This window comes from Schistocerca cancellata, chromosome 5 (assembly GCF_023864275.1).
Source record: "Schistocerca cancellata isolate TAMUIC-IGC-003103 chromosome 5, iqSchCanc2.1, whole genome shotgun sequence".
NCBI classification, from domain to species: domain Eukaryota; kingdom Metazoa; phylum Arthropoda; class Insecta; order Orthoptera; family Acrididae; genus Schistocerca; species Schistocerca cancellata.
The window spans coordinates 522719421-523007778 of record NC_064630.1 but is presented as its reverse complement, the minus strand read 5'-3'; the positions used below and the strand labels follow the sequence as shown (position 1 = coordinate 523007778).

The 288358-nt window shown below is 41.3% G+C and overlaps 2 protein-coding genes and 1 pseudogene across 2 annotated transcripts; 2 read left to right on the top strand and 1 right to left on the bottom strand.

The window, feature by feature from the left end:
* The first annotated feature begins 58040 nt into the window (after positions 1–58040).
* Positions 58041–87142, top strand: LOC126188883 (trypsin beta-like). The gene is made up of 7 exons (XM_049930554.1): positions 58041–58098; positions 67773–67846; positions 70677–70765; positions 75051–75189; positions 78003–78119; positions 84785–84928; positions 86929–87142. The coding sequence occupies exons 1-7, from the start codon at positions 58047–58049 to the stop codon at positions 87073–87075; spliced, it is 762 nt and encodes a 253-aa protein (XP_049786511.1). The 5' UTR covers positions 58041–58046; the 3' UTR covers positions 87076–87142.
* On the bottom strand, positions 79566–79683 carry LOC126189877 (5S ribosomal RNA; annotated as a pseudogene).
* Positions 87143–141569: 54427 nt separating the features above from the next.
* LOC126188649 (trypsin-1-like) lies at positions 141570–278477 on the top strand. The gene is made up of 5 exons (XM_049930251.1): positions 141570–141790; positions 244984–245125; positions 253388–253501; positions 264960–265106; positions 278331–278477. Exons 1-5 carry the CDS (start codon positions 141570–141572, stop codon positions 278475–278477), a joined length of 771 nt encoding a protein of 256 aa, XP_049786208.1.
* Positions 278478–288358: the final 9881 nt, after the last annotated feature.

The following is a 288358-nucleotide window of genomic DNA, read 5'->3' as shown; positions in this document are numbered from 1 at the left end:
TTCTGCGAGAAAAACGTTACAGGACACGTGTATCTGGACATGCTGGAAAATTGGCTCATGCCACAACTGGAGACCGACAGCGCCGACTTCATGTATCAACAGGATGGTGCTTGTAATGGTCGCCTAGTCTTAGATATAGCTAATTGCTATAATCGCACTATTTCACTCCCATTTACGGAGCTTGTTAGCACTTGATGTTAGGTTGGCCCCATTAAAATGCATTGTGTTGTGGTAATCGCTGCCACTTGCTGGATCGCTGCTGTGTCTCGATGCTGATGCTGGCTCTAAATCTGGTTGTCTAGGGTTAAAAACATGAGGTCCCGTGTTTTTTATGTGCTTTTGATGATAAAGAACGAGCGAAACCAACAAATATGTAAACTTCAAATATTTATTACTCTGGTGGCCATCTTAATTCCACTGTCCACCAAAGACCATGACACAACACAAAGTAGTACTTCCTTTACATGTTCTCTGCATTGTTTATCCACCTCAAACAATAACACACAAACACACTTTACCAAAGTGACATTCCGACTGCCTCCCGACCCTTCTTGCTGCTTGTATTTATAACATTGTCTAAGAACTACTAAAAAGAGATATAGTTTATAAGTCACATGTACATCTGTTATCATAATTTGTGCAGAAAAGTTATTAATTTGCATCGAGTGACATAATTTAACATGTTATTAAAATGACAGACAGATTTGTTGACTTGACAGAATAATTCTTTGTTACAAAAAGGCCGTTTTTTAGAAGTTTTTCAATTGACTTCTCTAATTTGCATAAATAAGTAAATAACATGAATTATTAAGAATTACATTGGTTTTCGTCTAAATTAGGATTGATTTCGTGAATACTGAGTGAAACCGCTCCTAGTGAACAAATAGGTTTCACTGGGTGATTTTTATTTAAGGAGATCCAAAATACCTAAGTTGGCCACTATTTTTCGTACTTCATATCAATTATTTAAGATGAACTTAGTGTTTTTACATGATGACATTTGCTGTATCAGTGATCAAGTGATATAAACTTTTGTGTGGGTCAGTTATTCAGTATAATTTAATGGGTTGACTGTTTATGGAGACATGTTATGCAATCATTGTTAACATACACAATAAATTTTCTATAATCATAAATACTCGTTAAACTGGTTGAATTTGGAGGGTATCGCATACTTCGGTACAGTAAAGCCTTTAATATGTTCCGTTACATGCTCCACCGCACTTCCATCATGATGTTCAGCATTTCTTAAACAGGAGATTGGAAAACCGATGGATCGGTCGTGGTGGAGATCATGATCAGCAATTCATGTCATGGCCTCCACGCTCTCCCGACTTAACCCCATGCGATTTCTTTCTGTGGGGTTATGTGAAAGATTCAGTTTTTAAACCTCCTCTACCAAGAAATGTGCCAGCACTGTGAGATCGCTTCAACGATGCTTTCGAACTCATTGATGGGGACATGCTGCACCGAGTGTGGGAGGAACTAGATTATCGGCTTGATGTCTGCCGAATCACTAAAGGGGCGCATATCGAACATTTGTGAATACCTAAAAAACTTTTTGAGTTTTTGTATGTGTGTGCAAAGCATTGTGAAAATATCTCAAATAATAAAGTTATTGTAGAGCTGTGAAATCGCTTCAATCATTTGTAATAACCCTGTATTAACGTACAAATGATTAAAATTATTTCCGTGTAAAATAATATTTCAATTAGCCCCAAACCTCAGTAGCCCTTTTACATAGTTATTTGATTAAAATAGTACCATAAAGAAGAGGAATTATCCAGAAGTACTCCTCACACTGTCACGTGAAAGCTGCATTATTTTCTTTCCTTTTTGCTGTCAACCCCTATAAGAAGGTTGCATAGGGGCGGTGCTACGAAGGTGGACGCAGCCAACCGAGGGGAGGCGAAGGCGACATCAATGTGGCCAGAAACGGATTGTAGAACACTATGAGTGTGGAAGGGGCAGTGTGGAACTACGAATAATGAAGTGGAAGTGCTTGCAAAAATATTTTGATTATCAGTTTTGGTATAGAACACAAAAAAACTGCAAGAAAGGTATAAAATAATGAAACAAGTTGTTTTCGATAGAGTGCCGAAGATGATTAATTAACGTGGTAGTCTGGGTACTAGCCTTGTAGATTAACAGTCGGTGCCGCAAAACAAAGTAAAAATAACAGCTGATAACTCAAACCGAATAAATGAAGGTCTGTTCTTACATTTAATCGTTTTCCCCCAAATAATCCACAACAATTGAACAACAAACTCATACAGAGTTGACCACGATTTCGCGGTCTTAGCAAGGCACTACATCAAATTTAGAAGGCAGAATGTAACACTTTTTCGATATAAATTCTATGGAACTGACATGCAGCATACATAAAATTTGATATTCCACACGTGTTATAACAAAGACTGTGTAAAGATATACGCTTCCGAACAGACTGGAGAAAGAGCAGATGTTTGGTAGATACCGTAGCTAAAATATTAGCCGCGCTGTGGATCCGCTTTGGGAAATAGTATCAATGGCTTGAAATGCGCGCTCGGTATGCATGTTGGTGGTTCCCGTCCGAGATGTAGATAGGGCACTACCTGCAGCTATCGTGGTTACGGGGTGGAGTCATCTGCAAGTTGTCGCTCATGTCTGAACAAGTGACGCTTCCAGCTTGGGTTCTTAGACCATCAACAGTTCGGACAGGCAGCTGATGGCAGTGTTAACGACTGTTGGCGTTGTTTGCAGCGTACAGGTATAGCAGGCAGAGCTTAAAACTGATCTGCTTAGAAATGACATGAGTCATTCGGTTGTGAGCAGAGCAGACGATCTCAATCATAGGGTCCGTACAGTCTGTGACACTCTTGGTTGCAGATTTCTGAACGTGCGCTATGGGGTGGAGAATAATATAGAAATTCCCGTAACAGATCACATGAGCACTAGACAGAGGATGCAGCTGCTTGGGCAGAAGAGTGCTTGTGGAGTGCCCGTGAGTGCTCTTTCTTTTTTTAATGTTAAGCGATAGTCTGAGGTCCTCTAAGAAACTCTCGCCAGTCAATAAGCAGAGGGGGAATTCAAATGACGTAAAAGACTTTTCAAATGTCGAGATTTTAACGCGATCCTCAGGGAAAACTACACAGCTCTTCCTAGGAAAAAAAACAGACTTCTAATCATTCAAGACGAGCGATTATGGTGCTCGTTGCCTTCACTGAACAGTAAGAGAATGATAGTTTAGTTCGGACACTGCGCACAACGACTGTACCATCACAGTGAAAATAATAAATTTAGGAATGCAACAGGTTATATTTATTGTTAGTGCCTCGCTTAACCATGGAAAAGTTGTAGGAAATTTAAAGGGTCTTGCAATCTAAATGAGGTCTGAGCACTACAGATTCTATTTGCTGTAATTACTAGACACAATACAGTAGTAGCTAACAGAGAGCCAAATTTTGTAAAAATCCAGATGGAATTCTTACAAAAATGGGGAAGTACCAAATTATTTAACATGTTATCATATTTTCGGCAACTTGTGGATTCAACGTTAGTGAGACACAATTATAAAATGTAATCAAATGGCTGACTCAAGTTGCGTGCCAGCAAAGTAAGTGGCGAGTAGCTCGGAGAACGTATCACAACACAGCAGGCTGTGAAACTTTCCCAAAAATCAGCAAAACATTCGACGAGCAGCACCAGACAGTGGGTGGGAGACGAAAGTTTTGCTGTCCGGTAACCAGTGCTATGGCGTCCAGAACAATAATGCTACGAAACTTAGTTCTGCATCCTCTATTCTCTACTTCCAAAAACTGTACATACAAGGGGCGACTAAATCCTGTTGCCTACGTGATGGACGAGAACATCGCTTATTGCATGAAAAAACTGGGAATGCAGCAGAAACATCCCATTCTTGGCTTACAAAACACACATTAACAAACTCGAGGATGGTACTGGCCTAGGGCAGTGTCTCGTAGATTGGTCGGCCTCAACGCGCCAAGCATGGTAGTGGAGCGAGTCAGTTTGTTTGGATGATCAAAATTTTTGAGCGAAAACAACCCACTTTCTCACGCTGGCCGAGAAGCGCCATGGCGTCTCGATCACTAATGGGGGCGCATAAAAGGCAAATATGACGTATTCAATTATTTTATTGGTACAGCAGCGGCGGCATGGAATTTCCCCCCTCGCCATGTCCAAGGGGAAGCAGGCGGCAGGCTCACTTCAGACCCTGAGAACACACCGGCGGTGTACCTTTCCAATGCGAAAAATATAAAGGCTTCTTCCCAAGCCGACTCTCGCATCCGTCGGCCGTCGTAATTTACTATATTATTCTTGTTATTATTATTTTGATTGTTGCCAACTTACGTGGTGGGCCTTAATAAAAATGATATTTCCTTCAATTTTGATTTACGATTAAATGCTTTTGTGAAGTTCTCCTTTTTAACAATATTAGTTTTAAATTATTTGTTACGTTAATGAATGTTAGACTCGCTGAATATTAAAACATGAGCGTGGAAGTTGAACAATGGAATAAACTTTTCATATTAATTTCCTCGGCTAGTCAGTTCACTTTAAAGCAAACAATCTTTAGTTATTAATTACAATTGCGGGCCACACGCGCGCGAGAGTATTTTTTCTTACCTCCGTTAACCATTGCATTGTAGTCGGAGTCCTGGGTCTGGCTGTTGGCTGCGGTACTGAAAATAAGAATCTTAAAGCTACGTATTTTCTGCAACGTCAGGCGGCTGTGGAGAAAAATGTATATTATGTTAATGGCGGGCGAGTTTTTCGCTTCCGCTAAATTTTTTATAAGTTAATATCGCCACGTAGTGGCGTCGTTGGCTGCGTCGCCGCTACGATTGTTGAACTGTAAATTACTCGAATGCAGGTTAATTCAAGAAAGGCGAACATGAAATCGGCAGCACCTCTTACAAATTAAAAGTGCAGAATAATATTAAATGAATATATTATCTGCTTAATTAGTACAAATATGCTTACATTTGCCAGCACTCGCAAGATGTCCGTCTACACGCAACCAAGACAAGAGAAGAAGTGAAGACGACAAAAAAATTAAGAAAAGAGCGTATCTTGTCGTCTCTTTAGATCATTTTCTTATATTTCTTTGCACTCGAAGCTTACACAGAGAAATTATTATTTTACGGCTACATGATAAAAAAATTTATATTATTCAATTTCTAAATGTCTCTTCTTTATAAATCCTGTTTAAGTATTTTCGTGTTATTTCACTGGGGACGCTATACGACGTGTCCAGTACTCTCAATAAAATAATCACGGAATTATGCCAAAAACACAAAAATATCACTTACTGATGTGTGATAGTAATGTCACAATATCACTCATTCCCTTCCCCCACCTTTTCCTTAAACACATCTGCACCCTGTATAACGGCCGCTGACTCGATCCTCCCCACTCCCTGGTGACCCCCTTTCTCTCAACCCCCAGACTGTTGCCATGCCTTTACCATTGTGTCCCACCCTCTCTCCAACTCTATACTCTCCACCTCCTTTCCTAATGCAACTTCCAGCAACTACCCCTCCCAGATGATGAGCTTCGCCCTGACATCTACCCCTCCTACCAACTCTAACCTCTCCTTCCTCCTCCTCAGGGCTCCTACCCCTTCCTTCCCCTAGTGATTTTCCCCCTCCTACACCCCCTCGCTCTCCTGTGCTCCCCTTCAGTGTCTCTGCACTCCCTCCTGTCTTGTCTTCCCTCTTCATCTCCTGCCCTGCCCATCTCCTACCTCTTGATGTGCCCTCTCTCGCCTCCTTTTCCTCTTCCTCCCGCCCCCATCCCGCCTCCCCTCATTTTCCCTCCAGTCCCTCGGCAGGTCCCTACCAGCGGTTTTTATTCTTTGTGAGTGTTCTGTCATTTCCAGTGGTTTTGTTTTTTAAGTGTCTCACTCTGTGTGATTTTTATACTGAGGACGACTTTTAACTCGTGTTTGACCCCTGTGATTTTAAATGTGAAACGAATTGCCAGCTGTGTTCTTTTAACTTTATGTCAACTTTTTAATTGTCTCCCCTGTGCATATTCCGTATTAGTGTGTATCTTAACTCCCATCATCTCAATTTCCTGTGTTTTTATGTCCCCCTTTTATCACCCCCTTTTTTGTAAGTATTCCCCTTTCATGTATGTTGTAAAACCGGTTGGCTGAAGAACGGTGGACTGTGCAGCTGCCAGCCCTCCCCTGTCCATGGGGCAGGGAATGACAGTACAGTAAAGATACTCTGAATGTACAAAAATATAATCTAATGCTGATGAATAGGAAAAACAATCCTGTAATGTTTGAATACAGTATTACTGGTCTGATGCCTGACACAGTTACTTTGGCTGATATTTGATGGTGCATAAGCTCGTAGCGTTTTTGTTTTGCATTGTTATTCCGGATATTTTGGTTACTACAAGTTTATTTATCGATTCCCATTTTTTATTTGTAGCTCACTGTTGCTAATTAAGTTAACTTAATGTCATTTGGACATAAAATGAAGTATCAAGTGGAAAATCATAACGTTTCCGAAATGTTCTTCTGTTTGAGTTCAGTAGAAGGGTGACAGCAGTGGAGGTAGCCAGAAACATTTGCGCCACTTATTGGGTAACGCCTCTGGACGGAGTACGGCAAGAAAATGGTTTTACCGTTTTAAGGAGAATTGTTCTGACGTTAGTGACTCTCCATGTTTAGGAAGACTTTTGAGTTCAATGAGGATCGTTTAAAAGCATTAATCCACAATGATCCAAGTCAGTGTAGCCTTGAACTGGAATATGTGATGAACTGTGATCATTCCACCATTGTGCAACACCTACATGCAATCAGAAAGGCTCTAAGATCTGATGAGTGGGTCCCACCTGCTCCAAGCCAACATCATAAATATCAGTGGGTTGCCATTTGCGCATCTCTGCTTGCTCGTCATCAATTGGCTAGTGAACAATGCCGACCATTCCTATCGGCCCGTGATCATGCAAACAAGTTATGCATCTAAAAGGTGCTTTATGGTTTGCCTGAAATTCGACTAAAGCGCAAGGAATTCGTAAGTAACTATACAGTGATATTTATATCACAATGGACAACCTAGCAGTAGCCTGAATTTGTACAAGTAACACAGATCACCTCTAGGTGGCGTGTCTTAGATGAACTTAAACATTTAAAAAAAATTTGTATACAGTCTAGTATGGGGAATATATAACTGAAAAATTTCTAATTAGGTAAACCCCAACATCATGGCGACTGGAAAGCAAACAATAGAAATAGTCAATCAAATACACAAGCAGAGCGGGCAAGGCATGGCAGGCAGCAAGCTAAATACAGGCACGACAAATAATATCACACAGCCGGTTCGTTCAAACTGGTAGGAAATGACAAGTAATATGGAAATGATGTAATCAGCTGTCTAGCTGCCCTATGATAACAAAAACGTTTTGACAGTCAGATTTCAGAACTGTTTCGTTAATCTCACCGGAACCTTTGAAGTGTACAATGAAGATCCTGACGAAGAATTCATTAAATAATGGCTAATATGTCCTGCAACACGCATGTAGACAGATTTAACCAATCCTCCACTTAAATATAAACTGAAACACAGGCTTGAGCAGGCCAAAATGTCAGCACTAAAGGGTAAATAGTATTTGAATGACATGCCAAAAAAAGTGGAGCCTGGTATCTTTAAATCAATATTATTTATAGGTGGAACACTCTTCTCAGCTGCTGTAATGTCAACTGGTGCCAGCAAGTGACGGGCATATGCTTAAATACGAAGATGCTCCGCCTATCTCTTCACCCTCTACCACACGTCAACCAGTCAGTGTAAAACGGGTTCACATAATCGTCAAAACGTAAAAAAAAGTACAATAATAACATAAAAATAGTTATGTTTAAAATATCTCTTTACAGCCATGGAACTACTTCAATATTGTGTAAAATAACAATTAAAAGCTTTAAAAATAACTGTACAGACGATGTATACTCAGTGTGCTTTCTATGGGGTAAGGTGGTATAACCACAATGGTTTCAAAGGTCTTTGGCATTGTGGCATCATATCCATACGTGAGTTGTGATTTGACTACAAGTACACATCTATGCTAGATTCAGTCTGTCTGTCTTATATTAACATTATTTGGCACTGTAGATATATGTGATAATGGAATAATCAGCTGCAGAGTGGTATCATATTACATACATTTTTTTAATGTAATAAAACTGATTTATTAAAAATGGTGTTATATTTCGTTAACATTTCTAGTTGGAAGTTTAAGATTGTGATATGAATGTTTATTATTTATGTACTGTTCTAAGCTACATTTCTGCCATGGATAGAACTGGTTCCTATGATTTTCTCTACGAAACAGTACATACGTGTTCACAGAATTCCGTCAAAGAGATCATAAAAATGTTTTTCACGAAAATCCAACTGTTCATTGAGAAGAACTGACGGTTCATCTCTATAATGGGCATATATCTCGATCTCCTCCAAAATATTTAATAATAAGCCTTTATTTGCGTAATGAAGGACTTGCAAATTCTGTTGTACCAGCCCTTCAGCATGTTTATTAAAACTTATGTGATGACCGAAGACTGATTTTGTTCATGTGGTACCTGATGTGTGTTCTATGTATCGTGTGGTAAAGCTCCAGCCTATTTGGCCAATGTATATTTTTCTACAATCACCACAATGGATCTTGTAAACCCCTGATCTAAGAAATCTGTCGTTATCATTACCTACAGTATGTCCTAATTTATTTTGCAAAGTATTGTTAGTTTCAAATGCTATTGTTATTTCAAAGTTGTTAAATAAATTACTGTTCCTATTTGATATGTTCACCATGTACATCATTTTTGTGTATTTATGAGCTCCTATTAGTGGTGTAATTTGTGATTGTTGCATTTTAGTAAACATAATGTCAACTTGACATGTATCAAAAGAATTGGTCTTCGCAATCTGTTTTAGAATAGTTGTTTCTTTTATAATCTCATTTTCTTCAAGGGGTAATTTTAGCATCCAGTGGATCATTGACTTAAAAAATCCTTTTTTATATTTGTCATGATGACATGACCTAGCATTAATAATAACATAAGAAGTTGTAGGTTTTCTGTATATGGCACAGCTATATTTGCCTTTGTTATTGGATATAATGAGATCCAGGCAGTTAATATGTTTTTGATTTCATTGTTCAACTGTAAATAGTTGACGGATTACAGAGTTCAATTTTGTAGTAAACCTATCGATTTCATCTTTTGGACCATTATAAAGTATTAAAGTATCATCTACGCACCATTTATAATACAAAATTTTGTTTGCCATTTCTGGATTATTTTTAAAAAAAATGTATTTCCATGTAGTTTACAAAAATATCTCTGACTGTGAAAGATAAAGAATTACACTTCACTAAGCCATCTTTTTGATAGTAGATTTTGGTATTAAAGGAGAAACAATTGTAATTAAGGGTACATTCAAATAATTCTATAAATTCCATTATTTCATTGTTAGTCATAAACTTATGTTGTAATAAATTATCTTTAATTATATTGATCGTATCATTGATAGGTAAATTTGTGTATAGATTTTTAATGTCCAATGAGGCAAAATTACACATTAGCCAAAATCTCTATACTATGGATTTGGTGAGCTAGTTCATAAATATTTTTATGCTAAAGTTATCTTCATTTACATAAAATCCTTTCAAGATATCATTAAGTTTATTCAATTTATGTGATGGACAACTCATATAGTTAACTATGAGTCGTGTCAACCCTTCTTTGTGCAACTTGATCTGGGACCTTAATTTTTGTAGTTGGGGATTCATTATTTTTATAGAATTTTCTTCCCAGGGGGCCAATAGGTGGTTATTGTTATCTACTAATTTTTTAATTTTCATCTGGAACTTAGGAGTGGAATCTTTAGTTATTTCTGAGATTTCATTTTCGCTAAAGAACGAAAGTGTTTAAGAAAGATAATCTTCTTCTTTAATGACAACAAGTGTATTACCTTTATCGGCTTCCACCACAATAGCATTTCCAACAGCTGATCATTCCATTATTACATATATCTCCAATTAGAAATAATATAAAACAGACAAGCTGAATCTAGCACAGGTGTATACTTGCAGTCAAGTCACAACTCACATATCGATATGATGCCACAATGCCAAAGACCTTCACAACATCGTTGACTTTGAAACCATTGTGGTAGTACCATCTTAGCCCATAGAGGGCACACTGAGCATACATCGTCTGTAAAGTTAGTTTTAAAGCTTTTAACTGATATTTTATACAATATTTAAGTAATTCCCTGGTTGTGAAGAGATATTTTATACATAACTATTTTTATGTTATTATGGCACAAATGGTCCTCTTTTCATCCCCACTCCACTGTGGGAGAGGTATTCATAGGGTTGTAATTGTCACCTATGAAATAATGAAGTTACTACCACAAATTATAACTGCATTGTTAGCCCTCTTCACATATTCACTCTTCAGTGCGATTCATTATTCCCAATGATGGATGACTGAGAGGAGACCTTGAGCAACTATGTCTGTATACTGGCTGCTCAGCAAACTTTCCACCTAGAATTTTATCTCTTCATCATTGACTCCAACGCAACAGTTTCTTCAACCAAGGAGAGAGCAAGTAGTCACTGTACAGAATGTCATGAGAATATGGGGTTATCGCAATGTGATAGCCCTTAGAAGTAGCATGTGTCTCCATCCTGTACAGAGAGAAGTCTGGTACTGTTGTTGAGTAATAACACGCCCTTGGACAAGTTTCAGTAATGGTTTGTCTTTAAATCCTCCCATAGCCTCATCAGGAGATTTGGTAATGTGCTCCTGTGACTGTTTGACCTTTATGAGCATGTTCTATAGATACATCATGGTAGTTTCAAAATCAGTTCAGCATGCTCAGATCTTCGCCTTCTTTAGTCGTGGTGCATCAACAAGTTTCCACGTTTCATTGTCCTCCTTTGTCTCGGTATCGTAGTGATATTCCCTGCAGCCCTCTATGATGACCAAGCAGTTAGAGAAGTCAGCTGGATTGACCTAACACAATGGCAACCTTTTCACTTCCGCCTCGATTCAGTGAAAATTCTGAAAGGGCGTCATTAGGCGCGCCGCGGAATCTGCGGCCGCTAACTGCTGCTGTGTTATAAATGTCATGCAAAATGCTGAAAACTAACCGATGACAGATTTTTTTCCTCTTGAATGTGGTAAGCTGATCTTCATGTGCCATGACCTGCACCTGTTAGTGATGAAATGTTGTCATTGTTCTGTGATAGATGGCCTTTCAGGAATTTCATGAAGGAAAAACCTGGAAAGTATGGTATGTTTTCCTGAATGCTCACAGACTCTCAAACCGGATATGTTCTCAGCATGGAGCCGTATACAGGGCAGGAAAATGGTGGTCCACAACAACGAAATTCAGCTGCAGATGTAGTGAAACGCCTGGTTTTTCCTACACATAATCCAGGGCTCACTGTTATCACAGACACAAATTACACTTCACATGATATGGATGACGATTAATGGAGAAATCAGAAGCTAACAGAAAATACAAAAAATAAAAAAAGAACCGCTGTTGCTGTCGACTTAACATTATTGCGACGCTACAGTTGGTTCACGTATTGACACTAAAAAGAAAACAATAATATATTGATATTATAATGTGACGAAAGGCGGCGTTGACACAGTCGATCAAATAGTGATGAAATTTTTAACTAAGAAGGCTACAAGAAGGTAGCCGCTATCTATTTTCTATGTTGTTGTGGACTCAGTAGCATTAAATGGTTACATCTGTTTCTGCTCAACTTGCCAGAGTGGAATAGACAAAATCTAATAAGTGACTTCCCTTAGGAATTGGGGCTGCAGCTCACGAGAAAGATATGTTGGAGAAAGAGCAACGAATATTAGAGGACTCCAGAAGCGCATGTTCTCAGCCATCGGAGGCATTCTCGGATGGAATATCAACCTGAAGTTCGCTGCAAAGGAATCTGAAAGAGGAAGGGGAAGGTGCTATTTGTGATATCGCGAAAGCCAGTCAAAAGCAATGAAGTATTATAAAATGAAAATAAACAGCAATGATCTGTAAAAACTGCAAGAGATAGACATGCATTAAACAAAGCAAGGGAACTGTTGTGTTCCGAGTGTGAAGGCGTTTCCGAAGAAAACTGTAAATAAGTGACCCCAGAAAATATGTAATGTAAACTGCTATATTTATAGTACATATGCAATATTTTTGAATTATGGTGAAGTGTTATTCAAGAACTCTGTAATGATTTTTACTACCAATGTAAAGAGATACTGCTCAAGAAAGTAAGACTAAACAAACTTGAATGAAGTGAAAAATGGTAAATGTGTTTTTGTAGAGAATGCTAAAAGAAATTTATAGATTCTGAACCTTTATTACACTTCACTAACATTTTATACAATATTTTGATTTTTTGTGATGGGCACAAAATACGCTCACCTGCCTCCACCCTCCCCCTCGATGACACTGCGCGCTATGAAGAATATGTTAGTATTGTATGAGTTAATGTTTCATCTTGCTGAAACGTTGCTATTATCATTCATATGTGTTGTTCTGTATACCGGCATACATTGAAATCATGATGAAAGAGGCGTCAGTAAATTACTGCATTTCTATTATGGTAAATACTTGGGTGAGACTGAATTTGCCGAAAGTGATACATAGTTCCATACCGGTGTTGCTTTTTTCTTATTTATATTCACGTTTAGTTCCGTAGGACCAAACTGAGCAGCAAATCTCTAAGGTCATGGAACGTGTGAGTGCATGAAATTGCAACATAAGAAAAAGAACAGATAAAAATAAAATGTTTATGAACCCAAAAAAGTTAATCCATAAGTTTAAGTAAACCCAGTCAACAATATGACATAAGAATCAGCTCAATTTTTCAAGGCACTCCTAAATAGAATAGAACGAGTGACCCATTAGAAAACTATTCCGTTTCGATTTGAAAGCTCGTGGATTACTGAAAAAAAATTAAATTCTTGTGGTAGCTTATTGAAAATGGATGCAACAGTAGACTACACACATTTTGCACGAGAGTTAAGGAAGTGCGATCCAAATGGAGATTGGATTTCTGCCGAGTATTGCTCGGTGGACCTCTGCATGACTTTTAGAAGATACACATGGTTGTGTCTCTGTATTGTTGAAAACAAAAAATGGTTGAAATGGCTCTGAGCACTATGGGACTTATCTTCTGAGGTCATCAGTCCCCTAGAACGTAGAACTACTTAAGCCTAATTAACCTAAGGACATTACATACATCCATGCCCGAGGGAGCATTCGGACCTGCGACCATATCGGTCGCGTGGTTCCAGGCTGTAGCGCCTATAACCGCTCGGTCAATCCGGCCGGCATTGTTGAAAACAGATGAGATTTTCGTTCATTTCCTAGCATCCTCGACGACTGACAGGTTTGCATGATGGCTACGACGTGTGCAATGGATATTAAAATGTTGTCAGTTGGGAAGTTGTGAAGTGGTTCTGCTTCGTTTTCAGCACAAAAGGATGTATCGTACACCTACGGCCGACCAGTTATTTTCGACTAGTTAGTGAATATTTTAATAGTATATGGCAGGTTATTATGAATATGGTTCGCGTTTGGGAAATAGATACACACTGATAGAGAAAAAATCGCAGTATCGAAAAGGAGTTGTGCAACATGAACGAAAGTTGGTAGGCGTGTTTCTGTATCTGAAAGATGATGTCTACCCCAATTTAGCAACAGTCGCAAAAGACTGGCTCTAGTAGCATCATTATGAAGAAAGACCTGACAGGAATGTAGCCACTGTGCAGAACTACTGACAATGGTGATCACGAGAATGTATGGTCGCAAGGCGAATGGGTAGCGGACGGTAACGTGACACTACTGAGAAGGAAAACCGTCGTATTTTGCCTATGTCTCTGGTGAATCGTACTGCACCTGCAGCAGCAATTTGAGTGGCAGGTAGCACCACAGTGAGACGACGAACTGTTACAAATGGGTTAGTTCAAGGACAACTCCGACCCAGACGCCCTGTACTGTGCATTCCACTCATCCCATACAGCCACCATTTGCGACATCAGTGGCGTCAAGTGAGATCTCTTTTGAGGGCAGGGTGGAGGTCTGTTCTGTTTTCTGATGAGAACTTGTTCTGGCTCGGTGCCAGTGATGGCCGTGTGTTGGTTAGGAGGAGGACAAGTGAGGATCTGTAAACAGCCTGCCTGCGCGCTGCACACACTGGACCCACGTCTGGAGCTACGGTCTGGGATGCGATTTAGAATAACAGCCGGCGGTCTCTCGTGGCTATCCAAAGCAGCCTGGCTGCAAATCTGTACGGCAATCTGGTGGATTCAACCTGTTGTGCAGCCTTTCGTGAACAGCTTTATAATGCTCTCCTACATGCCACAGTTGAATTCTAGCAAATTACACAGTTTTCGATGTGTTATTTTGGCCTGCTCAATCACCAGATCTGTCTCCAATCGAGTACAAATATGATATCATAGGACTAGAATTCGAGCGTCATCCACAACCAGCACTAACAGTCCCTGTGACCAACCAAGTGCAAGGAACATTTAACCTCACCCTACAAACCCTTTCTTCCTGCTTGCATTTAACATTCTGGTGGTTAGACCGGCTATTAATGTACCAGAATTCCACATTCGCAATGGCTTATCTTGCGCTTACATTCACCTGTAATCTTGTAATACTAATTTTGCCTAGACAAATGGAATCCCCGATATTTTACTACTCTATATCAGTTAATTTTGGTATGTGCCTTTTTTTCCGCCGCTACTGCCGCTGGAGACTTTCTCAAACATGTCCCACAGCACCCTCCACAATCCTGGATCATCATAAACATAAAATTCCAGTAGAAACATACTAAAAACTGATCTGATTTTCCAACAAAACGGCGTAAAAAAGGCGATATGTACTAACATAGGTACTTACTGCTACCCGTACGAAGCGGGGGCGGGTTGCTAATTTTTTTATAATTTTTAGTAACGGTTTTCAGAGAAATAGCATTTGACAGCTGGTTTCCTAATGAATATAACACTACTGACTAACACAATTTAACCACGTTCTGCCATAATTACTTACTAAGATCTCGGTGACTTAATTTTGCTTTAATGCTACACCAAACTGCATGTTTAGTTCATAAGCAGATTCCACCATATTTGAGCTCTCTGGCACAAGTAGTACAGTATCTGAAATCGAGGTGATCTTGACCAGGGGTGCAGATCTCGTGATTTTTCAAGGTGCAGTTATTTACACTTGTTTTACGTTCTGACAGTCCCAATTTTCCCCGCAATCTGCACTTTCCACCGTCTGGCGCAGATGTTGCTCTCTCTGGGTCCAGGAAGAGCACTCGCTGCACCACGTCGAGCGTTCCTTACTACCTAACATAGCGGGAACGCTTCCTTACTACCTAACATAGCGGGAGAACCAGCACACTAAAATTTACTTATTTACTTCCTATATTAAGCACTGGCGGCAGTAGAAGTGCGGTTCAACAGTGAGCTGAAGTGCTCTTTGGAACGATTTAAGATGTCCTGAATTTCAGTACAGATGGTGGTGTTGTCAGCACCTTTCTGTGTTCCTGATGAGGAGAGGATGGGTCCGTAAACCTCTTTAATTCCAGCATAGAAGCCGCGCAGGTTCCTGTCATCAGAAAGATTTTGGAGGTCGACTTGAAGCACAGGTCGCCTGCATATTGTGATAGTGCTACGACTGATGATTGTGAAGTTTCAATTTGGCAGTTGCGCTGCCGACTAATCATTCAGGCAGGCATATGATGATTTGCGTCGCCCCACCATCTTACGAGTATTACACAGTCAGCTAAGCAGCACGCGCACGCAGCTGGCGGCCCGCCAGACCTGTGGCGTCCACAATGGCGGAGATAAGCCGCCAGATTACCGCCTGTGTCCAAAAAATGGTTCAAATGGCTCTGAGCACTATGGGACTCAACTGCTGTGGTCATAAGTCCCCTAGAACTTAGAACTACTTAAACCTAACTAACCTAAGACAGCACACAACACCCAGCCATCACGAGGCAGAGAAAATCCCTGACACTGCCGGGAATCGAACCCGGGATCCCGGGCGTGGGAAGCGAGAACGCTACCGCACGACCACGAGATGCGGGCCCGCCTCTCTCCTCGAGCAATAAACAGCCGCTCGGCTTATTTTATCTAGGTGATCGTTCCTCCCTATGTAGGTCGGTGTCGACAAAGTATTTTCGCATTCGGAGGAGAAAATGGTGATTATAATTTCGTGAGAAGATCCGTCGCAACGAAAAACGCCTTTCTTTTAATGATGTTCATCCCAAATCCTGTATCATTTCAGCGACACTCTCTCCCATATTTCGCGTTAATACAAAACGTGTTGCCCTTCTTTGAACTTTTTCGATGTACACTGTCAGTCCTCTCTGAAAAGGATCCCACACCGCGCAGCAGTATTCTAAAAGAGGACGGACAAGCGTAGTGTAGGCAGTCTCATTATCAGATCTGTTACATTTTCTAAGTGACCTGCCAATAAAACGCAGTCTTTGGTTAGCCATCCACATAACATTTTATATGTGTTCCTTCCAATATACGTTTTTCGTAATTGTAATTCCTAGGTATTTAGTTGAATTTACGGCTTTTAGATTAGACTGATTTATTGTGTAACCGAAGTTTAACGAGTTCCTTTTAGCACTCATGTAAATGACCTCATACATTTCGTTATTAAGGGTAAACTGCGACTTTTGGCACCATTCAGATATCTTTTCTAAATCGTTTTGCAATTTGTTTTCATCTTTGATGTCATTATTAGTCGATAAACGACAGTGTCATTTGCAAACAACCTAAGAAAGCTGCTCAGATTGTCTCCCAAATCGTTTATATAGATGAGGAACTCCAAAGGGCCTGTAACACTACCTTCGGGAACACCAGAAATCACTTTTGTTTTACTGGATGACTTTCCGTCAGATATTACGAACTGCGACCTCTCTGACAGGAAGTCACAAATCCAGTCACATAACTGAGACGATATTCCATAGGCACGCAATTTCACTACGAGCCACTTGTCTGGTACAGTGTCAAAAGGCCTCCGGAAATCCATAAATGCGCAAGCGATCTGAAATCCCTTGTCAATGGCACTCAACACTTCATGTGAATAAAAGGTAGTTGTGTTTCACAAGAACGATGTTCTCTAAGCCCATGTTGACTGTGTGTCAATAGCCCGTTTTCTTCGATGAAATTCATAATGATCGAACACAATATATGTTCCAGAATCCTGCTGCATATCGACGTTAACAATATGGGCCTGCAATTAAGTGGATTACTCCTATTACCTTTCTTGAATATTGGTGTGACCTGTGTAACTTTCCAGTCTTTGGGTACGGATCTTTCGTCAAGCGAATGGTTGTATATGATGTCAAGCATGGAGCTAATGCATCAACATACTCTGAAAGGAACCTAATTGGTATAAAGTCTGGACTAGAAGACTTGCTTTTATTAAGTGATTTAAGTTGCTTCACTAGTCCAAGGATACGTACTTCTACGTTACTCATGTTGGCAGCTGTTCTTGATGCGAATTCTGGAATATTTACTTCTTCTTCTATTGTGAAGGCATTTTGGAAGGCTGTGTTTAGTAACTCTGCTTTGGGACAATTTAAATATAGTTTGTTCAATAATTTTCTTATTCAGTATTGACGCTGATTTTATAGCCTCAGTATCCTGTCTAGAAATAGTTAATTATCTTAATATTTCTACAAAAATGGTTCAAATGGCTCTGAGCACTATGGGACTTAACTTCTGAGGTCATCAGTCCCCTAGAACTTAGAACTACTTAAACCTAACCAACCTAAGGACGTCACACACATCCATGCCCGAGACAGGATTCAAACCAGCGACCGTAGCGGTCGCGCGGTTCCAGACTAAAGTGCCTAGAACCGCTCGACCACCCCAGTCGGCCAATATTTCCACAAAATACCATTTCTATCGCCGTCGTTCACTCTCACATTCACCAATCTCGACATCATAAGCCTCTCTATCTTGTGACACTACCTTGCCGTACCCTTCAGCGATTTTAGTGCCCCTGAGTGGCACGCTTTTTATCACCGATTGCACTCTATGACTGCACGAGATTTGACAATGATTCCAAGTTATTTCACCAATTTCCTTTCTTTACAGGTGCTTTCACTTCTACATACAATTGGGGCTGAGTTTAAGGTGAATTTAACCAACCGTTTACCTATATAATACTTTTAATTATTTTTCGACGAATAAAAAAGTGAAATGACATTGAAGACTCTGAACATCTGTTCATCTTGCAACTCTCACGTAGGTAAATATTCAGGGAGTCTGTTGCACCTCAGTACACAAGAAGGTTCCCCCCAGTTCACTTCGTTAGTCTGTCAGATCTGATGGTGATACCATGCAGCGTTAGGACTTTCCAATAAACTACGTCAGTTACACTGAATGTCAGGAAATTTTGCATGAATAGCACACTTTATTTGCGTGTTTAATAGTGGATCATATAGAAAGGTGACAAAACAATGGAAACAGCCACTCACTGACGATAACGAAGTATTTATAGAAACGCTTGACTCTTGGTGCGAGTGACTGCACCTTCAGAAGCGTCTGATAACAAATACTGAAGGAGATCCGACAAAGAGATGGGAAATCACATACATCTAACGGTTGGGTAGGAGTACTGGATTTATAAAGCACTAATTTAGTGAAGTTAATCGCATTTCAACAAGCCAGGGTGCATTTTGTTTCCGTGATGATTTCTAAAGGAAACAAACTAAATTTGTGATACTTCGTTCCCCAGAATTTTACATTAAACTGTCATTCTTGACCGGTCAAAACGTGAACTAAAGTCAGGAATGTATGCTGTATGACGATGGTGTTAATGATCACGAATTTGAGCCCACTGTGTTGGTGTTGAACTAAGAAATTATCACGTACTTCTCCCTGATATATCAAGGTTCTAAATAATCACGAATTTCACATGAAAGAAGACTTTCGTCTAGCTTCGGTTATAAAAAACAAGAAAACTTATCGTATTCTAACCGAAAGAAATTTTACATGGCAACACTGTAAATGCTGCGAGGAAACTATAATATATCTTAGCTCATTAATGATGACTGTGGGTGTTCCACCGGAGAACTAATGCTCCATAATGACAATAGTTACGTATGTGACTCGCAAAATAATTACGGTTTATTTAAACAAGTACCACATCTACAGCTAAATGATTATTATTCACAGTTAAGTGCCTGGCACGGGGTTCATCGAACAACCGTCAAACTGTTTCTCGAACAGCGCGTGGGAAAACCGAACATTTATATCTTTCCGGGCTAGATCTGATCTCTCTACTTTTATTTTAGTGATCATTCCTCCCTTTGTACGAGTGGAGCCAACAAAATATTTTTACTCTCTCATGACGAAGTTTCCCGTTGAAACTTCATGAGAAGGTCCTGCCGCAACGACAATCGCCTTGCTTTAATGTTTGGCAACGCAATTCGCGTATCACATCCGTGGCACTCTCTCCCCCGTCTTGCGATAATACAAAACGAGCTGCCCTTATTTGAGCTTTTTCGATATCCTTCATTAGTCCTCTCTGATTCGTATCGCTCTGCGCACTGCAATACCCTAGAAGGGCAATGATGCCCAGAGCAGGTAAAATGGCCACTTAGTCTTATTCTCTTAGAGTCTGCTGCAGCTTTGTGGCGAACATAAAACTGTTGAAAGAATGTTCTTTGATTTTGCCAGAGAGATTCGTGGTTAAAGTTCCCATTTTATTCAGTGGAAAATTTTGTTTTCTCTGTCTGACGTAAGGTAAGTGACAAGTTAATTTACATCTATTAAAACATATATATATTTATCAATTGCCTCGATTATTAGATTTCGTATTCGACAAGATTTACCGTAATGGCGCCTAGTTGGGCATAGTAGCCAGTCACTTGACAGGACGAAGTACCCACTTTGTAATGTATTTACCTCATTTCGAGACAGCGGAATCGATAGTCAGACAAGAGTATTTCATAAAATAAGTATCTAAGGCGTCATTGCATTGACAACATGGTGGAAAGCTATGTTCCCACAGAGAGGTGCTTTCTAAGACGCCATCAAATTATTTAAGAAAATCCTGCAAAAATCAAGGGATCCTCACGCTCTGCAACAGGAACTGCTTGCTGTAAGAGAGGTAAATATGCCGTTTGTTACAGGAGCCAAGGTATTCAGCGCCTCAAGAAATACTAATAAAAGAAAAGTTCTTAAAAATGTGTGATGCACTTGAAGACGAGAATATTCTTGGGAAACTGGGACGTGTTTTCAACCAAGAAGAAGGGGAAGAACTCTTTGGTAATATATTTGATGGGGAAAGAAGATATGATAACATCAGTAACAGAGTTAAGTCACCTGGAATTTCAAGTTGTCAGGTGGGATAATCTACCACGCTCATTCATCAAAGAGACAGAAATATTGCATGCGAGGTGCTGGTATTGCAGTTTATGAAGAGACATCCAAGCATACGCCTTAGAAGACCAAATGTCAGTTCACCTTAATCTCATTTTTTTCTACACACATCAACAAAGTTTTGCGTCATCCCGGTTCCCAGAACTCCTGAAGATTGACGTTGACCGTGGATATTGTATGACAGACACAGTCCCTTTGACTGTTCGGAGATGTCACTAAATCCGCCCAAACACTTGAACAACCATGCATGAGAAGCGCCTATTGGACGGAGGGGGTCCGACAGCCAATCAGTTCCAGTCATTCCACCAGGAAGGAGGTACACGGCTTGTGTTACCTGTAGTTCAACTATGCCTAGACGGTCAATATCGCGGTTTGATCGCGTCCTCATTGTTACTTTGTGTCAAGAAGGGCTCTCGACAAGGGAAGTGTGCAGACGTCTCGGAGTGAACCAAAGCGATGTTGATAGGACATGGAGGAGATACAGAGAGACAGGAACTGTCGATGACATGCCTCGCTCTGGCTGCCCAAGGGCTACTAGTGCAGTACATGACCGCTACCTACGTTTTATGGCTCGGAGGAACCCTGACAGCAACGCCACCATGTTGAATAACGGTTTTCATGCAGCCACAGGATGTCGTGTTACGAATAAAACTGTGCACAATAGGCTGCATGATGCGCCACTTCACTCCCGACATCCGTGGCGAGGTCCATCTTTGCAACCAGGACACCACGCAGCGCTTTACAGACGGACCCAACGACTTGCCGAATAGACCGCTCAGGACTGGCATCACGTTCTCTTTACCGATGAGGGTCGCATATGATATCAACCAGACAATCGCCGGAGACGTGTTTACAGGCAATGCAGTTAGGCTGAACGCCTGAGACACAGTGTCCAGCGAGTGCATCAAGGTGGAGATTCCCTGCTGTTTTGGGGTGACATTATGGGGAGCCAACGTAGGCCACTGGAGGTCATGGAAGGCAGCGTGATACGTGAATACCATCCTCCGACCGATAGTGCAGCCATATCGGCAGCATATTGGCGAGGCATTCGTCTTCACGAACGACAATTCGCGCCCCCGTCGAGCACATTTTGTGAATGATCTCCTACAGGATAACGACATCGCTCGACTAGAGTGGTCAGCATGTTCTCCAGACATGAACCTGCGACAGATTGAAAAGGGCTGTTTTTGGACGACGTGACCCACCAACCATTCTGATGGATCTACGCCGAATCGCCGTTGAGGAGAGGGTCAATCTGGACCAACAGTGCTTTGATGAACTTGTGGATAGTATGCCACGACGAATACACGCATGCAACAACGCAAGAGGACGTGCTACTGGGTATTAGAGGTATCGGTGTGTACAGCAATGTGGACCAACACCTGTAAAGGTCTCGCTGTACGGTGGTACAACATGCAATATGTGGTTTTCATGAGCAATAAAAAGGGCGGAAGTGATTGATCTCTATTCCAATTTTCTGAATAGGTTTCGGAACTCTCGGAGCCGAGGTGATTCAAAACTTTTTTTGATTTGTGTATTTCTCTGTTTATGGCCAGTTTGCCTACTTTGTGGGAAAAATGACATTATGTATACTTTTAGTTAAGCTCACTTTTCTACTGCAAAAGAAGAATTTCAATAATAGTATGATAGTTTTATAGTTACAGAATGTTCAGTTTATCCACATATATTTCGTACACTTTTTCCAGCTTTCCCCTTTAGTTATTTGTGTGGTATTGTCATGCATGTACCGAATTAGAGTGATGAAACTTTGAATAACTGTTGGCTTGTAGCACCTTTGGAAAAATATGCAAGTAAATGAAATCATTACATTACTTGGACTACCGCAAGCAGATCTATAAATCATAAATTATTAAGAGCTGTTTTACATTTGACCGGCGACTCTTAATATTTCAACAACTTATTTAAATGCTTTTTCAGCATTTTTCGCTTTAGAAGTCGTAATTGCTCAGATATCCTGTCTTTAGCTAGAGCTCTGGTTTGTGGACTGCAACGAATCCCTTAATTTTGGCGGCAGATAAGGCAAGAGATTGTCACTAGCAAATTTAAAACCGTTCCCATTTTGGTCAGGATCTTTCACAATCTGTTTCATTACACCAAGTTTTATCTGAAGTAGTGAAAAAATATTTTTTTAGGGTACAATTTACTAATCTTTCTCACATTCTTACTACTTGCTGTTAAACTTTCTTTTCGGCTATCATCTTTATTTCCATTATTTGTCTCTTGCACTACCATCACACTCTCACAAATAGCATGAATATCCTGTTGCTCCCTTTTTGATTGCCTAATGTCGTACTGATCAATTTCAAGTCTCCACACAACAACACATTCCATTTTTTTCTAAAATATACTTCAGACTTGATTTATTCTGCTTCAGCTGCACTGAGTGTGCTACTGGAACTAAAGATGGGGCATTACCATTGTGTAACAGCACACTATTTTTGACTTATTTTACTAGAATCTCTAAATAGTCTCCATTCACTTCGATTACGTTAAACTCGACACAGTTTATTTATTAAGTCTGGAAGTTTATTGCAATAACTACGATCTTCTTCACCACCGAACTGCTGCAAGTGATCGTTTCCTCTCTTCCTATAGAAAGACACAGACGTACGAGCTGCGATTTAAATGCTTTCCTGTCTTCTGGAACCTGATACCTCAGCTGCATGCTTGGGAAGATTTAAATCTCTCACTACATAATATAGATTGCCGTGTGGTAATGCTAGTGGTGCACTGCTTGTACAAAAGTAATGGCCAGCGATGTGATTTTTATATTCATGCCACACCATTGATGTTCCAAAACTAGTGACTGTTTCATCCTCTTTGTCCAATTCCGTAACTCTTCATCACAAACACTGCAGACAGTATCAAAAGCCCAAGTCCTCTGCTGGCCTCCGATTCCGAAGTTAAGTATTGTAAGCTTTTGTCGCAAATGAGGTTACGTTTTCTTCTGCTGCTTCATAATGAAATCACCAAAAATATAGGAAAAATGAGTCTGCGTTATTGACACAACACCCCCTTTCCATTTTTCTATACTGAGTTAACGTATTACAGGGATAATAAAATGGTAGTGTTTACTTGTACTTTAGAACAATTATTACGGCCTTTGTCGATGTATTCGGAATAAAAAATGATGTAATCAGCTTAGGGTGTACTGCCTTTGCCTTCAAACTATCATCTAGTTCTTTTAAATAGATTTATTACAATAGACAGCATTATTGTAATGGTGTTAGGACATGTTATTCAGTACAAAAGGACCTCAAAATCTGAAACATCAAAATCAGTTGACTTGTGTTTTTATCATCAGCAGCAGACGAATGGTCAATTTAAAATTATCTCATACGTGCTTATCTCTTGTGACTTTGTCAGTTTTGCAAAGTATCCCTTCTATCTCATTCCTCAGTGTTTGTGCCATCACCTCAGATATTCCCCGTATATCCGACGTGATCAGTAACGACCATATAACATTCCTTTGAAAACTGCTGAAGCTAATTCCACAGGTGACGATTTCTAAGCAACATGCTGGGTTCTGTTTCCTGTGAATTTTGCAGGGTGCCTCAATGCAGCAGCACATGGCACAGTTAAAGCCCCATCCCAGCCTACAGCTGGTACCACGGCTAGCGATGTTTTCTGCTGTGGCAGAGAGCTCAAAACAGCAACTGAAAGGAGCGCCACCACGAGACAACGAGTAACCATGAGTGTCACCCGAAGGCAGAATGGTTTGTTACAGCGAAATGGAAACACAAACAGTGACAATGGCCACCGCCAATATCAGAAGGACAACACTTCAACATGAATAGCTCGCCATTTGATATGGTCTTTGTCTCGAAGTAACTGGTTCCTGAAAATGGTCAGCTAACATTGGCACCCCCAGCTCTCGGAAAAGAGAGATGTGATCAGCAAGCTGATACCACAAGTGAGTGGCCCCATACGGAAGGAGCATTGGCCAGTCCTTGTTGTCTGCGGCTCTGGCAGTGGTAGGGCAGCAGTGGCGTTGTGGGGTCTTGTAGCATGTGCCTGGGGAGACGAGAGGTGGGTGGCAGGTGAGAATCTACGATAGCAGCCCTATATTGTGGAGGATGGGGTGTCTTCTGTTACCTTGGGGACTAGGAGCACAATGTTAGTCTGTGGATAGCCAACGAGGAAGGACTCAATAAGGGAGCAACAGAGGTGGCAGTGTGGGTACTACAGACTAGGCTGCAAGTTGATGTGGCCAGCAGTGACACAGTTTGTCCTGAGCTAGCAGCTAGTGGGTACTTGTTATCAGCATGCAGAGATCAGTTCCTGGTCTGAGGGGATGGCTGGAGTCTTGGCAGTATACCGGAAGAGTGTCATACTGTCGGTAGTTGATGAAAACATTGGTTGTGCAGTTGCCTGTGGTCTAACTGTGATTCCCCTCTAAGCTCTGCTAGCAGTTCTGAAATTCAGCGTTTTCTTGTACTGTTATCTTAACAGTGGTGCCTCTGTACGGTCATTTTATGATTTCCTGACATATCTTGCAGTTTTTAGGGTTCTATGTGAAACTGGACTCTGGGAGAATGCTCTTATAATAAGTTATGTTTAAGTTGTTAAGTTTTCTTACACTTACTCTATTGGCCTTCGTGTCTCAGACCTTTTCGTGTGTTGTTTAAATTGACTGTTTCTAGCTACTTTTAGTTCTGATGCACAGAATTAGCTCTAGCTTTTGGATATCTTCGTTCTTCTCTCACTTATATTTTATTTAGGAAATATTATCTTTAGCGTGTGCTAAGCAACATTCATTTACTGTTGCAGCAAACTATTGACAAGCTCAAAAGAGCAGTTATGCTTTTAAAAAAGAATTTACCTTAATCAACTCGCTTAAACATAGGGAGATTAAAGGTAAGTCTATTCGCCAAAAGATCTCCGCCATAACGGGAGCAGTTCTTCAATTTGGACAGAGTATGGTGATACCATTATTCAGCTCCAAGGCTGGCACGACCCAGAAATTGCAGCTATTGTCGCACTAGACAAATACTGTGGCTATTGAAGTTTTGTCAGTACAGTGAATGTTCCATAAAGTTTCGGAATTGTAACCGGTTGACGTCGATAACTTGCCACCGAATTTCGGTTGACAACTATTCGTCCATTTTCCGGTGAGTGTCTACACTGGAGATTGCTGGTTCACATCACTAAATTTACTGACGTGGAGGTGCATGTACGTAAGTTACCATTGCATTATTGCGCTTTGTCGAGTTTTGACCCTATTTAAACATAGCTCCATCTATGATGCGTAGGCGCCTGCGTAATTGTGAAACTAGACGCACGTCCTTGGTCGGAAGGCTGTCTCATGGGATGTCAAATTAACTGACGCTAGGCGTGTCATTAAGACCTAAAGTTTTTATTTCTGAATAATTTTTTATCACGGGATCGATCAAAACCACCGTCATGATTAAAGAGATCCTCCGCCAAAAGTCCCTTAATGACTCAGTTCCAGAAGTATCTCGTCGGAGTCAATGTTTCTGTGGCAGAATAATCCATAGAACGCCCTGTGCAGATACAGTGCTCGGCTGCGGCTGATTTACTGGTCTATGAAAGTTGAGTGTAGCTATCAGGTAGGTACACACCGCAGCAAGGAAAAAAAATGCACCACAAAACAGTTATCCGAATAGACTCAAATCGTTAGATGTGATGTATATGTAAAGACAAGCAGATGATTACAGTTTCAGAAAAAAAATTGATAATTTATTCACGAGTTCAAAAGAAAGTGATTCACAATTTGAGCAAGTCAGTAAGGCGTAGACCAGCAGTTATTTAACTTGACATTGACTGGTAGATTTGTCTGACATTCTCCTCGGGGATATCGTGCAAAATTCTGTCAAATTCTCGCGTTAGATCGTCTAAATCCCTAGCTAGCTTCGGAGTCCTGCCCATAATGCTCCAAAGGTTCTCAGCTGGGCAGATATCAAGCGACATTGCTGGCCAAGGTAGGGTTTGACAAGCATGAAGACAAGCAGTAGAAACTGTCGTCGTGTGTGGATGGACACTATCTTGCTGAAACGTAAGTCCGCAACGTCTTGCAATGAAGGGCAATAAAACAGAGAGTAGTATATCGTCCACGTTCCGATGATGACAACCAAAATGGCCTTTCTTTGAAAAAAGTTGGCATATCAGATCATCTCACCTGGATATCGAGCCGTATGGTGTACGACAATCAGGTAGGTATCCCACCTCTGTCTGGGGCGTCTCGAGACGCGTTTTCGGACTGGAATCTCATTGACTAGAGTAGAAATTCCTTCAGCGCTGAGACGCGCTTCGAACTGAGCCCCGATGACCAGCTAAGACGTGTCTCAAGATGCCCTGGATAGTGATGGGGCACCAATCCCACCGTCGCCCGTCATATGGCACAACAAACAGGAAGGATGGTTTGGGGTGTCATTTCCTTTCGTAGAAGGATCCCTTTAGTTGTCATCTGCTGAACACTTTCAGCGCAGCGGTATGCCAACGATATTCTACGCCCCGTTTTGTTACATTTCGTGACAGGCCGTACTCATTTTACATTTAAGCAATATAACGCCCGCCCGCAGACGGCGAGAGTTTCTACTGCTTGTCTTCGTGCTAATCAAACACTACTTTAGCCATAAATGTCGCTGGATATCTCCCCAACGTTTGCAGCATTATGGGCAGGACCCGGCAAGCAGCTCGGAATTAGACGATGTAAAGCGCCAATTGGACATTATCTGGTACGGTATCCCTCAGGAGGACGTCCAACAAATCTGTCAATCAATGCCAAGCCGAATAACGGCTTACGTAAGGGCTAGAGGTGGACCAACGCGTTATTTACTTGTTAACTGTGTGATGCTCTTTCCCTTGAATCAATCATCATATTTTTCTGAAATTGTAATCAATTGTTTTTCTGCACATGTACGTCTACTGATTTCCGTCCCATTCGGAAAATTCCTGCATTGTGCCGCGTTTGTTCCTGTCTCAGACTGATATTGACTGTAATCGGCAAATGCAAAAGACGCGTTCATTAATTAATACCCCACAATTTATTTCTAAGAACAATTCATTCTTAAGACTCAGAATTCGATGACAATATCAGTAAACTTTTTTTTTGCTTGCGCAACCTATTACATAGTTACTAATAGGTTCTGTGGCCTTACGCCTGCGTTGTGTAAGAGCATGTACTCCCTGTTGGTAAAAACCCTTTTTCTGTGCTTGTAACCTGTTTTCACTCGATGAATTGCGCTGCCATCATCTTCAAAGTGCGTTCCACGTAGAGAATCCTTAAGCAACTCAGACAGACCTGAGGTCTATGGGACGGATGAGTCACACAGGGAGTCACCAATGTGGTCAGTCATGTATCTTACATTCTGCATTCGTAGCACTGTAACTCTCTTTGCTCATTGGCCAAGAGTACTCCAATCATCTACAATATTGGTACACACTGCACACAAACGTTTACTGATTTTTACAGTTTCTTCTTCCGCAGCCAAGCTTTCTATTGCACCACGATCTTGTATAGTGTCTTGTGCAGGCGTGACCATGATAGTTCACAACGGCAGTACGACCCGGCGCAATTGTTCGAAATTTCGAACACTGCAGAAGAAATATCAAGCACCTAAAGGGACCTTTTGATATATTGCTACGAACGGCTCAAAAATACTTTTGAGGCAATAAATATCTAACGAGACTCGTAAATAGGCTTAGGAGTGAGAGAGACATTTGAATTACATTTGAATTTTTACATTGCGTTTTGCTTTTAATAAAATTGTGGGAAACAAGGGTGAGTTTAACTTGTATAATCTCCAAAGGTGATAAAAATATCGAGATTATTTGCGATATTTTTAATTCTCATGCGTGTAGGAATTTTGGTATAGGAACATAGTGGGAAATAATTAATCCTCTTTCTCTGCTTGTTCACAACAGGTAAAAATACAGGTACGTTATTTATAAATAACAGAAAAGTGTTAACAGAGACAATAACAAATCAAGTTAATACGCCGTGTACACGCAAAAAACCCATCCCAAAAAGCGATAAGTATTCCAAAAGTGGCATGCAGACGACACATCAAAACATACATGGAATCAGGTGAATAAACGCTATAAGATAACAAATTCCGCCTCATTAATTTGAAAACTAATAGTTTTTGAATCCCTAAGGAACACTGGTAAAGTTTCCCTCAATTACGAAACACGTATGATGAATGTAAATCTATAATTTTAGGACTTACACATGCGGAAGGAAAACCAACAACGCAACTATAAACCAATAACCAGATCATGAGCACATAAATGAACGTGTCAGATAGCTTTAGAAAGCTCTGTTCCAGCCAGATAAAACTAAAATAAGCCAAAACGACGTTTTTTGTCCAGGCATGTGAGTACTGTGTCCTCGTTTTTCTTCTCCATCAAATATATTGTTACAGTTTGTGAAGAACAAAATCTGACAAGGGAGGAAACTCAAACCCATGAACCAACTCGTGACACACACAAAGAGTTCCACAACAACGGTAAGAAGGGTAAACGAGATAAATATACATGAATTCCATGTGACATACAGATCACATGCATTACCTGGTGCGTGAAAAACTGTGATTAACAATCAAGGTCTAACTCGATTATTAAAATGAGGACGTCTGCTTCACAGGGATCGACATCAGATAAAAACAGGTTAAAAGCAAATAACTGGAACTAAACAACACCTACTACTACATACGCAAGAGCTGAATAGATAATATCCATGCAAGTTTGCACAACATTTATTAAACATTAGCATTTTACCTGCAGCTTCGTCTATGCCACGTCATGCACACATCTCATGGTCTATCTCCTCGTCCCTTCTCTTCTGCCCTTCACCGTTTCGCTTCCCTATCTATCCATCTTATCCTCCCACATCCCTTTTTTCATTCCCATCCCTCTTCCTATTCATCTCATTATCCACCTTCTTTCTCTGTCCATCTCTGCCTCTCCTCCCGCCCTTTCTTTGTATGTCCTCCTGCCTCCATTCTCCCCATCCATTGCCTCTTGCCCCTGTCCTTCCCCTGCTGCCCTTGCCTCTCCCAATCCATTCCCTGCTGCCAATATCACTCTTTATCCATCCACTGCTGCTCCCTCCATATTTCCGCCTAGTCTGTCGCAGTCTACCCCAGATATACTCATCCACACATGTAGCCCCAGCGAAAAGCATCAGTAAAGCAGGCTGGTACGCTCCTACAAGATGCCTCTCATGCAGCACAACCTGTATGCCAAGAGTTTGAAAACTCATTTCTTCCATTCAAAGCAAGCCAATAATGCAACCTGATACCACTCCAACACAACATGCCTGTTGTGCTGGCCGCCTACAGATAGGGAGCTGAAAATCCGTTTCTTGCCCTTGACGTGAGGCAGTCTGACAAAGTAGGTCGATAAGGTAGGTCGATATCATTCTCATATAACACACATATTATGCAAGGCAGCTCATGCAGCAGGGATTAAAAAACACGCAAATCCTTATTCCCGCTAATATTAAAGATAGAGTGTATTTGTCCTCTTGAAGCAAGATGTTTGGGTCTCAAATATATACAGGGTGAGTCACCTAACATTACTGCTGGATATATTTCGTAAACCACATCAAATACTGACGAATCGATTCCACAGACCGAACGTGAGGAGAGCGGCTAGTGTAATTGGTTAATACAAACCATAAAAAAATGCACGGAAGTATGTTTTTAACACAAACCTACGTTTTTTTAAATGGAACCCCGTTAGTTTTGTTAGCACATCTGAACATATCAACAAATACGTAATCAGTGCCGTTTGTTGCATTGTAAAATGTTAATTACATCCGGAGATATTGTAACCTAAAGTTGACGCTTGAGTACCACTCCACCGCTGTTCGATCGTGTGTATCGGAGAGCACCGAATTATGTAGGGATCCAAAGGGAACGGTGATGGACCTTAGGTACAGAAGAGACTGGAACAGCACACTACGTCCACATGCTAACACCATTTTATGGGTCTTTTTCACTGACGCACATGTACATTACCATGAGGGGTGAGGTACATGTACACACATGGTTTCCGTTTTCAATTACGGAGTGGAATACAGTGTGTCGCGATATGTCAGGCCAATAGATGTTCAATGTGGTGGCCATCCATCATTTGCTGCACACAATTGCAATCTCTGGCGTAATGAATGTCGTAGACGCCGCAGTACATCTGGTGTAATGTCGCCGCAGGCTGCCACAATACGTTGTTTCATATCCTCTGGGGTTGTAGGCACATCACGGTACACATTCTCCTTTAACGTACCCCACAGAAAGAAGTCGAAGGTGTAAGATCAGGAGAACGGGCTGGCCAATTTATGCGTCCTCCACTTCCTATGAAACGCCCGTCGACCATCCTGTCAAGGGTCAGCCTAGTGTTAATTGCTGAATGTGCAGGTGCACCATCATGCTGATACCACATACATCGACACGTTTCCAGTGGGACATTTTCGAGCAACGTTGGCAGATCCCTACGTAATTCGGTGCTCTCCGACACACACGATCGAACAGCGGAGGAGTGGTACTCAAGCGTCAACTTTAGGTTACAATATCTCCGGATGTAATTAACATTTTACAATGCAACAAACGGCACTGATTACGTATTTGTTTATATGTTCAGATGTGCTAACAAAACTAATGGGATTCCATTTTAAAAAACGTAGGTTTGTGTTAAAAAACATACTTCCGTGCATTTTTTTTATAGTTTGTATTAACCAATTACACTAGCCCCTCTCCTCACGTTCGGTCTGTGGATCCGGTTCGTAAGTATTTGATGTGGTTTACGAAATATATCCAGCGGTAACGTTAGGTGACTCACCCTGTATATCTATAGCCTTTTGGCAACAGCTTCATATATGTATTTCACATATAATGTACACATCTCGGGGTCCATCTCCTCCTCCTCTTTTCTGCCCATCACCTCCTCACCCCCCTACCTGTCAATATTCTTAAAACCCCTGAATACCCCATTTATACTTTTGTGATGATACTCCACTGCAGCTATCCTTGTGTCATGAACTCTACCCCATCAGCGATTTTCAGATACTGATACAGATATGAAATGCAGACACAACAGATGAAATGTAATGATATATTTGTTCACGACAGTACATTCTTATGTACCATATTAAGCAGACTGTTCTCTGATTCCATGATGTGTAAATTGCTTGGTGAGCTCATTCTGCTACGTGCCACATACAGCTGGCCATCCGCAGAACGTGATGACATGCCTGATGCCACATACCTCCTCGATAATGCACTGTGCTTTATTTATTGTGATGACAAAAGACAACTGTAGAGGGACCACTAGTCCAGTAACGACACATCTGGTGGAATTAGAGATATATGAGGCATGTATTTCACTAGCATCCCTGCATTTTATGACAAATGCTTCTTCATTATGCACAGTTCAATCCCATTCCAAAGGTTTTATGCATTTAGATTTCACAGTAACATAATGAATGATCCTGCCTTCAGTAACAACAGTGTGGTGGCTTTCCGGCTGGTGTAAACAACTGCCCGAATTCCATCATAGATTCTAACATACTGTCGTCATGGTCTGCTGTGTTAGCAGGTCTATAATAGATAAAACACAAAACAGTATGTCAACGATATCATTATTCATCGTGGATGTCATGTCATTTTTGAGAGGAAGGGTGGTCCTTGCCCTCAACTGTCGACATTGCGGTATTTGTACCATTTGTCGGGATCCACGTAGGATATCAGTTTCGTAGTTGTTCATACAGCATTACATAGCTTAGATGATAGTATCATCCTTGTCACCTGGTCTTAGGACATGTCAATGCCATTTAGCCAGACTGAGCAATGCACTATATCTTACTTACCAAACATGTAATGAATATGGCATTTTATATAAGTATAATGGGAGTGGAAAATCGTAGGTAGTTTTTTTGGTGAACAAATTAGTATAGTTTGTGTCCACTAACAAAAATGACTAATGCTGGACACACAGCACAACATTTGTATGATATATCAATATCTTCGGACATATGGCACCGACCAGATGATATGAACACTGTGCTGTGTAAACTCTGAAGCATGATACTGAGTACATATTCACCAGCCAGCTACAACTTGAGTGAACCACTTCACAGCACACACAAGGCACCTAGATTACTTTTCTGTCTCCAAAAAATGTTTTAACCACCGGTGTACAGGCATGGGTAATTATCTCCAAAATATCAATAACCATGTTCAGAGATTTATAAGTGATTGTGATTAGCATCACTCTGCATTTAGTATCAAAGGTAATAAAAATGATGTTCATTTTTTTGGTATTGATGGTCTGGAAGTTGAGGTCTGGATATTTACTTCAAAAAAAATAAAGAAGAATGTTGTTAGTGACATTAAATAATTCACCCACTTGTACGACAAACGTTAAAGGGTAAAGTTGTTGAGATGCACATCACCACTCGTTGCCGTGAGGCAGTGAAAATGTTAATGCTGATGGCCATGAATAGCAATATAGATGAAATAACAAACATTCTTCAATAATTAGTCTTTTCCTTGCACATGAGGTGAAGTCATCGCAGTAGCAGTCACCTGTGAGGAGACAATACTGTTCAATCAAATATACAGTTTATATAGTTCCTTTAAACATGTCATTGCTAATATGACATTGAGTCGAGAGTTCTACCTGGTAGTAATATTTGGAAATCTTCCGTTCAGTGACACCAAAGTAAGATTATGCACAGATGTCTGGAATTGACTATGTGATGTGTCATTAGTGATTTCAGCATTGTTGCAAGGAAATGTTCACTCCCCATCAGCGGGACACAGTGATCATACAATCTGGGCAGAGAACTTCCATGGAACAGTTAAAATATTTCACAGAGAGTGCTTACGTCTACAGTGGTGGATTTTTAAGAATCTAATGTATAGCAGCTACGCAATACAGCTTGAGCTAGAGTGTCGTCAGTGGTAGCAGCCATACGTCCACTGATTTTGTGAGAAATTATCTGGAACTCTACTGGAGTTGGCAGGCCATACTCTCAACCCACCAGAAGAAATCGTACCTTAATTCTACAACTAATGATGTACATGCATAAACCAACTTTGCCAGATGTCCAAAAAAATGGTACTCAACTGTATGATGTACGTGCATGAACCAACGTTTCCATATGTCTAAAAAAATTGGTACTCAACTGTATGTTACTGTTTATAAACGGAAAACAATTTAAGATCTGTACTTGTGTTACATATTCTGTACAAAATCCTCCGCATCGTAATTTAAATGACCAGTTGCCACCATGAGTGAGTGGATGGAGAGTCACCACGAAGATCTGGTAAATGATCAGTCAAACAACGTATAACGTAAGTGCCTTGATTTTCAGACCGTATGACTAACCTTCTTATGTCACTGTTAACATGTACCAAGAGGATTCCTTTCGAGCTTTGATATACATGGCGTTCACTTTAACGAAGACACCGAAATATATCGAAATCTACAAATCACATAAAAGGAAGTTGTAGTTCCAATTCTTTTGACTCAGATGGGGACGTCCAGCGATACCACACTCGACCCACTACCTAACCCTGTGGGTGGGTGGCGGGGACAGCTTTGAAAACTTAAATAGGAACCCCTGTTTTTTATGGCCGATTACGATTCTATGGCAAAATCTACATCCGTTTTGTCTGAATCATTTTCTTCGTTTCGCCGAAGATGGTGCTTAATCAGAGGAATAGGAATGGATACAGAATAGTAATTAACAGCATTGTACTCAATGTCCTTTGACTATCCAATGGCACGTGAGATCTCACCTCCATGCTGTTAGGGAAGGACCGGTTAGCATTTCATAATTTCCAATTGGAAATCCCATTCACAATGGCGTATTAGTCTGACATATCGAAAAGATTACTACTCGATGCACCACTATGTTTGTGTAGCAAACTACGACGTATCGTAACACGCAGTACACTGTGACGAGAGCTCACATGTCACGCAGACGTAGAACAGGTAACGGCTCTAAACGTTACAATCCTTATCCAGTGTTTATTGCCTGCAAACCTACCAAACAGACATGTAAGTGGACGAAGAATGCTGCAACCACTGACGAAAGATTTGAAATGATCCTGATTTATTGAGAATGTAGGAGAAATGTAGAGGCCGCTGTTGCATTATATACCGAGCATTTCCAGAGGCAGCTCCGTCTCGCTCGTTCTTTTACAAGGTTGTGAACGCCTTTATGTCTGACGACAGCGTACAGACCGGCAAAAGGAAACGAAGTAAACGTGTTACAGGAGAAGCTGATGAAATAACTGTACTAGAAGCAGTGCGCAACAACCCATGGATAAGCGCCCGAAAATTAAAAAAAATGGTTCAAATGGCTCTGAGCACTATGGGACTTAACATCTATGGTCATCAGTCCCTTAGAACTTAGAACTACTTAAACCTAACTAACCTATTGACATAACACAACACCCAGTCATCACGAGGCAGGGAAAATCCCTAACCCCGCCGGGAATCGAACCCGGGAACCTGGGCGCGGGAAGCGAGAACGCTACCGCACGACCACGAGCTGCGCCCGAAAATTACATCGCTATTCTGGTATGTCCGCAGGCAGCATTCTCACAATACTGCATCGTCATAACTATCATCCATACCAAGTGTTACAGCATGCAGAACTTCATGACGCTGATTTCCCTAACGGGGTAGTGTTTTGTGAATGGGCTCATCAACAAATGCAAACGACCCCCACATTCTTTGCCAAGGTACTACTTTCCAATAAGTCTACATTGAAAAACAATGGTAGCATTAATCGACATAACATGAATTACTGGAATGTAGAAAATCACTAGTGGTTACGCAAGTTCACCATCAGAGCCCCTGGTCGGTTAACGTATGGAGTGGTATCACGAGGCACAAACTCACTGGTCCATATTTTCATCGAAGGCAAGTTGAATGGACACAGATATCGAAATTTTTTGGAACAGAAACTACAGGTACTACTACAGGATGCTGCCGTGGACGTTCTACGACATTTGTGGTTTCAGCATGACAGTTACCCAGTGCATTATGCAGCTGAAGCACTGGAGGTATTAGACCGTGTTTACACTAGTCAGTAGACTCTCTGAGGTATTCCTATTAACTGACCCATTACGTCGCCAGCTTTTACGTCACCGGATCTCTTTCTGTGAAGATATTTAAACTAAGTGTACCTGCAGGCGTCAACAAGCCACGAAGACGTGGTCGATCGCATCAGAATTTCCTGAGTGGACATTTGCATAATTATGCTTGTGCCCCGTGTACGGTCTTTTGAAAAGTGGATCACTAAGAGCATTGAAGTTGGCAGACCTACATTTGAACACTTTCTCTAATTGGAAAAGTAAAGTAGCACTCGCGTAGAGTCACGGCCAGAATGGTGCTCAGAGTAGTCCCCTGTACGATACATCAGAGGAATGCACCAATGCGAAAGGGATTTCCAGTTAGAAGTTATGAAATACTGGCCTGTCCTACCCTCGCAGTATAAAGGTGGGGTCCCACATACCATTGGATATTCAAGGGCCATTGAGTACCAAGTTATAAATTATGATTGTGTACCCATTTCTAATCATCCGATTACAACGTCATCTCTGGCGAAAGTAAGAAAATGCTTCAGACAAAACTTATATAGATTTTGCCGTAGAATCACAATCTGCAATAAAAAATGGGGATTCTCACTGTACAGTTCAACGTTGCCCTCCACCACCCACGCACGTGGTGGGGTGGCGGGGCGAGTCTGGAATTATTGGATGTCCCTTCTGAGACAAACAAATAGTAATTATAACTTTTTTGTTCCAATGTAAAGTTTTTGAGATATTTCAATGTCTTCAGTTAAAATTAAGCACCCAGTATATTCTCAAAAATGAGATCGACAGGAAGTGCAAAATGGCTAAGCAGGGATGGCTAGAGGACAAATGTAAAGATGTAGAGGCATATATCTCTAGGGGTAAGATAGATAGTGCCTACAGGAAAATTAAAGAGACCTTTGGAGAAAAGAGAACCACTTGTATGAATATCAAAAGCTCAGATGGAAACCCAGTAGTAAGCAAAGAAGGAAAAGCAGAAAGGTGGAAGGAGTATATAGAGGGTCTATACAAGGGCGATGTACTTGAGGACAATATTATAGAAATGGAAGATGAAATGGGAGATACGATACTGCGTGAAGAGTTTGACAGAGCACTGAAAGACCTGAGTCCAAACAAGGCCCCGGGAGTAGACAACATTCCATTAGAACTACTGACAGCCTTAGGAGAGCCAGTCCTGAAAAAACTCTACCATCTGGTGAGAAAGATGTATGCGACAGGTGAAATAACCTCAGACTTAGAGAAGAATATAATAATTCCAATCCCAAAGAAAGCAGGTGTTGACAGATGTGAAGATCACCGAACTATCAGTTTAATAAGTCACAGCTGCAAAATACTAACGCGAATTCTTTATAGATGAATGGAAAAACTGGTAGAAGCCGACCTTGGGGAAGATCAGTTTAGATTCCGCAGAAATGTTGGAACACGTGAGGCAATACTGACCTTACGACTTATCTTAGAAGAAAGATTAAGGAAAGGCAAACCTACGTTTCTAGCATTTGTAGACTTAGATAAAGCTTTGGAGAATACTCTCTTTCAAATTCTAAAGGTGGCAGGGGTAAAATACAGGGAGCGAAAGGCTATTTACAATTTGTACAGAAACCAGATGGCAGTTATAAGAGCGGAGGGGCATGAAAGGGAAGCAGTGGTTGGGAAGGGAGTGAGACAGGGTTGTAGCATCTCCTCGAAGTTATTCAATCCGTATATTAAGCAAGCAGTAAAGGAAACAAAAGAAAAATTCGAAGTAGGTATTAAAATCCATGGAGAAGAAATAAAAAGTTTGAGGTTCGCCGATGACATTGTAAATCTGTCAGAGACAGCAAAGGACTTGGAAGAGCAGTTGAACGGAATGGACAGTATCTTGAAAGGAGGATATAAGATGAACATCAACAAAAGCAAAACGAGGATAATGGAATGTAGTCGAATTAAGTCGGGTGATGCTGAGGGACTTAGATTAGGAAATGAGACGCTAAAATTAGTACATGAGTTTTGCTATTTGGGGAGAAAAATAACTGATGATGGTCGAAGTAGAGAGGATAGAGAGGATATAAAATGTAGACTGGCAATGGCAAGGAAAGCGTTTCTGAAGAAGAGGAATTTGTTAACATCGAGTGTAGATTTAAGTGTGAGGAAGTCGTTTCTGTAAGTATTTCTATGGAGGGTAGCCATGTATGGAAGTGAAACATGGACGATAAATACGTAGTTTGGGCAGGAAGAGAATAGAAGCTTTCGAAATGTGGTGCTACAGAATAATGCTGAAGATTAGATGGATAGATCACGTAAGTAATGAGGAGGTATTGAACAGAATAGGGAACAAGAGTAGTTTGTGGCACAACTTGACAAGAAGAAGGGACCGGTTGGTTGGACATGTTTTGAGGCATCAAGGGATCACAAATTTAGCATTGTAGGGCAGCGCCGAGGGTAAAAATCGTAGAGGGAGACCAAGAGATGAATACGCTAAGCAGATTCAGCTGGATGTAGTTTGCAGTAAGTACTGGGAGATGAAGAAGCTTGCACAGGATAGAGTAGCATGGAGAGCTGCACCAAACCAGTCTCAGGACTGAAGACCACAACAACAACATTCTCAAAAAACCCTATCTCAATCCAAATATCAAGAATTTCAGTATATTGTGCATGGCGCTGAGGGGCTATGTGCCAGACATTCTGAAAACACTGATATTACAGCAACTGAGAAAGTAAAACCAAACAATGTTATCATATTTGACTATCATTGGAGCAAAGAAGAATGTGATACCCAAAAATATGTTTTATTCATCATATCAAACTCGATATCTTTTGCTTGTGCCACACAGGATTCCATAGAAATCAGTAAGGAATAATGTAAACCACATTATCACTCTCAAACAGTCACGATAAACTTAAAACGCATTTGCCAAGTGCATGTAGGAGCTGACATGACATTCACTGAGTTTTCTAACAAAATTGTGGAATGCTGGGATAGTTCGCAGGATCCGAGCGCACAGCTGCATCAGTATATTGTTTGCTAAGCACAAAATTTGCTTGTATGTTGCACACTCATTCCAAGGGTGTGAAAAAATTTTATCTACACATTGACAGAGAAATTGCGGCAATGACTGCTAAATTAATGGAAATCGAGAGAGGAATCATGGTGCTGCTTAGAAATTGTTGGAAGAACTGAGTGCCAGAATCCAGCAATGTGAACTATGCATAAGTGAGAAAACTGAAAGTCAATAGGGAACAAACATATATGCATGGATGTATCAAGGCGAGAGGCACCACCAGCAGCTTGAGGTTACATCTGTAAAGAGTATACCAGTACAGTACCAACATAGTATATAACAGCATGTCAGCAACAGAGTGTAAAGTTACTGAAGCCTGGAAAACTGTTTGATGGTACTTATGATTTTTAAATTATGGCAGTTGCAACGAGATCAATCTCTCCCAGGAATCTTTAAAACAGTAAACCGCTGGGGGCTCCCACACACTATGGATGGAGGCAGAAAAGAAGAAGGATAGATATTATGTGCTATTATCAAATTCATTAACTGTCACAGTGACGGTGAGGGAAGATACAGTGTCAGCAGGAATTTACCATGTATGTTAGGTAGTCATTCTATATGTTTAACTGAGAACGCAATACAAGTTGGGATTAAGAAATCTGGAAGGGCATCTGGTTTCTTAGAGTTAATATTCTTAAAAGCTTCCTATATCCAGAAAGAGATAATAGTGTATGTGAAATATTACATATTACTAATGTGCATAGCAAAGGCAACACCTCATATGTACGACTGAAAGCCACAAAGAATGACAAAAACAAGAATATAATGAAACTCACATTAGTAGCTGCACACAGTGTGCTAAAGGTGTTCAGCATGAAAGACTGAACAGTTTAAACCTGGTGTATATATATTACGATGATCTGAACAAAATAGTAGCAAGGTTATGACTACTCGAATCATTAGTGCTGCAACGAATGTGGTTCACATAAACAAAATCATATCAATTATTTCGGGGCTTCAGGATAGATGTATCATAGATAATAATAGGTGGTAGTAATTTACTTTTAAATTTGATAAAGGTGGAGTCAGCTACTATGAGAAAGTCAAAGTGACAGTGTTGAGGGCTAAGGTGCTGTACACTAATGGTGATTTGTAGCATGCTCATAATGCATCAGAACATCAGAATATAGAAGATACTTTGGATCTCTTAACCCACATTGAGATTAAAACTGGAGAATCAGACTTTATATCAGATCAACAAACAGCTGAACTAGCTGACTTGTTATCAAAATATGTAAATGCCTTCTCTAACAAACCTGCTGTTATAACTGGAAACTAGTCGAGTACAGGTCGTCCTACATGAAACGTATTGTCATGTAATTTATTGCAACACCCTGGGCCCGAAGGGAAGCAGTAAAGAGTGAACCACGAAATATGGCGAAGTGGAAGAGAAATGAAACTTCTTTATCACCCTATAGCAATCCGCTGTTAGCACAAAACTAAAATGGTGGGGGAGTACGTATTCTTATAGACACAATAACTATTAATAAAGTCATAGTGCTGGTGAGAGGTAGGCCTCGGGCGTTAGAGGAATTATTAGAAATGTTTTACAGAGTGAAACATTTAACCATAATTTATCTCCGATATTCCTAGTGTTTACTGACTGAAGAATCTACTTTTGCAAGTAGAACCTATTCGAAATATGTCTGGTACTGATTCATAAGATGAGGAAAAATTCGTCAAACATTCATCTCACTCACAGCCGCAACAAAGCTACTCAAGTCAGCCTATGACAAAAGATGGAGACATAAGCAAAACTTCCAGGTGGGTGAAGAAATACTCCTGAGGACACATCCCAAACATTTACTATTACACACGAAAAATAAGAAGTCGCAGTAGTTAATGTAAGTTTTCTATCAGAATTTGTCTATAAAAGGAAACACCGAATATCAATTTTTCAAAAACTTTCTCTTCGTGTAATGTACTTTAGACATTATGTGCTGAGCAATACTGACAGTTGGTTAGCCTTGTGTTGCACATGTGAACAGTGTCATGAAACGAAACTTAAATCTTAATGAAATACTGAATTTACAATAATGGAAATAAACTTAATTAAACTCCAAAAGAAACTGTGTTCTCTGTGAAATTTATTTCACTAAAAGCAATACTAAAGTACATTGTTGCGTAAATTGAAGAGCAATATCTGATTTGAAATATCCACAAAAATAAAATAATTATATGTTCATAAGAAAGTAACGGATTCAGAATACCTACAGCGTCCGCAGTAAATCAATCTGCTTATTTGGCACAACACCTGAAAATTCTGATTATGAACTGTTTCCTCATCTGAAATAAAAGTATCCTACCTGATGCTCAACATGTTGTTTAGGGCCTGGTGTCGTGATGTTCTCGAAAGCAAATAGATATCACCAGACACAAGTTTTTACATACAATTGGTGGTTTCGTGTGGCGTGAGGTGCAACACACACACGACGAATAATGGTAGAGGAGGGTTTTACTTTAAAGAAGTCGTTCTTATAAAATTATACTCCGATTACTGTCAAGAAGGCTGTACAGCACAGGAAGACTCTAAAAATTAAGAAATTCTCTCAATACGAAAATTACAGGCATGCCAAACATATGTGTTGTTTTTGATATAATGGAAACAAGGAGATCAAATTAACACAAAACATGAATGACATTAGTTATCTGAGGGACAAAGATTTGTTTTAATTAATAATTCTGACAAATTCACAGTTTATTATGGTTACCTTGAAAAGTTCCTGCAATAAATCTTCTTCAGCAGTAGAATAGGTAACATATGTTTACAATCAAGTTGTCACCTCCATAATAAATTGTCGAGATAATTTCTCTCAGGTTGACAAATACAGGGTGTCCATAAAAGGACTCCCTGATTTCAAAATTAAATATCCCTAAAACAAAGATCGATAGAGGAATGCAGTAAACGGTATGTTTATTGTGAAAGCTGTAAGAAGTTTATACAGCAGTTTGAAATAATAGTTACAAAAGCTGCTAACAGATGGCGCTGTAATCGTCATACTTAATGCCTAGTATAAATAGTGATCCGAAGCCCAGAGCTATCAGTTCCACTTTTGAAACGTGAAAGGAGGTTAGCGTGCCGAAGGAAGAGATTAAAACCATGTACTCCATTGAACAACGCGTTTTTCTGGTGCTAGAGTACCACAGATTAGAAGAGAGTCCTACGGCAACAAGACGAAGTTTTCAAGCACGATTTAATGTTCCAAAACGACCCGATGCGGAAACCATTCGTACGCTCTTCGCAAAATTTCAACGAACAGGCAGTGTAACTGATGATCTAGTGGGGCATGTTGGTCGCAAGCAAACCGCAGTTACGCCTGGAAATATCGCCACAGTTTCTGGAATTATTCAGCGAAATCCAATGTCATCCGTCCGTAGAATTGCATCTGAGACTGGTTTGAAGCGTTCCAGCACGCAGAAAATACTGAGAAAGAGCCTATACATGTTTCCATTCAAAATTCAAACGCACCAGGCCATACCCATACGAGCTGTGCAACAAAGGGTTGCCTTTGCTAATCAGATGCTCACAATGATTGATTGTGAAGGATTTGATGTTGGCTGCATCTGGTTTACGGGTGAAGCACACTTCCACCTGAATGGATACGTGAATAAGCAGAACTGGCAATTTTGGGGTTCCGAAAAGCCATATTGGTGTGAAGCGAAACCCCTGTATTCTCCTAAAGTTACTGTGTGGGCTGCAGTATGCAGCAGAGGTATTATTGGCCCTTTTTTCATTCGAGAAACGGTCACTGGTGCACGTTACGTTGCAATTTTGGAACAATTTGTCGTCACACAGCAAGCGTTAGAGGATCGACCAGGTACTGAATGGTTTATGCAAGGTGGAGCCCGACCACATCGGACCGAACAAGTGTTTCGCTTTCTTGAGGAATACTTCGGGAATCGAGTCATTGCTTTGGAATATCCCAAATTTACTGGTGCAGGCATGGATTGGCCTCCATATTCGCCGGATTTGACTCCCTGTGACTTTTTTTGTGGGGCACAGTGAAAGACATGGTCTACCCGAAGCATCCCGCCACGCTGGACGAGCTTGAATCGGCGATCTCTAAGGCGTGTGAATCCATTTCGGTTGAGACACTACGAAATGTGATAGCGAATTTCATTCTTCGTTTGCTCCACCTCTGTAGTGCCAATGGTGAACATTTTGAAAAGATTGTGATGTGATTGTTTGCAAAGATTGTTTTCATACGATACACTTATGTATACCGATATGAGCTGTACAGCGTACAGCGCCATCTGTTAGCAGCTTTTGTAACTATTATTTCAAACTGCTGAGTAAACTTCTTACAGCTTTCACAATAAACATACCGTTTACTGCATTCCTCTATCGATCTTTGTTTTCGAGATATTTAATTTTGAAATCAGGGAGTCCTTTTCTGGACACCCTGTATTATACCTCCTTCTCTAAAAACACAACAGCTAGCCACTACGCCTCAAAGAAGAGTACCCCAGCGTTACACAACTGACAGGCGAGCAAGAAAAGCACAGATAAACTTCAACACATACTCAAGGATCTTAGTCACTTCTGCAGCGTTCTCATTCATCTCTGGCCAGTAAAGGTGAATTGTCTACAATGGAAAAAACCATACACAACTGTTACAATTCCACACGAAGGGTGCTATCTCGTAGCTTAGCTGGATTCTAAGAAAACAAATGGACTTTATTACAAAACAGATGTCAAGAAATATCAATATTGAAAACACTTCTCTCTGTACTAATTTTTGTATATAATATGCCTTACATAGGGTGTTAATTACATAAATAAACATGATTTCTGGTTGTGTACATTTGTATACAATGATCACTTAAATGCACTGATTCAGAAAGCACAGAAGTTACGAATTACAGAATTCGTTTAACAGCAAGAAGTAAAATACGATCACTATACGGTTATTTGTTCATATTCACTGTTAAAATTTACTATACGTAGTTTATTACTATTCCATAATGTATAAACTAGGAACATATTTAAGCTAGTCTGCAAGAGCTCTTATTGTTATATAAGGACTATGGATATCTTACGAGGCAGTAAACGAAAGACAAGCAGTTGTTTTATTTAATTGGACTTCCACGAATATCCTTCGCTACCACCGGCAGTCAAGTTGTACGTATTGGTGCAAAGCAGTATTTTGCTAGCACTCAGCTGAGACTCAAGTTCCGGCTATCTTCATGCTACAGCCTAGTCGGCCGACCTCAGGTCGGGAGGACATTCTGTGGACAGTGACTGCTGCTGTAGTTCAGGCGGGAATATCTGCTTGTCCTGATACGGCAGTTCCACCAACAATGCATCAGAATCTGTATCAATAACAACTAAATATAAAATGATATTTTCACTCTGCAGCGGAGTGTGCGATTACATGAAAATGCCTGGCAGATTAAAACTGTGTGCTGGACCGAGTCTCGAACTCGGGACCTATGCCTTTCGCGGGAAAGTGCTTTTTTTTTTTACTTTTCTCGGACGCCTTAACCACTTATTTTTAGTCAGAGGTCTTAAACACTTTTTTGTTTTTAACCAAAATGCGTATTTCCGGTACTGGGATTCGAACCCCGGGCTCCTGGGTGACATCCTGACATCCTAGCCACTTTTTTATTTTATTTACTTTTTTTAACGGCGTGGTGTCACTCTTTTTCTGTAGTGCTTCCGTCGCCAGCTGATTAGCTGTTACGAAAGAGTATTAATTTTCGCCTGGACAGGGGCTTGAACCCGGAACCCTTTGGATGAAAGCTTAAAGCTCTACCGACCTTTCCTTTTTTCCTCCCTTTTCTTAAGCTTTTGCTGCCAGTTTTTATCTGATGTTTTCAAGCGGAAACGAACTTTCCAGTATCAGGGAGGAGGAGGCAAAGTGGGTAGGGCTTAATCAACCTCAGCCCTGGCCACTATGTCTCCCTCCTACCTGGCGGCAACTCGTTCCCTCACCTACTGTTCGCTGTAGTTAACCTAAGATGATTTTAAAAATATTAATTTTTTTCGCGTTGTGGCCTTTGTTCATTATTAAACAAAATGATTTCCTTATTGAATGGGTTCAGGCTGCGATTGTTTTTAGGAATAACATAAAATAGTTACAAAAAGAAATGAATACTTGTTTCTGTGCCAGACGAAACTTATGTTTGCATTAAACAAAGTACGTTGCGCAGGTAAATGAGTTACAAGCGTAATGAAATTCTCCTTGTAAAAAAAAAAAAAAAAAAGATTTCACGAAACTATTATCAACTGGTGAGCAGACGATACACACTGAATTGAATCTGTAAATGTTTTTAGCATGCCGTTCATGTTTACACGATACGTCTTCTTCTAAAGTGCACACATTGGCTGAACTTGGAAATAATCTCACCCTATTCCTTGCCTGTTAAATATTAGTTTCAACATGTTGCCAGAATTCCTATTAAAGTGTATTCTTGAGCATGCTTTATAGAATTCAGGTATTATATACAATTTGTACTCCTCAACTGTTTCAACTCCTCATTTATTTATAACGGAATTGACAAAATTCCCATACAGCCACATAATAGCGTTGTTCTTTTGTTACGGGAAGTCGACACAATCAGGTGTCACCAATTCATCCGGTGTTACGTATTTCCCATTGTTCTTCTTAAGAAAGCTATCTGGTCCGTTATATAAAACTATACCGTAGAAAAACTTTTGAAAGTAAAACGATGTATTAAAGTCTCCACTAATCCACACTTAAGAGACAAGTTCGTGTCACTCAGACCTACTGTATGCAATTAACAATTGTTAGCTATAATTTCATTAACTAATCTATACCACGTAGACCGCAATTCTGTTGACAGGACTTTGCCGTTATTGTTGTTACAGATATTCTCTAGATTTTAGTTGCCTTTTTTTCATCCATCCTGTTCCTCATTTCAGTTCTCACAATTGTCTGATAGACAGATTCCTTGGCGATAGTTCCATTATTTCCACAGATTCTTTGAACATAGCTCACTTCGATTAAATAAATTCTAACATCGTTTTAATTTAAAATGAATTGACGATACGTTTACAGCTGGATCTAAGCCCTTTGGCGCCATTGTATGGAATAATAACGATATTATACTTTCAGGGTATCTCTGAAGAATTTCACAAGTCTGGTTGATAAATAAGCCCATGGTCTTCTGTCGGATATTCTCCAGTCCTAAGCCACCTTCCCCACACCTCACGATTGTTGTACCAGCCGAAACCTTGAAGATATGCCCCCTCCATATGAGCTGGCAAACAGTTTTCGTAATGTTCTTTGCAGTTCCCAAGGAAATCGGTAGGCACTGACCAAGATAGAAGACTTTTGAAAGTATAGTAGCATTTATCAGCTTCAGTGTCTGTATTTTATTCAGGTCTCTATTTCTGTGGTCTCTCACCATCCCCCGAATGTCGCCAAGTATTTCTTTCCAGTTTACTGCAGTCATTCGGAGAGGGCATTTATAAAAAAGTGACTCCCAGTGACTTGTAGTGATCTTTCGTTTTGAAAACCATCCAGATTAAGAAATGAACTTTTGGTTTTGTTTAATTCTGCACCTGTAGCTACGCAATAAGGCTTGCTTATGCTCGTCCGTTTTGCAATGTCATCATCACTCCTAATTACTATACCCAAGTCATCTGCATAAGTTTTCGTAGCCTTTTTTCTGGGCTTCATTGTGAGCCCTCTAGTTCATGGTTGAGCTTTATAATGAGAGTTTCAATTGCTATAACGTACAACAACATTGAGAGTAGACTTCCTTGAGGGAATCCCCTTTGAATTTCAATATCTCGAGTACAATGTCCATTAACGAGGATTCGAGCTCCCATTCCTCTGATCACATTCCGCAGCGAGTTTAGAAAGCGATCGTCGATACCCATTTTTGTCAGAGTCGTTAAAAGGTAACAGTGCCCGATTCGATCAAACGCCTTCGCGAAATCAATAAAGACCAAGGATACTTTAGCTCTACTCGCTGAGAAAACTGACACAATATCTCTGTATTCATTAACGCTTCTTAATATACTGCGTCCAGGCAAGGCTATCTGATCGTGTCTGATCACGTTGCATGCTATCCTGATCATTCGGCCATTGATGGCTCGTGTAATTATTTTGTAGTCAGAGTTCAGTAAACATATAGGTCTTAGTTTTTCGACGTCTGTCGTTCCCCTATGTTTTGGTATTAAAACAATCAAACCCACTTCCAAACTTATGCAACATCGCTGGAGAGCTTCTGTGAAATTTTGGTAGGTAGGAGACGAGGTAATGGCGGAAGTAAAACTGTGAGGACGAGGCGTGAGTCGTACTTGACAGTCCGGCTTTCGCACCCATGCAGTGCGGACGCACTGTTGGTTCCGCCTGCGGAGAGCGCGGGTACGCTGTTGTTTACATTTCAGCGGCCGTCTCTTACGTGTCGCTTCTGTGTAGTAGAACCATGGCCAACCGTTTTAGAAAATCTACACTACGATTCAGCTTCTGCAACAACTACACACGACCAAAGGCCTTGGAAGTGGAACGATTCCTAAGCGACGTTGCTAAGATCCCAGCTTCCGACATCTTGGGCATCCTTTTGTCCATATTAAGCAGGATGATGTACGTCGAAGTCGTCAGTGACGCTGTGTGCGAAAGAATACTTCGTGACACCACACACGGACTACGCTTTTGCCACGTCGACGGAAATATCGGTGCGGTCACTGTCGACCACGCAGGCTTGGGAATGCGCACCATACGTGTTTTTGAACTCCCGGCGGAACATGTTATCGCGGCTTTTCACCCCTATGGCACTGTACACGGCCACACTGCCGAACGCTGGGCGCAATTTTAAACGTAACCCGTTCTGAACTGTGTACGACAGATCACCGTCGATCTCCATCACCATGTGCCATCTTACCTGCAAATTAGCGGGTGCCGCGCGGTCTTCATATACGACGGCCAACACAAGACTCGTTCCGGATGCGACAAAGAAGGCCACCTCAGGTCTGAGTGTCTGCAGCGACGAATCACCCAACTGCCAGCAACTATCGTGGCACCTCCGGCTCCGACGACGGTTTTACCGATCACCTACGCATCGACGCTCTCTTCTTCTCTCACCGGTCGCCGCCCGTCGGACCATGTACCGGTGACCCTTCCCACTGCTACGGATACCGCCGGGGCCGACACGTCGCGCTCATAGCCTGATGCTACTCCGGCACCTCTACCAACAGCGACGACTTCCTACCCCCACCCTGCTGATTATATGGACACCCCTTCACTTATCGTTCCCGTGACAACCTTTTTCCCAGAGCGCCGCAACTCCCTTCCGTATTCCGACACAGAGGGACGAACACACGAGCAACGTTCACATAAAAGGCGCAAGAGGAGGCGCCGTACGGTCTCGGAAAGAGACGGATCACCTCCCCCTGTGGCTCCAGATACCGTCCACGCCGACGAGGCCTCAGAGATCCTGCACGACGACACGAATGACGACAACATGACGCCAGCTGTGACTCTGCCGGTGCCTACTCTGTTGGCTCTCCCAGGTGCACCTGAACCAATGGACTCCACCGTTGCGACTGCCGCCAAGACGTCCTCCGCTCCTACGAATGAAGTTGAACGTAAAAACTTCACAACGACAGCACCTTCGATGGCGTGGACTGACGAAGTCGACGAAGACCCTGACCACACGCTGGGGACAGAGTTACCCCAGACGGAAGCCTAGTTACGCCGTCGATAACGCTGTCTGGTGGCGTACGGCGTGACTCGCCGTTGCCTCGCCCTTCTTTACCCTCTGCTGATGAAGTTCCCCTCCACGACGGGGTACGACTCCAAACCTACCGAGTAGCGACGATCAACAAAATGGCTCTGAGCACTATGGGACTTAACTGCTGTGGTCATCAGTCCCCTTGATCTCAGAACTACTTAAACCTAACTAACCTAAGGACATCAGAAACACCCATGCCCGAGGCAGGATTCGAACCTGCGACCGCAGCGGTCACGCGGTTCCAGACTGTAGCGCCCAGAACCGCTCGGCCACTCCGGCCGGCTGACGATCAACACTAACACCATTAGCTCCCCCGTGAAACTTCAACATCTGTGTGAGATGATATGAGCATCGGACGTCAACGTCGCACTACTACAGGAAGTACACCTGGCCACACTTCCAGACGTCGCGGGATAAAACACTTATCCTTCTCCTGGTGACCACCTGGGACACGGCGTACGCATCTACGCTAGAGAAGGCATTCGTGTGGTTGATATCACATACCTTCCATCAGCCAGAGGCATCGCCGTCACCGTCACGCGTATTGTCAACATTTACGCTCCGTCAGCCTCCACCCGCAGACGCGACAGGGCACACTTCTATTCGGAAGAAATCACCCCTTTGTTTCTTGGAGGCTGTTACCATTAATTGTTTGGGGGTGATTTTAATCGTGTCCTGTGTATCAAGGATCAAATGCCCCACTACAACAGCTGTCAAGAACTGCGTCTTCTCGTCCGTGATCTGTTGCTCTGCGACACTTGGGAAGTGTGGCACGGCGACGCGCCTGGACATATTTACCAGACGAGTCACTCAGCGAGCCGCTTTGATAGGATTTACGTCTCTCGGGAACTCACATCTGCAGTCCAAGGTGCCGAACTTTGGCCCTTGGCCTTTTCAGATCACTGTGGCTACATCTGCAGCATTCTCCTTCCTCAGCAAGTGGTCTGGCACAGTCGTGCAATGTGGAAGCTAATCACCTCCCATCTTCACGATCCTGAATGTCTTCAACGTGTTACCGAGACATGGGCCACTTGTGAACGTCGCTTACCTAAGTACTGCACGACCTTCAGTTGGTGGCTGGAATGTGCCAAACCTGCCATTCGACATATCTTGATTCAGTATGGCAAGGAAGAAGCTGCATGGCGCTGGCATACTATCGACTATTTCTACGCCGTTCTCCGCGAACTGAACGCTCCCTGACACCCAGAGGGAACGCAGCAGGATTAAGGCGCAAATTGTAACTGCAGGGGGCAATGGTGCGAACCCGATGTCAAGATTCGGCGGAACTAGAACATCCCACCATGCATCACATCACTTCCGATAGGAAGGCTCATCACGGAGATCTACACAAGTCACGCCCAGCAAGTCACTTGCCAGGCAGAAATCGTCAAGGCCTTTGTAGACCACTATCGCACAATGTACCAGGAGGAAACTCCCAACAATCACGCTGAGGAGTCTGTGTGACCACACGTAACTCGCACCTTCACCAACGACGAAGCGGACGAGCTGATGGAGCCAGTTACGTGTGGCATAATCCACGATGCAATCGACAAAGGTGCTCTGAACAAGTCACGTGGTGTCGACGGATTGCCGATAGAATTTTATGGCGCTTTCCTTGTACTTATGGCGTCACGGTGGACGACGATGTTTCATGAACTGATGAAGATGGGGAACGCCGTACCGCCGTTCTTTGTCACGTGAGTTATTACACCCATCCACAAACCGACACTGGGAGTGACAACAGAACACTGCCGTCCCCTGACTCTGCTTAACGCAGACTATAAAATTTTTACACGACTCCTGACGACGCGATGCCGCAAGATCCTGCTTGGCATTCTATTTGCGGAACAGACAACTCCGGGTGGCTTAGTTAATACACAAACGGCCACAGGAGAATGTCGTGATATAATTGCACTGGCAGCGGCGTGCAGATTCCCCGCGGCGGTGGGTGCCATTGATTTTGACAGCGCATTTGACAGGATGCGGCATCGTTTTCTGTTCTCAGTGATGAGCCGTATGGGTTTTCCACTCGCCTTTGTCGATGTCATCCGGCGCCTGTACGGCACCGCCGAATCGCTGATTCAGGTAAATGGCTGTGTGGCGGAACCAGTGACGATCCGGCGTTACGTAAGGCAAAGTTGCCCACTTTCGACTCTACTCTATACCATAAGACTGGAGCCACTCATCGGGAGTCTGACGAGCCACCTTTCTGGTCTCACTTTGCGACAGCATACTTTTCGGTGTCGTGCGTATGCGGACGACCTCCTCTTCTTGGTCCGCTCACGGAATGAAACAAGCGCTGCTTGATTTGATATCAACATACGGAACTGCACTGGGCAGTAACATGAATGTGGCTAAATTCACGTCGATGTCCATTGGACGCGGCCTCTCACACGACGACTTTGCACTTATTCCGTGTGTACGGACACTACGATACCTTGGTATCATTTTCACCTCCACCTTGCGCCGCTCCTCTGCCATCAATTTTTGGCGTCTATTCCAAATTAACCGCACTGCGGTGCGACAAAATATCCGCCAACTCGATTCTTTGTAACGTGCCCAATACCTCAATCAACATGTGGCGTCCAGAATGGTTCACATAGCGCAGGAACTCCCACTGCCATCTACTATTGGACGCAGCCTCCACGCTCCTTTCGGATACTTTCTTACGGTCGGTACCCTCTTTAAGGTCCGCTACGACACGCTCACCCTTCCTCCGCGAGGCGTCCTTGTACATGTCCACCATGCAGAAGCAGTGGAATTAGGGCACCATCCTTACATGCGGCTTGCTGGAAATTCCTATGCCCGCGACCACAACGTCACCAGTACCAGTCGGACACATCAAGCACCATCTGACGAACCTTACTGATTTGATCGTCGACTTCACTTACGCTCACACACACTTACCGGACACGCGTTCTCCTCGACCAAAAGATTTTTACGCCCCACTGCTTCGTTACATACCCAGTAACAACATCGAACTCAGAAATCCATCCAAGCGGTGGCCCACGGTTGGGCGTCATATCCACCAGCCTTTTGTTCCCTCCAACGTCCGGCAACATGGTACCAAGTCGCAAATGAAAAATTCGCCACAAATCATCGTCTTCACGCCATCGGATTATTGGATGCTCCACTTTGTTCCATTTGCCACCTCATGGATGACGATGTCCACCAACTGACTTGTGCTGCCACCAGTGACGTCAGGAAACTTGGCCGACAGTTTGTTGATTGTAACTTCCGCGTTCCTCCAGACTCGATTGACCCATGGACTTTTATCCATCCTGAGGATACTATTTCCCCGCCACCAAAAATCATGCACTTGTATGGGTCAAGACGTGGACGATAACCTGTGTATAATGATGGCGACAAATCACGCCTTGACTTCTGGCAGTACTTACAAACCGCCCACAGTGAAGTCGAGCACCGACCGCGCTACTGCGCATTCTTCGCCAATTATTTACACGCGCTCTTTACGTCACCCCCGCTGGATGATGCCTCACGTCGACAACATTCCCCCCCCCCCGCCCCCCTGCTGACATCTGAGACTCTCCACGCTACTTTCTATATCGTAACCCACAGTGGAGTAGGCGCATGGACACGCGCGTCCTTTCTTTTATGCACTATACCAGAACACGCTGGTTATTCCCTCAACTCTACTGTCTACTGCTTCACGCATCTTAGCCCTCATCAGTACTACTGTTATTATTATTGGTTCTGACACCTTGTTGATAAAAAATTGGCTCGCCTTGTTCGAGTGTAATGTCTCGCGTTATTTCCGCCAGAAGGATGGATTTCTGTTGTATTTAAGCTTGTACCAATAAAGATATTTTATTTATTTACTCTGTTCCCGGTAAGAAAAAGGAAAAAAAGGAAAAAAAAGTACTTGATGGAGTGATTCAGGGATGGGAGGGGGAGGCATCGCGGTCAGGCCTCAGGTTTCGACCTGTACCCGCTTTGTCTCCACCTGCTCAGAACTGACCACATTTTTTTTTTAAAAAAAAGGGGGTAGCGTCTTTGGAAAAAAATGGTAAAGCCCGCGAATGGCAAAGGTCCTGAGTTCGAGTGTCGGTCCGGATCACAGTTTTAATCTGCCAGAAAGTGTCAGCTAAATCTAAGTATCAACAGATAATGTCATGACATTAGTTCATATGTGAAACATACACAGCTTTTTGCTGATAATAACGATACTGTTATAAGAAAAGTAAAATACCTACCGATGATCTTCTTCTTCCGAGATGATCGCTGTTGCGGCTGTAAGACACTTCGTACTGAACAGCAACTGATGGTGCAGAAGCAAATGAATTACAAAAATTGTTGAAAGGTTGGGTGCTGAAATTGCACACAATTGGCTCTCACTATTACGACACCCGTGAGTGGAGGTGCGGAGGGTGTAGGAGTGGTAGGGATGGGGGGAGTTGATTGCCTTCACAGGACAGTGAACTGATGATGTCAAAAATCCTGGAGCCCCAATATCAGAACCTTGGTGTACATGACTGTATGTGATAATGTCATAATTTTTGGAATGACGATTTCATCACTCCGATGCACATGTTTCGATGTGATTATGTCAGAATTCCAGGAATCCTACTCCTGTTGCTGTTGTTGTTGTGGTCATCAGTCCTGAGACTGGTTTGCTGCAGCTCTCAATGCTACTCTGTCCTGTGTAAGCTTCTTCATCTCCCAGTACTTACTGAATCCTACATACTTCTGAATCTGCTTAGTGTATTCATCTCTTGGTCTCCCTCTACGATTTTTACCCTCCACGCTGACCTTCTTCTCTCTTCTTCGGTTATCAACCCACAGGTTGGTTGGCAGCAGCACGCCATTCCGTTCTTTTGTCAACTTTCTTCTTCATATCTGCATAGGTCTGGCACCCGATGTCATTTATTACTTGTTGAATGTAGGTTAATCTAGGTCGTCCTCGGCGAGTTCTTCCTTCATGATTCCTTCTAATATTCTCTTAATGAAATTGTTATGCCGTAAAATGTGACCTATGAAGGTTATTCTTCTTTTCTGTATATTTCGCCAAAGAGATCTGTTTTCTTTCACTCTTCTGAGGACATCTTCGTTTGTAGCCTTGTCTCGCCAGCTGATTTTTTCCATTCTCCGGTAGCACCACATTTCGAATGCCTCTAATCTTCTCTTTTCTTCTTTTCCACAAGTCCAAGTTTCACATCCGTAAAGGGCTGTACTCCACACATAGGTTTTCATGACTCTCTTTCTTACGTCTAAACTAACATTTCTACTCGTCAGTAAGTTTCTTTTTCCATTGAATGCTATTTTGGCAAGTTGTATTCTGTTTTTAATGTCACTTTTGCTCCTTCCATCTGCTGTTATTTTGCTACCTAAGTAGTTAAATTCTGTAACCTGCCCTAGTTTCTCTCCCTTTATTGTTATTCGTATGGGTTCATTGTAGTTCAGGGCGCCACTCACCATCACTTTAGTCTTTTTCTTATTTATTTTCATTCCATACTGTTCTTTTAAGGTGTTTTCCATTTCATTGAGTGCGGCTTCTAGATCTTCTTTCCTTTCTGTAATTATGGCGATATCATCTGCATATCGCAACATATCTATTTTCATTCCGTTAAGTTTTATTCCTACTTCAATATTCTCTCTTATTTTGTCTATTGCTTCTTGGATATATGCGTTGAAAATTACTGGAGATAGTGGGCATCCCTGTCTCACTCCTTTCCTTATTCTTGCTGTTTCTTCTTTGTTTTCCTTCTTAACTAAGGCTGTTTCATTTTGGTATATTTTAAAGATTATCCTTCTATCATTATATTTCAGACCAGCCTTCTTCAGAATTCTAAACATTTCTGGCCATACAACATTGTCAAATGCCTTTTCGAGGTCTACGAAGGCTATAAATACTTGTTTGTTTTTGGAAATTTGTTTCTCAATTATTAGTCTTAAAGATAAGATTGCTTCCCTCGTCCCTACACCGCTTCTAAAACCGAATTGGTCTTCACTTAGAGTGCTATTCAATTGGTTTTCAACTCTTTTCAAAATTATTCTTATTAGAATTTTTGATGCGTGTGAAAGAAGACTGAGTGTTCGATGGTTTTCACAGTCCATAGTAGATGCTTTCTTAGGTATGGGGAATATGATGCATTTCTGATAGTCTTCAGGAACTTCACCTGTTTTGTATATTTTCTGTATGAGTTGCAGTAATGTAGCTTTCATTTTGTCTCCTGATTTCTTAATTAGTTCAGAAGGTATATCATCAACACCTGCCGCTTTCTTATCTGGTAGTTCTTTTAGTGCTTTTTCAAATTCATCTTTCAGAATTGTGTCCCCTAGTTCTTCTTTCTCTACTTCTTCGCTTAATTCTATCATATTATCTGTTAGAGGGTCTCCTTGATATAGCTCTTCAATGTATTCTTGCCATCTCTTCAGCGTGTCATATCCAAATAGTACCTTGCCCTCTTTGTTCTTTATAGTTCCTGAAGATTTTACTTTCCGTTTAGCAAAGTTTTGTTTTATTGTTCTGTAGGCCAAGTCAGTTTTTCCTTTAACCATGTTTTCCTCCACCTCTTTACAAATGCTGTTGAGGTAATTTTCTTTTGCTTTCCTAGATTCTCTGTTTATTTGGTTTCTAAGCTGTCTATATTTGTTTTCGCTTTGCTCGTCAAAGGCATTTTTGTATAGTCTTCTTTCTTCCATTAGACAAATTATTTCAGGTGTTATCCACTCTTTCCTGTTTACAGGTTTGGCTTTCCCAATAAATTCTTCTGCTGCTTTATGTATGCCTTCTTTGATTTGTTTCCACTCCTCGTTAGTACTCCCGGGAATAATGTTTGATGCCATCTCATCAGTTTTCCGTGCATAAGGGATCACTAGTTCTTCAGACTTTAGGTTATCTCTGTTCCATACTTTGTTCGTTTTTCTCTCTAATCGCTTGAGTTTGAGTAAGCATTTCATCATTACAAGGTTGTGATCACTATTAATATCCGCAGACGGGTAGCTTCTGCAGTCCTTGATTTGGTTTTTAAAACGCGATTTTACTAATATATAGTCGATTTGGTGTCTTCTAGTATCTCCTGGGGCTTTCCACGTGTACCTTCTTCTTTTATGGTGGTTGAAAAGGGAGTTCGCTATAACCAACTTGTTTTTGGCACAAAATTCAATTAGCCGGCTTCCTCTTTCGTTTCTATCTCCTAGACCATATTTCCCTACAATTCCGTCAACTTCCTCTTCTCCAACACTAGCATTCCAATCTCCCATTATAATTAAGTTCTCTTCACCTTTAACATAATTTATAACTTTGTTGATGTCTTCATACACTGTTTCTATTACATCGTCTTCTTCTGCCGATGTCGGCATATAGACTTGTACTATTACCGTGTTCTTTGGTTTGGTTCCAATTTTGACTAGTATTATCCTAGAGTTAAATTGCACATATCCTGTGACTAGATTCCCGAGTTTTCCTTTTAGAATTATTCCAACTCCACCGATTCCAGTTGTTCCTTGGTTAGTACCTGTATGAATGATACGATAATTTCCTGATCTGAAGTCTCCTGGTTCAGGCCATCGCATCTCAGATATTCCTATTATGTCTGTTCCCATTCTGTCCATCTCTAGTTTGAGGTTCTCTAATTTCCCGCATTGGAGGAGTGTTCTTACATTCCATGTTGCTATTTTTAGTGTATTCTTCAACTTTGCCTGACCTTCCATTGTCCCCACCCGGAGATCCGATTGGGGGACTATTACTCCGGATTTATGTTTAACAGAAGATTCTGGCATGGTGCGCTACTGATTCTTGGGATATCTTGAGTGATCTTTAATGGAGTGGTTTCCCGTTGCCTTCTCCATCCTATGCCGTTGACTGTGAAGTTCTTCCGCCTTTAGGAGCAATTTCTCACTCCAAGGACAAGAGAGTGCCCTGCCTCTATCCGCTCATCCGCTCTCTTTGAGACCGTTGGCACTTGATAGGGGGCGTTTCCTTATCCCGGGAAACACTCGGTCGTCAGAGCCTCGTTAGCAATAACAGGGTGTACCGTGCAGCAATCCTTAGCTGCAACTCGGGTAGGTGAGGTTGACATTTGTACAGGAGAGGCTGTTAGAGTCGCTTCACTGTACCTTACACCCCCACGCTGACCTACAATGCTAAATTGGTGATCCCTTGATGCCTCAGAACATGTCCTACCAACCGGCCCCTTCTTCTTGTCAAGTTGTGCCACAAACTCCTCTTCTCATCAATTCTATTCAATACCTTCTCATTAGTTATGTGATTTACCCATCTAATCTTCAGAATTATTCTGTAGCACCACATTTCGAAGGCTTCTATTCTCTTCTTGTCCAAACTATTTATCGTCCATGTTTCACTCCCATACATGGCTACACTCCGTACAAATACTTTCAGAAACGACTTCCTGACACTTAAATCTATACTCGATTTTAACAAATTTCTCTTCTTCAGAAACGCTTTCCTTGCCATTGCCAGTCTACATTTTATATCCTCTCTACTTCGACCACCATCAGTTACTTTGCTCCTCAAATAGCAAAACTCATTTACTAATGTGAGTGTCCCATTTCCTAATCTAATTCCCTCAGCATCACCCGAATTAATTCGATTACATTCCATTATCCTCGTTTTGCTTTTGTTGATGTTCATCTTACATCCTCCTTTCAAGACACTGTCCATTCCGTTCAACTGCTCTTCCAAATCCTTTGCTGTCTCTGACAGAATTACAATGTCATCGGCGAACCTCAAAGTTTTTATTTCTTTTCTATGGATTTTAATAACTACTAGGAATTTTTGTTTTGTTTCCTTTACTGCTTGCTCAATATACAGATTGAATAACATCGGGGAGAGGCCACAACCCTGTCTCACTCCCTTCCCAGCCGCTTCTTACCTTTCGTGCCCCTCGACTCTTATAACTGCCATCTGGTTTCTGTACAAATTGTAAATAGCCTTTCGCTCCCTGTATTTTACCCCTGCTACCTTTAGAATTTGAAAGAGAGTATTCCAGTCAACATTGTCAAAAGCTTTCTCTAAGTCTACAAATGCTAGAAACATAGGTTTGCTTTTCTTTTAATCTATTTTCTAAGATAATTCGTAGGGTCATTATTGCCTCACCTGTTCCAACATTTCTAAGGAATCCAAACTGATTTTCCACAAGGTCGGCTTCTACCAGTTTTTCCATTTGTCTGTAAAGAATTCGCGTTAGTATTTTGCAGCTGTGATTTATTACACTTTTAGTTTGGTAATTTTCACATCTGTCAATACCTGCTTTCTTTGGGAGTGGAATTATTATATTCTTCTCCTACCCCTAAAAGTGCCGAAGTCAGCGTTTTTCGTCAGACTGGAAAACGAACCTCGAGTTCCAGTCACCAGTTGCCACTAACATTACGTCAACCCTTATGACTAGGAAGAAATGGGAAAAGGCAAATGCAGGAAAAAAAAAAGAAAAAGAATAAGAAAAAGAACATCAGCTGAAGCAGGCTACAAAAGTGGAAGGCAAAGAATGTACCGTAATGAAATCATGGTTTTAGACACTCTCATAAGACTGCAACTGACTTGAGAGGAAATTAGTTCAAATATTATCAAGTACTTGCACCATTACCTTTCTCTTGATTTCACGGTTAACAAAAACAGCAAGTACTTTCCAGCACTTGAAACGCTGAATAACAACGAAGAACACAACAGATTAGATAAAGGTGTCACTGCGGACGGAATGGCACGCACCGCTACGTCATTGACCAACTTTGTATAAAAGATACCAGCCTGAAGTCGAACTTCGTCTGTTCACGATGATTTCTTTCATTGTTTGCTTGTTCTTGCTTTCAGCTAGCCAGTGCTATGGTAAGAGTCTACGTAACATTAAATTTTGTATATGACGACGTGGCAAATCGTGAATGTCACAAGATCGTTGTATCTGAACCCTTTGTTCATACAGTAAAATTTAAAATATCCAAGACAATAACATTTTTGAGCAATAACTTGTTTGATTTCATGTTCTTGTATAAGTCACTATGTAATATGAGATTTTCTCCTATTATACGGTATATTACTTTTAGAACCACAAAGAACATGGAGAGTGATGAGTTCGATATCTCTCTTAGTCTAATTATGAAAGGAATCTCTACAAAAGCTTGTTACTGTTTGGCTGCAGTTCTGTTTACAACATATGTCGTTCAGCTCATGTTATAGTTAAGATCAGATCACGTCAGGGGCCCATCATAATTATATTTTTTCATATTCGAAATTTAAAACGACTTCTTTCTTATGTTCTGGAGTCAACAAACACATCGAATTGACAACTTTCTCTTAATCCAGCTCATGTCAAAACAACACTTATTATCTCATACGAATCTCAGAAGTCGGTGATATTTTTATGTGATGATCTTCTATCAAAGCAATTTTTTGATCTTTGGAAGAAAATGCAGTTTATCCAGTAATCAACGTTCTTCAATTCGTGACAGTCCCCCAACTCAATTTGTATCAAGGCCGCCGGCACATTTTAAAACAATATGTTTCATCTGTGGATGGTGCTTGTCTTCACATCTGCCCCTTTCATCTGTTGTAATTTTTTTTTGTAAGCGAAATAAACATTACAAGAATCAGGTTGCTAACAGTAAAGCAGAGTGTCTGTGGAAAGTTACTCGTAACTTCGCACTGGAAGGCCTTTCTTGCAGTTTGCTACAAATGATACATAGAGCCACTTTCTCCGAAAAAGAGATTCAGTTATTTATATTACAATCTCTTGTCAGTCTAACAATGTTCTGATGCAAGTATGTCAGTTGTAACCACGCCCCCATCGTTCTGTATATACAATGTACCCAGTATGGTTCGTACAACTATTCTCTTAGCAGTTTCTGATGAATATAAACTTTTGTGTTCAGGTGGCAAAAGGTACATTTTCTTGTGCCATATGTAAAGTTGTCTTCTTTTTTCTCTGACAAATGAGAATAATGATTTGTCTTAGTTCTCTCGACGTGCGGTAAGTCGAATTTTATCTAAACCCGTCATTCACGGTTTCACCAACTTATTCTATAACACCGTTTCATTACATGTCTCGACACTGTTACTACTTTTATGTGTATGATGTGGCTGACTTTGGTTGCGGCTTATTAAGTCCGTAATCAAAGGCTACTGTATTTTCAGTCTTAGCAGTGTCATATATTAAAATTTTTTGCATTAGCTGCTAGTTGTTAGCCCTTGCAACAGGATAGTACACCGCCAACATCTAACTAGAAACTACTACAATTTATTGAATACAGCTATCTTGTAGAAACTGTTCCATTTGAGAAACTGCAGAGATTAGAGTGAATATCATCTGGTTTTTGCAGAAATGAATTAACTGCAGTCCTCCAAAGCTTATTCTTTCACCGATAGCTACAATTATTATTATTATTATCATTGTTATTACCAGATGGCATTTGCGTTACGGTTAATGCCGACGCACACGATACGTGTAAATCGCCAACATGTCAGCTCTGTAATTACCTCACATTAATTAATAGCGTACTTTTTATGATTGTTAGTCACATACGTACATCCATGACGTTGTCGTATGTGGTAACAAACTATCCGTAGTCCACTATCAGACCATGTATTACAGTAATACATAACCATCTGTTCCCAATGTGCATCTAACCTAAAAGCATCAAATACATACGGTTGAAAGTACAGCTCATACCTTTACCACTTTGCTGAGAAGGCCGGCTTCATTTTCACGACAATCGAACCTAATCTGTGAGATCTCAATTTGTTCCGCGGGGAAAAATTTTTACAACTTCATATGTACAGGGTTAAGGTAAAAATAATTTGAACGACTGTATAGAATATCCGGACGACTAAGGCGAAAAAGAAAGAATTCCGTAGCAGGAAAACTGAATACTGAATGAACTACATAACATATCAACAAATTTCTCTAAAAAGGTTTTCTGTTCAATTTCCTGTTATTATATTGATAAATTCGCCTGTCATCTGTTAACTGAGCCTCTTGACTCGTTTTATACCAAGTTAAATAATCATTAAATTTAATTTTTCCACAAGTCAAGAGTGTGTCACGGATATGATACAAGATTTAGCGTAGAAATAATTAAAATAAAGGCGTTTCTCTTTGCGGCGGGATCTTCTCACGATATTTCAATCACTTACCTTCTCCTCCGGATGCGAAAATATTTTGTTGATGCCGACATATATGGGGAGAAACCATCATTATGATAAAATATGGGAAATCAGAGCTCACACATAGCACACAGCTGTTGGTTTTTTCCGCCCGCTGTTCGAGAGTGGAATAATGGAGAATAGTGTGAAGGTGGTTCAACGTACCCTCTGACAAACACTTAAAGGTGTAGAATAGCCATGTAGACGAAGTAATGTTTGACACGATGTACTAAATACTTGAGGATACCACATTATTTTGAAGCAAGATCAGGACTTCTAAAAATTCTGCACCAAAGAACGGGAAAAATGTATAAGTATCAACACGATTGAATTATCGGGAAGAGAGAGTTCCTGCTAACGGTTGTGGAAAAATTAATAGATTGAAAGCGCTACTGAATATACAGATTAATTACCAGTGCGAACGATAAAAGTTTGGAGCTGAACTTGATGGAGTAGACTGGTGAGAAGAACAACAATACTTTTCTTAACTTAATAAGGAATAAAGGAAACAGCTTGAAATCCACAAACTGTAAGAAACAACGATTACATGAATAAATTTTGAAGGTTATTTATTAGATGACCATGAAATGGTGATTTGTATGGCAGAATTTTACATATGAGGTGATTTTTGCTGTTTGGGTATTAGACTTTTGTCTAACGTTTGTTTTCGTAAGATACCGTTTCGTCTCCTTACGCTGAATTTTAAATTTCTTTCTGAGCCTCCATAGTGAATCATGATGTGCTCAGCATTAGGATACTGCAAGTAAGGCATATAAATATGCCTCAAACCGCGGTTTAATGCTAATACAACACAAATTAGCAGGTATTAGTTACTCGTTCCCCTCATATGACTCAATTAGAGTCGTGATAATTGATTTCATTATATGCTGAGAACATAACAGCTGCTAGTAGAAACGCGTTTTACTTGTGTCAGTGGTGCAGTCCACCAACAAACAACATTGGTTTTGAATCGTTGTCGTAGATGAATTTAACTATTTGGCTGGCAAGTTCTGTTATTGTCGATAAGTTGTTACCAGTTTTAATCTCGGCAATATGTACTGGACAGCTACTTCAAGTTTGTTTGACATCACAAAAGATATGATGTCCACATCTACATCTATATCTAGATCCACATCTACATGACTGCTCTGCAAGTCCCAGCTAAGTCTCTGGAAGAGGGTAGTTCATCGAACCAGTTTCACATTTTTGCCCTTCCCTCCCACTACCGAACGATGGACGGGAAAAACGGAACGTTTAAGTACTTCCATGAGAGCTCTGATCTCTTTTATTTTATATCGATGATCATTTCTCCCTACGCACCTACGCAGATGGTTGTGATCAAAACATTTTCTCATTCATACGAGAAACTTGGGAGTTGGGTGTTTCATGAAAAGATCTCGCTGTATAAAAAAAAAGAAAGAAAGAAAGAAAGATAAAGAAAAAAATGCTTTGATATAATGACTGCCACCCGAACTCGGGTATCTCATCCGTAACACTGTCTCGTCTGTTTTGCGACAGTACAAAACGAGCTGCCTTTTTCTTCCGTTGGTCTCCGTCAGTCATGTCTGGTAAGAATGCGTACAGAACAGTAATATTCTAGCAGAGGACAGACAAGAGTACTGTAGGCAGACTTCTAAGTGTATCTTCTAAGTGTTCTCCAAATAAAACTCAGTCTATGGTCCACCTTCCCCACAACATAGTCTACCTGATCTTTATAACTGAAGTTTTTTGCAATTGTTGAGCCTAGGTATTTGGTTAAACTTGCAGCCTGTAGATTTGTGTGATTTATCGCTTAGTGGAAATTTCAGAAATTCCTTTTCGCAGTCATATGAATGACCTCGTCATTTTCATTACTTAGAGTCTACTGCCATTTTTCACACCATACAGGAATCTTGTCATTACTTGGCAACGGTTGGTTGCGATTTTGTGATTGCTATATTAGACGGTGAAAGACAACATCATATCTAAACAATCTAGGATTGATGCTCAGATTGTCACCTAAAACATTTATGTCTTTTCGTCAGTTACTACGAAATGTGAATTTATGTGAGAAGAAATCAAGAATTCAGTTGTACAACTGAGACAATAATACTGCATAGGCACACAGTTTTATAAGACACCTGTTTTGAGGAACGCTATCAGAAGCCTTCACGAAATCAAGAAATATGGGATCACTTAGAGATTCCCTATCGATAGCACGCATTACTTTATGAGACTAAGGAGTTGGGTCAAACAAGAACTATATTTTCCGAATCTCTGCTGACTACGAATCAATACGAGTAATTTTTCGAGGTAATTCATAATGTTCGAAAACCGTATACGATCCAAAATCAAAGTTAGTAATAGGGTTCGGTAATTCAGTGGATTATTCCTGTTTCCTTCCTTGAGTATTGGTATGACTCGTGCAACCTTCTAGTCTTTAGGTACGGACCTTATTGAGTAGGCAGTTGTCTATGACTTCAGTGAGTGGTTCGATAAGATCAGATTATTCTGAAACGAAATTAACTGTCGTATAATCTGTACAGGAAGACTTCCCTCGATTACGCGATGTAAGTTGCTTCGCTACAAAGATGTTAATGTTGTTGTCAGCACTTCTTAATTGGAATTCTGGAAAAATATACTTCATCTTTCTGATGAAGGGATTTCAGGAAACATTATTTGGTAACACCGTTTTAGTGTCACTGTCATCAGTAACATTATCATAAATGCACAACTGTGAAAGTATTGATGGCGTCTTGCCACTGGTGAACTTTATATATGACCAGAATCTCTTTGGATAGTCTGCCAGATTTCGAGACAGAGTTTTGTTCTGGGAACTATTAAAATGAAGTCGCATTGAAATCGCCGATACTTTTCAAGTTCCTGTAAAATTTCCTCATTCGGGATTTTGCGTTGTTTGAAATTTGGCATGGTTCTTCCCTTTCTTCTGCAACAGTGTTCTGAGCTGCCATGTGTACCGATAGGGATTCGTTCTGTCTTTTATTGATTTATTTGTAACAAATCTTGCAACTCCTGATGATGCTGTTTCTCCGAATTTAAGCCATATCGGGCCTACGTTTGGATAGTAATTTTGGAAAGCATGAAGCGAGTTTTCATATATTCTTACAAACAGATATATTGTAGTTTATTTTCGGTCGGTTTGGATGATATTTTATTCAGTCTATATAGAACGACCTTTTGGTCACTAATTCCTGTATCTGCCATGATGTTCATTATGTGCTAGGCATTTTTTGTTGCTAAGAGATCAAGTATGTTTTCCAAGCATTAACACTGTGAGTGTGCTCCTCAACGAAGCGTTCAAAATAATTTTCTGACAAAGCATTTAGTACAGTGGTAGGCGATGTTTTATACCTATCCCCGGCTTTGAACATGTGTTTCCACCATTTCCAGAATACATTGAAGTCAAAACCACTTATAACCGAATGAGTGGGGTACGTATTTGAGGTGGTACTAAATTTTTCTTTGAACCATTCAGCACTTGTATCATCTGAGTCAAGGTGCTATGAAAGGATCCAAATATTCATTTATTTCGTTCGTCAAGTATGACGTTCATCCACGCTAACTCACATGAACTATCTAGTTCAGTGTCACTCCAACATAAACTTTTTTTAACAGCTACAAACACCCTGTATTTAATTTATCCTTTCTGTACACCGTTAGATCCTTTGCAAAAATTTCAGCGGAACTCATCTTCGTGTTTAGCAAGTTTTCTGTACGTATAAAGGTCTTAGCTTCACTGCTTTCTGTTTGCACTTGAAGCTCTGATTCTTTCCCAAACAGCTACAGCAGTTTGGTGCTGTAATGCTTTGTTTCTAGATCTGACTTCGTCCTATGTTTGACCTGCTGTTTTTGAGACTCTAGTCCTTTTTATTCTTCTCTAAGGCCCTCTAAACCAAAAAACTAACCAGAGCTCACAGCCCCCACCAACCATGTAGCGGCCTCCTTTATGTAATGGACCAAGGACCTATTACACGGAACCCAATACTCCACCAGGCGCAAATCAAGTAATCTGCAGCCTGAGTGTTCACAGAACGTCTGAGCCTCTGAATCAGGCTCCGCACTCGGCTCAGCACCGAAGGTCCGCAATCTGTCCTGAAGACGATGCAACAGCTCTGTTGTCATCTTGCACCCAAGGCAGCCAGTCTTTCCTTCAGACAGTCCTGACAGCTGCCTGCAACCAGAAATAATATGTTTCGATCTAAAGCGACACATATTATTAGAACGGACCTGAGCCACTATCTGCAGCTGGCTGGATCCTGTTAACTTCATGGCACCTCAGATGACTTGTTCAGTACATGCCATGGCCCCCCAACCCCAGTATGCACACACACACACACATACACACAGAGTGCACATGGCCCTCGTCCCGTACTTGGTAGCCATATCCCCAAGGGAGTCCTTCACAGGACTAACGTTGAAGCTCCCAGCTTGCAGTACTTCCACTTTCTGTGACTGTCTGTACCTTGCAAGCTAAGAGGCTGAAACCGGAGAAGCCACTGCATTTCGCTCAGGATCTGTCAGAGACGAATACAGCGCCTGTACATGTTGGCCAGACGAACTGGGGAGGCCTTACTTTCAGCTCGCTGGAAAGTCTTTCGCTGTGTGTCATAAATTGGAAAGAGCTCCCACCTGACCACAGGTCAGTGGCCCACCTCAGTGCGGGCAACAACAGGAGTGGCCACGGTAGTAGACAGATTATGGGACACATGGGGAGAGCCTGACTTTCGTTGGATCCTCAAGCTTGGCACCCCACAATAACGCCCACTGGCAGCAGACTCTCTAGACATACAAAAGACAACGGAACTCAAAACTAGGCTCACAAACACGCAATAAATTTGCGAATTATTCTTCTTAACACAAAGGTAAAAAGGATTAAGTCGCTTCGCCGCGAGGGATTAGCCGAGCGGCCTGAGGCGCTGCAGTCACAGACTGTGCGGCTGGTCCAGGCGGAGGTTCGAGTCCTCCCTCGGGCATGGGTGTGTGTGTTTGTCCTTAGGATAATTTAGGATAAGTGGTGTATAAGCTTAGGGACTGATGACCTTAGCAGTTAAATCCCATAAGATTTCACATACATTTGACCATTTTTTGGGTTAAGTAGTTTCCATTTCAAGCTCGTAGAAATAATTCACAAACGAACGCAGTACTATTCTGTGGTGATTTTTGGACCCCCAGTTCCCTTTCAACATCTATTTTAATTTAACCTCTAACTTCTCGTTCTCTCTCTGACCACTAAATTTCTTCTCCACTCTTGATTGTATCTGTATGCCGCCATATACGAGTATTACTGTTAGACGTCAATACTCACATCGACAGAAAAAATGAGAAAGCTGTTCAACACAATCTTAAGAAAATTCCATAGTCATTATTATATCTGTTACGCTATTATTATTATTATTATTATTATTGTTATTATATATTTTTCATGTGCTATGCATGTTGAAGTGTCAGGATGGCTCTAATATTGCTAGGTGAAACATATATACAAATAAAAACAAATATATACGTAAATATCTAATTGTGACCGTCGTACAACACACTGTACACTAAGTGTTCATACTTTATGAATGGGAAACTTGCAATAATTTAATTTTTATTTGCGACTGAACGTGATAAATGCAGCAAATACTCTGAAGAAAAAGTAGATGCTCTTACAAGGGAGGATGAAATGAAAATTTAAGAGTAAGAGAGAGTATGTGGTTATTATTTCACTGATAACAAAACTGAGTCACATTTCAAAAGAACTTGGCTATGTAGGCTCTCTTATCAGTATGTCACTGCACCCCCTCTGGCCTGGACGCATGGGAAGGCTGTCATAAAAGTCTTGTATCTTTTTCTGAAGTAAGGTGGTCTGCAGTTATCAAACTGCTCCTCGACATCCCGGATCCAGGCCCTGGAACGGAACTGATGTCCAAGTGGGCCTCACAAATGTTCTGTCGGGGACTATATTGAGGAACTTTATGGCCATAGGAATCCCTCAACACTACGCATACAGTTCATAGACACACGCTCCATATAGGGACGAGCATCGTCTTGCTTACAAAAGGCTCTACCATACTGTCGCATGAGTGGAAACACATGAAGATGCCGTATGCCTCTGAGGTACCGTAGTGCCATCCGGTCCCCTCAGTAATACTTCCCGTGGTATAAAGTCAGACACGTCTGCTCGCAACAGCTGCGCCTCTCCAGAACAGTGAAACAATTGAACCTTTCAGGAGATCGTTGACGATGGTCATCCGGAGTAGCGCAGAATCGCTATTCATCGCTGAACACAATGTGGCCCTATTCATCAGCAGTGTATCCTTCCCATTCTCGTCACCACTGCAAACGCAGGCTTAGCATGGGATGGTAGTTACTTAATCCGGCTGATGCTAATCTCTGTTAATGGTGACGGATGACACAGGGCGTTGCAGGGAACCCATTATTTTCTCTCGGACGACAGGCGCGGATAATAAGGGCTCACGATGTGCTCGGTGCACGATATGGCGTTCCTTCCTTGTGGCGGTCAGATGCCGTCCACTGGAACCTCGACGTCTAGTTCGCCTCTCCTCGCGTAATCATGCAGTCCAACACCACATCACTGCCACATCCAAATGGCACACAGATCTGGGTATTTCCGGGCTCGAACAGCTGGCCAAAGGAAGGCCAACAATGAGGCCGCCTTCAAACTCTGTCTGCTGCTGATAACGCTGTCTCAAGAGAGTAAACAATATCTCTGATTTCGACACAGTGATCCTTCAATATCTGACACATTAAACACCACTTATATATTTTACCATATCTGGTAACAATAGTAAATACGAACAACACTAATATACTCTGGTGGCCATACCATATCTCACGCAGAATTACAACTTTATTCATTAACGAAACACCGATGGTGTGTACATGAACGAAGTTAAACTGTTATATGACCACATCTTCTCGATGCTTCAATTTTTTTGTCAGTCAGAGTTTACTATATAGCTACAGGTACTAGAACCTTCTGTGTTTACACTGTAACATATGACATGACGCAAATAACTAACGAAATGTGGTGACTAAACATCAAAGCCCATTGCTGATACTACGCCCACTTGTCCCCGAAAAAAATAATCGATATTATTTATTGCTCCATAGAACTGACACAGTTAAAGAACCCAATAACCTCAGGTAATTAGTGTAAGAATGATGATAAAAACCACGACACATATGACGAAAAGCCGGGGCGTTCCCCCCTCCCCAGAGAGTGTTCCAGAAGACAGGGACAGATCGGGAAAAAAATTACACAAGGAGTTCCCCAGAAAATTCGGAGCGGATGGGAACCGTAGGAATACTCAGCAGGAACCTGGATAACAAGAAAGTCACGCAAGCATTTATTGTTTCAGGTGCACCAGGCAGAAACCACAGCTCAAGAATAGTGGGAGGTTCGTCGGCTTCAGATGGAGAGTTCCCTTTTGTGGTAAAGTATTACCAAAAATTCTGTAATACGTAATTTTAGTTTTATCTATTTTGGCTTCGTTTCTGAGCAATATTTCTGCATTTTTAGCTTAAAAACTATTTGCCTGGCACCGAAAAATGTGAAAACTACCTACAAAGATATTCTTCCAGGATTGCACAGATCTTGTTGAAAAATCTTGCCTTCTTTCAGAACCCTTTTCATACGACAACCAAGAGCAATTACTTATTTATTTAGTGTGGCTTGTTGATTAGTAAAACATTGGATCTTTCCAGTTTTATCCCCTTCTATATACGCTGAGAAATACAGAACGTTCTTCGATTAGGGCTCCCCTCACTCAGCGATGAGTCACCTCCTTTCTGAAACCACATTCTTGGTCTCCAGTGCCCTATAGACTATTATTTTGGTCGAATGGAATAGCACTACTCACAGTATTCGATTTCGCAGTCTCTACATACTTGACTCCATCGTAGATTTGTTGGCTTTGCTCAAAAACGTATCTCATTGTTTACATTCATAAAGCATTTTGGTGCATATGACCTGTCATATATGTTTCTGTGTCTGCCTCTGTAGAACGTTTTCAGTTTACATGTAGTGGAACGATACAAGTGTAATTTAACAGGCGGTGAGGTGTGACACACTTTTGGCTGTCGATAAGGTGGACTAACGAATGGGCCAAGGGAGACGCGCGTTATCCTGGCTGATATTTACTCGTTTCCAAAGTTTAAGGATAAGGATTAAATAAATCATGGTTGGAAAACACCAATATGTCTAATTAACAGAAGAATATGGTGACCGGTACACGCAGACCTCAGGTATGATTAAATTAAGTACCACAAAAATCTAGGAATACACGAGACAAAACTGATCCCACCACTAATCTTAGAAGACAGACTAATGAAAGGAAAAAAGACATCTGTAGGATTTGTAGATTTGGAAAGTGTGTTTGACGATGATAACTGGAAAATACTTTCTGAGATTCTGATCTTATCTAGAATTTTTATAAAAACCAGAAAATAGTTGTAATAGTTGAAGGACATGTAGGAGATGCAGGAGTTGAGAATGGCGTGAGACCCGATTGAAGATAGTTTTTCAAACCATACATAGTTCAAGAACGTAAATATAGTGGAAAATGAATTTAGAGAAGCAGTTGAAACTCAAAAGAGGAAATGAAATATCTAGAAGGTCTGCCGATGAGAATGTAATTCTATACAAAAACAGGAAACGACTTCGCATGTCACGCGTATGGAAATGATAGAGTTGTGGAAATAGATTAACATCATCAACAGAAAATGACATCAGGTGATGCAGAGGGACTTTGATTGTGACATAAAACGATGTAAGTACTAGATGAATTTCGTTATTTGAGGAGCAATATAACAGACGGTAGTAGCAAAAGAAAAGGCGACACGAAATGCAGACCACCAATAGTAAGAAAAGCGTTTCTGGAGAAGAGAGATTTAATATAGGATATCAACTTACCATTAGAAAGACTCCTGAATGTATTCTAAGGCCTTGTATTGAATTGGAATAATCTGGGCATGAAAACACAAATTACAAGCTTTCGAATTGTCGTATTACAAAGGAAAGCTGATAAGGAATGTTGGTAAAGTAACTAAGTGTAACATACTGAATTGAAACTGGGAAAGATAGCTTTATAGCTACAACAAGGGACAGTGAGATTGCACACATCCTGAGGCACCAAAGAATACTTAGTATTGTGGTATTTGGATGTGTGTGAAGTGGAAGCTGGTCGTGACTGCAGAAAGCAGATTGAAGTGGTTGTAGGTTTAAACAAGCACGCAGAGATGCACAGGCTGGACAAGCGTAGAGAAAGCACAAACCAATATTCTAACTCCAGGCAAGTACAAAGATAACATAAACAAGTCGGAGAGGAAGAAAAATGGAAACAGAAAATAAAATGAATGCACGTTATCATTTCTCTAACAAGCGGAGCTAACCAGTCTGTATAAAAATGTGATCAAAGATAATTTGAAAGCAATGCTCTGAACTCATGATGCTACAGCTAGCTTCATAAGAACTTGGACTTGAAGAATCACGTATACAAAAATTATAATGCCATGAAATTAATGAATATTATGAAAACGAAATGTCTTTAGTTGATACAGCGAACATTACAACGTCACGCCACACGTGAAACCATATCGACTCTCTGTCATTAAAGCCGTGTATCAGTATACATTGCGTCACAGTAGCTCATTTCTCCTAGTTACCTAGAAATCTCAACATGGGTTTTGTTGAAACACGTTTAAATTAGCAGCTCCATCTATTCTCTACACAGGTTTGCCTATAATCTTACATCTTCTTTCCCCAGACAAACCTTAGTAGCGTTTCATAGTGGGCGACTTGGCCTTAGCAGAATCATGTGCGCCTGCTGCCGTTATGGAGAGGTAGTCTAGTGTGCTGCTTGATTAATGTACCTGCTGATGATTTACGTGGTGTGTATGGTGGTACAACATGCAATATGTGATTTTGATGTGTGTACATGAGAATTTGGATGAATTTAGCAACATTAAAGTGTAGGCTGTATTCTCAAACGAAGGACATTTGATAGTTTCGTTATTGTAAGAAAGTAACTCAGGTTGCAATTCTTCTTCTAAAGTACGTTTACAGTGTTTCAACAGATGTAGATCCTAACGAAGTGTTCCAGTCCCTGTTAAGTTTCACATACAAGAACTGAAATATTTTGTTTTGAAGGTTAAATCCTTAGTAGCTCCACTACTTAGATGTAATTACTGTGTCTAAACTGTGTAATACGGAATGCATCACCTCTGTACGGAAACATGCATTTGTTTTCTTTCTTTTTTTTCAGGTTAGCATTTTAGTCAATGGCAATTTTAAGTGCGGTGGAACCATCATCAACCAAAACTGGGTGTTGACAGCTGCTCACTGCATAGACGGGTAAGTTCTCAACATATCAGAAAAAATTTCCCTACTTCAATCACAGATTTATATTGTAGCGGTATTTCACAGTGTTGGATATAACATGACAGTTGGACGGATATCATTATCGATGCTCTCACCAACGATCGAAGCAGCACGTCACTTCAGGCGGATTTGACATCACTGATCCTGGTGAACGTTCAGAGTGTTTACACTTCGTGCCAACAGCTACGATAGTTGGATGTCGACGTCAGTACCCAGGCTGATTGTGCACTGTTTTAAGAAGTGAACAAGGAGAGAGAGGAAAGGAGTAAGAATGAAAGATTATAATTCAATTCCCGTCAAAAGCGAGGTCGTTAGGAAAGGGCCACAAGTCCGGATTACGAAAGCATAGGGAAGCAAATCGGCTGTGCCCTTCGCAGAGGAACCACGTCGACATTTGAATGGAGCGTCTAAGGGAAAATCCAGGAATATCTGGATGGTTGAAATGCTATAAAGAGAGAGAGAGAGACAGTTCAGTGACGATAGTGTGATCGTGAACGTTGGACAGCGGCCATTTTATGCGGAGGATGCGACCGTGTGTGAGGAGAATAGTTCAGATTTGTGGAAGAGACAGACGAAATGTTTTTGTGAAGCAGTATTAGGATGTACTTAAATACTTCATGTGTTATTGCGGAGTTATTGGTGAAGTCGTCAGTTACAGACCGTGAGGTGATATATTCGTGTTCACGCATCATCCATTATAGTAAAAGACAAATAATTTCTTGAACACACGATTGTGACTGAATTTCATATACAGGTTCAAAAATGGTTCAAATGGCTCTGAGCACTATGGGACTCAACTTCTGAGGTCATCAGTCCCCTAGAACTTAGAACTACTAACTACTAACTAACCTAAGGACATCACACACATCCATGCCCTGCGAACATAGCGGTCTCGCGGTTCCAGACTGTAGCGCCTAGAACCGCACGGCCACTCCGGCCGGCTCATATACAGGAATATGTCATGAACTATTTCATAGAAAGTACAAGTAACGCAATAACTAAATTTCAAAATGCGAACTTTTATGTATTCGACTAATGTACGTGGCTAAACGGAAGGTGGGGTCGTTGAACACAGTCTTCGTCGTCGTTACCGTAGTCATCTTCCATATGCAGGAAATTAGGCATCTGCTTCTTCCATCTTCATTAGGTTTATGTCCGTCGTTTTTCTGGTCCACCTATGTTTTCCCTTCTTTTCGGGTTTTAAGTCTGCGTTTTCTTGGACGGTCTTCAGTTTTTCATGTCTTGCTTCCGTCTCTCACTATATTCAATTGTTTCTTCACTAATAGCATGTACATTGAACTCCATTCGAAATTCTCCATTCCTTATTATATCTCTTCTTGTTCACCTCGTTGCTCTCACAAAGAATCTCATCTGAGTCGCATGACTTTTCTGTCATCTGTCTTTTTATTTACCCAAATTTCGCGTCCATACAGTATTAGTTGGTACTGTAATGCTATCAACATAGTTTTACAAAATTCAATTTTTGTATCCTTCCCCGTTATGTTAATAAGTGTTCTGTTCATGTTCGATACATTGATGCAAAATTTACGGAGCTTTTCATCTAAAAAATTACTACACTGATAGCTTGTGTCGAAGTCCCGCCATTTAAATTGTGACATTGTTCAGTTACTTCTTTGTTAATAATTATTTTCGACCGTACTGGGAATTTACTTTGAAAGGTCATAACTTTCAACTTATAGAATGAAATTTTTAGATTGTTTTCTGCACGTTTTTGGTTCAGCTAGTGTACTGATAACTGGTGCTTATCTTCACTTTCTGGTATTATTACTTTCTCGCCTCCAAAGAGTAAATCACTTAATGTAATTTATCGAACTTAATTCCTGGATGATTTATTAATTGCCAGATTTAAGGATATTTGCAGCACAAATGTTTAAAAGTAATTGGTGAAAAGGAACCTCCCTGTATCATTCCCTGATTGATTTTTAGCTCATTTGTACTTCACCTTCTACATTATTACACACGTCAAAAAAAGTTTTGGGTCATCCCGGTTCCCACAACTCCTGAAGATAGACGTTCACTGTGGATATTGTATCACACACACAGTCTCTTTCACTGTTCTGAGATGTCACTAAACTCGCCCAAAGATGCAAACAACCATGCATGTGCAGCGCCTATTAGACGGAGGGGCTCCGACAGCAGATCAGTTCCAGTCATTCCACCAGGGTGGAGGTACACGGCTCGTGTTGTCTGTAGTTCAACCATGCCTAGGCGGTCAATACCGCTGTCCGATGGCGTCCGCATTGTTACTTTCTTCCAGGAAGGGTCTCAACAAGGTAAGTGTCCGGGCGTCTCACAGTGAACCAAAGCGATGTTGTTCAGACATGGAAGAGATACAGAGAGACAGGAACTGTCAATGACATGCCTCGCTCAGGAAGCCCAAGGGATGACCGGACTATGGCTCGGAGGAACCCTGACAGCAACATTGATATGTTGAACAACGCTTTTCGTGCAGCCACAGGACGTCGTGTTACGACTCAAACTGTGCGCAAAAGGCTGTATGATCCGCAGATTCACCACTGTCGTCCATGGCGAGGTCCATCTTTGCAGCCACAGCACCATGCAGCGCGGTACAGATGGGCGCAACAACATGACTAATGGACCGCTCAGAATTGGCATCACGTTCTCTTCACTGATGAGAGTCGCTTATGCCTTCAACCAATCGCCGGAGACGTGTTTGGAGGCAATGCGGTCAGGATGAACGCCTTAGACACACTGTCCAGTGAGTGGAGCAAGGTGGAGGTTCTGAAGTGTTTATGTACGTATTTACCTTTTAGAGAGACAAGAGATGGTCTTTCATGTCTATTATGATTGATGTGGAAGATAAGCCTGCCGCAAGAAACATCATGGGCCAATATCGTACAAGATCTCTAGTACTAATTAGTTTTTGTTTCAACGGAGTGTGACTGTGTGGATTCATAATCTTATAGTAACATGATGAAATAAACAGTATATGATTTAATTACTTAGCTTATTGAAGAACTATCGTTTACTTAGAATTGTATAATAATAAAAAGCAGAACACAGCTTTATAATAGGTGTATTTCTGATTTGACAAACCACTTCAGTCGTACTATTCCTGAAAATTCTGGATTAATAGTTGTATACATATTTAAAAGTAGCCGACGGGTCCTTTATACAGTGTAATTATACTATAATAAGACAATAAGCATATAGTATAAAACACACTCGGACTTCTTGCCACGTCAATTCAGGGCAAAACCTCGAGCGTTCGACCACTTCCACCATCGTCATCGTCAGAGCAACTGACTGTCAAAATCGCTACTGTGGTGGCCTTATGTAGCCCAAAGATGGCTTCTGATTGGTCGGTAGTTACGTCATGCTGTCGCAGATGGTGTCAACGTCTGCGCACGTGGCGTCACCGCTCCCACCGTAGCGTAAACATTGTTACGAATATCTCTGGCTCTTCCCTGCATCGAGAGCTCGTTTCCATGCATCGTTAAGATTATATGAACCGTCACGGTTGAAGGTTTCTCACACGTTCTTACTTTTACAGCCTCTTTCATTACAGAGTCCCAGTATATGAATGTCTGGGACAAAAATTTTCTTTGGTGAAGCAGTATTTTATGTTTGTTTACGAGGCTATGCTTAAGAGACCACAAACGTGTTGTCAGCATAACGATAAAATGAAGATGGACAAAGGGAGCTGAACCTAATGCATGTTTATCAGAATGTTCCAAAAAAAAGTTAGCCATTTCTGGAGACAACGAAAACCCATAGCCATTCCGTCCGTCATTTCATAAAATTTACCGCCGTAGAAGAAGTAGGTGGTGTTCATAACACGTAGGAAGAGCTTTATCGTTTCAGGAGGAAAATGCTGGGAAGACGAAGTATCAGGTCTCTCTTCCGACCTCCTAAGAAGATTATGCAGATGCTACGTCCTGCTAAGGACGGTCTCGGCCCCCAGATTCCTGGAATTTACAGCATCGCATGTGAATGCGGAAACAATTACATCAGTGAGCCCATCCCCACCGTTTCATTTAATAGGCTTTTTAGACGTGGCCAAAGAAAGAAAATATAACCATCGAACTGATTTCAAGAGCGACTTAAATTTCCATGATAAATGCTGAAAAGTGTCAACAAGCTACGCTGCTACGTACTCGGAGTAAGTGTCTTTCACCCCTTAACGAGAATCACCCACCGATTTGCTGCAATACAGAACACATTTTACGCGTTTCTTCAGCAGCGTAGATATTCAGACGGTTTGTTTTTGTTTCAGATACGGTGCGGGATCCATCACCGTCCAAGCGGGCTCCACTTCAAGCACCGGCTCTGGTACTACGGTGGGAGTGAGCACCACCATCATTAACGACAGCTTTGACAATTTGGAATACACGGACGATATCGCCCTGCTCGGGGTAAGTTCTCCTCTTGCATTGCTCTCTCCTTTTCTTGTGGTACATGATCGTCTCCACCGTTCTTTCCCTCGGAGACTTATTATTATTAATATTGGTAATAGTATTTTTATTGTTATTAATATTATTATTCTGCTGTGGATGTTCAGACCTCCATTTCGTAGGGAGCATCCACTGCACACAGAACTGCAGCATCCCATTCAACATTAATTTTATTGTAATGTAGACTAGTTTAAATTGAATATTCATTGTCCAGCCACCGTGACGTATGCATCAATGAGTTTGACTGTTAATCGAAAGGTTTTATGTCCGATTCTGACAAACGAATAAATTTCTCCATAACTGGAATTCGAAGTCGTCCAGTATAAGGAGGTCTATTTTATAGACCCAATCTTGGTGTAAGTGTCAAGCACCCTCAAATTAAATATCACATCTAAGTGATTCTTCTCAAGTGTTACAAGTAAATATGCAAAGGGTGTTGTATGAGCGTGAGCAAATTTTATGTATTATCAACGCCTCTCGTTTTTACAGTTTTTTTCGATAATTCCTCATCCAAGGAAGGGGTGAGAGTGACGAAACGCATCATGTGGAGCACACTAGAGAAATAGTCAATCTTATTGAGAGCCTAAAACTGTATTTTACTTGCATCTGAACTAGGTGAAGTACAGGAAAAGCTCAAAATGAATTATCAACAAAGCCTGCCATATTTAACTAGTGAAACTATGGTGTCAAGGCCCTCCAAGGTTGTATTTCTCATAACCAACTACTAAATAACACCCACATTTAATGGAAGTTATGACAGAACACCACACTGACACACGCAGGGAATTGGCAAGGCATTAGGTTAGGAAGGAAGGAAGGAAGGAAGAAGGATTTTTGACAAATTTATAGCGATGTACAACTTAAACTTACGTTACGCAACGAGAACTTCCGCTATGTTACTACACATGACGACCAAAGACGTTCGTCGAAGAAGACAGAGATAAAACTTACGAAAAAAACTTAACGAAAAAAAATTACAGCGCCAATTAGAAGTTTTGCAACAGAAACGAAAGTTCGTAGGTGAGTTTCTGCATCTGAAGGATGACGTCTATTCAAACTTCGCGCTGTTCACGTGGGAAGTGCAAATCAGATTTGTAATGTAATGTAATGTGTGCGAAATCTTATGGGACTTAACTGCTAAGGTCATCAGTCCCTAAGCTTACACACTACTTAACCTATATTATCCTATGGACAAACACAAACACCCATGCCCGAGGGAGGACTCGAAACTCCGCCGGGACCAGCCGCACAGTCCATGACTGCAGCGCCTGAGACCGCTCGGCTAATCCCGCGCGGCCAAAATCAGATTTGCTTTAAATGCAAGATATAACGGTGGTGAGCATTAGTTACCTTTGAGATTGAACGTGGTGACTTGACGTCAATCAAGAGTGCTTTTAAGGCGACAAAGACGCCATTATGAACACCTCACTGAGTTTGAACGAGTTCTTGTAATAGGGCTAAGAGAAGTTGAATGTTGCTTCTGCCATACTGCACCAAGACTTGGCAGGAATGAGCCGCTGCACATGGTTGCTGGGAGTGGCTGTCATGGGAAGGTACGGCTGGAAGGAGACCGGGCTCCGGACTACCAACACTGAGAGGGATGAAAATGTGTTCACCGTGTGGCTCTGGCGTGTCTAGCTGCACCTTCAGCAGCAATCTGAGTAGCAGTTGGCACCACAGTGAGACAATGAACTGTTGCAATTCTGAGCCACACACCCTGTAGCCTGAATTGCACCGACCCCAAACCACCGCTACTTGCGGCTTCAGTGGTGTCAAGCGAGAGCTCACTGGAGGGCACAGTGAAGGTCTGTTGCGTTTTATTATGAAAGCTAGTTCAGCTTTGTTACTAGTGATGGCCATCTTTTGGTTAGAAGGAGTCCGGTTGTGGGTCTGCAACCAACCTGCCCGCGTGCTAGACACATTGGACCAACACCTGAAGTTATATACTGGGGTGAGACTACTTCTAGTTGTTATCCCAGGGAATGTGACTGCAAATTTGTAAGTTAATCTCTGTGATTAGGCCTTTTGAGCTACCATTCATGAACTACTTTGCAGAGAGTGATTTCCAACAGGATAACACTCGCAAACATACCGATGCTGCAGTTCAACATGCTCTATAGAGAGTCGAGGTGTTGCCTTGGCCCGGTCGATCATCAAGTCTGTCTCAAATCGAATACATATGGGACATCACAGGTCGACTTGACGAGCATCGTCCACAACCACGATTACCCGTCACTATATTGACCAATGAAGTGCAACAGACATTGAACTCTATACCATAAATTGACTTCCGCCAAGTGTACAGCATAGTGCATGCACGTTTACATGCCTGCATTTAACATTCTGGCGATTACAACTGTTATCAACGTATGAGAACTTTACATTTGCGGCGGATTATCTCGCGTTTACATTAATCTGTGGTCATCCATGTTAATCGCTTAAATACTTTACCTAGAAACGTATTCCCGAAATTCCATCACTCTACATTAATTATTTTTTATGCTGCTTTTTCTCCGTTAGGTTATTTTAGAGTTAATTCTTTAGTTTTAAGTTAGTCCAAGGACATTAGGAGGCAGCCAGAATATCAGGATAAACATAGTGGCAGCACAGTAAAACACAAGTCTTCGATACTGGATAACTATAGCATGATATAAAGGGACTGCTGCGTCACACAAATTAGTGTGGAGTAAACCTACTAGACTAGTGGCAGTTACTAATGCACAGTAATGTCCCCCATCGGCCGTCAGCTGACAGTGTGGTCTCACTTCTTGCAGCTGTCGCAGTCGCTGTCGTTCTCGTCGACCATAGCGGCCGTCTCCCTGCCGTCATCTGGTCAGCAGACATCCGCCGGCACCACTGGTACTGTGGTTGGCTGGGGATCCACCTCCAAGGTGAGATCACTAACGTTACCAGTTTAATAGAGGGCTGGTAAACAGAACACTCAGCAGTGCCCACTTACTTGTAATTGTCGGTCCATTCACACCTGCATCCCACCTCTGGAAGTGACGGGAATGCCTCCCACCTACATTATTTTTCTCCCAATTTTAATTCAAATATGCATGTAGTTTTCATGAAAATTTTAATTCCTAGTATTCCACAGATTTTCTTACAGACAAACACTCACACACCCCTACAAAGAGAGGCTATGGAAGTGTTTTGTATGCTAAAAGATTATTTTGGTTATTTATTTGCAATGTGGTCCATTACAATATTCTTAATACTACATATACAGGGTGTTACAAAAAGGTACGGCCAAACTTTCAGGAAACATTCCTCACACACAAATAAAGAAAATATGTTATGTGGACATGTGTCCGGAAACCCTTACTTTCCATGTTAGAGCTCATTTTACTACTTCTCTTCAAATCATATTAATCACGGAATGGAAACACACAATAACAGAACGTACCAGCGTGACTTCAAACACTTTGTTACAGGAAATGTTCAAAATGTCCTCAGTTAGCGAGGATACATGCATCCACCCTCCGTCGCATGGAATCCCTGATGTGCTGATGCAGCCCTGGAGAATGGCGTATTGTATCACAGCCGTCCACAATACGAGCACGAAGCGTCTCTACATTTGGTACCGGGGTTGTGTAGACAAGAGCTTTCAAATGCCCCCATAAATGAAAGTCAAGAGGGTTGAGGTCAGGAGAGCGTGGAGGCCATGGAATTGGTCCGCCTCTACCAATCCATCGGTCACCGAATATGTTGTTGAGAAGGGTACGAACACTTCGACCGAAATGTGCAGGAGCTCCATCGTGCATGAACCACATGTTGTGTCGTACTTGTGAAGGCACATGTTCTAGCAGCACAGGTAGATTATCCCGTATGAAATCATGGCGGTGAATCAAGGAAGTACAGTACGAAACTAAAAAGAGCTCTAACATGGAAATTAAGCGTATCCAGACACATGTCCACATAATATCTTTTCTTTATTTGTGTGTGAGGAATGTTTCCTGAAAGTTTGGCCGTACCTTTTCGTAACACCCTGTATGCACTACATACTGTGCGTGCGTCTGTGTGTGTGTGTTTGTGTGTGAAATGTAATGTAACGTTTGTGTTGTATGATGATGATGATCAGGGAAGGAAGAGGGGCAAATCCGGTGATGGCACCTAGCCTACTCCTCAAAAAGGGCACCAAAGTGCCCTCAAACTTAATTCCCCCATCCCACAGACGGATCACTATCAACAGTGTCACATCCCGTCATTTCATGCGACACTGCAGAGAGGTTTGGTATTTAAACCTGGCAATTGGCTTAAAATCTGGTGATCAGGAACTTTAGCCAACATCTCTCCTCCCCATGCTGGCCAGACAGACACCGTGAAAATTTGCTTGCCAATAGCGCTCGGCAGACCGTATGGTCACCCATCCAAGTGCTAGCCCAGCCCGACAGCGCTTAACTTCGGTGGTCTGACGGGAACCGGTGCTACCACTGCAGCAAGGCCATTGGCCACCCCTTCCTCTAGGTCGCTCAAAAATCAGTGTGTCTTTCGCCAATCAACGCAGTTAACGCAAAAATGTGTGATTTCAACGCTAGCTTAGGTTGTTTTCGAAAATTTTTACTTATCATCCCGTCCATGCTCCGAATCTGAACTCATTGGTGCGAGGACTCTAAATCTAACAGATTTTTTTCCATGCAGTAAGTGCATGCGAAGTTTGGTGCAAATTATTCCACCATACCGCATTTATGCTTTTAACTTGCCAATTTTCTCTCCTTGACCCAACAGACAAGAGTGCTATTGTGTCTTAGCCCTGCAATGATAATTTTCTCCTGATATGAACTCATATGTGTATCAAGCTTTGGTGATGATATGCATGAGTTTGAGAGCTATATTGGAATATCTGCATAAATACGTACCTCAATTAATATACATGTTGAAAGTATGAATTGATGAATACGTAAGTGGTTACAGAACGGAAAGGTAACAATGACGTGCATTTTTAGTGGTGAATGCCGTTGTGGTAGCTCATCACACATTCCTCAGAGAACATCAAAATTTCGTAAAATATTTCATAATTAACTGCACTGCAGAATAGTTGTCTGGATTCCTAAAGATAACTGCACATGATACAGTGTTCTTAGAGTCACGTTTGTTATACACATTCAGTCTTGAAAGTTGTAACGTTTCATTACAAATCATGGCAATATGTTTCATTAAAAACTCTGCATCTCAAACAGCACTCACGTCCTATCCAACAAAGTGTTATGTGTCTGTTTAAAAATTCTCGGTACCTCGTTCCCTTCCCATGGTTTAACATGTTGTGTCATATCTGGTTACCAACGTAGTTTGCTAGATAGTGTACTCTAACTTATGTACGTGGGCTTTGGCTCTGTGTGGTTTTCATCAGTTCGTTACTGTCTTTAGTTTTATTTTGGCAGTGAATTTTATTCTATAACATTAGGAGGAGTTGTTATTTTCTCTCTCTGTGAATGAATCGTAGCAAAAATACGATATAGTCGATCAAGGTTCAGTTTGTAGCTTTACCTCCCAGTGAACAATTATTTTAATCATATTTGCCACACATATTTTAGAAAGGACGCTCCTTACCACAGAAATGTGTACCCCAACCTTAATACAGTCACGACCATTGTTAAGATAGTATTAGACTTATAATGATCAGCCAGAACATTATGACCACCGACCGACTATCGATTTGAACCAGTCCAGGCAATAGTAGCGTCGCCTGGCGTGGAATAACTGCTAGTTAGACACATCTACATCTACATCTACATCCATACTCCGCAAACCACCTGACGGTGTGTGGCGGAGGGTACCTTGAGTAGCTCTATCGGTTCTCCCTTCTATTCCAGTCTCGTATTGTTCGTGGAAAGAAGGATTGTCGGTATGCCTCTGTGTGGGCTCTAATCCCTCTGATTTTATCCTCATGGTCTCTTCGCGAGATATACGTAGGAGGGAGCAATATACTGCTTGACTCTTCGGTGAAGGTATATTCTCGAAACTTTGACAAAAGCCCTTACCGAGCTACTGAGCGTCTCTCCTGCAGAGTCTTCACTGGAGTTTATCTATCATCTCCGTAACGCTTTCGCGATTACTAAATGATCCTGTAACGAAGCGCGCTGCTCTCCGTTGGATCTTCTCTATATCTTCTATCAACCCTATTTGGTACGGATCCCACACTGCTGAGCAGTATTCAAGCAGTGGGCGAACAAGCGTACTGTAACCTACTTCCTTTGTTTTCGATTTGCATTTCCTTAGGATTCTTCCAATGAATCTCAGTCTGGCATCTGCTTTACCGACGATCAACATTATATGATCATTCCATTATAAATCACTCCTAATGCGTACTCCCAGATAATTTATGCTATTAACTGCTTCCAGTTGCTGACCTGCTATTTTGTAGCTAAATGATAAAGGATCTATCTTTCTGTGTATTCTCAGCACATTACACTTGTCTACATTGAGATTCAATTGCCATTCCCTGCACCATGCGTCAATTCGCTGCAGATCCTCCTGCATTTCAGTACAATTTTCCATTGTTACAACCTCTCGATATACCACAGCATCATCCGCAAAAAGACTCAGTGAACTTCCGATGTCATCCACCAGGTCATTTATGTATATTGTGAATAGCAACGGTCCTGTGACACTCCCCTGCGGCACACCTGAAATCACTCTTACTTCGGATGACTTCTCTCCATTGAGAATGACATGCTGCGTCCTCTCATCTAGGAACTCTTCAATCCAATCACACAATTGGTCTGATAGTCCATATGCTCTTACTTTGTTCATTAAACGACTGTGGGGAACTGTATCGAACGCCTTGCGGAAGTCAAGAAACACGGCATCTACCTGTGAACCCGTGTCTATGGTCCTCTGAGTCTCGTGGACGAACAGCGCGAGCTGGGTTTCACATGACCGTCTTTTTCGAAACCCATGCTGATTCCTACAGAGTAGATTTCTAGTCTCCAGAAAAGTCATTATACTCGAACACAATACGTGTTCCAAAATTCTACAACTGATCGACGTTAGAGATATAGGTCTATAGTTCTGCACATCTGTTCGACGTCCCTTCTTGAAAACGGGATGACCTGTGCACTTTTCCAATCCTTTGGAACGCTACGCTCTTCTAGAGACCTACGGTACACCGCTGCAAGAAGGGGGGCAAGTTCCTTCGCGTACTCTGTGTAAAATTGAACTGGTATCCCATCAGGTCCAGAGGCCTTTCCTCTTTTGAGCGATTTTAATTGCACACGCACGGTGCATATAGTTATCAGTGAGCGTGCTGGCGGTGTGTAGAATGGCGAAGGCCTGATCTATCTGAGTTTGACAGAGGGAAGACTGTGCTGGTCCCGAGTCTCAGTAGGAGCATTCTGAAAACTTGTTCGATGAGTAGTGTTATGTCTTCAACACGTAGCGAAACCTAGGTGCCACCACGTCCAGACGTCGAGGGTATGGGCGGCCACACCTCGTTACAGATGGACATTGTAGGCTGGACAGACGTAACACAGGACAAGGGGGCGAACTGTGGTGAAACTAAACTCGGACATTAATGGTGAGTAGAGTGTAAGCCTGAAAACTCAGTGCACCGCACACAAATGTGCAGCGAACCATGCATGTGCCAACGTTAAAACCACGACGTCCGCAACTACGAATGAAATTGGCACGATACCATCTTCACTGCACGTTGTCACAGTGGCAGAATCGTGTCGATAGGAAGGTGCGAAACCGTCGTCTTCCAGGGGAACAGCTCCTTCACACCTCTACTGCAGGACGGAGACAAGTTGCTGGCGGCTCCATAATGCTCTGGGGAACGTGGGATCTATGGGTGCAGTGGAGCTCGCACAAGGCACCATGACAGGCAAGGAGTACCGGACGCTGAGTGCATACCACGCACAGTCCTTCATGACAATCATGTTTCCCGATAGCGGTTGCATTCTTCCATGATTTAACGCGCCATGTCACAAGGCCAGGAGTTTGATGGAGTGGTTAAAGGACCAATTGATGTGCTGTCCCCCCAACCCGCCACATCTGAACCCAATTGGAACACATCTGGGATGTGACTGAACGTGGCGTCAGAGCTCATCGCCACAATCGCCGGAATTTATGGGAATTAGGTGACTTGTGTGTGTAGATACTGTGCTGACTCCCTGAAGCAACCTACGAAGACCTCATTGATTCCACGTCGCGACTCGTCGCCGCTGTTACCTGCGTCGGAGACGCTATTGGGTAGGGGTAATAATATTCTGGCTGATCAGTGTATTTTTGTACAGTGTTGTCGGTGTGTGTTAGCGTCATGTTGGGTCAGTCGATGTCTGTGATTGGAAGTCTGATTTTAGTTAATTATGTAGCTCTTGCAGTGTGAAGTTTTCGTACTTGAAAGATGGTCGGCCTACCAGTCAGATGCAGAAAGTGACTGACTCCAACAGATGCCTGTGAGGAGACAGCTGTTCTGTGATCATTTAGTAGTACTACCGGTTTCTCGACAGTTAGAGTAGCGGGTTGAGGTACATCGAAATAAAAAGAATAGTACATTGCGGGAATAAAAAATATAATATTATTCAGAAATGGCAGAAATTTGGGGAAAGACATACAAAAGATATAGTTTGACGAAACCAAATGCTAATATAGTACTCAAGTTATTTAATTTCAGATCATTTGCAAGGAAATGATGAACGCACTGGATGTCCCTTCAATCCCATTCAGGTTATAAAACTTTCGCCAATTTAGTGATGAAAGTCAATTTATAAAACAGGTAAGAATGAAGGAGACGGCCATAAGAAAAGGGCAACCCTATAAAGAGAATAGTGAAGCTATAAAACTAGAAACAGGGGCATAAAGATGAATGATGACATTTAGCTCACAAGACAGAACGTAGTGAAAAGCACCAAAAAAAATGATCCACAAAGTAACCTAGAGTGAACGAAAGAATGTAAAGACATGCAAAACAATAGAACAGGTCTTATAGGAACGGGTCTGCTGCTTGTCGGTGTGAAGCACACCGGCGGCTGCCAGCAGAATACTGAGCGCTTTCCTGAGAGACAAGCGAACAGCACGCGCTGCTAATCCGGAAGATACAGGTAGAGCGTAAAACCTTCTTGTAAATGGTCTGGAAATAAGTACTTTGGTAACCATGTTTAAATTTGCTTTTATCAGTTACATTTGCCCTGCATCACGTTAAACAACCTTCTCCCTAGATCCTTGTCATTTGTAAAATAAAAAAATAAAAATTATATTTCTTAATTTCCCGTGTACTATTCTTTTTATTTAGGTGTACCTGAAGATTCAGCTCTAATGTAGAGCAATCAGTAATCCTGCTAAAGGGTCATACAACAGCTGTTTGCAGTGAATTTTTCAAAAACGCTTACCTTCAGCTGCTGTTGAGCGTATTATAAAGTTTGCGTATGGAGGGAGCATGTATGTTGTACTGTTTGCGTAGTTGATGGTATTGGTGGTGGTGGTGATGATTATGGTGATGATGATGATGATGATGATGATGATGATGATGAAGTTGATGACGATGACGATGAGTAAAGCTAGGAAATGAAATCTGGTACTGACATACGACGATGATATAAACTTTTTGTTTCAGTCATCCGCTGTCAGCAGCCTGCGCAAGGTAAACGTCGCCGTGTGGTCGGACTCGGACTGCCAGTCGACGTATTACGACTACACCTACCTCTTTATGGCGGCCATGAACATCTGCGCTGGAAGCTCAGGCAAAGGGTCATGCGATGTGAGTAGCGATCTTTTCTTCCCTACATATATTGCACTCCCCCAACTCGTGCCTTGCAGCTGCCTGTTACGTCTGCTGGCTGTACGAACCTCCTTTCCCGTTCACGACAATATTACTGTTCTCATTTTACCACTCAGCTATAGTCGTTCTCCAAGTATTAACTTACAGTCCACCCAGTTGCCTTGTATATTTCACTAGAAATATGTGTAACGTCCCATACGTAGACCAACGTTCAGAGGGTGCCACACCAAGATGATTTGTAACATCTGTCTCTTGAATTATGAGAACTCGTCAGTTAATTATCAACAGAATCATTGTGATAAACTTGACGTGTATTTTTATACTAGTTTTAGACACACACAATTCCTTTTTTTCTGTCAGTAAACAACAGATTAATAGCAGTTTACGTGCTCTACGAGGTTACGCACACACCATGCACCGGAGAGTGATTAGAACATTATAAATAACAGCGTGCCAGTCCAGGACGACCGCTGCCACTGCTGACATGGTCATGATGACAGTCTTTTGGGATACATGTGGTGTCACTCCCGTGGATGTGTTGCCAAATTCGGAGAAAACTGATGCTGGCCCACAGTGCCACATACCACCCCTAAGCTCCTGCATTGCTGGCGCAGTAATAGTAATCACCTACGTTGTTGACACGACTATGGAGATAACTTATGCATTTTGTAAATGGATATATGAGTAGCAGTACAACGTTAAACCACTGAAATGAGACACCAGCATTTGGGAATTGTGAGAGACGGTCAGTAAATAAGTCCAAACTTTTTTACACACACCCACACACACACATATTGGGACAATCCCGTAGGACATAATCTGGTGTGCTTGTTTCACCACACATACGTGGTTGGATACGAAAAACTAGCTCGTATAGATTAGACTTCAAAGAGATATGTCGTTCTATGAAGCTTGACTCATCAACTAAAGGCGATTCGAAATTCTTCCACAAGATTACATACAAAAAGGGCCCGACTGACGCGGTGCTTCTATAATTGCGTAACGTATGTTACCTAACTTTGTTGCAACACTTCTTTCGTTGTATGAAATCGATGTTTTCTTTGCATAATCTTCAGTCCTCTCAACTAAATAAAATTACGGTCTAAACCCTGGTGAAATTATATTTATGTTTTTGCGGATGAATGCACTTGTCTCTGTACGACTGCGATCTTTTCTTTGTGCACTTGTACTTCCTAAATTAACTCAACGTTCTTTAGACATTCTCATAATGGAAAGGTTTTTCGGCAGTATGTTCCAGGAACCTCTGATCACAAATCAAAAGAGAAGGAAAGCGGAATATGAGAGGGAATTACACTGACTGAAGTTCATGTTGATAAAAATTTGCATTTATTATAATCAAATTCGACCACCACGTACACACACAGTGAACACACCGTGAACAAGTATTGATTTTACATGGTCCCTTACACAACTACGAAAAACATTTGTACACTTCATTATTCTGATCAACAGCATAGCCCTTTTGGGATGAATCGAGATGTCAGCCACCACGCAACCTCGCTCGAGGAAAGTTTTTTTTTGAGAAGAATTGGCCTATTTAAAATTATTGAGGCAATCTCGCTTCAGATTTTTCTAAAGTGCTGCCGGAAATTCAGTCTACCACGTGGACCTCTCCACTCCCAAAGCTTACATATGTTAACGACGCTGAAGACGTTAGAGTCTTTTTATTTTTCGTAGGGGTATAGGAATATTGTGGTTGTGTTACGGCTGAGACGAAGTAATAAGAATTTGGGGTGTGAAACGAGACAACGAGGTACGTGTAAGTTGATAAGCTGGAAAACAAGATGCAGCTAGTGGCATTCGATGCTTATCTGACCACGCCTGCTTAAAGGGTTTCCTTGGATCAACTTCTGTCTGGGAGACTTCAAAGGACAGCGTTAGATTCATTGATAGCGTTCCAATAGCATTCGCGATTTGCATGATATCTGAGCCTTAGCAATTTCTTCTTTCTTTTTCAGGGTGACGACGGTGGTCCGCTACTGGTCAACGGCCAGCAGGTTGGAATCTCCTCGTGGAATGGGTACGATTGTGCCACTTCGCAGTATCCAGGTGTCTTTGTTGAAGTTTCCTACTACGTCGACTGGATCAATCAGAATACACGATGATGTGGGCAGATGTGAATATTAGCATTCTGTGAAATATTACCATAAAAATACTAAATGTACAAAAAAATAAATACTCCGTTTCTCTCAACGTTTACTTTAATAAATGTCTGAAAATAGCCTTAAAAATTTAAGTTCAATTTCTTTCTTAATCACTGACCGATTAGACGGTGACATAACCTCCTAATGAATGACTGCGTTTGTTTATGGGAAAAGAGAATCTGCGGAACTTAATTACAAACTAACGTTGAGAACACTCTTTTTATATACTCTAGAAGAACGGAAAATTCGGTATTCTTCGTTTTCCTGAACTGCAGTCACTAAATATTATTAACATGGCGGTATGAGGTGTCAGTTTTTATAAGTAGCAATTACATGGAACAGCTTGAGATTCGCTTTTTCATGAAGGTTGTGGTGGCTGGAAGTTTTCCATCCCTCTAGCACAGAAGCGAGAACGTGCGATGCAAGAAGATATGGAATATCGATAAAACTATCTTCGGTCACATTTAAAATGCCATAGTATTTTGTATTGAATAGCACTGATAATGGATATAATGCATTATTTCTGAACATAAATTTCCTGATATGCTACTAGGATTTTCAACTAGTGTGTGAATTGTTGACTAAGCTTTCCGCTCTCTCGTTGGCGGTCTAGCAAGAATTCAGATGTTTTAATTATGCAGGTCTCTCCATCACCACTCTATTCGTTCAGACATCGTGAGGATCGCTCGCCCTGCTACAGTGCCTTTGTGTTACGTATAAGCAGATGCCCACTCGAGGAAACTGTTAGTAGAATGTCGTAACAGTAATCAAACTGAATACAGATTTGTAGGCGAAAGGCCCAGAAACCGAAGGAGTCTTTGTTTCTTATCTTGTATGCATACAAAAAACAGAGGCTTATGCAATTACTAGTAGAGTAGAAGACTTGGAGTCACTGGAAGAAACTGCAAATAATAATTTAGATTAACTGTTTCATAACTGTTTCCGTGATTTTTTCTTATTATGCCTCCCTATTCGATAAAAGCAAGGTTACTTTCTTTTAATGAAATCATTTCCGCTTTTGGCTGTTACAACATTATTCATTCGACTGCAGTTTCGACATGTTGTCATTTCCAAGCATTCTGAAAACAGGCAGACGTCAAATATAATAAAAGTAATTATGAATTTGAAAAACTCTGAAAGTGAAAATTTTAAAGTTACTTGTGTGGGATGTTGTAACTCACTCAATAATATAAAACGTTGCAATGCTGTGTAAGAGCTTTGGATGACGTGTTCCAAATATATCAGCTGTTCCATATACCTTATAGAGCTGGTGAAAGAATTGTGTAACCGCTGAAGTTTAAATTTTGTGTAGTCGGCTTGGTAACTGGATCACAAATGTGGCAATGGTGTACACATATAGGGAGTATGAGCTACGATGTCCAAAGATGGTAACATATGGAGTTGATGTCAAGGAATTTGTGAAATGTATGCGTAGAAAAGAGAAAAGTGACGGACATATATAAGAAATAAAAACGGAATCAACGAATAATATTGAGAATATAGATTGAAAGTAGACAAAAAGATAGAGTGGCTATTACGTCAAAATATAACACTGTCTCAAAATGCAAATATTGTGGAGGGACCTAATGTCTCAGATACAGATCAAAGTATTGATCCACATACGAAAAACAAGCATAGGAAGGCTACTCTATTTAACAACACTACTTATAAAATTAATACGAAAAGAGCTATTGAACAAGGAAGAACCATTGATATACTTTTGGTATAAATTTTGACAACAGTTTTCATTCGATGAAAAAAAAAACGATTCCTGCCATTACCCTATCACACGTCTTGGAGACAAAGAAATTAGTGAGTCAGTGTAATCTGCTAGTTTCCATTCGATACAGACCTGCCGAGCAACATTTTGTAGTAGCTCATCTTAAAGTATCGGAAAACTACATAGAATACCATACAGTACATACCCCTTATCATTCTGTAGACAGGTGTTTGCAGTGAACCCATGTTTCATCGCCTGTAACGAAGTCCGACAAAAACTTGCCATGAACAGCCCCGTAACGTCCCAGCAATACCGCACAGATGATCCTTTTTTGCTCTTTATGGTCTTGTGTTAGGCGATGAGGAGGCCAGAGAACATACAGCTTTGTATACCCCAACTGATGGACGAGTGTACCAGCACCACCAACAGATATTTCCAGTTGAGCAGTGAGGTGTTTGACCTGATCCGTCGATCACCGTAAAGGAGAGTGTCCGCACGTTCGAACATTTCAGGAGTCACAGAAGTGTGCAGAGTGCCGGCACTCGGGAGATCGGACAGGTTTCCACGACCTTGTTGTGATGATGGATGACGCCTCGCCCAACGACTCACCTTGCTTTTATTCACAACCACGTCTCCGTAGACATACTGGTTCAAATGGTTCAAATGGCACTGAGCACTATGGGACTTAACATCTGAAGTCATCACTCCCCTAGAACTTAGAACTACTTAAATCTAACTAACCTAAAGATATCACTCACATCCATGCCCAGCCGGCCAGAATGACCGAGCGGTTCTAGGCGCTACAGTCTGGAACCGCGCGACCGCTACGGTCGCAGGTTCGAATCCTGCCTCGGGCATGGAAGTCCTTAGGTTAGTTAGGTTGAAGTAGTTCTAAGTTCTAGGGCTCAGAGCCATCCATGCCCGAGGCAGGATTCGAACCTACGACCGTAGCGGTCGCGCGGTTCCAGACTGGAGCGCCTAGAACCGCTCGGCCACCACGGCCGGCAGACATACTGGAAGCGCCAATGAATTTCTGTAATGCTCTGGTTTTCCTCCGAAAGAAACTCAACGACCGCTCTGTTTGGAATGAAACACCGTTACAGACGCCATTTAACGGCCAGGTTGCGACCTGTCGAAATTTCATAGAACCTTTGGAGGGTGAAGAAGGATAATTGCTGCTGATAATGGAAGCAAGACTAAAGAAAAATCAAGACACGCTCATAGGATTTGTCGACCTGGAAAAAGCGTTCGACAATTGCATGGGGGCTTTATTTATATAATATATAATAAGAATGCAAATATTTTGGTAGCTGTATGTCCGATTACGCAAGTCTCGTAAAGGGCTGGCCCTGACTAGTATTATTACGCAATCTGACTGCTTAGAATGACAACAAGAATGTAAGAAAATTTCTGTTAGCACAATTAATTAATTAAGTCCCCAGCAACTATAAAACCTACGAAACAACAAACACAAGTGTAGCTGTTCTGTATGTCGTAGTATGACTCAACGCACATCTGGCACGGTTCTTCTTCAACAAGACAAGAATTTTTAAATACCAATTATACTGACGTGATAAAAGAAAATTAGAAATATTAGAAATACTATAATTGCGCAAGAAAACCAGAATTACACTCTAATACAAGAACACACGCCAGATGCTTTGTTGACTGAACCTGTAATGACACATTATTCAGGTCACTGAAAGAATAAAAGAATAAAAGAAAATACCTCCATATATATTGACGAAACGCACTCTGACCATTACAATATCTCCATTAGAACAACATCTGCTATCTCTCCCATCAAACCACTGCATAAAACATGGAACAACACTCTCCACTACCACGTCTCACTCTGACTTCACGACAAGCAGTGTCCACCACAACTTCTCGGTAAGAACTGCTTGCCGCTACGTCTCAATAATCACTGTCAGTGGAGGCGGCGGAACAATACTCTCTGACGCGATCTTTGGCGCTGTGGCTCAGTGTAGCCACCTTTCACAATGTAAAAATGTTGCCAGATTTTCGAAGTTCTGATAAAAATTGAGGTGCTTCCATAGGGAGAGGCGGGTAATATACAATATGTACAAGAACCAAGAGGGAATAATAAGAGTGGACGACCAAGAACCAAGCGCTCGGATTGAAAAGGGTGTAAGACAGGGATGTAGTCTTTCGCCCCTATTGTTCAGTATGTACATCGGAAAAGCAATGATGGAAATAAAAGCATGGTTTAGGACTGGAATTAAAATTTAAGGTGAAAGGATATCAATGATACGATTCTCTGATCACATTGCTATCTGACTGAAAGTGAAGAAGAATTACATGATCTGTTGAATGGAATGAACAAGCTAATGAGTACAGAATATGGATTGAGGGTAAACCGAAGAAAGATGAAAGTAATGAGAAGTAGCAGAAATGAGAACAACGAGAAACTAAACAACGGGATTCATAGTGACGAAGTAGTTGAAGTTAAGGAATTCTACTACTGAGGCAGTAAAATAATAATGACGGACAGAGTAAGGAGGACGTCAAAAGCAGACTAGCACTGGCAAAATGGGGATTCCTGGCGAAGAGTAGTCTACTAGTATCAATCATAGGCCTTAAACTGAGGGGGTTCTGCGCAGAATCGGAGAGGAAAGGAGTATTTGGAAGACACTGATAAGGAGAAGGGACTTGAGGGAATTACTTTCATCGTACTGGAGGGAGTTGTAGAGAGCAGAAACTGTAGATGAAGACAGAGAATGGAATACAACCAGCAAATAATTGAGGACGAAGGTTGCAAGTGTTACTCTGAGATGAAGAGTTTGGCAGAGGAGAGGAATTTATGGCGGGCCGCATCAAACGAGGTAGAAGACTAATGACCGCAAAAAAAAAAAAAAAAAAAAAAAAAAAAAAAAAAATGGTGGACGTATTCGACTAAGGAACTAAGTTTTGAAAATCGGAATATCCTTGCAAAACCGTTAAACACTGCCGGAAAAGAGATTCATACACATGCACAGGCGATGTGTATTTTGATCCGATGACAACAATGCCACCTAGGGGATGGGAGAAGTACTGATAATAATTTCAACGTCGTCCACGAACATATAGCATACGAGGTGCATTCAAGATCTAAGGCCTCCGATTTTTTTTCTAATTAACTACTCACCCATAAATCGATGAAGCTGGCGTTACTTCTCGATGTAATCGCCCTGCAGAAGTACACATTTTTCACAACGGAGACGCCATGATTCCATGGCAGCTGCGAAGGCTTCTTTAGGAGTCTGTTTTGACCACTGGAAAATCGCTGAGGCAATAGCAGCACGGCTGGTGAATGTGCGGCCACGGAGAGTGTCTTTCATTGTTGGAAAAAGCCATAAGTCACTAGGAGCCAAGTCAGGTGAGTAGGGAGCATGAGGAATCACTTCAAAGTTGTTATCACGAAGAAACTGTTGCCTAACGTTAGCTCGATGTGCGGATGTGTTGTCTTGGTCAAACAGCACACACGCAGCCCTTCTCGGACGTTTTTGTTGCAGTGCAGGAAGGAATTTGTTCTTCAAAACATTTTCGTAGGATGCACCTGTTACCATAATGACCTTTGGAACGCAATGGGTAAGGATTACGCCCTCGCTGTCCCAGAACATGGACACCATCATTTTTTCAGCACTGGCGGTTACCCGAAATTTTTTTGGTGGCGGTGAATCTGTGTGCTTCTATCGAGCTGAGTGGCGCTTTGTTTCTGGATTGAAAAATGGCATCCACGTCTCATCCATTGTCACAACCGACGAAAAGAAAGTCCCATTCATGCTGTCTTTGCGCGTCAACATTGCTTGGCAACATGCCACATGGGCAGCCATGTAGTCGTCTGTCAGCATTCGTGGCACCCACCTGGATGACACTTTTCGCATTTTCAGGTCGTCATGCAGGATTGTGTGCACAGAACCCACAGAAATGCCAACTCTGGAGGCGATCTGTTCAACAGCCATTCGGCGATCCCCAAAAACAATTTTCTCCACTTTCTCGATCATGTCGTCAGACCGGCTTGTGCGAGCCCAAGGTTGTTTCGGTTTGTTGTCACACGATGTTCTGCCTTCATTAAACTGTCGCACCCACGAACGCACTTTCGACACATCCATAACTGCATCACCACATGTCTCCTTCAACTGTCGATGAATTTCAATTGGTTTCACACCACGCAAATTCAGAAAACGAATGATTGCACACTGTTCAAGTAAGGAAAACGTCGCCAATTTAAGTATTTAAAACAGTTCTCATTCCATCTGCCGTACGGTGCTGCCATCTCTGGGACGTATTGACAATGAATGTGGCCTCATTTTAAAACAATGCACATGTTTCTATCTCTTTCCAGTCCGGAGATAAAAAATCGGAGGCCTTAGAACTTGAATGCACCTCGTAGTGGCATAGCTACCTTTAATAGGGAATGCTCACAACCAGAAGGCTCAGTGTATTCCACAATTGTGAAGCAAGCAGACAACCATGCACCTGAAACGCATATGTGTTTCCTACAGCCAAGTGAGCGAGTTTGAAAAGGGTAAATTCTGAAATTCCGAATGGCGGGATGGTCCTTTCAGAGAACTGCCGCACAAGCTGAACATGTTGCGTCAATTTTGCAACGATGGTGTCAGTGGTGACGCCAACACTCTCACACCCGTAGGCGTACACGCAGCACAGACTCCCGTCAGAATTGTCGTATTGTAAGGGTATCAATGGCAGATCGTACAGTTAGCACAACACAGATAAAAGGGCTTGTGAGCCCAGACGTGTCAACAAGAACTGCGTACCGGTTATTATCAGTGGTACTACAGGCATTCTCGCCTCTAGCCCATCCTCCACCCACGCCACAGCATCGACGTGCACGGCGCGACTGGTGCCCTAAGACAATCACTTGGTAAATGGAATGGAGCGCCATGGTCTTAAGCGATTAAAGCAGATTCTATTTACAACATACACGCCGGGACAGCTCGAGGAGTCACAAAGCAGATTCTGCTTGCACGCAAGTGATGGTTCGTTTGCACTTACGACATAGAGCTGGTGACTGCCTTCGACCAAGACACTCTGGTCCCTCAAGAGGCTTATGATGTGGGGTGCGATAAGCTACAACTTTCGTTCACCTTTGGTGCATCTGGAGGAGACGCTAAACAGCACTCGATACGAGCAGAATTTTGTTCGACCTGATCTTTCGCCGTTCTTTCGCATGACGGACAGCAACTTCTCTAGTCAGCACGATCTCCAGACTCGTCTCTAATCGAGCACATGTCCCATGTTAGTTATGATGGGATGAGAAGTGACTCGCAGTGCTCGTCAAACAACAACAGTTACAGAACTACGTGGATAGGTCGAGCAGGTGTGGCACAACGTATAATAGGAAAGTTTTCTCTATCTGTACAGTCGATCGGATGCCAGAGTCTGCGACTACGTTGCCGCCGGCGAGAGTAAACCAACTACTGATATGGGTGTGTCAATATGGTTCGGACCTGGTACTTCAGAACCGCTTGTGGTATTGATCTGTAAATAATATCACTTCATGTAGTCCATAAGAGATGTTGCAACAATAAATCTTCAGTGAATTGGAAACCTCTAAGAGGGCGTACTATTTTTTTCCCCGCCAGTATATTTTGGGAACAGTCGTGTCAAGTTAGGGAGAGATTTGTTCTAGAGATTGTGTTTTCGCTTGGACAGTGCATATGTACGATCCTGGCCCACACTGAGACAGGAGCGATGGTAATGACGAAAATCTAGCTCGGAAACGCCGTGTAGGCTACATTCAGAAAAAGCCAGTGTAACACCATAGCTCTAATGCTGTAAAGATTTATTTTGCTTTGATTTAATGTTATAACATTGGGTATCTGTAAATGTGTTTGAATCGATAACATAAAATTGTATACTCCTTTCTTTGTTAAAACTGTGATGTCGTGGTTTGGTTCTATGCAGTGTAGTATATCTGTCATTTAAATTCTTCGTCCCATTTGGAAGGAACAAAACTTACTATATATAATTGTAATTTCTGTGTGAATAATTTTTTGTAGAAATGTTAATATGTGCAAATGTCCTGTTTTATTTAATGTGTTTGGTTGCTATTATGTAAACTGCTGATCCTCACTTAGGGTTCTTAGTTCTTTAGTATATAAAAGGTGTAGTAGTTCCCCTCGGGAACGGAGCTGTGTACCGCGCGCAAATAGTGGTTGGCTTGGTAGAAAAGGTGGAATTGAGAGTCAGTCAGGGACGATCTACCAAACTGTGAACTGCCGTTTAAAAGTTGCATATTGTGCTGGTTCCGAGAGAGGCTTTTTCTGCCAGTTTCCAATGCCTCGGATGGATGGATAAGTAGCTGGAACGATTCTGGAATTGGTATCCATCATCACCACCAAGAAGGGACAGAGTCCAGCAATTCTGCCTGAAAATCCACCTACCAATATGCAGTTGTCACCACATTGCGCAATCACTGTAACGGGATACTATAATGATGTACAGTGAAGGATCAGCTTATTGGATGTGTTAGTGTGCTCAAATATAAGGTAACTTGTAACTGAATTTATGTACCTACCTTGATTTTTCCCTATCACAAAACCTTTCAGGTTCCTCTCCATTTAAACTATGATTACCGAGTGTCCTAGTTTGTGGAAAAAATAAAAGCCTCAGAACTTTAAATAATGTTGTTTGATCTTTGGTAAGAAAGGAGTATTCAGATTTACCAAGTATTTAGTGAAATTGTGGGAAGCAGTAAATGTAGTTTTGTAAAGTTTCAAAGTCTCCTATTTAATCATTTACTTGCAAGTAGAAGACTGTTGTAATAAAGACAATTTGCAGTTTCTTTTAAAGATTAAAAGCTCTTAAAACTGAGGCTTATAAAGTTTTGCTTAGTAAATGATCATAGTGCTGCCTGTAGTAAATTTTAAAAGGTGAGTCAGTTTCTTGTAAATTTGTCAACATTGTGCCTTGCTGCAGTAAAAGTTGTGAACTGCATTCATGGAAAGTTATATACTCATGCTTGCTAAGCACTTGTTTCTTTTGGGTATTGAAAGTGCATGTTAATAGTGTAATAAAATCGACAAGTTATCCTTTACCACTATTTATGAAAACAATAATTTCTTTATTCAAAAGACAGTGAGAAGTAATCTGTTGGTGGATTCCATTTAACTTTAATTCTAAACAGAATAGTATTTAGTTGAGAGATACTTAACCTGTGACCAGTTCATAATTTTTCAGTGAACTACATTTATAATTTCATGCCAGTTATGAAAATATTTGAACAATAATACTGAACCTATGTCCAATTAATGATTCTGCAGTGAATAGTAATAATAACGTTATAAAGACCATTCAGTTTGAATAAGCATTGAAAGTAATAGTGTGCTTCGTTATTTGTTATTTTTATGCAAATAGTTTGTGCTGCTCTAGCTGTTAGCTTCAGTCTTACCGTAAACGTATGTATGTGTCAGAGTTCATTGCACTCGCGTGTGGCCAAGTCAAGGTTGTGTTTGTCCCTTAAAGTTACTCATACCTACTTTTTTAAACGAGAGCGTTAATCTTTCTCTTGCCTAATTAGGCTGGCGACCGTTTTCCTTACTCTTTAAACACTATAGCTAGGCAAAAGTATTGTTTGTTACTGTTCAAATACTTGCGTAATTCTGACTTTCATTTTCGATGAGCCACCTCCGTTAGGTACAACAAGGTCAACATAACAAAGTTCCTCTCAGAGGGTAACATTGCTCTGTCTCTTTATACCATAATTACTTTAACAAGATAGTTTTAATTCACTGCCTGCCTTCAAGTTTAAGGTTATGGTATAGCAGTAGTAGACGGTAGTGTTATACCAGGAGCAATGAGATACCAACAATTCGCTACTACTTGTAGACATGTGAATTTGAGGAAAGTAACAGCAGTATCATAAGAACTAACTGACGTACAGCAACTTTCGTATGGTCATTTCTGTACGTTGTTTCAGAACTGGAAAATGCTCCTAGTCCACGGCCTTTATCAGAAAACGATTTGAAATTGGCTACCTCACTGATAACCTCCAGTCCAAATTCGTCGTACCCACTGTCAACAATTCATCACGCAAGAAATCTTACACTTTACTCTCTCACTTTCTGATAATTAAGATAGCACCGTAAGATACCGTTTATTAACATGAAGTGTTTACCGTTTAGAGCATGACGCTTGACAATCGTATAATGGGGACAGGTTTTATATCTTATCTCCATGGCCCTCAGTCTAGATAATTCTACTGGGTACTGATAATGAACACGAACGATTTATCGACCTGTGACAGTGAATTTTTCAAATCTCACTCAGGATGTAGTTGAACTGTGGATAATAATCTTCTCTAAAAGCACTGATTTCTCAATTAGATATAAGAAATAACTTCTCCGATAAGATTAAAGTCACACGACGTGAAATAGTCTTAAAAAAAGCACTTTCACCGGCCAGGGCCTTTCGTTCCACAGTGCTCTAAAGCGACCTAAACAGCGTTTCACTGTGTTTGAGACTAGAAATACAGTTGGTGGCAGGCACACGAGTTTCATCCTCATGAGACTATTCTTATGCCTTTTCTCTCTCTCTCAGGTTCAAGTCCAGTGTGAAGTCATTCCATACGAAGACAGAGTTCAGAGGGGGGAAAGGCTGAAACAGAAATAGGTCTTTCCCCTTACGAGAGAAAAAAAACTCAATATTAGCCATAATAGGTTGAAGAAACCCACAATTATTCTTAATTCGAATGACCGAAATTGGTTTTGATCCCTGTTCTTCCCGAATAAATGCACAATAAATGCCTATTGGAACAACCAATCACAAACATACGTTCTACCAATGTGCGCTACAGGGTCTTCGTTCCCCACTGCCATTTTACCTGATATATCAACCGCCCACTGACTTCACTGAAACAAAAGTGAGGAGTGTAGCTACACAGGTGCGAAACTTATGCATTGTTTCAAGAATCGCTTGACTATGGTGTCGAATAGTTTATATTTTACATGCTTTTCCGTCTGCGCTGTTGTCTAAAGTCCCATTGAATAGAAGAACATGGCGGGGAGGAGCAGGAGCTCCGAAAGCAGTTCTCTTTGGTAGGCTTGTAGAAGACGCTTCGTCAGACGCATTTATGGAAGACTTAAATGTCACCGGGGTGGGAACTTGACATCTGCTCCTTTACTCTTGCTGAAAGACTTTCCCTGCGACCGAAACGAATTTTTATTTGGCTTGCCCTGCAATGTGTAGCGAAGGAGGTGATTTGGCTGGAAAAATGATCAGGGTGTCATAATAATACAGACTTATTGGGCATTTCTTGGCTTCCCAATCACCGTGAGCCAAATTTTTAATGTAGCCTCTAAACACACACTTTCTACTTTGTAGCATACATCTTTGATCATAAAATTATTACATATAGATCACTTTTGTAAATCCCTTCTTTTACTTGTAGGTATTTCTCGAAATAGACTAGATATTTCTTCATTATTTACTTGGCTACAGTAGACGAACTAATAGACACCGCAACTCAACAGTAACTATGTAATTGTTACTACATCGCCCTAGGGCACAATCTGTATTATTATTATTATTTGTGGCTGTGGTCAGACACAAGGAACTGGCAGCCTGAAATCTTCCAATTTCTTCCAGCTCATAGCTAAAGAGTACAGCTATCAAATATTCACAAACAGTAAATACAGCGCATGAATTTTAACTTTTTAGCATTTTCGTTTTAAAAGGTGATGGAAAGAGTGGATGAAGCAAGTGTGGCTAGGGAGTGGTGCGTAGGACACATGTTTTGTACAAACGTACCAATGTTGATATTTAGATTTCTTTTCTGAGGAGGAGTTGCACGTAGCACTCCTGACGCACCGTCAACTGCTGTAACTGTACTATTATGTAACAATTTGTTGTTTGATGTTGTTGGTAAGAATGCTGAAAAGTTCTTCGCCCATTTAATTCAAATTTTTACTCACTGCTCTAATAAACATTTGGACAAACATGCGTGAGCGTGGCGACTGGCGCTGGTTATGCTCCACTTGCGCCGCTGATATCGACACTCGCCGGGTCTTGTATATCTGACTGTTCGGCCTTGGGTTTTGCGGCTTGGAGTGAGGCCGAGCTCTCTCTCCGGTGGGCATTTAATGAGGCAACATGTTTTTAAGGCAGGCCCTCGTCTCCATCCGCTGTGCCTGGGCTGTCGCCGTCCTCGCCGTTTTGCAGCGCGCCGGCTGGACGGTGCTGATTGGTCGACGCGTTTGCGTGCGAAACGGTGCCGGGTCCGGAATCTCATGCTGGACACCTCATCGCGTAACTGGAAGCATTAAGTTACGTATGATTTATATTCTGCTGTTAACCTGTGAAGATTTGTAACACTTATGGTGGCCTGTAGTATCTGCCGGAGATCAGTTAAGGATGGTTCTGAATAAAAGAGTGCTATACTGAAGTTAGGAAGTCCAAGGTTTTGAAGTGTTGTTTCCGCAGGAGTGTGTAATCCCTGACACAGTACTCGTTAAAGCCTGTGCTACGGTAAGTGAGAGGGATTCACCTTATGAGAAAGGATTTTCGCATAGATATCGACTGTGTGTACCTGAATGGTGGCAAATCAGACTTACATCCACTCTGTAATAACAATGATCCGTCAAGTAAGTTCGAAATGCAATCACACGTCAGGATGGATCAAAAAGAAACCAGAAGATGCTACCAACGTGACAATAATACGGTCGCCAGCCTAATTAGGCAGTAACTGAGTTTCTTCCCTGTACAAGTTCGTATATATTCATGCAAAACAAGTTGTAACACTGTATAATATAGTACAATTTTAGAACCAGAAAATCTATTGAACTGAAAGTTTCACGTTCAGTACTGATATGGAAAATCATGAATACATAACACTACACTATAATGTTTAATACAAAATTTTATACTGTATATCAATCTGATTAAAATCGGGCATAAGTTACCCGAGAAATTGTACCTTCATACCACACACAAAATGTCATTTTAATAAAGATAAAACACTGATAAATTCTGACTTTAACTTTTGTTGGTCAAACCAATCTAGAACACTTCAGAATTCAAATGAATGAGGGAGGGGGGGGGGGCCTGAAACTGGTATGATCGCTGTATTTATAAAAATTGATTACTGAATTTATTATTCATTCAAGATTTCCAGTATATATATGTTACTACTCTTTTCATCTTATTTACTGCTCATTTAAATGCCTTTAAATCTGTCTCGAAATAATAAACTTCATTACTATATCAATACTTAAGTTATCTTTCGACTTCGTTAGACCTTCGCTATTCATTTACTGGTTCATTAAGAAAACATTTCTTTAAGCACCATTCTAATATAGCTAGTTCTGCAAATAATAATTATTAACACAATTTTTAATTTTCATTTCGGGACACTCGGATTGCACAACGTGTGGAAAGGACCCTGTCTAGGTTAGTTGTCAGGATAATTAAATTATGCAAAAGTTCTGGTAAAGTTTAGGTTATTATTGCACCAAACAAACACAGTACACTCTCTGATCCATTCGAATACAGTACTAAAAGCTTCAACCTGCTAGTATCGATGCGGCGGTTGGCGGGCGGCAAGATGGCGAGGCACAGAGCACATATACAACCACAGCTATGGCTCTTGACGTATCGGCACTTAAATTCTTCTTAGTGTCACAATACTTTTCCATTTAGTGCCTATGGAATTTTGCCATGCTGTGTGGGCGTTGGAACGTCATACCCGAGGCTCAGTGAAGCTATGTCTTCCAGGAGAGCCTCCTCGCTCCAGAAGGTGTTGCTCAAACCAGTGCCAAACTCCACCTACTTCTGAGCCCGTTGTGGCGTGCAGTGCCCGTGCGCATTTTCCCGCGCTCGCCTGCCATCCACCTTTTACCGCTCCCCGACAGACCGGGTATTCATCCGAGGTTTTGCATTCTACATATCCTAACAAATTGCCTACGTATGGACCAGACGCACAGTTAAAATTTTAAACATCTTACAACAGTTTCAACATTTGTTACATTTCAATTCTATTACGATATTACTTGACATTTGACATAAACCATAATATTCACATTGAATCTTATTTACAGTTTTTTACAGTTTTTATTTCGACAAATGCACCCAAAAGAGAGTAGTTTTACTGCTTGTTTTAAAGGTTTCTTGCAGTGTTAATTTGATGTAGTATGTTAGTGCGCTCTTCGCCCAGCTTTCGTTTTGGACTTTCTTTTAATATGAGGGGCAGGGCTTTTATTAAGTCAGTGTCATTTTAATGGTTCTTTTATTCGGTAAATGTCTCAGTTTGGTTTTCAGTTATGTCACGTAGTTAGTAAGTCTGGCATGGTCTTGAAAAAGGCGAGTCACCAGTTGAATTAGTCTGCCGCGTGAATTATTTACTGTTGTATAAATGGTCTGGTATGTGAGGCAGATGGAGTTTGTCGCCTTGGTGGGCAGGCTGAGATCGTGTGTGTGTTCGGCGAGTTTTCTGCCCTGGCTTGCAGCCTGATCATCTTCAAAATTGCTTGGCGGTTGCTTTTGACTCGTTTGTTCTGAGTACCACCGTGTATTAGCCGCACTTCCGTCCTTTAGTTAAATATCCGGCCTGTCCGCCGGGTCGGACGGGATATTTTCATAAGTAACTCAAGGCGAATAATTAATGTTGTGTAGATTTTAATTACTTAAGCAATGAACTTAATAGTGTGTTTATGGTGGTGACTGTCTGTGATCCTTTTGCAAACAGATCTAATTATTATTTTTTAGAATGCTGTTTGTTATATTAATTCATGATCCAATCACATGGGTTTTCAGGTGAAGGACAAGCGTCCGAAATTTAAAGACTTCATCTTTGGTAATTCTATTCTCTATATTTTTTAAGAGGACTAAGTTTCAAATTAATTTTTTATATTGTTATTCTGATTCTGTAATTCTGTAATAAGTTTGTTCTTGAGTTGAAATTAAAATTATGTACCGATCACGAGTTTGTCCATCAGGAAAGATCCCTAGCTTCCTATCTTCTTTGAGTAGCTGTGGTGAAATTGCAATTTTGGTTTCTCTGGTATGTAATTTGAGCAGTAACACAGCTCAATAGGCTACATATTCTTAACGCATACACAGACACACACACAAATTAATTATACAGGGTGTTACAAAAAGGTACGGCCAAACTTTCAGGAAACCTTCCTCACACACAAATAAAGAAAAGATGTTATGTGGACATGTGCCGGAAACGCTTAATTTCCATGTTAGAGCTCATTTTAGTTTCGTCAGTATGTACTGTACTTCCTCGATTCACCGCCAGTTGGCCCAATTGAAGGAAGGTAATGTTGACTTCGGTGCTTGTGTTCACATGCGACTCATTGCTGTACAGTTCTAGCATCAAGCAAATCAGTACGTAGCATCAACAGGTTAGTGTTCATCACGAACGTGGTTTTGCAGTCAGTGCAATGTTTACAAATGCGGAGTTGGCAGATACCCATTTGATGTATGGATTAGCACGGGACAATAGCCGTGGCGCGATACGTTTGTATCGAGACAGATTTCCAGAACGAAGGTGTCCCGACAGGAAGACGTTCGAAGCAATTGATCGGCGTCTTAGGGACTACGGAACATTCCAGCCTATGACTCGCGACTGAGGAAGACCTAGAACGACGAGGACACCTGCAATGGACAAGGCAATTCTTCGTGCAGTTGACGATAACCCTAATATCTGCGTCAGAGAAGTTGCTGCTGTACAAGGTAACGTTGACCACGTCACTGTATGGACAGTGCTACGGGAGAACCAGTTGTTTCCGTACCATGTACAGCGTGTCCAGGCACTATCAGCAACTGATTGGCCTCCACGGGTACACTTCTGCGAATGGTTCATCCAACAATGTGTCAATCGTCATTTCAGTGCAAATGTTCTCTTTACGGGTGAGGCTTCATTCCAACGTGATCAAATTGTAAATTTTCGCAATCAACATGTGTGGAACAATGTGTCAATCGTCATTTCAGTGCAAATGTTCTCTTTACGGGTGAGGCTTCATTCCAACGTGATCAAATTGTAAATTTTCGCAATCAACATGTGTGGGCTGACGAGAATCCGCACGCAGTTGTGCAATCACGTCATCAACAGAGATTTTCTGTGAACGTTTGGGCAGTCATTGTTGGTAATGTCTTGATTGGGCCCCATGTTCTTCCACCTACGCTCAATGGAGCACGTTATCATGATTCCATACGGGATACACTAACTGTGCTGCTAGAACATGTTCCTTCACAAGTACGACACAACATGTGGTTCATGCACGATGGAGCTCCTGCACATTTCAGTCGAAGTGTTCGTACCCTTCTCAACAACAGATTCGGTGACCGATGGATTGGTAGAGGCGGACCAATTCCATAGCCTCCACGCTCTCCTGACCTCAACCCTCTTGACTTTCATTTATGGGGGCATTTGAAAGCTCTTGTCTGCGCAACCCCGGTACCAAATGTAGAGACTCTTCGTGCTCGTATTGTGGACGGCTGTGATACAATACGCCATTTTCCAGGGCTACATCAGCGCATTAGGGATTCCATGCGACGGAGGGTGGATGCATGTATCCTCGCTAACGGAGGACATTTTGAACATTTCCTGTAACAAAGTGTTTGAAGTCACGCTGGTACGTTCTGTTGCTGTGTGTTTCCATTCCATGATTAATGTGATTTGAAGAGAAGTAATAAAATGAGCTCTAACATGGAAAGTAAGCGCTTCCGGACACATGTCCACATAACATATTTTCTTTCTTTGTGTGTGAGGAATGTTTCCTGAAAGTTTGGCAGTACCTTTTGTAACACCCTGTATATATGGAGAGAAAGAAGGAGCAGAGGGAGATCTGAGATATATCTAATTTCCGTACACAGATAGCAGTTGTGATGCATTGCTGGGTTCGCTAGCCATTCTGTAAGAAAAGGTTGTTAGAAATAAGCGGAACAAATTGTGTCAATGACCTATATCTAGTCCGAATGACACAGCACTCGGATTCAGTTGGCTTTGGGCAACCTGTTGTACTGATTTTAAAACAAAATTGCTTACCTCGTCATGTCCTGACTTTCTACTATGACGGGAAATTAAAATTTTCCATATGTTTAATACAAATCTAACTGATATCAAAACAAGATTGGGTACCTCGTCATATTGTAACGTTTAACTATGGCGGGAAATTAAAACTTTTCATGTGTTTCCGTGGTCTAATCAAATATCTACAAAATCTAAATATAATTTGTCTTTCGTCATTTTAAAATGAAAACTCCGGAAAAAAATTATGTTTTCCCAAAGTTTAGTTGGGCGCTGATTTTGATGATAGGGGGACGGCAGGAGGTTACCACTTAATAGTAATTGTATTGCATTTTACTGTGTTGAACTGAGGACCTAGAAACGACGGAGAGGCTTCGTCCCCGCTGTAGCCTTAACTGGTCCAAAACCCTACAACAGGCTACATCAGTACTCGATATTAGGCGGGTGTACCAGTTTCTTTGACCCTCCATTGTAATATGACAGTTGAGTCTAAAATATTTCTGTTCTGGTGACACTAGCTCCGTAGAGACGCATGCTGAGTGCAGTTTAGTTAGAGAATCAAAGGTGCAGATCAAGGCGTAAGTTCATGGTTTGTAGAAAATAGAAAATAAATTGATACTAAATCGCAGTAAGATTGTTTTACAGTATTTAACACACTTTTAAAATAAAGTTAACGTTTTGGTCGCACAGAATGTGCATATGGTTAGTGTGTCTGAAAAATTGTAATTCCTAAATATTCAGGTAGGTAGTGAATTGTCACGGAACACCTGCATGCTGTTATATTTATGATTAGAGCAGTATCTGCACTTAGTTAGAGGCCAAAACGAATGAAAGACTAATTTTATTATATTCTCGGGTAACTCTTCCCATTCATAACGGATATTTTTCGTTTAGAAACGGTCATTTCGAGCAATACTAGATGTGAGTTCATGAACCTCTTATCTACCTCTGTTCATGAGTCTGGCATTTCTGGCAGTGGCATCTCAATATTTATTTCTTTGATGTAGTTTGTTACGAACAGTATCAGTGTAGTCCGAGGGCTCAGCAGCTTTCCCTCAGTTAATACTAAGCAGAATTTCAATATGCATTTGGATAACACCTCCCTGAATCTTATATGCACAAAGACGTGCAGTATTACGCAGTCTGAACTGAAGTATTTTCTCATGGACCACTCTTTCTATTTTGCCTGGGACTTCCTAGAAAAAATTAAGCTATTTCCTGCTTCATATTGTTGATTATGGTAATATATACATGGAGCTTGTCATCTGCATAGGATTCGTATACACTTTGTTTTCTCTGCATTACTTTCATGTGCTGTACCTTTCCCTGATCATGGTGATATGCTCCTCAGTTTGGTCCTACAGAACTAAAGGTGTAAAACAGAAATAAAATGAATAAAGCTGATAGCATAAATTACACCATTTCCTACACGTGAACGACACCATGACTGCAATAGTAACAGAGGCAAAAATGAGCTGATAAAAGTGGATAAAATGTCTGTGATTATGCCATATTAGCTGGAAGTGGGTGACCTGAAATAGGGGTTCTGATGGACCAAACACCTGGAATATAGTAGCATATCGATGTGAGAAGTGGATAAAAAGCCTGCGATTATGCTATATTAGTTATAAGTGGGTGACCTGAAATAGGGGTTCTGATGGACCAAGTACCTAGAATATTGTAGCATATCCATGCACATGACTACAGTATTACTATATTGGTCTAGGCAAAAAATGAAATTTTGTTGCTATATTTTTAACTAAGTGCGGGTGATAAAAGAATGCGTGGTATCTGTTCTTTCAGACATTTTCGAAAGAACAGACACTACGCGCAATCTACAGCTGTGATGCATATCACATAAATTGAAGATAGAGAGGAGAGAAAGGAAAGGAAAGAAGAGGAAAGGAAAGGAATGGAAAGGAAAGGAAACGGAAGGAATTATTGGTGTCGGCTTCATCAGAACGTTACATGGAATCAGTGGTGACGAGTGAAAATGTTTGCTAGATCGGTACTCGAACCCGGGTTCGCCTACTTAATGTGCAGTTGCGTGAAGCTCTGCGACCTCCGGACACGGTGATAAATTGTGTTGTCTGTCTCGGAACGCCACCCGGCCGACCCACACTCACACTGAACGCCACATATACGCGGTCGTCATCGGCCGGGAGGTGAGCCGAAATAATCGACACAGTTGTGATTGGCGCTATGTCCGGATGGCGTAGTGCTTAACACAACTTCCTAGTAAGCAGGCGATTCCGGGTTCGAGTCCCGGTCCAAGACATATTTTCTCTCGTCGCCGCTGTTTCCGCATAATGCCCCGCTGCAGATGACATCAATAACTGATTCCTTCCCTTTTATTTGATTTCTCTCGCCCTCGTCACCACCTTCAGTGTACATAATACGTATCACAGTTGTGGATTCCCTATGGGGTCTGTCCCTTCGGAAAGAAATAACAAGCCCCACGCCTTTATATAATTACACTCCTGGAAATGGAAAAAAGAACACATTGACACCGGTGTGTCAGACCCACCATACTTGCTCCGGACACTGCGAGAGGGCTGTACAAGCAATGATCACACGCACGGCACAGAGGACACACCAGGAACCGCGGTGTTGGCCGTCGAATGGCGCTAGCTGCGCAGCATTTGTGCACCGCCGCCGTCAGTGTCAGCCAGTTTGCCGTGGCATACGGAGCTCCATCGCAGTCTTTAACACTGGTAGCATGCCGCGACAGCGTGGACGTGAACCGTATGTGCAGTTGACGGACTTTGAGCGAGGGCGTATAGTGGGCATGCGGGAGGCCGGGTGCACGTACCGCCGAATTGCTCAACACGTGGGGCGTGAGGTCTCCACAGTACATCGATGTTGTCGCCAGTGGTCGGCGGAAGGTGCACGTGCCCGTCGACCTGGGACCGGACCGCAGCGACGCACGGATGCACGCCAAGACCGTAGGATCCTACGCAGTGCCGTAGGGGACCGCACCGCCACTTCCCAGCAAATTAGGGACACTGTTGCTCCTGGGGTATCGGCGAGGACCATTCGCAACCGTCTCCATGAAGCTGGGCTACGGTCCCGCACACCGTTAGGCCGTCTTCCGCTCACGCCCCAACATCGTGCAGCCCGCCTCCAGTGGTGTCGCGACAGGCGTGAATGGAGGGACGAATGGAGACGTGTCGTCTTCAGCGATGAGAGTCGCTTCTGCCTTGGTGCCAATGATGGTCGTATGCGTGTTTGGCGCCGTGCAGGTGAGCGCCACAATCAGGACTGCATACGACCGAGGCACACAGGGCCAACACCCGGCATCATGGTGTGGGGAGCGATCTCCTACACTGGCCGTACACCACTGGTGATCGTCGAGGGGACACTGAATAGTGCACGGTACATCCAAACCGTCATCGAACCCATCGTTCTACCATTCCTAGACCGGCAAGGGAACGTGCTGTTCCAACAGGACAATGCACGTCCGCATGTATCCCGTGCCACCCAACGTGGAAGGTGTAAGTCAACTACCCTGGCCAGCAAGATCTCCGGATCTGTCCCCCAATTGAGCATCTTTGGGACTGGATGAAGCGTCGTCCCACGCGGTCTGCACGTCCAGCACGAACGCTGGTCCAACTGAGGCGCCAGGTGGAAATGGCATGGCAAGCCGTTCCACAGGACTACATCCAGCATCTCTACGATCGTCTCCATGGGAGAATAGCAGCCTGCACTGCTGCGAAAGGTGGATATGCACTGTACTAGTGCCGACATTGTGCATGCTCTGTTGCCTGTGTCTATGTGCCTGTGGTTCTGTCAGTGTGATCATGTGATGTATCTGACCCCAGGAATGTGTCAATAAAGTTTCCCCTTCCTGGGACAATGAATTCACGGTGTTCATATTTCAATTTCCAGGAGTGTATTTCCCCTCCGTGAACACTGTGTCCAGATGGCGCACTGCTTAAGGCAACTGCCTAGTAACCAGGCGATCCTATGTTAGAGTCCTTGTCCGAAACAGATATTCATTCGTCGCGAAAGAGTCCACATAATGTTCCGATGCAGCTGACATTAGTGTTACATGAAGTGTGGATGTGTTACCACCTAACATCAAACAACAACCACTGTTTGCAACGATCCTACCAAGGAAATAGGAATGTAAATATGCACCCCAGTTAGTTGGCCTCTGTGGAAGACTGTCTTAGAAGGCTATAAACATCAACAATTTCGACGTAAAATTCACTGATTTCGACAGAAAATTCACGGATTTAGGTCTCACGTTAGCCAACTCCTACACAAAAGTGACCGATTCCGACGTACAATTGACCAATATCGTCACAAATTTGCTAGTTTTGGCACGTAAATCACTGATTTCAAAACACAGTTTGTATGGTTTAAAATATACGTAGTAACTGCAATAAAACGATTGTTCGTTTACTGAAGTGATAAATTTACTTGTAGATTACATTGAAACCATTAACATTGTGTATGACATATTGTACAGGAGTGTTACCGTGTGCTTCAGCCAGTTTTTGTTCCGCAGAAAAACAGGCTCAACAGTAACTGAAGTAGAACTGCATCGCTCTTATCCGTTTTCAACCCGAGCTCTTCTGTCTTTCTTACCCAAACAGAGTTCCTACAAAGTGTTTTTACGGTTCCTTGTAAGATGCTGTACAAGAATATTTGTGTTCGTATTCGTTAATCTGGCAGGTGGGGGCCTATTTCGTTGGCGCCCAACAGTAATTCAGATTCACAACCCCAAACCGAGTTCCTGCAAAGTGTTTTTAGGATGATGTTGTCTGTCCAGAACGATTTCCACTAACACAATTTAATTATCACAGCTGGCCCCAATGCGACACTCACATGCTTTGATTGTGCTAGAGGTGATGTGCAGTTCAATGTTCATTAGTGCACCATAGACGAGTGGGGTAAGCTGTCTTAAATAAAGCCTTATGCTGACCAATTTTTACAAAATCAGCCAAAGCCAAACGTTGTCTACATTCAAATGCATGGATTGAGTAGGGGGTGGAGTGTGTTACAGTATTAGTTAACGTACCGTATGCGAGTGTGTTGACTTTAGCTATTTTAAATACAGCTTGATGCTTACTGATTCTGCCTCTCAACATTGTTCTGACAGGATCTCCACCTAACATTGGGAAACCCATATTACTTTCTTGTACCTGTATACACATAAACTCATAACTATGTGTCATAGGTTCCACTTGAGCTATATAGATATAGAGTATTTTGTGATACTTTCTTCGATTTGTTTACGATAAATGTATTTTTAATGTTAATCAAGGTCCAGTATTTTGGTGTCCATTTCAGCCGTATAGCTACTTTTACAATGTTCGACATGTTTCTGTTTCCGATAAATTTTTCCTTTATAACTGTATCACAGAGCTTAGTACTTGCTCTGAACTTATTATCCGGGTGTTTTCCTCCACTGTATAAAAAGAAAGTCTCAGAATTTTAAATTACCTCCTAGTACTTCCACCACTGACCAGTATCCTGTTGGTTTCACACAAGCTCGCCCATACTATTTCTGCGTGTGTTGCATAACGGACTTGAACATTGAGATTTGTATCTCTTAGAAAAAAAATTAAAAAAAAAAAGTTCAAATGGCTCTGAGCACTATAGGACTTAAAATCTATGGTCATCAGTCCCCTAGAACTTAGAACTACTTAAACCTAACTAACCTAAGGACATCACACACACCTATGCCCGAGGCAGGATTCGAACCTGCGACCGTAGCGGTCGCGCGTTTCCAGCCTGTGGCGCCTAAAACTGCGCGGCCACAACGGCCGACAAGGATGACATGGCCGGCTGCCGTGGTCGAGCTGTTCTAGGTGTCTCAGTCTGGAACCGCGCGACCTCTACGGTCGCAGGTTCGAATCTTGCCTCGGGCATGGATGTGTGTGACGTCCTTAGGTTAGTTAGGTTTAAGTAGTTCTAAGTTCTAGAGGACCGATGACCTCAGATGTTAAGTCACATAGTGCACAGAGCTATTTGAACCATTTTTAAGGATGACATGTTGATGTGTCTTCTAGGACGTTGTCAACCCAGACTCAAGCTGGTTCGATATTTTGTAAGTTCATTATTTGTTCACTAAGCGACTTTTGGGATCTGCATTGAAAGGAATCCGAAAGACAAGGAACACTCCATCAATCTGGGCCAGACATTGTGACCTGTGTTTCATTATATCTCTGCTTGCGGAATAAGTGTGGATTCTCCAAAACGGTTATAATAAGAGCCCGCAAAACGTATTACAAATTCCTGCAGACAGACTGACATCAACGGATAAGAATTACTACACGTTCAATACTCGTTTTGTAAACTGAAATGACTTGCAGCTTTTTATAGAAGTTTAGAAACCTTCTCTGCTCCAGCAGCGCAGGATAAACAGCTGCTCGAAGGTGAGCAATTCCTTTCTTAGCGAAGATTAACATATTCGTCCATAAAACTAGACCATTAATGGTATTTCGCATGTTTCAGTCATTACCCCAGCTCGAGACAAATCGTAAAGAACTACAACGTATAGAACTACAACGATGAAAGCGACTAAGCCACGCCACTAGTGAAAGGTGACCATCACCATACTAAGGCCGCCTTGTTAGCCGTGCGCTCTAACGCAGTGCTTTCCGGGTGGGAAGGCGTGCCGGTCCCCGGCGCGAATCCACCCGGCAGAATAGTGTCGAGGTCCGGTGTGCCAGCCAGTTTGTGGATGGTTTTTAAGGCAACTTTCCATCTGCCTCGACGAATGCGCGCTGGTTCCTCTTATTCCACCTCAGTTTTTCGGCGATTGCCGCGCAAACACTGTCTCCACGTTCGCGTACACCATAATTCCATAATTACTCTACCACGCAAACATTTGGGGTTACATCTTATACAATCATGTCAATTTTATTGCCCAGAGAGATCAGTCAATCAAACGATGTATAACAGGTAACTTCCGCGCAAACGCAGCCTCTCTGCTTGGTTTCCGACGGCCTGATTATGATACGATACAGATAATCCAAGAATAGATCGAAATGACCCGGCTATTTTTTCACTAAAATTATGTTGTAAAGGTCAGGAGTGGATATCCCTTAAGGTGGATGGTGGAACTGGGCTCGCAGTGACCAGAAAGGCGATGGCGTTTCATTGGACCAGTGAGTGTACGAGTGGTTGTTGTCCGACGTATCGTCATGAAAAAGCCATTGATAAGGATTTATTTTCTTACTCAGTTATGACGGTGCTCGAAGGCCCAACACCCTCACGGCGTAAGCTACACACGGCCGTTGACCTAGCAGGCCCCTGTCACTGACAGCTAGCGGCGTCGCTCTGCCGATGAAACAACGACGCCGGCGACTAAGCAGCGCCGCTAATGAAAGGCGACTATCACCGTATTAAGCCCGACCGGTTAGCGATGCGGTCTAACGCACTGCTTTCCGGGTGGGAAAGCGTGCCGGTCCCCGGCGCAAATCCGCCCTGTGGATTAGTGCCGAGGACCGGTTTTCCGGCCAGTCTGTGCATGGTTTGCAAGACGGTTTTCCGTCTTCCTCGGCGACTACGAGCTGGTTTCGCTTACTCCACCTCAGTTACACTACGTCGGCGATTGATGTGCAAACACTGTCTCATCGTACGCGTACACCATAATTACTCTACAACCCAAACATTTGAGGTTACACACGTCTGGTATGAGACGTTCCCGGGGGAGGAGGTCTCCACTGGGGCCCGAACCGAACAATAACCCTGGGTTCGGTGTGGGGCTTGTGCATATAAGATTCAGGGAGGTGTTATCCAAATGCATATTGAAATTCTGCCTAGTATTAACTGAGGGAAAGCTGCTGAGCCCTCGGACTACACTGATACTGTTCGTAACAAACTACATCAAACAAATAAATATTGAGATGCCACTGCCAGAAATGCCAGACTCATGAACAGAGGTAGATAAGAGGTTCATGAACTCACATCTAGTATTGCTCGAAATGACCGTTCTAAACGAAAAATATCCGTTATGAATGGGAAGAGTTACCCGAGAATATAATAAAATTAGTCTTTCATTCGTTTTGGCCTCTAACTAAGTGCAGATACTGTTCTAATCATAAATATAACAGCATGCAGGTGTTCCGTGACAATTCACTACCTACCTGAATATTTAGGAATTACAATTTTTCAGACACACTAACCATATGCACATTCTGTGCGACCAAAATGTTAACTTTATTTTAAAAGTGTGTTAAATACTGTAAAACAATCTTACTGCGATTTAGTATCCATTTATTTTCTACAAACCATGAACTTACGTCTTGATCTGCACCTTTGATTCTCTAACTAAACTGCACTCAGCATGCGTCTCTACGGAGCTAGTGTCACCAGAACAGAAATATTTTAGACTCAACTGTCATATTACACTGGAGGGTCAAAGAAACTGGTACACCCGCCTAATATCGAGTAGGGCTCCCCCGAGCACAGAATTGTGGCAATACGACGTGGCTGGACTCGACTAATGTCTGAAGAAGTGCTGGATGATATTGACACCATGAATCCAGCAGGGCTGTCCATAGATCAGTAAGAGTAAGAGGGGCTCGAGATCTCTTCTGAACAGCACGTTACAAGGCATCCCAGTTATCCTCAATAACGTTCATGTCTGTGGAGTCTGGTGACCAGCGGAAGTGATTAAACCCAGAAGAGTGTTCCTGGAGACACTACACAGCAATTCTAGACGTGTGGGGTGTCGCATTGTCCTGCTGCAGTTGCCCAAGTCCGTCGGAATGCACAGTGGACATGAATGGATGAAGGTCATCAAACAGGACGCTTACGTACGTGTCAGCTGTCAGAGTCGTATCTAGACGTGTCATGAGTCGCATATCACTTCAATTGCACATGCCCCACTCCATTACAGAGCCTCCACCAGCGTGAGCAGTCCCCTACTGACATGCAGGATTCAGGGATTCACGAGGTTGTCTCCATACGCCTACACGTCCATCGCTCGATACAATTTGAAACGAGATTCGTCCGACCAGGCAACATTGTTCCAGTCATCAACAGTGTAATGTCGTTGTTAATGGGGCCAGGCGAGGCGTAAGGCTTTGTGTCGTGCAGCGATCAAGGGTACACGAGAGGGCCTTCGGCTCCGAAAGCCCATATCGATGATGTTTCGTGGAATGATTCGCACGCTGACACTTGTTGATGGCCGAGCTATGAAATCTGCAGCAATTTGTGGGAGGGTTGTACTTCTGTCACGTTGAACCCTTCTCTTCTGCAGTTGTTGGTCCAGTTCTTGCAGGATCTTTTCCGGCAGCAAAAATGTCGGAGATTTGATGTTTTACGGGATTTTTGATATTCACGGTAAACTCGTGAAATAGTCGTACGAAAAAATCTCCACTTCGTCGCTATCTCGGAGATGCTGTGTTCCATCGGTCGTGCGCCGTCTATAGTACCATATTCAAACTCATTTATATCTCGATAACCTACCATTGTAGCAGCAGTAACCGATCTAACGACTGCACCAGGCATTTGTTGTCTTATGTAGGCGTTTCCGACCGCTGCTCTGTATTCTGCCTGTTTACATATCTCTGTATTTGCATACACATGCCTATACCAGTTTCATTGCCGCTTCGGTGTAGAAGACATATAATTTTTACGTATAAGAAACAGTAGTAGTCTCAGCACTGATCCGTGAGGCACCCCCACTTAACCATGCCCCAACCAGACGCCACTTCATAGCCGTTCTTATTTCACCATAGAACTGATCCGCAAAAGCCGTGACTACTTTTCAATGATTCGCCTCTTCTACAACGCTTCGACACCTCTTACCACTCTACCGTATTTGCAGGCAATGACTATTTTAGCTATTCCATAAATACCAACTATGACAGAAGAAAACAACACAAAAGTCTAAATTAACAATCACTCTTTCCCGGAATCACTAATCTGCGTTTTGACTCAGAAATTATTTATTCAACCGAACACTTTCCACACGGGCTAAATTATACTCAGAAAAGAAAATTTACCATCGATTTGTACTCCATTAAGCATGGCGGATTACATCCTGTTTGCATTTAAATTCTACATTTGTTTATTCCACCCATAGCCCGCTTCTTATTCAGTGAAAGGCTTGACATTCCTCTTATGTTGCATACCAACTGATTTTCCTGTTTCCATAGATTCCAGTTCCAGCACGTTCGTATGTGCTGTTATGCAGATTCATATGGGTCTTTCATATGCTAAAACTAATTTGTGACACATTGCGCTTCGTTTGTTCGAGAGGCGACGTGACCGAACCAATACCTTCTGCTCCACCTGACACTGTCCAAACCCCGCTTTCTCCTCTGCTCTTTCCTTGGGTTTCCTGGCTGCCGCCATGAGATGGATTAGTGCTTGTTTGACAGTCTTTTTCATGTCCTTCCCGAAGGGATGGGTGGAAATTCGGCGGATGTGTGTGGAAACTCATTCATAACATACTGGAAGTGTGGCAAGAAGACGTCCCAGCTCGTTTGCTGTTTCAGGAAATAAATTCTACACTGCCTTCCTAAAATTCACATAAAACTTCCATCTGAGTTCCATGTAGGTCTGTATGATGAAACGAAAATAGATCCATCCCCATGACCTTTTAATGTTGGCATCCCTCATCGCAATCCGTGGTCCCTTATTCCGAAATGACTCTTTCACATGACCCATCAGTGCCATGAAATTTCTCTCGAATGCTTTTGTAATCGCCACTGGTGTTGCTTTGTACAATGGCGTCAATGTTACATATTTTGAAGTTATTACTATACAAAAAAATCTTGTTTTGATCCGAGAAGCTTCTTTCTTCCTTCAGAATAATCGGAAAGCCGGCTGTTGTGGCTGAGAGGTTCTAGGCGCTTCAGTCTGGAACCGCGCGACCGCTACGGTGGCAGGTTCGAATCCTTCCTCGCGCGTAGATGTGTGTGATGTCCTTAGGTTAGTTAGGTTTAAGTAGTTCTAAGTTCTAGGGGACTGATGACCTCAGATGTCAAGTGCCATAGTGCTCAGAGCTATCTGAACCATCTGAATAATCGGAAACATAGGTGCAAACTTACCTTGTGTTGAAGGTTCCTCCTTCGTTAGTCTTACAATTATCCAAAACTGTTCTAATTCTCCATTCCATATTATTTAAATGACGTAACGTCTTTAATTTCAAAAAGCACTATGTTGACCGAAGGTCTCAAATTAGTGTATCGTATTGGAGTCGACAAGATCTTCTGGAAGACAGCAGCCACAGCGATTCGTCTGTGTTCCCCCTACGGGCTGATATCCCTGATAGTCGCTTGAAACTTATCCTATCGTCTATTCTTGATACCTAGTAGTACCGCATCTTTATCTTCTCATTTTGCAGTATCGTTTAGTGAAGTAACCATGAGATATTCACTGGCTACCTTTTTAAAACAAAATGAACTGAGGTGATTTTCATCAGCTTCCTCGTTCATATCTTCCGTCAACTCCATTGGAGATCACGATAACGTGTCTGCCACAACATTCGTCGAACTAGACATGTATGTTATTGAAAATTCAAACTCATGAAGATATAAGATCATTCTGGTAAGACCATCATGTGATAATTTTGTCGTAAGCAAAAACTGTAATGCTTTATGGGCATCGTAGACTCTATTTTTCTCCCGATCAGAAAATAACGAAATTTCTGGAAGGTCCCTGCTACAGCCAATACCTCCAGTTCTGTCACGGAATAGCTCCGCTTACACTTAGATGTGTTGATTGCTGTTGTCTTCCTAACCATTTTGCCATCCTCTTCGGCAGAAACTTTGTGCCAAATCTGGATGGGCCAGAACCGCTGCACTAATCACTGCTGACCTTAAAGCTTGGAATTCTTCCTCTGCCTTCTCGTCTCATATCAAAGGCGTGTTTTTCCTTGTCAATGCACATAGACTTAGGGTCGCTAATGTTCCAATATTCACAAGTGTTTTATTAAAATTGATAATACCAAAAGTGTTTTAGTTTTCTCTTGGTGTTTGGGAAAGGAAGTTTATCATCTGCGTCAATCTTCTCCTGATCAGGTTCTATTCCTTGTACTGAGATTATGTGTCCCAATAACCTTAATTAACCAGAATGTGATGTCTCTAAATTTTGAGTGACGCCATGGCTTTACAGGATGGTAAGCTCCGCCCTCAGTACCTCATCGTGCTCTACCCATGAGCTTCCAGCTATCAATAGATCATACAGGCAGCTGATGATAAAAAAATGATTCAAATGGCTCTAAGCACTATGGGACTTAACTTCTGAGGTCATCAGTCCCTTAGAACTTAGAACTACTTAAACCTAACTGACCTAAGGACGTCACACACATCCATTCCCGAGGCTAGATTCGAACCAGACTGTAGCGCCTAGAACCGCTCGGCCACCTCGGCCGGCAGCTGATGGTACATTGCTTTCGTATCATCCAGTACTCTATCCACAAAACAAATAAAAGCAGCTGACGATTTATCTGTGGCTATTTATCCACTGTTCTGATGATTCTAAGTCTCCGTGCATAGCAGTTTCTTGGTTGATGCACTCTTGAATTCCTGTCGTCCAGTATGGACTCCTGAAATGGGGTACAGGTTTGTGCAATCTCACTCATTCGGATCTCCTTCTATGTGTGCACGCAAGAAGTCTAGCTTGTGTTGCAGCAGGCATGGTGGCAGTAATGACAAACTGAACTGAGGTATCCATGCCTCGGAATTAATTCCTCTCTCTCTCCCTCTCTCTTATACACACACACACACACACACACATATATATATATATATAGACAGAGAGAGAGAGAGAGAGAGAGAGTCTGTAAATTATTAGTTGTTAAACGAGGTGCTCAATTAACTCTAAATCATATCCGTACAGACTTCAAATGAGTAGTGCATAACGATACTACTATTATTTAATTTTGTGGCCAGATAAGGTACCTATGTAACGAAAATCCAAAATATCACAAATTCTAAAGTCTATTGTTTATTACAAAACCTGGCATAAAAATGTACAGTAGTTGCACTGAAGTACAATATGAAGGTGTTTAATTATCGTATTCATTGACAAAGATTTTCACCAGTTCATGAAACAATTACAAGAAACTATGATTGGTGGAGAGTCGAGATAAGAAACTCATTGGTAATGTCACTACACTCCTAGTATAAAAGCACTCCGTCGTCAGGCCACGAGTGGCCTACCGGGACCATCCGACCGCCGTGTCATCCTCAGTGGAGGATGCGGAATGGAGGGGCGTGAGGTCATCACACCGCTCTCCCGGTCGTTATGATGGTATTCTTGACCGAAGCCGCTACTATTCGGTCGAGTACATCCTCAATTGGCATCACGAAGCTGAGTGCACCCCGAAAAATGGCAACAACGCATGGCGACGTGAATGGTCACCCAGCCAAGTGCCGACCACGCCCGACAGCGCTTAACTTCGGTGATGTCACGGGAACCAGTGTATCCACTGCGGCAAGGCCGTTGCCTCTGCTAGTATGATAGGTCTATTTATTTCCTGTGTGACAGTGTATGAAATCCTCACTCCTCTCTTGGAATGTCCTATTGACAGCTTAGGGTCATGAATGCTGTCGCATCTCTCCCAGTTGCTTTCCCAGAGGTTGTGGTGGCCTGCGATGCTTTGTCCTCCAACACTGTCACCGTGCTCTCTCTGTATCTCTACTCAAACACTGTTGCTGCCTGGTGGTCGAATTATCAATCCGGCCGAGAGATGATACGGGCTGCCTCCTGACACAGGAAGCTGTGTTACTACCGATGGCGTACTATCTTTCCTATCCAGAGGCGTCCCGCTAGCCTGCTCACTGCATACAATAGCCTTTGGCCAATGCTGTCCTATCTGAAGTCACCTTTTTTTAAAAACCTGCATTAATGATGCCCCTTCATGCCGTTCAGTATGCTTGCCGCCTGTAAAACTGCCAGCCTTGCCAAATCAGAAGTTAAAGCTGCTACAAGTATTTCGTATGTTAACAGTCACTCTCGCTAAGAGAATTAAATTATGCGATTACACGGGAAGTCTTTAATAAAAATGAAATCTGTTATTTGAAAAACTAGTTAATTCGATTTAAAAATCTCGGTGTATAACTTGCCCATTATATGTGGATGAGATCAATATCGACGAAACTGATAATCTTGGCACGTTTCAGAGTTGAACTCGTCAGACATTATATGTCCTGACTATAAAGACTATTTCAACAGCGATGTTGGTGGGACTACTGGGGCAGTTGGCATTATTAGATGTATCTCCTTAATTAAATATCTTACATACTTTTATGTTCCATGTCACTGCAGTTCTCCATTCAGGAACTATCAGATTCCGTACTAAAAGTACACCAACTTACTAAAAAAAATCTGTATCTCATTCCACATCTTGATAAGTAAAGAGGTTTCCTATATTAGTCATACGACAAAATATGTACCTCTTTGCGTCCTACCGTTTGTAAAACATATAGTTTCATTGTCTTGAACTGTGTACGAGATACGACACATTTCATAGATAGATTGCTGCCAAGACATAACTAGGTGCACTACATGCCACACTTATGCAACAAATACACTAGTGGCCATTAAAATTGCTACACCAAGAAAAAATGCAGATGATAAACGGGTATTCATTGGACAAATGTTATACTAGAACTGACATGTGATTACATTTTCACGCAATTTGGGTGCATAGATCCTGAGAAATCAGTACCCAGAACAACCACCTCGGGCCGTAATAACGGCCTTGATACGCCTGGGCATTGAGTCAAAGAGAGCTTGGTTGTCGTGTACAGGTACAGCTGCCCATGCAGCTTCAACACGATACCACAGTTCATCAAGTAGTGACTGGCGTATTGTGACGAGCCAGTTGTTCGGCCACCATTGACCAGAGGTTTTCAATTGGTGAGAGATCTGGAGAATGTGCTGGCCATGGCAGCAGTCGAATATTTTCTGTATCCAGAAAGGCCCGTACAGGATCTGCAACATGCGGTCGTGCATTATCCAGTTGAAATGTAGGGTTTCACAGGGATCGAATGAAGGGAAGAGCCATGGGTCGTAACACATCTGAAATGTAACGTCCACTGTTCAAACTGCCGTCAATGCGAACAAGAGGTGACCAAGACGTGTAACCAAAGGCACCCCATATCATCACGACGGGTGATACGCCAGTATGGCAATGACGAATACACGCTTCCAATGTGCGTTCACAGCGATGTCACGAAACACGGATGCGACGGTCATGATGCTGTAAACAGAACCTGGATTCATCCGAAAAAATGACGTTTTGCCATTCGTGCACCCAGGTTCGTCGTTGAGTACACCATTGGAGGCGCTCCTGTCTGTGATGCAGCGTGAAGGGTAACCGCAGCCATTGTCTCCATGCTGCTGCAAACGTCGTCGAACTGTTCGTGCAGATGGTTGTTGTCTTGCAAACGTCCCCATCTGTTGACTCAGGGATCGAGACGTGGCTGCACGATCCGTTACAGCCATGCGGATAGGATGCCTGTCATCTCGACTGCTAGTGATACGAGGCCGCTGGGATCTAGCACGGCGTTCCGTATTACCCTCCTGAACCCACCGATTCCATATTGTGCTAACAGTCATTGGATCTCGGCCAACGCGAGCAGCAATGTCGCGATACGATGAACGGCAATCGCGATAGGCTACAATCCGACCTTTATCAAAGTCGGATACGTGATGGTATGCATTTCTCCTCCTTACACGAAGCATCACAACAACGTATCACCAGGCAACGCCGGTCAATTGCTGTTTGTGTATGAGACATCGGTTGGAAACTTTCCTCATGTCAGCACGTTGTAGGTGTCACCACCGGCGCCAACCTTGTATGAATGCTCTGAAAAGCTAATCATTTGCATATCACAGCATCTTCTTCCTGTCGGTTAAATTTCGCGTCTGTAGCACGTCATCTTCGTGGTGTAGCAATTTTAATGGCCAATAGTGTATAAACAAATGTCTAAAGCATGGAGTCATATCTCTTTGCTCTGAAACTGAAATACAATTTCTGTATTTACATTTATTACGCAGTAATGTATGAACCAAATACAAATTCCACGCAAAGAGTTTTCATCATTGAAAACAGGATATATTTCTTTGATGCAACTGGTTACTTAGTGTTTATGTGGCGCAAGAGCTTTGAAAATTCAAGAAATGAAATACAGAGCGAAGATATGAGGACATACAATACGAAAGAAATAAACTTTTTCAGCACCTGGTGTTACATGTTTTACGAGTGCCAGGAGCCGTCTCTGGAGAATAGCGAGTAACTATTTCAGAGGAGTTTCATAATTCTCGACTGCGTCTTTAGAAGCATGTAAGTTGTCGATACCAGACAACAAAATTAAAACCTTTAGACGGTACCTTTCTAACTAAATACTGATTTCCCGCTGGCCCTGCACGGAGCCGAGCGTTGGCAAAATATGGAGGAGAAGCCGACTTGTGTGACTTAATAAGATCGGTGCAGGGCTCGTGCATCTTGGTGGCCCCGAAATTACTGGCGATGCGTATCTCCAGCGTGGCATGAGGCAGTGGCAGCAGTTGGACGTCGGTTTGGTGAACACTGCCACAGAGGGTTTCTTCATGACAACCTTTCCACTGCCGTTAACTTTTCCGCACGGCATCCTGTTGAAGGAACCGGCCTTACAGCGATCGGTTGGCAGCACAGCAGGAAAAGTTACACCACCGCAACATCGTGCGGCCGACAGCTTCGTGGGCGCTCCCCCACACTCCAAGTGTTACAGTGTTCTGGTGTGATTTTAAAGGCTGCAGCGAGCGCAGTGTGGTTCCACTTCATCAGAGTGTGGACGCCTCTCGTCAGGCAGCCATGAGCGCGACAAACGAGCCACGTAAGATCTGCCGCATGACGGTTACATTGCAACTGAGCGGAGATTTGAATGACCATCTTCCTCGATGACAGTATGAAGAGACTGATTGTGAGACTCTGGAATTTCACCAGGTGAAGGAAGGAGAGGACATGTTTCTTGAAGTAGCACAGTCACACTGAAAAGTGACGTGACAAAAAACACAAAAATATTTTGTTGCGCTTATATGTAACAAGAAACAACACTGTACAGCAAAATACGCAGACAGACAAAAATGCAGCACCAAGGGGTTGTGCATCATAAACCAAAGTTGGCAGGCGTGTTTCTACATCTGAAAGATAGTGTACATGCAAATGGAAATGAAATGAGTGTATGGCGTCAGTGGCCGGGAGTTCCCAGTAGGGAAGTTCGGCTGCCAAGTGCAGTCCTTAATGAGTGCGAAGCCATATTGGGCGACCTGTGCGTCGACAATGGGGGTGAAATGATGATGAGGACAGCACAACACCCAGTCCCTGAGGGGAGAAAATCTCCTTTCCCAGCCGGGAATCGAACTCGGGCCCCCGTGCGTAGCAATCGAACTCGTTGACCATTCACCTAATTGGGCGGACATATATATGCAAATTTCGCCCCTGTAGCATAGTAGTGCCGCTATGAGGATGCAATTCATGTTTGCTTTAAATACACGCTGAAACGGTCGAGATCATTAGTTACCTTTGAAGTTGGACGTATTGAGTTAATGTACGCCAAGGATGCCTTTAAGAAGTCAAAGACGCCATTATCACCATCGCACTTTGAACGAGGTCTTGTAATAGGGCTTCGAAGGGCTGGACGCTCCTTCTACGATATTGCAGAATGACTTGGCAGGAATGTAGCCACTGTACATGATTGCTGGCAGCGGTTGTCACGCGAGTGTACGGTCGAAAGAAGACCGGGCTCCGGACGGCCAGATGGCACTACCGAGAGGGAACACCAACATGTTCCGTGTATACCTCTGGCACATCGTACTGCATCTGCAGCAGTAATTTGAGGAGCAGTTGGCACCATAGTGACACAACGAACCGTTAAAAATCGTTTACTTCCGGGACAGATCAGAGCTAGACGCCCAAACTACCACCATTTGCGACTTCATTGTTGCCAGGCGAGGGCTTATTGGAGGAAAGGATGGAGGTCTGTTGCGTCTTCTGATGAAAGCCCCATTCGTGGCCGTTTGTCGGTTAGGTGGAGGCCATTTGAGGACCTGCAACCAACCTACGTGCGTGCTAGACACACTGCAGTTATACCTGGCATAACGTCTGGGGTGCAATTTCGTATGACAGCTGGAGCACTCCCGTGTTTATCCCAAGCATTCTCAATGCAAATTTGTACGTCAGTCTGGTGATTCGACCTGTTATACTGCCATTCATGAACAGCATTCCAGATTGTGTTTTCTAACATGATAACGCTCTCCCACATACCGCTGTTGCAACCTAACATGCTATACAGGGTGTTGACATGTAGCCTTGGTCTGCTCGGGTATAATATCGGTCTGCAATCTAGCACATTTGAGATATCATCGGACGACAACTCCAGTGCCATCCACAAACGGTATTAATCGTCCCTGCATTGACCAAGTGCAACAGGCATGGAACTTCATCCCACTATCTGACATCCTGCACCTGTACGACACAATGCATGCACGTTTGCAGTCAACATTCTGGCTGTTACACCGGTTATTAATGTACCAGCATTTCACATTTGCAGTGGGTTATCTAGCGCTTACATTAAACTGTGATCTTGTAGTAGTGACTGCTTATTTAAGAATGTTGCATAGATAAACGTATTTATGAAATGTCCGTACTCTATATTAATTGTTTTTTGGTGTTGTAATTTTCTTCCGTCAGTGTAGATGTTTACTAATAATTGAAAATTAACATCGGCGGGAAACATAATGTTCATACAAATGTGTAAATCATTATCCCGATGCATGTGAAAGTCGCCAGTTAAATAATTTCCGTTGCCCAGCCAAACTTTTAGCTGCTCTGAAGTTGAATAGTACTTACAACTGCGCAATCTAAGCTGCTATTGAAGATACTGGTTGAGTAAAAGGGCTCGCAGATCATAAAGACAGCACACGTTTTACAAAGAGCAGAATAAACGATTTTTCTTCGCTTCACTGATACGTCTGCTGCTACCCCAATCACTATTAGACAAACTTTTATAAGAAAAGTCAGTTTGATAAGCGCTTGGAATCGTATTACAAAGGTAACCATGGAGAAGTGGATGAGGTATTGGGGTCGGAATCTGCGGACGGATGGGAACCAAATCATTAATTTGGCCTGATATAGCAGGAAATGATGTATAATGTGGAGGCGGAGAGGTGAATTTCCTAGTTCCTTCATAATATAACGCTAAAGTCAAAACTTTAGTACATTTTGCAAATGCAAAGAAAAGACGCAAAAGTCAGTTTGATAAGCGCTTGGAAACGTATTACAAAGGTAACCATGGGGTGGTGGATGAGGTATTGGGGTCAGAATCTGCGGACGGATGGGAACCAAATCAATAATTTGGCCTGATATTGCAGGAACGCTAAAGTCAAAGCATCAGTACATTGGATGAGGTATTGGGGTCAGAATCTGCGGACGGATGGGAACCAAATCAATAATTTGGCCTGATATTGCAGGAACGCTAAAGTCAAAGCATCAGTACATAATGCAAATGCAAAGAAAAGACGCAATCTATTTATTTGAAATACCCCAACATATATACGACCCAGACCAAACCATCTGCGAGTTTGAAAATGGAAAGATGCGTTATATCTGGACACGATCGTTGTTAGATGTAAAACAATTTGTTATATAGGCTTCCTACAGAATGAGGGTCCTGACGTTATCTGAGTAACGTGACGGCATCAATATCAACATAAACATTGGAATCTTACATAGTGGTATTGATGAATGTAAGAAGCCATTCATGACAATAACAAGAGGAACAGAACTACAAGACAGAAAATCTAGGTATTATTCCGCAAGTAACGAGGATATGAGCCATGGAAAGGGTCAGGGAGGACTTCCTGACATCGTAGCAGGCAATTTTCCCTTAGTCTCTATTCCTTCGCGAGAAGTAAGTAGGGTTGTCAGAGATCAGGATATGTGCCATTACAGTACGGTCCCTGTAACTGCTCAGCTATGTGTAAGCGTGTCAAGGAGTAACAGTCCGATAATAATTTTAATAAATGGAACAAGCAAGACACAGTAGCTCTCAACTTATAAAAAAATATGTGGATTTCTATAAGGTGTTACTAAGTTTTAAATCAGAGTATCTAAGGTGTAAATATGGGGGATTTCGATGTGTTTACTGTGTGCCAGGACTGAAACATGTTATGTATGGAAGCGTATAGTCGTAACAATTTATTATTCCATCTCTTTGTCTCTTCATCTTATCTCTGTTATCCTCCCTGGTTAGGTGTTTTATTTTCAGTTTTTGCACCACCTCCCTCTCTCCGTCTCTCTCGCTCTATCTCTCTCTCTCTCTCTCTCTCTCTCTCTCTCTCTCTCTCTCTGTTTGTGGTTGTCTCACTCTGTACGTCCATGTGTGTAAAAACAGCTTTGTCCTTATATTAAGTGTTTAATTCACAATTTTATGTGGAATGATATGGTCAATTTCAGTTTCCATCTACAGAGTTAAAAAAGCATTAAAATAAACATGCTGAGATTTCATCCCTATTTCATCCTGTCGCTGTGACCAGGAGGAGAAACCCTGTGGGCAGCCACAGTATAGCTTTCACTGCCAGCAGATTGTTGTCCTTCGCCACCAGTCCGTTCCTATTGCTACATGAAATACGTACATGTATGACCGTTCGCTGTTCTCTGCCACTCCTACAATCCTCCTTGGGTCTTGCATCAGTTCGCTCGTTTCCCTTTATTCCCACATGTCCAACAAGCAATCGGAATGCGAAGACACTTCCCCTGAAACCCAGCAAGAACATCACTAGTGTGGCCTTCCTCAGCAAAATACAACTTGTTGCGATGATTGCACATAGTTTACGAAAATGGATGATGCACATAAACACTGCATCACTTCACTAGGTGACCCGACATGAGACCTGAACAGGTGGCATTAACTGGCACGTGTCGATATTTCCTCACCTTCGAAGCGACGTTGAGGGCTCCATGTAGTCACACTCAAAAGTATCCGAATGACCTGAACTGCATTTCGGCTGATTCGCATGCAACCGGCATAACGCGGCTGTCTAGCACGTCCTCTAATCGCTCCTTGGTACAGTCGTTTGACTATTGAAAATGGTTCTAACATGTCACCACTAGAAAACACTGCTTTGTATCGCAGTAACTCAAGATGTAAAGTAATACCATGATGCTACATATATCAGGGAACACCTTATCACAGATAAAACTGTTCTTAAGGCTTGTAAGCTCACATTTATTACAATAAATGACCTACCTGAAATGTTACCACTCTCCTTATTACGTGAGATAGGTAATGCACGTAGTAAGTTCGTTGTATTCATGATTTCCTCTTCATAGTAACATACAGTACTTATTATTTAACACAAAATGACATTAAAAATTTAAGTTATCCACGAGCAGCCAGTTGAGAAATGTATGAACTGCAAATGACACGACGAACCGTCTCGTTCTGCATATGGATTCAAACCCAGGTCTGGCAGACTAAGCAAAGATTTCGTGACTGACGCAAACTAACAGTCATTCCTGATTAGGCATACAGAGAGTGATATACCTCGTTTTTTGACCGTATCAGTTATCAAATATCAACTTTAAATTACATAACGCAAATATTTTTAACGGACGCGAATTCCTACCCAGCATCTATTGTCCCTGTTAACGAATTACGAGAGATGTTAAATATTGCTTCTTCACAAGTAACTTACTTGAAAGGCGGTGAGGCAAAGCTTTGTGCTGGACAGGGTTTCGAACCCAGAAACTAATAGGATTGATATCGAAGTACAACCAACTGAGACATATCGGATTTTCTCAGCAGTAGCTAGATGTTTTAACTGAAATGACGAGACGAAACATTAATTTTTTCCTTCCGAGGACTCCGACCCGGCACTTATCGCAGTTATATTTTGGAGAAAACGAACGTTAAATATGGGTTTGTTGTACCAGCAGCGACATGTGAGCACGTTTGAACTAGAAATAATATGACAAAGAGTTCAGTGCTCACTGGTAATAGAGCCCCACACATATCGTTGTTGACTACACACAAAGAGACGTCAGCTACCGAATTTTTCTCCCCACCAGCTCGGAATAACATCTTGAACTTACAGTGATCTCGCAAATAGTTCTGTGTCCCACTGGGAGTTAAAAACGTCAGATATCGTTAGTGTTGACAACGAATGAAAAAACATTAAAAATCAAAATTTTTATCCACCAGCAGATAAGTGTTCTCATGCTGGAGCCTGATAATACATAATAAAATCTTTAGTGCCGGGCCAGGATTCGAACCCATTCACGCGTAATATGTGGAGATGTTGAGGAATCAGCAGTTTTGAACAAACAACAAATTGTAGCCGAGCTGTATTGTCACGAAGGGATCAAATTCCGCGTTAAGGGCGGTCTGAGTTGCCTTCTCAGTTCAGAACCAATTTTATCGACATACAGAAGCTCAGATAAAAGATGGAATTAGTGTCCTGTGACCCTACATAGCGTTTGTTTCGTCACTAGAAATAAATAGCTAGTGTAAGAAAGGTTACTGGTGATAGAGTTTCTACATGTCGCCAGACTTTATTGTGGTTCAACCTGACGTCTACGTGGCAGAGAAAGTATATCATCTTTAATGTGAATTTCAGACCACACTGCCATTATATCTTCTTCGCTTGGTATAGCCAGAAGAGAATGGAATGTTTCTCTCCCTATCTAAAATCATCGACAGAAGTGGGAATCGAACCCAGACCATAGGTATAAAAACCTATCATCAGTCCTACAGACCACCAAATCCTCTCTTCCGTGACTCATTTTTCTATCATAACACCATTGCGCCACACTGGATGAGAATTCTGACACACAGGTTCCCTGTAGTAAATAGCAGCATGTCCAGTAAATTCATTTATTTGGTTGACCGAATCACCATGAACTAGCTGCCTCAGCTAGCCAGTGCATACATTCGACTCCATGTTGTAATCACCGAAGTAAAATCACGTAACTGCCACCTACACAGAACTACCAACACTGTAGGATGCAGAAATTTAAATATGAAGTGTTCCTTTCCACTTGATCTATTCTATTGCTCTATCTGTTTGTAAAAAACGTCGTGCAGCACAAAAGAATAGCTGTAACTGTTTCTCTCAGAAGTCTAGACAGGCGATTTGCATTATCTCGCAGCGCTGTGGTATGCAGAAGTTCTGGAGGAATTGTTGTTCAGCTCTGGAGCTGTTGTAGCTATGTGTCAGACTGTAGCGTAATGGTAAGTGTCGTGCACCATCGATAAGATGTTGCGAGTTCGAATACATTTACTGCTAAATTTGTTTGAAACTCAATTCTGCTGTCTGCTGAAGTTACCAATTTATTGGAACTTTGAACATAATTCCCTTCACTTCTCAACCCAAAATAGTCGCATGTGGAAAAAGGGCTAACTTTTGTGACATTTTGTTCTTTTCAAGTTTAATAGACAGCCAGGCAGCAGATGCATCTCGAAGCTTTTGTATTATGTATGGGGAGAGCGCATCGTGCCCAAATACGTCAGAAAAGTATTTTCTACGTTAGCTGTCGTGTGGTAGTGGCATTTTATTCTTCTTCAAACATTGTTTGACACCTTTAACTCAGAACAAGTTTTCTACATGCATGTAATCAATAAACTGCATGTGCATCGTCAGACTGTTATAGATAACATCGTAGAATTCGCATGTATCGTCGATGATTAATTTTGCTCTCATGTTTACTAATGTTTCAACAACTCTAAAGGAAACCTTACGAAAATTGTGCACTGTATTATAAGAAATGAAGTAAACCTACCCGCGATAACCATACGACGAAAGTCCGTTTTAATAAAACTGAGTATCTGTACACAGGCATGCCTCTATCGACACGAATTAGTAAAATGCTACTCACTTGGATTTTGATTGGGTCTGTGTTTAATTGGTATGCTGTGTCATAATCAATAGGTATGCAAATGTGGCACTTCATAAATATAGTTATGTATTTCTAGAAACCCAAAATTTGCTTGTCAGCAGCGGAAAGAGGCGTTACCTGTTGTGCAGCATTGTAAGTTTTTCACCATTGCACTATGAGCTGAAAGTATTTTCTTGCGATTTACTTATTGATGTTTGATATGTCTGCTTGTAGCTCTTTCACAGTGGGGTTAAAAATCTATAAGTCAGTGGGACCTGTTTGTTAATAAGGCACTGTGCAAGCTGTTGGTGGCTCCATAATGAATGGGATGAGTTTATACGAAATCTACAGCGTCCTCTGGTCCAACTGAACCGATCGTTGAATAGAAATGGTTAAGTCTGGCTACTTGGAGACAGTCTTCAGCCATTGATGGATTTCGTGTTCTGACACCACGAGGTCATGTCCCTGGATCACATTTATTTGCGATTTGTTCGTAGAAGATTCTGGATAATTTGGGCGAATGATCTGGCCACTCAGATGACCCGAAATGTATCCCATTGAATATTTAAGCGGCATAATTGCGAGGTCTGCTCGTGCTCAACATCCTGCATTGGCAACACTTCTGCAATTATCGACGACTGTGGAGGAAGCGTAGCTCAATATTTCTGCTGGGGGCTTCCGACTTGTTGAGTCCATGACACGTCGAGATGCTGCACTGCGCCACGCAAAAATAGTCGTGACACTATATTAGCAGATATCCCGTGCCTTTTGTCACCTTAGTTTAATACCTTGGAGGTTTCTGTATTTAGTTAGTTGCCGTTTATTCCTGGTACATTCTATAGAGTACATCATGAAAATCATATCATGGGCAGACATTCCAGGGCGGGTAGACATTTCAGGTGCAGATATCTGACAGGTACGAATTACTCTATATGGCACTTTCACTGCAAATGTATCTACGGGAGTGTGACGATTGTTTATATCATGTTAGGAGCAATCTGAACTAGCGACACCTTTGAATAAAACAGCAACCTTTTAAATTTCACACTGGAAGGTCTATTATGTATAAAACTTATGTTAGGTTCACTAGCTACAATTATATGTTTCTACATCGATTCGACTTGAAAGAGCAGTTTCGGAGCACGTCAACCCTCCTACCCTAGGGGGTTTGTAGAGGACACATATCAGGCACTTTATGTTAAGGGATTTGATCTCTGTGAACATATACTCCACTTTTTTGTCTTTATTATTGTGGGACGTGTGGTGCAGAGCAGACGATACATCAAAACGCGTGTATGCTCCTATTCCACCACCTCCCTCACTGGTTACATCTGTCATTCGAGACGTCGAGAGTTGCCGAACTTGAGGGAATATTTGGTTTAGCCAGGTTTCAATGGAAGTACAACATGGATGTCTATGTCTTGTAATATTAGGCGGAAATAGTCGAGATCAGCTGGCAGAGACTGCACATTTGCATGTGCAACAAGGAACTTAGTTCATTCGGCTGCAAAACTCATGAAAATGCAACTGTTGGCTGTTAGCAACTCTGGGCCAGCAAGCGTGTGTGAAAAATTCATAGCGGAGCCAACTGAGCTAGGGGAGTGAACGCGACCGGTATCTTCAGGGAGAAGGGAGGTTTTCTGGTCAGTGCCTCCAGGCTTTGCAGCGGTCGTTAAATACCTGACCGCTGACCGAGCAAGAAAATCGCTAGACAGAGCTAGAATAATCTGTGAGCAACAGTAGTGAGATCACAATAAAGATGAGTTAGACACTTTTTATTATAAAAATTTCTATAAACTGTTTTAAATCTGTGACGTGTACAAACCATAGATGATGCCTTCTAAATAAGGCGAAACGTGTTTGGGTGCATAAATAAAATTAAAAAAATGTGTGCAGCGTGCAAAAGGCGTTTTTTTAAACTTCCGCAATTTATATGTAACTGCTTTGAAAATGGTCACCACAAGAAATTTGTTATTCAAGCATTATATTAGTAGTTGTATCGACGGTATTATAATCAGCCACCCATCCATTTAGCAACTACAGGAGCATGCCCACATAAATAAACAAGCGACATAGCTTGAGCAAGCTGAGGTGTCTGTGTTTTTGTGCTTCAACACACATGTAGTATCCTAGTAGTTTGGGAATAACAAAATCCTGCAACAGAGGAACTATACATGAATGGAGCAACTGACGATGTACAGGAAAGCTTCCACAGCAACCATAACAAGGGCAAATCAGATGCACAGTCGCGAAAAGGATGGGACATACGGCTGACTCGTATAGTCTATCTCGTGGCATGTTGTCTGATTTTCACATAAAGACTTAATTAGAACATTAGAAGGATGGTGCCTACATACCAGAGATCGATATTAGATTAAAGCAGGTTAAATCGTATAACTGCTGTTAAACAGCTCCTGTTACTTTATTTACAATAACTGAGTAGACAATATCCGGCTGTGGCTGTGCTGCGTTTATGTATTGTTTTAGGCTATGATTAAAGTAAAAATGCGTTTACGTAAATGATATGATTGAGGCTGTATTATCTCTTAAAAAATTTGTAATGATTGTAAATCTACTGAAAAGATTCACAATATGGCAAATTATCGGTAACATGATGCAAAAATACATTTAAAAAACTTAAGTAGACCTGCTTTGAGTAGTCAGCATTACCCTCTATGCTGTAGTTCAAAACCATTAAGACGTACATGAATTCTATTATACTAGATGAACGAACCATTTTTATTTAATTTTAAACCATAAACTTCCGGGAATATATATATATATATATATATATATATATATATATATATATATATATATATATATATATATATATTTATATTTATATTTATATTTATATTTATATTTATATATATATATATATATATATTTATATATATATATGTCTTTCTTGGATATGAAACCTCTTAGTGCCCAAATTTGGCATAGTGTATGTCATAGCCTCACTTACCATACAACGTCTTTCACTGTAAAAATACAGCAACCAGCCACTTTTTAATGCGTTTTATTTATGCCAATATGCATTTCGGGTTTGCACCCATCTTCAGCTGGCAAATTACATGGATCTTCAGTTACTACAGTAGTACAATCTCGACAGCAGTTTGGATGCTGCAGCAGGCCTGTGCAAAAGCAACGATTCCAATCATTTACTTCAATTTCGCGAGTTTAAAGTTACGCACTATCAGTTGTTCATTTTACTTACATTCTCCTCTCCTTGTTTTTTTCTTGGCTTTTCTTCTTTTTTGCAACAACACAAACACTTTTTATCACGTATTTTACACAGGCGCACTGCGTTATCCGCCATGTTGTCGACTGACAGTTTTTGTTCACATACAAACGGTTTATCTATGGACAGAGTTATATTTTTCGAAAGTTTTGAGGTTATAAGATAAGCTACTGTTTTCTAAACATTGACTTGGGTGACAGAAGTATTCTAAGTACGATGTATACAATTTTTTTTGTAGTATTGAAGATAATAAACTAACATAACACATTTATACAACGCAGTAATTCATACATTTACAATATAACAAAGATAGAATTAAGATTTTTATGTTTTATACTATTACATGCATTTGTTGGGTTTATATTAGATTATGTTATTTCTTGATTGTGCTTAGTGAGTGGTTTGATAAATAGAGTGTGGAAGTTTTTCAGAAATATTCGGTTTGGTAGCTCTGTTTGATCGTTAAGTATGTCAAAAGGGGATGCATGTTTATGTGAATAAATTTCGATTTCTTCTAGGAGGTTCATTCTTTTTCCTTTGTTGGCTAGGTGGAGAACTTGTAGGTTATGGGATATGTCTGTTACTTGATGTTCTTCTTCTGCTACATGTTGGGCGAATGTGAATTTATTTAAGTTTTTTAAACGAAGAGCATCCATGTGTTCTCGAAACTGTATGCTGAAGTTTCTCCCTGTTTGGCCTATGTATGTTTTTGGACATGAGTTGCAGTTAAGTTTGTATATTTCTGATTGATTGTACGGTTTGGTATTATTTTTAATGTTATGGATAGCTTTGTCCTTTATTTTGTTATTTGTATAGTAGCTGATTTTGATATATGTTCCTCGGAACAGCTTTGCTATTTTATATGACAGCTTTCCTACAAATGGCAAGCTTACATATTTTTCTTTTGGCTGTGTTGTGGTATTCTTTAATGTTGTTTTGTTATTGTATTTGTTTATGCGGGGATTTATCTTAGAGTTTAGTTCATCTATTAATTTTGGATTGTAACCATTATTGTAAGCAATTGCTTTGATGGTCTTTAGTTCTTCTATTTGGTCAGCTGGTTCTAGTGGTATTTTGTGCATTCTGTTTAGCATTGCTCTGTATGAAGCCATCTTATGTTTATCCGGGTTGCAGGATGATTTATTAATTGTGTTATCTGTGTATGTTAGTTTCCTGTATACTTGAAATTTGTGTTTGTTGTTGGAGCTACTTATGCAGAGATCTAGAAAATTTAAACCTACTTCTGTTTGGTGTTCTACAGTGAAGATGATGTTCTGATGCAATTTATTCATTTCTTTTGCAAGGTTATCAATTTCTTCTGCTGTGCCATCAAATAAGATTATTATATCATCAACATACCTTTTGTAATAAATTATCTTGTTTACTATCTGGGGGGTTTTCTTTAAAAAATTTACATTCTAAGTTATTGATGAAAATATCTGCAAGCAAACTGGCAAGGCAGCTACCCATAGCCAGGCACTCTTTCTGCTGGTACATTTTGTTATTAAAAGAAAAATAGTTGTGTGATAGTACTACTGTTAATAGATCAATGAATTCATATATTTCTGGTAATGCCAAATTTTTATGTTTAAGTAAATTGTTTTTAATTATTTCTATTATTTCTTTGACCGGTATGTTTGTGTAGAGGTTTGTGATGTCAAGTGATGCAAACCTAGCAGTATCAGGAATCTGAATTTCCTTTAGACAATTAATAAGTTCATAACTGTTCTTTACTGAGTATGTCTCTTCAAATTTGAATGTGTTGCTAAAGATCTCATTCAGTTTCTTGCTGATTTTATAAGTTGGGCTGCTCCGAGAATTAACAATTGGACGTATGGGATAGTTAACTTTATGGGTCTTGGGTTGTGCTCGTAGACGTGGTGCATAAGGGTTCATAACAGTGCATTCATGTCTATCTTTTGCATTTAAAAAAAAATTGTATACATCGTACTTAGAATACTTCTGTCACCCAAGTCAATGTTTAGAAAACAGTAGCTTATCTTATAACCTCAAAACTTTCGAAAAATATAACTCTGTCCATAGATAAACCGTTTGTATGTGAACAAAAACTGTCAGTCGACAACATGGCGGATAACGCAGTGCGCCTGTGTAAAATACGTGATAAAAAGTGTTTGTGTTGTTGCAAAAAAGAAGAAAAGCCAAGAAAAAAACAAGGAGAGGAGAATGTAAGTAAAATGAACAACTGATAGTGCGTAACTTTAAACTCGCGAAATTGAAGTAAATGATTGGAATCGTTGCTTTTGCACAGGCCTGCTGCAGCATCCAAACTGCTGTCGAGATTGTACTACTGTAGTAACTGAAGATCCATGTAATTTGCCAGCGGAAGATGGGTGCAAACCCGAAATGCATATTGGCATAAATAAAACGCATTAAAAAGTGGCTGGTTGCTGTATTTTTACAGTGAAATATCATTATCCATGGCCACGGAGCTCAACAGTCCAAATATAATGGACAAATTGTTATACAACGTCTTCTTGACAGCGAAAGTGAAAGAAGGTAGAGCTAATTACAAACTGCATAACAATTACACCAAAGTACACACAAAAATTTCTGCTTTCGGAATAACTCATCACCCAACTTTGTTGCTATATATTACGGCTGTAAGAGAAAAATCAGCTGAAAATGGCGATAGAAGTGGAAAAGAAAGAATATACCAGTATTACAGTAAAATTTTCGTAATAGTTTTGTGTTTTACAGGAGTTTCTTCAATATCGGTAACATGAAATTTGCAAATTTGTGGTAGGGTGTAATGGGACCAAACTGCTGAGGTCATCGGTCCCTAAACTTACGTACTACTTAATCTAACTTAAACTAACTTACGCTGAGAACAACAGACACCCATGCCCGAGGAAAGACTCGAACGTCCTACTGGGGGAGCCTCGCGGACCGTCACAAGCCAGCAAAATGAATTTCAGCAATCGTTGTGTAATGACATCAAGGTGACAATCATCAGCATCGAAACGTTGACGATACGTGAGAGAGATTTGTAGAAAAGGTAACGAAATTTTGCTAGGGGAGACGATTTCGTACGCACATAATGCCGATAAATCAAAAGGTAACTGCGGCGCGGAAAGATTACGTGGGCACTCATAAAAATCATTAGTCGTATAGTCAGGATGAATTAACGTTATTTGCGACAATTGTGTCGATTATCAAAACTATATGAACTGTAAATGCCGTAGTGATAACCGAAAACAGTGACTAAACAGCAAGCCATTTTAAGCCAAACAGACCACTTGACTGAAGTATTAATTACAGTTTGCGGCTATTGTGTGATCAAAGTGTGTGTTACTGGTACAACATACCTGATTATTTACCAAGGAAATGTAGTTCTTATCGAGTGCATGCTCCATCAACCTGCAGCTAATTAGTAAACAACTTCAGGATCAATCTTAGTTCGTGGTGGTAGTATCAAGATAATAAGCGTCAAGGGCAAACAAGTAAGTGCCAATTACGCAGGCTATCAGACAACATCCGGGTCCAAGTGCAGTGTTGCGTAACATCGTATTGTGTGATAACCTTCCTCCAGGCCACTTAAAGAAGTAATTTTTAGCACTTGAACTGAAGAACAACAAAAAAGAATGTGATATCAGATTAGATGAAGGGGCCATTGAGCGAGAAATGGCACGCGTCGTAACGTCATTGACCACCTTTGCGTTAAAGAAAACCACTAAAAGCCGTATTTCAGCCATTTTGTGTGATTTCTTTGAGTCCTTGTCCTTGGTTTCAATCAGTCAGAGCTACGTTAAGAGATTAAACAATACTGAATTTGGTGTAACAATGATGTCACACTTCATAAATGTCACAGGACAGTTGTATCTCAACACATTGTTGATACAGTGCAGCCGCCCGGTGTGGTCGAGCGGTTCTAGGCACTTCAGTCCGGAACCACGCGGCTGTTACGGTCGCAGGTTCGAATCCTTCGTCGGGCATGGATGTGTGTGCTGTCCTTATGTTAGTTAGGTTTATGTAGTTCTAAGTCAGGGGGACTGATGACCTCAGATGTTAAGTCCCATAGTGCTTAGAGCCATTTTTTTGAATACAGTGCAATTTTAAGTAATAGTTTTGAGACCAAACTTAAATGAGTTAATGTTCGTGTATAACCCTTTAATCACTATAATCCCGATACAGACAAAGAAAAAATATATGTTCTGTGTCTTTACTGCTTTACAGCTATTGACTTCATTTTATGGAATTACCATAGACTGTGATATTTTCTTTAATTAAAGTTTATATTATTTTTAAAAACACATAGCTTATGACGAATAATAGGTTCCATATCCTCTTTCCTACGAAATTTTAAAGGAAATTTCATACAAACTTAGTTGGTTGCTGTTCTGTCTATGAGGTATATTCTTAAACTCCCGTTACAGTTCCTGTCAGGTGATGTCAGGATTTATTCGCACTACACGTAAAGATATTCATGTATGAAATTTAAATGTCCCGCCTGAAGTCTTTTCGCTCTGGAGTCAACCAACACATTACATTCTCAGCTAAAGTATTACTTGTTGCAGCATACTACACATCATCCCATATAAAGCTCAGTACTCCCTTACGTTATTGTGTGACGTAGATGCAGTAATTTGTTTTGGTCTCCTCCTCGGTTGAACATTTAATTCGTACAGTAATCAACGACATTAAATCCATGGAACTCCCGTTAGTCAATTTGTACATAGGATGAAGTGGTCGTTCTTAAAGAAAATGCTTCCAAGTCAAATTTAAATTTTCATACAGTTAGCTTTAAAAATGCTTCCATAATAAAATATTTTCATGAAAAATCTCGTCCCTGTTTCACCCCCTTAGGGTTCAGTTTCCCAAAACACTCACGTTTCTTTTTTTTCTTCATTTGTTGCCGAGAAGTCAAATACCTATGTTCATGGATGTAGCTTTAAAAATACTTTAGTAGTTCTTTCATAATTATTTATTTACAAACATGCTTCATCCACTATTTCATTCCCATTGGGTTAAATTTCCAAAAATGCTGAATCACGCATTTCTTTACTTCTGACAGGAAACCAAATAACATTTTTAGTAAGTTTCCTTCAAAATTGCCTTTATGGCAACATTCTTTTACTTAAAAAAGAAAAAAGAACACTTCATCCCCTATTTTACGCCTTTAGTTTTGGAATTTCGAAAAATCACTTCTTAAGAGACGCCTCCCGTATAAGATCCACACTTCCTCCAAATTTCTAGTTACTATCCTTAGCGGTTTTAACTGGACAACGCTGAGTCACCCAGTCAGTCAGACAGACAGGACATCGCCTTTTGTATGTAGAGATGTATTTAGCGGAAATAAATGGTCCTATCTCCCAAGGGCACCCCCGAAGTTAGTTGACGTCTGGGAGTTTCTCTCTGTCGAGAACGACATACTGTTAGAAACGTTCAAAAGCCGAGATCCCATAACTATTTATTTCTTTAAAACAACCTGCTTCACAGACTTTTCTCTCAGCTTCAGGTGTGAATATATACGATATATGTCTTATAAGATGAGTTAAGACGTAACATTTAGATAAAAGTTCTAGTTTGTCATTACAAAAAACGGAAGTGGAACTGCTCATTTGCGGGCCGCGGTGGCCGTGCGGTTCTGGCGCTGCAGTCCGGAACCGCGAGGCTGCTACGGTCGCAGGTTCGAATCCCGCCTCGGGCATGGGTGTGTGTGATGTCCTCAGGTTAGTTAGGTTTAAGTAGTTCTAAGATCTAGGGGACTTATGACCTAAGATGTTGAGTCCCATAGTGCTCAGAGCCATTTGAACCATTTTTGAACTGCTCATTTACTTACCTAAAAAATCTTTTTGTATGTTCATTGTAAGTTGGATCTCACGCCAAGTTGTCATGTGGATAAAAAAACAGGATATTATGAAAGAACTGTCATAGCTAAAATATTTCAAAACATGAATCGCCTTGTAGAAATGGCTATGTCTATATGTTTTCACAGATGATTGTTACGTCATAAAAACCCAGTACATAGAAGAACACCTCTTTATTCAAGCTGGACATATTCTGAACATTGAAAAGCCAACTTAAACGGCTTGTAAGGTAGAACTAAAAGGTAGTATTGCAAAGATAACTATTGTATAGAGCGTTACATCCACTAGATGCTCTTCGATCTGGACCATGCAATCCGACCATAAGTGCTTTACTTTTCACATTTCAAATTAAGCACTTTAATGAGTGGGCTTTAACGTTACTGCTGGCCGGAGTGGCCGTGCGGTTCTAGGCGCTACAGTCTGGAGCCGAGCGACCGCTCTGGTCGCAGGTTCGAATCCTGCCTCGGGCATGGATGTGTGTGATGTCCTTATGTTAGTTAGGTTTAATTTGTTCTAAGTTCTAGGCGACTGATGACCTCAGAAGTTAGGTCGCATAGTGCTCAGAGCCATTTGAACCATTTAACATTACTAACGGTTAGATAGCTCTACTTTACTTAAAACTGAAACTTATTTTCAATCCTCACAATCCCATTCACATGTTCTTATTACTGCATGCATGACAGGAAAGTTAAGGTGTTTACTCTGCTATTGTTTACTTCGTCGTTGTTGCTGTGGCGCATGCACGCCACGAACAAGACGGTTGCACAAGCCCACTGAAGTAGGCCGAAGGGGAGGGGAGGGGAGGGGAGGGAGGCTGGTCTCACAAGGTTCACTATATGACATCTGCAGTCTGTGCTATTATATACAGCTGTTGTGAATAATTAGATCTCAAGATTTTAATAATCCGCAAGGGAAGGTTTGTACATACTTTGCAGATTGATGGTATCTAGTGAAAGTAAGCACTGCAAGTTGTACACTTCCCAATCTGTCCCCTCTCTACTGTATTTGACCTGTGCGCTTTTACACCTGTCACGCTTGCAGCATGGGCGCGTCATAATTGTGTAACTATAGAAGAGTAAATATCTTAAATTTCCTATCACGCATAAAACATGTGAATGGATTGTGCGGATTAAAAATATGTTTCAGTTGTAAGTAAAGTACAGTTTTAAAATAGTTGCTGTTCTTAAAGGCCACTTAGTGGCTCTAACACTCAAAACGATAGTTATCTTTGCAATATTACTTTTCAACACGCCGTGGAAGTTGGATTTTCAACATTTGGAATATGTCCAGCTTATGTAAAGAGATGTTCTTTCGTGTACTGCGTTTTTCTGACGTAAGAATCATCTATGAACGCCATATATATATATATATATATATATATATATATATATATATATATATATATATATATCTCTTTGTTATCGAATGTGTTCATTTTAATTTGGACCTCACGACAAGTTGTCATGTGGATAAGAATATATATATATATATATATATATATATATATATATATATATATATATATATATATATATATATACTCCTGGAAATTGAAATAAGAACACCGTGAATTCATTGTCCCAGGAAGGGGAAACTTTATTGACACATTCCTGGGGTCAGATACATCACATGATCACACTGACAGAACCACAAGCACATAGACACAGGCAACAGAGCATGCACAATGTCGGCACTTGTACAGTGTATATCAACCTTTCGCAGCAATGCAGGCTGCTATTCTCCCATGGAGACGATCGTAGAGATGCTGGATGTAGTCCTGTGGAACGGCTTGCCATGCCATTTCCACCTGGCGCCTCAGTTGGACCAGCGTTCGTGCTGGACGTGCAGACCGCGTGAGACGACGCTTCATCCAGTCCCAAACATGCTCAATGGGGGACAGATCCGGAGATCTTGCTGGCCAGGGTAGTTGACTTACACCTTCTAGAGCACGTTGGGTGGCACGGGATACATGCGGACGTGCATTGTCCTGTTGGAAGAGCAAGTTCCCTTGCCGGTCTAGGAATGGTAGAACGATGGGTTCGATGACGGTTTGGATGTACCGTGCACTATTCAGTGTCCCCTCGACGATCACCAGTGGTGTACGGCCAGTGTAGGAGATCGCTCCCCACACCATGATGCCGGGTGTTGGCCCTGTGTGCCTCGGTCGTATGCAGTCCTGATTGTGGCGCTCACCTGCACGGCGCCAAACACGCATACGACCATCATTGGCACCAAGGCAGAAGCGACTCTCATCGCTGAAGACGACACGTCTCCATTCGTCCCTCCATTCACGCCTGTCGCGACACCACTGGAGGCGGGCTGCACGATGTTGGGGCGTGAGCGGAAGACGGCCTAACGGTGTGCGGGACCGTAGCCCAGCTTCATGGAGACGGTTGCGAATGGTCCTCGCCGATACCCCAGGAGCAACAGTGTCCCTAATTTGCTGGGAAGTGGCGGTGCGGTCCCCTACGGCACTGCGTAGGATCCTACGGTCTTGGAGTGCATCCGTGCGTCGCTGCGGTCCGGTCCCAGGTCGACGGGCACGTGCACCTTCCGCTGACCACTGGCGACAACATCGATGTACTGTGGAGACCTCACGCCCCACGTGTTGAGCAATTCGGCGGTACGTCCACCCGGCCTCCCGCATGCCCACTATACGCCCTCGCTCAAAGTCCGTCAACTGCACATACGGTTCACGTCCACGCTGTCGCGGCATGCTACCAGTGTTAAAGACTGCGATGGAGCTCCGTATGCCACGGCAAACTGGCTGACACTGACGGCGGCGGTGCACAAATGCTGCGCAGCTAGCGCCATTCGACGGCCAACACCGCGGATCCTGGTGTGTCCGCTGTGCCGTGCGTGTGATCATTGCTTGTACAGCCCTCTCGCAGTGTCCGGAGCAAGAATGGTGGGTCTGACACACCGGTGTCAATGTGTTCTTTTTTCCATTTCCAGAAGTATATATATATATATATATATATATATATATATATATATATATATATATATATATAGACGTGGCAATTAGCACAAGGGGCTTTACCTTCTGAAATATTTTAGTTTCTACAAATATTTTATAATGTTCTGTTTTCTTATCCACATGACAACTTGTCGTGAGGTCCAAATTAAAATGAACACATTCCATAACAAAGAGATTTTTAAGGGACGTGAATGGAGAGTTCCATTTCCGTTTTTTTTGTAAATACACTTTGTTTCAGACGTGAAGATGACTGTAGCGTCTGTGGAAATCGATTGTTTGAAACAAATATATCTTTATGCAATCTTAGCTTTTGAATGTTTTTAGCAAGTAAAACATATCGCTTCTTCTGTACTTTCAAAATGAGGAAATTCGATCAGTAACATACTGTGTTATGTTTGTGAGTAATTCTTCAATACCATTACACAGTTGGTCTGATACTCCGTACTCTAAAATTTCGTCCATTACGCTCTTCCACATCTCGGACGTGACCCTCCGGCAAACAGAGGAGAATGACACTCCCCGCTATTTTCCTGAGACGCTCCATCACCCGCCTAGCATTGTAGCTCCCAATGACACACAATTCCACCTTCGGCGCTTTTTCGGACCTCCGAAGAAGATCGGCTCCTGTCCCAACAGATGAGGCACCATGTACTGGCTTAGACGTACTTCTAACATTGGAAAATCCTCAAACCTGTTTTAAAACTTACGGGGACAGTCGTGCAACGGTCCCTCACTTTCGCCTTCCGTCTAGAGATTCGCGACCCCGTCACTGTTCGCCAGTCACCGACAAGTAAATGTCATCCGCCTGGTACGTGCGAACCGGAAGGCGCAGAACCATCACGGATCGCATGCGAAGCTGTGGACTCAAGAGTTCTCGAAGCATTCGTCTCTTTGCCCCAAGGCTAGAGCTGTAGCAGAAAGACTATCGGCCGTAGCGAGTACGGCTTCCAGCTGTTGACTGACAGTGGCTGCTTCTCCAATATCCGTACAGAAAAGGTGTGGTCACTGTTTAAATTTTTATGTATATTATAATTAATGTAACAGAAACGCAATCTACATTCCGCTGCTACACCACTTCTAGTTTATACAACACTCCAAAGTCGGTTCACCGAAAGCTAATGCTAGAAAAATTTACGCAAATAAAAACTTAGAACAAGACATAAGTTTTCACCGTGAAACACACGGCTATAGTTCACTTCTTCGCAACAGTATATGAAAACAGAAAGAAAACTATACGCTGTTTATAAAACAAAAGTTGTTACAACTACAGGGGCGTCCTCTCGGCTCGGCGACTGCCGCTATTTGTCATTCTTTCTATCACATGCTTCCCCACACTTGATTCCCTCTGTAATCACTGCCACACATGTCTCTTAGATGGCAATACTCGCATAGACAAAAACGTAATAAGGGTATTAATTAAGCCAGTCATAAGAAAATTCCGGTAGTTCATGGTGTGGGTTCCTGTAGTCATGTCCTAGTTCATGAACCACGGGCAACGTATGAGTGGCCAAGTAAGTGGTCCCGACAGTCGGGATACCAGTTACTTTGGAATAAGGCTGGGCATCTCGGACATATTCTGAGTTGTGGTCACCTTTGTGCTCATACGGCAAAGACTACCAAATCCACCGGTTAGTCCCTCAACCGTTAGGGGTAAAACTCAATGGGACTCGGGACAAGTAAGGCTAGCAACCTGCTTCCCTGGTACTTTAAATATGATGCTGGCAACAATCAGAGCAAAATGCCTCGGACCTTTGGAGGTGACAGAGTCCCACCTCTAACTGACAAACCAGGGACTCCTAAAATACAACTCTGCAAACAAATGGTAATGAGATGGGGAGCTATAAATATGAATGGGGGCTACTCTGGGAAGAAGGTAGAGCTGGCAGAGGCTGCAAGTAAGATGGGGCTGGATGTTTTAGCTGTTAGTGACATTCGGGTAAGGGGTGAGAAAGAAGAGGAAGTGGGAGAATACAAGGTCTACCTGTCAGGAGTCAAAGCAGGAATACCACAATGGGGTGTAGGGCTTTACATCAGGAAAGAAATGGAACCCAGCGTAGTTGCAATAAGGTATGTAAACGAACGACTGATGTGGATAGATTTGACAGTGTCTAGCAAGAAAATTAGGATTCTGTCAGTATATTGCATTGTGGAGGGACAGATCAAGATAAGATGGATAGTTTTTATGATGCACTCAGTGATGTGGTTGTTAGAGTAAAGGACAAGGACAGTGTTCTGCTCATGGGTGATTTTAATGCCAGGATTGGAAATCGAACAGAAGGGTATGAAAAGGTTATGGGTAAATTTGGAGAGGATATGGAACGGGAAACAACTCTTGGATTTCTGTGCCAGTATGGGCTTAGTAATCACAAACTCCTTTTTTAAACATAAGAACATTCACCGGTATACTTGGGAAGGCAGGGGAACCAGATCTGTCATTGACTATATAATAACAGATCAGGAATTCAGGAAGGCTGTGAGGGACACACATGTATTCAGGGGATTCTTTGATGACACTGATCATTATTTAATCTGCAGCGAAATTGATATTGTGAGGCTGAAAGTGCAGGAGGTCAGGTCCATATGTAGGAGGATAAGGGTGGAAAAACTTCAGGATAAGGAAATCAGGCACAAGTACATAACAGTGGTCTCAGAAAGGTACGAGTTAGTTGAATGTAGTCAATTACAGTCATTGGAAAAGGAATGGACAAGGTACAGGGACACAGTACTAGAAGTGGCCAAAGAATGTCTTGGAACAGTAGTGTGTAAAGGTAGGATGAAGCAAACAGCTTGGTGGAATGACACAGTCAAGGCAGCCTGTAAAAGGAAAAAGAAGGCGTATCAAAAATGGCTACATGCTAGAACTCAGGTAGACAGAGAAAGTTATGTTGAAGAAAGAAACAAACCCAAACAGATAATTGCTGCATCCAAGAAGAAATCTTGGGAAGACTTTGGAAACAGGTTGGAGACTTTGGGTTAAGCTGCTGGAAAACCATTCTGGAGTGTAATTAGCAGTCTTCGAAAGGGAGGTAAGAAGGAAATGACAAGTATTTTGGACAGGTCAGGAAAACTGCTTGTGAAGCCTGTGGATTCCTTGGGCAGATGGAGGGAATATTTTGAAGAGTTGCTCAATGTAGGTGAAAATACGATCAGTAATGTTTCAGATTTCGATGTACAATGGGATAGGAATAAGGATGGAAATAGGATCACATTTGAGGAAGTGGTGAAAATGGTCAATAGATTGTAGTGCAATAAAGCAGCTGGGGTGGATGAAATTAAGTCGGAACTCATCAAATACAGTGGAATGTCAGGTCTTAAATGGCTACACAGGATAATGGAAATGGCCTGGGAGTCTGGACAGGTTCCATCAGACTGGACAAAAGCAGTAATCACACTAATCTTTGAACATGGAAACAGAAAAGATTGTAACAACTACAGAGGTATCTCTTTAATCGGCGTTGTGGGTAAAATCTTCTCAGGTATTGTTGAAAGGAAAGTGCGAGTGTTAGTTGAGGACCAATTGGATGAAAATCAGTGTGGTTTTAGGCCTCTTTGAGGTTGTCAGAACCAGATCTTTAGCTTACGGTAAATAATGGAGAAGTGTTATGAATGAAACAGGGAATTGTATCTATGCTTTATAGATCTAGAAAAGGCATATGACTGGGTTCCTAGGAGGAAGTTATTGTCTGTTCTACGAGATTATGGAATAGGAGGCAAACTTTTGCAAGCAATTAAAGGTCTTTACATGGATAGTCAGGCAGCAGTTAGAGTTGATGGTAAATTGAGTTCATGGTTCAGAGTAGTTTCAGGGGTAAGACAAGGCTGCTACCTGTCTCCACTGTTGATCATATTATATATGTATCATATGTTGAAAACAATAGACTGGCTGGGTGAATTTAAGATGTGTGAACACAAAATAAGCAGTCTTGCATATGCGGATGACTTAGTTGCGATGTCAGATTCGATTGAAAGTTTGCAAAGTAATATTTCAGAGCTAGATCATAAATGTAAGGACTATGGTATGAAGATTAGCATCTCCAAAACGAAAGTAATGTCAGTGGGAAAGAGATATAAACGGATTGAGTGCCACATAGGAGGAACAAAGTTAGAACAGGTGGACAGTTTCACGTACTTAGGATGCATATTCTCACAGGATGGCAACATAGTGAAAGAACTGGAAGCGAGGTGTAGCAAAGCTAATGCAGTGAGTGCTCAGCTACGATCTACTCTCTTCTGCAAGAAGGAAGTCAGTACCAAGACTAAGTTATCTGTGCACCGTTCAATCTTTTGACCAACTTTGTTGTATGGGAGCGAAAGCTGGGTGGATTCAGGGTACCTTATCAATAAGGTTGAGGTAACGGATATGAAAGTAGCTAGGATGATTGCAGGTACTAGTAGATGGGAACAATGGCAGGAGGGTGTCCACAATGAGGAAATCAAAGAAAAACTGGGAGTGAACTCCATAGATGTAGCAGTCAGGGCGAACAGGCTTAGATGGTGGGGTCATGTTACACGCATGGGAGAAGCAACGTTACCCAAGAGACTCATGGGTTCAGCAGTAGAGGGTAGGAGGAGTCGGGGCAGTCCAACGAGAAGGTACCTGGATTCAGTTAAGAATGATTTTGAAGTAATAGGCTTAACATCAGAAGAGGCATCAATGTTAGCACGGAATAGGGGATCATGGAGGAATTTTATAAAGGGGACTCTGCTCCAGACTGAACGCTGAAAGGCATAATCAGTCTTAAATGATGATGATGATGATGATAATGATAAGAAAATTCCATAATCATTAATGTATCTATCCTTACGTTATTAACGACAATAATAATAATAATAATAATTAATGCTTATGTGCAAACCATATTGTAATGTCAGGGTGGCCCTCATCCTGTCAGGTGAAATAATTGTATAAATAAATAACAAATATGTAAATATCCAATGGTGAGTTTCGTACAAGACTCTGTAACTTAATATTAACACAATATGACTGGGAAATATTGCAATAATTTCTCGTAACTTATGGTTAAACGTTACAAATGTAATATACCGTCTGGTAAAAAAATGTGAAGCGTCCAGAAGAGAAGGAGCAAACGAAATGAGACTATACGGCTTCGGGGAGTGTGTGATGTTATTTCAGTAATAACGAAACAGAGTTGCATTTGCAAAGAATTTGGCAGGATGAGCTCACTTATCAGTATGAACTAGCAGTCCCTCTGGCCTAAACGCACAGATTCGACTGGGAGGGGTGTCATGAACCTCTTATGTGCTCCCCTGAGGCAAGCTGTCCTACAACTCATAATTTTTAATTTGGCTGGAGCTCACATAAGACTAAGGTCGAAATTTGGATCGTATAACAGTAAAATGAAAGTCAAATGGCAGCAGCATCATAAAAAAATTATCCTCCAACTGTAGTAACTGTTCCGTGACATCCCAGCTACTGGCACTGAGACGGAGTTGAAGTCCAAGTGCTGCACTGAGTAGAGGTACCGATGTCGGTCAGTGAGGCATGCCACGAAGTCGGCGATCCAAAACATTCCAGAGGCTTTCTACAGGATTCAGGTCAGGACTCTGTGCAGGCCAGTCCATTGCAGCGCCGGCTGGTGTGGCCGTGCGGTTCTAAGCGCGTCAGTTTGGAACTGCGTGACCGCTACGGTCGCAGGTTCGAATCCTGCCTTGGGCATGGATGTGTGTGATGTCCTTAGGTTAGTTAGGCTTCAGTAGTTCTAAGTTCTAGGGGACTGATGACCTCAGTAGTTAAGTCCCATAGTGCTCAGAGCCATTTGAACCATTTGAAGTCCATTGCAGCGATGTTATTGTCGTGTAACGACTCCGCCACATGCCGTGCATTATGAATAGATGCCCGATCACATTGAAAGTTGCAATCGACGTCCTCGAATTGCTCTTCAGCAGTGGTAAGCAAGAACGTGCTTAAAACATCAATGTAGGCCTGTGCTGTGGTAGTGCCACACAAAACAACAAGGGAAGCAAGCCCCCTCCATGAAAAACACAACAATACCATAACACCGCCTCCTCCGAATTTTACTGTTGGCACTCCACATGCTGGCAGACGATGTTCACCTGGCATTCGACATACCCACCCAGATCTGCCATCGGGCCGGCCGGTGTGGCCGAGCGGTTCTAGGCGCTACAGTCTGGAACCGCGCGAACGCTACGGTCACAGGTTCGAATCCTGCCTCGGGCATGGATGTGTGTCATGTCCTTAGGTTATTTAGGTTTAAGTAGTTCTAAGTTCTAGGGGAGTGATGACCTCAGAAGTTAAGTCCCATAGTGCTCAGAGCAATTTGAACCATTTGAACCTGCCATCGGATCGCCACATTGTGTACCATGATTCGTCACTCCAAGCAACGATTTTCACTGTTCAATCGTCCAATTTTTATGCTCCTTACACCAAGTGAGGCGTCATTTAGCATTTAGTGGCGTGATTTGTGGCTTATGAGCAGCCGCTCGACCATGAAATCAAACTTTTCTCACTTCACGCCTGACTGTCACAGTACTTGCAGATGATCCTGATGCAGTTTGGAATTCCTGTGTGCCGGTCTGGATGGATGTCTGCCTATTACACATTACGACGCTCTTCAACTGTCGGCGGTCTCTGTCGCTCAGCAGACGAGGTTTGCCTGTATGCTTTCGTGCTGTACGAGTCCCTTCACGTTTCCACTTCACTATCCCATCGGAAACAGTAGTTCTAATGATGTTTGGGAGTGTGGAAATCTCGCGTACAGACGTGTGACACAAGTGGTATCCAATCACCTGACCACGTTCGAAGTCCGTGAGTTCCGTGGAGCGCACCATTCTTCTCTCTCACGATGTCTAATGACTACTGAGGTCACTGATATGGAGTACCTGGCAGTAGGTTGCAGCACAATGCATCTAATATAAAATATGCATGTTTTTGGGGGTGTCCGGAAACTTTTTATCACATAGTGTATCTCGTCGTTCCTTAGTACCTCCGTATCCCACTTCATTGCGTATAGATTATTCCTGACTAATCTCTTAGACTTCAGCCTACTCTTCATCACTACTAAATTGTGATTTAAGTCTATATCTTCTAATGTGTACGCCCTACATTCCAGTATGTGATTTCGGAATCTCTGTCTGTGCATGACGTAATCTAAATGAAATCTTTCCATATCACCAGTCCGTTTCCTAGTATACCTCCTACTCTTCTGATTCCTGTTCAGAGCATTCGCTACTACTAGCTGAAATTTATTAGAGAACTCAGTTTTTCTCGTCTCTCATTCCTTGTTCCAAGTCCATATTCTCCTGTAACGTTTTCTTCTCACTCCATCCCCTAAAACTGCAGTCCAGTCCCCCACTAGTATTAGATTTTCATCTCTCTTTTCGTATTGTATTACCCTTTCAATATCATCATATCCATTATCTATCTCTTCATCTTCAGCTTGCGACGTCGGCATGTATACTTGGTCGATTCAGATAAGAATAACCCTATCACTGAATTGTTCACAGTTACATACTCTCTGCCCTATCTTCCTATTCATAACGAATCCTACTCCCGTTATACTGTTTTCTGCTGCTGTTGATGTTACTCAATACTCATCTGATCATCTGACCAGAAATCCTTATCTTCTTTCCATTTCACTTCCCTGACCCCTACTAAATCTAGATTGGGCCTTTAAATTTCCATTTTTAGATTTTCCTGCTTCCCTACCACATTCAAACTTCAGATATTCCAGCCCCCGACACGTAGAACGTTGTCCTTTCGTTGATTATGCAATCGTTTCTTCATGGTCACCTCGCACTTGGCAGTCCCCTCCCGAAGATCCTAATGGAGGACTATTCCGGAATGTTTTGCCAATGAAGAGATCATCATGACACTCTGTCAATTACAGGCGACATGTCCTATGGACACGCGCATGCGTCTTTAATGTAGTGGTTTCAATTGCCTTCTGCATCCTCATGCCGTTGATCACTGCTGATTCTTTCGCCTTTAGTTTCTCAGCCCAAGGGCAAGAGGGTGCCCTGAAACTCTGTCCGCTCCTCCGCCTTCTTTGACAAGGCCGTTTACTTCTTAGGCCGGAAGTCTTCGGCCTTGCGCCGTCCCAGCGAAAACTGTGTCTTAAAGTCATTAACAAAATAACTTGGAACTAGAAGTGTATCTCGCGATGAAATAAATGTAAGTGAACCTTATGTCTTTCACGGACCGCAAAAGCCGGGGTAAAATTTTCCTTTTTTATAGCAAATATTAAATTTAATATTAGTATCAAGGAATAAACTCCTTAAATGTAATAACTTCTACGCAGTTAATAAGGGAGGAGAACGCTCCTAGATTGTTCTTCCTCCCCCCCCCCACCCTCCCTCCTCACTCTTCGCTTGTCTCTAGTAAAAGGGAACAGACATATTGTACCACGAAAATAATGTAAGCATTTGTACTGTTACCCTTGTTACTATAGCACGTTACAGTTTATATATGAGTTATTTCCATGTAGTACAGTGAGCCCTCTCTCATGTTCCTTGCAATGAATTAACTTCTCTTAAAACGTTTACACCTCCACAATTTTAGCGGCCGCTGCTCCAACGGACACCATTACGCGTCGGCCTGAAAAGCGAAATCATAGCGGAAGCGCAGAGATGGTTCTCTTTCACATTTAACAAATATTTTTTCGCAGCAATGAGACACAGTGGAGAACAACATTAGTTTTAAGATTTTACTTTTCAGCTTACGCCGAGAGCCAGTATTCGATTACCACAGCCTGAATATGATAGTAAGAGAAGTTTCTTTAGTGTTGTGTGGGTTTACATAATTTCAATATTTGGGTCCACGCTCTTAAAGTACAAATATGCCGAGGCTAATTATAATACTGTTATATTTTCATTTTCAAGTAATGTTCTTGGACGTAAATCAGTCCATTATGTTTGATGATTTTACTACTCAGTTGCGAGTTACGTAAAAGTAGAAACAATATTTAAATAATTTTCTAAAATAGTTAAATAACATGAAACTCAAAACTCAAAGTGTATATTTAAATCTCCTAGAATGGTAGATTTCAAGTAAAAATCATTTTAAAATTTTTAAAAGGAACACTCTGTTACACTGACACGTCTTTTTAGGGACACCGAACAAATGAGAAAAATAAAAATAAATAAATAAATAAATATACTCCTACGGAAGAGCCACCTCAGCCGCCAATCCCCAATATTAGTCTAAATTTAAGCAGTGGCTGGTCTCGAGACTGGGACCGAAGACGTTTTGATTATGAATCAAAGACGCTACCCCTAGACTTCGGGCCCCTCCCTTGATCAGCCTTAACGTCTGTTATCTTCCTGTTCATCCTGTTCAGTTATTTATCTCTTGAATATACTTTGCAATACCATGGAAGAGACCCATGTACTTCAGTTCCCAAGCCACTACAACCCCCCCCCCCCTTCGCCCCGCCCGACCAACCCGGAATGTAACCAAACCACTTTTCGTTCGTTGTTGTTTACATTCTATTTACAAAATTTATCTATACAATAGCAATAACATTCGATTAACTACAGGTCATAAGAGTCACTAAAGATATATGGCACACTTATATGTGTGTGTAATATTAACACAGCAACGTAATGCACTTAAAAATGATGTTGTTGTTGTTGTGGTCTTCAGTCCTGAGACTGGTTTGATGGAGCTCTCCATGCTAGTCTATCCTGTGCAAGCTTCTTCATCTCCCAGTACCTACTGCAACCTACATCCTTCTGAATCTGCTTAGTGTATTCATCTCTTGGTCTCCCTCTTAGATTTTTATCCTCCACGCTGCCCTCCAATAATAAATTTGTGATCCCTTGATGCCTCAGAACATGTCCCACCAACCGATCCCTTCTTCTGGTCAAGTTGTGCCACAGACTTCTCTTCCCCCCAATCCTATTCAATACTTTCTCATTAGTTATGTGATCTACCCATCCAATCTTCAGCTTTCTTCTGTAGCACCACATTTCGAAAGCTTCTATTCTCTTCTTGTCCAAACTATTTATCGTCCATGTTTCACTTCCATACATGGCTACACTCCATACAAATACTTTCAGAAATGACTTCCTCACACTTAAATATATACTCGATGTTAACAAATTTCTCTTCTTCAGAAACGCTTTCCTTGCCATTGCCAGTCTACATTTTACATACTCTCTACTTCGACCATCATCAGTTATTTTGCTCCCGAAATAGCAAAACTCCTTTACTACTTTAAGTGTCTCATTTCCTAATCTAATCCCCTCAGCATCACCAGACTTAATTAGACTACATTCCATTATCCTCGTTTTGTTTTTGCTGATGTTCATCTTATATCCTCCTTTCAAGACCCTATCCATTCCGTTCAACTGCTCTTCCAAGTCCTTTGCTGTCTCTAACAGAATTACAATGTCATCGGTGAACCTCAAAGTTTTTATTTCTTCTCCATGGATTTTAATACTTACTCCGAATTTTTCTTTTGTTTCCTTCACTGCTTGCTCAATATACAGATTGAATAACATCAGGGAGAGACTACAACCTTGTCTCACTCCCTTCCCAAACACTGCTTCCCTTTCATGTCCCTCGACTCTTATAACTGCCATCTGGTTTCACTACAAATTGTAAATAGCCTTTCGCTCCCTGTATTTTACCCCTGCCACCTTTAGAATTTGAGAGAGAGTATTCCAGTCAACATTGTCAAAATCTTTCTCTCAGTCTACAAATGCTAGAAACGTAGGTTTGCCCTTCCTTAATCTAGCTTCTAAGATAAGTCGTAGCGTCAGTATTGCCTCACGTGTTCCAACATTTCTACGGAATCCAAACTGATCATCCCCGAGGTCGGCTTCTACTAGTTTTTCCATTCGTCTGTAAAGAATTCGCGTTAGTATTTTGCAGCTGTGACTTATAGTCAACATCTGCTTTCTTTGGGATTGAAATTATTATATTCTTCTTGACGTCTGAGGGGTATTTCGCCTGATTCATACATCTTGCTCACCAGATGGTAGAGTTTTGTCAGGACTGGCTCTCCCAAGGCCGTCAGTATTTCCAATGGAATGTTGTCTACTCCGGGGACCTTGTTTCGACTCAGGTCTTTCAGTGATCAGTCAAACTCTTCATGCAGTATCATGTCTCCCATGTTAAAATTCAAAATTTGTATACCCGAAGAATTAAGCCTGACATCACTTTCGTGCGATATGGACTTAATGTGTTTTGAAAAGAAATAAAAGATAGAACTTATAAACTTTAATTCCGCGAGTAGATATGGCACTACTATATATATGTGCAAGGAAAACGACCTATATTCTTCACTTAATACTTACGCAAACATCTTAAATTTGTACAAAACCTTCATCTAGAGTGTGCGGAAACCGGCCGTTAGGATTTTTTTTGTTATTTTTCTTCGAGAAACATGTTGAAACAAGCGAAACCTTCAATAGATATGATGAAACAAGCTCTAAATAACTTTCTTACTGTGTAATATTAACTTAATTGACAGTTATTACAAAATTAAGTACTTCTCTTCACGATCTCAATATTCAAGCATGTGCAGTCTCCTCCAGGGCTGCCAATCTGACCATATCCGCAGATCAGGTTTGTTTACTTCGTACACTCTGAGTCAGTCTGTTTTAGAAGATCCTGGGTTCAAAAACTTTTAATTCCCTCCACTTTAGCAAGCCAGTCTTTAACTTTTGTTTTCTTTTTGTTTTTTGAGTTTTCTCCTCTGAAACTCAAACAAGGATTTAATCATCACCTGGTACAACTTCTCGGTGACAATTTCCACTTCTTTGAAAGGTCTAACACCCGATCAAATTGTGAAAACAGCTTACATCGGTTCCAACCCCAATCTCTTGGTACGTGTGGTCTTGTCATGTCCCTCAGTTTTTGTTTCATTTTGTCCTGCCAGCCGGAGTGGCCGAGCGGTTCTAGGCGCTACAATCTGGAACCGCACGGCCACTACGGTCGCAGGTTCGATTTCTGCCTCGGGCATGGATGTGTGTGTTGTCCTTAGGTTAGTTAGGTTTAAGTAGTTCTAAGTTCTAGGGGACTGATGACCTCCGAAGTTAAGTCCCATAGTGCTCAGAGCCATTTGACCCATTTTAGCCATTTTGTCCTGTGTTCTCCAATTTCGTCCCACGAGAATTGGGATTTATTCGGTCAGCACCACAGAGTTCCAAACGGTACAAAGCTAATCACTCAGGAAGGTCGCCCCGTATTCGTTGGGGCTCTGTTAACGACACATCATCCCATGTGACACGCACCCTCCGGCATGGATTGCATCACACATTGACTTGGATTTAATACGTTGATTTTCGATAGTTATATTCAGTTAATCTTTTCCTTTTCATGACTGGTTTATATATTTCATCTTATATGCTAGGGTTTGTCTTCCAAATATGTCGTGATGGGAGGTGAAACTGTCCATAGAATCTCGATGGGTCTGTCGTACAATTTCTCTTGCGTTATTTCGCTTTTGTTTCAACAGAGTTGACTTTTTAGACTCATAATATCGTATTAAGATGTTGAAATAAGCAGTACATAATTTAATGTGTTTGCGTATTGAAAAAGAATGGTTAATTTTGATTCATATAAAAATAAATAGCAAAATACAATTCAATAATAAGTACGCGGTTTAGATATAGCTACTTGCGTCTTTGATGTAACAAACCACAAACCACTTCAGTCATTTGATTCCCATAAATTCTCGGTAAGTACGTTACATTGCCCACCTAAACTATTACAAGACAAAACCAACAGATGAAGCTCGTAGATTTTAACTACGCTGTATCTTCACATAATTTTGTTGGAAAAGTGAAATATGTGGGCATGCTTAGCACAGCTACCCTTATGATGTTGAGGCAGTCGCTCTGATTGATTCACCTTAATTCACTGCAGCAATTAATCATCATTCTTTAATTACCTACGAAAACCCATTTCATGACACAGTAGTATTCGAAGATGGAAGAAATATTCCACATAATGAAGAGCCTACACAACGCAAAATTTGCAGAATTTGTAAGAATGTTTGACTTAAGTCTCTTGAGACGTGGTTAACAATTATAGGTCCTATACGACATTTTTGAAGCAAATATAAGCATGAAATTGATTTCATAAAGCCTTTAAAATTTCCGTGAGAAATATAGAGAAGAGTCAACAAACTATGTTACCTCCTCCGTTAGCGACCACATTCCTATGATACAGAATACGTTTTACACGTCTGTTTAGTAGCGCATAGATGCAAATGGTTTCTTTTTGTTTCAATTTCGACGTGGGAGCCATGATCGTCATTACAGGCTCCACCAAGTCAAGCACCGACTCTGTCATCATTCAAAACAGCTATGACAATTTGGAACTCACGAATGATATCACACTACTCAAGGTAAGCTCTCCCGTGCCCGCCCGATTGGCCGTGCGGTCTAACGCACTGCTTTCCGGGCGGGAAGGCATGCTGGTCCCCGGCACGAATCCGCCCGGCGTATTAGTGTCGAGGCCCGGTGTGCCGGCCAGTCTGTGGACGGTTTTTAAGGCGGTTTTCCATCTGCCTCGGCGAATGCAGGGTGGTTCACCTTATTTCGCCTCAGTTGCACTATGTCGGCGAATGCTGCACAAACACTTCCTTCACGTACGCATACACCATACTTACTCTACCACGCAAACATTGGGGTTACACTCGTCTGGTGTGAGACGTTCCTTGGAGGGGTCCACTGGGGGCCGAACCGCCCAATAACCCTGGGTTCGGTGTGAGGCGGCAGTGGAGTGAGTGGACTGCTGTAGCCTGTTGTGGGGTTGTGCACCACTGAGGGCTACGGCGGGGACGAAGCCTCTGTGTCATTTCTAGGTCCCCATTTCCATGCAATACAATACAAGAAGATCTCTAATGACAGATGTTGGTGAGGTCGACATGTACAACACCAACTTCTGATGGTTTTCAAGCGACTAGAATCGTCAAACAATTCTCAGGGGTGATCAACAAAACAAAGGAAACATTGCTTAACATGTCTTATGTGATCAACAAAACAAAGGAAACATTGCTTAACATGTCTTATTTTTTACTATCAGCCACCTATTGGCTATTAAGAACAGTCCCGAAATTTCCTGATCCTTAGTACACTTTTGAGCTTTTCTCCCTGTGATAGAAATTAAATATATCTTCTTACTCCATTTTATTTTTTATGTATTGTAGCCTTTTCTGAAATTACAAAATTAATTAGGAAAATTAAGGTTTTAGCACATGCGAAAACATGTTTTAAGGTAAAACATGATCATGTACATACCTGGGAACCAATGGCGTATCGCAATTGAAAAGGGTTGAAATCGAGAAAATCTCGACAATACTGTATTTAATCATCTATCTGTTACATTATTGTTTTACTGGCACACACCAATATTCAATAAATGAAATCAAATCACGCAAAAGTATTTTCAAATACCAGTTTCGAGTTTAATATATTTCCAAACAGAAGCTGGAGAATAAGGCAAATTTCCACTTTAAAGGAAGGTAATACTGTTCCAAGCTGAAAGAACCATAGTTTATCTGAAAGGGTCATATGTTCTGTGGTAAAATACTTTCTTTTGTTTCAGGCTGCAGTCAGTGACAGATTTGCGAGGCCATTTGCTATATAGGTATGCTGAGCTGCACAGCTTTACTGTACCTTCTACAGCATAAAGTGCAAGGAGACGAAGAGCTACCAAAAACTTGTCTACAGCTGTGACTTCGAAAAATTATCTAAAGATAGTTAGACTGTTTTAGGTAATGAGGGAGACTCTGCTGCTGTTTATTAAATGATCTCCTACGGTTATTTGCCGCATTCAGTAAAATAACGAAGAAACGTCATTTGGAATTCCTTGTATTAATACAAATGAATTAAAATTTATCATAATACAGTTACGTCATTTTAACGAAATAAAGTATCCCAAATTGTCACAAATTTGGGGTTGTCTGCTACAGATTGATTGTACCTTAGCGGTAAAGTGTTTGAACTCCAGACCTGGTTGTCGCAATGATGGCGAAGAGTTCCATCGTACGCTGCAGATTCTGTTGGAACAAGGATTGCTGGTCTCGAAAACATAAATCTGATACCTCTGTGTCATCCGTTAAGTGAAAATCATTTATTCTAAATGACAATAATCGAGTGAATTTACAAAGATCATTCTGAAGCACTGAATTAACCGTCAGACTGTTGCCAATCCTACGTTAAGCCAGCAACATGCAGAATACGTCTGCTCAGTCAACGTGTTTCTTGAGCTGACTAGAACTGGGGAAGCTCACGTTTCAAAGATGCGGCGGCAGTGGCTACCTCCACGTTGACTGGAGCAGGAAAACCTACTATAGCCCAAGCATTCGCATTTCTGTAACTACGATCTGGATCTAAAACGGAGTTACGAATACCATCCAGACAATCCAGCTGCAACTCGAACTCCATAAATAGACACCAGGGTAAAGTATTTGGGTAGCTGTCCTTTCCAGCAGCTGTTTTAGCTGGGTTAGTTTTTCAGCCTTCAATGAACAGCACACTGCAAAATCTCAGTCACTGGAGTGATTGGCTTTTCAGCATTACTAAACGCTATTAACATTATGAGTAAATAACATTCGTTTAACATGATACCTGCAATCAGTTTTCCTTATAACCACTTTCATTGGCACCACCCCTAATCTATTACAACTCAAACAAAAAGACAATATAACACTGATTACAAAACACGAAAATCTACAAAAAAGGTACATAAGCTGAGAATAACATACAGCTTCAAGAAAAATAGGACTGCAAAGCAAGTCAAAGAGTGCAGTGCAAGTTCGATTTTGGTTATTAAGAGAATGAGAAACAAGGAAAAAAATTGCCGAGAGTAATTTTTCGACCCGACATTTGCAGAAAAACTGTCATTTATTCTATATAATCGATACGGATCAGAAATATCGCCTATTCGTAACGATTACTACATACTTGTAGGTGATGCTTTGTCAATAAAAGCGAAAAGCGCGTTGATGAATGTCCTTTCCAATTTTCAGGCTACTCAAGATAGACAGGAACCAAAGTAACAAGAATAGGTTACCCTAGATGAGTGTAGGACAGAATTCCTGTTCAGTAACTCGAAGATGGCGCTAACGTTGCTGTCTCTGGACCATAGGCTCTAGGGTTCCATTCTCTTCCGTGTCGGGGATTTTCGACGTCCGGGGACTGGGTATTTATGTTGTCCTCGTCATTTCATCATCATTCAGAGAAAGTAGCGAGAGTGGACAGTGAAACAATTGGGAAATTGCACGGGCGCTGATAACGACGCAGCCGAGCGCCCCACAAACCAAATGTCATCATCATTATCAACGGAATTAGCGCGTTTTGCTCCTAGTTTATTTCTCGGTTGTTCCATACTAAAAACACTCTAGGCTTTCAAAACATTCATATGAGTATTATTTATGTGTAATTGTTAAAACAGACTTCTGTATTTGCGAGTCTCCCCCGTCGGAGGTTCAAGTCCTCCCTCGGGCATGGGTGTGTGTGTTGTCCTTAGCGTAAGTTAATTTAAATTAGATGAAGTAGTATGTAAGCCTTTGGACCGATGACCTGAGTAGACTGGTTCCATAGTCCTTACCACAAATTTCCAAATTTTTGCTTCTGTGTTAAATATCACGGAGGTTGCGGCTGAATCTGACTCAGTGGAAAAAGCTAATTATAATTTAATTTCAATTAGGGAATTATGGGAAAGGACTAATAGTTCATGTAGTAGTCGAAATTTTAAGACGATTGCAGTGTTATAAAATTGCAGTTGAGAGCGGCATTAGCGTATTCAATAAAATGATCAGGAGCGCAAGCAGGAATAATTCAAGGAGATTAGTCATAGATATTTAAAACGAGAGGCAAAATGCCTTTGAAACCTAATCATTCAGCTGAATTTATAAATTGCAGTTATCCATAACAAAAGGAAATAATATCTGGCACATTATCAATCACATGATTCTCTGAGTCGTTACCAGTTGTTTAGATAGTGGCAGCTATGAGATAAACGGAACTGGCAGGCAGCCTTAGATGCGACGAAGAGCATTAATGCATTTTAAAGGACGGTGGTCGTTCTGTTGTCGGCGAAGATGACGGGGCGCTGGCGTCGGTTAGTGGCGTCCCGTAGCTGCGTGAAGGCTGGCGGATCTGCTGCAGATGGAGGGCCTCATTTCTCGTGGACTGGCGGCCCGTGTGCGGCGGTCAGAGGCTGTCCTCGGCTGCAACCGAGGCTGCATGTCAGGCTCAGACGCCCACCAGGAAGTTTCGCTGTTGCCGTCTCGATCACAATGTCCCTGAAGGCGATCTCCTCGCTTCTTCCAGAGCTTTCTCCGTGGGCCTGGCCGTACAATGGTTCAAATGGCTCTGAGCACTATGGAATTTAACATCTCAGGTCATCAGCTCCCTAGAATTTAGAACTACTTAAACCTAACTAACCTAAGGACATCACACACACCCATGCCCGAGGTAGGATTCGAACCTGCGACCGTAGCAGTCGAGCGGTTCCAGAATGAACCGCCTAGAACCGCTCGGCCACCAGCGGCCGGCCACACATTGGATCGGCTGGCTCATAATCTTCTTCTAACCAATCACATTTCTGTTCTCTATCATTGTTAAACATTTTTGCACAGCCCATAATTTCGAAATTCTTACGGTATGAATGGAGGACCACACGCTGGGGTAAAATTCTTACACTGGACAAGTTCCACGTCGCCACTGAAGGACAAGTGTCCTGTCTCCCGTTCTTTTGTCACCTCCTTCTCCTCCTCTAACATCTTATTCTATTTTAGTGCGTTCTTTCCCCACACTTCCTCTCAGCAAGAGAGCATACGTAAAAGCTAAGAAGCTTATTCAAACAAGTGTTCTTTCCCTTAGGAAACGAAATATCGGAAATTTCAATTAGAGACTCACATCATGTGGCAGCATCCAACTGCCCCTTACTTTGATACCCTGAGCCTTCTATTCAACAACACAAGATATCGTTCTGGTGTACATTAGGGTGGATGAACCATAGTGGAACGGACATCTCTCTTCGGTCCGTTGACTGCCTGACTATAGCTCACTTAATAGGGGGGATGTGGTACGGTACACACTTTTCAGGTAGATCCTGCGCACATCAGCTTAGCTCCTGATAAATTGTTCATCTGGTCTTGGCTAACTAAAACGTTGAGGGTCACAAAAATAGGGCGAAACTAGAAGGTCAAACAGACATGGATGCTAGACATCTCACTCTTTACCCCAGCATGGTATAACTTCTAAATGTTGAACACTGGTAAAGCAACGAAATAAGATGAAGTGAGTTCACGATCAAATTTAAGCAACTTCTTCTGTTAGCATTCTAGTTTTGAAATCGCCCCTACTCGGCTAACAAACGGCAAATGCGAATCTTTGAAGATCTTTTAGAGTCGCTTTACACATTTACTTTTTTAATTCGAGGTCACAATTCGGCGCGCCCACCACCCGATATTATCGTCGCTGCAGTCCCGTTGAGATACAGAATGTGATCTCATTACGTGATGGAATTATAGCATTATTGGGAAAATTTGTAGTCTGATCCAGATCAACTCCTTTCGCCTTTGTATTGACGAAATGGTTCGCATAAGGCTCATCAGTCTCTCTTTGACTGGCAACGTGTGGATAAAAAGGTCATCACTATTTTAAACATTTTGTGGCTTTGCGCTAAGCAGCCGTGTATGCAATTATATAAAATGTAACAGTCAGCCAACCGGTTGCACACAATTTTTAAAACCACATTACCCGGGTTTCGATAGCTCAAAGACTATATTCCTCAGAATGGTAAAAATTACCTAGAAAAATATGTAAGGCACAGGTAATGTACAACAAGTAGTTAAATATGTGAAAATTGTCAAATGAAAACCAGAAAACTGTACTTACATGAACTCAAATGACATCTTTAAAATTGTCAGCTACAGAGCTATCGTTGAAACACATGGTTTTATTCATGAGCCAAAAATATAGGTCATAATTAAAAAGACAGTGATCACAGAATAATACAATCAGTGTTGCAAGCGGCGGCACAAGTTAACTGCTGTATTCGGCTAAGGCCGGCACATCCTCAACCCAAGAGGCATCAGACTAAACGGCATGTAATCCGACACTGCCATGAGATGGACACAAGGATTACTAGCGCCATCTAGTAACAAAATTGCAAACCTATAAACGTCTACGTTAAGAGTCCCGAAAAGGACCACGCACTTACCAAACAGTTCTAAGAATATATAGCACTTAATTCCTAATAAAACCCTGTACCTGATGAATTAACAATCTATTCCAAATGGCTTTAATGTAGAAGACTTAAATGAGTACAACTTGAAACACTCAGAAATACTGTAGGAAACACAGCCTCATCTCTAACAACACAAACGGTAGAACAAGGTAGTAACCGCTTATGTTGGTTTGTAGTGGGAATTTACACATGTGATTCTAAAATCATTCACTGCACTGAAGTAGGCACCAAGAAACGTCATGTGTCCTACGTAGAACTCTCTTTTGTACTGTATTTGCAGATGACCTGTTTCTGCCGGGTAATGGGCGGTTCACTACCACGAAAGACAGACATGTAAGCAAGAACCGGATCGATTCTGCACCCACGACTGTATCGTTTGTCTGGTCTGCCACATAGCATTCAAATGGTTTGCAGTAGTTTCCCGATTCAGGTTGTGAGAATACTGTTCTCGTTCCACACATCCGAAAAGCGACAAGCTCACAAGCAGAACAGTAATATGCACAGAACAGCATTTACACAATTCGCAGGCAGTATGAATACACGACAGCAAAGGTATTCTCGATAAGAACCGTTTAATGTGAGATAAAGCTAGAAATGGAAAAATATATACATGAAATTCTATGTATGTGACAGCACAGTATTAAACCAAAACCAGGTTGATCAATAGTAGTTTAAACTCAAGTTGTATGAGACGGGAGATGGAGACAGGCTTTGGGATGAGGTTATGTTGCCAACATGGTGGTTATCTTGGAAGCTGCTATATTGGATGTAAATCTTCATTTTCTAACCTAAAGTGGTTCATGTAAAATATCATTTGAAAAAATTATAAGATGAAACCGATGGTAGCTTTCGTTTGAGTACAGCTATATTGGTTCACAATTTATGCTGCATTTTTCTGCGCTTCACGGCCGATGCTGGTGATACCAATTAAAGGCTATTGAATATGTTCGATATAAGGTTGTTATCCGCTTCCTCCCATTCCTCATGGACGAGCATCAGCAACCCGCTTCCTGATATGTCCAAGGCTATTGACCGTCACCGTCTACCCAACTGCCATCACACGGCCGCCTCACAGATATCTAAAGGCCCCAAATGTGGACAACGGGTACCCCCCCCTCCTCCTCCCCACGTACCTCTATGATCTTCTGGGAAATTGGATATCCGTGTATGTACAGCTGAGTCCAGTTTCCTGCTAGATTACTGCGCTCTGAACTTTTACTGAATGATGACAGAACAGCTCTTGATGTTCCTTCATCCGTGACCGTTTCCAATCGTGCAGCGTTTGGTTTATCTGCGACAAAGCCAGTTTCCACGTAATTGCACGAGAAGTTTCACCAGTGCACTGTGTGTAGCGGATTGTCTGTCTAGGTGGTGTTCGTTGAAATCCTGTGTGACAACACGGGCGCTCATCTCTCCTGATATAACACCGTCAGCTTTTACGTCACATGTGAGGAAGAAACGTATTACATCCCGCAAACTAATAAAGCTATGCGCTAATAAAATACACTCCAATTTCAAAATTAAGAGTTGCATTGAAGATGGCAGCTTCCCCTGTGGCCGTCATGTTGGTATCACAGGCTCAAATGTTCCCGGCTTTCCATCTCGTACCACTTCAATTTCAATTTCTGGTCGTTCACCTGTTTTTGCTTCGTAGGATGGTTCCACGCTAACTGTATAAGCGGATGCATTCGACTCCTGAGGCTTAACTTCGATGACACAACGGACCCAGCACAATCAACACAGTCAACATACATGGTGAGCATTCGTACGTGGAGCTCGCTGATCTTATTGTGCGGGGAAGAAGCACACTGGGACGGTGGATGCAAGCAGCCCTGCCTTACATAAAAAAGGAGCGACTGTAATGGGCAACATCCAGCTTGAAAACCCCAGTGTGGCTACATCCACAGCCTGCAAGGAGTGCTGATGTCCCTATCATTTTCTACAGTTTGTAGACACATTAGTGTGAGGGAAGCAACTGCAACGTCTATAATAACTAGATGATGTCACAGGTTTTTTTCAGGTGCCTCAGTATTCGAAAATAATCTATATCACTGATACCCTCTAGTCCAACGTTCTCGCATCCACAATAAACAGTACCTTCCACTGAGTGGAAATTTTTGGATTTTGCTCTTCCACCTTTTTGAGAATTAAAATATTGCTGTAAGATAGTGTTTATCGACATGAAGTGTTTATGGTTTTCCGAATGGCGTCTGCCGATTATACACTCCTGAGACAATTAATTTTTACAAGGTATGATAACCAACAGAAACTGTTTATCAGCCTACGACAGCGAATTGCTCAAGTCCCAATTATAATATAGATGAACTCTCGGAATATCACACCTGTCGAAAATCACTCATCTCTCGTTCACAGGTAAGAAATAATTGCTTTTGCGATGATATTAAAGTTGTACAATGCAATGAAGTGTTAAAAAGAATGCACCATTAGTAGTGAAGTTCCTTTGTTCTAGAGTGGCCTCAAATGTACTATGTAGAGTCAGATTTTCATTGAGGAGATTATTAACTTGAAGAAATCCCTACAAAATCGATGCGCAATTAATATCTCCCACAATAGATCTTATATCTTAGATTCTCACGTTATGTATGTGGATTATGATGTCGATACAAACAAAGAAAGGGTTCCCTTCTGAACAAAACCTTCTCAACGCGAGGTCTAACTGGTTAAGTAAATCCATAGAAAATCTAAATTTGAATGACTAGAAACCAGTTGGATCACTGCTTTTCCCAAAAGCTACAATGCATTAGGTGCTTCTACGAAGAACAATGCTGCATTACAAAAGTACCTTCTGCTCCAGCGATGACTGCAGACTCTTTGTTCTCCTCTCCTGTTTTATCTGGCACATTAATCATGCATTTGAGTACAAGGCCACTGGAAGTGACGGAATACGAATTCCATTCCATATAGATAACTTGTTCCTCTTCTAGTAGCAGTGAACCGTAGTTCGCTGGAGAAGCGAAGCGTTTCTAAAGTCTGGAACAACATAGATCAATTACGTTTTCTACAACGCAAAAAACCTATAGTCCAGTACCTCTGAAGTCGGTCCGTTGTAGAATTTTGTTTTATGTTAGCTTGTTGTACCACTTCTGGAGAACAAAAATCTCCTCAACAACCAGGGTTCCGAAAACAATAATTGTTCTTTGAAGCTTTGCTTGATGTTGGCGCAATGGCCTGATGTACCCTAATACCTTCTTCATCATACCGATGGGAAGGCGCAAATCCGTCGTCTTCCAGTGGAACAGATCCTTGATATCTACACTGCGGCACGGACAAGCCGGCGGCGGCTCCATGAAGCTCTGGTGAATATTCACGTGGGCATCCATAGGTCCAGTGGAGCTCCTGCAAGACACCATGTCAGCCAAGGCGTATCGTACACTGGTTACAGACCAAGTAACCCTTCATGACCATCATGTTTACCGGCGGTAGTGGCACTTTTCAACAGTATAATGCGCAATGTACAAGACCAAGTATGTGTGGAATGGTTCGAGGAACACAGTGGCGAGTTCCAAATAATGTACTGTCCTCCAAACTCGCCACATCTGAACCCAATCGAACACATCTGGTGTGTGTTTGAACGTGGCGTCAGAGTTCATCGCGACCCTCCCCGGAATTTATGGGAACTAGGTGACTTGCGTATGAAGATATGGTGCCAGCTCCATCCAGTGGCCTACGAAGGCCTCATTGCTTCCATGCCATGACGTGTCCCCTCTTTTATCAGTGTCAAAGCGGACATACCGGCTATTAGACAGGTGATCATAATGTTCTGGCTCATCAGTGTATGACGAAAGTAGCAGTGCCACTAGCTCTTTTTGGTTATTAGGAGAAACTGTTAATAGGATTTGAGGTACATTGGCCTTGAAGCACAGTTTTCAAAATTAAATAATAATGGTTCACTTTTGTCAACATTAAAATTCGATTTCCAACATATATTTTCCCCATTTAAAGTCAACCTTGTCGTTGGGGTCGGAAACCTATAGTAAGAAAAAAATTAAGAGCAGTTTATTACTTTTTCTGAGTACTGCTAGGAGTATTACGCAAATTACCCAGTAGGCTGAGAGAATATCCAAGTTTGTACAGGAAGTATTTAACCGAGAATGTTTCAAAAGTAAAAATTTCTGTGAAAAAACAGTTACATTGATTATATGCTTTTAATATTAATGAGTAATCACGAAGAAAGAAAGCTGTATGACGATGTTCCAATTAGCTCATTAGAATGTATGTGTAGAACTGAAAAGAAAAAATAAATATTAATAAATAAAGGAGAAATACAGTTTTTAATAACACACACACCAAAATACTGGAGAGTGGATGCTATCTCTGAGTCTGATATATGTATATCTTTGGTTAGTGAAAAGCAGTTTAAAACAAAAGATAATGTGGGAGTCGCTTTAAATTTTCACAATTGGATAAGACAGTTACTAATAGGTTAAAAAACACTATGGCACTCTTTTTAACATTCAGCTAAGAACTGTTCAATTACATGATTATCTAGAGAGAATTGAATTGTTTTTCATTACATACTTAACTAGTGATATGATTGATGGTTATTAGCAAAGGAAGTGTAATAGTGTATGTCCTCTTATAATCATGTGAAATTTCATCAGAATAAGAATTTCATATTAATGCTCACATTGTTATTATTCACAGATAATTTATCACACGGTTAGATGCCATCACTTATAGATTATTTGTAGAGCTATAAAAGAAACATTAAGCTTATGGAAAATTATTTAATTTGACAGTTTTGTCATACCGCACTGACTGGCATAAGTAACATAGACAAGTAGCTTGAAATAGGAAGTTGGTTGCAGAATATAAATTGTCTTGGAACTACTGTAGCTTATATATATATATATATATATACCGTTTTGTGGTTAACCACCTCTACCGTGAAATTGGTCAAAAGTTTCAGAGATCGAATGTATACAGCTATCTTAGTATTCTTACATATCATAACCAATGTAAAGTGGCAATGGTTGTACAGCCCTAAACTTGAACTTTTCCTGAGTAACAAGAGCATGATTATATTAATCTTAGTATCAATTATAAAAGGTTTTCAAGGAATAGTTATCAGAGTATTTTAAGGTGCAGCTAATACATATGAAGTATTAAATATTTTGGTAAGGTAATCACATGAAACACTGGTCTTGAAACAGAACCACAAAAATCTGGAATATTTTTAGCAAACATACGTAAGTCAGATATATCTGAACGTAAGAATACTGATACAAGTAATCGAATGAATAAATAATAATTTCTGTATTGGAAGGTCAGTTGTAACAACACAGTTTCCAGAAACCACCACCAAAGGTGAGGAGTGCACTGGAATGGTGAATGTGTGGCTGTTAAAAGCCCTATCAGACGTCAGAGAAACAGAATAGGAGAACCATTTAGTACCAACAACATACATCCATCGTGTTGTTACCTGTTGCAACCTGTACAGGTTGTTCTCTGTTAGAGAAGATGGTCAGCCAGCATGTGGTGTGTGGACGTGGCAGACGATCAGGTAGTTGTGACACTGACAGCACAAGCCTATTGAAGCAGCAGGACAGGAACACTACATCAACATCACATACTACAGGCTGCTAAGAGCCAATGGGATTGTACTACCAAGGTGTGCATGCAGCTGAAACGGGTCCACCAGTTGTAAAATGTGTTAAAAAAATTAAATGTAATCACAAGGGTGACAAAAGGAGTTTCATTGGTTCTTGGACAATTGATGAAGTGAAGAAATCTGTGGAAAAAATGATATAAATTTTAAATATCTGTGAAATGTGTTATTTTAGAAAAAAAGCATCATTTTGTTGAAAAACTATGTAAAAGACTTTGCGAACATGATTTTGAATCCAAGAAGCTATACATCAGAACAGTAAAAGACAAAATTGATGCAGAATTGGATTATGATGAGATGAAGCAAAATCCAGGAAGGTAAGCTTTTGGTAAGATATGTCTGTATTCATTATGGGGAAAATTTTGACAACCACAAAAGTGAGCAAAACAAAATTTGTTAGGGATTTACAACGATTTTATGGGATAGTATTATTTGATCAGTTACATAATATGTATGTCAGTTTCATTAACGAAAATATTTTGCAGATGAAGTACCATTTCAAGGATTATTAGGTGGAAAATGACACTTCTACAAATACTTTTATACTGGCATTCACTTGGCCAAATGCAAGGCTTATGTTTTATGATGTCTTAGGTAAGCTAGGAGATTCGGTTATACAGGGTAGCCCATTTAAATGGTTCTGAACAAATATCTTGGCAAAAAAATAAGGATACTGAAAAACTACTTTCACTGGTGTGAAATTAAGACGGAGGCTCATGAAAATAAATACTATGAGATATTCATAAACGTTATCCAGTATTAGTTCCACCACAAGTATATGTATTTTTTTAAATGGGCACACTGTATTATTTCCCATGAGATCAGTAACATAAAAAATCACGAAGAGAAGAGTGTTTTTTGCAATGCAATACGGCAACTACATTGTGAAAATTTCCAAAGCGAAATTGAAACTTGAAATAAATGAAACACACATTTCTCACAGTGCCGATGTGTTTGATGTACCTAATCTAAGTCTCACTATTGTTATGAGGGCGAAATGTAATAGTAAGATTTGCTGCCATAAACAGTGATACATGGGGATCACGCTGAATCTCAAGATATGCAATATTGAAGCATTTTGTTTACTTCAAGCATAAACTTTGCTATTGAATTTTTCAGGATGTAATTGATGCACTGCAATGCAACTATTGTCATTCCTATTGTGATTTTTCATGTTACTGATTGCATAAGAAATAATATAGGGTATACATTTAAAGAAACCTAAGTTTGTGTTGAGGAGGAGGAGGAGGATATTAGTGTTTAACGTCCCGTCGACAACGAGGTCATTAGAGACGGAGCGCAAGCTCGGGTGAGGGAAGGATGGGGAAGGAAATTGGCCGTGCCCTTTCAAAGGAACCATCCCGGCATTTGCCTGAAGCGATTTAGGGAAATCACGGAAAACCTAAATCAGGATGGCCGGAGATGGGATTGAACCGTCGTCCTCCCGAATGCGAGTCCAGTGTGCTAACCACTGCGCCACCTCGCTCGGTCGTTTGTGTTGAAATTTATGATTTAGCATGTCTTATAGTATTTACTTTTATGATCACCTATCTTACACTCACACCCATGAAAGTAGTTTTCAGTACATATTGTTGTATCAGAGATATTTGTGCTGAAACTTTTCAGTGGACCACCCTATATGCTTTGATACATACAGTATAGTACATATTGATGGTGGTAAAATACTGTGGAGACATGTTGTGTGCTGGATGAATGAACTATTGAGTTACAAAATAAGTTTATTAAAACTGGGTATCAACAAGACCTAAGAATTACTATTTTGAGAAAAATACTGTGATGAAAATAAAGGGATTTACTTGAAACTATAAAAAATGTTCATCAGATGAATGGCGAATCTCTGATCGTATTAATTGAGAAAGATGTGAAAGAAAACAAAGAATTAGAATATCACTAGATGACCAGAGATGTCAGCACAAAATATTCAATCAACAAGAAATTAAGGAAGAAGTTCTATTCTACAAAATTATGATACAATGCTGTATTGATATTAAAATTAAAATAAGTTTTATATATCTTCAAATGTGAAAATAAAATTTGCACCAGGAATTTCTTTAAAACAGCTATAGAAACGAAATAACCAATTTTATTGTATTCTTGTTTCCTGTATCTATCTCTTCTCTAGTTTTCGTCTTTAATTCATAATTTTTAGATTGATGGAAAATTTAAAATCGGAATCAGAAAGGAAGAAATATGAAAAATATTTTTCATTACACCAGACCTTATTAATTAATGCTTCCTTTCTTATTTATCTAGTATTTATAATTATTACATCATTATTCATATTTCATATAAAGACTTCTTTTGGTTATTCCTATGTTTTTATTTATTTTTGAGTACTTTCCATTCTTTATGGCAATAAGAAACCTTCTCTATTTCAATTTTTGAAATAATTTATTGTTGCAAAAATTTTCTCTTTCTTATTTAAATAGTTTTGTTCTTTTTTAAAACAATATATGCAATATAGACAACACAATACCTTGAATAATATTGGTTTTGCTATCACTGATGTCCATTTATAGCACAATTTTTTTTAATCTTAATAAATTTTTCTATATAAATGCCACCCTTGTTGAATAAGCTAAATAGTGCTTACAATATTAATTAGTTTTAAAAAGTTTGTGGGTTACAGGTAAATTTTAGTATAGTCTTACTGGAGGTGAATATTTGAGTGTTACATATGGTAACCCCCCCATGAACCATGGACCTTGCCGTTGGTGGGGAGGCTTGCGTGTCTCAGCGATAAAGATAGCCATACCGTAGGTACAACCACAACGGAGGGGTATCTGTTGAGAGGCCAGACAAACGTGTGGTTCCTGAAGAGGGGCAGCAGCCTTTTCAGTAGTTGCAAGGGCAACAGTCTGGATGATTGACTGATATGGTCTTGTAACAATAACCAAAACGGCCTTGCTGTGCTGGTACTGCGAACGGCTGAAAGCAAGGGGAAACTACGGCCGTAATTTTTCCCGAGGGCATGCAGCTTTACTGTATGATTAAATGATGATGGCGTCCTATTAGATAAAATATTCCGGAGGTAAAATAGTCCCCCATTCGGATCTCCGGGCAGGGACTACTCAAGAGGATGTCGTTATCAGGGGAAAGAAAACTGGCGTTCTACGGATCGGAGCGTGGAATGTCAGATCCCTTAATCGGGCAGGTAGGTCAGAAAATTTAAAAAGGGAAATGGATAGGTTAAAATTAGCTATAGTATGAATTAGTGAAGTTCGGTGGCAGGAGGAACAAGACTTCTGGTCAGGTGACTACAGGGTTATAAACACAAAGTCAAATAGGGGTAATGCAGGAGTAGGTTTAACAATGAATAGGAAAATAGGAATGTGGGTAAGCTACTACAAACAGCATAGTGAACGCATTATTGTGGCCAAGATAGATACGAAGCCCACACCTACTACAGTAGTACAAGTTTATATGCCAACTAGCTCTGCAGACGACGAAGATATTGAAGAAATGTATGATGAAATCAAAGAAATTATTCAGATAGTGAAGGGAGACGAAAATTTAATAGTCATGGGTGACTGGAATTCGAGTGTAGGAAAAGGGAGAGAAGGAAACGCAGTAGGTGAATATGGATTGGGGCTAAGAAATGAAAGAGGAAGCCGCCAGGTAGAATTTTGCACAGAGCACAACTTAATCATAGCTAACACTTGGTTTAAGAATCATGATAGAAGGTTGTATACATGGAAGAACCCTGGAGATACTAAAAGGTATCAGATAGATTATATAATGGTAAGACAGAGATTTAGGAACCAGGTTTTAAATTGTAAGACATTTCCAGGGGCAGATGTTGACTCTGACCACAATCTATTGCTTATGACCTGTAGATTAAAACTGAAGAAACTGCAAAAAGGTGGGAATTTAAGGAGATGGGGCCTGAATAAACTGAAAGAACCAGAGGTTGTACAGAGTTTCAGGGAGAGCATAAGGGAACAATTGACAGGAATGGGGGAAAGGAATACAGTAGAAGAAGAATGGGTAGCTTTGAGGGATGAAATAGTGAAGGCAGCAGAGGATCAAGTAGGTAAAAAGACGAAGGCTAGTAGAAATCCTTGGGTAACAGAAGAAATATTGAATTTAATTGATGAAAGGAGAAAATATAAAAATGTAGTTAATGAAGCAGGCAAAAAGGAATACAAACGTCTCAAAAATGAGATCGACAGGAAGTGCAAAATGGCTAAGCAGGGATGGCTAGAGGAGAAATGTAAGGACGTAGAGGCTTATCTCACTAGGGGTAAGATAGATACTGCCTACAGAAAATTAGAGAGACCTTTGGAGATAAGAGAACCACTTGTATGAATATCAAGAGTTCAGATCGAAACCCAGTTCTAAGCAAAGAAGGGAAAGCAGAAAGGTGGAAGGAGTATATAGAGGGTCTATACAAGGCTGATGTACTTGAGGACAATATTATGGAAATGGAAGAAGATGTAGATGAAGATGAAATGGGAGATACGATACTGCGTGAAGAGTTTGACAGAGCACTGAAAGACCTGAGCCGAAACAAGGCCCCCGGAGTAGACAACATTCCATTGGAACTAATGGCCTTGGGAGAGCCAGTCCTGACAAAACTCTACCATCTGGTGAGCAAAATGTATGAAACAGGTGAAATACCCTCAGACTTCAAGAAGAATATAATAATTCCAATCCCAAAGAAAGCAGGTGTTGACAGATGTGAAAATTACCGAACAATCAGTTTAATAAGCCACAGCTGCAAAATACTAACACGTATTCTTTACAGACGAATGGAAAAACTAGTAGAAACCGACCTCGGGGATGATCAGTTTGGATTCCGTAGAAATACTGGAACACGTGAGGCAATACTGACCTTACGACTTATCTTAGAAGAAAGATTAAGGAAAGGCAAACCTACGTTTCTAGCATTTGTAGACTTAGAGAAAGCTTTTGACAATGTTGACTGGAATACTCTCTTACAAATTCTAAAGGTGGCAGGGGTAAAATACAGGGAGCGAAAGGCTATTTACAATTTGTACAGAAAGCAGGTGGCAGTTATAAGAGTCGAGGGACATGAAAGGGTAGCAGTGGTTGGGAAGGGAGTAAGACGGGGTTGTAGCCTCTCCCCGATGTTATTCAATCTGTATATTGAGCAAGCAGTAAAGAAAACAAAACAAAAATTCGGAGTAGGTATTAAAATCCATGGAGAAGAAATAAAAACTTTGAGGTTCGCCGATGACATTGTAATTCTGTCAGAGACAGCAAAGGACTTGGAAGAGCAGTTGAACGGAATGGATGGTGGCCTGAAGGGAGGATATAAGATGAACATCAACAAAAGCAAAACGAGGATAATGGAATGTAGTCGAATTAAGTCGGGTGATGTTGAGGGTATTAGATTAGGAAATGAGACACTTAAAGTAGTAAAGGAGTTTTGCTATTTGGGGAGCAAAATAACTGATGATGGTCGAAGTAGAGAGGATATAAAATGTAGACTGGCAATGGCAAGGAAAGCGTTTCTGAAGAAGAGAAATTTGTTAACATCGAGTATAGATTTAAGTGTCAGGAAGTCATTTCTGAAAGTATTTGTATGGAGTGTAGCCATGTATGGAAGTGAAACATGGACGGTAAATAGTTTGGACAAGAAGAGAATAGAAGCTTTCGAATTGTGGTGCTACAGAAGAATGCTGAAGATTAGATGGGTAGATCACATAACTAATGAGGAAGTATTGAATAGGATAGGGGAGAAGAGGAGCTTGTGGCACAACTTGACCAGAAGAAGGGATCGGCTGGTAGGACATGTTCTGAGGCATCAAGGGATCACCAATTTAGTATTGGAGGGTAGTGTGGAGGGTAAAAATCGTAGGGGGAGACCAAGAGATGAATACACTAAGCAGATTCAGAAGGATGTAGGTACTGGGAGATGAAGAAGCTTGCACAGGGTAGAGTAGCATGGAGAGCTGCATCAAACCAGTTTCAGGACTGAAGACCACAACAACAACAACATATGGTAAAAGAATTTCTATTGAGATCAATAGCGATTTTAAAATTATTTTGACAAACAGGTATTATAAGCTGAGCACTGGGTAGGATTTTCAGTTTTGTGAAGATGGAAATATTAAGCTGAGATGCCAGGGAATGAAAAAACTTAACATTAACGATATCCAATATCATGACCTAGAATTTCTACATTAATTGAAATTTTACTTTCAATTTTTTTTAAAGCTCTTAGTTGTCAGTGAACCACTGCTCCACAGCCTTTGTCTCTGCTCCGAAGAGTGTCCGTTTCTTTCTCGCCCTCAGTGCGTTATCTATGCCTTCTTACCACTTGAATGCTGTAGGTAAACAAATACCATGTTGTTAATTTGAAGAGAATAGTCTCAGATATTCTACCAAAACCAAAACCAGTAATTTTCAGACCGCTGACCACGTTCCTTCTGAATTAAACGAAGCACATATGATGAAAAATGTAATATTTGTTAGTTATGTAGGTGGTAGCGAAACTAACAACAGATTTATATATCAACTACAGGAGCTTGACAAAGGAAATGAATATGTCATATATATTTAGCAGGCTGCGTTCCAACATCATACATCCAAAAAAAGAAAAAAAAAGAACTTTCTTCTCTACATGCATATGAGTACTGCATCCTCGTTTTTCCACTTCATCAAACATGAAACATGTACTAGCCTAATAGTTTGGGATTAACAAAATCCTATAAGAGAAATTACAAACTAGTTGAGCACATAGAGACGTACACAAAAGCTTCCACAGCAACCATAACAAGAGAAAACGACGCGTAGAGGCATGAAATGAAGGGAATATACAGCTGACTTGTATATCACCACTGCATGTCGCACTCTGATTTGCACTCAAAGGTTTAATTCGATTATTAAGAGGAAGCTGTCCACATCACAGAGATCGAAATCCGCTGAAAGTAATTTAAAATCAGATAACATCTGCTAAACAACTACTACTACTTCAAAGACACTATCTGAGTAAATCATATCCGTGTGTTGATTCATTAAATTTAATAACCACTATTGTAAGTTTTTAAGATCAAACTACACATTAATTAATACATTTAAATACAAGGCATTACATCATACTGGCAGTAATAAAATTTATAATATTGTAAATCTCCGTGTAACACCTATTTTCGACGTATTTTGTATCTGTATCGATATTTCTTTGTCAACTTGTAGTGTTGCTTATTTAGAGTGTAGTATCTATCGTGGAAATTCTCTGACTATGTATACATATTTCAGTTATGTGGACTTTTGTCCGCCCCAGTAGCTGAGTGGTCAGCGTGACGGATTGCCGTCCTCCGGGCCCGGGTTCGATTCCCGGCTGGGTCGGAGATTTTCTCCGCTCAGGGACTGGGTGTTGTGTTGTGTTCATCATCATTTCATCCCCATCCGGCGTGCAGGTCGCCCAATGTGGCGCCGAATGTAATAAGACCTGCGCCAAGGCGGCCGGACCTGCCCCGCGAGGGGCCTCCCGGCCAATGACGCCAAACGCTCATCATCATCATCATGTGGACTTTTGATTGATATTGTTTAAATTATGCTTGTGGATTTAAATAACTAATGGAATGATGATTATGTAATGTGCTGTAAAGGACTTGATCCATCGTTAGGGAACATAGTGTTGAATGTAAAAGATGTGGGGAAGCCTCACATCTACATAAGTAGCTTGGCAGAGTTTAAAAGGTATGGACCAGATATTCTTGAAATTTGGTTGATTTTAATAATAATCATGGTGCTGCTAAAATATCTTATACCCATGATTATCTCAAGTCATAAACCTGGACAGGAATCCTATCATAGTGAATTTATTTCTGAGTGTCCTAAATCATTACGGGAAAGTGATTGAACTTGAATTTAATGTTGCATTGTCATTTGCACACCCAGTTATAATTCTGAGTAGGTCAAAAGACTGCTTATGAAAGCACATTGGTTATTTAAAGAGTTATAATTTGTTGTGTTTTAATAATTAATAATTAATGATAACTATAATTGGCATTTCTCATGCATACTAGTATAGTTTTGTTAATGAGCATGGTTCCCCAAACCATGGAAGTTAAAGGGTCCTCATGTACCAGGCTAATTAGTAAATGAAGTAATGTGAAGGCTCTTTCAGAGCCAGTATAATTACATTTGCAATATGTTTAGTTGCGTCAAACCGAGTTTAAGAAAGAACTATTTACTGTGTTACCTATTCTAATACAAGTTGGTTAATTCACAGGCATAGAGATCCTGTACTAAGCAATGAAAATATAGATTATGATCATTAGCAGATCACCTGATTTAAATCCAGAATCATTGCAAGCTTTTCCCTGTTCGGTATTGCTACTAGTTTCATGTGTGATGGTAATCGGTTTTATAAACTGTTACACCTAGTTCATTAAGGTACATGTTATTGAAGGGCATATGTTACTGTTTACTATCTCATTGGCCATTTGTTTGTTAGTTGCACTTTTATCTGGAAGGTTAGGTTACTGTGCTGTAGTATGAACAGATATGAAGAAAGTGTTTAGTGTGTGTGTCAGTGTAGGTTAGGTTAGTCTTAGCACCGCCTTCTGCTTTATTATATTACTTGACTCAAGAATGCCTAATTAGACTGTAACCGATTTTAATATCTAATGTCACAACTTGCTATTGTGCTGGGAGAACGACTGTTCCCCAACCCACTGGCTTACCGTTAGTTATACTCTGCTGGAGTGTTTCGGAAACAAATCCCAGTTTGATTGTTCTGTTTCCGTTAGGTTATATCACAGTCACAACTTTAAGAAATTCCTTGCACAGTTATAATGTTAGCATCGACTGCCTTTTAAGATGACTGGTGTTACTGTTACTTGTGGAAACTTTCACAACACAACAAGTCGTGGGAAATATGATCCAAAGAACATGAAAATAACAAAACCATTTTGGGTAGCTAATATTATCCTCTTTACTATAGCTTTGAGCTATTAAGACGGATATAAATTTAAATACATTAGAAGCACCAATAATTACTCTTCGAATTTTAAACGATAAACTTTGCGAAGATAAATTGTGTGTATTCCCAGTTATATAAGTTCTTAGTTGCCACATCTTGGCCTAGTGTCTGTAACTGACTCAGTTGTCATACAACGCTTTCTTGATGCGTGATGCATAGTCAAAGCGAAAGCAGGCAGATCTAATTACAAACAGAATGCCACACAAAAATTCCTTTGTTGGCAGTAATACATCATCCAACTCCGTTGTGTGATGTACCTTCTGCATTTCTAGTTTAAATGTTTTAGATTTCTTGAAAGGCAAAGCGACAAGGGGAAGATGTAGCCCAGCGTAGAGCCGGCAACTACCGTCATGTATTTTTGATTTCCAAGTGTTAAAAAACAAAAAATGTTTTTCCTGTTCTTCAGTAAGAGGAAGGACTCGCTCTCTGTTAATGAACGAGGATAGACGCACGTTGATTTAGGGCGTAATCAGTGGTAGCCATTTTGGGTGGGGAGAAAAAGTACAAAATACTGTATGTTTGATGTGTGTAGAAGAAGTAAAACATTCGTATTTCACCAGCGAAAAATTGAGTTATTATTCCAAGTAGTACTGTAATACATAAAAATCCAAGAAGCCCACCTCTGTACTTTGGAGCTACTACAAAGATCTGATTACAAAAGGAATGATGGACAAGGACAAGATTTTGTAGGCCGATACGGCGATTGGACATAGTATTATTAATTGGTAAGCAAAAAACTACAACAAGAGAAAAACTATTTCGTTAATCTGGAACTAACGTAGAAAGATTCTGTACCCATTACAGGTATAGCTCAGCTTATTGTGCTTGTTCGACTCGTCGTAAAATTAATCTATTTATTTTCATATATCTTAACATTTATTATTATTATATGTTTTTTATTATATTATAAAGTGGCGACAAGTGACAGGCACGATACATGGTGTGCAAAACTGTGATTACTAGTATTGTTAAGATATGAATATACATGTCTGTTAATAATTACATTATGTTTCATGTACTCTGATGATATGATGGAATCGATGATGTAACACTGGAAAAATACTAACTGAATAAAAAGAAAATAGATAAATTAGACGGAAGAAGACAACAATACCAATAGTGGACAACTAAAAGTACCATAGGGGGAAGTATCAGTTACAAGAGAACAATAAAATAGTACTGTGCAATGCATGTAGAAAGTGCGTGCCTAGTAGACCTATTAGAAAATCCAAGCACCTATTTCCTAAAAGCCAGAACCCAAAGCTTCAGAGGATAACGCAATTACTATCAAGTAGAGAGAATGACATTTCTTTATCAGTACAAAAAGCACATTGAGTGAACAACAATTGAGATTACAATTACGTATAGCTGTACATGCATTCTGTCGCACGAGAAATAGAGCGGAAGTAAAATCTAGATAGAGAAAATATTAATTTTGGTAACTGCTGAAGTGTAAAGATTTCTGTAATGGATGGACAAAACAATAAGGAAATATCATGTCAAAATCAAAATGCCAATGTAGTAGACTTACATTTGCAAAACGCAACAATGCATGGTTAGGAACTGTCAAGTGGTGATTATTTGGATGCTGCGAGCGACCTACCATTGTTGCATTCGACGTCTGTGAATATGGAAGGAACATTTCACTACAAGCAATAAGATGATTACAGTAGACGAAATTAATGACACCTCAAGGCAAAGAAATATTTTAAGTGAAAGTAGTATGCGTAGTACAGACGCAGATTCTGACAGGCGTAGGCCAGAAGGGACTAGGGAAGATACGCAAGCCTTGTTTCGAGCCTTAACAGGAATACAAACAGACATGAACGCAATGAAAACAGACATGACTTGAAAAATATCGGGTTTAGAGACCAATTTGAATAGGTAGATTCTAAAACGACGAGTTTAGAAACAATACAAGCCGACATTACCACAGTAAAGTCCGAGATCAGGAAGGTAAATACAAACATGATAAACATATCAGGCGAAGTAAAAAAATTGCGCACAAAACTCAATAATCTGGATACGACGTTCACAATGAAGATTTCGCAAAACTCCACGGTGTTGGGAAGAAAAATTAACGGACAGTACAAACTTCAGTTACGATATGAGTTAGAATTTAAATGCAGAGCGGAAAAAAATTTGAAACACTCTCACGCACTTGTGGACAGGAACTATCCGGAATCTGAGAAACTCAGGATAGTTTGCAGGTAATGCGAAAGAATACGCAGGTTAACATAGATAATGTACAATCAGAATTAGCGAAGTTGCATTCGTTCTGTGACGACTTATCAGAATATGTAGAGAAAATCAAAGTGTAGATAGGATTAATTAAGTCAGAACATAACAGAATCAACTCAGACATTGTGCAATTTTATGAAACTGTAGACGATAATACAAAAGATGAAAACACAACGTTCGCGGAAAAACTGCGTACGTGAACAGCATAGCTACGTGGAAGCGGTAAAGGAAGTAATGGGGGACAAGGAAGAAGAAATTTTAAAATACGTAGAACATGATATTAAACAGTTAGAACAAAGATTAACGGACGAAATAGATGGCAAAAAAGCAAGCTATGGGCAAAACAATTATGAGAAAGATATGTCGTAAAAGCATGTAAATGCTGTTCCATCCTGCTGGGCAGCGTTGTTAATGGACTAGAGTTTAATAAAACACCTGCAGTTTCCTGTATTTTCAAATGATACAAAGCGAACGCACCCGGTAGTGTTTGTCCAAGCCTTTAGGAATGTACTGCCTAGGAATTGGACAGAAGCTCAAAAGATCAAATATGTGGAAGGACACAGAAAGCGACGCCCTTTTATGGGCTACATAGAAGTCGGAACTCTGCGAGATATATCATCAATTTGAGAATGCATTTTTAGGTAAATACTGGTCAACAGCTATCCAGAAAACATTAATACGAGAGGTATTTAACCCATCATAATATCACCCAAAATTCCGGGGGCTAAGAAACTATTTTGAAACATTTGTAAACAAGAACCGCTACTGGAATCATCCGATATCTCATGTCGATGTATTGGAAATCTTAAACAAGTTGCCTGCAAATGGTAGGGAAAAATTAGTGACCATTCCCGAATATGATATCGAGTATTTTCTCTCAGTGCTCGACTCAGTAGATCTTATTCATGAGGATGGGCAAGCCATGAATAATTATCATAACGGTAATAAACACAACCCTAATTGGAGGAACAACTATGATAACGGCAATGGCTATGGGAACTATAATAGTCGTGTGCATATGAATGAATGGCATCCTTATGCACTGTCGCGCCACAACAGAAATCCGTACAATTGGTTTACCTATCAGCCACAGCGTGACCGAAGGTACGAAAACAAATATCATATCCAATGGTATGGCAACGGGAAGGACAGGAGAAATTCGAGAGAAAACTTTGATACTAGGAGACAAGGAAATGCAAATTACCAGGATCGGAATGTGGAACACAGGGATCTGAGAGAGAACATGCAGCCTGTACAGTCAAACCGAAACAACCGGGACACGAACTGCCGAGCACTCAAACTTATGGTGAACATAGTAGAAATGACGGCAGAAAATGAAACATTATCTTTACTGCCCCCAGGAAATAATAATCTAGTTTGACTAGAGGAAGGAGGTAATAAACAGTCAGTGTGCCACAGAAATAATATTAGAAACACAAACACTAACACGAACAGAAATAGAAAAGAGGAAGTAGACACTGAAATAAGCTTACACGTACAGCACATCCGTAATCTATTTTTAAGGTATGATAAGGAAGCAGATATGAAAGATTTGTTCACTGAAGAGAAAGAAACAACATGAAAGGTAAGTGAAATTATTGAACCAACAATAAAGGTAAAGTGGGAAACATAAATGTACCAGTTGTTTTGGATACTGGCGTGTCAACAAGCCTGATGTCAAACATCTTGTTTAAAGAGATAACGCTGGAAGTAAATGTACCTAAGCTATCCGTAAAGAACTGTAAGATGGTAAAGGCGATGGAAAGTAATTCTAAAGTTATAAGAATACAGGCCAGCACACCCATTAGCATATGTGGTATAGGTTTGTAGTGTACTTTCTTGTTGGTAGACAAACTTATAATGAACTGTTTATTATTATTTTCCTGTATACTTGGTATGAACGTGATCAGAAAGTAGGTGGTTTGTCGTCCTTTGACGAATAAACCGACTGGCGCTCGGTTCTTCTCCACCTAAGGGGTACAAAATGTATATTTCCGGAACCCTCTCCCTCTTCTACTATCCAGTTTAGCCAATAAGGAATGTTCAACTTTCCTCTATTATCTAACATCCAAAGAATGAAATGCAGCCTAGTGAATAAAAATTTTCCTTGTATTTTGATATTGTACTTTCTCAAGACTTAAATATCTATAGAAGCAATGGAAACCATTCGATATTACTTAAGGAAACACGGACTACACAACAATAACTAAAACAACTATACATAATACTGAACGAATGAAAACCATTAGATGACGAAGTTATACTACATCAGGCTCAAAACAGAGTAATGGAAAAGGAAGGAATTCACAGCGCACGAGATTTAAGTGAGAGTCACAAGCGATGAAATGTAGTGAGACACGCAGCACCACTTAAAGCTGAGCGTATATTAACAAGTTTTTCTGAAGCGGCTAACAGCTGATCGTAGGGGCAGAGTATGCAAAATTCCAATCTAAGTTCAGTGTCACTTAAGGACAGTCGGCTGCAGCTGACATTCACAAAGACACACTGCGCACCGCGACGGAAACCATTTTACAATTTAAGTGAATCAGAATCCACGGCGCACGGCGAACTGGACAAAGCAGAAGCGATATAATCAGCTGAGTACAGCAACGTAAATCAGTTAACAAAAAAAACAGATACCTTTATTCCCAAGTCGGAGACTATACTGTAAAGAGCACTAATTTTAAGAGTATATCATTAGGTTAAGCATATTTAGTTTTAAAAAAGGAACACATCGACGCAAGTAAACTATAAGGAGCGTAGAATACGCAAAATTTGTGAACTTAACATAGGCTATTGAATGTAAATAGTTACAAAAAAGTATAAGAATTAAAATTAGAAGAGAATATAAACAAGAAATGACCTATCCGAATATATACAACAGAATTAACACAAGTCAGAAAGTGAAGTAATAATATGGACACTTAAAAGAACGCGATTTGCAAATAATAACTAAGCGACTTACATACAGCACGCAGGTAAGCGGCGATGAGAAAAATGGAATGAAATATACGCACAGAAAAATGTGTGTTACTGAGACGTAAACAATATGATAACATATCGTCACAAGATATAGCGAGAGGAGCACTTGTGCACTTATAGAACTGCACTTCTTTTCAGACAACATTATAAGTAGTGACCTTAACGTCCAGGGAGAATACATACCCACAAATTTGCAATTGTAGAACGCACTTATGTTAGTTGCTATTAATTATATGGTAAATTATATTAAAGCATAAAAATCAAAATAAAACGGTGAATATGAATCGTACAACAAGTGGGAGGTAAGCTAACTAATACGAAAACCAACCAATACGCACACAACGTAATTACATTAATTTTAACAAAATAATTCAGGTAAGTGCTGTATGTTTAAAAGGCAATATGGAGAAATAAATGAAATTTCATTGCTGGATAATACTTGGAAGTAGAGAGAGCGTGAAAGATTTTGGATTTACCTGTAGGTATTAATTGGTTAATCTACGTTTGTGCTGACATATTATACTGGAGTGAAGTTAGGAAGAGGATGAAAGTGTATTACAGCAATATGAGTTTATTTGTATTTGTGGAAAGAAATAAATAGGGCGGTGGCTCCAATGTGAGGACACCATATGTAATGTGTGGATAGAAATGAATATTTATGTGGAAGTTTTTTAATTAATGAATTAATCAAATTGCGTGCATAGGGAGTAGCGTCTCATTTGTGTGACTGGATTCGTTATTTCGTCTCAGAGAGGTCACAGTTCGTAGTGATAGACGGGAAATCATCGAGTAGAACGGAAGTAATATCTGGCGTTCCGCAAGATAGTGTTATAGGCCCTCGGCTCTTCCTGATTTACATAAATGATCTAGGTGATAATCTGAGCAGCCCCCTTAGATTGTCTGCAGATGACGCTGTAATTTACCGTCTAGTAAAATCATAAGACGATCAATTCCAATAACAAAATAGTCTAGAGAGAATTTCTATATGGTGCGAAAAGTGGTAATTGGTACTATACAAAGAAAAGTGCGAGGTCATCCACATAGGTACTAAAGGAAATCCGATTATTTTTGGGTATACGATAAATCTCACAAATCTAAGGGCTATCAATTCGACTTAATACGTAGGAATTACAATTACGAGCAACTTAAATTGGAAAGACCATAGAGATAATATTGTGGGGAAGGCGAAACAAAGACTGCGCTTTGTTGGCAGAACACTTAGAAGATGCGACAAATCCACTAAAGAGACAGCCTACATTACACTTTTCCTTCCTCTGCTGGAATATCGCTGGGCGGTGTGGGATACTTACCACGTGGGATTGACGGAGGACATCGGAAAAGTGCAAAGAGGAGCAGCTCGTTTCGTGTTATCGCACAAAAAGGGTGAGAGTGTCACTTATATGATACGCTTGTTGGGGTGACAGTCACTGAAACAAAGGCGGTTTTCTTTGCCGCGAGATCTATTTACGAAATCCCAGTCAACAACTTTCTCTTGCGAATGCGAAAATATTTTGTTGACACCCACCTACGTAGGGAGAAATGATCATCATAATAAAATAAGAGAAATCAGAGCTCGAAAGGAAATATTTAGGTGTTCCTTTCTCCCACGCACCTTTAGAGAGTGGAATGGTAGAGAAGTAGTATGAAAACGATTCAATGAACCCTTTGCCAGGCACTTAAGTGTGAATTGCAGAGTAACCATGTAGATGTTCCGGGTGATCAAAAAGTCAGTATAAATTTGAAAACTTAATTAACCACGGAATAATGTAGATAGAGAGGTAAAAATTGACACACGTGCTTGGAATGACATGGGGTTTTATTAGAACAAAAAAAAAGAAAGTTCACAAAATGTCCGCCAGATGGCGCTGGACAGCAAAACTGCTATCGTGACGGGTGAGAGGTACGCCGATATGTTACAGAATCGCATCATCCCCAGCCTGGCTGGCAGGCCGCGGCGGTCTAGCGGTTCTAGGCGCTCAGTCCGGAACCGCCTGACGGCTACGGTCGCAGGTTCGAATCCTGCCTCGGGCATGGATGTGTGTGATGTCCTTAGGTTAGTTAGGTTTACGTAGTTCTAAGTTCTAGGGGACTGATGACCACAGATGTTAAGTCCCATAGTGCTCAGAGCCATTTGCACCATTTTTGAACCAACCTTGCTGATAAACACCTGCTGGAACGTACGATGTTATGTGCAGGATGGCGCTCCACCACATATTGCTAGACGCATGAAAGACCTCTTGCGCGCGTCGTTTGGTGATGATGGTGTGTTCAGCCGCCACTTTCGTCTTGCTTGGCCTCCCAGGTCCCCAGACCTCAGTCCGTGCGATTATTGCTTTGGGGTTACCTGAAGTCGCAAGTGTATCGTGATCGATCGACATCTCTAGGGATGCTGAAAGACAACATCCGACGCCAATGCCTCACCATAACTCCGGACATGTTTTACAGTGCTGTTCACAAAATTATTCCTCGACTAGAGCTATTGTTGAGGAATGATGGTGGACATTTCCTGTAAAGAACATCATCTTTGCTTTGTCTTATTTTGTTATGCTAATTATTGCTATTCTGATCACATGAAGCGCCATCTGTCGGACATTTTTTGAACTTTTGTATTTTGTTTTTTTTTTTTTGTTCTAATAAAACCCCATGTCATTCCAAGCATGTGTGTCAGTTTGTACCTCTCTATCTACATTATTCGGTGATTTATTCAGTTTTCAAATTTATACTGACTTTTTGATCACCCGGTAGATGTGTACGCTGATGAATATAAAGATGAATATTGCAGGGGTACCTAGGAAAGGGCCACGAAGGCAACGTAAGAAAGATTAGATTGTGTAGTTTTAAGTCTTAGAATGAATGATTGTATGGCTGAGAAACGCAAAGTATGATGATACATGTACAGTAAGTAATTCTGAATACTAACATTTCGAATAAGCAGTGAAGAGTAAAGAGGAGACAGTGAAGTCAATAGTACAAATGTACACAGTACATTTAACGCACACCGCAGCACAGTAATTTGCCACACATACATCAAAATGAAAAACAACTTTGCATGAAAACTACTTTCTCAGCGACTAACTGTAACAGCTTGAGGAAGAATAAGGTGAATGTAAATGAAAGTATGATATATTATTTGAACGAGGTATTAACACAAAATGCAGTGAAACAATATTTTCTACACTGAGTTCTTGACACATGCAGAAGCTAAAGCAGTATATTTAATATAAGCACCTTCTTGTTTAGCTGGAATGACTTACGAGTGGAATTACACATAACAAAAATACAGCAAAATTACCGGTCACACGTTAGGAAGGTAAACATGTATATGTCGTCGCACCAATAAAGCAGATATACAGCTAGAAATATGTGTACATGAATGCGAAATATTAGGACAATTAACAAGCAGTGATGAAGTCACGATTGTCAAGGGATAAAACATTCCCCATATTCGTTCATAAACGAGCACTCGTAAATATTGTAAATAGTATGAAGATTTATCAAATGCCAAGCATAGGATAAGTACACTAACGACGCACTACAAGTAGCAATCCTAGAAGTAGCTTAATATCTGAAGCAGACCCTAGCAAATCCTCTTTTTTCCGTGTTGTGAGTGTTGCTGGAACGTATTTCCTATGTGCAGCTGTGAAGATAAAAATGCGCAGGAGATCGGTCCTGCAAGAGAGGAAAAGAAAATGCAGATATTCAATATTATTGTCAATGTCTACGTGTATGTAAAACGTATGTACTATTGTCAATTTTATGTGGAATTTTATTCGTGAAGGAGAACCATATATGTACATTTGTGAAGTGCAACGTGATGGACGAGTAAAATATTCGCACGTGTGAAGTGATACAAAAACAGTAAGGCTTAATAATAGTGAAAATAAAGGCTGGGGCGTGATAAAGGTAAAGACTATTGTTGTGACTTGGCAAGACAACCAAGCCACTCTGAGGAAGCCGAAAGGCACGCGTTAAGCTCACGCAGGCTGGCGTGAGGTCTGGAACATTTAAGGAACTTAGACTTTAGCAAAAAAGGTCGTAGCTGTTGGAATACTTAACTTTAATCCATAATTGGTGAACATCGGTCTGACGGTACATGCATCACAAGATAAATAGCAAATGATAATGGCGCCTTGCTAGGTCGTAGCAAATGACGTAGCTGAAAGCTATGCTAACTATCGTCTCGGCAAATGAGAGCGTAATTTGTCAGTGAACCATCGCTAGCAAAGTCGGCTGTACAACTGGGGCGAGTGCCAGGAAGTCTCTCTAGACCTGCCGTGTGGCGGCGCTCGGTATGCAATCACTGATAGTGGCGACACGCGGGTCCGACGTATACTAACGGACCGCGGCCGATTTAAAGGTTACCACCTAGCAAGTGTGGTGTCTGGCGGTGACACCACAACTATAGTCTAGCGAAGTGAAAACAGTGAGTGTGATGCGAGTGCGACGGAGAAATCGGAGGAAATCCGTTAACCATTAACTGATGAGTGAGGACCGCCGAACTACAATGGACAACGGAAGATAATGCCGAGTCGTGCAGTGCGGCCCTTACCTTCAATTTCACTGGCCGAAAAGATAAGAGATAAGGTACCAGTGTTCTTCAGGTTGAGCGCTGGAGCTGAATACGACGTATCCAGTCTCCGGACTGGAACGCGTACACAACACCGACCCTATAAAACCTGGAGCGACATTACTACGGATTCGCGTGCAGTGCTGCTGCTCACGTGGCGCTTGGGTCTCTGCGACGGGCGCGTTAAACAATAAGCTGTTGTTGGCGACAAGTATAGCGAACAATGAGATAGCGTGTGCTGGAAGGACACCTTCTCAGAATTACCAGTGAACCGAAAGGAAATTAGAAAAACTATTTTTAAAACATGGTTTAAGAAATTTAAAATTTTCCGCCTCTCACACCATACAGATTAACAAATGTAGGGATAAATAACAGACTAAGACAACAGCACAGCATGGACGTGCAATTGTGTAATATAAATATTTGTGGATGTATTTATGTGTATCAATTTTCAGTGCACAAAGAAATGAAACTTTGTAAATATACTTGTAGTGGCATAAGGGTATTAAAACTGAATTGACTTGCACCAAGTGACCAGATTATGAGCGCCAATGTAAATAAGGCTACTGTGTACCGTCTCGCTAAATCATGAGACTTATTTCCGACAGTGTGCAGTAGGTGGGCATTTGTGATGTACCTCTTGCATGTCTTGTTTTTATGTTTTCGATTTCTTCAAAAGCAAAGACAAAAGATCAAGCGATAGCCCAGCGTAGGGCCTGCGTGTACCTTCATGTATTTTTTATTTACAAAAGTTAAAAAACAAAAAATGTTCTTCCTCGGTGAGAGGAAGGCCTCGCTCTCTGTTAATGAACGTAGGTAGACGCACGTTAATTTAGAATGCAATCAGCGGTAGCCATTTTGGGTTGAGAGAATAAGTAAAAAAGTATGTATTTTTATGTGTGTAGAAGAAGTAATACATTCGTATTTCACCAGTGAAAAATTGAATTATTATTCCGAGTAGTACTGTAATATATAAAAATCTTTGTACTTTGGAGCTACTACGAAGATCCGATTACAAAAGGAATAATGGACACGGGCAAGATTTTTTAGGTGGATTTGGCGATCGGACGTAGTATTATTAATAGTTAAGCATAAAACTACAACAAGAGAAAGAATATTTCGTTAATATGGAACTAACATAGAAAGCTTCTTTACCCATTACAGGTATAGCTCATCTGATTGTACCTGTCCGACTCGCCGAAAAATTAGACTATTTAATTCCATGTATCTTAACATTTATCATTATTATATATTTTTTATTGTATTACAGTCGCTGCATAAAACAGCTACAGGGAGGACATCCGCAGATGCTGGAAAAAATTGGTTAGATGCGAGTAGGACTAGCCCTCTGAGGGTTCCGTACAAACTTAATTATGTATATCGTTTTCCATTCTGGGAAACGAGAATATCGACGATTTTTGCCTGTTATCCACACTGGTACAGGCAAGATATCCGTCGTTGGAATTCTGAGCCTTTTGAGGATTCTTTTGATTTTGTGTTGTAAATAGGGTAAAAAACGACTAAAGAAATATGTTTTTGTGGGTTTATCATTTACTTGTGCTGCGAAACGTTACTTCTCGCCAAATATCATGATTCTAGGTAGATGCGGAGTACCTTACAGGTTTTAACGAGTATGTTGGTCACTGACAAAAAATGTGACCTAGAAGGTCGTATCTTTTGATTGCATTGACTTATAGGCTTACTTCTTTTTACATTACAGGCTGCAAATAAATTTCAGTTTCGTAGGTCTACCCATTCTGGAGGGAAAGTGGTCTTAACGGACGGACAGACACACAGTCGGACAATCATGGACAAAAAAAACTTTTTTCGTTTGATGTAATTACAGATAAACACTTCTCCAATTTTTTGCGTTACTTGTATTTTAAATTCTTGCTTCCTGCCAAATTTCAGGACCTATGTGGGTGGAAAGTATCCTATAGGTTTTTATGAGTGAGATTGCGAGTATCTAAACTTGTGACATAAACGGCCATATTTTTTATTAGATCGATTTATAAGCTTAAGTTTTCAAAATCGGCAAGGGAGCATATATCTTAGTGTGTGACACAAACCTCAACTTGATAAGGATACCCGTTCCTGAGAAAAAAGGATGTCTCAGCAGACGGACAATTAGACAGTCGAACAACAAATGTAAAAGAAAGACAAAAATATGTAACATAAATGGCCGCACCTCTTGACTGAATGAGAAAACATCCAGGTACTCGTGCAGTGCTGCAGAACACCGTATCATATGCTAATCTACCTCGAGTTCACTCACAATGTACTTTTTAGCACTTGAAGAGCAGAATAACAACGAAGAACATTATATCAGATTAGATAAAGGTGTTATTGAGGGAGAAATGGCCCTCGTCACAAGGTCATTGTTGAGCTTTGTATAAATGATAGCCACATCAGGTAGAATTCCAAGTATTCACCATGATTTCCCTGATTTTCTGCTTGTTCTTGCTTTCCGCCAGCCAGTGCTACGGTAAGAGCTGAAACAGCCGTGAATTTTGTGTAACAACAATATTGCACTTCACAAATGTCGAAAAACAGTTGTATCTCATCATTTTGTTAATATAGGCAGATTAAAAAAATTTTATACACGAAAATGAACTGAAGCTTGAGTTAATATTCATTTATAAGTCTTCGTCTCCATAATGTCGATACAGACAATGAAAATATATGTGTTGTATGTCTTTATTGCAACTGTGCTTTATAACTACAGCGTTCTTTCCATGGCATTTCCATAGTGATATTTTCAGTTTTTAAATGATATATTCCTGTAAAAAAACACAGGATTAAGGGGAATAACGGTTTACACGTCTCTTTCCGTCGAAATTTGGAATGAAACTTAATACAAACTTATTGTTGTTTGACTGCAGTTCTGATGATAGACTCTTGTTACAGTTATGTCAGATCACATCAGGATTTATTCGCTTTATACTTAAAGTTTACTCATGTGAGAAATTTAAGCGCCGTGTCCCAAACCTTTTTATCTGGAGTCAACGAAGTCACTGCATGCTGGCTTATTCATAAGCAAAACTTGTTTCATGGTGCTAAGCGCCAACTCAAATGAATCACACTACTCGTTCAAATTATCATGTAATGCTGTTCTATCAAGATAGACTAACTTTTTTGGAGGTTCCTTTCGAAGAATCTTTTATTTATCCGTTAATCAACGTTCTTTAAGCCATGAAACTCCCACACTCAATTTGTACTGCCCTCTACTGTAAACAATAAATTTTCACGCGTATGCCATCTACTTGCTGATGCCATGTACTGCGCAAAGCACTGCGAGTATTTTTCAGTTCTTAATTAGCTCTTGTTAGTTGTTTTGTCTCAACGCACAGTGCAGTTCTCCGACTAATGAACTAAAAGATTCCTAAGACTTTACGTGTTTCCAAAAATTTTTATACACGCGTCTCACGCAGGACATTTCTTCTCTCCTTTCGCTTAGAATAATTTTGTTAAATATAGCTGCGCAGCTGGGAATATTTCACCTCTTTCGTTTATAAATGTCATCATTCATGTAAAGATTTTAAATTTAAGTGATTTTTGGAAGCTAGTTGTCGACCGTTCTCTGCGTGGCAAAGGGTGGCACAAAAGTTTCTTTCCGTTTGTTTTACAGCTGGAATGTGGGAAGAATGATAGCTCTTAGTTCTCACTGGGTGCTGTTAGTCTATCTTCGCACTGTGTATAGGACGTCCATGATTATTCGTAGACTCCCTACTGGAAGCTTTGTCTTGATATTTGCTACAAAGGAAATGCAGCCTACCTTTATTCAAAAAGAGTTTTAATAATTTATGTTACATCATCTCCTCATTCAGTCCCAAGGAATCTGATGTAACTATTGACGTTGCCCTACCGTACCCCATATGGGTCGTACAAGCATCCATTAGCAGAGTCTGTGGAACACGAATTACCATGTTCTAGTATTCTACTAGTCAATCTAAACCAGCCATTCGTTGTTTTTCGAACATATCCTTTGTCACAGTTCCAGAATACACATCAACATCCGATGCCACGCCTAGATAAGCTTATCGCTAGGAAGTGTGACGTAAGGTGTTGCTTTTATCAGTACTTGCAGGGACTTATAACTCTCCCGTGAGTCAACAGCATCTATTTATTTAATACGAGGCAGCAGCATATGACTTTATTCGAGGCAACAGCATGTTACACACAGCCATGCCTTACTGTTTCTGAACATGCACAACGAGAATGAGATGTATAATTTTAATAAAATTTTTATTAGGTTTAGGTTTAAGTTTATGTTCCATTGGGTGCGGGAGGTCCGACTCCTGGGGAGGTGGGTGGGTTTTTTATTATTATATTGTCTAACAATAATGATGTATAGATTTAAAAACAATACTGCACATTGATAAAACAATACTGCACATTGATCTTGCCTTACTGGCACCTGTAGACACGGATGACTAGCTGTAACTCAATACTTCCGCAATCGACGGCTATTGCATTATTACGTTTGATAACGTCATAACTTTAAATTTCTCTCCAGTAACAGCTAGTTGCCAGTCCTTACGTTACCACGGTATTTTGAAAGTATCTGCCAGCAATCATTACAATTTTATCGGAGAAAGTTACTTTACAGGTAACTGAATCATATGAAAAACTGCATAGTTTGGAGCTAATACCATCCCCGAATACGGGTAACGAGTAATACTTAACCTGTATTTGGTTTGACAGTAGGAAACACATATGATGCAAAATATAGCTGGTACTTTCACAGTCCAACTGTGAAGGCAAGTTTCGTTTTCACGAGAGTCGAATCCAGTCTGTACTACCTGAACGAGCGAATGCTTTTTAACGGGATAAATTTTTTTACAAACTTTAAATCTGCAGAAGTTAATTTAAGGTAACAATACTTCCAACGACCAAGAAAGACATCCGATGACTAAGGGGAAGAAATATGAATTTCATTTTAAGAAAACTCAACAGTTTTTTAATCCACAGCAAGTCGAAAAACATTTAACGAAAGCGGTTTCAATTTCATTTCCTTTTAGTATGTTGATAATTTTGCAACACGGCTTTGAGCATCTTGGGTTGTTTCATAGCAAGTTAAGTAAGAATTACACTTGATTTTTCCACATGTGAAGAATATGGAACACAACGAACAAAACACACATAACTTTTAGTTAAAATTACGACGTACTAAAATAATTCACCAAAAACCGTGACAACTGTGTAAGAAACAGGACATGATTTAATTTTCCGTCCTGAGAACTTACTAATAACTGATTTGGTCAATAACATTACTGGTTATTGCGATTACATACCAAGTCAACATTGCAGGTTTGGGGTAGAAGTTAACGGAATGAATTCGTGAGAAGAACTGTAGTACGCTTACCTAAAGTAATAAGAAGTAAAGGACCTAGCTTCAAATTCTCGTTGCTGGAAGAATCAATGATTGTTAAATAAATTATATTTATTTAGGTTTATTCATTAGCTGCTCACACAGTGGAGGTTTGTATTGCAAGCTTTTATGTCTTTACTGATGTTTGACGATGTATACTGAACAGCATCTTTTCATAAAAGTTATAATTTCGGCTCATCTTCTTGATCTGTTTCAGGTTTCTTCCTTCCATCTTGTCTGTGAACCTTACCTTTTTTCTTATCTACATCTACATTTACACTCCGCAAATACTTTTGGTGGGGAGGTACCCTGTGTAACTGTGCCACTTGCCCCTGTTGCTGTTCCAGTCACCCATTGTTAGTGTGAGGAAAGATAGCTGGTAACGCTCTGCGTGTTGTCGAATATCGTTAATGTCAAGGTCTTTACGCGAGATATACGTAGGGGGATGCTATATATGAGTCGGCTCTTCCAGGAACGTACGCCCTAGAAACTTTAACAGTAAACCACTCGTGATACAGAAAGTCGGTCTTGACGTGTGTCCTCCTGGATTTGTCTGAGGACCTCTGCAACGCTTTTAGTCTTAACAAGTGAAACTGTAACGAAACGTGCTGATATTTTACTGGGTTTTCTCGAAGAGACCCCACTGGTGCGGATACCGTACTGACTCTGCGAATGATTCAAATAGCTCTAATCACTATGGGACTTAACATCTGAGGTCATCAGTCCCCTAGACTTAGAACTACTTAAACCTAACTAAGGACATCACACACATCCATGCCCGGGGCAGGATTCGAACCTGCGACCGCAGCAGCAGCAGCGCGGTTCCGGACTGAAGCGCCTAGAACCGCTTGGCCACAACGGCCAGGGACTGACTCTGCAGTCTTCTCTGTTGATGAATTACGTTTCCTGAAGATTCTTCCAAAGAATCTCAGACTGGCGTCTGCCTTACCCGTGGTTAATGTTATGTGGTCGTTCCGTATGCATACTCCTAGGTCTTCCACGGGGGTAACTGCTTCCAGTGACTGATCTGCGTTCGTGTAGTTACATGATACAGAGTCTTCCTTTTTGTGTGTACTCAGAACTTTCCATTTTTTGTTGTGCTACTGCTTGCACCAAACGTCAGTCCTCTCCATGTCTCCTGCATTTCATTACAAACTTCCAGCGTTGCAACTCCTCTGTAAACAATACCAACATCCGCGCCTGATGGAAGTTCTGACGTTATCCGCTAGGTCAGTTAGATACTGTATATTGTGAGAAGTAATGCTCTTGTAGCACTCTGTTGGGGGTTCGCCCGAAGGTACTTTAACGACGAAAATGACGGGAAGTTATCTGTTTGCTCGAAACTCTTAAGTCCAGGCTCACAGCTGTTCTGGTATTCCGTACGCTCGTATTCTGCTCATTAGGTGGCATTGTGGAATTGTATCGAACGTTTTCCGGAAGTCAAGGAACTCGGCATCAAACTGAGTGCCTCTGTCTACCGCTCTCTGGGTCTCGTGGACGAACAGAGCGAGTTGGGTTTCACACGATCGTTATTTTCTAAGCCCGTGTTGATTACTGCGAGGGAGATCCTCGGTCTCCAGAAAAGTCATAATAACCAAGCTTAAAATATAATTCAAAATTCGACAGTGTGCTGATGTCAGCAATATAAGGCTTCAGTAGTGACCGTCTTTTAGATGATTCTTTTTGAAAACATGAATGACCTGAGCTTTTCTGCAATCACCAAGAACACTTCGTTCATACAGAGACCTACTATACAGGGGTCCATTGATCGTGACCACGCCAAATATCTCACGAAATAAGCGTCAAACGAAAAATCTACAAAGGACGAAACTTGTCTAGCTTGAAGGGGGAAACCAGATGGCGCTATGGTTGGCCCGCTAGATGGCACTGCCATAGGTCAAACGGATATCAACTGCGGTTTGTTTTTTTTAAATAGGAACCCCCATTTTTATTATATATTCGTGTAGTACGCAAAGAAATATGAATTCTTTAGTTGGACCACTTGTTTTCGCTCTGTGATAGATGGCACTGTAATAGTCACAAACAAATGGCTCACAATTTTAGAGAAACAGCTGGTAACATGTAGGTTTCTTAAATTAAAATACAGAACGTAGGGACGTTTGAACATTTTATTTCGGTTGTTCCAATGTGATACATGTACCTTTGTGAACTTATCAAATCTGAGAACCCATGCTGTTACAGCGTGAATACCTGTAAATTAATGCAATAAATTAATGCAATAAATGCTTAAAATGATGTCCGTCAACCTCAATGCATTTGGCAATACGTGTAACGACATTCCTCTCAACAGCGAGTACCTCGCACATGCATTGAAAGTGCGCTAAAGCATGTTGTAAGGCGTTGTCGGTGGATCACGATTGCAAATATCCTTCAACTTTCCCCACAGAACGAAATCTGGGGACGTCAGATCCAGTGAACGTGTGGGCCATGGTATGGTGCTTCGACGACCAATCCACCTGTCATGAAATATGCTATTCAGTACCGCTTCAAGCACACTCGAGCTATGTGCCGGACATCCATCATGTTGGAAGTACATCGCCATTCTGTCATGCAGTGAAACCTCTTGTAGTAACATCGGTAGAACATTACGTAGGAAATCAGCATACATTAAGCCATTTATATTGCCATCGATAAAATTATCCTTACTCCCATAATGCCGCACCATACATGAACACGCCAAGGTCGCTGATGTTCCACTTGTCGCAGACATCGTGGATTTTCCGTTGCGCAATAGTGCTTATTATGCCGGTTTACGTTACCGCTGTTGGTGAATGACGCTTCGTCGCTAAATAGAACACGTACAAAAAATCTGTCATCGTCCCGTAATTTCTCTTGTGCCCAGTGGCCGAACTGTACACGACGTTCAAAGTCGTCGCCATGCAATTCCTGGTGCATAGAAGTATGGTACGGGTGCAATCGATGTTGACGTAGCATTCTCAACACCGACGTTTTTGAGATTCCCGATTCTCGCGCAATTTGTCTGCTACTGACGTGCGGATTAGCCGCGACAGCAGCTAAAACACCTACTTCGGCATCATCATTTGTTGTAGGTCGTGGTTGACATTTCACATGTGGCTGAACACTTTCTGTTTCCTTAAATAACGTAACTATCCAGCGAACTCTCCGGACACTTCGATGATGTCCAAGATACCGAGCAGCATACATAACACACGCCCGTTGGGCACTTAGTTCACAATAGCTATACATCAACACGATATCCACCTTTTCCGCAATTGGTAAACGGTCCATTTTAACACGAGTTATGCATCAGGAAGCAAATACCGCCCGCACTGGCGGAATGTTACGTGATACCACGTGCGTATACGTTTGTGACTATTACAACGCCATCTGTCACAAAGCGAAAAATGTTGTCCAACTAAAACATTCATATTTCCTTGCGTGCTACACGAATATGTAATAAAAAATGGCGGGTCCTATGTAAAAAAAAACGCAGTTGATATCCGTTTGAACTATGGCAGAGCCATCTAGCGAGCCAACCATAGCGCCATCTGGTTTCCCCCTTCAAGCTAGACGAGTTTCGTTCTTTGTATTTTTTTTCGTTTTATGCTTGTTTCGTAAGATATGTGGACCAGTCACTATCAGTGGACCACCCTGTATACAGCTTCTAAGGAAAGGCCAAGCTCCTTCTCATACTCTGTTTAAAATTGTACCAGTATCACATCAGGTCCACTGACATTCTTCTGTTGAGCCATTTCAGTCCATTTCGTATCTCGTGGCCATTTATATCGATGTCTGTCATTTTGTCGTTCCACCGTCCTTCCTATGTCACCCTCCATCACACATATTCCTACACCTTTTTCCCCTCCGCCGGTGTGCCCCAAGGCTCCGTCCTCTCCCCCCTTCTGTACCTTTTGTACACGGCGGACATGCCGCCGCCGTCACCCCCCGTCCACCTTCTCCAGTTTGCCGATGACACCGCCTTCCTTGCCCTTGTCCCAACCCTACAACGCTCCCAACACCTTCTCCAATCCCATCTTGACCGGTTCACCGCTTGGTGCAACCAGTGGTTGCTCAAGGTCAATCCCTCCAAAACCCAGGCGATCATTGTAGGCAAAACCACCCCTTCCTTCCGCCTCCTTGATTTCTATCTCACCGTCTATGGCCGTCCTATCGCCCTCACTCCCACCCTTAAGTACCTTGGCGTCAGCCTCGACCGTCGCCTCTCCTGGACTCCCCATCTCCAGACAATCCAAGCCAAGGCACGTTCCCGACTCCGTCTCCTCAAGGTCCTTTCCAGCCGCACGTGGGGTCTGGACCCCTCCACAATCCTCCACACCTATAAATCCCTCATCCGCCCTATCCTTTGTTACACCCATCCAGCCTGGATCTCCGCCCCCCCCTCCTTTTTATAAATCCCTCCAAATCCTTGAACGCCATGCTCTCCGCCTTGCCTATCGCATCCGTCTCCCCTCCCCCACACGGATCCTGTATGATCTCATCCCCTTCCCCCACCTCCTCCTTTTCCTTGAAAGGATACGGATCCTGTACACCTCCCGTAAACTTGATCCTCCTCACCCACTCGTATCCCCGATCCTCTCCCATCCCCACCCGCTGCCGCGCCTGTATTCACATGTCCCACCCGGTCTCCATCTCTCCACCCTCCTTACCCTCTCCCAAGGTGGCTTCCGCCAGCTCCCCCTCCCTGATGATGTCCTCGTCCCCTCCATCTACCTCTCCTATCAACTTTGACCCTGCCCCACCCCCTACTTCCGGTGTCCTTTCCTTTCGGCACTCTCCTACCCTTCTCTTCTCTTCCCTTCTCTTTCCTTTTCCCCCATCCCCTCCTTCCACCCCTCTTCCCCCAGGCTTCCCCTCCCCCTTCCTCCCTCCCCCCTATCTCCCCTGCCAGTGGCATCTCTGCTCTCTCCTCTCCCACTCCCCTTCCTCCACCTCCTCTCTTGGCAGGTCCCCGGACTCGACACGCATAGTGAACATTTGCACGCCGGAGATCATCGCCTTCTGTGTCTCGTGTCTGTGACATCGTTTAGTGCTTTTAGTGTCCGCCGTCCCGCTACTATGTTCACTTGTGCCGTCGGATTCATCAGTGTTCTGTGCGCCGTGTCAACGTGTTTTCAGTGTTGTTCTCGTCACGTGTGAACGACTCCGTGTTTTTTGTGCCTCTGTGACCTCTCTCTTTTGCCCGTCACTATGTTCATTATCATTCTCCGTTCTTATACTATTGTCAACACTATGGCTGAAGAGCGGCGTAGTGTGCTGCTGCCAGCCTACCTGATTTGTACAGGTATTAAAATAACAATAAAGTAAAAAAAAAATTTGTCGTTCCACCCCCTGGTTGCTTCTCCCCTCTCCCATCCCCACCCCCTGCCACGTGTTGTGTCCCCCCTACCCTCCATCTCTACACCCTTCATCTCCTTTCCCAAGGTGGCTTCCATCAACTCCCCCTCCCAGATGATGCCCTCTCTCCCCCCATTTGTCCCACATATGAACTCTGATCCTCACTCCCCCTCCTTTCCTCTGTCCTTTTCCCGGGCTCCCTCTCCCCCCTTCCATTCTCTTTTTTTCCCCCACCTACCCTCTCTCTGCCCCCCTTCCCTCCCCCGAGTCCTTTTGCATTTCCCTCCTCTGCCTTTTCCCGTTCCCTCTCGCGTCTGCCCTGCCCCTCTCCCCCCTTATGAGTCCTCTCCCTTCTTTGGTTCCCCGCCTCCTTTCGTTTTTTCCTCTCCTCCGTTTTTGCTTTCCCCCTCATCCTGGTCCCCCCCCCCCCATCTGCCCTTGGCTAGGGAGTGTCATCTTTGTGCCGACATTTTCGTGCAGTGTTTTATGGTGAGTGTTTTATAGTGAGTGTTCAGTGTTGTGTGTCTTTTGGGAAGTGTTGCAAACGGCCATCATACTGTAGCTGGGTGTAATTTTTTATCTCTTTCGAACAGTAACCAGACTGTGGCCATGTTTTTTTAATTATGTGTCTACTATGTTACTTGTCTGATTCCTGTGTATTTTATTAACATTGCCAACCCCTTTGCTTTATGTTTTAACCTTCCACAATTTTCCGCCGTTTTACAATCTAAGTCACCGTTTTATCGCCTGTTTTTCTTGTTTCTTTTCTTCTTACGTTTTTAAAAAGTCTGTCGGCTGTAGAGCAGCGTATTAAGCTGCTGCCAGTCAGCCCCCTGCGGGGGGAATCGAAATTCAATAAAGAAAAAAAAATTGTCGTTCTTGCGACTATATATAGAAGAAACTACATCGCGATCATCCTCTGTGACACAGTTTTGGAAAAGGTTCTTTCAGTCTTGTCGTTCTCCGTTTCAATGCTATGAAGGTCACAGTGCGTCTGGGCTTCGATGCGTTTACTGGTTCTGCCAGACCAAAATTTTCTACAATTTTATGTCATGCCGGTAGATAAAATTTTGCTTTCTAATTCATAGAATGCTTCACGATTGCCCTCATACTCTAAGTTTGGATTTGCTTGGTTTTTGTTTGACTGTGAGGATTTTGCTACGTTTAGATTTGCGGTGAAGCTCCCTTAGCTTTTTCCTTTCTACGAGAGCGTGCTGAAAAATAATGCCTCCGAATTCCTTATTCGGTTCTCAATATCGATTGAGGATCACATGTCGAACATGTAACTCGGTCGATTTTCCCTGATTCGCTGACGCAAATTGCCACACTCAACCGCTAGAAGGCTCAGAACTTTATCGGTTAACAAGCCGGCGTGTAACATAGAGTTCGGGCATAAGTGAGCGCCCTCTCCCTCAGCATGACAACGCCAGGCCACGTACGAGCGCTGTGACATCTGCAATAAGCCGTCGCCTTTGCGTTCACAGTCATCGAGCAACCTGCATAAATTCCCGGATTTGCCCCATCCGATTTTCGTCGGTTTTCTAAAATTAAAACACGTCTTCTGGGACTTAGTTTTGATAGGGATGAAGCGGTACAAGCAGATGTCCAACATTCCTCAGTGGCGGTATCAGCAAACTGGTCTCTCGTTGGTACAAAAGAGTTCGTCGCCAGGGTGACTATGTTGAGAAAGAAATATGAAGACACCAATAATAAAAAACTACAATGTTAACAACTAAATATGTGGACACGAAGAATAAAGGTATAATGTTAACGAAGTTCGTTTAAAAAAAAATCTTAATGCATTTAAACATAAATAATTCGGAGGCATTATTTTTCAGCACAACCTTGTAACACGGTAATCGAACCAGGGTGTGTCTTATCCATCATTCACAACTTTGCTCGGCATGTGATCAAAAGTATTCGGACACTCCCAAAACATACGCTTTTCATCTTAGGTGCATTGTGCAACCACCTGCTGCAAGGTACTCCACATCAGCGACCTCAGTAGCCATTAGACATCGTGAGAGAGCAGGAAGTGGCACTCCGCGGAACTCACGGACTCAGAACGTGGTCGGCTGATTGGATGTCACTTGTGTTATACGCCTGTACGTGAGATTCCCACACTCCTAAACATCTCTAGGTCCACTGTTTACGATTTTATAGTGAAACGAGAAAGCGAACAGACCGACCTGGTCTGTTGACTCACAGAGGCCGCCGACTGTTGAAGAGGATCGTGATAGGCAGTCATTTATCCCGACCATCACACATGAATTCCAAACTGCATCAGCATCCACTGCAAGTACTATGACAGGCGGGAGTTGAGAAAACTTGGATTTCATGGTCTAGCGAGTGCTCATAAGCCACACATCACGCCGGTAAATTCCAAACGACGTCTCGCTTGTTGTAATGAGAGTAAACATTGGACGATTGAACAGTGGAAAATAGTTGTGTACAGTGACAAATCACCGTACACAATGTGGCGATCCGATGGCAGGGTGTGGGTATGGCGAATGTCCGGTGAAAGTCATCTGCCAGCGTGTGTAGTACCAACAGCAAAATTCGAAGGCGGTGGTGTTATGGTGTGGTAGTGTTTTTCATTGAGGGGCTTGCACCCCTTGTTGTTTTACTTGGCACTATCACAGCACAGGACTACGTTGATGCTTTAAGCACCTTCCTGCTTTCCACTGTAGAAGTGCAATTCGGGGATGGTGACTGAATCTTTCAACATGATCGATCACCTATTAATAATGCACGGCCTTTGGGGAGTGGTTACAGGACAGTAACATCCCTGTAATTTCCTGACCTCCAGAGAGTCCTGACCTGAATCCCTTTGGGATGTGTTGGAACGCCGACTTCGTGCCAGGCCTCACCGACCGACATCGATACCTCTCCTTAGTGCAGCACTCCCTGAAGAATGGGCTGTCATTCCCCAAGAAACGTTCCAGCACCTGATTGAACGTATGCCTACGAGAGCGGAAGTTGCCATCAGGGCTAAGGGTGGGCCAACACCATATTGAATTCCAGCATTACCGGTGGAGGGCGCCACGAACTTGTAAGTCATTTTTAGCTAGGCGTCTGGGTACTTTTGATCACATAGTGTACCTTTCTAAAGCGTAGTGTAAAATGTTCTTGATCATTATCCACTGATGTTCAACATAGTAAGTGATAGACATGGAATTTTAATCTTGACCTGACAGGTACTCCGAAATCTGATTCTCGTCGCTCTTGCTATACCGAAAGATAATTATATTTTTTTAGGTAATACTACTTAATGCTGTATTTGTCAAAGCTTTACGGCCTCATGATCACTGATTCCGTGTTCTATACTAACTGAGTCGAAAAGTTCGCCTCCGTTTTTCACCAGTAGTTCTAAGATGTTACTTTACTAGTCGAATCTCTGAATAACTGTTCAAAATAACTTTCTGATAGGTTATTCAGAATAATTCACACGTTTCCGTGTCCATATTATCCATCTGAATTACTTGAGTTTCCCGTCTTATAGATGGTAAGTTTAAATTTCCACGTGAAACTATAACATTAACAGGAAATTAACGCGTCACGCATTTGCGCCATTGAAATGTTTGCAGGCACCCCTGACTCAGATTTGAGAATTTGCGTTGCAGTAGAGGACTATTACGGGGTTTCCAAAAAAGTAACACATTAATTGTGCTGTGAAGTGTACATTAAAATTTTCCTTCTGCGATCTAGTGTGACGAGTGCTAGCCTGTCTGGAATCAGAATATACCATATCGTGTTCATGGAGAGATTCCTCTACCCGAAAAAAACATACACACATAGGCAGACCACACGTAGTCACTACCAAAGTAGTTACGCCTGGTCTCATCCGATAACAGAGGTCGAGACATCACCATCCCAGATCGTCGCAGAATCGTTTGAGTCTCTGGTTTAAGTCTTCCACTCAGCTCTAAACCAAATAACTGCAGTCGGTTCTGGGAACGATGCTACAAAATGATAGCTCTGCTTAAACCCCACGAGTGAGGCTAGCATTCTTCAGCAAGCAACCAACTACGTGCATGAACCGAGTACAGCCTCTGAACCCAGGCGGCAGACGTCATTCGTGCTTACATGAGTCACGATTTGCAGCTGGGTGAAGCCAGTGCAGTCAGTCGCTACCAGTGGAGCCTCCACATCTCGGGCGTGACCCCCCGCCACGCGAAGGTGGCACAGGTGCCACTGGCTCTTTCCCGGTCTAACTGCTATTTCCTGAGTGGCTCGATCACCCCTAACGTTGGAGTCCCAATGATAAGCAGTCCCACCCTCTGCACTTGTCCATACCACAAAGGGAGATCAGCCACAGTTCCAAGAGAACAGTTATCCCATGATGGCTTAGACGTACCTTCAGCTGTAGGTAATACCTCAAACACGTTTTTAAAGTATACGGGAATAGCAGTGCAGCCGGTACTGACTTTCGCTTTCCGCCCAGAGATTCGCAATCCCATCACTGTTCTTCTATCATCATCAGGTAAGTATTTATCCGAAAGGACGTGCGACGTAGCCGGTGCAGTGCCCTAATGCCAACATAGCTCATGGCAGCAGCATAAAGCCTATCGGCCATGGCCAGCATAGCTTCCAGTTGTTTACGAGAAGTGGTTAACTTCTCCTATATCCGTGTACAACTTGCGCAGTCCCTATTCATCTTTAAGAAACTTTCGTATGCTTCACAAGTAATGTAACAATAACCCAAGAAGTCGCTAGGTGCAATCTAAGTAATGCTGCTATGCTGCTCCTGATTTATATTACATTCGAAAATCGGCTCACCCAGAGATAACGCCTGAAAAATTTACGCAAAGAAAACTTACAGTAAGTTAGTACACACTAGCCTCCACAGTAAAATACCCCAGGTCAATTCACTTCTTCGCAGAATTACTCCAAAACAGAAACTAAACTAAACACTGTCTATAAAACAGAGGCTGCTCCTGCTCCATGTGCGTCATCTCGGCTCCACGGCAGTCTCTATTTCTCGTTCTTTCTCTTACCAATCTCATTCTTCTCCATTCTTGATTTCTTCTGTACTGCTGCTACACATTTCTATTAGACGTCAATACTCAATAGAACGTAACGAGAAATTATTTATCCCAAGCTTAGGAAAATTCCATAGGCATTAACGTATCTTTAATTACGGCAATATTACCTTTATTATTATGTTTTCCGTTATTAAAAATAATAATATGTACTGCTCATGTGATATCCATTTTGTAATGGTAGGACGCTCGTAATCTATCCAGAGGAAAGAAACGTATAAGCAAATAACATACGCGTAAATATGCAGCGGTGAGCTTCGTACCACGTACTGTACACTTCATGAATGGTAAATTTTGAAGTATTGTCCTTTTCACTTGCTTCTGAAAATTAAAAACGTCGCAAACACATAGTATGAAAAAGAAAGAAAGAAATGCCTACAAGGGGAGGAGGAAAGAAAATGAAACTTCACTGATAGAAAGGGTATGTGATGTCTGTGATATCAAAATCGAATCACATTTGCAAGGAACTTGGTAGTGCAAGCCCACTGATCAATATGACGCTGCATCCCTTTGACCTGGATGCATACACTGATTCTGTTGGGAAGGGTGTCATAAAGACACTGTATCCTCTCCTGAGGTAAGCAGGTCCACAACTGTTGCAATTTTTCGTTGATGTCTCGGGTAGTGGCACTACGACAGTTTTCATCCGAGGTGCTCCCGCACATCTTCTATCCAGCACCATAGTGGAGATTTTGATGGCTATAGGAGTACCTCTGTATTACAAAGACAATTCATAATCACACGTGCCACGTATTGACGAACATTGTCCCTGTGAAAAATGGTATTACGATGCTGTTACGTGAGAAAAAACACATGAGGACATGTCCGTGAAGTAACGTTGTGTAGCCAAAGTCCCTTCAGTCAGTACTATCCGTGACCTGGAGTCATGCCCGACGGCTCCGCGCATCGTGACGCCATTCTTGTTCACAACGTTGGAAGAATGTGACCTCTCGGCAGGCTACCATCACACTCGCCAACAGCAGTCGTCCAGCAAAGAACAGAACTGCGATATATCGCTTAACAAAGTGCGACGCCATTCGTCAGCAATCCGTCCTTCCAGTTACGGCACACCTACAAACAAACGCACCCATATGTGAAGTCTTGTCGGGGGCAGCCTGGGGACGGGACGGTAACTGTCTGGTCTGGCTGCTGATAGCCTCTCAGAAATGCTGCCAGATGATACTAATTGTTCCCAAGTGCCAGGATCTGATGTGGAGGGGTTACAATGTGTCTGGTGCACAATATAGCTATCTCCTCTTGTTGTGTTGAGACATGGTCGACTGGAACCACGACTGCGAGTTTTGCTAGCCTCACATTACCATTCAGTCCGACGTCCAACTATTGCCACATTTGAATAACTCACAGACCAGCAAAAGTGCACGATTAAACCGGCCTGCCAAAGGTATATCCTGTATGGGGTCTCTTTTAAACTCTGTCAGGTGCTTATGACGCTGGTTCATGCCGTACGTGGCATCTCCGTGTCCTTGACACTGAGCACCTCAACATACGTGTATGCCTCTGTTCAAGCCTCTCGCATACAATAACTGGCCTGGTAACGATACAGAACACGAATAACACTAATGCAGTCTGGTGGGCTTTCTACTGGCACAGAGAATTGCAACTGTTCATTTACATACCTGCTGGTGTAGTGTAGGGGAGAGGGTTGTACCTTCGAACACTTTTGAGACTTTTAATTCTAGTCAGTCCTGCAATAGAGGACTAATATAAACTAGCGTTCCAAAGAAACTGGTACAGGCAAGCGTAGGCAAAAACAGAGTTATGTTAACAGGCAGAATACGGCGCTGCCATTGGCAACGCCTCTATAGCACAGCAAGTGTCTGGCACAGTTGTTAGATCGGTTACTGCTGCTACAATGGCAGGTTATCAAGATTTATGTCAGTTTGAACGTACTGATATAGCCGACACATGAGCGATGGGACACAGCATCTCCGAGGAAGCGATGAAGTGGGGATTTTCCTGTACGACCATTTCACAATTGTAATGTGAATATCAGAAATCCGGTAAAACATCAAATCTCCGACATTGCTGCAGCCGGAAAAGATCCTGCAAGAACGGGACCAACGATGACTGAAGAAATCTCCAACGTGACAGAAGTGCAACCCTTCCTCACACGGGTGCATATTTCAATGCTGGGTCATCAGCAAGTGTCAGCATGCGAAAACATTCAACGAAACATCATCGATATGGGCTTTCGGAGCCGAAGACCCGCTCGTGTTTCCTTGATGACTGCACGACACAAAGCTTTACTCCTCGCCTGTGCCCGTCAAGACCGACAATGAACTGTTGATGACTGGAAACATGTTGCCACGTCAGAAGAGTCTCGTTTCAAATTGTATAGAGCGAATGGACGTGTACGGGTATGAAGTCACTCTCATCAATCCATGGAACCTACATGTCAGCAGCGGACTGCTCAAGGTGATGGAGGCTCTGTAATGGAGTGGAGCGTGTACATCTGGAGTGATGTGGGTCCCCTGACTCGTCTAGGTACGACTCTGACAGATCCTGTCTGATCACATACTTCCATTCCTGTCCATTGTGCATTCCGACGGACTTGGTTAATTCCAGCAGGATAATGTGACACCCCACATGTCCCCAATTTGCTACAGAGTGGCTCCAGAAAGACTCTTCTGAGTTGAAACACTTCCACTGGCCACCAAACTCCCCAGAAATGAACATTATTGAGTATATCACGGATGCCTTGCAACGTACTGTTCAGAAGAAATCTCCACCCCCTCGTACCCTTACGGATTTATTGACCGATCTGCAGGATTCATGGTGTCAGTTCCCTCCAGCAGTACTTCTGACATTAGTCGAGTGCATTCCACGTCGTGTTGCGGCACTTCTGCGGGCTCGCTGTGGTCCTACACGACGTTCGCTCTTCAGTGTATTTTTTAATTCCATTTTAAAATTATTTCATTCGCTTTTTATGTGTCACGGTCTTTTTATGAATTTACAAAATTTATTCTGGAAAAATAAGTTTTTTCCATATGTGAAAACATGTCCCGAAATACAACGCTGCTACGTATTTAACAAGGAAAGGCAAGGTTAGTTATTTTGGAGAACTGAACATATTTTCATTGTTTCTGCCTAGGAAGAAAAACTCTCTGTAAATTGTAGCTCCTATACCGCAACGGTATTGAGAGGAGATGGAGGAATAGGTGAAGTGGTAATATGTTTCCCCTCTCTTCTAAAATCCCCCATTTATGTACTGTTCTGCAGGCAGCACAGTGGTCACAATACGGCTGATGGGTTTGTGTTCGTCGTTACAGTAGATCAGATTATCTTTGCAGTGTGGAAGTGTGTTTACAGAGTAAGTTTCTCACCTTGCATAATGAGAATTGCAATAATGGTGTAACTACAGGGGAGGTGCTATTTATGAACAATTAAAGGAGAGGTAATAGCAGAGGTTACTACACCTTTAATGGATGAAGAATCATCAGATGAACAGACATTAAATGAACATAATAACAGTTCCATGAGAGTCAGGGATGAAGCAATGTCACCAGGGGTGGATTTTTAGTGAAGCAGCGGTTCGTCTTACCACCCATCACCCCAAGAAAATGAACGGAGTACACAGAAGATTATCTTACTGATGCGTACAAGATATGGACAAATCACCCCAAGAGAAAAGAAGGAAATGTTGATCCACAGTGCTTATGTCGCCCTGGATTAGCAACTTATATGATTGCGTGGCTGAAAATTGCAGCGGTGTTGGCACAGGAAAGGAAAATAAGGAGCAAGACTGTCTTACAAAATTTTGAAAACAGGCTAAAAGACTGTAATTCGTCAAACCAAAAAATTTTGCGGGATCTGATAAACTGTGAATTTGGTGGTCATATTATAGCAAAGGGACAGGAAAACCCGTAATAATAACGACCGCACATTAAGACTTTGGGGACTGAAAATATAGAGTTGACCCTCACAGCAGTTCAAAGCTTTCAGCTCATGCGTAAAGATATTTAAACGGAGGAATAATATGGTCTGTCGCAAAACAACCAAGAAGTTAACAAAGGATTGGTTGAAGGAGATGGCGATATTCAACAAACAGTTTACCAATTCGTGAGAGATACCAGGTCTCTCACTGAGGAAAAACGTCTGGCATCAGATCAATATTTGGCAAAGCGAAGGAAAGTAAATATGTCTCTGGTGCAGTTGGGTCCAAACGTACAACCATACACTGTTATGACTTTGTGTTAATGGCTGAGACTGTAATGGATGGAACGCTGCTACCCTATATGTATGTCCTTGTATCGGAATCAACTGACCATCTTTCTGCAAATTTTAATATAAATTTACCGAACATCAGAGCGTTCGCTAGAAAAATCTACCTATATAACAAAGAGGAATTTAAAAGCCTTTGTAAATCAAGTAATGTGGCCAGATAGACAAGAAGCTAAAGCCATTCGTCTGTTTGACTCCTGGACAGTCAATAGAGAAGAACTGTGCAACTGTACAGTTCTTGAAGGCGTTGAATTGATGAAGAAACTGATTCCGGCAAAGCAAAAAGACACTGTGTAATCAGCCAACGTTTCTTTATCCCGTCCATACAAAACTTTTGTGAAATTTATCACAGATACAATTATGGTACCTTCTGATAACGTCGTTAACATACGCCATAGACACCACATTTTACGCCTTCAGTCGTTTGTGTGTTTCTAGTTCTGGGTGGCACAATTCTCCAACTTCACCAAATATGAATTTTTCCAGTGCAGCTACATCAAATACTTTGACCACAGCTTCGAAGAATAAATGGTTCAAATGGCTCTGAGCACTATGGGACTCAACATCTTAGGTCATAAGTCCCCTAGAACTTAGAACTACTTAAACCTAACTAACCTAAGGACATCACACACACCCATGCCCGAGGCAGGATTCGAACCTGCGACCGTAGCAGTCCCGCGGTTCCGGACTGCAGCGCCAGAACCGCTAGACCACCGCGGCCGGCCTTCGATGAATAATTAATGAAGAGTGTTTCCATGACAACAGTGACTAAGGTGTTTCCATCAAATGTCCACACTGCGAGAAATGTCCATGCATTATTCACGCTGTTATTGTTGATCTGCGTATTTCTTGCCTCTGGTATTGTAGTCAAGTAATCCATTTTTGTAACAAATCATTCGTACTTGCAATATTATCATTGTAACTTTGCCAACTGATATTTCCTGTTATAACAATTTATAGCAGCTACAATTTTTAAAGTGTATGTATATTTTATTGTTTCATCAACTTCTCAATATATGAATATAATTTGCGTGAGAGCATATCGTGACTTCCCCGTGTTAGGAGCAAATGTACTATTCAAATGTGAAATTGTTGCAATTTAGAAGACCTAGTCAGTACTCTATTTATAGTTTATATGTTACATTATTGCTCTGCCACACATCAATAAGTAGTAAGTGAAATGAAATCAAGCAGTAGTAATACCATAAACGATTTACAAGCTCAGGGGTTGTAATATGTCAGAACGACTGAGAGGCAAGGTTTGGGAGAGCGGGGTGACTCATGCCAAACCGTGCAGAGAAACATCCGAGAGGGTGTCACTGATTTTGTTGCATCGAAGAGACACAACTGGCCTTCGGCTAATCACGGCGATGGCGTCGCGCAGCGTGCATGCGTTGCTCGGCGCAAGTGCCAACGCTGAAATTTTCTCGGTCAGTCTCTGGTCTCCCAGCCTTGTAGCCCTAGCGCTAACAGTCACGCCACGATAAAGTGGCCGCCGCGTGTGCTGGCTGCGCCGATGGCCAGGATTACGGCTGGCTGTGCCTCAGGATCCCATGTAAAACGACAAAGAGGAACAGCCGTCCTCCGTCGTTGTATTGAGCCTTAGCCTTAGCAAAAATGGTTCAAATGGCTCTGAGCACTATGGAACTTAACATCTGAGGTCATCAGTGCTCTATAACTTAGAACTACTTAAACCTAACTAACCTGCCCGAGGCAGGATTCGAACCTGCGACGGCAGCAGTCGCACGGTTCTGGAATGAAGCGCCTAGAACCGCTCGGCCGTCGCGGCCGGCTGAGCCTCAGCAGCTCTTTCCGTCTGCCCAGGGCAGCACGGCCAGTGAGCGCAGGCAGTGCTGCACCTGGGAAACCACGAGGTCGTGATCCAGCCCCATTCTGTGGACGGCAGCTTGCAGTCCTCCGGACAGTGGCACACAGGTAGCGAAGGCTAACAGCCCTCTCACTCCTCAGAGGCGCGCCCCGCGCCGTGACAGCTGCGGCACGTCTGTACAGCAGAGGTTGGTGGCACGAGTAGTTTCAGTGGGACGGTTAGCCACCGCTCTCCGTCGCCAGAGCGTCGTGTGGTTGACCTGCAACTTAAAATTCGTCATTCTCTCCGGTTCTAGACATGGCCAGAATGGCGACTCAACTGCCCCCCCCCCCTATTTGAGCCACCGCGCTCGCTTATTTATACTTTTCCCTAAGCCTCTGATGAAGTTCCTGTACAGGAGAAAAGTGGAGGGCTCTTCAATAATTACTATTCCAGCTTTCCTCAAACACTTGGCCCCTACACACAGGTCACTAGGCGTTGTTGTAACTGTAACGTATGGATTTTTCATAGTAATCAGTGCCCTGTGCTGCTCTGATTACTTCACACTTGTATACAGCGCCCGCTGGGCCGTGCCTTCTCTCCTGTGAGCGATGTCATAAACTTATCTCGCAAAATCGTTTGCTAAATATCAACATTGCTCACGCCTGCACTTATTCGTGGCGCAACAGTCTGAAAGAGAAACTGTTGGAAACCAACACTATTTACCATTTTCAAGACGGATAAAATTGGTAAGACATTAACGAAACTCAGTTAACTTGCAAATATGAGACGTTACATTGTAATAGACCTTCTTCTGTTTTAAGGTACAAGCAGATCACGACCAAGGTGGTGTGGCGTAATCGTCCACAATTTATACAAGTAGCTTCAAAAATGTATTTAATTTTACTTGCCACAAAATTATGAAACTGAATGATTAATAGTATATTCCAATTACCTTTTATATATTATTTAGCACTTAAATACGTAGAGCCGCGCCGGTTTAGCCGAGCGGTCTAAGGCGATACAGTCATGGACTGTGTGGCTGGTCCAGGCGGAGGTTCGAGTCCTCCCTCGGGCCTGGGTGTGTGTATTTGTCCTTAGGATAATTTAGTTTAAGTAGTGTGTAAGCTTAGGGACTCATGACCTTAGCAGTTAAGTCCCATAAGATTTCACACACATTTGAACATTTTAAATATGTAGAACTCGAAATATTTACAAATTCTGCACAAAACACAACCTCTTCTCTAGCAACAACAAAAACTGTGGAGAGTGGCGGAAACTACCTGTGCCGGTCACTAGCGTGCGTTCCTTTATATGATTCTAACGTCAGTCACTAGACTGAAATACCGACCATGAAACATATTTTTCCTTAAGTACAGTATCCTCTATATGGATTAAGTTATAATGACATTTTACCATGTCTTCTGAAAACTTTTCTTTATTCAGGCAACGTACATTACATAGCTGCAAGTACCGGAGCCAACTATGTATCAAACTGTAAAATATGACGTAACGAAGACATTAATGCAACGAAGCAGCAGCGTCTATTGCTGAGGCGACATCCTCTTGCTACCAAAAAACTCGATACTATATACGAAACTCTAGATGTGACATATTTTAAGCACCTGATGAGCTCAGCTAATTGGTTTCAAAACAAGACGTAAAGCACGCTACATGAGACGAAAATCCGGGGCATTCCCCTGAAGACAAAAATTGTTTACTAACACAGGGAGAGATGGGGTAAAAATTACACAAGGGCTGTTGTGGAAAACCGTAAGAACACTCAATAGGAACCTGTATAATGATTAATCCACGTATGCATTCAATGTTTCAGGTGCACCAGGCAGGGCGCGCACTTCAAGAATTATGGGAGGTTCGCTAGCTTCAGAGGGCGAATTCCCTTTTATGGTAATATTATCAAATATTCTGTAATACTTATTTTTAACTTTTTTCACTTTATATTCGTTCTTGAAAAATACCGCTACAGCTACAGTTTGAAACTCAAAATGATTCTGCTACTATGAGACTGAAAGCTACCGTACATCAACATCGTGTATTTACGTGTCACGTGATCTACTTTTGTAATTTACGAGAGCGTTCAGTACGAAATGCAACCTTTTCTTACTTGGTCAAGGACGGTTGAAAAGATGACAAATTTGTTGTGGGACATCGTGGAGTATTACCGTTTCACAAAAGGGAACTGTATCTAACAACAATAAGAGTAATGACCCAGGAACAGCCACATATTATAAAAACTACTGTGCTACATTAAGAAAGGTTATTAAAAAGTCCAGGAGCATGTGCATCATGTCTGAGATTAATACCTCTGATAACAAAATCAAAAAAATTTGGAGTATTATTACAAGGGAGACAGGGCAACCAAGAGTACAGGATGACGGCATTACCATCAAAGCGAATGGAAACTTGACAAACAACAAGCCGGAAGTTGAAAACATTTTGAATAATCATTTTTTAAATGTTGTAGAGAAAATAGGATCTAAATGTTCGTTAGAAGAAGCAAGGCAGTTAGTGGAAGAGGCCTTAACCAGACAATTTGATACCATTGAAATAAATTCCACCCAGCTCTCCTTCTGAAATTAGGAAGATAAGGAACTCTCTCAAGAATAAAAGCTCACATGGAATTGATGGCATTTCCAGCAGGATAGTAAAAGCTTGTTCCCAAGAGATAAGTGGGATTCTTAGCCACATACGTAATAGCTCTCTGAAGCAGTGTATTTTCCCAGATAGACTGAAGTATGCCATTGTTAAACCACTGCATAAAAAAATGGGATACGTCTGATGTTAACAACTACCGCCCAATCTCTCTCCTGACTGCCGTATCCAAAATTCTTGAAAAAGCAATGTATTGTAAAGTAGCTTCACACCTTGATAAAAATAAAGTTTTAACAAAATGTCAGTTTGGTTTCCAGAAAGGTTTTTCAACGGAAATGCTATTTATACTTTCACTGATGAAATATTAAATGCTCTGATTAACCGGAAGTCACCTGTTGAGATTTTTTGTGATCTCTCAAACGCTTTTGACTGTGTAAATCATGGAATACTTCTAGATAAGCTCAAGTACTGTAGTATGAATGGGACAGGGCTCAAATCTTTAAATCATACCTAAGTGGAAGAGTGTAGATAGTTGAAATAAGCAGTTCACATAAAATGCAAAACACTGGTAATTTCTCAAATTGGGAAACAATCAAGGATGGAGTGCCACAAGGTTCGGTCTTGGGTCCTCTGCTGTTCTTAATATATATATATGACCTGCCATTCTAAATTCACGAAGATGAAAAGCTGGTACTTTTTGCCGATGATATGAGTATAGCTATCACACCCAACAGACAAGAATTAACTAGTGAAATTCTAAACGATGTTTTTCAGAAAATCTTTAAGTGGTTCTCTGAAAATTGGCTCTTATTAAACTTTGACAAAACACAGTAGATACAACTCCACACAGTAAATGGAATGACACCACTAATAAATATAGACATTGATGAAAAATCGGTAACTATGGGTGAATATTCAAAATTTCTAGGTGTATGCATTGATGAGGGGTTGAACTGGAAAAAAACACACTGAAGATCTGCTGAAACGCTTGAGTTCAGCTACTTACGCTATTAGGGTCATTTGCAAATTTTGGCGACATACATCTCAGTAAATTAGCTTACCACGCCATTTTTATTCTCTGCTTTCGTATGGCATCATATTCTGGGGTAACTCATCATTGAGTAAAAGTGTGTTCATTGCACAAAAGCGTGTAATCAGAATAATTGCTGGAGCTCATCCAAGATCATCCTGCAGACACTTATTTAAAGAGCTAGAATTCTTCACTGTAGCCTCACAATATATATATTCAATTATGAAATTTGTTATTAACAATCCGAACGAATTCAAAAGTAATAGCAGTGTACATGGCTACAACATCAGGAGAAAGGATGATCTTCACTACTCAATGTTAAATCTAACTTTGGCTCAGGAGGGGATAAATTATGTTGCCACAAAAGTATTTGGTCACTTACCTAATAGCAGCAAAAGTCTGACAGATAGCCATATTGCATTTAAAAGGAAATTAAAACAATTTCCTAATGGCAACTCCTTCTACTCATTAGATGAATTTTTGGATATTGTAAGCGGGTAATTTCCCCAACCCCCACCAAAAAAAAATTAAATATTAAGTGTCGTGTAATATTTTGTGTAATGTAATATTTTGTATAGACACCTTTTATTAACCTGATACGTTCCACATCATTACGAAGTGTCGTATTTGTGATCTATGGAACAAGTGCTAATCTAATCTAATCTAATCTAATTTCCAGCCCCTACAGTTACATGAAGTTCTATTCGGTGGCAGTGTTATTTGTAGCCCTCAAAATGTTATCTGTAACGCAGATGCGTTCCGAGCAGAGAACTGTCATAGCGTTGTTTAGGCGGGAAACCAGAGAATTGCAGATATTCCTAGGAGCTTAGAGAACAACTGCGGAGATGTGACAGTGTAGAAACGCACGGTGCGTCTTTCGGGGAGGCGTCTGTCATCATCCCAACAACGTCGCGCAGACGCGTCCGATTTGCCTCGTGCCAGCCGGCCGCACACAGCTGTGACTGCGGCTGGTCCTGGCGGAGGCTCGAGTCCTCCCTCGGGCATGGGTGTGTGTGTTTCTCCTTAGGATCATTTAGGTTAAGTAGTGTGTAAGCTTAGGGACTGATGACCTGAGCAGTTAAGTCCAATAGGATTTCACACACATTTGAACATTTTTGAACAGCTGTGACTCTTGCAGCCTTGGAACGTACTGACACTCTCATTCAACGAGGTCGCCGGATGAGGATGAGACACCTCACTGCACAGTTGGACGTCCCTGTTGGTAGCGCTGGCATACTCGTCCACCACTCCTCGTATTCAGAGGTGTGTGTCGCTGGGATCCACACTATACGCCGGATCTCACACGTTCCATCCGTTTTGCGCAATTAAGAATACACACAGCAGGAATCAGTAAATGGATGATGGGGAGGTTATTGACGAAGCAGGACTTCGACTCCGACGTCGACTGGTAGAGTGGCACCATGCGGATGTACAGGCTCTCCTAGAAACTGGAGTAAGGTTATCGCATTGAATGTAGATTAGAGTTTCTTAGCAAAAAGAGTGGAAAATAGTATGGTGTTTTGCAATCGTCAGTAAAAGGATTCTGCTTTCAGAAAAAATATATGTTGCGTTACCTATTGAACGCCCTGCGTAATATGCAGATCCCAACAGTCAGTAAAGTCAATTTTTTATAGCTGAAAAACGTAAACATTATTCACTAATGTCAGTCACTGAGCAGCTAATAATTACTTCATCTACATCTACATCTACATCTACATGCTTACTCTACAATTCACATTTAAGTGCTTGGCAGAGGGTCCATCGAACCACAATCATACTATCTCTCTACCATTCCACTCCCGAACACCGCGCGGGAAAAACGAACACCTAAACCTTTCTGTTCGAGCTCTGATTTCTCTTATTTTATTTTGATGATCATTCCTACTTATGTGGGATGGGCTCAACAAAATATTTTCGCATTCGAAAGAGAAAGTTAGTGACTGAAATTTCGTAAATAGATCTCGCCGCGACGAAAAACGTCTTTGCTTTAATGACTTCCATCCCGAGTATCATATCTGCCACACTCTCTCCCCTATTACGTGATAATACAAAACGAGCTGCCCTTTTCTGCACCCTTTCGATGTCCTCCGTCAATCCCACCTGGTAAGGATCCCACACCGCGCAGCAATATTCTAACAGAGGACGAACGAGTGTAGTGTAAGCTGTCTCTTTAGTGGACTTCTTGCATCTTCTAAGTGTCCTGCCAATGAAACGCAACCTTTGGCTCGCCTTCCCCACAATATTATCTATGTGGTCTTTCCAACTGTAGTTGTTCGTAATTTTAACACCCAGGTGCTTAGTTGAATTGACAGCCTTGAGAATTGTACTACTTATCGAGTAATCTAACTCCAACGGATTTCTTTTGCAACTCATGTAAATCACCTCACACTTTTCGTTATTTAGCGTCAACTGCCACCTGCCACACCATACAGCAATCTTCTCTAAATCGCTTTGCAACTGATAATGGTCTTCGGATGACCTTACCAGACGGTAAATTACAGCGTCATCTGCGAACAACCTGAGAGAACTGCTCAGATTGTCACCCAGGTCATTTATATAGATCAGGAACAGCAGATGTCCCAGGACGCTTCCCTGGGTAACACCTGATATCACTTCAGTTTTACTCGATGATTTGCCGTCAATTACTACGAACTGCGACCTTCCTGACAGGAAATCACGAATCCAGTGGCACAACTGAGACGTTAACCCATAGGCCCGCAGTCTGATTAGAAGTCGCATGTGAGGAACGGTGTCAAAAGCTTTCCGGAAATCTAGAAATACAGAATCAACTTGAGATCCCCTGTGGATAGCGGCCTTTACTTCGTGCGAATAAAGAGCTAGCTGCTTTGCACAAGAACGATGTTTTCTGAAACCATGCTGATTACGTATCAATAGATCGTTCCCTTCGAGGTGATTCATAATTTTTGAATACAGTATATGCTCCAAAACCCTACTGCAGACCTACGTCAATGATATAGGTCTGTAGTTCGACGGATTACTCCTACCACCCTTCTTAAACACTGGTGCGACCTTCGCAATTTTCCAATCTGTAGGTACAGATCTATCGGTGAGCGAGCGGTTGTATATGATTGCTAAGTAGGGAGCTATTGTATCAGCGTAATCTGAAAGCAATCTAATCGGTAAACAATCTGGACCTGAAGACTTGCCCGTATCAAGCGATTTGAGTTGCTTCGCAATCCCTAAGGTTTCTACTTCTAAGAAACTCAAGCCAGCAGCAGTTCGTGTTTAAAATTCTGGAATATTCCATTCGTCTTCCCTGGTGAATGAATTTCGGAAAACTGCGTTCAATAACTCCGCTTTAGCGGCACAGTCGTCGGTAACAGTACCATCGGCACTGCGTAGCGAGGGTATTGACTGCGTCTTGCCGCTTGTGTACTTTACATACGACCAGAATTTCTTCGGATTTTCTACCAAATTTCGAGACAATGTTTCGTTGTGGAACCTATTAAAGGCATCTTGCATTGAAGTTCGTGCCAAATTTCGCGCGTCTCTAAATTGTAGCCAATCTTCGGGATTTCGCGTTCTTCTGAACTTCGCATGCTTTTTCCGTTGCCTCTGCAACAGCGTTCGGATCTGTTTTGTGTACCATGGGGCATCAGTTCCATCTCTTACCAATTTATGAGGTATGAATCTCTCAATTGCTGTTGCTACTATATATTCGAATTTGATCCAAATCTCGTCTACATTTGCATAGTCAGTTCGGAAGGAATGGAGATTGTCTCTTAGGAAGGCTTCTACTGACACTTTATCCGCTTTTTTAAATAAAATTATTTTGCGTTTGTTTCTGGTGGTTTTGGAAGAAACGGTATTGAGCCTAGCTACAACGACCTTGTGATCACTAATCCCTGTATCAGTCATGATGCTCTCTATTAGCTCTGGATTGTTTGTCGCTAAGAGGTCCAGCGTGTTTTCGCAACCATTTACAATTCGCGTGGGTTCGTGGACTAACTGCTCGAAATAATTTTCGGAGAAAGCATTTAGGAGAATCTCGGAAGATGTTTTCTGCGTACCACCAATTTTGAACAAGTATTTTTGCCAACATATCGAGGGAAGGTTGAAGTCCCCACCAACTATAACCGTATGAGTGGGGTATTTATTTGTTACGAGGCTCAAATTTTCTCTGAACTGTTTAGCAACTATATCGTCGGAGTCTGGGGGTCGGTAGAAGGAGCCAATTATTAACTTTGTTCGGCTGTTAAGTATAACCTCCACCCTACCAATTCGCACGGAGTATCTACTTCGACTTCACTACAAGATAAACCACTACTGACAGACACAAACACTCCACCACCAATTCTGCCTAATCTATCTTTCCTAAACACCGTCTAAGACTTAGTAAAAATTTCTGCAGAACTTATTTCAGGCTTTAGCCAGCTTTCTGCACCTATAACGATTTCAGCTTCTGTGCTTTCTATTAGAGCTTGAAGCTCAGGGACTTTCCCAGCACAACTACAACAATTTACTACTACAATTCCGACTGTTCCTTTATCCAAGCACGTCCTGTATTTGCCATGCACCCTTCGAGATTGCAGCCCACCCCGTACTTTCCCGAGGCCTTCTAACCTAAAAAAACCGCCCAGTCCACGCCACACAGCCCTCCGCTACCCGTGTAGCCGCCAGCTGAGTGTAGTGAACTCCTGACCTATTCAGCGGAACCCGAAACCCCACCACCCTATGGCGCAAGTCAAGGAATCTGCAGCCAAGACGGTCGCAAAACCGTCTGAGCCTCTGATTCAGACCCTCTACCCGGCTCTGCACCAAAGGTTCGCAGTCGGTTCTGTCAACGATGCTGCAGATGGTGAGCTCTGCCTTCATCTCGTAAGCAAGACCGGCAGCCTTCACCAAATCAGATAGCCGCTGGAATCCAGAGAGAATTTCCTCAGATCCAAAGCGACACACGTCATTAGTACCGACATTTGCCACCACCTGCAGCTGGCTACACCCTGTGCTCTTCATGGCATCCGGAAGCACCCTTTCCACATCAGGAATGACTCCACCCAGAATGCACACGGAGTGCACCCTGGATTTCTTCCCCTCCTTAGCCGCCATATCCCTAAGGGGCCCCATTACGCGCCTAGCATTGGAGCTCCCAACTACCAATAAGCCCACCTTCTGCGATTGCCTGGACTTTGAAGGCTGAGAATCACGGTGAGGGAAACCTATTATTTCTGGAGCCCTGGGGGCTTTCTCGCTGGCTCGCGAACTTGGGATAACTGTAGTTTCTTTAATTGGATTGGTTATGAAAGGAGTCCCTAGAAAGATGAAGAAGAGAGGATGGCAGTCAGTTGCGTCCGCACAGCAGGAGCATCGAAGAGCTCGGGTTGCGTAGCATAAAAACTGCAGTGACCGAGAGCCAAAAAAGTAATCCTTTTTAGCTAAATCAGATCTGAAATCCAGATGAAAACAGGGAACTCTGGAGCTTGGCACCAGCCTTTGAGTACGGCCATGCCTTTCTGGAATGTTTGTCCCAATCCTAGTAAGAGGTTCTGTGACAGGCTCACAGTAATTGACATTTTCAGCTTTTCCAGTCCCGTCTTCCACAGTTGCGTGTAATATTACGGTATATTGATAATTTTTGCTTATGGACCGTCTGACAGCAACTGAATAAAACACAATTTTAGTGCCATACGCGTTTCGGCATTATTTTCTGCAAGGCATCATCAGTGGCCTGGAATATGTACATATGTTTGCTATTTAATTTACATATTGGTCACTGTACCTATAGGTTACAAACAGTTCTGGTGGTTGGTATTTCCTATTAAGCAGCAATGTTTTGAACTGTACGTACAGGTTCCGTGGACGATTTCCTACATATTACGATCCTGTTGCATTTTTGGTATTGTTCTTCTTCTTATGAATGCCAATTTGTGGGTTTTTTCCCACATTCCATAGAACTGTGAACTGAACACTTGTTTCGATGCAATGTTTTGGTTTCTGTTGCCGACTGTCAAATGTTTTTGCCGAAGCTCGAATGTTATTGCCAAATTTCCGAGTGTAATTATTGAAATATCTGTGATCTGTTTTTGTATGCATTTGTGTGTGTGTGTGTGTGTGTGTGTGTGTGTGTTTTGGTGTGATATATATATCACACCGATACACACACACATACACACACAGCACAAAAAAATTATATCACACCAAAACACACACACACACACACACACACACACACACAGCACATAAAAGTTATATCACAACAAAATACACACACACACACACACACACACACACACACACACACACACACACACACACAAACAAATGCATACAAAACAGTTCACAGATACTTCAATAATTACACTCGAATGTTTGGCAATAACATTCGATCTTCGGCAAAAACATTTGACAGTCGGCAACAGAAACTAAAACATTGCATCGAAACAAGTGTTCAGTTCACAGTTCTGTGGAATGTGGGAAAAACCCACAAATTGGCATTCATAAGAAGAAGAACAATACCAAAAATGCAACAGGAGCGTAATTAGTAGGAAATCGTCCACGGAACCTGTATGCACAGTTCAAAACATTGCTGCTTAATAGGAAATACCAAGCACCAGAACTGTTTATAACTTATAGGGACAGTGACCAAAATGTAAATTAAACAGCAAACGTATGTACATATTCCAGGCCACTGATGATGCCTTGCAGAAAATAATGCCGAAACGCGTATGGCACTAAAATAGTATTTTATTCAGTTGCTGCCAGACGGCTCACAGTAATTGTTTCGGTAGAAGTGGCGAGTCCCCAAGCATTAATATTTGCAGAGTCGCTACGGCTGTAAATGTGCTATGTTATGTGAAATATATTCTTCCTTCTTCGTTAACTGTGACAAAACCCACGAGAATAGGAAATTTTTAATCTTGTTTGTAAAGTTATTATTGAGAGGAACTGGCTCTGAGCACTATGGGACTTAACATCTATGGTCATCAGTCCCCTAGAATGGCTCTGAGCACTATGGGACTTAACATCTATGGTCATCAGTCCCCTAGAACTTAGAACTACTTAAATCTAACTAACCTAAGGACAGCACACAACACCCAGCCATCACGAGGCAGAGAAAATCCCTGACCCCGCCGGGAATCGAACCCGGGAACCCGGGCGTGGGAAGCGAGAACGCTACCGCACGACCACGAGATGCGGGCAGTCCCCTAGAACTTAGAACTACTTGAACCTAACTAACCTAAGGACAGCACACAACACCCAGCCATCACGAGGCAGAGAAAATCCCTGACCCCGCCGGGAATCGAACCCGGGAACCCAGGCGTGGGAAGCGAGAACGCTACCGCACGACCACGAGATGCGGGCTGAGAGGAACTCGCAAGGTCTGCTGCAATACTGCTGTGAGATTCAAGAGTGGCAAGACCAATTAAATTTTGCAGAATTATGTCAGAACACACCTCTGTCAGGGAGATTAAAGAGAACGCACTTGCTTTGGTGAGGAATTGGGGGGGGGGGGGGGGGGGAGGGCGCATACGACACTTGTTCCAGGCTTAGAGAAAAGTATAGAGGTCGAGCTGAAGTGAGAATTTCCAGTCCCCACTACAGCCGTCTTCCACACTCGCATAGCATAAGAGTGGTAAACCGTCGATACAGCCACCAACATGAGAGGGATGGTTAATTTGCACTAGAATTACATTTTGCAGATCTGATTTTCGCAGCCAGCTGGTTGCACCCACCATGTGCTTAGGCGAAAGTATTGGTGCTCGTTTATGCTTTTCCCGGGATCTTTTCTTAAACCCTAACCTTTTTAGTAATCATTAGCTATGTTGGTGATCTGCTTCCTAATCATTATTTCATGTAGTTACCTACCTGTGCTACGGTTATAGCTCGAATGTGGAAGCCATTATCCAGCAATAAATCTTTCTATACCTGAGAAAGTAAGTGAATCATTATGTTTGATATCTTGTGGCAACAAATAATATTATTATAGTGACTACTTGTGTCCTTTCATAGTTTGATGGAGCCCTTTATTAACGTGTTCGTGTGAGGAGCAGTGACCTTACTTTCATGCTTAACTGGGCCGCTCCTAGTAATTGTCCTCTAATAATACGTCATCCATTGTGCCACCTTGTATCTTTTGAATTTCCTTTATAATAGGGAGAGCTTCTCTTCCCTTTTCGTAGCCGGCGATTTGATCTGTAGGTCAACCAACACCTCACAGTATAATAAATTATTTCAGTAGTGCACAAATCAACTTGAAAAAAATTTATTCTTTTCTCTTTTACACAAGAGTGAAGTGCAATTACGACTAGCGAATGTGCCTATGGAGAAACGCCATATCGTGGCTCTATGTACTCATTTCCAATATTTAAGCATACACATTAATACGTCATGGCTGTAAAACACCAATATGAATAGTACGCAGAATAGTGTGATAAGCGATCTCAGGAAAGATTAATTTAGGTTCCAGACAAATGTAGGAGTGCCCGAGTCAATACTGACCGCACCACTAAGGTCAGAAGATAGAATAATGGAAGGCAAAAACACATTTGTAGTCCTTTCAGATTTAGAAAATGGTAATTGGAATTAACTTCCAGTGATATTGAAGTTATCTAGAATTTATATAGAAACCAGACTGCACTTCTTAGAATCGATGGACACCAAAGAGGAGCAGGTGTTCGGAAGAGTGTGAGACAGTGTTGAAGACATTACTTAGACCATGAATGTAAACGAAACCACAGAGCGATTCGGAAAAGAAATTCAATTTCAGAAAAAGATTAAAAATATTTTTAATGTTTACTGATTGTAATTCTATCAGAGACAGGAAATGTCTTGGAAGATCACGCTTACAGAAATGACAGTATCGTGAAATATAAATGAACACCATAAAAAGTAAACTACATTAGTAAGGCTGAAAGAACTCCATTACGATATGAAACACTGTAAGTGCTACATGAGTTATTTGTCAAGTAGCAGGAAAGATTATATAAAATGCAGGCCCTCTAAGAACAAGAAAGTCGGTTTTGAAAGAGATAAATTGAACATCGAATATAAGTTTAAGTGATTTACAGGCTCTCCTGAAATTATTTTAAAGCTTGGTAAGGCTGTGAACTGTGGAATATAATCAGCACAGTAGTAAGAGAATATAGGGTTTTGTATTGTGGCAGCATAGAGTAAACCTGCTAAGATGGGTAGATAAAGTAACTTAGAGTGAGGTACTGAATCTAATCGAGGAAAAGATAGCTTGATGGCATAACTGAACCACAAGACAGGCCAGACTGATTGGACATATCTTGAGACATCAAAGAACAGGTAACTTGGTAATTGATGGAACTGTGTGGGGTAGAAGCAAATCATGACTACAGTAAGGAGTATAAAGTAGATGTAGGTTTCAGTAACCGCTCAGAAAAGCACGGGATGGTCAAGTATAGGGAGCTGCATCAATGACGTCTTCCGGCTCCAAACTATAGCAACAGTAAGAACGCTAAGTGGGAGACGGTGAAATCGAAAGATGAAAAAAAAATCAATGCACTTCCACATTTTCTTAGTAACTAGAATTATGCTGGCTGTATAAGCACGCGATGAAATAATGCAAAGTAATCACTGAATTCATGATGTTACAGTTGGGTTTACACTCCAGTTGTGAGCATAATGCAGTCACTCAGTGAACTTTACAACGTAGCACCAAACAGAAACCATATGGACTCTCTGGTTTGCGCTAGAACCCGCGATAGCAGTGTAGACTGTGCCACAACGCGTCATCTCTCCTAGCCATCCGGCTATCTCAACGTCTGTTTTGTTGTAACACAGTCAAATTGACAGCTACATCCATTCTCTAAACATGTGGCCGATTACCCGGTATCTCCCTGCCCTCAAACAAATATTAAATAGTTATTCGTAGTGCGTCACTTGCCCACAGCAGGATCAAGAGTACATACTGCCCAGTAAAAGAGATGTAGATTAGCGTTCTTTTTGATCAGCATACCTGCTGGCAATTTACGTCATGAGTCTCTCATTGTTATCTTCAGGTGAGTACGTAACAACTAGGATGAATCCGACGAAGAAAATTTTGGTCGTTGCTTTATCGTAAGAAAATAATTCATGCTTTAGTTCTTCCTTCTAATATACCTTTTACAAGCCAAATGTTCCAGTCCCTGTTAAATTTCACATAGAACAGTTAAATACTTGTTTTGAAGAATAAATCCTCAGTGGCAGTATTACTTAGATGTAAAGTAATGATTGTAAATTTCTCACCTCTAAAAGCTATAAGCAAATCAAATGATGAAACAGCAGAACGAAAGATATTCTTACGTGTAGACTCGGTAATACAGAATAAAACTACTCGGAACATACTGGAAACCCTGGTAACTTGCATTTCTTTTTTTTTCAGATGAACCTCCTATACTACGGTAATTTTATGTGTGGTGGATCCATCCTGAGTGAAAACTGGGCGCTGTCATCTGGTTTCTGTACAACCGGGTAAAGCCTCAATGTTTTAGAAACACACTACTGGACAAAAGAACACCATGAGTTTGTCGACCCAGAAGAGGGAAATTTTACTGACATACTGTTCAGATCGTACACAACAGTCAGTCCGAGAGAGCCATACTCTACTGAGGGCAATCGACAGGGCGTGCGAAATGTCAGCGCTAGTACCTTGTATACCCTCTGTTTGCAGCAATACAAGCTGCAGTTTTCCCAGGGAGGTGTAGACAGAGGTGACGAATAAAGTCTTGCGGAATGATCATGCAGTTTTCACCTGGTGCCTCAACTGGGCCAAATTTCCTACCTGTCTTGAGGATCGTGCAAGATGACTTTTCATCTAGTCCCTGGCATGCTCAACGGCGCACAGATCTAGGGATCGTGCTGGTCAAGGTAGTTGACGTACACCTTGCAGAGGGGTGAGGACGTGCAATTTCATGTTGCAAAAACACATCCCCTTGTTGGTGCACGAATGGTACCACGACGAGTAGAATGATGTTATGGGTGTACCGTGCGCCGTTCAGTGTTTCCTCTACGATCACCAAAGGAGAACGGCCATTGTAACATACGTTTCCCAAATCACAAAGACGGGTGTTAGACCTGTGTGCCTTGTCGTACACACTCCAGACTTTGGCGCTCACCTCACGACGCCACACAAAGCGTACAGCCAGAATTGGCACCGAGGCGGAAGCAACTGTCATCGCTGAAGATACGCGTCCATTCGCCCTTCCATAATGACCTATCGCGATACCGCAGGAGGTTGGCTCCAAGATGTTGAGGCGTGATCGGAAGACGCCCTCAAGGCGCGCAGGATCGTTGCACTCGTCGCGGATGGGCCTCGCTGAGCAACAGCGTCCATCAATTGCTGTGAAGTCGATGTGCGACAGACTTGGCGTGCATCTGTGCGTCTCCGCTGTCCTGACCCAGGCTGACGTGAATGTGCGCCTTTTGCTGACCACTGGCAACGACATCGACGCGCTGTGGAGACATCTCGCCCCAGTGTAGTGCAGTTCCGCGGTGAGACCACCCGAACTCCCGCAGGATCACTACGCGCGTTCGCTCAGTCAGTCAGTTCCACAAACCGTTCACGTGCAAGCTGACGCGGCATGTTAATAATGTTTGCAGACACAGACATAGTTCCATATGCCAGGGCGAGCTGTATGCTACTGGCTCTGGAGATGAACAACTGCTGCGAACCTTGCAACATCGTTTGGCTCATAACGCGGGTCCTGGTTTGTCTGCAGCGCTGCACGTTTGATAATCGCATTAACTGTTCTCTCGTAGTGTCACGTTCAAGTGTGGCATGTCTTAATCACTCGCGTCGAGGTGCTCTGTTTTCATTTTCCACTGGAGTAATATCGCTACTGAATGAATTACAAGTTTATCTTATTATAAAGATACTTCGTTCTATTAGACATGATAAATCGAAGGGAGGTAAAGATACACAGCGGAGAAACTCGAGATTTGAATGGGGAGGAATTTCTGTGTTCAGTTAAACTCAGCGATTGAAGTGTGCCCCCCTTTGTATTGGACTATGTGATATGATGGTGTTAAGTGGGAGTTCTCTTCCTCTCCTCCACTACAGATAACTACAAGATATTTCTGAAAAGTGAATCTACATATCATCCTCAATCCTCATATCCGCTACACGTTCCCATAAGTATTTACATTCCATAAGTATCATAAAGCACTAGAATTACAGCAGTGTATTTTCATAGCCCTTTTTTTTTGTAAAAGAGGATAAATCTGTTACCGTGTACAGTTAGCACGAGCACCCATAATACTTTTCCCTTCACTTGTTTGTGTCAGAGAACTAGACAAGAAATAAACTGTCTTGCGTTTGTTTCGTTATGCTGTAACGTTTTACATTACATAATTTAGTTATGTGGCATTAACTACTAGGTAGCTTTGTTGTGCTATCTGTCAAACAGAGGGAAGAAAATTATTGTTTGTGAGGATTTCAGTGTAGATTTTCTGAAAGAGTCTGATAGAAAGCTTGACCTTGAAGTATTACTTGGTTCTTTCAATTTGACATTAGTTATCGATTTTACTGCTCGGGTGGTACAGGAAAGCAGCACACTGATACATAATGTTTTAATAGATCAAGATAAATTTAATGAAATAAAACTTTCCCTGTTAAGAATGTATGTTTTATCATGATGCATAGTTATTTACACTATATGACATAGCTCCATACAGTAATGCAAAACAGTCCTGCAAAATAGTGCATCCAACTGACAATATAACAATTCAAAATTTTAGGGAAAGCTTGCAACAGTTAGACTGGGACAAGGTGTACATAGAATTTGAAATTTAACCTATTTCATGATACCTTTGTGAGTATATTTGAAAACAGTTTCCCAAAGAAAGCACTGAAGTATAGTTGTAAGAAACCATGTAAAAAGCTGTGGCTTACTAAATGGATAAAAATACCTTGTAAACAGAAAAGGGCAATGTATCTTATAGCAATGATCCCAAAACAAGAAACATTATAAAAACTACTGCCCTGCATTAAGAAAAGTTATTAAAAAGTCCAGAAGGATGTGCATTATGTCTCAGATTACCACATCTGATAATAAAATTAAAACAATTTGGAATATTGTTAAAAGGGAAACAGGGCAACTGAGAGCACAGGAAGACTGTATTTCTATCAACCTCAATGAAATATTTGTTAACAATGTCAGTTATAGAAAGCATTTTTAATGATCATTTTTAAGTATTATAGAGAAAACTGGATCCAACTATTCATTATAAAATGCAAGGCAGTATATGGAAGATGCAATATCTATACAATTTGAAAAAAATTGAAATTTAACCCACCTCTCCTAATGAAATTAGGAAAATGATGAATTCACTCAAAAGTAAAAACTCACATCGAGTTGATGGCATTTCCAACAGTGTACTAAAATCTTGTTCGCAACAAATTAGTAGGATTCTCAGCCACATATATACTAGCTCACTGAAACAGGGAATTTTTTCAGATAGACTGAAATGAGCTATTGTTAAACCATTGCATGAAGAAGGGGATAGGTCTTATGCTGACAACTACTGCCTAATCTCACTTCTGACAGCTTTATTAAAAATTCTTGAAAAAGTAATGTATTCAAGAGTAGCATCACATATTAGGAAAAAAGAAATAATAACACAATGTCAATTTAGATTTCAGATAGGCTTTTCAACAGAAAATGCTATGCTTTAATTAATATGGAAGAATGCAGATGGTGGAAATTAACAGTACAGATAGTCCGCAAAATTTAGCAGAGTCCTCTAAATGGGGGGGGGTATCAAGAATGGTGTCCCACAGAGTTCAGTCCTGCGCCCCTTATTGTTCTTAATACAGACTTGCCACTCTGTACTCATGAAGATGCAAAGCTCATTCTTTTTGTTGATGGTACTGGTATAGTAATGACACCCAACAAAAATCAGCTGAGGAAGTTGTAAATAATGACTTTCAGAAAATTATTAAGTTGTGGTCTGCAAATGGACTCTCAAAAAATTTTGAGAGAATACAGTTTATGCCATTTTGTACAGTAAATGGCAAAACACCATTGATAAATATAGGCTATGAACAGAAGTCTGTTTCTAAGGTAGATTATTCAAAATTTCTGGGTGTGTGTATTGATGAGAAATTGAATTAGAAGAAATTCATCGATGATCTGCTGAAATGGTTAAGGACAGCTACTTATGCTCTTAGGGTTATTGCAAATTTTCGTGATAAAGATGCTGGTAAAGTAGCCTACTATGCCTATTTTCATTCACCACTTTCATATGGCGTCATATTTTAGAGCAATTACTCATTGACATGGAAAGTATTCATTGCACAAAACAGTGTAATCAGAATAATAACTGGAGCCCACCCAAGATCACCATTCAGATATTTATATAAGGAACTCAGGATATTCACAGTACGTTCACAATACACATAATCACTTATGAAGTTTGTTATTAATAAACCATCCCAATTAACAAATAACAACGTAGTGCACAGGTACAACAATAGAAGAAAGGGTGATATTCACTATTCTGGACTAAATTTCACTGGTGCTCAGAAAATGGTGAACTATGCTGCTACAAAAATATTTAGTCTTTTGCCGGATAGTATTAAAAGTCTGACAGATAGCTAACCAACATTTAAAAGTAAATTAAAATAATTTCTGAATGACTACTCCTTCCACTCAACAGATGAATTTTTAGGTATAAAGAAGCAACTGCAAAAAATATTAATTATTTTATGTAAAGAAAACTTTTGTTAAAGTGACATGTTCCACATCATTATGAAATGTGGTATGCATGATCTATGGAACAAGTATTAATTTATGTATGTGTTACTGGCCAAACCCGATTTTAGGATGAACTAGTTTCGCCTAGATCAAACTCGTTCATCCTGTTACAAATAGGATGAAACAGTTTACTCCAGGCCGAATCAGTTTATCCTTGTTGGAATTCATATGCTTTAGGATAAACTGGTACATCCCAGTCTGAACTAATTTCACTGAGTTTGTATCTTCTCTAAGCTTTTGAAAGTAAACTGAATGAAGGAATAGAAAAAAGTAGTCAATATTTTAGTTATTTATTAACTAATCAGTAATTTGACATCTTTTACTAGATCAGCTTACATATATCCATCCACAGAAATCATCTTATCTGCAATTTGCTTATCTACCAATTTTTGTATGGTTTACTTTGGTGGCACTTAGAACTGCAGAGTACTTTTTTTCCTTACAATTGCATTTGTTTGTTGTAAACTTTTCATGAAACTGAAATTTCACAAAGCCTTGCCCTGATATGATAATGCTTTGTAGCTGTTGTCGATTAAGATCTTTCAATATCCTTGTTAATATCTCCCACATCCAAAAACCTTCTGAATGCAGATGTCTAAATCAGTTCCAAAAAAATAAAAACGATGTTAAAAATATTGTTGTTGTTGTTGTGGTCTTCAGTCCTGAGACTGGTTTGATGCAGCTCTCCATGCTACTCTATCCTGTGCAAGCTTCTTCATCTCCCAGTATCTACTGCAACCTACATCCTTCTGAACCTGCTTAGTGTATTCATCTCTTGGTCTCCCTCTACGATTTTTACCCTCCACACTGCCCTCCAATGCTAAATTTGTGATCCCTTGATGCCTCAAAACATGTCCTACCAACCGATCCCTTCTTCTAGTCAAGTTGTGCCACAAACTTCTCTTCTCCCCAATCCTATTCAATACCTCATCATTAGTTACGTGATCTACCCACCTTATCTTCAGCATTCTTCAGTAGCACCACATTTCTAAAGCTTCTATTCTCTTCTTGTCCAAACTAGTTATCGTCCATGTTTCACTTCCATACATGGCTACACTCCATACAAATACTTTCAGAAACGACTTCCTGACACTTAAATCTATACTCGATGTTAACAAATTTCTCTTCTAGAGAAACGCTTTCCTTGCCATTGCCAGTCTACATTTTAGATCCTCTCTACTTCGACCATCATCGGTTATTTTACTCCCTAAATATCAAAACTCCTTTACTACTTTAAGTGTCTCATTTCCTAATCTAATTCCCTCAGCATCACCCGACTTAATTTGACTACATTCCATTATCCTCGTTATGCTTTTGTTGATGTTCATCTTATATCCTCCTTTCAAGACACTGTCCATTCCGTTCAACTGCTCTTCCAAGTCCTTTGCTGTCTCTGACAGAATTATAATGTCATCGGCGAACCTCAAAGTTTTTACTTCTTCTCCATGAATTTTAATACCTACTCCGAATTTTTCTTTTCTTTCCTTTACTGCTTGCTCAATATACAGATTGAATAACATCGGGGACAGGCTACAACCCTGTCTTACTCCTTTCCCAACCACTGCTTCCCTTTCATGCCCCTCGACTCTTATAATTGCCATCTGGTTTCTGTACAAACTGTAAATAGCCTTTCGCTCCCTGTATTTTACCCCTGCCACCTTCAGAATTTGAAAGAGAGTATTCCAGTTAACATTGTCAAAAGCTTTCTCTAAGTCTACAAATGCCAGAAACGTAGGTTTGCCTTTTCTTAATCTTTCTTCTAAGATAAGTCGTAAGGTCAGTATTGCCTCACGTGTTCCAACATTTCTACGGAATCCAAACTGATCTTCCCCGAGGTCAGCTTCTACCAGTTTTTCCATTCGTCTGTAAAGAATTCGCGTTAGTATTTTGCAGCTGTGACTTATTAAACTGATAGTTCGGTAATTTTCACATCTGTCAACACCTGCTTTCTTTGGGATTGGAATTATTATATTCTTCTTGAAGTCTGAGGGTATTTCGCCTGTCTCATACATCTTGCTCACCAGATGATAGAGTTTTGTCATGACTGGCTCTCCCGAGGCCATCAGTAGTTCAAATGGAATGTTGTCTACTCCCGGGGCCTTGTTTCGACTCAGGTCTTTCAGTGCTCTGTCAAACTCTTCACGCAGTATCTTATCTCCCATTTCATCTTCATCTACATTCTCTTCCATTTCCATAATATTGTCCTCAAGTACATCGCCCTTGTATAAACCCTCTATATACTCCTTCCACCTTTCTGTCTTCCCTTCTTTGCTTAGAACTGTGTTGCCATCTGAGCTCTTGATATTCATACAAGTGGTTCTCTTCTCTCCAAAGGTCTCTTTAATTTTCCTGTAGGCAGTATCTATCTTACCCCTAGTGAGACAAGCCTCTACATCCTTACATTTGTCCTCTAGCCATCCCTGCTTAGCCATTTTGCACTTCCTGTCGATATCAATTTTGAGACGTTTGTATTCCTTTTTGCCTGCTTCATTTACTGCATTTTTATATTTTCTCCTTTCATCAATTAAATTCAATATTTCTTCTGTTACCCAAGGATTTCTATTAGCCCTCGTCTTTTTACCTACTTGATCCTCTGCTGCCTTCACTACTTCATCCCTCAGAGCTACCCATTCTTCTTCTACTGTATTTCTTTCCCCCATTCCTGCCAATTGTTCCCTTATGCTCTCCCTGAAACTCTCTACAACCTCTGGTTCTTTCAGTTTATCCAGGTCCCATCTCCTTAAATTCCCACCTTTTTGCAGTTTCTTCAGTTTCAATCTGAAGTTCATAACCAATAGATTGTGGTCAGAATCCACATCTGCCCCAGGAAATGTCTTACAATTTAAAACCTGGTTCCTAAATCTCTGTCTTACCATTATATAATCTATCTGATACCTTTTAGTATCTCCAGGATTCTTCCAGGTATACAACCTTCTTTCATGATTCTTGAACCAAGTGTTAGCTAAGATCAAGTTATGCTCTGTGCAATGTTCTACCAGGCGGATTCCTCTTTCATTTCTTAGTCCAATCCATATTCACCTACTACGATTCCTTCTCTCCCTTTTCCTACGTACGAATTCCAGTCAGCCATGACTATTAAATTTTCGTCTCCCTTCACTACCTGAATAATTTCTTTTATCTCGCCATACATTTCATCTATTTCTTCATCATCTGCAGAGGTAGTTGGCATATAAACTTGTACTACTGTAGTAGGCATGGGCTTTGTGTCTATCTTGGCCACAATAATGCATTCACTATGCTGTTTGTAGTAGCTAACCCGCACTCCTATTTTTTTTATTCATTATTAAACCTACTCCTGCATTACCCCTATTTGATTTTGTATTTATAACCCTGTAATCACCTGACCAAAAGTCTTGTTCCTCCTGCCACCGAACTTCACTAATTCCCACAATATCTAACTTTAACCTATCCATTTCCCTTTTTAAATTTTCTAACCTACCTGCCCGATTAAGGGATCTGACATTCCACGCTCCGATCTGTAGAACGCCAGTTTTCTTTCTCCTGATAACGACGTCCTCCTGAGTAGTCCCCGCCCGGAGATCCGAATGGGGGACTATTTTACCTCCGGAATATTTTACCCAAGAGGACGCCATCATCATTTAATCGTACAGTAGAGCTGCATGTCCTCGGGAAAAATTACGGCTGTAGTTTCCCCTTGCTTTCAGCCGTTCGCAGTACCAGCACAGCAAGGCCGTTTTGGTTAATGTTACAAGGCCAGATCAGTCAATCATCCAGACTGTTGCCCCTGCAACTACTGAAAAGCCTGCTGCCCCTCTTCAGGAACCACATGTTTGTCTGGCCTCTCAACAGATACCCCTCCATTGTGGTTGCACCTACGGTACGGCCATCTGTATCGCTGAGGCACGCAAGCCTCCCCACCAGCGGCAAGGTCCATGGTTCATGGGGGGTTAAAAATATTATTAATATTTTATTACAAAAATTATAGAAAATTTTAATAAAATTGTATCTGCAATAATGTTTTTGAAGTAGCCATGTTTGGTGCCAACTATGTAGATGTTCTCATCAGTCTTTTGAAGTATTATTCCAATTATGTTTTGAAGGTCACCTCTACCTTTATCTACAGCTGAAATAGGTATGGTTACGTTATCTCCAAAGGCCAACCGGTGGATCGGATTTGTCAGAGGAAGCTTTCATGTTTTTAGCTTGCTTTTTAAATTTTTTGTCGCAATTTGTCTAGTGGTAAAATGTTGCTTGTGTCAGTTTTCACAATGTTATCATCATCACTGTCTTTGTACTATTATAAAGTATTGCTGTCATCTTCGATTGCCTTACATAGGTCACCTTCATCCTGAATGTTATTCATGATTTCTAGAGGCAACGAGGGAGTGGAAAGTCCTACCCTAGGTCCGATTCCGAACAATGCTTTGTAAGGTGATTGTTTTATACCAGAGTGGTAAACTCGATTTTTCATAAATTGCACATACCTTAATACTTCCTACCACTTCATCTAATTGTTGTCCTTTAACCAAGAACTTATATTTTCAATGTCTTGGTTGGCATGTTCAACAGAACCCTGACTTTAGCTGTGCCTTGGTTTCCCATGTAAAATTTTCAGTTCTGACCAAAGATTTGCGCATTCACTTATAACATTATTGACAAATTATCTGCCATTATCAGACTGAAGAATGCACAGCGCCCCTACAGTTACGAAAACGTCATTCAAATGATAATTCACTTTCTCAGCGCTCTTTGTTGCTAACGCGCAAAGGAGAACAAATTTTGTGAGGTGGTCTTGGTAAACTAGAATGAATTTCAAATTCTTGTCTGGTTGTGTTTGGAAATAAATCACATCGACTTGGCATCTGCTATTCATTTCCGAATGGAGAACTGGCTTTGAAACTAGCCCTCTTTTCTTTATTGTCTTCTTGACAAACATCACACATTGATAAATAGAGGAATATCATTTCCTCTGTAATATTGGCATATTTTTTGATGTCTTGGATAACATCCTATCGCGACCTCCATGACCCACAGCTACAAGAGCTGCATAAATCACATCATGAAGTTCATCAGCTGGAATAAAATATTTTATATTCCCTTCACACAGTGCAATGAGGTTTTTCACATCACCAATTTTCAAAACAACAAATCGTTTTAGTGTTATTTTTGTAATGATGTTCTTTTTCCCAACTTTTCCGCGTTTTCTACTTGTTTAACCAAGTCTGCATAATCGTCTCCTGATAACACATTATAATGAGAGACTTTTTGTTTCCACTCTGCAAAATTTCCTCCAGAAACTTTTCTCTTCATAGCTTTTGATTGGCTTGTTTACTACACGAAGTCTCATCCATGGTGACAATAATTATACTAGGATTATAATAAAATCTCTTAAAACTTCTGTCATACCACTCACCGACTTGTAGAACTTTACCCTTTCGTTGGTTATCGAATCTTTTTCTCGTGGTCACCTTCCCATTGGCAGTTCTCTCCCAGGGATCCGAAGGGTGGCTTGTCTGGAAACATTTGCCAATGGAGTGGTCATCTTGACACTTTTTCCATTACAGGCCACAACATGTCCTGTGGGGAGACATTATTAATGCAGTGGTTTCCATTGCTTTCTGCATCACCATGCCGATGATCATGCGTTGATCATTGTGACGTTATTAGTGAAGTACTATGAGTTCTCGTCAGTACAGACTGCGAGGAGATACATTCATGTACAAGAAAAATTACGTGTTTTAAACGTGATTGTGTTTGAATTTTGTATACAGAAAGAATTTATGAACTATTTCTTGAGGAGTGACTCAGTAACTAAATTTCATAATGCAAACTTTTGTATAAGGAACTAATTGACACACACAGTGGTTACAGTTACTACATGCCACACCACAAGTTGGGAAACGGGGCCAAATTTCTAGTAGTTTACTGTCGAGTTAAGATTTTCACACACAAATGTTTTATTTATATCTTACAGAAACTAGCAGTACGACAATAAACAGCCTTTTAAACAAGCCGCTAACAGCAATCAAGTAATTTATAGCAATACAACAATTTAAAAATTCTTTTTTTAAAAAAAATAGTAGTAACATTATGGCAGTAAACAACCTTTCAAAACACGCCGCTAACGCAAATCAAGTCATTCACAGCAATAAAACAGTTAAATTAAAAAAAAACACAGAAGCTAGCAGTACCGCAATCAACAACATTTCAAAACACGCCTATAACGGCAAACAAGTAATTTACAGCAAGGCTACCGTTTAAAAGTTTCTTTTAAAAAACGGCAATCAAGTCATTTATAGCAATACAACAGTTTAAAATTAAAAAAAAAACACAGAAGCTAATAGTATGGCAATAACAGCCTTTCAAAACACCCCGCTAACGGCAATCAAGTAATTCATAGCAATACCACAAGTTAAAAAAATTTCTTTTTTAAAAAACACAGAAGCTAGCACTACGGCAATAACAGCCTTTCAAAACACGCCGCTAACGGCAATCAAGTAATTTAGGGCAATACAACAGTTTAAAAAATTTAAAGATCATTAGTAAACAGGCTACTAAAGTAAATACAGAACTTTGTTAATAAAGTATGGTGAGGTAGTGAAGCTACCAACACCGCCATTAAAAAAGAAAAAAGTATCAAAGGTCTCAGCAAACACACGATTAATGGAAATAAAGGAATGGAAGAATTTAAAAAAGTTTTTAAACAAAAGTGTCCTTGAATATCATTAGAACATAACAGATATGACGGACCCGTGTAAGGCGGCCACAAATCACACACTCAAGGGATGCTCAGGCTAGGCAGAATACTGACCAATTTAAATACACCCGTAAACACAATTGCCACTCTCAGGCTGGTCACTGCACCGATTTTTAGCCAGCGAAAACTTGTAATAAGATGGCTTAACTTGCTGACAGAATTAGAGCTAACCTCGTGCAAGGAAACATTACACCACAAAGTCCCGAATGAGCGACCACATAATCAACCAACAAGAAGCATGAATTTACTGATAACACACGACAGAATAGCGAAACAATTAAACTGCCAAAACTACACCTCCCATCGGGCAGAAACGAGAGGAGGAGGAAAGATCACTGTCTTCAATTACACCTGTGCTAAGGACAGGAAACACGGTCGCCAGAGGCCACAAGGCAGAAGAGACGCTGGTTACACAAAATTATTATTTAATGATTAGACCTTCGACGAACTTAACTTGCAATTATGCTCGAACTGGCAGTACACGACTTCCGATGGCAAGGGTCCACACATCCGACCGCGCACGCGTCGCCAGTGTACCCAACACACCACAGTCACGCGACAACGCGCTCTGTCACCGGAGTTCACGTCTTCTCTGCAACGTTGACGGGTATTGACCGCTCCTTCATGTTAGGTGTCTCCTTTTAAACTCCAGTGTTGAAACGGAGGACTTAAAGAAGCTTGTTAACGTCCCACCAAGGTGAAATCAACAGCAACTACTCGTGGGGCGATTCTGTATACAACCAACCCGCGGGGAGCTCTTCCGTCAACTCGACCCGCTCGTTACACACAGCCGACATACATCACGTGGCGACTCGGTACAACCGACCACGCCTGCTTCGCGCTGGAGAGCCACACTGCCCTCCCGGGTCCACCAGACTCTCTGAGCGCACAACGCCCCTACTTCCGCGCCACCACACAAGGCTACAACCGGTCAAAGACCTCACTTCCTCCATAGTAGTTTCCCGGAAGCAAACGCAGATATCAATAGCAGAGGGAAAGACAACCAAGCAGCCAGCAAATGACACACAACATATCAAACAAACATGTCAGGGGAGGAAAAGGAAAACCAATGCAATCTAAATACAAGGTGAAGCACAAATGTATGTGACTAAACGAAAAATGTGATAGTTGAACAGGCTCATGGACGTCATCCTCCAAACAGGCATTACACATTTTCCTATTCCGTCTTCATAGAGTCTGTGTTCATAATTTCTTTGGTCCACCTACGACTCTCCTGTCCTTAGAGTTGTAATTCTGGAGTTTCTTTCGGTTGTTTTCTCAATAATAGCGTGTACATTCAGCGCTTTTCGAGCGTATTCAATCTTCATTCAATCTCTAATTGCCCAGTCCTTTACTCTACTCAAGAATCTCAAATCTCGTGCTTGCATTATGCTGTCGTTTTTCTTCATATTTATGTGACTCACAATTCCATGTAGTAATGGTGTCGTACGGTACTGGTGCTGACAGTTTTATAAAACTTAATTTTTTACTCTACTGTTTTATTATTAGTATTAAGAATAATAAGTGCGATGGAAATTTACTGGCGCCGCACAAGAGGGGCAACAATAGTGAGTTCGCTCGGGAGTGTGTGTCCCAGCTAATTTACGCACAGCAACGCACATTCCAGACAGTCAGGCTTATGATTTTCGTATACACCAAAAATCTGTAACATATAATTTTAAATTATTACCTGATAGTTTTCCGAGCCTTGAAATTATTTACCTTCTTCTTTGAAGACCATGTTGCGGCGTACAGCTACCTCTGCCTACATTTCTTGCTTCTCTGAAGTATCACAGATACTGATAACGTAGATAGATAGATCAGGTGAAATAAGGAACTAGTAAATGAAGTTGACTTTGTACTACAAGAATTAATGTATTTCAAATTATTGGTGAAATAAAACAGAAACCCACGTCCTCTCTCTATCATGGGTGGGAAAAGACAAACAGCGAAGTCTCGATGAAACATCTGATGGGAGTTTTTACAAAGACAAGAAGATTAATCTTCTTCATCTTTTCTCGATAGCTCCATAGACTTGATTTCTGTGGACATATTGAGTTTTAATCTTTGCTGCAAACTACTTAGCCGAGTAAATGGATACAAATACACTCCTGGAAATTGAAATAAGAACACCGTGAATTCATTGTCCCAGGAAGGGGAAACTTTATTGACACATTCCTGGGGTCAGATACATCACATGATAACACTGACAGAACCACAGGCACATAGACACAGGCAACAGAGCATGCACAATGTCGGCACTAGTACAGTGTATATCCACCTTTCGCAGCAATGCAGGCTGCTATTCTCCCATGGAGACGATCGTAGAGATGCTGGATGTAGTCCTGTGGAACGGCTTGCCATGCCATTTCCACCTGGCGCCTCAATTGGACCAGCGTTCGTGCTGGACGTGCAGACCGCGTGAGACGACGCTTCATCCAGTCCCAAACATGCTCAATGGGGGACAGATCCGGAGATCTTGCTGGCCAGGGTAGTTGACTTACACCTTCTAGAGCACGTTGGGTGGCACGGGATACATGCGGACGTACATTGTCCTGTTGGAACAGCAAGTTCCCTTGCCGGTCTAGGAATGGTAGAACGATGGGTTCGATGACGGTTTGGATGTACCGTGCACTATTCAGTGCCCCCTCGACGATCACCAGTGGTGTACAGCCAGTGTAGGAGATCGCTCCCCACACCATGATGCTGGGTGTTGGCCCTGTGTGCCTCGGTCGTATGCAGTCCTGATTGTGGCGCTCACCTGCACGGCGCCAAACACGCATACGACCATCATTGGCGCCAAGGCAGAAGCGGCTCTCATCGCTGAAGACGACACGCCTCCATTCGTCCCTCCATTCACGCCTGTCGCGACACCACTGGAGGCGGGCTGCACGATGTTGGGGCGTGAGCGGAAGACGGCCTAACGGTGTGCGGGACCGTAGCCCAGCTTCATGGAGACGGTTGCGAATGGTCCTCGCCGATACCCCAGGAGCAACAGTGTCCCTAATTTGCTGGGAAGTGGCGGTGCGGTCCCCTACGGCACTGCGTAGGATCCTACGGTCTTGGCGTGCATCCGTGCGTCTGTGCGGTCCGGTCCCAGGTCGACGGGCACGTGCACCTTCCGCTGACCACTGACGACAACATCGATGTACTGTGGAGACCTCACGCCCCACGTGTTGAGCAATTCGGCGGTACGTCCACCCGGCCTCCCGCATGCCCACTATACGCCCTCGCTCAAAGTCCGTCAACTGCACATACGGTTCACGTCCACGCTGTCGCGGCATGCTACCAGTGTTAAAGACTGCGATGGAGCTCCGTATGCCACGGCAAACTGGCTGACACTGACGGCGGCGGTGCACAAATGCTGCGCAGCTAGCGCCATTCGACGGCCAACACCGCGGTTCCTGGTGTGTCTGCTGTGCCGTGCGTGTGATCATTGCTTGTACAGCCCTCTCGCAGTGTCCGGAGCAAGTATGGTGGGTCTGACACACCGGTGTCAATGTGTTCTTTTTTCCATTTCCAGGAGTGTAGATAGAAAAAATATCTATATCGACAAACAAGAATATGTTCCAATACACTTTTTTTCAGATTTTGTAAATAACTGTAACGACAGTCAGGTTGGCCACTAGGATGTTGGCGGTTGGAGGGAGTTGGAGTTCACGATATGTGTAGTCCACCACCCAGGAATGGTAGCAGTGACATGATGAATGAATGTCTGTAGACATCAGAAGTGTCTTCAGAGAATTGGCACTTACAAACCGCACAAATATTGAACAGTACCACAACAGTCGTGGTGACGCACAAGGAGGCCAACGCCGTTCAGTTGTGAACTGTACACTGCCGACAGGGAAGACACTATGATCAGCATGCAGCCCACTGGGTAGAGCAGGCGAGGAAGGAATCAGCAAGAGAAGGCAGCTGACATTAGCAAGTCTGCATCCCAGAGGAGCAGCCGCACCATGTACAAGTGACCGTGTAGCCCCAGATGAAATGCACTATGGTCCTTTAGATCATAATGTGGACTTCCTATAGAAGGGGAAGCTCACCATAGAAATATCTGCCCAGTGCAGAGACAGCCAGGTAGGAGTTTACGATATATGTGTGGCTGCATGGCCCCAGACGAGAACCAGAGACCTCCAGGGTGGCAGGTTGACAGCAGGTGTGTGACCTGCTGGTTAGAGGACACCAAGTCTACAGTATTAGAATTGGTACCAGCAGCAGGGCAGCATCTAGCAGAAGTGGAGTCCAGACATTGTCACTTTGTGGACTATGTAGGCCAGTACATTTTTGGACTGACACAGGCCCCTCCTCAGGACTGATGGCCAGCAGAATTTGATACCTTTGACTAACAATGACGAGAATTTACACTGTCTTGGTCCATCCTTGCTTTCTTACAGTGTCAGATTTAATCGTGTAAGCCACTACATGTCTGTAGCTCGGATGTGAAGTAACTGGGCCAAATACACTGCAATATCTTTGCCTTCTTGCTCCATTGTTGAGATTTTCACTCTGGATGCATCCTGTGGTGTAGTGACTGACTGGCGTCATTGTGCAGCTTATTTCGTATCAGCAGCAGTCCCCAATAGAATGCCATTCAGTTAGCTGTGGTCTGACTCACTAATGCAGCGTGTAGTGTTAGCTATCACAGATGTCTTAATTTTTATACAACTGTGCCAGTAGAACTAATTTGGAGTTTCTGTCACAGTTAAAACGAAAATCAAATGTGTTTTTCACTATAAAACCATATTTCATTTTTTTCAAACCCAATTCAATTTTTTTAAATTTAATATTTTATAGACCGTTTCTTGAAAACCAGTCTATAATAGAAACACATAAATAAAATTTACATACTGTAGGAAGTAACTTACAAGTGTTTTCAAAATACTCATCACTTAATAAATAAAATACTAAGTCGTTCAGTTTAACAATTTTCTATTAATATTCTATGTTGTGAATCATAAGTTAAATCCTTTTTACCATACGTAATTACATATACATGTATATCATTCAGTATGTTTTCATTAAAAGTGGCATATAACTTCCTAGTTTCTTTTTGTGTAGTTAAAACCATTCATTTGCCTGGTCACATTTTCTATGTAGACAGGATAATTTTCCATAAAAGTAAGCGAGTGGTATTAATGTTGTTATGTAACTGCGTTATTCTTTTAAAACCATGAGAAGCTTTGTAAGCTTTTAAAAAGTTGTTCAATGTATCAAGATTCCATATTTCTTGACCAAAATCATCTTTTCTTCTGTTCTTTATATAGGTATTTTTTAATTTAATATGATTGAATAAATATGAACCAATTAACTGATTATTTCTCGATTAGTTAGGATAACAGCAACAGTAAAGTAAATCATATCCCATTCTGCATAATTACAATAATTAGTAATAGCTAGTTCCAAATTTCTTTTTTCACTTTATCTGGTAATTTCAATGGTTTGTGCTTCAAACAGACAAATGGGAATTTTCTGATTTTTCACTCTTTCTTCTTCTGGTTCGAGTTAATATTCCAGTTCATATCTTACTACTGGAACAGGAATTCCCATTGATTCTACAACAATTTTACCTTCTTTTGGAACTGTCTCCACTGTTTCCACTCCAGTTTCGATTATGACCAGCCCATATAAGAATAGAATCTCCAGAATTTGAACTCCAAGTGAAAAGTACTGTTAAATCTACTTCATACATTTTCCTTTTAATCTAAAAAATCTGCCATGTAATTCTAACAGATAAGTACTCCTTTGTTTACTTTTTATTTTTTTATTATTAAGAGTATGTCCTTGTAAGTTTATTATTGCTAGAGACAAAATTAATCAAAAAAGAACTGATGAAGAAATAAATAGATGTCCTATTCTACACAGAATATTGTTTACTTTGATAACTGTGATAAAATAGAACAGTTTTAACAAATAACTATCGAATTTCTATATCTTATTTTTTGCCATACATTGGATAATCTGTTCCATTGGTTTGAATAATACTGATATCCATATAAAGTTGGAATGATTGGAATCTGTCTCCACTATTAATAATAAATTCTGTTCCATTGTTTCGAATATTTGAATTATTCTTAGTTTTTCATTAATGGGAAACTAGTAAAACTGGTAACTTTCAGTCTTATAAATTTATAAAGGAAAAATTTATTAAAACATTTTTAAAATAACTGTAACTGCTGAATTGTTGAAGTCAATCAAATTGTCATTTTCTCCATTTATAATTAGTTTTAAATTCTGTATAGTATCAAAAATTGGAATATTTAGTGGATAATTTCATTTATAAATTGTTGGTCTTCAGAATTCATCATTTGGTTTAAATGAAGAAATAATATTAGTATCTCATTGAAAATGGCCAGTAAGTTTTACAAACATTCCAATATCCACATTAAAATTTGTATTTATTAATTCAAATGGTGTTATTTGTGGTAAATGATTACCAATTGTTCTTTATTGGGTTCAATAACTTGAACATTGGACCCTAAACTTATACAAGTCTGTCTTATTTATCCATACACAATTTAAAATCACTTTCAATAGTAACTATTTAAAATTCTCATACTTTAATGTGTATGTTAGTTAGTTTTTTAATGAATAAATAATTACAAGTTTTTAAAAGCTAAGCATCAACCTAAATATCAAAAAATTATGAAGACATTAAAAAAATTGAAGACAAAAATAATTAAAAAATTACAGCTTTTACTAAAAATAGTAGAAAATTATTCTAATAAATGTAACCGAAAATAAATCAGATATATTCATTCTAGAAATTTGCGATGTTTTACAGTCATAGAATAACCAAAAAAAGAAATATAAGTGTGAGAATGTTAGAATTGATCAACTATAGTGAAGTATGGTTTTTGTATTAATACCTGTTGACAGACTTAGATAAACTGGAAAATTACCAGTCAAGTTTTATGGTAATAAATTAACAGTTGGGAAGAGAATATATGAAGTTACTAATGGATTAATGAATCTTTTAACTAATAAAAGACTCCTACAAATGGTTCAGATATAAAATTTTATTTCTTTAATTTACAGAATTATGCTACTATTTTATTCCATTCCTGTGCAGTATATTACGAAAATAATCAAAATAAAATCAAATCAGGAAAAGGAAATAAATTTAATAAGTTGATGAAAACAGTTTTTGAAGAATTTTTTCCTGGTTTTTCAGAAAGAAACCTTGATGATACATTAGAAAAATTGGTGAAGGGTTAACTAGAAAATTTACACAAAAACCAATTGAAAATGTTTGGATGAATGATGTTAGTCAAATTAATTGCTTCCAGAATGAGATTTTCACTCTGCAGCGGAGTGTGCGCTGATATGAAACTTCCTGGCAGATTAAAACTGTGTGCCCGACCGAGACTCAAACTCGGGACCTTTGCCTTTCGCGGGCAAGTGCTCTACCAACTGAGCTACCGAAGCACGACTCACGCCCGGTCTCACAGCTTTACTTCTGCCAGTATCTCGTCTCCTACCTTCCAAACTTTACAGAAGCTCTAAAGAAAAAGAAAGAAGATTCTGGATTAACAAAACACAAAGGATGACTTTAACCCATTTCATTGGCAAGCCAAGCTGCAATTGGTTCATTAATTGGTGGTATTTTTTCAGTTGTTTCATCTGTTCATAATAAACCAAAAATTGCTAAAGACTTAGAAGGCCAAAAAAGACATAATTGAACCATGGGAAAAATGTAAGATGGATGAAAAAAGTAAAAGAAATTTCGAAGAAATAATCAAATAATCCTTCGTATAATATTGATATAGAAGAATTAGTTAAACAGTTACAAATGAAAAATTTTAGAGATGCATTCATAACTGACAAATTACCCAATAATCCAAAAATCGTGACAGTGGGATAGTCGATTTAGATATATCCAATCTGACTGTACTCACTGGGTTTGTCATAATATATCAAAAAAATTGCAAATCTTTTTTTGATTAAGTTTGTGGTAATATACCAAACACTTAATAAAATTATTGAGAAAAAATGAACTATGTTATAAAGTTGAAAGACTACAGATTTAACGAATTTATTAGTAGTCATTAGTGACTATTTGTCTTAGAACTATTATCAAGTTGTTGCAGGTTCAATGAAATGCTTTAAATGGACATTTAAGGAATTAAGACAAATGTTAAGTACACAAAAAATTGACTCAAAAATTAAAATACATGACATACTTAATGTATTAGGTAATATTAATTCCAAAATAAATAATTTAAATAATCAGTTTCATATAGAAATAAAAATTAAAAATAGTATTAAAATCACATTTTGTAAAGAATTAGAAAAATTAACAAATGAATTTGACAAAGAATTAGAAAATTTAACAAATCAGTTTCATAAAGAATTAAGTAGTATTTTTAATTGAACTAAAAATTGCATTAGATTTCTTACTAGAACCATAGTAAGTGGAAAAGATCCAATCGATGAAACAGATGTTCATAAACAGCTTTTAGAAAAAGAATTTAAAAATCCTGTTACAAACCTGAATACATAAGTATTATCACTCAGTTCAAAAATTGTCAATAAAAACGAATTTAAAATGTCATTTCAAATAATGAATATTCAAATATTTTAACAAAATTCAATAATTACTTCATCAAAGGAGATTATAATGAAACATTAATGAAGTTAATAAAAGTATTTTAACTAATCAGTTTACAAAAAAGAAAAATTAAAAAATTTTAAGAATTACTTTTCAAAAACTGATTTAACACTATACATAAGTCAAATAAGCAGTCTTTGAGGCATCTGTGATAAACAAATAATTGAATTTACATCTATATAAATATTCTAGAATTCACATTTATGTGCCCGGCAGTGGGTTCATCAAATCACCTTCCAAACGATTTTCTAATATTCAGTCTCACAGAGCGCTAAGGAAAAATGAACACCTATACCTTTCCATGCCAGCTCCTATTTTCCTTACTTTATTATGATGATTGGTTTCTCTCTATGTACATCAGCGCCAACAATATGTTTTCGTCTTTGGAGGAGAAAACTGGTGATTGAAATTTTCTGAGAAAATTCTGCAACAACGAAAAATGCCTTTATTTTAATGATGTCCACCCCAAATCCTGTATCATTTCGCTGACACTCTCTCTCCTATTTCCCCATAATACAAAATGTGCTACTCTTCGTCGAACTTTTTGGTTTAACCCATGGATCCTATCTCGTAAGGATGCCACACTGCACAGCAGTATTCAAAAGGAGGATGGACAAGCTTGGTATAGACAGTCTCTTTCATAAATCTGCTACATTTTCTAAGTGTCCTGACAAAAATCTGCAGTCCTTGGTGAGCCTCCCCACAACATTTTCTGTATTTTCCTTCTAATTTAAGTTGTTCATAATTGTAATTCCTAGGTATTTAGTTTGAATTCGTTTAATTGAATTAACAGCCTTTAGATTTGACTGATTTATTGTGCAAATGAAGATTATTGCCAGAAATGAACAAAAAATTTACCCTTTAAATGACTATGATTTTATTACTAAAGAAGCTATTATTGGTGAAAATGTAAATGTTAGATTCTAACAATTTTAATATTACTTAAAGTGTACTTCATAGTCCTAACAAACAAACCAATTGTAACCAATCAAGAAAATTATTACATAATTCGGGAATTCGAGACATAAGATTAACAGATTCTTGTATATGTAGATTTAAAAAAAAAAGTTATTTTGGGAACTATTGTTAGAATCAAATGAAGATGATAGGTTAGGGCAATAATTATTTAAATTTTCATCTATGCAAATGGACAATCATTCGATCCCCACAATTATCACATCTTTTGTTTGAAGTGAAACAAATAATTCTCAAAGGGTGACAACTACAAATAGAAGACAAAAAATTCAAGGTGTTTCTTGAATCTCTAAAACTAAAAAGGGTAAACTTGCTACAAAAGCTTTTTAGTTGATAGATTGAAAACTGTTAATATACATGGAGAAATTATAAATGAGTTACATAAAGTGATGAGAATTTTTTTTTAAAGAAGCATTGTAATTTCTCTTAGTGTTGATGATTCATACAATCAGATCTAGTCAAGATGGATTCAGGTAATTCGAAAGGAATATCAAAAATAAATTATGTAAGTATTTATTAACTAATGTCATCGTTTCTTTTAAATTTACTTGGTCTTTCCTAGTTAAAGGTAAAGCAAGTATGAATGTAATCGATTCCTTCACAAAAATAGTCAGGTCAATACAATCAAGAAATTTATAAACAGTTAACAGTAAATAAATGTGTAATAAAGGATTTCAAGACTTAGTGAAAAATATAAGATTAATCATTTTTCAATGGTTTCTGGATTAAAAGTGTCCATTGTTGAAAGATTTAATAGAATTTTGAAAGAAAGGATGTGGAAGAAATTCGACTTACAAGAAAATTGTAAGTTTAGTTAAAAATCTACTTGATGAATATAATAACACAAAATATTCAACAAGAGATGTAAACAAAAGAAAATAAAACAATCCTTATGAAAACTGTTTATTTAACAATTTTCTAGATACTAAACCTAAATATAAAATAGGTGCCCTTTCAGGCTTTCTCGACAGATCTGCTGCAAATACACTTCTCGGGGCTACCGCAGATCGTATTGTGTAAAATGCACAGTATTTCATTTATGCAACTGCTCCACAGGTGATGGTAGCTGCTGCTGCCACTGCTGCAATACACGACGAATGATAGTCGCGTGGCAACGTCGAAATTTATGAGGCCAGGATCAGGCATTACGTGCGTGTGGGATGACGCTCGCAGTTGGAGGAAATTGGCGCTCCTGGTGCTCGCTGCAGGAGTCGCAGAAAGACTTTCCAGCCTTGTCTGTGGGCATTGACAGTGCTACTGGACGCTCCTGTGGTTAAAAGCTGAATTAAATCTCAGCAATGCGCTGCGTCGCGTCTTAAATAGGAAGTTCTTGTCTACCCTGTTTTGATTTAATCGCAGCCAGTGCTGAATTCCAGGAGACGTTTATTGAAAACCTGCAGCCTTGTTGAAATATTGTACACTGTCGGATATGTATGGCATCCTTAACAACACAATACCAGAAAGATGACGCTGGGGATCAAATTTCAGTCCTTTCGTATACTATACGGTGCCCCTTATTCAAGCAATGCTTCACTGCCGCTGATTAATCAGATTGCACTAGGCATGTGTTCGACGCAATGTTTTTCTACGGTTCGGCATGTCTGCCAAACATAAGATGTTTAACTCTGACATGTGATCTTAAACACGACACGTTTCCTAAGGCCAAGCTCGTCTTTGGCCACAAGAAATCTATTTTTTGGTGGCCGAAAAACACAAGTGATGTCGTGCCTTTTGAGGATTCTTTCTATTCTTGAAGACATGCCGCTAAAATATGGCAAGAATGTCGTTGTAGCGAATGCCTTCGCCCCTTCATTTACATCCCTCCACTGAATTTGCGTAGAACGAAATGCATGGCGTATCTGTCGTTCGGAACAGCCATTCTGTTTGATACCGCTTTTCGTGTTGTAGCCCACCAGGAAGACTGTCGGCACTTGAGACCACATGTGCTCTATGTACTATAGAGGGTAAGACACTTGTGTTGCTCAGAGTGATGACAATTTGTATCCTGCAAATATAGTTCCGTAAGAGATGATCTCTCATTAACACTGTGTCACAGTGTGCCATCAGCTTTCCTTCTGACTATGACATTCACGGATGGTAAAATGCCACCTTTTTCCATTTCCATTGTGGACCTTATATTTGGATGGAGTGAATCCAGATGCCGGAGAAACACAAGTAATGTCTCTATTCCGTGGGCCACACTACAAATACGTAGTCCTCACACCGCCAGAAGCAGGAAGGTTTGAGATTTACTGGCAGTAGCGTTTTTTCCTCAAAGTCTTCCGCTAAATAGTTGGCCACCAAGGAAAACAGGATTTCCCAAGGCGAAACCGTCCACTTGTTTAAAATACTGGTCACTGAATGAGAAATAAGTTGAGGTAAACACATGTTTAAACAATGCCACAATGTCTTGCTCAAACTGGGTGCTCATAAGCTCTAACGAGTCCTCCAGAAGTGTTTTCGCAAATAAAGATACAATGAGTCGTTCAAACTGCGCCAGAAATGCCAAATTATATCTATTTGCACCCAATTAATTATCTATGGCACAACACAACTGTTGTTTTTGTCGATCCACAAATTGTTCGAAACTTTTTCCGATTTTAATCTACATCTTGGTCGTAATCATAGCTTGCGTCACAGCCCAGATGTTTAAAGAGTGACACTTCTTCGGTTACTTGCTAGTTATTTAGGTGAGACTGGCTCACGTTGACATGGATTTCTTTATGGAAGTTTTTACATTGTTAATTACATTTACGATGTTTGAAACTGTTTTGTCTTATAACACTATTATTAAGGTGTAACTTGGTTGGGTAAACATTACATTTATGAGCGAGAAATGATTTTACTGAGGCTGAAGGTCAGTGCATTAATGGCCTCTTTTAATAGGCATACTTATGAGCGCACGTTTATACACATCATACAAACCCAATAACGACTGAATATAACACACTACTAAAATTCTCGAAACATAGATTTCTGGCAGGAAACAAAATTACAAGTTTACTTACTCCAAATAACATGATAAAGTACAAAATCCGTGCTCTCACAGAATTTTTTCTTTCTGCTTGAGAATCATCACATTCAAATAGCTATCTTTAGCAATTTATAGCCTTAGTTCTCCTGTGCATTTTTTTTTTTTTTTTTTTTTTTTTTGATTGCGTTTCCAACTACTGTTGGTTTAAGTTTTCCTTGATTGGGCTATTAGTTAGGATGACAAAACTACACAAATGTGCTACATCACTGTATTTTAATTAGTTTCAGAACTATAGCAGTAACTTTCAGTCTTTCAAATTAAGCAAATCTACCTTTCAAAACAGAATAATTTCTTGTAAATGAAGTTACGTTTATTTTTCACAATTCTAAAAGGAATGCTCCATTGGAACTTAAGACATCTGACTAAAAGAATTTACTCAAATATGTTCTTAGCACTAAGGTGTTAACTCAGCTTTCGTCGGATTTTTGTGAGACCTCTCATCACATGGCAGTAGGCCTACTAATCTTACATTGTCAGTAGCGCTCTGTCAGGAACAGTTTTCAAGAAAAGTGTTCTGCGTAAAAGTACCTCATGGGTACTCTCATGTTAACAGCGTTTATTCAATTTAATTCCTTGATAATTCCCTGATTTCCAATACTTCAGGATATCGTTATTATAGATGTGAGAAAAGAAACCCTCCTGCTTCATTCCTCGATTCCTTTTAACTCATTTGTCCTTTTGTCTCCTGAATTTCTTGCCATAAATTATTTTATAAAATAAGCTTTTGATTTCACGTACGAAATGCGGTCGCTGGCCATGGTCATTCATTATTTTCCATAATTTTTTTCGATCGACTCGAACGAAAGCTTTTCAGAAAGCCGGTTAAAAATTTTTCTGCGGGTCACTTTAGTTTACAGATATTACCATTACAAGTAAGTTTTCTCCTAAGTCATCACTGATCTTCTTGAAAAGTGTCTCAATTAGGACTGTTCTTTAATTGTTGGGCATTTTTTAGTAGATCTTATATGCGTTGTTCAGTCAACTCATGCCGCAGTAGTTGCCAAATTCTGTTCTATAGCCCATTTAGCAAAGGGAGATAACGTCCGCTGTGTTCCACAAATATTTATTCCATCTAATCCTGCAGCTTTCACATTTTCAATTTTCAATATTTTGTAGTTCATCCACTATTATCCTGTCGATATTTACAGATTCGTTTCCCTCGTCAAAATGTACATCGTACCCAGCTTCATCCTATATGCATAGTCATTCTTGAAAATGTCCAATCCATTGATTTTCCTTAATGGCATTAAGTTTTGCTGTATCTTTCCTGACTGATTTATGTGTCTCATTATCTATATGCTGTACTACGTCTTCTATCTGTATCACAGGAGAGGAAGTCTGTACAAAACTGTAGGTGAGACTGTCGGACAAATCGTCTAGCGTAATTTAATTTTTTGTTTCAAGAGAGTGTGACTGCTTACGTTCATAATCGTGCGCTATCACGCTCATATAGACATGACATGATTTAACGTCTCTGATTATTGAAGACCTATTGTCAAACCAGATCCCTGTAACAATAAAAAGCTGAATACCCGTTGGAAATAGGTTTAGGTGGACGCCATCGGCGTTTATAAAACAAATCACTTGACTCGTCCAGTTCAATTTCCTGTGTGAACTGTTATGAAACACGTGTATTCTAACTATGCTGCAGCTTCACATGTGCTGGAAGGGGGAATTGCTTGGACACGGTTAGCACAAATAGCCTTATGATGATGAGTAAGTTGCTATTGCTGATTCTTTCTAATTCTCGGCAGCAATCGATTATCATCCTTTAATTAAATACGAAAATTAGTTTCATAACTGAGGAAGGAATGAAGATGGAAGAAATATTTCCAGAATGATGTCGCCATATATCAGATAATTAGCAATATTAATGTCTGATTTAACAGTCTCTTGAGTCATGCTTAAACAGTCCTATTTTTAAAGGATACTTTCCAGGATAATATAAATACTAAACTGGTTCCAAGTAGGGTTTAAATTCCTGTGACAGGTGTGGAGAACAGTCAAGAAACTACTCTACGTTCCTGGGCTTAGTGTGATACACCACTTAAGACGACAAATAGCGACCGCGTTGCTGTCATACAGAATACATCTCAACCGTTTCATTAGCTGCGCAGTAATGCAGGCTGTTTCTTTTTGTTTCAGAGCCACCCTGGAGACCTTGTTTGTCCATGCAGGCTCCACCACGTATGGTCCCGAAACTGGTGTGCTGGTGGGTGTGAACGCAACCATCTTTCACGAGAACTTTGATGAATGGTCCTACTGGAACGACATCTGCCTGCTCAAGGTATGATCTTCACTTGGGTTACCTTGTCTTGTTTCTGTGGCACATGACACCCTCTACTGTCGTAAAGTATGTGTCCTTAGGTTGAACAGACACTGCCCAGACACTGTAGCGGAGGTATCAATATGTTTGACTATTAAATCAAAGGTATTTTGTTTCATTCCTGCCACTGAATAATGGGCAACTGTGGCAGCCGAAGGGATCTGGTATAGGGAGCTAGCCGCAACTCCCAACCAACTTATCGAAACAGAGCGAGGAACGGATACATGTGCAAAGCACTATCTTGCCCTTTCACTGGGGAACTCACCCGAGATGCGGAAGAATAAACACTGAGCAACGTAAGAGGACGCAAATGGCAAAAAAGCCACAGTGTAAAAGTTACATAAAAAGTGTATCGATTGAAAAAGTTATATCTCTCCATTGCGTAACGATTCCAGAGTAGCCTGCCACTCTGACTCCAGGAACAGACCTCCAAGGGGATGATACTCATCAGATCAAGGTTGAAAACCAAGATAGGGTAACATGCTGTGAATCGGAGAGTGGAATATCCAAAATCGTATCATGGTAGGAATATCAGACTATCTGAAAAGGTAAATTCAAAGGATGATTCTCGATGAACGTAGTAGGCATCAGTTGAAATGAAATGGAAATAAAGTAAAAATACCTGTACAGGTGAATAGAGGGTAACAGCAGAATGGTATAACAGGAGGAGGACTCGTTAAGATAAGGGAGACAGAGCAAAGAGTGAGGATCTGTCAACAATTTAGTCACACAATTACTCTCATCACAATAGAAACGAAACCAACGCTATGAATCACACAGGTATACGTATTAACGTCATGATGCGAAGATGGCGGGGCAGACGAAGTTCTGAGGAAAATGAGTGGGAAATTTATATTGTAAAGGGAGACGGAAATCTAATAACCACGAGCGATTGGAAAGCTACAGTAGGTGAAGCATTAGAAGGCAGAGTTATGGGACCGAGTGAGATGGTGCAGTGTTTAGCTTACTGGACTTGCAGTCGGGAGGACGACGTTCAATCCCGCGTCCGGCCATCCTGATTTAGGCTTTCCGTGTTTTCCCTAAATCGCTCCAGGTAAATGCCGGGATCGTTCCTTTGTAAGGGCATGGCCGACTTCCTGCCCCGTCCTTCCCTAATACGATGGGACTGATGACCTCGCAGTTTGGTCTCTTCCCTCAAACAACCCAACCCCAACAGTGTTATGGGATAAAAATTGCTCAGCGATAAGACTGTAAGAGGAGGAAGACATTCTAAGTCCTGAAATATATTTGACTAACAATAGTGAGCAGTAGTAAAGTTAGCTTTGAAGAGCGCGCCGTAGCGCGTAGCGTGAATCAGTCGTCCTCCGTTTTCTTGCTGTGGTGACGTTGTCGCAATTGAAGGCTTCGGTGTCTCCCTCTAGCGGGAAAGGGGAAAAGTGGACTGTTCGCGTCGGTTTAAGAAGTGGCTGTATGGGCTCTCGTGGAGATTGGCAGTCGGGGCATCAAGAAGCGACTTCTCTGCCGGTGCTAGGGGTACAGCACGCAGACCGCGGCATCAGCGTAAGCGACGCGAGCAGCGGCTCCGTGGTATGAGGCGTTAACTGATCGTCGCGAAAGGAATCTTCCTGAGCGTGGGTCCGCAAGGGGCCTAATTTGCAGTTCGGCCGTATGCTGATGACCGGCGAGGAGGTTCTGAAAATCGGTGCGCCTTCCTGCCTCCGTTGAAACGGCTGGCAGCGGGCGGCTCGGCAGAGCATTTGGAGGTGCTGCGTTGGTTCATTCCTGGGAGTCGTAACGCACCAGAAGTTGAGTATTGACTGCTAATAGATTTTATGAAGTTTAATTGAATTCCATTTACTTATTCTTGTTAATTATACCAGCCGTATATTTTGGGGGTATCCTGCCATTCATTCTCGTCTGCCCACCCGCGGGAAGGTGGTGATATTAGAAATGATGGTGCGTTTGTCCCCTTTTGATGACGAAAGGGAGCGGGAGTGGGGGGGGGGGGGGGAAGTCAGAGTACATCTGTGGGTCGGATTGCTTCTTTCCCCTCCTAGCTTGCCTACAGGTTATTCAACTGTTAGTCTCTGCCATGTCTGTGAAAGTCTAAGGCAACAATGGCTGTACTGTTTAAAAAGCAAGGCACTAAGACCTGATCCATTCTCTCGCCTGCCATAACTAATATTACTAGACTCACGTGTAAAAGGTACGCTAAGAAAGAAGAAAAATTCCTTTTGCCTCGTGGTAAGAACTAGTCAATTGCATAACGAATTCCTGCTCATCTTGAAGCTGTAACTTACGTAAATTTGTCTTTACGTATATTTGCTTATAATCAAGCAAGGTTGTTAATGTACGCCATAGTGGATTTTTTTATATTGTTTCTAGTCAGCAAAAATTGTTGTGTGTTTTTTCAGTTCAGTACCTTTTAAGGCTTTTACTCAACGTGCTTATGTGTTTTATACAGGTAGTTGGTTATTAGTGTGTTTTCTTGCCATGCAAAAGTCTGACATTTCATTACGTGTAGAAATTGTTGCCTTGAAAGAAGAATGTTGTATAGGCTCACAACTCCTACATTGCGAGCGTGTGTGTGTGCCATAAGTTAACTGGCAGAAACTTGTAAAATTTGTTTTTTTATATATTTTGGAAATGTTAATGTTATTAAATGTCAGTGTACCCTCCCTCCCCCCAAGCGTGTGCATGACTAATGTGTTGTGGTATTTCCATTTTGAGAACTTTTGTAAACTGGATTTTCTTTATAAGTTGCAGACAAGTTAGATTCTGCGCCATTTACTGAGCCTGAGTGAGGCTGTTGTGGGCAGCCATGGCTACGGCTGTAGTAACCAAATGGGAAATTGGTCTGCCCAAAAGTGAAGTTATACAGGGTGGTCCACTGATCGAGACCGTGCCAAATATCTCACGAAATAAGCGTCAAACAAAAAACTACAAAGAACGATACTTGTCTAGCTGGAAGGGGGAAACCAGATGGCTCTATGGTTGGCCCGCTAGATGGCGCTACCATAGGTCAAACGGATATCACCTGCGTTTTTTTAAAATAGGAACCCCCATTTTTATTACATATTCGTGTAGTACGTAAAGAAATATCAATGTTTTAGTTGGAGCACTTTATTCGCTTTGTGATAGATGCCGCTGTAATAGTCACAAACATATGGCTCACAATTTTAGACGAACTGTTGGTAACAGGTAGGTTTTTTAAATTCAAATCAGAACGTAGGTACGTTTGAACATTTTATTTCGGTTGTTCCAATGGGATACATGTACCCTTGTAAACTTATTATTTTTGAGAACGCATGCTGTTACAACGTGATTACCTGTATATAACATATTAATGCAATAAATGCTCAAAATGATTTCCGTCAACCTCAACGCATTTGGCAATACGTGTAACGACATTCCTCTCAACAGGGAGTATTTCGCCTTCCGTAATATTCGCACATGCATTGACAATGCGCTGACGCATGTTGTCAGGCGTTGTCAGTGGATCGGGATAGCAAATATCCTTCAACTTTCCCCACAGAAAGAAATCCGGTGAACTCGCGGGCCATTGTATGGTGCTTCGACGACCAATCCACCTGACATGAAATATGCTATTCAATACCGCACGCGAACTATGTTCCGGACATCCATAATGTTGGAAGTAAATCGCCATTCTATCATGTAGTGAAACATTTTGTAGTAACATCAGTAGAACATTACGCAGGAATTCAGCATACATTACACCATTTAGACTGCCATCGATAAAATGGGGTCCAATTATTCATCCTTCCATAATTCCACACCATACATTAACCCGCCAAGGTCGCTGATGTTCTACTTGTCACAGCCAAAGTGGATTTTCCGTTGCCCAATAGTGCATATTATGACGATTTACGTTACCGCTGTTGGTGAATTTGATGCTTCGTCGCTAAATAGAACGCGTGCAAAAAATCTGTCATCGTCCCGTAATTTCTCTTGTGCCCAGTGGCAGAACTGTACACGACGTTCAAAGTCGTCGCCATGCAATTCCTGGTGCATAGAAATATGGTACGGATGCAATCAATGTTGATGTAGCATTCTCAACACCGACGTTTTTGAGATTCCCGATTCTCGCGCAATTTGTCTGCTACTGATGTGCGGATTAGCCGCGACAGCAGCTAAAACACCTACTTGGGCATCATCATTTGTTGCAGGTCATGGTTGACGTTTCACATGTGGCTGAATACTTCCTGTTTCCTTAAATAACGTAACTATCCGGCGAACGGACCGGACACTTGGATGATGTCGTCCAGGATACCGAGGAGCATACATAGCACACGCCCGTTGGGCATTTTGATCGCAATAGCCATACATCAACACGATATCGACCTTTTCCGCAATTGGTAAACGGTCCATTTTAACACGGATAATGTATCACGAAGCCAATACCGTCCTCACTGGCGGAATGTTACGTGATACCACGTACTTACACGTTTGTGACTATTACAGCGCCGTATCTCACAAAGCGAAAAACAGTGTTCCAACTAAAACATTCATATTTCTTTACGTACTACACGAATATGTAATAAAATATGGGGGTTCCTATTTTTAAAAAAACGCAGTTGATATCCATTTCACCTATGGCAGCGCCATCTAGCGGGCCAACCATAGCGCCACCTGGTTTCCCCCTTCAAGTTTCGGTTTCGTTCTTTGTAGTTTTTTCGTTTGACTCTTACTTCGTGAGACATTTGGCCCAGTCACGATCAATGGACCACCCTATATATATATATGGTGTTACAAAAAGGTACTGCCAAACTTTCAGGAAACATTCCTCACACACAAAGAAAGAAAATATGTTATGTGGACATGTGTCCGTAAACGCTTACTTTCCATGTTAGAGCTCATTTTATTACTTCACTTCAAATCACATTAATCATGGAATGGAAACACACAGCAACAGAACGTACCAGCGTGACTTCAAACACTTTGTTACAGGAAATGTTCAAAATGTCCTCCGTTAGCGAGGATACATGCATCCACCCTCCGTCGCATGGAATCCCTGATGCGCTGATGCAGTCCTGGAGAATGGCGTATTGTATCACAGCGGTCCACAATACGAGCACGAAGAGTCTCTATATTTGGTACCGCGGTTGCGTAAACAAGAGCTTTCAAATTCTCCCATAAATGAAAGTCAAGAGGGTTGAGGTCAGGAGAGCGTGGGGGCCATGGAATTGGTCCGCCTCTACCAATCCATCAGTTACCGAATCTGTTGCTGAGAAGCGTACGAACACTTCGACTGAAATATGCAGGAGCTCCATCGTGCATGAACCACATGTTGTGTCGTACTTGTAAAGGCACATGTTCTACCAGCACAGGTAGAGTATCGCGTATGAAATCATGATAACGTGCTCCATTGAGCGTAGGTGGAAGAACATGGGGCCCAATCAAGACATCACCAACAATGCCTGCCCAAACGTTCACAGAAAATCTGTGTTGATGACGTGATTGCACAATTGCGTGCGGATTCTCGTATGCCCACACATGTTGACCGCGAAAATTTACAATTTGATCACGTTGGAATGAAGCCTCACCCGTAAAGAGAACATATGCACTAAAATGAGGATTGACACATTGTTGGATGAACCATTCGCAGAAGTGTACCCGTGGAGGCCAATCAGCTGTTGATAGTGCCTGCACACGTTGTACATGGTACGGAAACAACTGGTTCTCCCGTAGCACTCTCCATACAGTGACGTGGTCAACGTTTCCTTGTACAGCAGCAACTTCTCTGACGCTGACATTAGGTTCATCGTCAACTGCACGAAGAATTGCCTCGTCCATTGCAGGTGTCCTCGTCGTTCTAGGTCTTCACCAGTCGCGAGTCATAGGCTGGAATGTTTCGTGCTCCCTAAGACGCCGATCAGTTGCTTCGAACGCCTTCCTGTCGGGACACCTTCGTTCTGGAAATCTGTCTCGATACAAACGTACCGCGCCACGGCTATTGCCCCTTGCTAATCCATACATCAAATGGGCATCTGCCAACTCCGCATTTGTAAACATTGCACTGACTGCAAAACCACGTTCGTGATGAACACTAACCTGTTGATGCTACGTACTGATGTGCTTCATGTTAGTACTGTAGAGCTATGAGTCGCATGTCAACACAAGCACCGAAGTCAACATTACCTTCCTTCAATTGGGCCAACTGGCGGTGAATCGAGGAAGTACAGTACATACTTGCGAAACTAAAATGAGCTCTCACATGGTAATTAAGCGTTTCCGGATACTTGTCCACATAACATCTTTTCTTTATTTGTGTGTGAGGAATGTTCCCTGAAAGTTTGGCCGTACCTTTTTGTAACACCCTATTTCAGCACGTCAGCAATCGCAAATAATTTAATGGTTATACCGAATCCGCCTCGAGTGCAAATAGAAACCGGATGTTGACTTAGGTTTCGGCACGAATAACCACGCCTTCTTCGGAACACACTAAAACTACAAACTACCTATTTGGGCATGGTCCAACATTAATACAGAACGTCCAAAAGGACAAAAGACTCACATAAAATTTAAAATAACCGCTACGTGTGTACCATGTCAATAGCTGTACTTGGCTCAAACGTCAGAAGCGTGCCTCCACACCCCAGCCAACGTTGTGTGTGCCGCAGGCTCTCAGGTAAACTGAGGTGGCGCCGGCAGCTAGGCTGTGAGAATGTCAGATAGGAATGCGCATGAGCAAATCGAGAAATCGTTTTCTTCCATGTGATTGGCAGAAATGTGTTACGAAAGTAATCCGATGACCGGGTCGAGGGGGAAGGAAGTTAACGCGTGTGTATGTACACTACTGACCATTAAAATTGCTACACCAAGGAGAAATGCAGATGATAAACGGGTACTGATTAGACAAATATATTATATTAGAACTGACATGTGATTACATTTTCACGCGATTTGGGTCAATTGATACTGAGAAATCAGTACCCAGAACAACCACCTCTGGCCGTAATAACTGCCTTGATACGCCTGGGCATTGAGTCAAACAGAGCCTGGATGGCGTGTACAGGTACAGCTGCGCATGCAACTTCAACACGATACCACATTTCATCAAGAGTAGTGACTGGTGTATTGTGACGAGCCAGTTGCTCGGCCAGCATTTACCAGACGTTTTCAACTGGTAACAGATCTGGAGAATGTGCTGGCCAGGGCAGCAGACGAACATTTTCTGTATCCAGAGAGGCCTGTACAGGACCTGCAACATGCTGTCGTGCATTATCCTGCTGAAATGTAGGGTTTCACAGGGATCGAATGAAGGGTGGAGCCACGGGTCGAACACATCTGAAATGTAACGTCTACTGTTCAAAGTCCCGTCAATGCGAACAAGAGGTGACCGAGACGTGTAACCAATGGCTCCCCATACTATCACGCAGGGTGATACGCCAGTATGGCTATAACGAATACACGCTTCCAATGTGCGTTCACCGCGATATCGCCAAACACTGTAAACAGAACCTGGATTCATCCGAAAAAATGACGTTTTCTCATTCGTGCACCCAGGTTCGTCGTTGAGTACACCATCGCAGGCGCTCCTGTCTGTGATGCAGCGTCAAGGGTAACCGCAGCCATGGTCTCCGAGCTGATAGTCCATGCTGCTGTAAACGTCGCCGAACTTTTCGTGCAGACGGTTTTTGTCTTGCAAACGTCCCCATCTGGTGACTCAGGGATCGAGACGTGGCTGCACGATCCGTTACAGCCATGTAGATAAGATGTCTGTCATCACGACTGCTAGCGATACGAGGCCGTTGGGATCCAGCACGGCGTTCCGTATTACAGTCATTGGATCTCGACCAACGCGAGCAGCATTGTCGCGATACGATAAACAGCAATCGCGATAGGCTACAATCCGACCTTTATCAAAGTCGGAAACGTGATGGTGCGCATTTCTCCTCCTTACACAACGACGCTTCACCAGACAACGCCGTTCAACTGCTGTCTGTGTATGAGAAATCGGTTGGAAAGATTCCTCATGTCAGCACGTTGTAGGTGTCACCACCGGCGCAAACATTGTGTGAATGCTCTGAAAATCTAATCATTTTCATATCACAGCATCTTCTCCCTGTCGGTTAAATTTCTTGTCTGTAGCACGTCATCTTCCTAGTGTAACAATTTTAATGACCAGTAGTGTACATCACGTACTAGGCTAGACTAGACTGAAGTAGAATAATTTTTACTGACACTCGGTATAATTCCCCCGTTGGCTATTAGCTTGAAGTGTGGTCTCATTTCTTGCAGCTGACGCAGCCGCTGACCTTCTCGTCGACCATACAGCCGGTCTCTCTGCCGGCGCCCGGACAGCAGACAGCCGCCGGGACGATAGCAACCGTGGTCGGCTGGGGAGCCGTCGATGTGAGTTCGCTAATGTTACGAATGTGAGGAAGTCGTGAGTGTCGGAACACCCGAGAGTGTCGATATATCTGTAAATTAGCCGGTTACACTACGCTGACGGGTCACTTGCCTGCCACAATCTTATGGTTGACAGCAAAAGGAATAAAATCTTTACCTAGTAAAAGAAAATATTTCTTCTTGTTTAAAAATGTAAATAACGTGCGCAAATTAGAAAGTAAAATCTACTGCAAACTCATTATAATAGTAATTTAAAAAACATTTAGTTTATTTACACGTTTTAAAGGCGAAAAGACAGTATACAAATTATAAAGTGTAGTCATTCTAAATCTCTTCGATAACCTTGAGTTTTATGGATATGTCGACTATTTTGATGTCAGTCCCTTCCCTCCTGGCTGGCCAGTGTGGCTGAGCCGTTCTAGGCGCTTCAGACCGGAACCGCAAACCGCGCAGCTGCTACGATCGCAGGTTCGAATCCTGCCTCGGGCATGGATGTGTGTTATGCCCTTAGGTTAGTTAGGTTAAAGTAGTTCTAACTATAGGGGACTGATGACCTCAGATGTTAAGTCCCATAGTGTTCAAAGCCATATGAACCTTCCCTCCTGCATCCACTTCTAAAGGTTGCTGGAATATCTCATCCCAACAGGGAGAGGCATCCGAATGTTAAGAACAATTTGTAAGTGGGGAGTGGTTGGGGGAGTGGTAAATATTATTCATGAGGCGTATATGAGTTGCAATGCTGGTGTTGTGAATGATTTTATATTGCACAAACCCGTTTTAAAGCTCATGTAGGTCTTTCTAATAGGCCACATTTGGATAGCATTTAAAGAATGAGGACCACCAGGTTGGTACTAGATAACTTACTATAGATACTATAGATAACTTAAGGTTTTGCATCATGCATCGAAAGGTATGCAGTTGGATATTCTGGATGAACTTGAGATTTTTAAGAGAAAAATAAAGGAGGCGATTAAAAATGTCGAACGAGGAAATCGATTATCGGTTTTGTCGGCTCGTCGCTCTCTTCCGAAATAATGTATAGTTTATACTCTCTTTTCCAATTAGTAACCCCGGCGTTACTTCCGCCAGCATCTAGTCCACAAACTCCTATATACCCTGTCTCTACCCCTCCCTCCCCCATTTTCTCCCCCTATAGCCTTCCTCACCCCCACCCCCTCCCACTTCTCATTTGCTAATACCGTTGTAGTGACATTTTGCTCCCTGGGTCCATCGTCAAGTACTGAGTTGGGTTCCCACCTCTTTTATCAATCTCAATAGACCGGCCGCAACTCGTGCTTCACTCCACCCCTTCGAACCTTTCACCTCCCTTCCCCGTTTCATTAATATACATTGCATATTTTACTGTGTATATTACAGTTCTTGCAATTATCACTGATATGCCGTACGCTCCGTAATTATTATACTCCATTGCTGATGTACTGACGAGTACGACCTTTGATTTCAGTACTCAGTATTATCTGTAGTGATTGTAGGCTGCTGCTGGTTCGATGACAAGGTTCTTGTGTTTGTTGTGCTTTTACCTTACATATGTGGTATGATGATTACTGCAGATTATGAAACACGGTTTACTGGTTGATAATGTGGTCTTTGTTGTGTCTACGAATCTTACACACTCGGTTTGCTGGACAAACAACCAAACAACTCGCATTAATGAGATTTATTACAAGTCAGTAAAACACTTAACTTTGATAGATGTGCGGCAAGCACAGGGCGACATACAAAATAACCAATGTACTTCAGAATAGAGAAACACAAGTATGTGCTACGTAGCTATTGTTAACGAAATAGGCCACGAAGCGTCTCTAATGAAGTAATAACGTTGAGCCTCCAATCGAAGTGGGCTGCCACCAGTCGGGCTCGGTGCCTGTGTCCTGTTCACCTAGGGGCCGCTGCTGTCTCGTTGTCGTTCTGGAGGGAGGTCGGTCAGCGTGTCGTCGCCTGACCTCTTCTCACAGCCGTCTCTTCTCTGTCGGTCCCGACTGGTGTGCTGGCGCTGACTTAACGCGGTAACATTCCTTCCCCCGTACAAAAAAAAAAAAAGGTTCAAATGGCTCTGCGCACTATGGGACTTATCCTCTGTGTTCATCAGTCCCCTAGAACTTAAAACTACTTAAACCTAACTAACCTAAGGACATCACACACATCCATGCCCGAGGCAGGATTCGAACCTGCGACCGTAGCAGTCCCGCGGTTCCGGACTGCGCGCCTAGAACCACTAGACCACCGCGGCCGGCTTCCCCCGTACAGCGACGGACCAACATTCTACGTTGTGGTCTTCAGTCCTGAGACTGGTTTGATGCAGCTCTCCATGCTACTCTATCCTGTGCAAGCTTCTTCATCTCCCGGTACCTAATGCAACATACATCCTTCTGAATCTGTTTAGTGTATTTATCTCTTGGTCTCTCTCTACGATTTTTACCCTCCACGCTGCCCTCCAATACTAAATTGGTGATCCTTTGGTGCCTCAGAACATGTCCTACCAACCGATCCCTTCTTCTAGTCAAGTTGTGCCACAAACTTCTCTTCCCCCAAATCCTGTTCAATACCGCCTCATTACTTATGTGATCTACCCATCTAATCTTCAGCATTCTTCTGTAGCACCGCATTTCGAAAGCTTCTGTTCTCTTCTTGTCTAAACTGTTTATCGTCCATGTTTCACTTCCATACATGGCTACACTCCATACAAATACTTTCAGAAACGACTTCCTGGCTCTTAAATCTATACTCGATGTTAACAAATTTCTCTTCTTCAGAAACGCTTTCCTTGCCATTCCCAGTCTACATTTTATATCCTCTCTACTTCGACCACCATCAGTTATTTTGCTTCCCAAATGGCAAAAATCATTTAGTACTTTTCGTTTCTAATTTCCTAATCTAATTCCCTCAGCATCACCCGACTTAATCCGACTGCATTCCATTATCCTCGTTTTGCTTTTGTTGATGTTCATCTCATATCCTCCCTTCAAGACACTATCCATTCCGTTCAACTGCTCTTCCAAGTCCTTTGCTATCTCTGACAGAATTACAATGTCATCGGTGAACCTCAAAGTTTTTATTTCTTCTCCATGGATTTTAATACCTACTCCAAATTATTCTTTTGTTTCGTTCACTGCTTGCTCAATATACAGATTGAGTAACAGCGGGGACAGGCTACAATCCTGTCTCACTCCCTTCCCAACCACTGCTTCCCTTTCATGTCCCTCGATTCTTATAACTGCCATCTGGTTTCTGTACAAACTGTAAATAGCCTTTCGCTCCCTGTATTTTACCTCTGCCACCTTAAGAATTTGAGAGAGAGTATTCCAGTCAACATTGTCAAAAGCTTTCTCTAAGTCTACAAATGCCAGAAATGTAGGTTTGCCTTTCCTTAATCTAGCCTCAAGTTAAGTCGTAGGGTCAGTATTGCCTCACGTGTTCCAACATTATTACTGAATCCAAACTGATCTTTTTCCATTCGTCTGTAAAGAATTGGCGTTAGTATTTTGCAACCGTGACTTATTAAACTGATAGTTCGGTAATTTTCACATCTGTCAACACCTGCTTTCTTTGGGATTGGAATTATTATATTCTTCTTGAAGTCTGAGGGTATTTCGCCTGTCTCATACATCTTGCTCACCAGATGGTAGAGTTTTATCAGGACTGGCTCTTCCAAGGCCGTCAGTAGTTCTAATGGAATGTTGTCTACTCCCGGGGCCTTGTTTCGACTCAGGTCTTTCAGTGCTCTGTCAAACTCTTCACGTAGTATCATATCTCCCATTTCATCTTCATCTACATCCTCTTCCATTTCCATAATATTGTCCTCAAGAACATCGCCCTTGTATAGACCCTCTATATACTCCTTCCACCTTTCTGCTTTCTCTTCTTTGCTTTGAATTGGGTTTCCATCTGAGCTCTTGATATTCATACAAGTGGTTCTCTTTTCTCCAAAGGTCTCTTTAATTTTCCTGTAGGCAGTATCTATCTTACCCCTAGTGACATAAGCCTCTACATCCTTACATTTGTCCTCCAGCCATCCCTGCTTAGTCATTTTGCACTTCCTGTCTCTCATTTTTTAGACGTTTGTATTCCTTTTTGCCTGCTTCATTTACTGCATTTTTATATTTTCTCCTTTCATCAATTAAATCCAATATTTCTTCTGTTACCCAAGGATTTCTAGTAGCCCTCGTCTTTTTACGTACTCGATCCTCTGCTGCCCTCACTACTTCATCTCTCAAAGCTACTAATTCTTCTTCTACTGTATTTCTTTCCCCTATTCCTGTCAATTGTTTCCTTATGCTCTGCCTGAAACTCTCTACAACATCTAGTTTAGTCAGTCTATCGAGGTCCCATCTCCTTAAATTTCCACCTTTTTGCAGTTTCTTCAGTTTTACATGGAGCACGAAAACGGGGATGGGTGTTTAGGGGAAAGAGCGTGGACGCTGTGATGGACCGGGAGCTGTGGCTACATGGGACGTCAGACTTCCAGTCGTACCACTCTATCTCGTCGCTCTGGTATGTAACAAGGCGTCGGCCGTTGCGGGGTGGGCGGATCCAACTCCTTCGGTAGAACGAGAGGAGGCAGAGGAGGCAGAGGCTAAGTCTCGGGACCCGTGAATCCGAGGGAAGAGATACAGAAGGATCACCGTGCACATGATAGTGGCGAATTTGATTGTGATGTCGGCGCCGCAATCCGTCTGGGCCTGAAATGAGGTACATGCATGCACCAAGTCGACGAAGGATATCGCCTCGCGTCCACCATCTGCTGCCGCGAAAAATCTCGAAAAACACAATATCATGCGGGGCGAAGCTATACTTGTGGCCTTCCTTTGGCGACGGATGCTGAGGAGGTGGAGCAAGTGGAGCAGCGTCCGATGGCGTCCGCGATGGTCCATCTCGTGGATACGAACGATAGGAAGAAAGAAATATCTGTAATACTTCTTTCCTGGTGTGGGAGGTACGATGTTTGGCCATCTTCTGCTTGAAGGTTCTGACAAAACTTTCCGCTTCGACGTTGTACTGTGGATGAATCGGTGCACCAGTTAGATGCTGTATGCCATTGCGTTCACAGATTGTTTCAGATTCGTTTGACGTGAACTGAGGGCCGTTGTCCGACACTATGAGTTCAGGCAAACCTTCGAGACAAAAAATAGAGGACAACGCCTGAACTGTGCTACGTGACGTTGTCGTGTTCATTGGCACCGCAAAAGGAACCTTGCTATAACAGTCTACCACAATCAACCAACTAATATACTTATAAGGACCCGCAAGGTCTTTGTGCACACGTTGCCATGGTGATTGTGACTTAGGCCAAGCAGAGAATTTTTGTGGCGGGGCGGATTGATTTTCCCCACATGAGTGACACTATGAAGTTGTGTGTTCTATTTAGGTGTCCATATCCTGCCAAGTACAGAGTCGACGCGCTAACTGTTTCGGGCGTCGTCAGTGTCCTTGGTGAAGTAACTGCAACACTTCTTTTTGCAAACCTATGAGCATCAACACACCTGACTGTCCAAAGTCATTTTGAACAAGAATCACCCCCAGCTGTAAGCGAGCCTATGCCGACGTGCAAAGTATCGGCGCACTACAAAGCACTACATCCCATGCAATGTTTTGGGCAGTTCGTACAGGAACCGGCTCCCTCAGATGAAACAATGGCTGCAATGGCTTGTGATCCGTTACTAAGCAGACTTTTCTGCCATACAAATAGTCGTCGAATTTGGTGGCACCATACACAATAGACAATGTCTCTTTCTCTATTTATGAATAGTTACACTGAGTTTTGGTCAACACTTTCGAATGGAAAACAGTAAGCCTATCTTTATCATCAATTCTGTGTGACCGTAAGAATAAGCGTTTATTGACAACACGACTGCTTTTTCAGGATCAAAGTAAACCAAGCATCGATCATTGAGCAATGCATCTTTAAGTTTTTGAAAAGCTTCTTGGACTAATTTGTCCAAAGATAGGGGCCGTTTTTGCGACGCAAGCAACGCAATTGAGCTGCGATTTGTGCAGCATTCGGTATGAACCGAATATAGTAGTTCATTTTCCCTAAGACCGACTCTAATTCTGTGACATTGCGAAGAACTGGCAGGTCAGGTATGGCTAACAAATGTAACTGAAGACGACGTACAGCTTGACTGTTTATGAGATGACCAAGATACTGCAGCTCAGGCAAAAAAAAAAAAAAAAACAACCTTGTCCAGTCTATACTTTAGTTCTGCATCAGATAATACGTGAAACAAAGCACGCAAATTTCCAAAGTGTTCTTGAGGTCATGTTCTTCAGGTGTACGACACAACATCGTCAGAATAGTTTGAACAGTTTGAAACTTGAGGAATCAGCTGTTTCAAATACCGTTGGAAAATCGCGGGTGCTGAAGCACTGACAAAAGGCAAAAGCTAATTTTTGCACAAGCCCAAATGAGTGTTCACAACACACACGGTTTGAGATTCTTCATCTAGTGGTATTTGAAGATATGCGTCGCGCAAATCAATTTTTGAAAAGTAGCGACCAGCGCCTAATCTGTCCATGAGATCCTCTGGGAGTGGCATGGAATAAGCATCAATCACAGTTTGTGAGTTGACTGTAGACTTAAAGTCAACACAGAGGCGAATGTGACCTGAAGTTTTCGGATCAAAACCAGTGGGTTTGCCCATTGACTAGCTTGTATGGGCGCAATAACTCCGCTATTTTGCAATTTTTTAAGTTCAGCCGCGACTTGGTTCCGTAAGGCAATGGGAACAGTTCTGGACAGGCAAAATTTCTTCTGAGCAATGTCTTTCAGAGTAACATGCGCAACAAAATTCTCAGCCTTGCCGAAAATTCAGAAAAGAGTTCAGGACATTCTTTTAGCTAGCGAGATGCATTGTTGTTGGCAATGAATGCTGTCACTCAACACATTGTCCTGAATTTGACAGGTAAGCGGATCAAAGGAATCAAGGCCAAATACGTTCTCAGAATCGCGTGATTGTAGCACACTGAAAGTCACAGTTAGCGTATGCGAGCGATACGTGGCAGAACGGGAATGTCTTGTCCATTATAAACCGTCAGGTGTGCGCTAGTTTTAGACAGGTGTAGGGAGCCTAACAGTGCATATGCGTTACGACTGAGCTATGTAACATATGCACCCGTGTCCAACTGAAATTTCACACTTTTCCTCTAAGATGCAAATGAACAAAAAGTTTGTTGGACTGGCGTAGCACTGAAAAAACTCTTTGCTTGTTTTGCTAATCCTGTAGCAGGGTTTTAACACACTGCATTGATTATATGGGCCTTGTGACTAGTTTTTTATGAATGGGCGGAATCCTTATGTTTAATGCGTTGCAAACATACGGATTGTACGTAAACTTCCTTGCCACAAGGGTAACATTGTGCTTGTCTGGACGGGCAATCTCGGCGTTTCCACTGTGAGTAGCACCGATGGCATGACTTAACTCTTTTCACTGAAGTAGCCGCCTGTTCAGAGAACTGTTTACATGGCTTGACGTGCTCATGCTGTTGTTGTCTACTCGGCCGGTCGTGAGCAAGAGGCAACTCAACCCGACGAACTGATGGCTGCTCAAACTTATCGGCCGCTATGGCACCTGAACCACACTGATGTAGAATTTGCACTACGTGATGAAATGATGGATCTGATTGCTATAAAATCTGCTATCTAAGTTTGTCATCAGTTGCATTGTACACGTTCGCATCATACAACATAACATCTGACTATAAAGTTCCATAAGCACATTTGAATTTGTATTTCCTCGTCATACCCTGCAAATCTGTTGCCCACTCGCGACAAGTTTGTTCTGATCTTTCCTTGCAATGACAGAATTGGTACTTAGCTGCCACCATATTCACTTGATGGTCATAATAGTTCGTTAGTGAACTGACAACCTGATCATAGGAAAGTCCACTCGGAGTGGCGTTTGGGAACAATTTCAGACTGAGGCGGAAGACTGCACTTCCTACCGTTGACAAAAAGTAATGTAGTTTCACAGTACCTAACACCTTGTGAGCAATGATGCCACTTTCATACTGTTTCAACCACACGAGCCATCCTCTTCTTGCTCGGAGCTACAGTTGCATGTTGGTCGGTTGGGCGCGCTGCATTTGTCTCTTGGTTAGGGTATAACTGTTGTACCGTTTTAGAAGGGTTGCAGTCTGCTGCGTCTGAAACTCAAACATCTGTGTTAGATGCGTTGCATCTATCGGTGGCAGCTAAGGTGTCTGAGCAGGGTATGGGAGAGATGGGTTGCTCGTTTTGAAATAGGCAAATGCAATAAATAGACAATGCAAACAATAAAAATAATTACAAAATTAAAAAAAACTTCTGCAGCCCACACCTGTAAACACTGAACACAAAACGCATTATAAGAGACGCTGTTAAAACATGTAAACACACCCCTGCAAAGAAACGACATGGTTAATTTAAGGCGCCAGCAAAACACAAAAACCCACGACAGAACAAAACAGAGACAATCTGTGGTAGGTGGTGGCTCTGGGTTTTCGTTATGTTATTGCTCCTAATCATCGGCACTATGTTATTTGGGTATCTTCGTCGCCATGTTGCTGTGTCTAGGAATCCTGCATACTCCGTTCGCCAAACAACCAAACAATTCGTATTAATGAGTTGTATCACAACAAGAGAATACAAATACTTTGATAGACGTGCTGCAAGCTAAGGGCGACGTAAAAAATAGTCCGCAGCTCGTGGTCGTGCGGTAGTGTTCTCGCTTCCCACGCCCGGGTTCCCGGGTTCGATTCCCGGCGGGGTCAGGGATTTTCTCTGCCTCGTGATGACTGGGTGTTGCGCCCGGGTTCCCGGGTTCGATTCCCGGCGGGGTCAGGGATTTTCTCTGCCTCGTGATGGCTGGGTGTTGTGTGCTGTCCTTAGGTTAGTTAGGTTCAAGTAGTTCTAAGTTCTAGGGGACTGATGACCGTAGCAGTTAAGTCCCATAGTGCTCAGAGCCATTTGAACCATTTTTTTGACTGGGTGTTGTGTGCTGTCCTTAGGTTAGTTAGGTTTAAGTAGATCTAAGTTCTAGGGGACTGATGACCATAGATGTTAAGTCCCATAGTGCTCAGAGCCACCACCTACAAAATAATCAGCCTTCTTCAGAATAGACAAACACGAGTCTGTGGTACGTTGTGATTGTTAATTATAAATGCTACGATGCGTCGCTCACGAAGTGACTAACGTTGAAGCTGCTATCGAAGTGCGCTGCGGGCGTGGCGGTTATGTTCTCTTCACCTAAGGGCCACTGCTGTCGCATTGTCGTCCTGGAGGAAGGTCGGTCAGTTTGCGATTGGCTGACCTCTTCTCATAGCCGTCTCTTCTCTGTCGTTCCCGACTGGTGTGCTGGCTCCGACTTTACGCCGTAACAGTCTTCACGACTAAATTATTTTAAAAATTTGCTTGGGTTCCTTTTTGTTAGCTTAGATTATCTGTACTGTTACTCCTGGGTAAATTTTGGTTTCTCTGTTGAACATGGTAGTCCATATTTTTTAGATCATAAACAATGATGAACAGATTTCTCTCGTCCAATTCCAGTAATTTTCTGATAATGTATCTACATTCTTGCCATGTTGCCCACCTGACCATCGCCACCTTTTTTTTGTTCCATCACATTCAGCTACTCTGCCCTCCTTTTTTTACAAAAGAACATACAGTTCAAGTAATGCACTACTGTTTGTGGTGCCTATAGGTTGCTCCTGGTTGGATGGCAAGGTTCCTGTGTTCGTTGAGCCTTTACGGTACATTTGTTATATGATGTGTATGACAGATCATGAATCTCGGTTTACTGGTTGACAATGTGGTCTTCACCACTGAATTATTTTAAAAATTTGCTTGGGTTTCTTTTTGTTAGCATATAGTTCTTATTCATTTGATCCTAAACGATGATAAACAGTCGTTTCCTGTCAAATTTAAGTAATTTTCTTCTGTTACTACTGATAATGTATTTACATTTTTGTCATGTTGCTCACCTGGCCGCTCCCCCATTTTTTTGCTGCTTCACCTACATGCGCCCCCCTCCCCCCCCCCCCTCCCCGTTTCCCAACTTTCCATCCTCCTCCACTTCTCCCCTCCCCTGCCCCCTACAACCACACTGCCACACTACACGGGTATGAGTGTGGTTTTGCAGGTCTTCCCTCAGAATGGCAAGAACATTTTCGATGCTTTGTAAAAGACAACTTTGTAATTAAATGTCTCTTTCTACTTGGGACATATTAGTTTACGTTGTTTTATCTTCACGTAATTTGTTAAGTCTGTTAGGGATAAATTTTTATGGTTGTAAAGACTCGGAAGTGACGAAGATTTTTTAATATTCTATTATTTTGATTTCTTTTAATAGTAATCTTGTTCACGTTTAACAATTTTTCATGCCAAACTGGCATACAAATTTGTAATACACATCGTATGTGGCGCTGCTGTGTTTTACTGTTTAGTGATTTTAAGAATTTGACTGTTTTTGTTAAGGGTTTTAAAGAAATTAATTTTGTTGTTGACTTGTAAGGTATTGTATTAATTGTTATATTCTTGACGGTTGGAAAACATTTAATCAATACAAATGGTTTCCTACATCCTGATAGGGATATCAGTATATAGGTCATGCCAAGGTCAGCCTCCAAAAACAGCATGTATATCACAGGTGAACTCCTTTCGTAATCCACGAAAAACGTTAGGGGCACCCATAAGCTGTTGCTTATTGAACTGTCCAGTCAAATCAATGTCTATTGCTCTCAGTGTCTTATACACTGGGGCACTGCGCCGCCAGCGACGACGATACGCTCGTCGCAGAGGCACTGCTGAGGCACGTTAACAGTGTGGTTAGCGTAAGGTTTCCTTACGGCAGCGGAACGAGTACACTGCGAATTACCAGTATGTGCTGCAACTGTTCGATGCACATTTTCACATGTTTTTCAAGTCTTTGGAAATACCATTTTCGAATATGTTTCGTATTTTTGGTATGTGCTTGAAAAAAGTTGGTAACACCTGGTGTTGTACATAAGTGTAAATGTGGTTTCTACCTGTAGGATGATTTGAAAACGGGTCTCGGGCCGAAAGTAGTCATCGAATGAATAAAGAAGTAAAAATGGCAACTTTGGTCTTGTTTCTCGTTGTACTGATTAACAGAAGTTGCTGGCCCATACCTGTTCCAGCATGCTGGAAGCTCGTAGGGTTTTTCTTTGTGTTACTCAATCCTTATGAACAGAAATCTGTTTTTAGTCACCTCTGTATCTTTTATCTTGATGAAGTTTTCTAGTTGACAGACGATAGGTCTTCCAGTCAGATGCAGGAAGTGTATATGACTCTGGGCAGACACCTATGAGGGGTGCATGTATGGTGTCGTATTTGTGTAGCTGATGGTGTTGGTAGTTGTGATGATGATGATGATGGTGGTGAGTGAAGGAAGAGGATGATACCCAGTGCTGGCACACGACAGTGATGCATACATACTCCTTGTTTCAGTATACCTCGGTCGTCGTCAGTGACCTGCATAAAGTTGACGTCCCCGTGTGGTCAGACGAGGACTGCCAGGCGACCTACGACTACTATGTCTACCTTGTGAGGGAGAACAACATCTGTGCTGGAGAAGAGGGCAAAGGAAAGTGTGGGGTGAGTCGTAACCTTTTCTCCCCTACGTTTGTAGCACTCCCTTTACCTCTGCCTTCCAGTCGCATTTCACTTGAACGAAGCACCATTGCTAGTCATAAAACTAAATCAGCTGCAGTCGTTTTCTGTGTATTAAATTAAATTTAACATTGACGGCTTGTACGTGTTTTAGTACAGTAATCTGTAAGATCCTCCTGCCTCCAAAATACGTAGAACAACTTTCAAAGGGCGCCTCAGCAATTACTTCAATTGAAAATAGAAGCACTGCAATACAACATGACTTGGCATTTTTGTTAATACTTTTCGTCGCACAAATCCATATCATAAGTTGTAAGCGAAGTTTTACAGAGAGCATGCAACATAAGACTGATTCGAACATTAGAAACACGAGTCTGCCAGGCTATGACAACAGCTCCGTCTGCTGACAAAGTCATGATGACAGTCTGCTGGGATACGTATGGTGCCATTCTCCTAGAAGTGTCAAACTCGAATAGAAATGATGATGGTTCGTAGCTCCACTTACAACCAATATGCTCCAGCACTGTTAACGCCGCACAATTATCTCCTACATCGTTGATACAAATAAATATACTTCCCTGTCCCCCATTTTGACAATGGAGAGTAACTTAGGCAGTTTACAAACGGATATATGAGTAGTAATAAAAGGTCAAACAACTGAAAGACAAACCTACATTAACTAATTATGAGCGACGTTCAGTAAATAACACCCCAAATATTTTACTGTCATATATGCTTCGGCATTCGTAACACACTTGGCTTAGGCGGAACTGACGTCAACATGGCAAGTCCCATGGGACACACATTTAGAGTAAGCTGAAAGTGACAGTGTCACCAGTTTCCATGTAAGAGTGGTCTACAGGAAATCGTAACATATTCGCAGAAAAATACCAGGCCCATTCAATAAATAACAGGTGAAATTTTATAGAAAATACAAAATTTCGACGAAGTTTGTGCTCCTTTGTTATTTTTTGGTAGTGTCCTGGAACTATTATCAGTTGGAGATAGCACGCCTTCCTCGAGAACTGGATGCAGGGAATCACTGCAATAAGATGGCGGCACCCTTGCAGGTTTGATCCAACGTAAAGTAGAGGAGTGCCATTAGACTTCTTTCGGGTGAAGAGTTGATGCCAATCGAGATTTTCCATTGAAGGAAGTATAATATGGTGAAAGTTTTTTACGCCGAACGCAATTGTACGACTGGACAGATAAGTTCGAACGAGGTGTAACAACTGGAGAAGAATCGCCACGTCCAGCACGATCTGTCAGTGCTGACAAGGAGAACGCCATTGCGAGACCTGATCAGACTATACGATACAGGCGTATTACGATGGGTGATATTGCACCAACGATGAGCATTAGTATCTAATCAGCCCACTATATTTTTCATGAGGTACTGATGTCCAAGAAAGTGTGTGCTAGTTGTGTTCCAAAACATTTGACATCAGAAATGAAAGAAGGCGCATGGATGTGTGCAGGGAGACTTGAAGCTCGTCTACTTGCCACACCCCCGTATTCCCCCGATCTGGGGCCTTCACATTATAAGATTTTTAACCCACTGAAATAAGGATGAAATGAGGATGTCCAGGCAGTAGTGCACAAATGCTTAAACACATGTCCACAACAATTCTTTTCACGCGAAACTGAGAAGTTTGTGCAGCACCGTCATAAATTCATTGAACTTGAGGGGGGATTACATTGAAAAATAGATAGTGTTGTATTCCATTATCGTAATAGATTATTTAAAAAAATTCCATTTCTTATTGAATGACCCTTGTATTTGTGACAAGAAAGAATGTGAAATCATTCGTGCTTGTTTCAGTCGCAGCAATTTACATCGTTCTCTACCTACGTAAATCGCGACATATTCGTAACAAATGACCAAATACTTGTGACATGCAAGGAATATAAAAGTCGTTTCAGTGCATTTCAGTAGTAGCACTTCGATCATTTGCTGTTTAATCGGCAGAAGTCACAAAATCGAAGAAACTCTCTCTTGAGTGAGCACATTTTTATATATTAATAACATTAAATATTGTACAACATACTTTTATTTCGTTAGTAAGGAAGTCACAGATTCTGTGAAAATGAAGCAAAACATCTGCATTAGAGCAGGACACAAAACAACTTTCCTCCATTCTGTAACTCAGCTTCCCTAATCAGAAGATCATGACGAACACATGCAATTCTCACCAATATTACCATTCATCTTAGAATCCCCTGATGGCTTTTACCACTAATGAATCATTAATTGACGCTGAATTATAAGAAATCGTAGCAAGGTTGATGGGTTTGTAGATAAATCTCCAATGCACCATATCCTTGACACTGCATACTGCCACAACATGCAAGTTACAATACAATAAAACGAAATAAGTATGGCGTCTCCAAAGATGTCAGCTGCCGTCATCCCGTCTATTGACGTTATTTTGACGTCAGCTCTGAGTAAACCAAGCGTGTCAAGGTTGCGACCTCGCTGACAGACGGCAGAGCTATGGTGAATCATCAAAATGACGCTATACGAGAACCTGGTTTTAAGAAAAGTGTTGTAATTCAAATCTCGATTGCGGAAAAATAGATCGTGATGAACATCCACAAGCAGTTGTGCGCAGTGTATGGTAATGATGCGAATTGTGGCAAAACTACTCGTCAAGGAGTAAATAGAGTTAAATCATCATGAAGTGCAGAAACCGGGACCCACGATAGGCCACGTTTAAGATATCATTTCTCATCTACTGCTCACGGTATGGACAACTACGTGGATCCAATTATTCGCGCTACAAGCGCATCGAACTTTACATTTGCACATTGAACATTGGAACACTGGAAGGGCATGTGTAAAGGATTAGGTTTTTGTATGTTCAAAGGCGTGCTCAAAATGTCTTCTACAAACGCTAACAACAGACCTCAAGATCGAAAGAAAAGCCACTTCATCTGAATCATTGGAGTTGTTTGAGACTACTGGAGAGGCCTTTCTGCCAAGAATCAATACAGATGACAAATAATGGAAGGATCACTTTGAGCCAGAAGCGAAAAGGCAGTCACTAAAGTGGCATCATTCGCGAGCACGAGGAAGAATAAATTCAGTACAACTCTGCTGGCAAAGTCATGATGACCGTCTCCTAGGACAGTGGTGCCGTCATTCTTATGGACGTGGTTCAAAAGAGTCAGCCATTAACTCAGAGGCCTATGTAAAGACTCCGAACAAACTCAATAACCGTTTACATGTTGAGTCCGACAAGAATTCAAAAGAACTTTCGCCTGCACGCAAGTCTCAGAACCCGGGAACACATCGTCGAATTGGGTTGGAACCCATTGCCTCATCTATGCTAAAGCCCATATCTCGCGCCCTCAGACCTTAATCTGTTTGGATCACTTAAACATTCTCTACATGAGGCACACTTTGAGGATGACCAGAGCGCAGTTCGTGCAGTAAAAACTTGACTACGAGCACTGAACAAGGGCTGTTACCAACACGATACATGCTCTCACACAATGCCGCCCTAACCGCATAGTATGTGATGGAGACGAAGCAGTGACAAGTAACAAATATAGTACCAGGATTGATAGCAGATAGAACTCGAGACATTGGGATCAGCAAAGCTTTGCCACAGTGCCAATGAACCTCACAGATATATCCATAGACTTGCAATTGTATCTGTAAAAGTAAACTAAATACTTGTTATTTCATCAATGATCGATGTTGAAGGAATAATTATTGTAACACGTCACAAAGCCGGAATAGAGTTGTAGGTTTATGGAGATAAGAATAGTAGCCCTAAATCGGTAATCAGATAAAAGGTATTAAAATGTTTGTGGCTAGCTGCGGTTTCCCTTTAGCAATCTTTTGTGTATCTGAATAATTACTTGAGAAAAATAGTTTTAAATTTTCGTCTCCTAGTCCATGTTTTCCACCCATTCCACAATGTTTTGTCTTTCTCCCACTAATTTTCTGTGTTTATAATTTAATTTCAGTTTGTCAAGTGTGATATGTATTACACGTATATCACTGACGCAAGACAGTCCAACAAGAATTTGACAAAGGATTGAAGGGTAGAGTCTGAATTATGTAAAATAAAGACACTGATAAATCCGTTCAAATGGCATACGAGTTACTGCCGCAAGACGCTAGATAGTATGTCTTCTCTCCAAAACGAATAAAACCTGATCTCTATCCTGGCTTGTTTCTGGTGTAAAACTCTATTTATAGTTTCAAATGGTTGAAGAGGGAATTAATGTGAAAATTCTCACGAGTGCGAAATTAATTTTCGTCTAATAAAGAAATAAGAAATATATTAACTGTGCTCTGTAGACACTATAAGTAACAGAGACGCAACACGGTTCATATGTTAAGTGTAGGACGGTAGAATAAATACACCTGAATACAATCGCATAACCAGCGATAGCTGTTTACAGTCTAGAATCAATTTCAGATCTTGAATGCAGTGTACCTCAACTTCTGAGACAGGTAATTCACTTATGGCTAATTTTAGAGACAAGAAGAAAGATTACAGACTTAAAAAATACGGACTTAACACTATATTGTTAAAAGAAGAATGCAACAGCAATCCTGCTTAGGCGTAGTCTCAACGAAGTGTTTTTGCAAGATGCGGATACGGGTGTTTTCTGTTGAAGTGAATAGAACTCCTCCCGAACAGGCCATGAAGGCCCAACGGTACTTACCGGCCGCCGTGTCATTCTCAGTGCATAGGCGTCACTGGATGCGGATATGGAGAGGCATGTGGTCAGCGCTACTTCTCAATCAAGTATCTCCTCAGGTTGCCTCTCAAAGACTGAGTGCACCCCGCTTGCCAACAGCGCCGGGGGGAGACCCGATGGTCACCCATCCAAGTGCTAGCTCAGCCCGACGGTACTCAACTGCAGTGATCTGACGGGAACCGGTGTTACCACTGAGGCAAGGCCATTGGCAGAAATGAATGCACAAAGTCTAATTAAGTCGCGCTAGGACTCTATGTCGGTTCTAGACATAACTCTAAAAACAGATGAGCACAGTAAGAGATCACAGCCAGGCACAGGTACTGCCAGGTAACTGGATATCCTAGATGGGTAACGAATGTGCCATTCCCCTCCCCCGTACCTCCTCGCCCCCCCCCCCCTTTCGTCATCTCAGTCCACTATTTCCCGTCAGTTTTACCTTCAGTCGCCCCTAATAAACTCTAAAATATAATAATATGCTATTAAATTGATTTTATGAAATATTAATCGATAAAAAATAGATTAGTTACTGTTTATAATATTTGGCTGGGAGTAAATACACAAGTAGTTGTACAATAGAAAAATAACAAAGTTCGCGATTTTCAGAAACTCAGAGTTGAATTTAATTGACTTGGAATCAAATGATCATGCTTATCTGGTTGATTACACTTATGCTTCAAATTTCGTATTATGGCACCTCCAGTGCAGGGAGGGGTGGCTATGGGTCAGGATGGTGCTAGCGGGTGGTGGAGGCAAGATGGGAGCCTAGAAGGTTCCAAAATTAGGCGGCTGCAAATGTATCACGTTCCTTATTGATGCATCTGCACAGCTTACTGCACTGGCTCAGTGTCACGCTGCCACTGAATTCTTCTGGGCTGTATGACTGCGCAAACCACGAGGATGATGATGAGTAGTCTCCACCGAACACTAGTTGCCTCGTTATATAATGTGGTCATGCAGTTTCTGCATTCACATGTACTCTACGATGGCGCATATACTATTGTCAGGGACAGGCTCACACTATTACACACATACATAAGCACGACATTACCCCCTCCCCCTCTATAAACAAGACTCGGTCCCTCAGGTCGACCTTAAAACAAGTTTCTTATTAAACTACATATTCGTACAAAATACAGAGAAATTTGAAAGAAATCAACTGGTGGCTTAGTCTCATGGTTTAGAGATTGCATTCAATCTTACTCATTATGCTGCTTATTGCTACTTACTTACTTGTCCTTCTGTCTCTTTTAACCTTCATGGCTAGTTGCTTTGCTTCCTTTTGTCTAAAACCTAAATTTACGTCTTTTCTGCGTTCACACTAAACGTTACAACTTCAGTCTCTTTTATGCGCTAGGGATCCCGTCTATTGGACTCTGGACTATTGATGATTTATACTGATGGTCGGCATTCCACCTCAAAAGAATAATAGCTACAGTACGTGCACCAGAGATAGAGCCACTGCGCCTCTACTACTGCACACAAAATCACCATCACATGTTGCCCCTCTTTGAACCGCTCTACGTGTTACATTAACTGCTCGACTAAAATGTGCCCTTCCTGCATGGCAATGAATTAATTCTTGGAATACATTAAGTCAGGTTCTAAAGTCTGATTTGGAAACGTTATATAGGTGCTGGCAATAAATCCAAAGGTACATCTGGCCAATACAATTATGGTTCTGAGATATTTACTTGCGTGACTCCTGTAATCGTAGCTGGTAGAGGAAGGTTGTCCCTGCTCCATAGCATGTAGTCGCATTGATTAACAACACACTTCCATTAACATCGACCCATCTGGCCTCCATGAGCTATCTCTGCTCACAACAGCTCACCACTATAATCATGTCATTATAAGTGGCGTAAATGCAATGAAAACCTACTTCCTGAAAATGCAGCCTGTGGTATCCCTCGGATATTCTAGTCTGTTTGGCTAAGAGCAGTTGTGCTGAGGATGGTTTGTATTACTCTAGTCGGACATACCGAGACCCTCCCACTTGGAAAATGTTGCAACTGTTATTCTGTCATTATTGCATGTTTGCTCCATCTTCCGAAATTAATAATTTTCCGTGGATCCTCACCTCCACGAATTTTCCAAGAACCCCCTACTTCACTGGGTATGTGTGAATAGCGTAATACCTAAACTCCGCATGTCTTCCTATTACAGGGAATCGAATTAGAATATACAATCGTGATGAGTCAGTTTTCAGTTACACTGACGCTGTGTGGTTGTAGAAGTGTAGGTTTCGTCTACAGGATTCCACATAAGGCTTAATTCAGGTAATTGCTCGCTCTGTGCTTTCTGTAATGCCGACAAGTACTGTATAGTCAGCAAAATGAAATGCTCCTATGACTTGTGTTGATTCGTATCTTGCCCTCGCCATACGCAACCTGAGGACAGGGACAGATATCATCCTGGCTCTCTCCTCGAAAGACTGATACTACTGACAAGCTCATTCACGAGCAACAAAACAAACAGAAAAATCTTTATCGTAACTAAAGTAAATGTCGTGTGACTAGGGTCTCCCGTCGGGTAGACGGTTCGCTGGGTACAAGTATTTCGATTTGACGCCACTTCGGCGACTTGCGCGTCGATGGGGATGAAATGATGATGATTAGGACAACACAACACCCAGCCACTGAGCGGAGAAAATCTCCGAGCCAGCCGGGTCACGCTGACCACTCGGCTACCGGGGGCGGGCTATAGTAACTTATTTGGTATAATACTATACACACGTAAATGCATAAAAGAATCCACGAGAAACGCTCCTCATCTTTTTGATCTTAACGAGTATGATATTTCGTGCACAGGCTCAACATCATTTTCTTCTTTCTTCCCCCCATACCTCCTCCTTATGTTATTCTCCAGTTCCATCCTTGAAACCTCTGGAGTCGACATTGACTCCAGCACCTGATAATGTTATTATTACCTTGGGATGAACTTCTTCGTCTTTCCTTGTGGCGTGTAAGAACTGAATAACTTCACGATTGTCCTACTTTACACCGCCTTTATGAAACTGGATGATGATGCCATTTTTCACACCATACACTACCTCATTACAGGGGCAACTCAGCACTTATGTGTACTTTTGAATTATATTATGACATGACAGATCTCCAACTGTCAAAACTCCTTGCCGCCTGACGCTCTGCAAGACTACAACCCAGAGTTTTCAACATTGCTTCCTTCCTGCTTAATCTGCCTTAATTCCTATGCTTCATTCCTGGCTTGTGTACCATTAGAGTGCACCAAGTCTCAGTGCCCATCTTGTCAGCCTGCAACACAGGTTCTTCACTCTCACTACCCACCTCAAACTAGCGTGGATGGTCACTACTCTAAACATTTTCCTCTTAAAGAAACACCTAAAATATGTGACACCATGATTGACGCTCAACATGTCTTTGTCTGTCACTGAATAGTTCTCCTCCAACACATCAGTTTTCTCGACATGTACGGTACAGGATGCTCTACACCGTTAATCTCTTGGGATAAAGCTCCTCCCAAAGCACTATTAGATGTGTCACATGAAAGGTAAACTCCTTCTGAAGGTATGGAAATGCTACAACTGAGCTGCACTGCTAAACTCTGTCTAATTCTTCAAACGCACCCTGACACTCTTATGTCCTTATGGATTTCAAATTCCTTTAAAATATGTTTTATTTTATTTTGAACTTAGGCGAAATATATCTTTAAAAAACTGTTTTTATATATATTTATGTATATTTATATATATTTTTATATATTATTAACTGTATGAAATTCATGTTAAAACTCTTATTAACAGTGACAAAGCGCAACATTGATATCAAACTATTACTGTCATAAATGTTAGTAAAATAATTGATAAATATAAAGATTACCTTACAGTGAAACTTACACAACCTTTAATAAAAAATCTAACATTCCCTGCTATGGATGTCTCATTTAACAATGGTTGCAAACTACGCGCGACTGCAATGCAATCAAACACAAAATATTACCTTCGTTCCTCTTCATATGCTCTTCTCTTTACCTCTCATTTCATTTTAATCACTACTCGAATCTTTCTCTTCTGTTTCGAAATGTTCAAACACAAACTGTTTTACTTAAACACATATGCACTTTACGTCTACACTGCCACGAGTCCTCTACTCCCCGCTTGTCTTATCACTTTTTCCCGACAGAACTCGCGCTCCTCGAAGCAGCGATGACAACATAGTTACAGTAACCAAAGACTGAACGCTAGTAATAAGACATTCAGAATTGTCTCTTAGCATTTGAGACATCAAGAGTATGTATAAATTCCAGAAATGCACATAACAAACTCCCAATAGGCGTTTTTCAACTGAAAACTCTCATACAACTTGCACTACCCTCAGGTCTGTCCTTATGCCATCTTTAGTATGTGACCTAAATACCTTACCTTTTAATGTAATATGGCTCTCTGATTTTGTTTACGCTGCTCCACATCTTTTGAGAGTCTAATTGTACATCGTTCAAGCAGTGCTGGACGCCCCCTGGGACTGTTCTGCGCTGGCAACAGTTTTCCCCTGACCGAATGTCATTACACTGAGTTCTATTGCACCTTGCCAAATGCCAGTTTTAGCACAATTTTGATACAAATGTCTAACTCCAGGATGATGCTGTAGCCTTCGCGTACATGCTGTGCTACCTCTTCACACTGCATAAATCGTGCAGCCCCCAAACGCAAATCTCTGTCCGCCGATCCTAATGACCCCACTAAACCTCACGTAACCTCTGAAACGTCCCGTTTGCATGTAAAGAATGACAGTGCTGGAAAAATTCTTATGTTATCTGATTTTAAAACAGCTGAGCAAAACTCAACCTACTCAGACAGTTTTCTCTTTACTTATTCTGACCATTACTAAACTGACATACAATATTTGTAGCGCAATGCGATCTGACTTTCAATAATCCCTACAAAGGAATGGTGCTGACTAACAATAACCTTTACCTTTCATGAATCACTTACCCCACAAAAATCTTCGTGACTCGAACTACTGCAATACAGCGAGCGCCACTACTGCCAGCTAAATAAAAGATTCTAACTACTGAAGGCACTAACTACTGATACGCATAGTTAGCAAATGAAAGATTTTGATAGAGAACAAATAGTGTATTTACCTTAATAGCGTTTAAAAGTCATTATATATAGTGACATCCGATTAAACAAATTTCCTTTTTCTGACGGACACACGTACAGATCGTCCTCTCATAGTAACCTCTCAAAACTCTGGCATCTCTCTCCCCACATACACCACTGCTGGCGGCTCACCTCCAACTGCCCAACGCTATTGGCTGTTCACATCCAACTGCCCAGCACTACACTAGCAAATATTCCAACAATGGGTCCAACCATCCATAGACTGCACACAGCGCAGTCAGCGATTTTCATACAGAGCGCTACGTGGCATTACCAACATTAAAACCCAAACAGCCTACTTACACCTATAGCATGGCGCATTCTATTGCCTTCCACATACAGAGTCTCTAGTGGCAACATATACACGTGCCCCTGTGTCCAACAGGAACTTGTACTCACTACCTCTCCGAACACTGACTAATGCACATTCCATGTCTGCATGTGACTCTGTTACATCTAATTTTAACAGGAACGACTTTAGGAAGACTTCGGGTTCTCGTTGTGCTTAATGCCTCCTTGCCACCTTCTCAGCGACCCCTACTCGATTACCAAAATTCTGCTACAGACACCTTCCATTTTCTGTATTTCCCTGTGGCTGGCGAAACTACGTCTCTATATACCCTTTTGCCCATACCTGTAACACTGAATGTTCGCAGAGAATACCCACGTCTATCTCAGCCCTGTGTTGATATGTCAGTTTCTTCGCTTTCCATCTCTAACCTAATAGAAAGATACAGAAACTTTGATGCATTTGTACACATCCTTCTTGACATGTGCGTCGGCAAATCCCTTCATAACAGCATAGAGCGCCCTCTGCTCAGCTTCTTACATCAAAACTGTGTTTGCTGACTCACTCTGCCCCGACTCGTACATGTGTTCATTTCATCCAGTCAGCGAAATCTTCCACAGTTTCCCCTTGCCTCTTCAAAACAGTGCTCGACTGCTCTCAAAAATACCTTGCACTACTCTGTGTTTTTTTTGTTCATTTTCAAAAATTCGTTATCCAACTGTTCAAAGCTTGTTGCATTGTTTAATTCCTCAATACTCCTCACATACATTTTCGCTTTTCCTACTAGTCGCAGTTTTGCTACACATAACAACTGACAGTCAGTTCAGCCACCCACCTCTGCCGACGTTCTTACATCCTGAGAAAAGGAAGCAAATAATTCCACTTCATGCTATGGTACCTGAAGCTATGCTAACTGTTAGTCCCTAGCTAGCAACAGCCCATGCTGCTGCGTATTATCCGCTCTCAACTGCATTACTTTTTTAAACTCATACTGCTTCCAGAACCAACATACCTTTCGTCTCTGGCTCTGCCATTGCGTCGCTCTGACTATCCATAACGCGTAATAACACAGGAAATCACAACACCAAAAATTCGTCACGAAGTTAGACTTAACATTATATCATGAGCCACCTGGATTCTGTGCACTGCCTTCCAATATGACGATACAGATGTCATGTACAGGAGGTCAGGGGCTCTGACTGTTGGGAAGGGGCAGTAAACCCGAAAGAGTTACGATTAATGATATCAAATTCTGCTCTCTACAACTACCCTTAAGCTCAAATAAGTCAGTTAACTCCTCTGGCCTAAACAAGGTTACCCTCAAGTTACGATGTCAGTTACTCTTCACTTCCGTATCTATTACACCCTCCAAAACGTTATCGAATGGTTCATCACCTACCACACTGTCCTGACACCATACGTCGTGGTCCAGGTTCCACGTTGAGTGAAGACGACGCCACACATTCTGACAATAAACTGCGGCGCTCTCCGGCGCAGGAAGGGATGGTGAGAATGGGTGGTGACGTTGAGGTGAGAGACCAAGAGACTACAGAGAAAGGTAGCTTCAATTGTAACAAATTCTACAATACACTGCTGCTGAATTCTGCAGGGCTGGCCGCCTGCAATGCTCATACAGTCTCCCCACCAAACGCTGTCAACATGTTACGTATGGTTTACCAGCCTGCAGCATGTACTCGATGATGTATCTCCTACGGCCTTTCGTGGCGGCTGGTTTCATCTTGGTGGTGGGTGACCACCACGATGAGATGCCCGTCTGCAGTGGCGGAAGTTGGGTAGTGTGCATAGGGGACAGCCCATTGCCACTGGGCAGAAGTTGGCTGTGCTTTTGGAGTTAACTGGCCTGGCTGCTGCATCGTTGATCTGACCTCAGGAAGGATTTAGCGCATAGAGCTAGTATCCTGCCATGGCCGTGAAGCAGTGACTTCTACTGGCAGGTCCATGTGTTCACTCCATCCAACCGAGCTCCGTCAGCCTGGTAGTGCTGCGAGACAAAGCATAATTGCGTTTCAAAAGTCCAGTATTTACAGTCTGCAGCGACACGCTTGTTGTGCATGTGCGCCACTACCAGCTACATATGCTAAAACATCACTGCCACGGTCAGAGTGGAAATCTGCCTTGCCCACTGCATCACGACTTTGTGCAGGACCGTTGGGTTTGCTGCTTCAACGAGTGCAGTACAGTTGAGTTTGCTGTTTCAACAAGCTAACTTGCCTAGAAACCTTGTTCATTTGTTACAATGACAACACCCCACACTCACATGCTGTCAGTGCTACTGCAATACACCACTCAAACTCACAAAAATATGCCAGCATTTGATCAGTGCGCTACTATAGGAACAAAACGCCTTTGCAAGGTAGTCTCATATTCTTGTTTTCTTTGTAAAGTCATATACTTAACATGAAAGTTTTCCAGTTGTCTAAGATCCAACCGATATGGTTCTGATTCCGGGAGAGGCTCTGTGGGGAATATCATGCTGTCAGCAAAGGCTGTCGCATCGGTCGTCTGTTGCTATGGCGCACTAGTGCCAAATTTCGCCGTCCTGTCCTAACGGATATTTTCGTCGTACGTCTCACATCGATTTCTGCGGTTATTTCACGCAGTGTTGCTTGCCTGTTCGCACTGACAGCACTAAGTGAATGTCGCTGCACTCGGTCGTTAAGTGAAGACCTTAGACCACTGCGTTGTTCGCCATGAAAAGTAATGCGTGAAATTTGGTGTTCTCGGAACACTTTTCACAATGTGAATCTCCGAATAATTTCTTCCCAAACTATTTCCGATATGAAATGTCCCAAGCTTCTAGCAGAAACTACTATTCCGCTTTCAAAGTATATTAGTTCTCGTAGTGCGGCCATAATCACATCGGGAAGCTTCTCAGCCGATTCACCTGAGTACAAATGACAGCTTCACCAACGAACTGTCATTTTATACCTTGTGTAGACGATACTACCGCCATCTGTACAGGTGCACATCGCTATTTCGTGGCGTTTGTCACCTCATTGTAATATCTGGATAATGCTAAGAATACTTCTTTCTTTTCCAGCTGGATTCAGGAGATCCTCTATTGGTGAACGGGCAGCTGGTGGGAATCGCCTCCTGGGATGGTTACGAGTGTGCCACTGCAGACTCACCGGGAGTCTATACTGAAGTTTCCTACTTCGTCGACTGGATCAATCAAAACGCAGTGTGACGAGGACAGATGTACCTGGTTTTTTTCATACTGTAAACAAGTGTTACCACACTACTTCACTCACCAAAAATAAAAACTCATTCATCATCCAGTGGTACGTTTACTTCAGTGAGTGCCTCGAACGTATCAAAATTATTTACTTTCAGATTTCCAGTAAAACACTAATCCGTTAGACGATGATGTAAACTCCAAATAGATAACTGCACAACTTTCACATCTTCTAGAACAACGAAACTTATGTGATCTCTCATTTGCATAAAGGACAATTACGAGACAAAATTAAAGTACGAGCACAAGAATCGAAGTGACAATTACCTGAAAAAATCTGAGATTAACTTTTTCACTACATTGTCGACGTCTAGACGTGTCCCATGCCTCTAGCACAGTTGAGAGCAAATCCGGTACATGTGATTACGAACGTGGATAAAACTATCTTCCATCTCACTTACATTGACGTAGTATTTTGTATACCATAATACTTATTAATAGATGTAATGTGTTGGTTCTGAATAAAAATTTCCTGATAGATGTTTTAAGTATTATTTCAACACCTGACCAAGATTCCTCCTTTCTCGATTGCGATTACAAGGTCTAGCCCTAGATCATTGGCGTGCCAGTTATGCAAGCCTCTTCAGCATCACATCATTCGTTCAGCATCTTGAGGGTCTCTTTCTCTGTTACAGCGACTTTGTATTACATGTAAGCAAATATTTAGCTGAGCCAGTTGTTAGAAGACTCTCATACCAGTGATTTAACTGATTACAGATTTCTAGCTGAAATGTCGACTGAGCGAAGGAACAGTTAAGCTCATCTTCACTAACTAGTAGAGCAGAAGAAACTAAGATAGTAGAAGCCATTGTAAATAATATGCTTAGATGAACTATTTCTTTTTTTTTCAAATGGTCCTACCTCATCTGATAAAACGTAAGGTTTCCAGAATGAGATTTTAACTCTGCAGCGGAATGTGCGCTGATATGAAACTTCCTGGCAGATTAAAACTGTGTGCCGGACCGAGACTCGAACTCGGGACCGAGTCTCGGTCCGGTACACAGTTTTAATCTGCGAGGAAATTTCAAAACATAAGGTATTCTATCCCGCACATAAGAGAATACAACGTTACTTAAAAATTTAATGCAAAACGAGCTAGTAAATAGACCAGACAGGATCTCTCAGATGCTTTGGGTACAAATTTCATGAAGATTTAAACTAGACGAAAAAATCCTTATAAAGCCGTTTCGGCACTCATGTAACAGCACGACTCGAAGAGAGGGAAATTGATGAATCAGCGTAACCTATTAGTTTCTATTTGATAGAGGCCAGTGGAATATTATTTTGTTTAAACCATCTTTAAGAACCTGAATAGCAAATAGAGTACATACTGTGCCCACCTCTTATCATTTGGTAGACAGATGTTTATGGAGTAGAATACAGCATCTTCATTGTCACAGCCCATATATACTTGCTTATCGATTATGTATTAAATAATCGTCTATAGTTTGCATAACTATAAACATTACAATATCGTGAATGAAGGAATACCGACTAAATCATAATATGAAGAATAGTCACAGGCACGTTACAGAAATTCACCACTGACAATATTGTAAAGTACTGAACAATGTAATCAGGTAGGCTAAAACAATGGATTACACCAAGAGAAAGGAAGCTCATCATCATTACCATCATCGTCACCATCGTCGTCACCATCATCATCTTCGTATCCTTCCAGCGAGCCGACTGGGGTGTTTGTGAACAATCTGTCTCCATTTAGCTCTATCTTGGCGTTCTCAGCACATAGTTATTTCATTGTTAACAAAAGAAATGTTTATAGGCAAAATAAAGGTTGCAGTTTTAAATCATTTACTGATTCTGTATTACAGTGTATCATGTGCCTAGACGTAGAACCGTAGTGACCATAGAGCACACGTGTGACGAATGATGACACAAGATGACAAGTAGTACCAGCGCAGGAAGTAGGACCCAAGCATTTATTTGTCTATTCAGATTGACTCATGAAGTTGCAGAATGACCAGTCATGGAAGAATCACACAATAGAATCAGTGATTCCTCAGCACAAAGCATGATGTTTGTGCTGAAAGAAAAACATTAGTCAGAAAAATATAGAATTGTCCTTCCCGACATCTAGTTTAGGGATACAGTACTATTTTCGAGATCTGTTAAGATTCTTGCCAAGGGACATGACCTTTCTTGACGTTTATTTGGTTTATTTTGTTTACCACTTTCATTGCAGTTTAAACACGCAAGTTCTGCGATTGCTGCACAACACAACGCAGCCTCTGTCATCTTACTTCACTATAAATGTTTATAATACGCACTATATTTTAGCGTTCATGTTACTCATTCTCTTTAAATTCATTGACACTTTGCGGTATTTGAAATTCTGCAACGACGCTAGTTGCGCTGCAGTCAATTCGACAATTGAAGTCTGTGGTACGGTATGCTGCTAGGATTGTCGCCTGATGTTCATACACGGCGAAGCAGTGGGATGAATGTAGCTGCGAAGTACTTAACATGTTCTCGAGTGAGAAATGCAAGTTTATGCCGCAGCGAAGAGTCCCAGCGTCTCACACCATGGACCAAAAAAAAAAAAAAGAAAAAATACTCACCAGATACAGTTTAGGTAAGCAAAACATCTGTCCTTTCTTCGACTGGCAGTGAAATAGTTTGTTTACAGTTAGCCACTTACACGAACCTTATGGTGATTCTCAGCTTCAGAACCTGGTGACCAACTATGTAAATATCTCTTCAGATCCTGGGGGATATATAAATCTTTAATTTTCTCTGATTTCGAAAAAGCCAAATGATAACTGCAGGATTAGGTACGCTAATGACTTGATATGAGCCCGTATAAAGTAATGGAAATTTGCTATTGCGTTTATGCAGAGCATAAAAATTCGGAAGTGATTTTAGCAAAACTGTTTCTCCAAAAATATATTTTTGAATTCGTCCAAACTTTTTTATAGTCGTGTATTTTCTTTCGATATCTGGTGTGTTTTGTCACTACGATTAGTGTGTCTCTTACCTTTTCTTGTAAAGTGATTTCTTCTTTTTGCTGATGTGCCAAGAAATTTATCCCTTCTTTTGCTTCTTTGTTGTTGCTCAGTAATTCAGCAGATGTGTAGGGCGTAGTGAAAACTGGGACGTTATTTATTATTTGCTCGAAAGGTTCTACGAGCTCGACCAAGCATGTGTGTGGCGTATGTTCTACATCTACATCTACATACATACTCCGCAATCCACCATAAGGTGCGTGGCGGAGGGTACCTCGTACCACAACTAGCATCTCTCCCTGTTCCACTCCCAAACAGAACGAGGGAAAAATGACTGCCTATATGCCTCTGTACGAGCCCTAATCTCTCTTATCTTATCTTTGTGGTCTTTCAGTGAAATATAAGTTGGCGGCAGTAAAATTGTACTGCAGTCAGCCTCAAATGCTGGTTCTCTAAATTTCCTCAGTAGCGATTCACGAAAAGAACGCCTCCTTTCCTCCAGAGACTCCCACCCGAATTCCCCAATCATTTCCGTAACACTCGCATGATGATCAAACCTACCAGTAACAAATCTAGCAGCTCGTCTCTGAATTGCTTCTATGTCCTCCCTCAATCCGACCTGATAGGGATCCCAAACGCTCGAGCAGTACTCAAGAATAGGTCGTATTAGTGTTTTATAAACGGTCTCCTTTACAGATGAACCACATCTTCCCAAAATTCTACCAATGAACCGAGGATGACTATCTGCCTTCCCCACATCTAGCATTACATGCTTGTCCCACTTCATATCGCTCTGCAATGTTACGCCCAAATATTTAGTCGACGTGACTGTGTCAAGCGCTACACTACTAATGGAGTACTCAAACATGACGGGATTCTTTTTTCTATCCATCTGCATTCTTACAAATAGGTTAAATTCCCTAAAAATAGGTTCAACGGGATTAGTTGACGGGTTGAAGCGGGATGTCTAAACATGTTTGATGTCGTGTCTTTCCGAAAATCTTTCCATTTTCTGCATATAATGTTCGATGCATTGTCTGTTAATTAAGCAGGTTTGCCAACTGAGTACGTACTGTATATGAATCCCTCTTATTATAGCAAATGCTGCTGTTGACTTCAAGGCATATAGCTTAACATATTCGGAGAAAAGATCATAGAAAGCTAGTAATTATTTGACATCACCTCGTGCAGTCGGAGCAGGATCATGAGCATTGGCTGATATTAAATACACTGGTTGTGTTGGTAGTATTGGGTATAGTTCACCATTACAGCACTTGTTTATTGGCTCAGCCTTCTAGCACATCAGCCACGTTTTTAAAAACTGTTCAGTGTATTTGTGCCTGTTTAGAAAGTATCAGTATAAATTCAGTTTCCTCAAGCATTTAGTAGCACCGTAGTGACCCAAAACATAGTGAATATGCCAAACTAAAGATTCTCCATATGTACTAAGGATACAAACACACTAGTTTTTACTATTGACATTACGTCGTTAGAACAGTATGTCATTTGGATCTGGTAATGTTGCAGAAATCTATCAGACAGGTTGTCTGATAGATGAGTTCTTACCTATGTCCCCTAGGATCGGAATACCGAAATTTGCTATGCTATTGCACATGTCTAAATAGAGTTGAATGCTACGTGTGTCTTGTCAAAAGTAATCTGTAGTCTGTGATTTGTTCAATGAGATCAGGATGTTAACTTACTCTTTGTGGGAAATGCGATAAAGCATCAGTGACGACAGTATCCTTGACTTGTATGTGCGTTATTTCAAAGTAATATATCTGAAGAAATTCTGACCATCTTGCAGTTCTAGGGTGCAGTAATTTACTTGTTATTAGAAAGCTGATTGCTTGTTGATCGCAGTACATATCGATATGTTGACCATTAACGAAGTTCGGTGAATATCCAAGTACACATACAAACGAAGTCATACTTGCAGAACTGATCATGTCGATCTCAACTTTATCATTTCTCTTTGGCATCTCAAACAGAAAAACTCAAATTCCTGTAAAGGATGCCTCACTGGCAATACTAAAGTTTAACTTCATGTCAGGGTGACAGAGGGTATTGGTATTCACAAGTGTAAGTTTAACAGGACAAAGTTTGTTTGAGAATTGTGAGACCAAAGCCGAACTGTTTTTCTTTAGTAATCCTAAATGTGACAGTCGGTTCAGTAATAAATTGGGCACAAAGGCAAAAATTTTTATAAGGCTAAGATCTGAAGACGTATCTACAGAATTAAGCTGAGACTAAACAGTGTGTAACGTAAGCAATTTACTTCAGAGTGCACATTATGCAATTGGACATTTGCTGTTATCTGAAAGTTAAGCAAAGAGGGACCACATTGCAACACGCAGCTCATCAACGATTTGCACGCACTGGAGCACAGAGCTTGCTATATTTAATGTCTGTGCATGAAACAGCGATGTTGTCACGTCTTCTTCAACAATGGATTCCTCATTTGAGATTCCTTTGTACATCTGCGTCCAATTTAGTTCGCAAAATACCTGTACCATCAGTTTCAAAATAACAGTGCTTTTGTGCCACAGAGGTGAGGCGGAATTCGTGAAGCATGAAAGAAAATAATTACAATGTTACAAGTCTTGTGTTACTATCACATTTTATAATAACCTTTCTCTGGTTTATAATAAACGGTTTCTATAAGGTTTTCTCGGGGAAAGAAGAACTATTATAACAACGATACTTTGGAATAATAAATGAAGTTATCGGCGTTGCTGGTTTTCACGGTCAGTCATTAACAGGATGATGCTAGAACTGTATCAGTAAAAATGGCTCTGAGCACTATGGGACTCAAACATCTTAGGTTATAAGTCCCCTGGAACTTAGAACTACTTAAACCTAACTAACCTAAGGACATCACACACACACCCATGCCCGAGGCAGGATTCGAACCTGCGACCGTAGCAGTCCCGCGGTTCCGGACTGCAGCGCCAGAACCGCTAGACCACCGCGGCCGGCGACTGTATCAGTAATAAGAGATTGAATCGCCAATACTGGCGTGTAAAAGATGCATTCAAGAAATCGTAATCGGACTTCGTCAATCATGAAAAGATAATTTAGAGAGGTTCTTTGACTGATCATGAAAATTTTCGTATGAGCGGCTATAATGGCGGCCGTTGCATGTCGCCTCGTCTTACAAATTCTGAAATAAATGGAAATGGATTAAAACGAGGCATAGTGCTTCAATGCTGTTGCAGATAGAGCTCACAGCGGAATGGTTCCGCTGGCTTTTTTTTTTTTTCCTTTATTGAATTTCAATTACCCCCGAAGGGGGCGGGCTGGCAGCAGCTCAGTATGCCGCTCTTCAGCCTAGAGACTTTGTGAGAAAGATGAAGAGAATAAATAATAAAAACAGGCGATAAAATCGGAGACTTAAAGAGTAACATGGCGAAAAGAAATCGTGGAACTTAAAACAAAGAACAGAAGGATGATGATGCTAATAAAATACATACGAAGCAGACAGGTAAAACAATAGACAGACAATTAAAAAACACGGCGACAGTCTGGATTCTGTTCGCAAAAGACATAAAATTCACACCTAGCGACAGCATGGTTTCTGTTCGCAACACGAGAAAGACGAACAACACTGAAAAGTCACTGGAACACTGCACTAAAAAGTTGGCAAATGTGACATACCACAGCCGAGAGCAAGTGGGGGGAAACTGGACAGATAATGGGAAAACAAAAAAAAAGGGGGAAAGGAGAGTAAAAGCGAAGGGGGGAACCGGGAAAGGAGCTGATAGAGGATGAGGACCCATAAGAGGGGTGGGGGCAGACGCGACAGGGAGTGGGGTAGGCAGAGGAGGGGAATACAAAAGGACTTTGGGGGGGGGGAGAAGGGAGGTAGGGAGAGGTTTAGTGGGGAGAAAACAGGACAGAAGGGGGGAAGAGGGAGCCCAGGGAAAGGACAGAGGAAAGGAGGGGGAGTGAGGATCAGAGTTGATAGGAGGGATAAATGGAGGGAGAGAGGGCATCGTCTGGGAGGGGGAGTTGATGGAAGCCACCTTGGGAAAGGAGATGTAGGGTGTAGAGATGGAGGGTAGGGGGGACACAACGGTGAAGACGTGGCAGGGGACGGGGATGGGAGAGGAGAGGAGCAACCAGGGGGTGAGGGAGTTCAAGACGGCGGGAGGTGTAGAGGATGCGGATATGTTCGAGGAAGAGGAGCAGATGGGGGAAAGGAATGAGATCATAGAGGATCCGCGTGGGGGACGGGAGGCGTATACGGAAGGCGAGGCGGAGTGCATGACGCTCAAGGGTCTGGAGGGATTTATCGAATTTGGGGGGGGGGGGCAGATATCCAGGCAGGACTGGCATAACAGCGGATGGGACGGATTAAGGATTCGTTGGTGTGGAGGATGGTAGAGGGGTGCAACCCCCACGTCCGGCCAGAGAGGAGTTTGAGGAGTCGGAGGCGGTTGTGGGCTTTGGATTGGAGTTCCGCTGGCGTGCACTGCCCGCTTATATACAGAGCGCGTGACCTTGATTAAGTAAGGCGCTGATAACGGACTTTGACTGTGCAGGCACCAGCAGGCGAGCGTTATAGCGTACGCGCGCTGTAGCCTTACCACCAGCGCGCGTCTCTCAGTGCGCCAGCCTAGCTCCAAAACATGTCGAGCGGGTTGCGTCACCGACACGCTAGGCGCACAGCGGGCAGTGCGGCACTATGTTTTCGAATTTTTTCAAACTGTTGCATCCTTGAGCCCCCCGATTACCAGATGGACGTCTAGTGGTTACAGGGGTCAAGGATCACACTTTATTAATAATTATAGTACAAAGTAATATCTCCAGTTACAGTTACATATAAATATAAATATTTTAGTAAACATTTTAACGTACATATTGTCATAAAATGTAAAAGCAAGAAAAAATACCGCGCCTCCTAATTACAGCGTGCTCCTACCACAAGACAGAAGAAGAGGGAAAACGCAACTGGGAAGGGGACAAAATCTTCCGCTAAATAAATTAGGGTCATTATTTGTTTCATAGATTAGAGCATTGCGTTATTCTATCGAAGGAATAGTCGATAGTGTAATTCTGTAAGAGGTGCATCACACTGGGTGTTGTGATGCCTTCATCATTTGATCCTCATCGACAAGCAAGTCGCCAAAGTGGCGTAGGCTAAAATTACATGCACCAGGTGAACGATCTACCCGACAGGAGGCCCTAGACACACACACACCTGTAGGCTCTGTAGTAAAATAAACTACATTACGTAAATTGACTAGTGAGCTGACGGGGAATTAATCAAAGAGATAATAATTCAGTGCTTACTCTCTTAGGCCTGTAATACACTATCATATTTGTTTATCAAAGTTGGTATGTCAAATGTTTACGTCCAAGAAATTTGATACTGTAATGGGGAACTTCGTCAAATCCTACCTTTCGTCAAAGAAATATGATTAAATCTAGGGGTTCATTGTGGATTTGATCACAAAAGTCGTTCGTCTCTTTTCAGTGAAACGCGAAATGTAACCGCTTAAAGCGCTGGCATCGCTACACCTGTTTGACATCTGTAGTGTGTTTGTAAAGGTGGCTGAAAAGTTTAGTTGGTGTATTTTTCAACTCTTTATAATAACCTTGCTTCGTACTTGTTATTCATTTTGTAGTTGTTGGAACAATATTTCTATTAATTAAATTATTTTTACAAAATAGTTCTTAATACGCGTATAGTGTACTAAACGTTTATTTACCTTCATTTATTTGTCCTCCAGTACTTCATAAATCGCTCCACACGTTTATGGAATTAATTTGGTTATGTACACTGTTGTATTCGAGTGCTGTATTGTTAGCCATATTACCACTCTCCTGCAGTAAGAAATCGCAATTTCATGGTGAACCTGTCTTCTGCACATATAAGTTTCCTCAGATGAGTGTTCTGCTTTTTAATAGCCACTTTACTGAGCAAACACTGAAATCCACTCTCATCCATTCATAAGTAATTTATATAAGACGTTACGTCCTCCACTTACAGTTCTCGTATCAAATTTTGCTGAATTATCTAGGCGTAAAACGCACGGCTTCACCCGAGTACGTTCCCCTTTTTTTCCGACACTTCTGTTCCAAATGCACAGGCAACGCAATTGTGGTGCAAGCAACTGCAGCGCGTAACAACAAGTTGTCGCTGTCGGCCATCTTGAAATTTGGTGACAAATATCATAACAATGCAATACCCTGTTTAACACCACGTCAAAGAACTTTGTCAAAGAAATTTCAAGAATATTATATAATCTTTCTTTGTCAAAGAAATATGACATTGTAATAACGACATAACTGAATGCATAATATTTCACACCATTCCGTTAGTACTGGACCCTAAAATTTAAATACCTTATGTTCGTAATATTCTGGTTGTTTCCGTAGGCGTACTATTGAATATTTTTTGGTACTACGTTTTGTTTTGTGTAGACTTGATTAAATTCTTCGCTGGTGCTATTGGAATGAATTGTTTCAGTGGCTATACTCTAATACTGATTACTCAATTACAGGTGAAAGTCAAATTACCTACAAAAATATTAGTTCATACCAAGTCGTCGAAGTCACGCCTCGATCTGGTATAGAACACATCAAGTGTTGTTGTTGTTAGTGTTGTTGTTGTTGCTGGTGGTGGTGGCGTTATTGTTATTGATGTGGTTACTGTTGCTGTGTGTGTTCATGGCGTCCTGACTTTCGTGGTTCTGAAATGAATCATGGCCGAGAGCCCTTATTTCCGGTTCCCTATCGCAGTCTCAGAAACAGAGCGCCGAACTAATTAAAATAGGAAAATAAACAAACTTAGATTTACGCAACGGGAGTTGGTTGGGATAAGATCCAGCTATATGATGTATTCAGTTGTGCCTGTTAAAATGG

Coding starts and splice junctions, on each gene's coding strand:
- LOC126188649 (XM_049930251.1), top strand. CDS start 141,570: ATGAATGGGGGCTACTCTGGGAAGAAGGTAGAGCTGGCAGAGGCTGCA. Junction 141,791..244,983: donor CCCAGCGTAGTTGCAATAAG/GTATGTAAACGA, acceptor TTTTTGTTTCAG/AGCCACCCTGGAGACCTTGT. Junction 245,126..253,387: donor ACGACATCTGCCTGCTCAAG/GTATGATCTTCA, acceptor CATTTCTTGCAG/CTGACGCAGCCGCTGACCTT.
- LOC126188883 (XM_049930554.1), top strand. CDS start 58,047: ATGATTTCTTTCATTGTTTGCTTGTTCTTGCTTTCAGCTAGCCAGTGC. Junction 70,766..75,050: donor GCTGCTCACTGCATAGACGG/GTAAGTTCTCAA, acceptor TTTTTGTTTCAG/ATACGGTGCGGGATCCATCA. Junction 78,120..84,784: donor GCTGGGGATCCACCTCCAAG/GTGAGATCACTA, acceptor TTTTTGTTTCAG/TCATCCGCTGTCAGCAGCCT.